Genomic DNA, 250,200 nt, shown 5'->3' on the forward strand with positions numbered 1-250,200 from the left:
GAGAAAAACCCCAGGTCATTTCCAAATTGACAGGAAGTAATGTATTTAGAAGACTGAATTTATAAATCATTTAAAACTCAGAATTTTACAATTGAAAAAACTGGTGGTGTAATTGAATTTTCCTAGGATATTTAGTAAATTTTCAATATTTTAAGGGAAAACCTAAGAAAACATCTTGGAAAAGCCTGGGTAAGAAAGAATGCACGAAAATGCACTGTATTACATTCTACTATTTCTGTTAAAATTATAGTTTTTCAGAGTAATTATTCAATAAAAATAACATGTACATACTCATATAAATCAAGTTAAAGATAAGAGTAACTGATTTGAAAGTTATTAAGCCAGAAAAGTTTTTTTTTTAACTAAAAACAATAAACAGAAGACTTTTAGAGGCTAAAAGTATACATTTACATGGACCTCCAATTAAAATTATTGTGTAGTAGGTTATAGCAAAACCTTATTTCCAAGTTTCTGGAAAATACATTTTATACATTCAAATAGCTAATATAAATCAGAGATGATTCAGAATTAGATGTACATCATCAAATTACTCATTTTAAATAAATTACTCATTCCTTAAACAAGATTACAAGTTATAGACCAGAACTTTAAATTTTATTTTTATTTTAGGGAAAAACAAAAGTTTACAGATATTTGATATAAAGTGTTCACACATAGAATGCATCTCTTATGTGACACTAGGAAAATTTTCAGTATAAGCTACATCATATTTGAAGATAAGTCCATGAGTTCTAATTTTTAAAAACCTGTAAGATGATTTGCAACTTTAAGATATTAGATACATGGCATGTAAATCATTATTCTTGAATCCCATATATTCATTCATAAAAGACTTCTAAACAAAGGAGTCGGAATTTTGTTCACAGTTTATAAACTTTGAACAAATTTTGTTATGATAGCCTGTTACCTACAGAGGAAGTTATCCATAAACAAAAACAATCTGGTATTTACGAATTTTACACAATCCATTATAAAACTTCCTGGTCTAAGGCTGTAACCAACTGGGATTTCATATGAACCATAACCAGAGAGAGTAAACAATGATAAATTAACAGTATCAGAGAAAGCAGATAATATAGAGTTAACACTCAGTGTATTTAATTAAAGTTTCTTTCTTCCTACCTCATACAAGTGATCTAGTAATCTAAATCATGGAATTTCAAATCCATCTATGGTTGTTGTCAAATTCAGTAATTAAAAATGCAACCCAGTTTAGAAAGGACATTTTTCTCTTAATTTTAAAGATATTTATGGCTTACTATTTTTAAAACAAATTATTTACCCAAATAAATTTTTGCAATCACTTGCTGGTTCCTATGACTATTTATTGACAATTATTTCTAAATTACATAAATGTGTTAGTCACCAGCAAGTAAATCTTGTTTTAAAAATCATTGATGAACATAGCAATTTTAAAAATGTAAGGTTCTCATTTGTATCTCTAGTTTAAAGTCTAATTAGTGATTTGTACTGATCCAATATTTTATATTAATACAAAATCTAATCATTTGATTTCTTCAGTCTCTATGAGGTTATAGATATCTTTACAAATTTTGTTCAGAAACTGAATTTTAGAAGACACACTCCTAAACACAAAATCTATTTTATGAATTGTCTTAAGCATAAGGAAACACAAATACCCACTTTTATCATTCAAGAACAAATTACTATAATGCATTGCAAAATATTTGCTAATGAAAATGCAACAATTTTTATTTACCTAACCTGTTACTTCACACTGTAGTATATAATAAATTTTATAAGGGGAAAATTTTGATTTACTCTAACATTAGCAACATGGTTTAATTCAAAAAGTCAAAAGATTTATAGAGATAATTTTTCCAATTCAAACAGTATTTTGCTGGATTTCAATTTTTCCATAGAGCTCTGAAATAAATACATGTTTTTTAGCTTTGCTTTAAGATGTGTAAAGGGGTTTCAAGTATTCTACAGATACAGACTTTAGAGAACACTGAATTCTTAAGAAAAAAAGGAGCTTTTTGTTGTTGTTTTACTCCATTGTAGGATCTTGAAGACTTTTTTTAGTCCAAAATCATTTTCACCTGCAATAATTGTGTTCAGGTTTTCTCAGCAGGTGAAGTATACATTCTTACAAGGTTTCAAATTTCAGAATTCCAACAATGCATTTAAACTGAGTATCCACTGAATCACGTTCTCTCCTCTTTGTTGTGTGTATGTGTGCCTATTATCTTCCAATTCTAATATTTATATTAAATCTTAGTCTTTTTAGCTCCCCAGAAATACCTTAGTGAACCCTCAGCAATTGCTAACCACTTAATAATTGTGAGCCGGCGAGCCCCTTCAAGTAGATCATTAACCACAGAGTGCCTGACAATTCCCAAATCCTATCCTCTGTCCAAAAGGAAAAGATAGGGCTTTGTGAGGCCGAAAGGAAGCGAAGGAAAACAAAACAAATGTAGCTCATGCTGAAAGTGAAAAGTGCTTGGACAGATTAGTATTTTCTTTTCTGCAAGGCGCCCTGCCAGACTTTTTTTTTTTTTTTTAATAGAGAAGAGTTATTTTTTTGTCTGATTTTTCAGTTTCTTGGAAAGTGTTGGTATTTACCATCCCCACCGGCCCCTCATAATTATGGTTGGTTGTTTTGTGTTTTTTCCATCCGTCCACATCACAGACTGCTGATCACTCCCCCACCCCCACCCCCTGCCTCACTCTGTCAAAACCCCCAACTCTGGGCGACCCTGGGTTTGGAAACTCCGCGGACTCCCGACGACACATCCCACTCTTCCTCTCACGCCTCTTATTTTAGTTGCAAGATCCCTCACTCCAGTTGCAGTCAAAGCCGGAAATTTTCATTTAACTACACCCCCCCTCTGGCCCCCTACTCGGAGCCGAGAGCTGGGGAGCTGAGAACCTCAGAGCACAGCCGGGTCTCGGCCGCCTCCCCTCTCTCCGGAAGGCTTTAATTTGCACACTTGCTTGCCACTGCGCAGCGAGCCCCTAACCCCCGCAGCCGCCGCCGGGTGGGTCTCCGGCAGAGTCGGCCTCCGGGGCCCCAGCCCTCACACCCCGCTGCTTCCCCCACTCGGTCCCGAGCCCCAGTCGGAGCCCCGCAGCCCCCGTCAGCCCCCAGAGAGCGGCGCGGGCGGCGCCCTCCGCCTTCCCTCCGCCCTCCGCCGCTGTGCCCACCCCTTCGCAGGAGAGAGTGCTGGTAACTCCTTCTTCCGAGCTGGTTACCTGCTTTGCGCCGCGGTGGACACGTGCGAAGCTCCAACAGACACTCGCAGCCCCCTCGGGAGGCCCGAAGCTGCCGGGCCCCTCAGGTAAGTGCTGTGCGTTCGGGTGGTGGGCTGCGGGGTGGGGTGGGGGTCCCCCGGGGAGATTTGGGAGCTTGGTCGGGGTCGGAAGCGAGAGTGTGGGTGGGGGTGACTGTGGTGTGTGTGGGGGGGGGTGTATGTCTTCCGAATCGGCTTTAGTTAACCCCTTACGAGCCGAGGCAGGCTAGTTACGGGGACCAGTTTTGGGGAGTTAGAGGAGTCTCCCCTAATCTGGCAAGAGGAGGACATCCCACAGCAGGGACACCCCCAACACTAAGAGCCTGTGCCCGCTCCCAAGTAGCCATGCGCACAAACACCCACACACTCGTGAAGCTTCCTAAAGAGGAATATAAACTCTACTCGGACACTCATAGAATAATCCACACTTTAAAATGCACTGCCTCTGGGGACTCCATGCGGGACTTTGTGTTAACGTGCCCCACATTCATTTCCCCACTAAAGCTCACTCTCCAGCTCGCGGAGGTCCGGGTGTGGCCTCCACCGACTCCACCAAGAGATAAATGTTAACGCAGGCTTCTTGCTGCCACCCCCTGCGGGGGTGTTATGCACGCAGAGTAGGGCAGAGGCGGCCCGTGCACAGGCTTGAAGCCCCACAAGGACGCACGTTTGCTTTAGTTTCCTATTTTACTTTTATAATTTAAAATATCCCAGTTAAAACGCACACCCTGCGGTGAGCAGCTCCGGGCCCCGCAGCGCGCCCCGCAGTGTGCACGTGGGGCGCATCTGCGTGTGCGCACACTGCGGGAGTCGTGGTCCCAGTGCGGCCTCTTGTCGCTGCGCTGGTGGCGACCCTTGCGGTGCTTGGCAGGCTTCGGGAGAGGCACATGAAGGATTTCATTGAGTGTGAAGACAGAGAGCAGAGACAGAAAGCAGAAGGAGGCGGCTGCAGCCTTTGTAGTCGCGGAGGAATGCGGAAATGTTGAAGCACTATGTCAAACTTTTTTGAAATGGGGTCAAGTCACATTCAGCCAGCGTGGGAAAGCAACAACAACAACAAAAAAAAGTGGAGGAGAGGGGGGAAAAAGGCACTGTTGCTCCCGTTTCTCTACTCCGGAGCCGACCGTCCGGGGAACGAGGGGGGAGAGCCAGGGCGGGCGGTGCGGGGCCGGGCCGGGGCAGCGGGCGCAGCTCCCTGCGGGGGTGGGACGTCCGCGACGCTGCTTTAGCTGCTGAGCCTCCGGTTGGACTGGGGCGGGAGGGGGATGCGGGAGGGGCGGGCTGCGCAGGCGGCGGCGGCTCCTCGGCTACCTGTGTGGCCCTAGGCCTGGCTCAGTCCCTCGTGCAGGCTGGGGGGGGGGGGCTCGGTCCTTGGCTCCCCCAGGATTTGCCTTCACCTTTTAAGGAGAGCTTTGAACGGAGTGTGTGTGAGGGTCTCTGCGCTCGCTGCGGTCCCTTCTGCCAGCACACCGTGGGGATCGCGCCATTTGTTTCTTTAATTCCTGGCAGCAGGCGAGCGGGCCAGCGGTTGCCGGGCAGGTAATTCCGAGGTGTCCCGGGGATTCCAGGCACGCGGCTGGCGTGGTGAATGTCCGGCCGAGGCCGCGGCGGCCATGGGTTGGAGGCTCCCTAGGTCCTGGATTTCAACTGTATGGTGAGGGGAAGCGTGCCCCTACCCTACCTCCCCACCCCCGCACTTCGTTGTGCCGCGGGCTCCGGTTGGGGGTGGGAGGGGTTGGCGCGTTTGGCTTTTGATGAGACCAGGCCTTAAGCCGAAAGAGGAATGGAGCCGCCACCTCTGCTATTTAAGATCCAGAAGATCTGGAGAAGATCCAGGGAGTGGGAAAAGGTTCGCGAGTCCTGGCCCCGAGGGCGCAGTCCCCTCTTTCTCACCCCCGAGGCTTGGCATTTACTCCTCCCATTCCCAGACTTTTTAAGACGAGGGTGAGTTTTGATGAGGTTGAAATTAGTTGAGAATTTCAGGGCGAGACGGTTATGCTACCTTCCTCCCGAAGTTATTCTTTAAGGAGATGACAAGGTAGAGTGCGACGAATACCCTTTCTCCCACCCTTATGGTCCCGCTCCCCCTCTACCCCCGCTCCAGGGCCCCACCGTTCCTCCTCTCCCGAGTAGCGGGAGCCCCAGCCCTCCCGACCTCATGGGTTTCCACCAGGGAGGTCCTCCGAGTCGGAGGAAGAATTACGTTTCCAATCCAGACTTCTTTACCCCAAAAAGACCATTTGTGTGTGCAAGTCGTTTTTAATGTCTCCTCGTAGAAAAACTGAAAGTAGAAAGAAAGGAAGCAATTTCCTAGCAGATGTCTGACCACCCCTTCTCGCACACTCCCAGCATCGGGTTACAGGGTCCGGGGAGCCCCCACCCACATTCTGCAGCCCCACACGGGTGGACCCACAGCCCCTCCACGGCAGCTTGTGCACAGTCCCTGAAAGCCCCAGGGCACCCCGGGAGCCCCTCTCCCTGCACGTCCAGGCCCGGGGAGGAGGGGTGGGTAGCAGTGCAACACAATGATGTAGGGATAAATATTAAGCCGTGACATTGACGTGCCCGGCACCTCCCCTCCCCCGCGCTCCCGGCACACTCTGGGCTGCTCGGCACGCCCCCTCCCGTTCCACTGCGTCCCGCGCCGAGCGCTCATCCCCGAGGGGCCCCTGCAACCTCTCCGTGCTAAGACGGCTCCAGCTCTGCAGGGAAAGAAAAGTAACTTCGCTTTTCTCGGAGGAACCAGGAAGGATTAAGCAGCCTGGGAGAGGGCAGGAGCACGCCGAGGGTAGCGTTGGGGTCTTTATGAAGTAGGAGGAGGGGAGTCTGCGGGAACCCGGAGGAAGGCGCCTGGGATGTCTGATTGCACTTTTTCTTGTCCTCCTGTCTCTTTTTTTAGGTGGAAGGATTGTGGAGTGAGACGCGCTGGGGCAGAGACTATGTAATCGCTTTGGTGTCTGTGCAGAGGACTGCGCTTCAGGGAGGGCAGAGGAGGGATCGGCTCGCTCCTTGGCGACTCGGCAGGCGGAGTTTCGCTGCGGCACCGGCGTTGCGCCCGCCCGCGGGGAGGTCGCTCCATCCAACCCCAGCGGCCGCGAGAACCCGAGCGCCTGAACGCGGTAGCCAGCGGGGGCGAGGGAGAGCGAGACCGAGCTCCGGGGCGTGAGGGAGCGGGCCGGGGAGTCCGGGAAGAGGCGAGCGGCGGTCGCGAGCGAGCCAAGCGCGCCCCCCGCCCGTGCCAGCGGTGCCGCGCCGGGCGGCGTCTGGGCGGCATGGAGAAGGACGGCCTGAGCCGCGCGGACCAGCAGTACGAGTGCGTGGCGGAGATCGGGGAGGGCGCCTATGGGAAGGTGTTCAAGGCCCGGGACCTGAAGAACGGAGGCCGTTTCGTGGCGCTGAAGCGCGTGCGGGTGCAGACGGGCGAGGAGGGCATGCCGCTCTCTACCATCCGCGAGGTGGCGGTGCTGAGGCACCTGGAGACCTTCGAGCACCCCAACGTGGTCAGGTGAGCGGGGGAGCTGCGCCCGCGCCGTCGGAGGCCACGCGCGCCAGGGAAGGGCTGGGGTTTCTTGAGGCCGGAGGGCGGCTGGGGAGGCATGGCCCGTTGTCCTTACAGAGTGAGAGTAAGTTTGGTCGACCGAGCCGCAAGCCAGAGCCCGCGACCTTCCCACGCAGGGAGCAGAAAGACGAGTCAGGAAATGGGACCTGCGCAGGCTTCCCCGCGGCGGTGCCAAGTGCTCTGTTTTCTCCCTGCTGTCCCTGAAAAGGGGGTCCAGGAAGTTGGGTGCCTTTTAGGGAATGAGCCAACCTGAGACTTGCCCTGCCAGCCCTCGCATATTTTCCCTGGCCTTTGGGGAATTTTTGAGAGGCTGAGAATAAGAGAAGTGGCAGGGTGCGGTGAAAATCAGTAGGATGAGAACTTTCCTCGTGGTGCTGAGTATAAATAAAGGTTTTTGTTTGTTTTTTTAAATAGCAACTTAAGAATATTATTGCCAGTCACGTCCAGTTTTCCTTATTGAAGTTATATAATGATAAATAAGTGTCAAGCAGGGTCGCCTGAACATTTTCTTCCACGAATATTGCTTGTTTGTGTGTATTACTAAATGTCTCTAGGCTAGCGTGGTCCTCACACTACTCAGAAGTAGTGATGTGTGAATCTAAGATATGAAATCTTTAGATGGTAAACGTTCTGCTTTTGCGTCTTCTGGAGGGGATGTGGAAAGTGGATGGAGAGACAGCATTTCTTAAAGCCTCTCTTGTGTTGTAACCAGTAATTAAACTAAAGTGTGTGTGACTAGGATAATGGTGTTTTCTTAGTGATCCTGGAATTTCCCCATTGTGTGGTTGACATTGTGTGGTGTGTCATGCTTTTCTTTTTTGAACAGATACGCTTAGTTTTAAGCAGAAAAGGAATGCATAGAAAAGTCTACAAATTCGGGTGTGATTTTTACCTATCTCAGCTCTTAAGAGAGTGTTTGAAAAAGGAAGTCTTGGGGTGTTCTTCCTGTCCTCTCATCTATCTGGGGATTCTTTTCAACAAATACATGCCTACTGTGTGTGCTGTAGATGAAATTATGTAAATAAGCACAGCTAAATATTGTTGTAAAAAGTCAAACAATTTAAGATTAGTCATCAAAGTCAAGAGACCTGAGACTGACCTTTGAAATACCAAGACCTCCAGGGACTCAGAGAGCCCAAGTGTCTACCAATCTTCTGGGGAGGTTTTGACTTGTCTTCCCTTAACCTATGTGATTTGTGTGATGCTTTGTTACCAATACAGTTAGACTAAGGCTAGAAGGCTGCAAAGAATCAGAAATACATAAATAAGGTAGTAAGTGGCTATGAAAATAGGACCCCCATTGTAAATCTCTGCTTTAGCCAGTAAAAGAGAAGGGGTGAAGGATAATGAGGCCAGGAGAATGAGTGTTTTAAGGAAGATGGGGTTATATGTAACAGCAATAGATTACCTTTTGTGTGTGCTTTCTTTGTTAAAAACCAAGATAAACTGTTCCTGTGAGTCTTTGTGATATTGGAGGGGAAGGGGGAGAGTACATTTTGTCCCCTGTAACTTAGTTATCTTCCTGGAGGGATCACCTAGGTTCTTACCAAAAAGATAAATTCCACCCCTAGAATTTTAGGATCCAAGTTTTTGTTCTCTTGTCTGTTGCCTGTGGAGTGTGTCCAGTTAAGGACCCTTATTTGTAAATAGATAAAATACTGTTCTTCCAACCTAGAGGTGTTATAGAAGCACCCCTGTGTAACACTGTCTCCTACAAAGCACTGCTCCTGTAACAGATGGTTTTTTCCATTGTGTGGGTAGATTTGGGCTAATCCATTCTTATTCTCTTGATTTATCCTCTTGAAATTGATTGGTGTTTAAAGATTTCTAACTGACCCATGACTTGGATTCTGTACTGAGAAATTTCAGGAGACAATAAATTCAAGATGAAATTATCTAAAGGTTTTTAAAAACCTTATTTTGACAGATTAAGTGCTGATGATGATGCTTATTACCTCTTAGGAGTTGTGAGGAAGAGCTGAGATAGTATAGATGAGAGCGCTGTGTAAATTTAAAATGCTTTAAATGTCCATGTATTATTTGTTTTCATACTAATTAGTGGGGCCCTCATCTCGATACAAGTTCCCAGTAAAGCATCTATTCCCCTTACCTTTTCAGTAGAACAAATCATACTCAAACCCAGACACTACAGGCTCTGAAACCAAGAAACTACTTGGATATAATGGTCAGAAAAGACCATCAGTCATGTCATGAAATTCAGTGACTTGATGATATCATCTTCACGAGCTACATATCTCTGTTCCATTTTGTTTCCTTCCTGTTCTCTTCCACCTCTGCATTGGGGCAATCATTGGTCCCCATGACTTACCTAAGTAGACGAGGAACTCAAGATTTTGCAGGTTGCTAATATTTATTCAGGTAGGGTCAGAAATCAAGGACAGGGGACAATACTTCTTTTCTTTCCAGGGGAGAGTTGTCAAAGTTGGACCCCCCCTCCCCATACCTGACTTACTGGTGGTGCCCCACAGGACCAGTAGACAGTGCTATGGCTGGTTCTTTAAAGACTTCTTAAAAGGACAGATGTCTTTGTACGTGCCTTCAAGTCATAAGTAATTGGTCATAATTATAGGCCCTTCCCACAGGTAGTTAAGCCTGTAAGCTTGAAGGAACATAATAAACATACTAGATTTTTCAAAAGTTGAGATTTGATTTTGATGGATTTGCCAGAAAGGCTGACTTGTTACTGCTGCCCTGCCTTTATGCACAGGGGTAATGACTTGAAATTCTTGTTTCCCTGTGCTTGATGTATCCCAGGCCTGGGCTTGATCAGCCAGTCAATGTCTAGGATGTAAATTTACTCTTATTTTATTGTCGGTAATCCCAAATCCTAGAGCCTTTGCCAGAATTCTGTGTGAACCTGTGTTAGAGCTTCTGCACTCCACAAAGGACTCCTCTGTTTTACCTTCTGAACTCAATCTGTATATGGGTAGATAAAATAATAATATGTTCTATCAGCAGTCTCTTGATTCACCAAATATGTAATGATGGCTTGTTGTGTACCAGACACTGCTAGAAGCTGGGGATTCATCAGTGAACAGGTCAGAAAAAGTCTCCATACTTCTAGAACTTACTTCGTAGTTTGTCGTTCTTTTTTCTCTTTTAAAATTCACTTCTCTTTATTTCCAAGCACTTGTTGTGCCATATTTAGCCTCACTAGTTGTGTAGAGCAACTAATACTTAACGATAATTTGGTTACCAGGAATTTAGTGATTGAGTAACTAATATAACCAAAACTCTAATCAGAATCAAATGCTTTTTGAAGCATTAGGGAGAGACATACAGATAGATGTGTACAAGACATTATTGACATGTAACTAAAAGATATGAACATTTGGGCTCCATGTATCTAAGAGGGATTTAGGAAGGACCTACTGGTTACCGGCAGGTTAGGTGCTGGGAATGATACTTGGGTAAATCACGCCTACTTCCCTCAAGTAATTCCCCCCTTGTCCGAAGGCGTAAGATGATCACCAAATCCTGATACGTGGCAATATTGTGTCATTACAAAGATACTGGTGAGCACCAGCATTGTCCCCAGGGATTAAATTTATTAGCGTAATTCAAATCAAGTCCTGGTTCAGAAATTGAAACTAATGGCATTTCAGTGGATAAACTTAGGATATCTGAGTATGTTAAATTATTATTGTTGGCATATTTAATCATGGCTTTAAGAAAAAACGTCAGAAAAATCCATGAACTTCAGTGATCAGTATTCAAGGAGAGTTTTCCAATTTTCTCTTTTTAAAGAGCTCAGTAACATATAGTATAAAAGGAAAATAATAATGTGATTTTCTCTAGGGAAACCAAATCATTAACGGGGTAGAAGAAACATGGCATATTATTTGGTGCAGCATAAATTTTAATTCTCAGGTGGGTTAGTTCATGGGAATCCTGAATCAAAGTATTACTTTGTGGGTGAATAATAATGTCTGTTAAGGGCTTGTTTCAATGAAAGCGGAAAAAACAGGGGTTTAATTTGCTTTTTTTTAAGTCTCAGTGTGTTAGAAGTATGTTTGCCCCTTCATTCTTTAAGAGTCCCTTGAAAAGTTTCCAATTTATCAAGGTTCTTTAAGAAATAAACATTTTCACAATTACGTTCTGCCCATTCCTTGTTCTTGCTGAAGAACTTGGTAATGCTGAATTGTTGGCTTTGCACTTGTATCCTTTTTACATAACTGTTAATACCCTGGAATTATTAGAATTTCTCTGTTAAGGAGGAAAATGGCTTATAGAAGGGAAATTTGTATAAACTTGAATATCTCTTGGTGTATTTCCCCTGTGTTTAAGATACGAACAAGTGAATATCTGAAAACAGACTCACTGTTAAAAGTAAATTATCTGTTGTTTTTTTAAAATGCCTCACTATCAATGATTCCTTAGGAATGTTCTTTCAGATTGAAACCTCTAATACTTAAATTGTGTCATTGTAAACTCATGGGCATTATTAGAGTTGGAAGGACTTTGGAAATCTTTCAGCCCTTTTATGTTTTAGGTAAAGAAATAAGGTCAGAGGTCAAGCAGCTTGTCCATCGTGCAGTTTTTAAATTGGTGACTTGTTCTAAGATCTGAGTGCCAATTTTTTTAAAAAAATTCTTTTTGTTTGTTTGATGGAAGAAGTTAAAAGAGTGAATACATTTCTAGTTTGGAAAAAATAAGCTATATGTAGACAAAGGTGCCGGTTTGCCAGGAATAAATGACATATCAATTCAGGAAATTCCTGAATTCTGCAGTATGCCCTGCTGAAGTCTATCTGTAAAAAGTATGATGATTATCCATTAAATTCTGCCTTTAAAGAATTTAGTAATAACTATGATCGTATAAACAGCTGTAGTTAAAAAATAACACAGGTTAATAATACACTTGAGTAATAATAGTGAATTAATTTTAGACAAAACAGGAAAAATCAAAATGCTTGTCTGATGAATGAACTGTTACATTATGTGGGCTCTGGTATCTACCGTCCATATAATGAAACAAACATCACAATACTTGAAAATTAGGCAGCATAACAACCTCTTCATACAGAAGCAAATACAGCGCTAATGCTTCCTGAAGAACTATCCTCACGGCTGCTCTATTTGAAGGGAGGTTCAGATGAGCTTGTCTTCCTCGGAAGGATATTGTGAGCTTCTTGGTGTAATAGAACATGGCAGACACGAAATCTGGATGCAGGAGGTTTGGTGACAGGACAGGGTGGTCTGCTTAGTGTTGGGCTTTGTCCAAGGGCCACGAGGCACCATTGAAAGTGGCTGCTGTAGGTGATTGGTAACAAGCATGCCTGCATAAAGGTCACCTTCATGAATTCATCATGTTTGTGTGATGAATTGTGGATTCTAAGCCTGCTGGGGCAGGTAAGGCAGCAATCAGTTTTGTAAGAGACACTGAGCGGTTGATTTGAATATCACCAGCTTGCTGCCCCACTTGATTTCGTTTCACCATCTGCACAGGCAGCTCTCCACCGAGAGCTGAAGTCAAAACCTTAAGGCCTGTGGCAGGATCCATGTGAGTGTGCAGCAGTGGCCTGGAGGTCCATGTGGGGTAGGGTAATTACTAAACATTTAGTAATTTACCTACACTTGACCAGCTGTTGGCTTTGTCATTTAAGTAGCCCTTTTAATTTTTTAGTTCTTATTATCTGGCCTTCCTAAAGGACTTTAATGCAGTAGAATTAGAATCACAGTGTATGGATTTCTGGATTGGAAGGGATCTCCAATAGAGCCTAGTCTAACTCCCTTTGGTCTTTGTAGGAATTGTTTTGAAAATATGTAAAACAATTGTCTTATTTTTCAACTCTTTTATTCCACCATTACATGCATTGTTGATAGAAAGTGACGATGGCCAAGGTTCAGATGCAGGTTTAGAGCCAATGTTAGCAGGACAGGATGTTAGTGGTCATTAAGTATCAGAAAACACACTCTTGGGACATAAAAATTATTTTCAGTTTAAGGATTGTATGTTTCTGACTTGAGTACAGGATTATATCTCTTATAAGTAACAACAGCGTCTATAACTGTTAGTTCCCAGTGTATATTTTCTGAATGAATGAGGTTGAATAAATTAAATTATGAACCCCTGAGATGAAAACTTTTCATCCTTTTAGAGCTGCATACGGTGTTAGCAAGTACCTCCAGCTAAACATGGGGAAATTACTGGAAATTAACTGCAATGCATCTGCACACCAAGACTATTTAGTAAGAACTTTCAAATACTTACATCCATTTTTAAATAAGACAAATACCCATTTTTTGGTCTTCACTGCTAGCGTTGGCTTTGGAAGGTCTTCCTCTGTGTTCGCTCCGGGTAGCTTACAGGCACACAGACAACTTCTTTTATCCTGACTTTGCTCCTTGCAAGTCCACCTCTGGGACTTCAGTTGGGGCTGATTTCAGAATGTGTGCTCTGTGCCTTCCCCTGTACTGCTGTTTCTACCTGTTGAAATGCTACCCATGCTTCAGAGCCAAGCCCTAATGCCACCTTCTTTGTGTGTGGTCTGCTCCTGAATACCTACATTTGGATAAAATTTCTGTTTCTTTTGAACCCTGATGTCTTTGGACCTCCTTTGTGACATTCCGTATATGTCTGCCCCTTTATATTATTATGTCGGTTATGTAAGATATACTGTTAATCTTCTCCCAACCACCCTCTACCTTTCCACACCCTAGTTGTGTAAGCTCCTTAAGACAGAGTATCTTGTGGTCATGTCCACTTGCATCGTATATCCAGTGGAAATAAAATGAATAAATGAACAAATGAACAGAATAATGGAAAAGAGGTTCAGTTATTAAGGAGGGGACCAAATGGATTATTTCTGTCACATGAAGGTTATTACTAAGGAGTGTCAAAAAGGGAAGAGGGATCTGTTTGTAGGATTATACTTACTTGGTTTCATGGGAATAATAAAAAAATGCTGAAAAAAAGAGAACATTTCATTTTTATTTTACTCCAACCTGTATAGCTTAGATTGAAGTGAGTTTCAAAATTTAAGTAATTCCCATCATTAACTGTACAGTCTTGGACTTGATTTATATACTATAGTGAAGACATGAACATTAGGAAATGTGCACACATTCAGTAAAAGTTGAAAATGTTTGGAACATCTTTAAATATAAGAGTAGAAGGTATTCTGAATACATTTTAATCAATTGCTTGAATTTTTTTTTTTTTCCCCACTAATCTTAATGTTGTTGGCTTTCTTTACTGGAAAAACTGAGGAGGAGCAAAATTAAGCAAGACCTTCCTGATAGTTTCTAAAAGAATATCAAGACTCGGAATTCTGTTAAAACAGTCTTCTACTCCATTTCAGAATTTGTGTACAGAGAATTTGGATTCCACCTTGACAAACTGGTAGGTTTAGTTAAGTAGTCTTCCAGCCAAACTAATTCCAGTTCCTCAAGACACGTGTGGGTGTGGTGTGTGTGTGTGTGTGTGTGTGTGTGTGTACGCGCACGCGCGCACATGTGCGCACGCGCTTATCCAGAACAGTTGAATGCAAGATCCCTGAAAGAAGGAGTGGTATTTTCTTGTTGCATTCATTGTATCCCAAGCATTTAGTGTGGTGACTGGCATCTTGTATCCCAGAATAAATATTTGTCAATGAATGAATGAATGATTATGTACTGTCTAGGAATTCAGATTTTATTTTTTTAGTCAGAATTGGATAATAATGTCTGAAAGCATATGTGAGATCCATAGCATTAAACAAGTATTTATTGGTGATCTGTTACTCAACATTTTGTTCACCATGATCGACCTACATCTTAAAATATTTACCCAAAAAGTGGTATTAGATCGGGAAGCTGTTTGAAAATGGAGTCTAGCTGAAACAAGTCGACCGTTGTTGAAGCTGTAGAAGTTCATTGTACTCTTCTCTCTTCATTTGTATGTAGTTGAAATTTTTCATCATAGGCTCCAAAAATGTTCCTAGTCAGTGAATAGTGGTCAGAATACTTTGCTTCTCTTTTTGACTTCCTCCACCTGTTAGCTGAGTGACCTGGAGTAAATTCCTCATGTCTCTTCATTATGGATTTCCCACCATAAAATTTGGAGTTGCTACTCTTTTGAGCTTAGAGAGTTCCTGATCAAATGAAGTTGTGTATGTGAAGATCAGATGTTACACAGATAGAAGGTGTTACTAACAAAATGAATTCCTGCCCTCAAGAAGTTTGTCATTTTGTGGAGGACACCAACATATACACAGATCTCTGTATGACAGGTGGGGAGTATGTACTTTCATTTTTTTCAGCCTACAGGTTGAAAGTATGATGAGAGCTAGTCATTTCTGAAAAGATGTACATTGGATTTATAGTAATTTTAGTAAAATACAGTCTTTAATCTGGGTATTGGTAATTGGTATCAAGTTTACCAGTGCTGTATCCTTTCCATTAATGGATTATTGTAGGAGGATCTGAGGACAAAGTGCTCCTGGGAATATGCTGTCAGCCTGGTGGCAGTTTGATGATTTCTTCTGTATTTCACTGTTCAGATTAACAAGAAGTGGAATTCTTTGTTTTCTTTCTCTCACACTCTTTTTTTTTTTAAAGGTTTTATTTATGTATTTGAGAGAGAGACAATGAGAGAGGGAGAGCATGAGAGGGGAGAGGGTAAGAGAGAGAACGAGACTCCCCACTGAGCAGGGAGCCCAATGCAGAACTTGATCCTAGGACTACAGGACCATGACCTGAGCTGAAGGCAGTTGCTTAAACAATTGAGCCACCCAGGTGTCCTCTCTCACTATTTTCTAAAGATTTTATTTTTAAGTAATCTGTATACCCAACATGGGGTTTGAACTCACAACCCCAATGTCAAGAGTTGCGTACTCTTCCAACTGACTCAGCCAGGTTCCCCATTTCTCTCTTTAAATTTCAAATCTCAAACAAAATTATTCCTTTTTATGTCACACATTGGCATTTTTTTAAAAGATATATTTATTTGAGGGGAAGGGGCGGCGGGGAGAGAGAATCCCAAGAAGACTTCCTGCTGAGTGCAGATCTGTAACGGGGCTCCATTTCACAACCCTGAGATCATGATCCGAAGCCAAGAGTGAGTCGCTTAACTGACTGAGCCACTCATGCACCCGTTAAACTTTTTCTTTTAAAGATTTATTTATTTGTTTCAGAGGGGGAGAGAGAGCAGGGATAGGAAGAGGGACAGAGGAAATGAAGGGAGAATCTCAAGTAGACTCCCCACTGAGCGTGGAGCCCAACTGGAGGCTCGATCTCGCAACCCTGAGATCACGATCTGAGCAGAAATCAAGAGTCAAACACTCAACTGACTGAGCCACTCAAGCACCCCCATTTTAAAAACTTTTTAGTGGAAAGCAAGAAATTATCTGAGTGGTTTCAAGTTTTTAAATAATGTCGTCTACATTCCAACTACGTAGAATTGTTTAAAGGTAGTTATTAAGTAGCCTTGGGTAAAAATGGGGTGTTTTCTTATTGATCCCTGAGAAACCAAGAGATAGATTGAAAGATTGGGCTAGAGGGGGCTCCCAGTGCTAATCATGAATTAAATGTATTTAAATTACGGAAGTCCACTTACAGAACTAGGAAAGAAAGCATCCTTTCTTTGAAATAACACACCTGTTACACATTAAGACACAAATGAAAAGCCTGCTAGTCATTACAAATTATTTTAAACCCATGGGATTTAATCAGTGGTAATTTAGCCAACTACTAGTGTATTAGACTAGAGATTGGGGTTGTTGATGCTATTTGGGTTTTCAGCTAAACCAGTTAGTATTGCAAAGAGAAAAATTCTGTTTCAGAGGCATTACTCTTTATCCTTTAAATGTCAGCTAACTCAGAATGATGGGATTCATCTCAAGGAGAACCATATAAGAGCATGGTTGAGGCGTGCCTGGGTGGCTCAGTTGGTTAAATGTCTGCCTTCAGCTCAGGTCATGATCCCAGGGTCCTGGGATTAGGAGGACCCTGCTCAATGAGGAACCTGCTTCTCCCTCTCCCTCTGCCCTTCCCCTCCCCACTTGTCTTCTCACACACTGCATGCTCTCTCGCTCTCAAATAAATAAATAGAAAAAACAAAAACCAAAACTTTCTCTTTCTCTCAAATAAATAAATAGAAAAATCTGGGGGGCGGGGGAAGCATGCTTGACACAGTGGTACCAATTCTGAATCCAAGAAAAACAGGACTTTTGAAATTAGTTAAGAGTAGCATCATTGTTTATGAAAAGGGTACTTTTCCTTAGTTGGTAAAATAAAATTGAGAGGTGAATCCATCATTAGGCACATAAAGAACAGTCTGGAGCTGTATCTTGTGATTAGAAAGGACCTCATGCTTTCAAGGTGTGGCAGAAGATGAGGTAAGATGGGGTTGAGATAGAAGTGAGAGAGTGAGGGGAAGATGTAATATGGTCATAGAACCTGGGATAGCTTAGGTAAATCCGGTCTTTTAGACTTCAGAATCTAAAACCTAGTGATCTGAAAGTAGAGAGTTCTGCCATATTTAGGAAGGCCTCCAGCAGTATTTGCTCAAATCTTTCATTCTATAATAATAAAATGGAATTTTATATTCTGATGACTTTTCCTTGGGAACTTTATTTCCACCATCTTCACATTGTCCTTTGTGCTTAGCACTCAAATATTTGTGAATGTGATGTGTGACGTAACATACAACACATGCTTCCCATTAGAACATAAGCTTCATATGGGCAGAAATATTTGTTTTGTTCACTGCTTTATTCCCAATATCTAGAACAGTGCTTGGCACATTGTTCAGTAAATATCTGCTGAAGAACCAACTGAATGAATAGTTAAGCTATGACTAAAGATTACTCTTTTTCCAGTAATTTTACTGATAGCAAAAGTGTAAGTTAATACGAAAACTTAGCAGATACGTCATTTTTCTATTCATTCATTAGTATTGCACTTAAAACTCTTCAGCATTAGATGGTCTCTAATAATTATAGTAGTAAATTGGATTTTGACTTAGGAAGTGGGAGTTACTTAAATAATTTAATGGTTAGCAAGTAGATTGGATACTAAGATAATATTCCTTTTAAACTAGTTCTTCCATTAATGTTTTCATTAGTTATGAGTTATAGTTTTATGTGAAATTCTGAGTTACAATTTTATATAAAAATATAATTTTAAGTAAAAATTTTAAGTGATACCTCAAATGGTTATATCATTTGTAGCAGAATTTATTTAGATGTTTTTGTGGAAGTTTTAAGACATGGTTTCAGATTCTGTGAGTTATGAAGTTTTATAAAAAGGGTTGCTACATGCTCTTCTGAAGAATTTGACATAGCTGGCAAGCCTTTGTATAAGTGGCTCTAGCTGTCCTTGCAAGTAGTGAAGCCCAAGTGACCAGTCCCAACTTGAATGTCACCCAGCCCTCCTATTTGGTATTACCATTACAAGCACCTTCCTTCTCTGCTTAAATCAGTTGATCGTGATCGTGTAAGGAATCTGACGTTACTTGGTCATGACCACCTATAAAGAGTAACAGTGATAATGACAAGAAGTAAAGGGAGAAGGAGAAGGCAGTGGAGGGGCTAAGGAAGGAAGGGAAAAAGGAAAGAAGGAAGGAAAAGGAGGAGGAGTAGAATAGAATATCCGGTATGTTGCTGGGAGTTGTTACTAAAGTAGAATTCTAGGGGACTTGTTAGCAGTTTTTGTTTAAAGTAATTAAAATTTTCTGTTAATTGTTCTGGTTCTTATTGCTGTGTAGTAAATTGGCCCAAAATTCAGGGGCTTAAAGCAGCCATTTTCTTAGGCTCAAAGATTCAGTGGGTGGGGAATTTTGACAGGGTAAGTGAGAATGTTACATCTCTTGCTTCGTGATGTCTAAATGCTTGAAGTGGGGCTAAAGAAGCAGCTAGGGGGTTTAGTCAGCTGGAGATGTCTTTACCCTCAAATCTGTTGTTTCCTATGAGCTGGGTGATGTAGAACAGGACCAGAGCCAGGACTGTAGTTCCACCTTACCTCTCCTTGTGGTCTGGGCTCCCTCTCAGCATCAAGGCTTCAGAGTAGTTGGACTTAGGGATGGCTCATGGCTCTGAAAGCCAGTCAGTGTCCCTGGGAACAGGCAGTGTTATTTCTGCCACATTCTGTTGGTGACAAGTGAGTTCAAAGCCTTACAGATACAAAGGAATGGGGCATATATTGTCGTTTATTGGAAAGATTGTTAAAGAATTTGTGTCTTCCTCTTTCTCTTTTTTTTTCTGTCATCATGACGTTAGTACTTGGTGATTAGTACAGAAGGATTATGATTTAAAAAAAAGAGAAAAAAGACAAGGCTCCTACCCCAATTATCTGTATTTCCCGTACTCAAATACAGCTTCTTTTAACTCTGTTTTTGGTGCTTCTGGTAGTTGGATCTGTTAATCTAGATAAAATACTATCCTCCATTTCTTGATATTTAAACTCCCATTTCTTGATATTTAAACTGTTGACTTCCTGCTCTGAAAAATAAGGATTTAGCTCATTAATACTACTCCCTGTTCATTTTCTTCACCTTTTGTTAGGGCTGTTTTTATTTCATATAATAACTTAAGATAATTTATCCTTAAACGTCAGTTTTTTGTTCATTTTTGGCAGTATCTCTTGATTCTCCATTTAATAAGAGAAGGATATTTTATCCTCCTATCCTTTGTATTCGTTTTAACATTACAACTTTTATCATCTACTTTGTTGAAGTTAAAGATTTGCATTCTGTTCTGCAACCACAACTGCGGGTCCAGTGTTTTAATTCCATGAGGTCAGAGGAGTCTTTCTTAAAACATGGATATCTGGATTCTCATTTCTTATTCTGCATCACTTTTTAAAAATTGTACCCTATTTTAGTAGACTTCTTGTTTAGACCAGGGCATTTTTATACTGTTTTGTTTTTCCCAGAGTTTACAATTGCCTTTCTATTTTTTCATGCACTGTTCGCCTTTATCACAGCCTAAACTTTTTTTTCAAACACTTTATCATACCACCCATTTCTGTTGAATTGCCCATTTCCTGAAGTTTCTCTGAAGTTTTGGTTTATTCTGGACTGGTTATTTACTGGGCCTGATGAACAGTTCTCTTCCTGAGACTTTTTCACTGCCCTTTGGGTTAGAGCCACTTGTTCCTGCATCCTGGCCTTTCCTCTTTCGTGGTTCACACCCTTGTTTTGCAAGTATATGTTTGCAAGTAACTTCCTAAGAAATTGTGTATGGAAGATAAGCTTTCTGAATCCTCACCAATTTGAAAACATTTTTATTGTTCCTCATATTTGATTATAGTTGGACTGTTTTTAGAAGTCTAGGATGAAAAATTTTACTGCTGAACTTGAAAGCCATTGTTCTCTCTCTGATCAAGGTTGCCAATGAGAAATCATCTGCCAGTATGATTTTCTAATTAGTTTTTAGTAACTTTTCTCTCTGGGAACTACTAGATGTGTTCTCCAGAAATATGTTTCTATGTGTGGTGCTTTCTTAAATTAAATTTGCTGGGGGTGGGGTGCCTGGGTGGCTCAGTGGGTTAAGCCTCTGACTTTGGCTCAGGTCATGGTCTCAGGATCCTGGGATCAAGCCCTGGATTGGGCTCTCTGCTCAGCAGGGAACCTGCTTCCCCCTCTCTCTGTGCCTGCCTCTCTGCCTACTTGTGATCTCTCTCTCTCTCTGTGTCAAATAAATAAAATCGTAAAAAAAAAAAAATTTGCTGGGGGGTGCCTGGGTGGCACAGTTGGTTGACCATTCAGCTCCTGGTTTTGGCTCTGGTCGGGGCCTCAGGATCATTGGATCAAAGCCTGCATTGGGGTCCACACTTAGTGAGGAGTCTCCTTGGGATTCTCTCTCCCTTTCTCGCTGCCCCTTCCACTTGTGCTCTCTGAGATGAATAAATAAATCTTTAAAAATAAAAAAATTAGGGGCACCTGGGTGGCTCAGTGGGTTAAGCCGCTGCCTTCGGCTCAGGTCATGATCTCAGAGTCCTGGGATCGAGCCCCCACATCGGGCTCTCTGCTCAGCAGGGAGCCTGCTTCCTCCTCTCTCTCTGCCTGCCTCTCTGCCTGCTTGTGATCTCTCTCTGTCAAATAAATAAATAAAATCTTTAAAAAAAAAAATTAGGGGCGCCTAGGTGGCTCAGTGGGTTAAAGCCTCTGCCTTCATCTCGGGTCATGATCCCAGGGTCCTGAGATCGCCCCTGCTTTAGGCTCTCTGCTTGGCGGGGAACCTGCTCCCCCCTCTCTCTCTGCCTGCTTGTGATGTCTGTCAAGTAAATAAATAAAATCTTTAAAAAATAAAAAAATTAATTGATGAATTTAACTTGCTGGGCATTCTGTGAGATCTATATGCAGATTTGTTTCATTTTACTTTTAAAAATTACTTCTGTATTTATTCTATTCTTTCTTTCTGAGGTTCTCCTGCTAGTCAGATACTTGATATTTCAGTTGGAACCTTGAAAGTCTCTTAAAGTTCAGTTTTACAGATTGGATCTCTGTGTGTGTCTTGCCTTCTTTTTCCTCTATTTTCTAACTATTCTGTTTGCTTTGGTTTTGTTTTGCTCTGTATTCTAAAGAAATCTTCTCTATTATTTTCCCAACTGTCTATTGAATTTACTCTTGGCAATTATATTTTAACCTCAGAGTATCTTTTTTTGTTTTGTTTTGTTCTCGGCTTGGTTTTTTGTTTTTTTTTTTTAAGTATTTCATTCTGGTTTCATGGGTGTAATATGTCCTTGAATAGCTCTAAATGTTTAAAAACTCCACATTATCTTTGTTTTAGTAAATGTTTAGTTTTTGACTTTGTTTTCCTATTGCTGGATTGTTTCAGTGCCTGGTGATGTTTGGATATCTTTTGGTTTTTAAAAAACCAAGTTTATTGAAATGGAGTTTATATGCAGTAAAAGACATCCATTTTAAGAGTATATTTTTATGAGTCCTGAAAAATTTATATGCCTACATAACCACCATCAAAATCAAGATCTAAAACAATTCCATTACCCTGAAAGTTCCCGCAGACCCCTTTGCAGTCTCCTCTGTTTACCTGGACCCCTGGCAACCAACCACTAAACTTCTTTCTGTCATTACAGATTATATTTGTCCTTTCTAGGGTTCTGTATACGTGGTATTAAACAGCATTGTGTTCCTTTGTATCTGGCTTTCATCACTAATTCCGAAATTCTTTCATGTTTATTGTGTCAGTAGTTCATTCTTTCCCAGTATGTGGCTTTGCCACAATTTGTATATCCTTCCGCATGTTGATAGTTATTTGTGTTGCTTCCAGTTTGGGGCTATTATGAATAATGCTTCTGTAAACATTCATATACAGGTATTTATGTTGATATGACATATGCATTCATTTCATTTGCATGACTACCTAGATGTGGTCTTCTGGCTTGTATGGCAAGTGTGTTTAATTTTTAAAGAAATTGCCAAACTTTTCCAGACTGGTTGTACCAGTCTGTATTTCCACCAGTAATGTGTGAAGATTTCATTTGATTTGCATTCTGTTCAACACTTGATGTTGTCAGTCTTTTTAATTTTAACCATTCTGTATTGGGTGTGAACTGATACTACATTGTGGTTTTAATTTGCATTTACCTAATGACTGATGTTGTTGAACATCGTTCCATTTGCTTATTGGCAGGTCTCTTACCTTCCTTTGGGAAATAATCTATTCAAATATTTGACCATTATTTAAAACTGGGTTATCTTACTGTATTGTGAAAGATATTTATATATTCTGGAAAAGTCTTTTGCTAGATATATGTATTGCAGATACATTTTTCAGGCGTATAGCTTGCCTTTTTCTTTTTTTTAATGATGTCTCTCAAACAGATGATTTTAATTTTTTCAGAAGTCTGACTTACCATTTTTTTCTCTGATGGTTTGTCCTTCTTTTATATGCCATCTAAGAAATCTTTGCATACCCCAAAAGCACATACATATATTTTTTTCTTATGTTTACTTCTAGAATTTTGGTTTTTTGCTTTTATGTTAAGTCTGTGATACATTCAAGTTAAATCTTTGCGTGTGGCTTGAGGTAAGAGTTCATTTTTCTCCTTGTGTAGAACCCAGCTGTCCTAGGACCATTTGTTGAAAAGTCTGTGCTTTCTTCAATTTGGATTACATTGGCAAGTTTGTAAAAAATCAGTTGACCATATACATTTGGGTCTATTTCTGGACTCCATTCTGTTCCATTGATTTGTGTATCTGTCTTTTTGCCACTGCCATAACGTTTTATTTACTGTAGTTTCACAGTAGGTCTTGAAATTAGGTAGTGTAAGTTTTCCAACTTTGTTCTTGTTTTTTAAAATTTTTTTTTGCAATTTTGCCTTTTGAAATTTTGCTAAGAATTTTTACATCTGTGTTTATGAAGGATATTCTGTAATTTTCTTTTTTCATAATGTCTTAGATTTTGGTTTTGTGGTAATACTGGCCTTATAAGATGGGTTGGTAAGTGTTTACAGCTCCTCTGACAGATTTTTTGTAGCATTAATATTAATTCCTTCTTATACCTTTAATAGAATTTACCGGGAAGTTATCTGGGCCTAGTATTTCATTACGGGAAGGTTTTAACTACAATTTCTATTTCCTTAATGGACATCAGGCCATGTAGGTAGAATTACTTTTTGTAATTTGTATTTTTCAAGGTATGTGAAAGTGTTTCATGGGTTTTTTAGTTTATTGGTATAAATTCTTTATCCTCTTTTATCTTTAATGTCTGTAGAATCTTTTCATTCTTGATATTGGTAATTTGTATGTCCCTCCCCCCCCTTTTTTTCTTAACCATACAGGTAGAGTTTTGGCAGTTTTATTGATGATAAATCAGTTTTTGGTTTCATTAATTTCCTTTATCATTTGTCTTTTGTCCAGTTTATATTTACTTTTATTTTTATTTCCTTTTCCTATTTACTTTGGGTTTAATTTACTCTTTTACTTCCTAAAATAGAAACAGCTCATTCATTTAGAATTTTCTTCTTTTCTAATGTAACCATTTATGTTGCTTTATTTTCCTCCCATAAATTTTGGTATATTTTGGTTCCATTTTCATTCAGTTCAAAATACTTCAACTTTATTTTGGTGATTTTTCTTTGACCCATGGGTTACTTAGATTTGTGTTCTTTAATTTCCAAACACGTACAGGATTTTTCAAATTCCTTTCTGTCTAAAATTCTGTTGTGATCAGAGAACAACTCTGTATGATTTTAATCCTTTTTCAATTTATTAAGACTTCTTTTGGTCTGTGTAGTTGATCTTGGTACATTTTACATTTGATTCTTTTTAAGCATCTTTCTTTTCCTCCCTCATTGTGTTCACATTTTCCTTTAGGTCTTCGAGCATATTTATAATATTTATAAGGGTTGCTTTGATTCCTTTTGTATTCCGTAATCTCAGTCTTTTCTGCGTCTATTTCTGTTGATTGAATTTTCTCCTGGTTATGGGCTACATTTTCCTGTATGTCTGCATGTTTAATACTTTTTATTGGATGCCAAACATGAATGTTACATTGCTGACTGCTGGATTTTGTTCTCTTCTTTTAAAGGGTGTTGGACTTTGTTCTGGTGGACAGTAAAGTTACTTGGGGTTCAGTTTGATCCTTCAACCCTTATTTGTAGTTTTTGTTTTTGTTCCTTTTATGGGGAGGGCATCTAGTGTAGGCTTTACTTTAGGGCTAGTGTAGGCTGACTACCAAGGCATTAGCCTTATGTATTCTTTTCTTCTCCGGCTGATGGGAACAAACTGAAGATTTCTTGCCCTTTGTGAGCTCTAGGAATTATTCAGTTTACAACTTCCTAGTCATCGTTCTTGCCTCAGAAGCAGTTTTTGCCTGGTCTTGTGCTGTTTGTGCAGGTTGATATACAGCAAAGGACTCAGTAGACAACCCTCGCCCTGCCATGTAGATTTCTGAAGCTCTTTTTCTGGGTGGCTTTTTGTTCAGTACTCTGTCTTATAAATTTAGTCACCTTAACCTCCTTGTCGTCTTAGCTTCTTGACATCTTCCTACTCAACTCATTGATACTATAGTCTCACTTTGGTTCCTCCTCCATGTGCCTGTGGTCTGGAAATGGCGTCCACACAGAAAGCCGCGAGGGCAGTTGAGGGCTTCCCTCATTGATTTCCCTGCTCTCAGGGATCACTGTTCTATACTACCTAGAGTCTGGTGTCTGAAAACAGTTGTTTTATATATTTTTCTAGTTCTGGTGTTTGTGGCAGGTAAGTCTGAACTCTGTTGCTCTCTTACTGCCTTGTGTATCTGTTAGTGTTTTTTTGTTCTTTTTTATAAAAACTGGGTAGCTGATATGGCTGTTAAATAAGACTTTTCCTCCCTGATAAATCTCATTTCTTTTTCTTTTCCTTTTTAAAAATTCATTTATTTGAGAGAGAATGAGAGAGAGAGAGAGAGCACAAGCAGGGGGAGGAGCAGAGGGAGAAGTAGAAGCAGACTCCCAGCTGAGCAGGGAGCCCGATGGGGCTCTGTCTGATTCCAGGACTCCGAGATCATGACCTGAGCTGAAGGCAGATGCCTAATCCACTGATCCACCCTGGTGCCCCAAGATCTCATTTCTGAGTAGAAAATCTGGGAGGCCCATTTGGAGCAGGGATGGGGTATCTTTAATCATGCTCACTTAGAGTAGGGGTGAGTGAATGGCTTTACTTTTGAGTGACTAGGAAAACTGGCTGTCAGGATGAGGAAGAGCCCCCAAATGCCATAATAAGAACAGTTTTATCCCAGTGTCCTTGGGATGGGGATGACAGTGGGGACGCTGACCAGTGCAGTTACCTGTTACAGACCTTCCTTCAGTTGACTCCCCTGCTTGGGCTGCATCTCTCTCTCCCTTTGTCCATCACATCTGCTGGCTCAGTCATGCTCCTGCTTCCTCCACAGTGCCCTTATAGCTTGTTCTAGGGCACTGGCCTTCCCTTCAGTAGAAATATTTGAGCATTCCCCTGATACTCACTGACTTACAAAAGTTACCTCTGTATACAGATATATATACACACACACACGCATATATAATATATATAAATAATATGTATGTTATATATAATATATAATATGTATATGTTAAAATGCACAAAAATTATTATTTTGAAGTGAAGAAATTAAAAAAATAGCCTGTAATTAAAAGGTATTTTCTTAATATGGTTCCTGAATTACATATTCACCAATCTAGGGACCACTGTCTTATTGGTGACTTTCTCTGTCAGTTTCTTCAATCAACTTGCTTCTGTTTATTTTCAGTCATCCATAAAATCTACTAAACTCTCAATTTTTTGATGGCATCTTTCTTTACGTAATGGGTTTTTCTTTTTCTTTAGCAGTATATTGAGAAAGACTGGAGGCAGGTATTTGCAATGGGTCTGCCATTTTTGTTGTTGTTGCTGTTGTTGCTGTTTTTAGAGAGGGAGGGGAGGGGCAGAGGGAGAGATTGAATCTTAATCAGGCTCCATTGCCCAGCATGGAGCCCTAGGCAGGGCTTCATCCCCTAACTCTGAGATCATGACCTGAGCCAAAATCAAGAGTTGGACACTTAGTGGATTGACCCACCCAGGTGCCCTTGCAGCTGCCATTTTGAAGTGGAAATCCCATCCAATCTATTTCTTGAAATAAAACGTTAAATAACTAAAATGTCATTATTTCTTGCAGTTCATTTTGCTTTCCTGAGTGGGAGCAGCAGGGTGTCGCCAAAGGTAGTGGCCTGAAAATTGCTTATAACCTATAGGAAGTTTTATTTACGTAGCAGTCTTCACATTCGGATAGATCCGTAGTAGTGTGACTCAAGGAATAGCCCATACATTTCACCAGGAGCAAAAAACGTAGAACATGTGCTCTGGAGACATATGGAAATCATGTGAGATGGATTTTTCCCCGATTTTTGTGGCATGCCTTAATTTTGCTGACATTCTGGAAAAGAGCTGTGTATGTAGAAAGAACATTGTCACCGTCTTCCAGTTGCCTGTTGCACCTGGTGATCTACAATCATGGTCGTTCTTTGTTTTCATACTATCATTTCTAGGTTTTCATGTAGCATCCCAACAGCTGGTACAAACCCGTAACATGCAGTAAACTAATTTGACATCACAGTGGGAATGTTAGCCAATTGATTTTTCTTCAGAGAAACCAACTGAAAAAAATAAGCCCACTATGAATTAATTCTTTGCAGGAATTTCCCATGTCTGATGACTTAAAAGAATAAATTCTGCATGTAAATGAATCATTACAAGCTTAATTGAAGCTTGTTGGATACTCAAGATTACTCACTGTGGTGTGTTTCTGATGGAGACAGGAAGTGAAAAAGCAAGGTCTATGAGATTTTTTTTGTGCATGAAGTCTCAGCCAGTCTTTTAATGTTTCTCATTGAGGCTTTGGTCGCTAGGGTAAATGACTCAAGGTATCTATTGCCGCTTAGCTGTTTTTAAGGGGGAATTTCCCCCCATGCTCCTCCCTTCCCCAAAATAGCTAATTATGTACTGAAGTTTCAGGACATTGTTCGCAGTTTGTGAAGTCAGCATATTTCTGGAAGCTCACTGTGAATGTAATTCTTAGCTGTACTGATGCTTTTGTTTCTCCGTCTCTGCGACCAGCACTGTACTGTAAGGACACAATTCTATCGCTATTTTTTCCCTCACATTTGATGTGGTAGTTTGCATACAGCTGCAGAGTAGACAGTTACCTTTGAAAGGAACATTTGGCTGCTCTAATTTGATTAAAGAAAACCACCTCAATCATTTCTAGACTGAGAACGTTTTCATTTTAACTTGGCAGTAGGAGTTGGGAATGTACTCACTGCACTTAGATATGTGGGGGAGCAGTCAGGGAACAAAACCAACGGCTCAAATGGAGACCGCTTTGGTGCAGTTGTTTTTGTTTTTTTGTTTTGTTTTGTTTTGTTTTGTCGGGGTTTTTTGCCTTTTTTTTTTTTTTTAAGCCTAACAGTGTTCTGTATGATTGATTCTCTTTCTCTCTCTCTCCCAAATTTTCTACAACCTTGATTTTCACCTCTGTCCCCTTTTCACGGGCTTTTCCTTAGCATTTCCAATAAACTGACTGTGGCAGAGGTAGGATTCTACCCTAATGTGATTTGAAGGACTTGGAGGTCCTCAAAAAATTCTCCCATTTTTATATAAAAAGAAAACCCTAAGCATAAATGACTGTGAATTGGACATACTTTCTTGGCCATCGTTGAGTGGCTGAAAAAGTTTTTTGACCGTGTGTGCACAGACCAAGGTTGGGGATTGAGTCGAAAGTTGTGCAGAAGAAATCTTACTGTCAGAAGCCTGCAGTCCTAGTGCTAGACGGTTATTAATTATCTCACATGTATATTTTTCTGTGATGGAAGAAAGTCTGATCACCCAGTCAGTATGATGGTTGAAAATACATTCTGCTCATTGTGGGTTGGCATCCACTTTATTCATGTTATTGGAAATGATTGAGCAGGAGCTTAGTAGGGTAAACCGTGTCATGAACTACAGTTCAGCAGTGTAATATATGGTGTTCTTGGGAAGGTCCTATGGGGGCATCCTAAAAAGTTTGACTGTGAAATTTTAAATAAAAAGCATGAGGGTGCACCTGGAGTCTTGGAACTACAACCATGTTATTATTAATTGAGCCTTGGATATTATTGATAACCCAAGAGTCAAGGTCAGATGTGTGCTCACATTCACGTTCTCCCACCTGACTGTGTGACTTGGCGACATTGTACTTCTCACCTGTCTGAGCTTTAGTTTCTTCATTTGTAAAATTAGGACACATACTAAATGATGTTTCTGAATTTAGGTTCCTGTTACGTGTTTGACACTTGGCAAATACTTAGTTACCTCACTGCCTCTGCCTCTCCTTCTTGGTATCACCATTCTTGGTGTTTGGTATTTGGCTACTTGGAATGTTTGGAGGGAGAGTGGTTTTGTTCATGCAGTATGTAGCCGAACTCAACAGAGTCCTCTTGAAATTCTGGTATAATGTGCAGCTCTCATTCTCTTGGACAGAAATTATTAAGTCCAGCAAGACTCCATCAAGTCCACCCAGCTTTCCTTTGGATAAGCAGCCCTAGGCAGACCTTGTATCAGGTACTAGTTAAGATATGAGCATAGCGGATATGGAAATTAATTGTTCAGCAAATGTTAGCTGTTTGGTAGAGTTCTGTTGTCATCTTGAATTCTTTTCCATCTTGTGTCATCTCTGGGTGCTAAAATCATTTCCACATTTAATCTCAAGATTTAATGAAGTCACCCTGGTCTATTCTTCCTTTTGAGAGTTAGGGCCAAGAGACAATCTTCCTGTTTTGTTTTCACACATAGTCTGGAGAATGTAAATCTTTTTTCAGTCACGTCTGGGTCATCTAAGTGGACAGAGATTGCAGAGGGGCTGCAAAGATAATTGTCCAAAGGCCACTGCAATATCTGGGATTTGGCGATCCAAGATACCGAGTAGATGCAACTTGGTACATGTAGTTGAATCCCTGGCTAGCTCACAATGCTGTTTTGTTCCATAATATAACTGAAAAAAAAATTACCTCAGTGCAATAAAATAGTGCAAAAAGTAATGCTTGCTGTGTTTGTTTTGTTCAGTTACCAAAATTACAATGTTAAACAAGATTTTAAAAGTTAATTACCAGTGATTGAGGAAAAGTTGATTTAATTTGAATATGTTTTTGGAGACCCGTAGAGATTCTGCAGAGAAATGCTGAGTGCTGGGGCGCCTGGGTGGCTCAGTTGTTAAGCGTCTGTCTGCCTTCCGCTCAGGTCGTGATCCCAGGGTCCTGGGATGGAGCCCCTATGTCAGGAGGGGGAGTGCAGGAGGCCTGCTTCTCCCTCTCCCACTCCCACTCCCTGTGCTTGGGTTGCCTCTCTCTCTGTCAAATAAATAAGTAAAATCTTTAAAAAAAAAAAAAATGCTGAGTGCTAATTTTTGATGTCACTTCAAATTTTCTTTTTCTTTAGTAAAGTATTATTGTGGTATTTCTCATACATAATCACCTTTTTAAAAATTCACTTTTATATAGCCCAGTACTACTGAATACTGTCCATGTTCTACTGTTAGTGTTTCCAGATTTACTTCTTGTGTGGACTCTAATCTGGGTGACAACGTAAACATTCAATCCAGCGAAATTATTGTACGCATCTAATGAATTGCTTGGAGCCTAAGACCAAGATTTGGTTTTATTCCGTTTTTTTTTTTTTTTTAATTTATTTATTTATTTTTTTTTAGATTTTTTTATTCATTTTATTTGACAGAGATAGAACACAAGTAGGCAGAGTGGCAGGCAGAGGGAGAGGGAAAAGCAGGCTTCCCGCTGAGCAGGGATTCTGACATGGGGCTTGATCCCAGGACCCCGGGATCATGACCTGAGCCCAAAGCAGATGCTTAACCGCTTAACCAGTTGGGCCACCCAGGTGCCCCTTGTTCCGTTTTTTCAATAATGAAAGTCTCATTCCTTTTTGGCCTGGCGGTTGTCTGCTTAAGTGCTACTAATTGAGTTATCCTCACAGCTGGTAGGGATTGTTACTCCCATTTTATAGATAATGAAACTGACACAGAGAATTGAAGTGGCCTGTTCAAGGTCACCTCGACTCCAGGTGTTATTTCCCACATCTTAGAGTTTTCTCTCTAGTCCTCCAGGTGATCCAGTCCTGCTGGGATCATTTGGATATGACTTAATTTGGGAATTGAATGCAAATAAACTGGATGCTGTCAAGGGAACACTGATTATTTAAGAAGGAAACTGGCTTCCATTACCAAGAGCTGAGGGTATAATCACTTATTTTGACATATTAAATGCCACCTGTGTTTTGATTTTTCTAATAATTGGTTTTAATAGTCCAACATAGAGACAGATGCTCATGGAATTGGGACTGTTAAATAAGAGTTATTTGTTAGGGTTCCTGCTGCTCAACATGGGAGCAGTCCGCTTTCCGTGGCCTTGCCTCCCTTAGGCCAGCGAGAAAAGGAAGAGTGTGGCAGGTCAAAGGAAGTACACTCACCTCTGAACCTGGCACCAGAAGTGCTGACGAGCTTGTCACTTATGCTCTTGATGACTCAGCACTTCCTGGTTTCTCTCTGTCGCCGTGCTAGGGCTAATAATACCATATGACCTTGGTCCAGACTGAGCATTTCAGGGAACTTTGGTTTCCTCATCAACAGACATTTGAGATCAGAAATCATTCTTTCCTTTCTGTTGCACATTAATTAATGGGACTAGGGATGAGCCATTGTATTTTGTGCCAGATTGCCTGCTTTTTGTTCTTAAGATCAGAAGTAGCTTTGGCTCTGGAGTATAATAAATAAATACATCCTTACCTCTCAACGTAAGGCTGTCCTGTTATATATAGAATTCACTCGGTCTTGTTTCTGTGCAGTCCGATGACTGGGGCAGAGGAGGGAGGAAATGAAGTTCCAACTACATTTGCAGTGTCTTTGCTACATTGATTGTAGGCAAGGCTTAGGGACCCAGGGTGTGGAGCAGGGAGGGAAACTGTGATCTGTTCCATTGTCCCCCTCATTGCTCTCTGAATAGTCCAGCACAGCCCCCTCTGTGAGATCAAATTGTATTTACTAATTAGCTTTATATTTAGAATTAGCCAAAATTACTAGACTAAAAAGCTATTAGTATTGAGACATCTGGAGGCCGAAGCCTTTCAGAAAGCCTTGAAAATTTTAGAAAACCTTGAAATGTTTTTACCTGTTTTCCTGGGCTGTTATAACATTAATTATAGGACACAGTTCAGAGTTTATCCATGTCAACTGCCAAATTGTTTAAAAATTTATGAAGCAGTTTTAAAGTTACTTTATACATTATCCAGACATAAACTTTTTCTAGAAATAAATTTTTATTATTGAAGACAATTTTAAAACAGTAGTTTACAGTGAAGAGGTACTTATAGCAAAAACAATGCTGTATTTCACACGGACTTTTATTATTAAGTGCTTCTTTATGTGTTTTTATCTTTACAGAGGCTCCTAAATAGCAAGAACTTAACTGCTTCCAAGTAAGCAAAAGTAAAAATTCCTACAGAAAACATAGCCCTGACCTTTTTGCACATGTAATCCAAATGAAAAGTTAGCTTTGAAGTAGTGTCTTGTTACATAATCATACTGAAAATATGCTGGAATATGTATTCCTTTGAATGTCTTTCATTCAGAAACATATTTTTGTTTATTTGACTCTCCTACCAGCTGAAAATGAATTATGCTCTGGTTGTTTCATCTAACCACCCAACCTCAAAATACTTGACAAATTACACGAAGAGCTTCATTCCAAAGCCCAACATTTTCAGAGAGATTCAGACCATGGCAAAATTGAACATGGAATTTCACTCCATAGTTGACCAAAATAAAAAACAGATAATGGGAGAAAATAAGCAGAATTTAGAAACCCAGGTTTTGCCAGACAGAACACCTGTCCAGTCAGCAGTAAATTATTTTAAAGAGCATTTACTTTCTAGAAGGTACTTAGTGTGAGGGTCATTTGTTTCAGACAGGTCTACAAGCATCTCTACCAGATTCTTTGGGCAACTCAGCATTAGGGAATAGAGCATTCAGAAGCGTCACAAATCGTTACAAAGAGTATGAGAATTATGACCAGTACGGGCAAAACTAATGAAACCGCTTCTTTTCTTGGGTGTTCTTGGAGATGCTGCTGTGGGAATCTGAGGGTTGGTAGCATTTGCTTAGACTCTAGCCTCTGGTGCTGCCCACGGTACAGAAACTGACATTTCAATTCCTTTTGCATTTTCTCATCTGCTGATTTAGTAAGCATTCTGCATATTGGGTACTTATCACTAAAGAAGAAAACTACTATATGAGATTTCTTTTTTTTTTTTTTTAAGATTTTATTTATTTATTCGAGAGAGGGAGAGCACAAGTAGGGGGGTGAGGGAGGAGCAAAGGGAGAGTGTTGGGCCGGAGCCCAGTGTTGGGCTCGATCCCAGGAGCCTGGGTCAAGACAGGCTGAAGGCAGACACTTAAGACGGAGCCACCCAGGCACCCACCAGAGGAGATTTCTAATTTTTGTAATTTTTTACATTTACAGGAAGGTCTTTTTGTTTAGTTGCCTAATTAAGGAATTGCATGCTCCAGTTCATAGGAAAACCTAGTTAATTGAAAATTGTCATCTCTTCTGACCGTTAAGACCTATTTTCAAAGAATTAGAGTATGACAAATACACTGAACACTAAAACTTGTAATTTAATACTTCATCGATCATTGAGGAAATACTTTAAGATTTACTCTCTATTATAATCCTTCCCAACTACAGTTAGGATAAATGTGCCTATTCCTACTATTTAGAGAATTATAGTTGATAAAATGTTAACTTGGTTATATGATTGGCTCTCCATGAAAGAGGAGAGGCCTTACGTTTTGTCTGTTGAAGAAACAAAACCTGTTGCATTATGTTTTGGTTAGATATAAAATTTCATTCTTGTTTTCTAGAGAGGGAGGGGAGGGGCTGAGGGAGAGAGAATCTTAAGCTAATTCCACGCTGAGCTTGGAACCTGACATGGGGCTCTATCTCACCACCCTGAGATCACGACCTGAGCCTAGATCAAGAGCCGGATGCTTGTCTGACTGAGCCACCCATATGCCCCTAAAATTTCACTCTTTTAAGTCTAGAGATGGAGGGAAAGGCTGAGATGGGAGTAGTGAAGAGCAAGCAGAGAGTTTAGGTAGAGAATAACCTGGAAGACAAATGTATAAGAAAATTCTGGAAGTGTAGAGGTAAATAAAGTAGAGAATGACCAAAAAATTTAGAAGAGATCGAATTAAATAAATTATTTCAAAATAAAGTTTTGAAATATCACGAGAAATTCAAACTTAGGATGGCAGTTTCTGAGAGAGTATCCCTAGACTAGACAGATAGAAATGATGTTAAAGAAAAAAGTAGAAGGAAAGTAAAAAACACCTAAATGTACAAGAAAGTAATTAAGAATTAAAATGAGTTTGGATCCAGAATTGGTAAGAGCTACAACTTCAGTGTGGTTTATCTTAAATTGTCGATGTCTTACCCAAAACCTACAGTTGTTTGTTCTTTTCATGTTATGTTTTTGGTGGGGAAACATAAAGTAAATTCATCTTGCATTCATCAGCTTTTGGTCTTAGAGTAGGAAAATATGGATAAAAATGTTGTTCTACTTGACATGCAAATAAGAGTTTTTGGTCTGTTCTACATGTTGTAAAATTCCTGTGGCATTATTATATGTGGTATCTTGTGCCTGTTATGGAGTTACAGAGAAACTCTTGTCATATGATGTTAAAATGTGAACTGACTTCTTTTAAGCATACATACAAGTGGTAATCAGTTTAGGATGTTGGATTCCTCATTTCTCCTTCACATCCCTGCCACTCTTCCTGTGGGAACTGTGCATATCCATTTTGCACTTAATAAAGACACTAATCAAGTAGTAAGTAGTGATAAAGATAAAGGAATAGTGGTGGTGGAGAATCACTAAAAAATAGTCACTAATGAGTCTACAGTTGTAGGGGCGCCTGGATGGCTCAGTTGGTTAAGCATCTGCCTGCCGCTGTTGTCATGATCCTGGGGTCCTGGGATCAAGCCCTGCGTGGGGCTCCCTGCTCAGTGGGGCGCCTGCTTCTCCCTCTTCCTCTGCCTGCTGCTCCCCCTGCTCATGCTCTCTCACATGCCCACGCTTACTCACTCTGTCTCAAATAATAAATAGGTAAAAATTTATTTTTAAAATAGAGTCTACAGTTGTTTATTTTTTTAAAGGGATATATTTTAAACAGTTCTAGATACATTCTCAAAATACATTGCTAAATTTGGTGGGAGTTTGGAAGAGAGAGAGATATATATATATATACATATATATTTTCAAGGTTTATTTATTTGAGAGAGAACGAGGAAGCACACGTGGGCAAGCAGGGGCAGAGGGAGGGAAGCTGAAGCAGACTCAGTGCTGAGTGCAGAGCTCAGTGCAGGGCTCTCTCCTAGGACCCTGAGATCATGACCTGAGCTGAAATTTAGAGTCTGATGCTCAACTGACTGAGCCACCCAGGCGACCCAGGAAGATATATTTTATATATATTTTGTAAGGGGAGAATTTCCATCTATCTAGTTTTGCTTGATGTCGAGGATAAGAAGCTTCTAAGGATAGGATATTGTAATCATACCTTTTTCAAGAAGGTAGGTTTTTAAAATTTTTTTTCTTTTTAGTAAAATTTTGTAACATAAAAGTTAACATTTTAACCATTTCCAGGTGTACAATTCAGTGACATTAAATACATCCACATTATTGTGGACCCATGACGTCCATCCAGCCCCAGAATTTTATTTCCCCCTCTCTCACAGGAAGATAGATTTTTATTTGTTTATTTTATCTTATTTTTTATTTATTTAAAGGTTTTATTTATTTGACAGAGAGAGAGACAGCAAGCGAGCACGAACAAGGGGAGGGGCAGAGGGAGAAGCAGACTCCCCACTGAGCAGGGAGCCTGACTCAGGGCTCCATCCCAGGACCCTGGGATCATGACCTGAGCCGAAGGCAGACGCTTAACCTACTGAGACACTCAGGCGCCCCAAGAAGATAGATTTGTAAATGACATTTTGTCACCAGATGAGAACCAGGCAGTAGTTCATTATCTAGCCAGCAGGCTTGGTGTTAGGAATAGAGATAGTAGAGACCCACTAAAGCTAGCTCAAGAAAGAAGGATGTTACTGTAAATGCACAGGCGCTTCTTGAGAATCTTTACACGTTGGTCTTCTTGGGACAGGGCTTCTGGACTGCAGGACCCTATAAGGAGTGCCTGTGGTCTGTCTTGCACCAGGGAGTTGCCTCTGGGTGTTTGTCCGCACTACTTCCTGTGTGTCTTCATACTCAGGGCTTCCTCATAACCTCCACATCCAGGGGCCTGTGGTGGTCTTACAGCTCTGGGTCCGTGTGAGGTTTTTGGTGTGGCACCCCACACCAGCTTGCAGACAGTGGTTCTTTGTTCATATTTCAGACCCTCTAAGGCACCGTGTGGGGGAAGCAAGCCCCAGTCTAGGAAGGACTGAATTTTCACCCTGTTTTTACATGATGAAGAAAATTGGTTGACATTTGATTCTTTGTTGTTCTAGATAACATCTGAGTCTTTAAGAAGCAAATGTCATGAAAATGCAGCTTAAGGATAATTCTTATATCACTTTGACGTTCGACTAAGCGTTTCAAAGCCATTTGTGTGTTCCTAAAGAGGTTTAAAATTGCATGCCAACACTTGACAATAGTTTTTAGCCTTAGAAACTTGAAGAAGTTTCACCTTGAGAACACTGAAGATGTTCACGAAGACTCATTTGCACGGGTGAGGGTAACCCGTTCCTGGCCACAGCTGTGCATAGAGCTTACTCATTTTGGCAGGAAAGTCCTGCTCTTCAGATTGAAAAATTAGAACATCATTACAGAAAATGGATTTTTATTTTAAACCTCGGAGCAGAAATGCTGTGTGGCTTCATGATGGCTAGGAGACACCTTAGGTATAATTAACTCACTGGCCAATGGCTTTTGTCAACACACCCAAATGAGCAGCCTCTCTTCTGATCCTGGACGACTGACTGGAGCCCAGAGAAGGAGCAACATGGCAATGATGCTGGAAGGGTGGGCAGTGCCATAGACCAGCTTCCGACCCCTCCCAGGTTTAGCCCTGCCACTCCGTGTGTGCCTGCTTTGGGGGGCACTGGTTATGTGATGAGCTCTCTTCCATTGGGGTTTCAAGCACCCTTGAATTGAGAGAAAGGGCCATATGTTTAGAGATGGAGAAATTAGAGACTTTTGGAGCTGCTTGTACTCATTTGTTCCATCTTTGAACTGGGATTATCTGTACAAGCACTGCTTGACCAGTAGTTCTCTCCCAAGATCACATTACAGCAGTGGTCTTCTGCTGGGAGCGGTTTTATCTCTCGGGGAATATTCAGCAGTCTGGATGCATTTTCTTTGTTATAGCTGGGGAAGGGTGTTGGTCCTGGCATCTAATAGGTGAAGGTCATGATGCTGTTAAATATCCTCCAAGGCACAGGACAGCTCCCTACTGCAAAGACAATGCAGAATGTTGATAGTGCTGAGGTTCAGAAGGCCCTGCATTACAGAAAGGCACTGGCTAACATCAATTTGTAGGAGTCAGAAGATGGCAAAAGACTGTGGTATGAATTGGGGGAAACACAGAGGCCCAACACTATCTAGCATTAATAAGGGTAACATTCACACAGTCTACACTCTGACGTTAGTACTTTCTCTTACCATCCATGGGTGAGAAGAGGAAAATCCAGAGTAGGAATAACCTTCTTCCTAAATTGTTTAATTGGAAGCAAGGTGAGATGGCTGAGATGGATGGAACTAAGGTCAACTGGAAAAATTGGGATTTCCTTAAGGGTGTAGTTTGGGACTAGAATCCAGGATGAAGGGCAGGAAGTTAAAGGTCAGTGCATTTGTCTGTTTAGTGAATTTTCGTCAGTTTTATTTTATCCCTGCTAGGGAATCGGAGATTTTTGAAAAAGGACTAAGGACATGTACACTTCTTTACAGGAGTATACACTCATACACTCATCCTTAAGTCAAGAAAGCCTAAGGTCGTTCCAGACAATTGACGCCTCTGATTAGAGCCCCCCTCCAGCTTCTGGGTTCATTGCCTGCTGTATTATCTTTATGTTTACCACAGTGGCTGGTCTATCAGGTTTTATGGTTTTCCTTCCAATGCCTCCATTTATAAAATGTTATTAACCCGTATGAGGGGATTAAGTTAAATAATGGGCGGAGAAGAACTCGTAAGATGAATCGAGTGATTCTGAAGTTTATGAATGTAGTAGATGGCATCAATAGCTTGAGGCTTCACCTGTTTTTATATTCATCTAGACTTGACCTAGAGGATTAGGTTCCCTTCTGCTTGACTTGGTCTGATACTCACCAAGCCCAAGAGGTTTACCTGTTTGATATGCACTCGTCTTCAAAGGTTAGGCTCTGATCTCATCAGCTCCGTTAAGAGTATTTCTGGAAACATGAGTGCTTCCACTGGTTATTAAGTTTGCTCCCCCTGGTTTAACTCTGTATTATGTCTTGTCCTGTGGGGCCCGTGCTTGTGTCATGTGTGCATGTTGTCTTCCCTTCATCTGTAATGAAAGATCTTTGTGGATAGAGCTCCCGACTTCCTTTGGTGGTTAGCATGCTGCAGGTGCTTAATACATGCTTATTGTTTAGTGGATTGTGTGAGATATTCTATTTCTTTAGAAATTACATCAAAATAATATGCACAAAGGCAGTCACAATAATGGGATAGTTAAGGAAAAAAAAAAACTTGAGAAGGTTAATTACTACCGGCCGTCCTAACATGGGGTTACATGGAAATGGTAGGTTTTAAAAATAGTATCAGAACATATGCAGAAGTGAACGCTATCCCTGAATAGCAGTAGTTTCTCAACCGAGGGACATTTTGCCCCCAGAGGACATTTGGCAATGTCTGCAGATACTCTTTGGTTGACAGTTGGAGGGATACTACTGGTATCTAGTGGGTAGAGGCCAAGTATGCAGCTAAACACCCTAAATGCCCAGGGCAGTTCCCCACAACAGCATGGTCTGGCCTCAAATGTGAGTAGTGCCGCATTTGAGACACCCCTATCCATAGACTTGTGAGGACACCACCATGAGCGTCCTTCACCTAAAGGAATGAGAACAAGCAAAAAAGCAGTGCCTATTTTTATATGGAAGAAACAGTTCTATGTTACAAACTCCATAGCTTTATACGTAAACCAGCATGGTCCGACAGTTAAAAAGCTGTGTGATAGCTAGCTGCTTGTGTAATAAACGGGTCTGGCCGTGACTTTGGGAGGAGAGGACGATAAATTGACAGAATTCTTTGAAGGCAGAATGCACCTTTCCATGATTTTAGAAAATGAGGGGACTTTGCTAACCCAGAAAGATGTATTTGGATATTGCATTTTTGAAAGTTACGTTTTTAATAGGCTGGAATTCGTCTGAGGGTTTTGATAGTTAATGTTAGAACGCCGAAGCATGCATCTTTGTTTCTTCAAATATTTTTAAAGCTTACTTGAAGAATACTTGATAATTTTTAAGGTATAAGAATAGTATGCTTTCCCTCCTGAAATTAACTTCGCTGGGTACTTTTGCTGCATTTAGTGGCAGAATGATACAGTGGGAGGATAGTTCACAGAGGGATCCTAGGAAGGTCACCTTGACCTTGCCTCCCCGCTACCCCCCCCTTTCCTCATTTTCAAAAAGGAGGACTAAGACTTGATGACCTTTGGCTTTAAAATTCTGTGTTCCTATAGTTTTAGTATCAGATAGTTAAAAAAAAAAAAGAGAAATTGTTTGTGCAGAGTCTTTTATGAGAGAAATTTTGAAGGCATCAATTATTCCAGTTTGTTTCTTAGAAACTAAAGAAATAATCCTTTCTAAAAAGCCTCACTCCCAATGTTTGAAGAAAGAAAGGAATTCCTGTTATAAATGAAAGTTGTCCCCACCTCCAAACAAAATAAAAAGTGTCGAATAAAATTTACAGCTGATTTTAAGATGGCATTGTTAGCTAATTTTGAAAATTTTGCCCATTTTCTTTGATGTGTTTATACTTAAGTATAAAGAAAACATTTTAATAGTACTAATAATGCTGAGTTTTTCACACAGTTAGGGTTAAGCTCCATGCTTCCAGAAATTTGCTATTTGTAGAGGTAAAACACATTTGAAAGCTTTATTACGGTTTTTAGTCTACCATTTAGTAGGTTATTGGGCTCTGGATGAAAGGATGAAGCTTTCCTGTTTGTTGCATGGAAAATGAAATGGAACCTTGAAATATCCTCCTTTTTCCTAAAGTGGCAATTCAGGTACTCACAAAATTGGGGATTTTGTAATATCCCAAGAAATGAAGCTTGTTTTTGTGGTGTCTCTCTATTCTGAAGAGACTGGGAAGTTGGTTCTGGCATATTCCAGTTTCCACAGGGGCATATTCTAGAACTTGGGTATCAGGATTGCCTGATTTGAAGATGCTTTTTGGATCGACCCAAAGATGCTAAGGCGTCCAGCTACAGTTTGGATCTCATTCCCAGAGTTAACGTTGCCTACAGGGAATAGCACTATGTAACGTCCAGTACAGTCATAAAATAGTGCCTTAGATGACTTTCCACCTCACAGAGGTTAACTAAACACTTCCTGAGTGCAAGGCACTTACCATAAGCACCGTAAGTAATATGTACACTGGGAAATCAGAAGGTGAATTAACGGTTCCTATTTTCAGTGAGTTCAGGACCTAGTAGGAGGAAAGAGATGGGACCCCTGCAAATTACTATAATACAAGGAATAAAGTAATATGGACCATTCGCAGTCACATATAAAATTCTAGGCTACCGCAGAAGGCAAAATTATTTAACTTGTGGCAACAGGAAAGTTAGACTCCACAGAAGAGGTAGACAATGAGCAGAATCACAAAAGTGGAGATGAACGGCATACAATGCATGCCAGTTGAGTCTGAGGTGTTGAGTTGACCAGAGCAGGAGGGGAAAGGAAGTAGTGGAGATATGCACAAGTGGTAGGAATAATAATAGAATAATAGAATAAACCAGGTTGAAATAGAATCTAGAGACAAGCACGCTAGTTAGGAGATAGAGCATTTCTGGGGGAGAGAGAGAAAAAATTGTGGCCTAAATTGGGATAGTTTCCTCGAAATGAGAGGAAGGGTTAAGTATGAGAGTTGAGTGCAAGAGTTGGCCAGTCTGGGTAGCTGGTTGGGTGTGAGCAGGGCCATAGTGTCAGCAAGATGAATTGTGGGTGGTTAGCTTATGTGAGAGAATGGTGGCTCTCCTGTTAGAAATAGGACTCCCAGGAGAAGGAGCAGGTTTGAGGGATACCAGTGAGTTCTGTTTTGAACATGTTGATTTATATGTGCTCTCAGGAAGTAGCCAAAGCAGAGTTAGAGTTGAAGTACAGGAAATTGCAAGCTCCAGAGAGGAGTCCAGAAAGCCTGTGACATTCTTAAAGGAGACCTAGATCTTTTTAAAATTTTTAATTAACATATAATGTATTATTTGCTTCAGGGGTACAGGTCTGTGAATCTTCTGTGTTACACAATTCACAGCACTCACCATAGCCAATACCCTCTCCAATGTCCATAACCCAGCCACCCTATCCACCCTCCCCACCCCACCCCCCAACAACCCTCAGTTTGTTTCCTGAGATTCTAGATCTTTCTGAGTCCCACATTTGGAATACCATATTGCACATAATGTGTCCCCCTGCAGGGAGCAACCCACAAATGCCCCATGTGGAAACTGAGCACATGAGTAGGCTTGTGTCACCAGCTAAAACGACTTGTTAACACACATCAGTTTTCACAGGCACAGGTGTTTTCAAATCATGCCTCAAAACAGTTGCTGTCTGTAGTAGATCCTTAAGGTCACTGTCAAATCGGATACCCCAGATTAAGTCAGTGACTGAGCAAGAGCACCCATATGTTGAGGGGAAAAATAAGACTGAGAATGGAACCTTGAGATTACCTGCATTTAGGATTGAGGGAGAAAAAAGGTCAGGGAGGGCAGAGACCAAAGAATTAGAGGGAGAAATGCAAAAAAGCGCAGAGAAGTCTTGGAGGGGAGAGTTTGGAGGAGGAGGCATTACAGGTATCTCAGCACTGTAGGGAGGTTGAAGAGATTGCATTTAGTAGTAGGAAGTTACCAGTATGTCTTTGAGAGACATACTGGAGGAGCAGGGTTGGGTGGGGGGGCAGGTCACAGATAACAAAGGAATAAGAACATGTACCACAGAAAGTAGACTATGATTAAATAAACTGAAGGGGTGGAATGTTGGTAGAATGACAACCAGGTTGAAATAAAAGTGGTTTAACATTTTTAACATCCTTATACAAGGGAAATATGAGTGTGTTTGTAGATGCAGAGGAGAGCTTGGAGAGCAATGATAAAGAGTACAAATTGAGGGGCACCTGGGTGGCTTAGAGGGTTAAGCATTTGCCTTCAACTCAGGTCATGATCCCAGGGTCCTGGGATTGAGTCCCTCGTGGGGCTCTCTGCTCGGTGGGGAGTCTGCTTCTCCGTTAACTTCTCTGTGTGCGCTCTCTCTCTCCCTCTCAAATAAATAAATCTTTTTAGAAAAGAGTAAAAACTGATGAAATGAGGACTTAGCAGAGGGTGGAGGGCACAGTTGGTGGGGGATACCTCTTCTTGACGAAGAGGACACTTTCCTGCGAAACATGAGAGACAGAAGACCCAGGGATGAGACAAATGGCTTTGATTTTCTTCTGTTACAAGAAAACACCATATGCAGAGAGCAGAGAGGAATTGGGAGCCCGAAGTGAAGGCTGAAGGAAATATCTGGAATTAGGTAGAGACGATGGAGGAAGAAAAGCCACATGTTGAAGACAAGGAAGTGGAGAAATTGGCTGTCCTAAGGGGACCTGCACAGGTGGAGGAATTGAAAGTGATTAACATCCCTGAAGTCCCTACTAAGCCTTAGAGAGAGTGTTCTCATTCACCTAGAAATGAAGGCTTTATAATGTGCTAAATGTATGCATCAAGAGAAGCCTTATGCTTAAAAACAATTGTTCTAATAAATGAAATAAAAACTAAAATTCTGAGAATAAGTCATGTTCATCATCATCATTACCATCTCACAACTAATCTTTAACTAAACACTTAACATGTCCCAAACCTGATTTTGCCTATTCTGAATGGTTTCATCTTTACAGCAACTCTGCTATGTGGATGAATTTACCTTAAAGTAAGTAGTTTTCTTGTTTTGTGGTCTTTGTTTATTGTACATATATGTATACATTGTATACAATGTTGTATAAATTGTGTATACACACACACACACACACACACACACAGATAATTTTTTGGCCTATACTAAGAGTAGATTAATTAACTTACGTGTAGACACTTAAAAATTGGGTGTGATGTTTGTAAAAATCAGGGTGACATATTTTATAAAAAATATAAAGTATTTGTAAGAACTCTTCATAAAAGAGCTCTTACATAGCCAGTCTGTGAAAATTTATGCTAATTCAGCAGCACATATACTAAAATCAGAATGATACAAAGATTAGCATGGCCCTGCACAGGGATGACACGTAGATTCGTGAAGTGATCCATATTAAAAACGAAATTAATCCTCTTGATTGGGCTTAGTAAGAATTGGGTGAGCCTTCCATAAAACAGCTACTATTTGTTGAATTCCTTTTTCCTCAAAATGTTAACTTAAGTGCGGAAACGCAAAAGAAGAGGTTTGATACAGCATTTTGACATTTGACACTTTAGAGTAATTTCATTAGATCATCAAGCTCTGAATTATTGAAGATGGTTCTCCTGTAAACAGTTCTTTCCATTATCTGTCTTTGAATTAGAAAAAGTTGCCTGCCATTCACCTAGAAAAAGATAAATGTATTATGTTCTAAAATATACAAAGATTTTGGCATTATGTCTTCTCTGCTTTTTATTAATGAATGATTTGTTTAGTCTTACATCAGACGAATAGAACAGATTTGTGTTTTGAATAGTTTAAAGCCAGGAACAAAATTCTCTGTAACCGCATTGGCAAAAATTCACTTGAAAAGTCGAATCTCACCCAGGAAGAGTCATGTTCAATCTTCCTTCTACCCCAGCATACCCAGGCAAGGAAGTAGGCTCTTAAGGTATAGTGGCTGCCCGAGATAGTGAACCCAGTAATGCGGGGACAGTTTTGCTAATTGGCATATCTCCAGTGTTGGCACATCCAAGGTGCTCAGGAACCTACTCTTGATGAATTGGCTGATTCTCACTGGAGGGAAAGGAAGAATGTTCGACAAGGCCCACGAGGGATTCTATATTGTTTGGTCCTCACCGTTCAGCACTTGGCACCCCATGAGACAGTTCATTCAGTATCAACTAAGTCTAAGTATTTGCCTTCTCAGAAGTGCTCCTATGTGCTGCCCAAAGAGATGGTCGCTTTCAAAGTTTTTTCCAGCAAACCTGGGTGAATATGTGCGAGGTACTGTCTTTATTCTTACAGTTCAAAAGTGGCATGAATTAGAAGTCAAAATGCAGAAACATTCTGTTAACAGTGTGAAGAAAAAGTATGTCTCAAGGTCAAGGTAACCACGGTTGCCTTTTCAGGAGTCAGTGAGAATGATGGCTGGCTGCCCAGAGACAGGGAGCCAATTCTGTGGTGTGGTTGCCATGTTCCAGGATCTGCCTGGCATTAAAGGCTGGAAGCCCAATTTTATTAGTAAACCTAGAGGGATTGAGAGCCCAGAGATGACAGATTCATGCCAGCCTCATAAGAAACCAAGGCTTGAACCAAAATGTTAATTTACTCTTTTCCAATAAAAGCTGTACTTCTCAAGTGTACTCAGCTGCCAACCGAGGCACTGCCTTTCCCTGTACGCTTATCGGTGGCAGAGCCAGAGGACGGCGGGGCAGTCCTACCCGGTGTGTGGAGCCCCTGCTGGGAGGTGGCTAAGGATCTTAATGTCTTGGGGGCCTTCCAGCCCTGCGCTCAGCGCAGCTGTCGTGACTAGAGGGGAGGAAGTTCTGTTAGTCGCACAAACTCCCTCACCTGTGACAGGGTCCGAGCCACACTGCCAACTTGGGTCTTTCCCAGAGTTGGCTTTTGTAAAGATGAAATACCAGCTTTCTGTAGACGTAAGTTGGATTGAGTAACTGTGCTCTGTTAGTTGCCATCACAGCCCCATCCCTTAGATTTGAGGTGCTCCTTGTCTGTTGGTCTTGGTTGTTGGCAATCTCATCCTCGTCACTTACATTTGGATTTTCCCGGCTTCTCAGAGTTGTTCCTTCGTTTGACTCGGGGGCCAACATGTTTTCTGTCTCCTTACGCACACTATTGTGTCTCTTCATTCACCTGAGATCCCTGACTGAAAACTAACCTCCAACGGATAACTTTTCGGCATATCCTTTAAAAGTGGCATTTGAAAAATGTGCAGATGGTATATAAGTGAAGTATTTTAGAGGTCTCTAGTATTTTATTTACCTCTGTGGTTAACAGGTACTAAAGTATAAATTCTGTACTTTGCTGCTCTAGAATTTCCATGGGTGATTTTCTTCCGAGTATCTAAAAAATAAGATGTATCTATTGAAGGGGGAATGTCCTACTCTTACCAGCTCAGTTTTTCTTTAAGAAACTGCTGTTCTAATTCTGAAAGGGAAATATATGCTGTATTTGAAAAATGTAGAAAAGAGAAGTGAAATATGAAAGAAGGAGGTCAGGATCAATAAAATACAGTAAATAAACAGTATTTATACATTTAGCCACTTGCAAAACAGGATTATCTCTCAGGTTATTCAATAAGGATGCCTAGAAGGACTGAGAAGAGACTGTATGAACTCTTGTGTATTAATTACCCTTCTAGGATGTCAGATCAGGTCAGTAAAAACTGTGATGTCCTAGAGCAACTTGTTACCTGCTCATTTCTCTGTTACATAAAGGGGGCTGTGTAGCCAGTTTTGCTTTTTGGCTTTACTTTTAACAAAGAAATAGAAGCTAAGAGGGCAGTGATTAACTATCTACATGTCTGCAACCTTTTAGAAGTTGTGTAAGTATTGTCTACACCCAAGGTCCTAGTTTTCAAAACTATTGTTCATTATCCAACAAAATGGAAATATTTTAAGTGATATCCTATTAACAGCCAGGAAACGCTTAGACTGACGTTAGCAGATTCGTGTTCAGTCAGCCAGTGCTGAGCTCTAACCTCTGTGTATACTGCTTCCATAGGCATCATGTAAAAATCCATAAAATTCTGACACAAGAGAAACTGGTTACATTAAAATACATGGGTAGGTGTGCTTAGAGAAGTGGACAGAACCATGGATGGGTTTATTGGTGTGTCAGGATTGAGACTTGGAAGAAACAGAAAGATCAGATGTGTGCTGAGGTGCAGTTTAGCCATCTTTTATTGTTTTCAGAGTGCTCTGAACCCCCATTGGGGCAGGGGTTATCTCGGATGTGATCTAGTTGTTTGTTTCCGGAAGCTCTCTTTCTGTAGTTCCTTGGAAATTTCTCAAAATGTTGGAAGAGTGAAACATGTTGTCATGTTAAAACATTTTGTGACCCAGTTTAGGCTTAAGGATACTTTTGTACTGGCAAACACACAGGGGATTTAGGCTTTGCTCTACTAGCTACGTGAACTCAAATATATGCCGAACGTGGATTGCTTTGAAGGCGATGGATCACAGGTTAGTAGGTTCTGGACCTTGTTTTTCCTTTCATGAGCAAGACATTCCTTGGAGATAAGGGGAGATTTATATTAAAGAGTAGCAAATTGTTTCCCTCTTTTGGAAATACACAAAATCACCCTCTGATGATAAAATATTTCTTTAGCATGTCAAGATAGTTACTGAGGAAAGAAAGGGGGGGGAAATGGGGATAACTTATTTAGGGGCTTACTGTTTAGGAAATGAAATATATTTAATAAAAGTGCAATTGCCTTATATACCGTGTGACTCGAAAATAATGAAGACAAAGAAAAAAAACGAAAAACGCCATACTAGAGCTTATATGGCCAAATAAATCTTGTCCCACGGGAGGCAGTCCAGTTTTTCTAGCTCTGTTCTAATTGAGCAAAACGTTTTCAGACTCTTTTGGAATTGTCTTCAGAACCGTTTTATGAGCCAAACCCCAAAATCAACATCTTTACTTTATTATCACACCTCTTTTTGGACCCAAAAGAATATTACTCAGCCTCATCCCCCACTTAATTTATCAGACTTGGCTCAGGCTATTTCCAGAGTACAGTGTGCTTTTTGATAGGACAATTGAATATTTTTATTCATTTATTTATTCACTCAGTGATGGAGGCTGAGTGCCTTCAGCGAGTCAGGTGTGCTGGGGTGACACATGGGAGTCTGACCCTGGAAATGGGAGGGGAAAAGGAAGATCAGCGAGGACCAGAGAAGATACCCTGAGCAGTCTTTGCACAGGAGCAGGAGGTTACCGGATAGACAGAGATACCAGTTTGTGCTAGAATCTAGTTAAAAGATGAAAATGAGGGGCGCCTGGGCAGCTCAGTCAGTTAAGCAGCTGCCTTCAGCTCAGGTCGTGATCCCAGGATGCTGGGATTGAGCCCTCTGTTGGGCTCCCAGCTCAGCGGGGAGTCTGCTTTTCCCTGTCTCTCTGCTCTCCTCTCCACACCCCCAGCCCCACTCATGCGTGTTCCCTCTCTTGCTCTGCTCTTCCTCTCAAATAAATAAAAGTTTTTTAAAAAATGATGAGAATGGATTGGTAATTGGGGTGAGATCTTGAAGGCCTTAGTAAGCTATGGAATGGGAGGTACAGTGGTTAAGAGTGAGAGTTCTCCTGCCTGATTATCTGAGTTCAAATTCTGGCTCCTTCATTTATAAACTTTATGACACTGGGCAATCTCTGAATCTTCCAGCCTTAGTTCTTTTCATCTGTAAAAGAGATGATGCCTACTTTATAGGGTTAAGAGGTTTAAATACATAGACACAGATAAACTTCTTTTTTTAGGGGCCCTGGGTGGCTCAGTCGGTTGGGCGTCTGCCTTCTGCTCAGGTCATGATCCCAGGGTCCTGAGATGGAGCCCCGGGTCGGACTCCCTGCTGAGCGCGGAGCCTGCTTCCCCCTCTGCCTGCTGCTCCCCCTGCTTGTGCACTCTTTCTCTCACTCTCTATCTCAAATAAAATTTTTTTTTAAAGTTCTTTTTTAAATTTTTATTTAATTTTTTTTCAGATAAAGTTCTTAATCATGTCTGACATATATAGTAAATACTCAATAAATGTTAGATTTTTGTCCTGCTGCTTTGTCCTGTGGGCTAGAAACAATAATGGAAGTATTTTAAAGAGCAGAATATACTTTTTTGCCTTGTGTAGCATTAACTCCTCCTCTCTTCTTGAGGTAGTCTCTTCCCTCATTTTTTCTTTTTCAAATAGCTTTTTGACACATAGTTGATTTGCCATACAGTTCACCCATTGGTAGTGGGTGATTCAGTGATTTTAGTATATTCACAGGGTTGTGCAACCTATCACCATAATCCAATTTTAGAACATTTTCATTCCCCCTAAAAGAAACACCATCCCCATTAGCAGTCAATCCCCGTTTCTTCCGTCCCCCTGCTACCACTCACCCTAGGCAACCTCTAATTTACTTTCTGCTCTTATAGATTCGCCTACTCTGGCCATTTCATATACATGGAATCATTCAATACATAGTCTTTTAGGACTGGCTTCTTTCACTTAGCATAAGGTTTTCAGGAGTTACCCACATTGTAGCATGTATTGGTCCTTCTTTTTTGGAATGGAATGGTACCTCACAATATGTGTATTACACATTTTATTTATTTATCACATTTTATTATTTATCATCCACTGATAGACCATTTGGGTTGTTTCTAGTTGTTGGTTATTATGAATCCTGGAGCTGTGAACTTTCCTGTGCTAGTTGTTGTGTGGACATGTGTTTTCATTTCTCTTAGGCATATATCGAGGAGTAGAATTAATACGGCAACTCTATGCCTAAGAGTTGAGGAACTGCCAAACTGTTTCTGCAGAGTGGCTGCACCTAATTACATCGCTGGTGTAGCACCATATGAGGGTTCCACTTTCTCTCCATCTTTGCCAATATTTTTATTATCTTTTTAATTTTAGTGGTCTTGGTATATATGAGGTGGTATCTCATGGTTCTGCTTTGCATTTGTCTAGTGACTAATGATGTGTGAACATCTTCTCCTATGCTTTTTGGCCCTTATTCTCTCTTTATTGAAATGTCCATTCAAATCCTTTCCCTGTTTTTATTTTATTTTATTTTCGGCTTTATTGAGGTATAACCTTGGCCCATTTTTGAGTTGGGTTGTCTTTTGATTATTGAGTTGCAAGGAGTTTTTAATATATTCTGGTTCCAAGACTCTTACCAGATACATGATTTGCAAATAGTTTGTCCCCATCTTTGGGTCGGCACTTCATTTTCTTGATGATGTCCTTTATAGCACAAAGGGCTGTCATCTGACGAATCCAATTTACCTATTCTTTCTTCTGTTGTTTTTGCCTTTGGTGTCCTATCCAAGATACCATAGCCTAACTCAAGGTCATGAAGCTTTACTCTTAACGTTGTTTTCTAAGAGTTTTATAGTTTTAGCTCTCACAGTTAGGTTTGTGATCCATTTTGAGTTAATTTTTATGTATGTTGTAAGGTACGGATCCAACTTCAGTATTTTGTGTGTGACTGTCCAGTTATTCTGGCATTTTTCCTCAAAGAGTCTATCCTTTCCCCATCTTTTTTGGGCACGCTTGTTGAAAATCAGATGAGCATACACACTAGAGTTAATTTCTGGACTCTTCATTCTCTTCTGTTGCTCTATATGTGTGTGTTTATGGCAGTACCACCCTGTCTTGAGTTCTATAGTGTCTAGTAAGTTTTAAAATTGAGAAGTCCTCCAGCTTTTTCTTTCTCAAGATTATTTTGGCTATTCTGGGCCCCTCGCATTTCTGTATGAGTTTTAGGGTCAGCTTGTTGTCAGTTACTGCTAACAGTCTGGGATTCTGATACAGATTGCATGGAAGCCACAAATCGATTTTGGGAGTACTGCCCCTTAACACCAAGTCCCTCTCACGTGTGAATACAGATGTCTTTCCACTTACGTAGATCCTCTTTAATTTCTCTTAACATTGTTAGTTTTCAGCATGCAGTGAACTTCTTTTCTTAAATTTATTCTTATTTTGTTCTTTTTTTGATGCTATTGTAAGTGAAATTATTTTCTTAATTACCTTGTTTTCTTGGTGACATCGTTTTCTCAGCTGCGTCCTTGCTCGTCTCTGATTCGCTCAGGGGCGCTGCTCTTTCTGTTGCATCTTACAGTCCCCCCGGATTCTGACTTTCCAAACTGTTACTGGACCCGTCCAAAGCTGCAAGTGTGTGTTTACAGTTCTTCCCTGGACATGACCACCTGAATGTCATAAACCTCTCAAATGCATCTCTTTGTGAACGAACTCGTTAACTACTCCTCATATCTTTTCTCTTTTCTTTTCTTCTGCTGTTTGGAAATAGCACCGCTATCTACGGTGATGTCCTCTGAAAATCATTCTAATCTTCCCTTCTTTCAGCTTTTACATCCTGGTTGACCACCACATCCTAGGGATTCTACCTCCTAGATGTTACCATAGGAGTATAAATTAATGCAATTCTTCTATAGAGCCATTTGGATCAAGAACTTTTTTTTAAGATTTATTAATTTATTTGAGAGAGACAGAGCGTGTGCATACACATTCAGGGGAAAGGGATGGAGGGAGAGCTGGGAGAGAATCCCAGGCAGACTCCACACTGGGCGTGGATCCTAGCGTGGGGCTCGATCCCAGGACACCAAGATCACCACCTGGGCAGAAACCAAGCATCAGACACTTAACTGACTGTGCCACCCAGGTGCCCCTGGATCAATAACTTTTTTAAAGTATGTGTATTTTGATTCGGAAAAGTATGTAACTCTTGATTTTTGCAATGTCACGTACAGGAGTTTACCATCAGGTAATGAGCCAATGTTACAAGAATAGGGGAATGGTTGAATAAGTCACATAAATTTAGTGCAATTTAAAAGTGGTTTTATCATATGTAAACATGCATATAGAGAGACTTGTGAAAGCATCTGATAGTTGGTGAAATATTTTAATTACAAAACATTTATGTAAAGTGTGATTCTCTCTTTGTTGAGCAACAATAGAAAATAAGCTTCACGGGAGCAGGGATCTTGTCTCACTGACATTGATACCTCTGGAAGAGAGGAGGAGCTCAGTAAATATTTGTTGGTGATATTGGTCTCTCTCTCTTTACTGCTTCTCTTGCTTTAATCTGTCTGTATTTCTTAACCTGGGCTTCTGCAGACACTTCCAACTTGTTTTCCTCGCCTCCAGTTTTATCCCCTACAGTCCAACTTCTGCTCTACAGTCAGAGTGTATTTCCAAGTGGTAAATGTGGCCATGGCATTGCCTACTGTAAGTAACATCCTTTGGTTCTTCCCCAGTGCTCCTAAGATAATTTCCAGACTTCTAGCCTGGATTACCAACCCCTTTGTAATTTCACTTCTGTGTACTTTTCCAGCTCTTCTCTTGCCATTTTCCAAGATAATCACCACGTCATGCCAAACTATCCACAATTCCCCAAATATGAATTTTCCTGCATACCTACATACCCTTGGACATGCTGTTCCTTCTGCCCAGACCATTCCAAACTTTCCTTGTTTATCTGGCAAATTCCAGATCATCCTTTGAGATCCTGTGCCCCAGCTACACCCCTCTCTAGGGACATAGGAGTACCTCTTCTTCAGGGCTTCCATAACTCCTGAACTCTTTTGTAACCCTTAATGTATAGGAGATAAACATCTCTTTAGGGCTTAGTGAGTTAATTGAGGGCAGGGACTCTATATTCTTCTGCCTTCAACTCATCATCTTACTGCTGACCAGACTTCTGCTCTATCTCCCTGTCAGGGCTTGCCAGTTTGGGTCTGAGGCCTGGTACCAATTTCCTTTCATCTGTGATGAAATTAGAAAAATAAGGGCCCTGTGGTGAATTTTTCAGAAAGCTAAATCTGTTTACATTTTGGGTGTTAAAATGTGCTTTTTCTAATGAAATGATGTTGGTAGTAGATGGTAGGGTACATTTATGTCTTCAGTTGACAACATTCTGTCAGAGCCCAAAATTTGTTGGAAATTTTACAGTTCCCTGAAAACCAAAGGTCTGGGAACAGTGCTGTATCTCATGGGGTGGCACCAAGTCCCCAAAGTCAAAAGCCTATGAGTCATCCTTGGCTTCTCCTCCTTCCTCATCCCTCCACCCCCGCCACATTCAGACACTTAGCAAGTCCTGCCAATTCAACCTCCTAAATATTTCTGGAATCTGTACTCTCCTCTCCGTCCTTGCTGCCAATTCCTTAGGACAGGCCCTCTTTATTTTCTCTGTACAACTGCAACAGTCTCCTGACCGGTCTTCTTGCCACTGTTCCCCTCTTACCCATGCGCATCAGAACGAGCCGTTTAAAAATCAGAAGTAGGTAATCTGTTTTCCACAGGATGAAAGTTCCTTATGGCATACAAGGTTTTTCTCTAGTGGGACTTCTTGCTGTCCTCTGTCCACACTGTCTCCTGCCCTTTCTTTACCACTTTCTTGGGCAACTCCTGTGTAAGCTCAGTTGTCACTTCCTCTGTGAACTCTTTCCTACAAGTTTGAGTTAGGTGCTCCCTTTATTACTCTTAAAATACCTTGTATATCTCTCTACCTCAGCATTTCCACATTAGTTGATAATTCATCTTTTCATATCTGCCTGCCCACTAGACTCTGAACAGCTTAAGAAAATGTCTTTCTTCCTTTTATCTTTCTATCCCTAGCACACCCCATACAATGCTAGAAAATAACAAATACTAAGTAAATGTTTGTTGGCCAAAAGCATTTGCTTGGTATTACGACTGGGTGTACAATGTAGAAGGTTTATGGACCAGACCAGGTCTCTGCGAGGCAGGGGATGGGATAAAGGCCGTCTATGGAAGTTTAGGCAAGAGTGATGGGTACCTGAACTCAGGAAGTAGCAGTGGATAGAGAAACATTTAGGTGGTGGAATTGGTGTTTGATTAGATTATGAGGTCATGGAAGAACCTAGGATTACTTGAAGGTTTCTGGGCTTAGGAAATTGGTTGATTGGTGGTGTGGTTCACCAACGGGGGTAAGCTGTGTTCTAGACACTTTGAAATTGATGTTGAGAATATTTATTTGTTCAAGTTGTCCAAGAGGTGACTGAGTGTGGCATTTGTGGAAAGAACTGTTTTGGAGAGACAGACTGGGGATTCTGCAACCTGTAGGTACTATATAAAGTCTTGGCCACAAGGGAGATAATTATCATTTGTTGTTGGCTATGTCACAGAGGTGGTGGTGCATTGGGTGGGAAAAGAATGGGACCACGAGCTTCTAGATACTGGAGGTCCAGATCAAGGAGAAAGAAGCATGTGAAGGTTCTAATTGAAATCCTGGTTGAGTGTCTTACAGTTTCCATCTATCAGATGAAAGTAATAATAACCACTTAATTGGGTTATTAAAGGAATTCAATGAGTTTGCGTGTGAAAAGTCTCAGGTGCGGTTCTAGGCTCACTCTAGGGGCTCATAAATGATAGAGAAAAGATTCATGAAAATATTTCTCAGGACCTGGAGATAGTTTCAAAACAATTTTTCTTAGTGATTACATTGGAGATTATAGTTAACATCTTAAACCTAAAACAATTTAGTTTTAAATAACACTAACTTAGCTTGTATAGTGTATGAAAACCATTTTTCCTATACAACTCCGTCCACCCCCTTTTAGGCTATTATTGTCACACGTTCCATCTTTATACATTGTACGACCATAGATTGATACTTATTGTCATATACATTTGTCTTTTTAATCATATTAGGGAAAAAAATAGTTCCAAAAAGAAACTACAATAATACTGGCTTTTTAAGTTTTTACCTATGTATCTAGTTACCTTTGCCAGTGTTCTTTCTTTCTTCATGCAGCTTTGAGTAACTCTCCTGTCCTTTCATTTCAACCTGAGGGAGTCCCTGTAGCATTTCTTTGAGGGAAATCTACTGGCAACAGACTCCCTCAGTTTTTGTTCATCTGAGCATGTTTTAATTTCACCTTCATTTTTGAAGGATAGTTTGTCTGGATATAGAATGCTTGGTTAACAGCTTTTTCTCTCAGCCTTTAAATGTGTCATCCACTGCCTTCTGTCTTCCATGGTTTTTTTTTTGTTTGTTTGTTTGTTTGTTTGTTTTTTAATTTATTTGACCAGGGCAGGGGTGGTGCATTGGGGGAAGCCAGAGAGCACAAGCAGGGAAAGGGCGGGCAGAGGGAGCAGCAGGCTCCTGGTAGAGTAAGGATCCTGATGCAGAGCTCCATTCCAGAACTCTGGGATCATGACCTGAGTCAAAGGCAGACCCTTAACCGACTGAGCCACCCAGGCCCCTATTTTCCGTGGTTCTGATGAGGTGTTGGCTCTTAATGTACTGAATTTCCTTTGTAGTTGGTGAATAGCTTATTCTTGCTGTTTCCACATTCTTTTTTTGCTTTTTGACAGCTTGATGTATAATGTCTCTCAGTGTGGCTCTCCTGGCCTCACGTTAATGTACCTAGAAAGCACTCAAAGGATCATAATAATGCAGTCAAATTAAATAAATGACTGTATTTCGTAATAACAATAATGACTACAAATGATCCATGGGTAGAACACAATCAGTATATTGTGCTTAAAAAGCCAAGAAAATGTTCAATGCATGCTACAGAGAATCCCATTAAAAACTTTTATTTTTAAAAATTGTTTGAGGGCTTACAAGTGGGTAAGAATCAGGTATGAAAAATTCTCACTTATGTGGGTAATTCCCTTACAGAGTCTAAATATGAGTTGTTCCAATGTCTTTGCAAAAGAAATATTGTTCCTTAGGGGACATGTAGTTGGAGCTACATGTACAAATTCTTCTTCTTTAGTTTTTAACTGCTCTCAACATGAAATATTTACCTTATTATATGAAATATTCCCAGAACAAAGATTAAACTCTTAAAACTTTAAAATTAAAATTTTAAAATAAAATTTATATGTAAGCATACTAAATCATAACTTAATATTACACATTTTTACATCTGAACAAAACAACCTAATTTCAGATGCCTAAGTTTGGCAGTTGATAGAGTTGTCAGTTCTTTTAACTTTTCCAACAGTGTTCTGTTTTCTTACCTTTTAATATAGTTTCCTGATGGTATCCTTTATTTATAGGTTTTTTTTCAGTTCTTTTTTTTTTAAGATTTTATTTATTTATTTATTTGACAGAGAGAGAGAGAGAGAGAGAGAGAGTACAAGTAAACAGAGCGGCAGGCAGAGGTAGAGGGAGAAGCAGGCTGCCCACTGAGGAGGGTGTCCGATAAGGGGCTCGATCCCAGGACTCTGGGATCATGACCTAAGCCAAAGGAATATACTTCACTGACTGAGCCACACAGGTGCCCCTTTTTTTCAGTTCTTAACACAGTAGTTTTTGGAAATTTGGCTCTAACAGATCTAATTTTAGAATGTAATATGTTAGAGGGGCCTGGTTGGTTTAGTCGGTTGGGGGGCCAACTCTTGATTTCAGCTCAGGTCATGATCTCAGGGTCCTGGGATCAAGCTCCACATCAGCTCCATATGTGCTCGCTGGGGAGTCTGTTTGAGGATTCCCCCCCTCTTCCTCTGCCCCTGTGCACATGTGCATGCTCGCTCTCTCTAATAAATAAAAAAAAAAAAATCTTAAAAAAAATAAAATAGAATGTAAGATGTTAGATGTTAATTTTTATAATGACTTTTTTTTTTTTTTTTTTAAAGAAAAAACATGCTTTTGTTATTTTGGTTGCTTATACCTTGTTCTATTAGAAAGGGCGCTGAATTCTTAGTCATGAGACCCAGGATTCTTACAACTTCTGTTGCTTTGCCCATCTGCATTCTCTTAGCCTGTGCTTCTCTCTCTGTAAAACAATTGTATGGAACCGGATAATCTGTGAAGTTCCCCATACTTTCAAAATTCCATAATTCTGTCATGTAGGACTTTTCTCTGGCTTCTATGATAAACATTAGAGTAATTTAAAGAATTTATGGGCTGTCATTGTTTCTCTTTTATATCATGATAATTCTGTCACTTTTGCCCTAACATTTAGCCAGGGATCAGAAAGTAGTTTTATTTTTCCTACAGGCTCTTTTATGGAGTTGCTACATATTGGAGAAAGATTAAAATCTCATCCCTTCACTGAGGCAGTAATACATACATAGTATTTTTTTCTCCTAGAACCAATTTAAGAACTTACGTTGTTAACATAATTTAATTTTAAAAACTTGCCATTTCAGGATTGAGGAGCAGGATTTTGTCAGTAACGCAAAGGAGCATATTGAAGAAAAGTATGTGAGTGATAGGAGAAAGAAAACTTAAATGAGAAAAGAAGCTTTTATAATTCTTGTTTTTAAAATGATGATTCTTTTTTATTATTAACAATTGATACGCTCTCATTGTAGAAAATCTGGGCAAATAACAGGAAACACAGCTCAGTAAGCTCATCACCCAAAGACAACCACCGTTAGCATCTTGATTCATCTTTCAACCATTGTGTGTACATACATGAGGAATCAAATTGTACATATTCTTCTGAAACCCTCATTTTCTTTTAATATATTATGAACACCTTTCCAGATCAGTAAATACGAATCTGAATCATTTTTTTAAAGGCCATATGATCTATACGTATCTATTTATGTATCCATCTATCTTGCTAGATTACTCTCCAGAAAGGTTTTTGTTTGTTTGGTTGGTTGTGGTTTTTTGTGTTGTTTTTACCAATTTGTACTCCCACAGTGATGTGGATCCATTTCACAAACCCTTCCAGATGCTATGCCATTTTATCATTAAAAATTCCTTACCCAGTTTGAGGAACTTAAATTGTGTATTGCTGATATTTTCATTTATGTTTCATTAAGTTATTACTGTAGTTTAACATTTTCTCATATGTTTACAGTCCTTTATGTTTCCTTAAAAGGAACTCACTTCGGTGGTTGTTTTAGATAAGAACCTAATCCCAAGTACCTGAGTGACTTAGTGCTGGGATAAATTTACTCACCTCATAAGGATGTGATTATGAAAGATTTTTGGCTTATGGTGTTGGTAAAGTTTGGTTAGCTTTCTTCTAAGACCCAGCAGACAGCCTTCAGCACAGACAGCTGCCTAGTTTGGGCTGATTCGTCGTTTTTCCTCAAGAGAGGCCCAGAGCTGGAGAACGGGGCTTTTACAGGTCAGAAATGGAGACAGAACTGAATGTTGAAAGTTTTCCAGAATCCAGCACTCTCTCTGACTCAAGCCAGAGCTGTTGACTTTACTTTCAAAAAGATCATTTAACTCTTGTATTTTTGAGATTAGAGTATCTTTTTCTGGCTCTGTTGGGGGAACTGAAGTGGGTCATTTTTCTAACTAGTTAAGGGAAGGATGTAAGAGGACCTGGGGGATCAATAGTCTTCCACTTTATTTTTCCTGTGAATTTTCTGAACACGTATTGTTTTCAGTCCAGCATGAAAAGCATATTCTACTATGTCCAGGTTTACCAGAGGCCTCTGGGGGTTGGCATGAGGCCAGCTCCCGTCAGCCAGTGTGCCTCCTGTGCCATAGAGAGGTCTCTGACCCAAGCGCTGCAGAGGCAGGATTGCACAGTGGTTTAGGAAATCCCACTCTGGAACCAGACAGCCTGACTTCAGATCCTATCTCCACCACTTACGGTCCCATGCTTTAGGCAAAGTGCTGAACCTCATTCTGGCTGTTTCTTTCCTCCTTTTGTTTCTAAACAGCTTTATTAAGATACACTTTACTACCTACATCAAATTTATCTGTATAAACAATTCAGTGGTTTTTGGTCTATTTACTGAGTTGTCCAGCCATCACCATGATCTAATTTTAGACCATTTTATCACCCTGAAAATACCCCGGTACCCATTCGTGGTTATTTTCTGTTCCTCTCCCTGCCCCAGCACCTTCAGGCCTAGGCAACCACCAACCCACTTTCAGTCTCCATGGACCTGCCTACTCCGGACCCTTCTTATAAAAGAAATCATGCAATATATGGCCTTCTGTGACCAGCTCTTTTCACTTAGTGTAATCTTTTCAAGATTTATCCATGCTGTACCATGTATCTGTACTTCATTCCTTTTTATTGTCAAATAAAACTCTGTTTCATGGATATACCACTTTCTCTTTATCCATGCACCCATTGATGGACACGTGGGTGGTTTCTACATTTTTAGCTATTCTGAGTGAGGCTATGGTGAACATTTGTTTATGTACATCTGTTTCTTTATTTGTAAAGTGGGCACCATTTCATAGAATTGTTGTGAGGACTGAAAAAGTCCAAATAATGTAGTAGTAGTGAGTAGATAGGGAGCAAACTAACAGTGTTAGTTAATAAATGCAGTTTATGAGTGTATGTCCTTGCTTCCCCTCAGTGACAGGATTTGACTTACTTGGGTGCCATGCTTTCTTTCGTGTTGACATCTCTGAAGATCCTCTCTTTTACTTCACTGCTGACTTCTCCCTGAGTTACAGTTCTGAGAAGTTTAATTCATTTAGTAAACATTTCTTGAACACCTGCTGTCCCAGGTGCTGTGGAGAATTAAAAGAACAGGGTAAACAAAAGTGTGGAGAAGCTTTTCCAGTTAAAGGCTGTCTTTAGTTTGCTAATCTGCAACCTCTGACCTGCCAGGAGGGTTTAGGACTTAGGGCCCCTGAACCCCATTTCTCACCAAATGCTACACGTGTGGGAGTCTCTTAATCCTTTCACTCTTGTCATGCCCTTGTTTTGACCAACATATCAATGTTTGTCAAGAGGCAAATGGAAGCTGACTGTTGTGGAAGTAAGGCAACTGAGTCTCAGTGCAGAACCCAACAGGTAATAAGGTAGTTAGTAGCTCATTCCTGTGCTGTTGTGGGGGTGACCAATGGTGTCTATTCTAATCCCTATGGAGAAGTTCCTAATTTTTTCAATTTGCAGGTTTCTTCTTTTTTGTAGAGTTGACTTTACGTTCTTTTTGAACATACGGAACTATTTTGTGTTGGTACTGGACTTAGCAAAAATAATCAGCTCAGCATCGTCTGGCTGCCTGTGTTTTCTGTCTCTTGACTTCGTGTGGATAATGATTTGCTTGGTGACTTAGAATAAACGTGTTGACTATTTTGCCTCTGCCACCATTCTCTGCCCTGTAAGAGAACAAATATGTTTTTATGATTTCCTCATTTGTTTGAGCTCTGAAGTAGTGTTTCCTTTTTCCTATAATAGCATACAGTTAGCCTAACAGAGTGATGCTACTACCTCATTCTTCTCTCTGCCTTTCATTCAGACAAAATGCCTTAGCAGTTCAAAGAACTGTTTGATAACGCAAGAGTGCCTCTGGTGCTTGCTGTAGGATTAGGGAAGAAGTTTGGATTCTGTTGCTTAATGTCCATTTCAGGAATCTTGAAAATGAGCAGAGTTGTCCGCAGGCCCCCGTATATGCCCATTAAGGTTTCCACAGAGCTTATTTGGGTCCTCACTAATAGTATACCAGTTTTGTCCTGTCATCTGCCGTCATATGGTAGCAGTGTGTTTCCATATATAGGAGTTTTACTGTTTGCTCTGTTTTAAATATTTACTGTCATGCAAGCCTCTATCTTGTAAGCTTGCCCAATTTGAGGGATTCCCATTTAACTTGTAAAACATTTTTTGGTTCACCAGAACCCAATTAGTAGAAACTCTGAATTAGTAGAAATTCAGATTAGTAGAAACTCTGAAGATGAACTAGAAGAATATGAACCACGAAACTTTCTTATGAACACTCTAAGGCTATAAAGAACCAAGTGATTTAGTAAATCAGAGATGCTGACTTTGCATTCCCTCATAAGATGATGGTAGCCTTGACCTTAGCAGCATGACCAGAGATTCCCTGCTTTGGAGTTATGATCTGACATTTCACTTGACCCTTGGATTAACATAGGTTTGAATGCATTCATCCACATATATGCAGATTTTTCCCTGTAAATACAGTACTGTAAATGTATTTTCTCTTCCTTATCATTTTCCTAATAACATTTTCTTTGCTATCTTTTTTTTTTTTTTTAAATATGGACCATTTCCACAGATTTGCCTGTCATCCTTGCATGGGGGCCGATTTTAGTATATGTGCTGCAGAAGTGAACGCCAGCTTACTTTACTTAAAAAAAATTCAGTATGTAATACATATAACACACACAATATGTGTTACTCCACTGTGTTCTCAGTAAGGCATCCAGTCAGCAGTAGACTATTAGAAGTTGAGTTTTGGGGGAATCAAAAGTTACATGTGGATTTTTGACTACAGGGAGGTCAGCCCCCCTAAGCTCTGCATTGCCCAAGGGTCACCTTCCCTGGGCGTGTCCCCTTTTCAGCAGTAGGTATCGAGGTTGCGTAAATCAGGATTCTAGGAGAACATATCTCATCGGGATGCAGCCTTTAAATTAAACTTTAAATTAAAACTTTATGTTGTTTTTTTTTTGTTTGTTTGTTTTTTTTAAAGATTTTTTATTTATTGATTTGACAGACAGAGATCACAAGCAGACAGAGAGGCAGGCAGAGAGAGAGGAGGAAGCAGGCTCCCTGCTGAGCAGAGAGCCCGATGCGGGACTCGATCCCAGGACCCTGAGATCACGACCCGAGCCGAAGGCAGCGGCTTATCCCACTGAGCCACCCAGGCGCCCCCTTTATGTTGTTTTTAAATACTTCTCCTTGCCTCCTCATTTCCTCTTACCCCACTGAGTCCTTTCCTGCTCTAGGTTATATATTCCTAATATGCTGTGAACTCGTCCGTATGTTGTCTTCTGCCTTTCTCTGCCTTTTCTCCACAAAATGCTTCTGTAGTCAGACCAGGAACCTCAAATAGGAATCCTTAGGAGAGATGAATTCGTCTTCTCTGGAGCTGTCAGTTACCCTTGTCCAGTGGACACATGCCTAGAGGGACAATATAAGGGGAATTGTCCCAGCCAGTCAGGAATGGTTCAGTCACCTAGAGGAAACTACTGCTGTTTATATGCTTGACCTTAATTCATTTTTTCTAATATAATGTAATATGTAATATAATGTAAGACATATTTGAGGTCAGATATTGATGTTTCAAAATAATTTTAATCATTTCAAGATACGTATAAATGTTTTAGGACTATTTTCTTTTTGTAAGTAAGAGAAGCGCAACTCAAACTGGGTAAGTGTGAAAGTGGTGTTACTAGCTAACGTAACGAATAAATCCCTGGTTGTATCGGCACAAGTTGGGGCCAGTGCTTAACCACTGTTCTCCAGAATCTCTTGCCTGTCATTTCTCCTCGCTGGCTGTCTGCCCTGTTGGCTGCAGTCCATGGTATGCTCACTAAAGTGGTGGCAAAGACAGCCATCGGCAGCTGCAGGCTTAGATGTTGCCAGTTTGGTAATCCCAGAATAAAGAGAGCTCTACTCTCCCAAAAGTCCTAGTAAAAATCCTGGGACTGATTCACATGGTCCTGTCCATCCCTGAATCAGCCCATGTCACTCACTCTCTACAGGGGAGGTTACATGCCATGACACACTCTTGTCCCCACAGCCATATTAACTAAGTAGGAAGGGTTCGTCAAAAACAAATGAGGATATGGTTTACAGAAGAGGGAAGGCAGACATCACAGATGTCTACTGAATATTAGAATGCAGAATGAATTTACTTTGATGTTTCATGTTACGTTTATAGATTTTGTTTGGAACTGATACACAGCCGTACACCATTACTTATGGTTTTATGTATCGGTCTTCTCTCCCCCAGCTAGATGGTAAAGATCTTAAAGACCATACCCACCTTAGATCTTTCGGAATCTCTAAAACATACAGTACTATACCTGCATGTGGTAGGTACTCATAAAGGTTTATGGACGCTGTGGAACGGCAGGTTCCTTCTAGGAGCATTTTCATTATTGTTGGTGGCAAATACCTCTGGAGTTAACACCATTCAGTGTTGGTTTAGAACAAGTACACACACAGCCCATTTAATGAGCAAGTGGAGAACACCCTGGCCAGTATCCCACCACATAGGGCAAGCAGGATGCGTGAACGTAACCTTGGGTGCGTGCAAGCTATAGGCACAGAATGTGCTCCATGGACTATAGAGAAAGATAAAAAAGAATTCTTCTCAATTCCAAAGACTGGCTGTAGTTCAAATAAAATTTTGTTTAGCGCCCTTAGGCAGCTGTGCCAGACATCTCTCAGCTCTTGAACTATTTGATGTCCAAACATTCAAGACTATGAAAAAAAAAGTGACAGGAAAAAAATCCTCATAGAACTTCCTGTGACAGGTCAAAGTTTAATCACAGCAAATAATGCAGATTTCCCTTTTATTATAACCACAGCAGAAAGGCAGGTCTTGTGTTTACAAAGCACGTTGTTTGGGAGACCTCTGTAAATTGTAATCTTTGGAAATCCCAAGCCTGTTGGATGTAATCCCGTCCATTAGATGAAGGCAGCTTGCCTATGCCACAAAGATCCAGAACAGCAAGTTAAATGGAAAATATGAACAGGAAGCAGTCATTAAGAATTACAATGGGTAGGATGCAGAGTTAATTCGCGGAGATATTTTGTTATGAGATAATGACATCACTAGGACAGCTGGAAAGCTGAGGGCTGTGAGGGGTCAGGACTACAGAGACAGGGAGAGAACTCAACTTTATGGGAGAGTTAGGGGCTTGGCTGGCTTAATTGTGAGACGGTAATGACCTAGCTGGCTTTTTTGGATTGCATTTTTCATAGCTCAGCTGGGTTCGGAGACTTAGTGAATGCTGAGAACCACTTTTCACTTCTGAACATTCCCTTGGATCACAGAAAGCTAAGCTCTCACGGTTGCATATCGAATGGTGGTTTTGATTTCCTCTGAAAGTCATCTGAGATATTTTGTTCACATTCAACGCAGTGCGAATGTATTTTGCTTATGGAACGGCAGTCATGTAATCACTGAAATGGTATTTTTGTCAGTTTACTGAATAGCAAAAAAAAAAAAAAAAGTTTTTGAAAGTCTCAAGATGTTGGTCAACACAAGGAATCATAGTTAAAGTTACTTTCCAGTCTTTCTGTTCAGATGTTCAGACCTGTCTGGCTCTTTTGTTTTGCAAGTGTAGGGGTTCTAGGCAGCCTGGCCACATTCCTCATTGATTTTATATAAATATATTACAGATTGTTAACCTCCTGCCAAATACCAGGGATTTCAGTTCTTGCTTTAGCTCAGTTGCTTTATGTGAGAGTTATTTGTTATATTAAAACATCTATGTCCTCTTTATTGCCCACCACATTGACTGTTATTTATTTGATTTGGGGTAATTCCAGAGGGAGTCATTGTAGACAATAAAGCATCATAAATATTATGTTCTAAAATTCCTCAGATGAATACAGGCCTTTCCTGCTATTTGAAAGTAGAATGTTCCTGTGAAAGCTTTTGTAGGCTGAAATGGTGTAAAGTGAAGAATCAGTTACCATTAATTTGTGTGGAAAGTCTTTTGAGTGTTCCCAGAACCTCTCTTGGGTTTTCTGATACCTTAGGACACATCTTGCTAACGGGTGCACAAAATAAATCAAGATAAAGCACAGATGCTCAGAGAGAGCCTCCAAAAGCTAAGGCGACTTGATGCCCTGAGGCTGAGTATCCTTGTGTAGAAGGAGTCTGAGGGTGTCCCCTGTTCATTGTTTGCGGTGCGTGCTGCCCTGTAAAGGCTCACATATTGAGTGCTATTTTCATTTTTCTCCTTTTTTCCTAAAAGCAAAAAATCCTCTGAGATTTCTTCAGTTAGTGAGAACAGGTGTACTAATGTAGGACTTTGGTAAAAAAGTAAAAGGGTAGTGGCGTGCACTTTCAAAGACTGGGGGATACCTGTATTTATAATCGTTGACTCAGAATGCATTTCCTACACATAATATAGTGTAAACTATATAGACTAATATAACTTTTTTTTTTTTTTTTTTACAATGATAGTATTCACTAAACATGTCAGACTGGATCTTGTACATTAGCATAGAGCAGCATTTTCCAAAATGTCTTCAGTGAAGTCATGGCTCTGTAAGGGGTTAACCATCAGCACTGGAGCCAAAAAAGACAGGTGTCCTACGGGTCCTCCCAGGACCTCTCCTTCTCTTGATGTCACTTGGGAATTTCTTTTTTTTTTTTTTTTAAGATTTTATTTACTTATTTGACAGAGAGATCACAAGTAGATGGAGAGGCAGGCAGAGGGAGGGGGGGGGAAGCAGGCTCCTTGCTGAGCAGAGAGCCCGATGCGGGACTCGATCCCAGGACCCTGAGATCATGACCTGAGCCGAAGGCAGCAACTTAACCCACTGAGCCACTCAGGCGCCCTCACTTGGGAATTCCTAAGGAGAAAGTAATATGCTGCATTTTCCTAATGAAATTCATATCCGCATCCTAACCAGCTGGAAAGGCAACCCTGCAGGGCCGCCGGCTCCAGACACTGATGACCCTGGCCCTGCTGTGGCCCATCTCTCAAGACCTGATAGAGGAGGGAGACTCAGAGGGTTTGTTCTGGGGGGAGCGATGGCTGCGGGGCACCGGAAGTGGTAGAGTGGGAGGCCCGCAGGAGCGGCAGAGACCTGGGAGCACTTTCCCAGGGTTCAGCGCTGGGAGAGCTGCGACCAGGGTCCCAGCCACGGCTGAATCTGGGGAGCGAGTGGTCGCAGCGGTGGGCCCAGGAGCTGGAGTGGGAACCCACCCAGGAGAGAAGTCGGTAGGCTGTGGGCGGCCTTCTCATCAAGAAGCTGGGCCCAGAGGCGGTGGACTCCAACCCCTACAGGGTTCCTGATGGCACTGAGCCGAATGGGAATTGGAATGGACTGCGGGGAGGAAATCTGTACCCTTGCTGTAGCGATAGTAGGTGTTGGCAGAGTTGTGTGACCGCTGAGGTGGCCTCGCTACGTTGCTACTCTCTGGCCACGACAAGGAGGAGCTGGCCAGTATGAATAGAACTTTCTTCCAACCTGTCCTTCCAATCAAGCAGGATTAAGTGAAGTTCAAGCAGCAGTATATGCTTTGAGGAACATTAATCCTGATGTTCTTTAGGAAGTAGACAACTACAGTATAACCCCAGTAGAAGACCTTCAGCATTGCATGGGTAAGAATAAGTAATGGCAGATGAGAAGAGGGAAAACCCCTTGACCCAGTTTTTAGCTGTGGGGACAGTTTGGAAGCTTGGATGACAATAAACATGGCTTGTGATGAACTTGGGCAAACGTGGCTAGAGTCTGGGGTCAGTGAAAATGCAGCTTCAGGGCATATACAGCTCATAATTCCTGGAGAATCTGTTTGTTTGGCATGGGCTCCACCAAATTGCTGTAAATACTGATGAAAAGACCTTCAGATGAGATGGTGCTGTGCAGCCGGTCTTCCCGCCACTGTCGGCATAGTTGCTGGGATCTTGGTGCAAAATGTGTTAAAAGTTTCTGTTAAAGTTTGGTACTCTGAGTTTTTACCTTGGATATAATGCAGTGCACGATTCTTTTCCCTTCTGGGTCCGTGAAGCCAAATCCTTAGTGTGTTGACAGAAATTGCAGGAAGCAACAGGAAGACTACAAGAACAGAAGGTTGTTCAAGAAGAGCAAGAGATAATAGGTGAAGACAAGTGTTGAGGTATTGAGTTGGTATCTGAGGTTTCAGAAGAGGAATTGCACAATTCTTCAGGCCCAGTTCCCAACTTACCTGAAGGATTGACCTTGCCATATACAATTCCCAAAAAGCAAGAAGGTTCTATACCTGAGGTAACTGTGGAAGATTCTGGTGAAAGCTTGAAAGACATAGTGGCCAAGATGAAGAATATGTAGATAATGGACTGACCTGTATTTTAGTTCCCAAGTTTAAACCCGTTCCCTTGCCATTTAAAAAAATCATTTAAAAACTGGCAAAGCTTAGGGCAACATGAACTGATACATAGTCTTCACAAAATTGTTACACTTTTCCAAAATACTGTGTTACTTGTTGCTTTCTCCCTTCAACTAAATCCGTAATTCCCCTAAAACTCATGTTTCATTCTAGTTAAGAACACTTGAAAACTCGCCATTGAAATGTCTGTGCCTTTTGGAAGGGGCGGGAAGAAATGACCAATTTGATGCCATATTCCTTTTCCTTCCAGTAATCCTTTGTGGCCTGGTACCTGAGGCATGGGCAATAAAGTAGTATGTGGTTCTCAAATACAGGGAAAGGACAGGAGCTACAACCTGTTGATGAGAGCTACCAGGCATCTGTTCAGTGTATGTAGAATCACTCTCTACAAGAAAACTGTCTACTACTATTAACTTAGTTAGCAGTGAATTTAAAATAGTTAACCTGTAAAATAAAAATATCCTCTCAAATGTTACCTGATGAAGTAAATGCTGAAGTAAAGTCATTGGAAAAGTTTATAAACCTGTGAATTATATCAAAATAAGACAAAGGCAAACAAAAGGAAACTCTCTTCACAGAAAAATGGAGAAAGGTACTTTTGGGAAGTACAAATTACATTTCTGCACTGGCAGAAGAAAAGAAATCATTGTACCTGTGGAATATGTATCTGGAGTCACTGTACTTTATTGAGGAGCAAGGAATAAATTTAGGGTAAGATCATTTAGTTTATACCCATCATGTGAGCTACCTTTAGGATATTTCATTTAAATTTGATTCCTAGATAATTCGATAGTACTTTAGTGGAGACATAGAAGAGACCTAAATTACCTATGCAGTGAGTGACATGTATTTAGTCACTGCAAGTGTCATTTACCCTGATCATGATCACTAAATTATAAATTGGTAAACTGCTTTTCTCTGGGGTTGCATACAGATAAAAGCTTAGAGAACCTTGGTAAACAATGGTTAGGAGACCAATAAAAAACATGCATGTGTAACCATTATCAGTAGGATGTGACTATGCTGTGGTGATCTTCTATTTTGATGATTTCTTTTTTTTGCTTTCAAGATGTGAATGTCAAATTGTTATCTGTAGAGAAGAAGTGTTAGTACAAAATGAAAACTACGATCTCCACTTGTAAAATAAAGTTCTAAAATCTGATCTCAGAATGCCCACCCTCCAAAATAATAGCACCTTAAAAAAAATCAAAAGAATTGGGGCGCCTGGGTGGCTCAGTGGGTTAAAGCCTCTGCCTTCGGCCCAGGTCATGATCCCAGGGTCCTGGGATTGAGCCCCACATCGGGCTGTCTGCTCCGCAGGGAGCCTGCTTCCTCTTCTCTCTCTCTGCCTACTTGTGATCTCTGTCTGTCAAATAAATAAATAAAATCTTAAAAAAAAAAATCAAAAGAATTGGCTCCTTGAACCAGCATGAGCCACTTCTACCTAACACCATTTTTTTTTTGTAACCTTGAAGAATAAAACAATTAAATACATTAAAATTTATACAGGAATGTTGTATGCTATGTATGCACAGTCACACATACCTCTTTAAAATTCCACATTTTGTTTCTTTTATTTTTTTAAAAGATTTTATTTATTTACTTGACAGAGAGAGATCACAAGTAGCAGAGAGGCAGGCAGAGAGAGAGAGGGAAGCAGGCTCCCTGCTGAGCAGAGAGCCCCATGTAGGGCTCCATCCCAGGACCCTGAGACCATGACCTGAGCCGAAGGCAGAGGCTTAACCCACTGAGCCACCCAGGTGCCCCTAACTGGCAATTTTTAAAATGTGGAATTTGGGGGCACCTGGGTGGCTCAGTCAGTTAAGTCTCTGCCTTCGGCTCAGGTCAGGATTCCAGGGTTCTGGGATGGAGCCCCGCATCGGGCTCCCTGCTCAGCTGTGAGTTTTCCCTTTCCCTCACCCCTCCCTGTGCTCCTGTATGCGCTCTCTCTTGTTCACTCTCTCAAATAAATAAAATCTTTTTAAAAATTGCCCGTTAAAATTAGTGCCTTTTTTCCATGGCTTATCGTCGCGAGCAATGGGCAGTGGTTTCCATGACCTCACCTCTGCCCGTCTCATGTGTGGAGTCCAGTTGCCTTAGGTACCATCAGTGAGTCTTCATATTTTGAAGAGAATAATACAACTTTGAGGAAAGTAAGTTGGGTGGGTTAGATGTTATTCTTGAATTGTGTCACACGAACAGTAAAATGAAGCAACAGAGCCTGCTGCCACGGCGGTTAGGTAACAACAACGGTTTGGAAGCAGGCGACCTTTTGGTTCAGCAGCGTTTTATGATTTTTTTATATCCAGTTACGTCCCCGTCCAATTTTTTCTTTTCTTCTGGAAATTACTCAAATGTCATATATTCAAAACTGTAAGTGCAGGAAAAATTGGAGTTGCTAAAATCAGTGTTGCCCTGAGGCAGTGGTAAAAAAAATATATTTTTTTCATGAAGGAAATGTATTAATTATAGTGGAAACATTTTAAAAGGAACATTTAAGAAGCACTACTGTAGTGCTGCAGTTCCGTGTTTGTGTTTGAATTTAGTACATGTCATTTTTGATTCACTGAGTTTTATCTCATTTACAAAAATAGAAGTAACCTATAGAAAAAAGCTTGGTGATTGTGGAACTGCTTTTTCTTCTGCAAAAGGAAGGAAAAAGGCGAAGCTGGCAAAGTATGTGGGTTTTATAATGGAAAGAAGATGGTTCAAAGGAGCCCATGAATAAATGGTAGTTGTCCCACTTTACCAAACTGATGGAGTTATTTTGATAAACTTCCCAAGTGGCGAATTCATCCGTAATGGCAGTCATCACTGTCACAGTATGGCACTCACATGATTAATGGCATTATCGTCAATAAATTTAGTAAGAGTTTTTGCTTTATCAGAATAGTTTTCCAGAATAAGTCACATTAGTGACATCAGAAGACTCTGGGATTTCAAAAAAATCAAGTTTAGAAGTAGTTGATTAAAACTTAGAAATAAGGGTGCTTGGGTAGCTCTGTCGGTTAAGCATCTGCCTTTCGCTCAGGTCATGATCGCAGGGTCCTGGGATCAATCCCCACATCGGGCTCTCTGATCACCAGGCAGTCTGCTTCTCCCTCTGCCTACATAAAATCTTAAAAAAAAATTTTTTTTTATAATAAAACTTAGAAATCAGGCACCTGGATGAGTCAGTCAGTTGGGCATCCAATTAGTGGTTTTAGCTCAGGTCATCATCTTCCAGTCCTGGGATCCACCCCAGTCGGGCTCGACTCTGCTTAAGATTCTCTCTCCCTCTATTTCCCCCTGCCCCTCTCATCCTGTTCCCAGGCCTGTGTGCACACTTGCTCTCTCCCTCTCAAATAAATACTAAAATGAAATCTTTAAAACTTAGAAATCAGGGCACCTAGGTGGCTCAGTCGGCTAAGCAGCTGCCTTTGATTTGGGTCACAGTCCTGGGAGTACTGGGACCCAGCCCTGCGTCGGGCTCCTAGCTCAACAGGGAATCTGCCTCTCTCTTTCCCCGCCCCTCCACGCAGCTTGTGCTCTCTCTCTTGCTTGTGCTCTCTCTAATAAATAACTAAAACAAAAACAGAAATCAGAGTATTTTTTTTTTAAGATTTTATGTATTTATTTGTCAGAGAGAAAGAGCACAAACAAGGGAGCGGCAGGCAGAGGGAGAGCCCATGTAGGATTTGATCCCAGAATCCTGGGATCATGACCTGAGCTGAAGGCAGCCGCTTAACCAATTGAGCCAAAATCAGAATATTTAGAAGTAGATAAACATGAGAAGAAATTCAGTTGATCTTGATTGATTTTAGTGGAGTTGTAGAACTCTTCCCAACTGCCCATCATTAAAGAGTAGTGTGGATCTAACTGTGAAGTGTGTGTGGTTGGTGGTGGTGTTCATCCCACCAGACTTAATGATAGTGTTCTTTAGTTTATTTTACAGTTTAATTTAAATTCACAGAAAAGTACCAAATGTTGTGGGGCCCCATTTAGCCCAGAAATGCAGTGGGGTGACATGGTGAACCAGCTTGGCATTAAGAATTCAACAGAGGTAATATACAAAGTACATAATTGAGAGTCAACCCTGCATTCTAGTGACGGGTTATGTGCACATTTATGGTTAGTTTCTTTGAAGAGAAAGAGTGTTTATTCGGTTTTTAAAAATGAAAGAAAAGACTAAGAATAGCATTTTATTAGCCTTAGTATTTATATTACATTCTTGTCAGATTTACTTACAGCTTGTTTACGGGTGGTTTGTTTAATTATTCAAACGTGGTGAGCGTCTCATGTGCTGGATAGTGTACTGTCTGTGGTTCAAAGTAAAGAAGAATTTGTCCTTGGGCTTGAAAATGCTCTCGACTACTGACGGCTTTGCTTTTAAAAACTTGAGTTTTGACTTAGTCGTGGAATTGTATGGAAGACATTAGATTGGCCCATCCGAACTTAATTATAAAGTCTGTTAATCAGTCTTTATTATTTAAGGGTAATGTAGTTTGCTAATGCAGTTTCAAATACTGCCTCTCTCCTGCAGAAAATGTTAAAATTTCAGTTTTCATTAGCATGCTATTTGGAATTTTTTAAACCAAGTATTTATGCCCTTTCCAGGGAAATGATTTGATTCACCAGAATGAGAAGTCTCTCTTAGGAATAATCCAAATTTCTCTGTATTTCATCATCCTCATTTTCATAGGCCCGATTGTGACACCTTAAATTCCAGAAAAATCTTCATCGCAGAGCCCAGCAACTCCGAAGAATACTTAATCTGTCCCTTTAATAATTCTTGAACTGTGTGCGAAAAAGAACCCTATTTTTCCTAGGCTGCAGTTTTTTAAGCTATCTCCATTGGCAAGTTGTACGTAAGTAAGGTCTTAAACTAAGGAAACTCTCCAGGCAAACATTCCTATGCTCCAGTCATGTTGTTTTCTCTTTGCTGCTATGGATTTTGTCATCACTTAACCAAGTGCTTCTCTCCTGAATCTCAGATTACTTTTAGAGTATCAGATCCCATTAGGTACCCTTACATATCACAGTGATCAACACTGCCGTTTTTTTTTTTTTTTCGTATTGTATGACGGAATTGCAGGATATATGTAAGATGTACAAGTTACTTCTTTGCCTGTTGTCACTGACTTAATATCTCTTTCTTTTTTTCTTTTAGGTTGTTTGATGTATGCACAGTGTCACGAACAGACAGAGAAACCAAACTGACATTAGTGTTCGAACATGTCGATCAAGACTTGACCACTTACTTGGATAAAGTCCCGGAACCTGGCGTGCCCACTGAAACCATAAAGGTACCAAGAATCATCTCTCTGCTTGATTAAATAGTCACACTATTATAGTCCATTACTCAGTCACATTTCTTTCCTATGAAAATTGCCAGGGGGTGCCTAGCTGGTTCGGTCAGTGGAGCATGTGACTCTTGATCTCAGGGTCTCAGGGTGTAGAGCTTACTCTAAAAAAAAAATATTGCAAGAATTAGAGCTTTTGGAACTCTGTAGATAATTAAATGTACCAGCTAAGTGAGATGTTCAAAGAATGAGGTATATTCTAGCTCATTAATTATAGAGCTGAGTGAAAAAACCTTTGTGGTGTTAATACGTATTAAAATTTTTGAAAAGTATCTCTATGTACATTATCTGGCCCTAATCTTAGAAGGTATAGTGTCGTCAATATAGCTCAGTCTTTTTCTGATCATTCACAGACTCTGAGGGACATAATTTGAAACTTTGCCTTGAGCACGTTGCATATTGTAATTGTATAATGACTCCAGGACGTAAGTTATACTGTGTAAATCTGAAATACTGGTTCTTAGACCCTTGGTTCTCCATTTTTTTTTCTCACTCATGAAACACTTAGAGGAAGCCTCAGTGCCAGGTACGGTCCTAAACCCTTGGGATGCAGGAATGACTTAAGACTCCTTAGAGATCATCCAGAAGTTCTTTCTTCCTTCAACCCTAGCAGGAAAACCTACTTAGGAAATTTTGTTGGTCATACTTCCGTCCTGCTTAATGGAACTTCCCAGTATATCTCTTGGATCAGTGAGTGTCGTGGGTGGGCGGGTCTTTAAGATGACCTTTTCATTTATGTGTATTAGGTGACTTAATGAAACAGGCCCCTTACCTAATCATTCCATGTTTAGAAATGGGTTCTAAAATTTAGCATCATTTTAGATAAGAGGTAATAGCTGGAAATACTTTATGTGGAAATACTTTTATGGAAATACTTGACTTCTAGTGATAGCAAGGTGGTGTTTTCAGATGCTGACACATTTAGAACTTGATGCTGAATGATTTGTTCCTTTGGTTTTACGTTGATAAAGGATTTATGTTCCCATCTGCCTTTCATAAAAGAATATGATGCTCAGTAGTGTGCACTCGTCTCTTCCTGAGCAGTTTTAGGGACTTAAAGGCCCTTTAAATGTAGGAATTCCTGGAGCGCCTGGGTGACTCAGTCGGTTAAGTGTCCGATTCTTGATTTCCGCTCAGGTCATGATATCAGGGTCATGAGATCAAGCCCTGCGTTCAGCATGGAATCCACTTGAGATTAATCTGCCCCTTCCCCCCGCCCCCCAACCCCTTGCTGGCTCACTCTCTCTCTCTCTCTCTAAATGAATAAAATCTTAAAAAAAAAAAAAAATGTAGGTATTCCTTCTTACCTGTCTTGGCCCTCTTCTCCTCTATCCCTGCATCCCTCTTTCCTCTCACTTTCTTTCCAGTGTGGCTTCAGTGCTTTCCTCTATGAGTTTGTCTGAAACCCTATGTTCATCCCACAGGGCAGAGCCCCTTTTTGTGAACTTTGTTACCTGCCAAGTTAGACTCTGTGTGGTTCATGATTTCTTACCTGTGTCATCTTCCTCCTCACGGTCATTTCTTTGCTTCCCCCCCCCCCCCCCCCCGACACCAGTAACTATCTGCTGAACTACCAGGCCCACCCCAGATAGTTTTTGATCAACTTTCACAGCTGGATGTAATCTCATTGGTCTTAACAGCGCTTGTTCTACACATCTCCCCCTGTTGGTCCTATTTTCTACCTTTAATTGTGATTATTTATGTCCATATTCATTCATCTTTGTATCCTGACAGTAGCTACACAATGATTTTTACACATAGGTACTCAGTAGGTGAGACACATTGACAGCCTTTCTTCAGATGTAATTACTTCAAAATTATTTTTAGGAGGGCAGGAGGGGGAAATAATGCTGGTTATCAGAAGGTTTTGATGAGATGAACTGTTAAAAGTATTTCCAAGGGGGTGCCTGGGTGGCTCAGAGGGTTAAACCTCTGCCTTCGGCTCAGGTCATGATCCCAGGGTGCTGGGATCGAGCCCCGCATCGGGCTCTTTGCTCAGCGGGGAGCCTGCTTCCTCCTCTCTCTCTGCCTGCCTCTCTGCCTACTTGTGATCTCTCTCTCTGTCCAATAAATAAATAAAACCTTTTAAAAAAAAAAGGATTTCCAAGTTTTTCATCTATATCCTGGAAAAGGAAATGTCACTCATTCTGTATTGAACAGGAAGTTCTTCCAGAGTCTCTTAAATTTCTTCAGCCTTTAGGGGTAATACCCCCACTGATCATATAGAGACCAAGTTTGCTGGTAGAGGTGGAGGTGGAGGCAAGGGGGTCTGGTTATTTAAGGTTAGTGTTTAATCGTATATTGATGATTTCATAGTGAATTATGGAACACTTTAGGCAATTAATATAGATGTCAGTGGTTAATTGAACATTTTCCTAACTTAAAGGCTAATCAAAAGATCTCTTTTGTCTTCATCTTTAACTTTTAAAAATTTTCTGAACTATACTATGCTAATCTGCTTTTCTTCTTTATCAAGCATAAGAGTTTTAAAAGTAATTTGAGTGTTTGTGATCTGGTAAGGCCATTATTTAAAACATGAATAATCATGGTAAAAGCACTATAAAACCATTAGATGTATAGTTTTAGGCCTTATATGGAAATGATACAAAATTATTTTTAGTAAAAACTTGTATTTTTGTTCTTGTGATTGATTTCTTTTTTAAAGAGTTGGTATATAGGGGCGCCTGGGTAGCTCAGTCAGTTAAGCATCTGCCTTTGGCTCAGGTCGTGATCCCAGGGTCCTGAGACTGAGTTCTGCATCAGGCTCCCTGCTCAGTGGGGAGTCTGCTTCTCCCTCTGCCTGCTTCTCCCCCTGCTTGTGCTTGCTCTCTCTTTCTGTCTCTAACAAATAAACAAATAAAATCTTTAAAAAAAAAAAAAGTTGGTATATAGGATAAACATCTGCTAAGGAGGAGGTTCTGGTTAGTTGGGGTTCTGGTTAATTCAATTTGGTAAGGACTCAGTCAGAAAACAGAAAATATTTTGTTATATAGACTTATTTATAGGCAGTCTCAATAACTAGATAACTAAATCAAGAGAATATTGCTTTTATGAACAACCTGTTGGGAACACAGTCGGATTCTTACATAGAATGTTTTGTTGTAGTAAGAGTTTTTCTGAGTATATTGGTACAAATATTTATTGAATATTTAAGGAGAGTTTTGTGCCATCCTTTGGGGAACAACAAAAATGAATTAGCCAAGAAGCTTACTCTATACCCAGAAACATGCAGTACACATTTTCTTATGGTTGTTTCAATAGTTTAGGGAGTGTTTACAGGTAAAAAGAAAAAAACAAACAAACAAACAAGACTCGCTCATGAATGAGCACTGTCTACAGCTGATTCTTTGTATTATGGTACCAAAATATTTTCTAAAATGTTCTTTAAAAATGTAGATATTAGTACTGACATAGTCTTACAAGTGTCAGAACATGCCATACTATAAAATAATCATAAATATGCAAGAAAATCTTAACATGAAATAAATATAAAACAGAAATCAAGAAAAGACCTCCTGTAAGATCATTTAGGGTAAGGGAGTTTTCCTCAACACTCTGTCCTCTACCACGTTTTCTGGGGCACTGTTTACCTGTTACCCACTTAAGTTCAGGATACTCTGGTGCCCACTCAGGACATAAATTACAGGAGGTGAGCAGTACTTGGATAAAACTGAAATGTTCTTGTGGTCTCTGACTAGGTATGATAGAGGTCAAATCTTTTTGTTTAGTATTTTCATGAACAAAATAATTTGTTAGAAAAGAACCCAGGATGGGCTTATGTGATGTGCTTATTACATAGATCACATAACAATTTTTCAAATTCTTTTAAATACCATTTGTTAGCAACAACAACAAAAAGGGAAAAACACCCTGGAGCCCTACGTATTTGTGAAGGTTGATAGTTGGGTGAACTCACAGGGAATATTTTGCAATGACTAGGTGGTATTCACGTTAGGCTTTGATAAAGTAAGTGAAGTGTGGTAGAGGCCTGAACGGGAACTTGCCATTGAGAGGCTCATGAGAATAAAATAAAATCATGGGTGGTTCTTCCCAACATTTTAAAATACACTGTATTATAAAAATAAATAAATGCATACATACATCTAGTGCATACTTCATCTTGAGATCTTCATCACCTCTTCTTGACGTCGTAAGGCGCATGTGTTGGTGATGACAATGACATTTGCTTAGAGGAGCCTGTTGCCTGTTGTACTTTAAAGTCAGCAAATATTCATAGGCTTGTCATTGCCATATCTTGTTTTCATCTTTTAAATTCTGAATGTTATCTCTCAATGTACTTGATTATGGGGGGGAGTCAGTGCCATCTTTATTTTTCTTTGAGATTTGACATTGTCTTCGTAGACTTCCATGGTTAAACTTTAGGAGACAATAATTGACACCTTAATTATTATTATTTTTTTTTTTTAGGGTTCAAGATAAATTTAGAGTCTCTGTGCTTAGATAGCACTTTTCATTTATGAGGGCTTTATGAGAAAAAGGGGCTGCCAGATTTTTTTTTCTCTTTCATGCCTTTGTCAGCCGCCCTGTAAGAGGGAATCAGAAAGAACCTGTAAATAAAATCTGTCTTCTTGTTCCTTAACCATTGTAACTGCTACCCAGAAAATGAATTATATGGCAGGTTTGTATCAGGAGAGACTTCCATGTAAAGTCTTCTGTTTTATAGGGTTTTAAAATGAAATGCCCTGTTTTACTGAACTACTCATTTGGTGCTTAGGCTTGCCTGTAATAGTACAATGTATTTCCTAGTATATGGAATGGCTTCTCAACATCTTATAAACTCCTTCTTTGGACATTCTGTGCCTATAACATGTTTGTTGAAATTGGCAGTATAATTTCACAAGTAGAAATCCAAGGCACTGAAAGATCAGTCGGAAAAGATCAGCTGTCTCTCCAAAACAGGACAGGGTTCTTTTAGCTCGGGACCATATGGCCCCTTTGTATGACTCAATCTTGGAATAAAAATTACATTTTACTTATGTATTTCTATGATAAATGAATTCTATAGGGCTTGAGAAGGCCCAAAAGCTCAAGGTTTATGTGTCTGTTTGGGTCATTTTCCCTGTGAATTAGATTTCGTTTTATCTTCAATTGAATGTTTCTTACAGATTTCTGTTGGTTGTGATCTCTTCTCTAGGAGATAAAATATACTATTTGGTTTATTTTACAAAACCCAGACTTCAGAGACTGACACACACTCTTAATAGCACCTGTTTTCTGCCTCTGGGAAATATCTGTTTTCATGAATAATATCTGCTTGCAGTAAACAGTGGCTCTGGTGTCAGTATGGGATGCCCGGGGCTGCGCCTTCTTTCTCCATCTGACATAACGCAGAGTGACTGATGGGTCCCCTGCCACTACGGATGAGGAAAAGTCCCCCAGACCCTTCTCTCCTCTCACCCCTAAAGGAATCAAGCCATTGCCCCTTCTCGGTTCCTGGTGGTCTCCACTTTGCCTGAATTATGAGCAGGTGATTTGTCTCATCTTTGCAGGACACAGAGCAAATTAACATGAAAATATCGCTTCTCAGAAAACAAGGCAGGCTTGAATGCCCCGTCGCTGCTGGTCATTAGCCATCTGCCACCGACACTCATACTCTGTTTATCACATTGGAAATTCAGAGCAGATGTTGCATAATAAGGTGATCCCAAAAACAAGGCAAGAAATTCAAAGAACACATACTCCACAATAACGATAAGGATCCTGGAAGGACAGTTTTTTCCATCTAGTGTCATGGCTGGACTAATTGAATAGACCATGTTTTTAAAAACACACATGTACGCACACACATCTGTCCTTGTGTTTAATGCTGCTTTTTGTAGTAACGTGAAATAATTTTGAAAGAAAACGCCCATGGGAAAGCTGTCTGAGAAGACTGTTTAATAAAATTAATTTTAATAAGCAAAGTAGAATGTCCTAATAACACTAGTCCTAGGGCAAAGGAGCTCATAGGGCAGTCACGCCAGTGTTGATTTTTATTCTGTGATGGACCCCAACATACAGCAATTTAACTTCAGATAGTTCACTCCTGTCGTACAGTTGGATCCCTCAGGGCTCGTTGCTCACCAGTGCTGTTTCCCAGACCATTAATTTTCTTCTTAGTACTCAAGATCCTATGTTCCCTATACCCTTTCCCTCCACTGCTTCTCCCACCTGTCGCTTTCCCCACCACCACCACTGTCACCACACCCCCACTCTCCACATGCTTAGCTTTACTGGGCTCTGCATAGCTCTGCACCAGCCCTCTCTTCTGTCCCCGGCTTTGGGCTCTCTCCAGCCTGCGTCCTAGGAGTCTTTCATTTTAGTTCCGCTACCCTTCCACATCAAGGTAACAATACTTGATAGGACCCGCTGTTACAGTGTTTTATCTAATCCATGTATGCACGTTCTAGACCCTTATGATGCCCTATAAGAAGCATATCATTCAGGGCGCCCGGGTGGCTCAGTTGGTTAAGCGTCCGACTCTTGATTTTGGCTCAGGTCGTGATCTCGGGGTTGTGAGATGGAGCCTGTGTGCAGCTTCCTGCTCAGCAGGAAGTCTGCTTGGAATTCTCTCTCTCCCTCTGCCCCCCACCCCGTGCTTACACATATGCGCTCACTCGCTCTCTCTTTTTCTCTCTCTCTAAAAAAAAATACATAAATCTTAAAAAGGCACATCATTCACAATGTATTAACCATTGTGCTTGGAAGTATTCTTTAAAAAAAAAACAAAACAGGCATCTGGACTTTCCATCAGGAATGCAACCTAGATGATAGATTTTTTTCCTATGGAAAGTCAGCTCCAAATATAGTCTTTTGACTCAACAGCAGTGTTTTCTACACCACACCCTTCCCTATGTATGTGTTCTCCTGACACATAAGCATAGAATTGGGAGGGGATGTCTTTAAGAGGAACATCAGCTCCATTGCTCTGAGGAAGAGGTAAGCAGCCAGTCCAAGAGCAGCCAGCAGCGTAGCACCCACAGTTGGCCATTGACTCCAGGAGGAGAGATCCTCAGAAGGAAGTGAGTCAACTCCGAGTTTTCCCCAAATTTGGGGGGAAATATAGAGTGTATGAGCTAAACTTGTGGTAACTTTCAGTGAATCAAGAAACTTCTTCAGGAAGAACATACTTAGATAATCTGGATTTTGAGGACTTCCCCAGAAGGAAATCCTTAGTCAGTTTCCCAAGCCCTGGGGTAAGCTGAAAACATCAGGAGACAAAGGACAGAATTATGCAAATACATGATTATCTAAAAGTAGGTAATAACAATTATAACAGTTATTTGCTGGTTTGGATTTTTTTTTTCCTAACAGGAAATAGGGGTTAAAAAAAAAAAAAAAGCTAATGTCTTTCTAAAGGTGTACTGTAAGACTGACTCACTTAAAATAAATACTGACTCACTAAAGTAAGCAAACGACACTTTGATCAAGCTAATAACAGGTAAGTTGGAATCGCTTTAGAAAATGTTTCTTCACCTTAGGCATTGAATCTGTTCATAGAGCCCATTAAAAAGTCACAGGCAGTGTATACCCAGTGTGTTTCACCGTGGTGACACATAGCAGAGAGAGGCTCTGCATAGAACAGGGATATTCCTCGTCTAAATTTAGCATGTGCCCAAGCTCTCTGGTTATAGTTTTTTTTTTCTGGCTCTCTTCCTCTCAGTGTTGTAACATTCAAGGCTTCACCCTCCGTCCTCTTTGCTGTCTATACTTTCTGACCAGGTGATGTCATTCCATCCAGAATCTTCAGATATCATATATCCTCCAGCCTGAGCTCTCCCCCATGCTCTCAGTGCACCATATGATATCTCATAACCAAAACATTGCCCAAGGATCCTCTTGCCAGTTGAAGCCTTCCCCAGGAGCCCCCATTGTTTGAGCCCCACTCGTAGGCATTATTCTTGGTTTCTTGCTTTCCTTCACAGTCTTCATCCAGTCCATGAGAAAGTACTTTTGGCTTTATTCCCCCAAAGATATCCCCTAGTCCAACTACTTTTCAGTATCTTTATTGCTAAAGCTCTAGTCTTAATCCATCAGCTTTGTAACCCAGTATGCTGTCTTCCATTCCTGCCCCTTTATCGATCATCCTCGGTATAACAACCAGCGGGACCTTACTAAAATATAACGTGTTACTCCCCCATTGAAAACTTTTCTCCAGTGGTTTCCCATGACCTGTAGAATAAAATCAGGAGTCCTACATGACGGAGGGCTCTTTCTTCCTCCACCCTCCAAATTCCAGTGTGCTTCCACCCTTCTCTGGTCCACTGTTCTCCGGCCACACCTGCTTTCTTTCTGTTCTCCTGCCATGCTTCCAGCTTGGAGTGTAATGTACTGACTGTTAGTGCTGTTTGGAATGTTCCACACCTCTCCCTCCCCCGCCGTTCTGTTTTATCTTCTTCATAACTCTGAGCTGAAGTTATCTCATTCATTTTTTTATGTGTGTTTGTCTTTCCCAACTGGAAGGTAAGAGCTTTGGGGTCAGGACTGCAGTTGATTGCACTTACGCCAATACTAGTGTGCTGTCTAGAATGTAAGGGACACCTCTAGGTTGATGAACAGATGTTGGTCACTGTACTAAGGTGCTTACCTCACTAATCCTCTAATTAATTCTGAAATGTAGGAATCAATGGACCCATGGTACAAGTTAGTAAATTGTACTTTTTCAAGGGTAGATTGTGTATGTAATTATGCATCCACACACACATAGAAGAATAAGCCCATGTGGTACGTCCTGTCTCAACACATCCACTTTGTGCCTGCACATTCTTTACAGTGAGCAGGGGCGTTGGGATTATCCACATTATAACTAAGGATTCACTTCATTGGCTTGGTTTAGATGTAGTCTAAAGCCAATAGCTGATCTCCACTAGAACTATAAAATGTTTCCTCTGTTCATGTAGTACTGACTTACCAAAATTCCAGAAATTATCATCTTTCCATGTTGGATTCTGTTAAATAGGTTTTATACTAAGGATCGGAAACCAAGTCCAATGAAGAGAATGATTGATGCTATGAAGTGCAGACCCTCTTCTCATCTCCCTGGGATATATATCTAAAAGATAATACAGTAGTTACACATTTTTTAAAATTTGAAGCTAAGTTTGCCATAAGGATACATTCAGCATTGTGTCCAAAGTTCCTCCTCATCCCCACCAGGAGAAGTCACAGCTTTGAAGTTAAGTGACTTTACAAAATCTAACTGAAAATACTGTCCTGTATTTATTCATTTGCATTTTGATCCTTCTTACCCCCAAATTACAGATACTCCTGTGCATTGGGGAGTTTGGAAGTTAAGATAGCACCATTCCGCTGGAACAGTTGCTAACAATTTACAGTCACTACATTTTAAATTAGTGAAAGGCCTATAAAGATGGTATCCACCAGTTATCTAAGAAAGCATTTTATTCCTCATTCCTAAGCAAGGTGGAAAGGATTAATCAGTCCTTTCATTGCAGTTAAGAAAATCATTCTTGGTTCTAGTAAATATTTGTCAAATGAATAATGCTTTCACAAACACTTGTGTAACGAGCCCTTAAAAACCCGATAGCGGCAGTCATGAGACTCACCTACCTCCAGTGTATGAACTGTTGTTGCCATTTTTCTCATTCTGCTCTTCCTCTTCCTCATCATCATTCTCAAAGAGAAAAATTCTCCAAAAAGATCGACTCCAGTGGAATATGAAATGAGGAGAACTTGACCTGAATTTGGACTTCTGTATCTAAATCAGGGGCTGATGCCAAGCATCTGGATGCTGTGACACTTGAAGTCTTAGGAAGCGAAAAAAAATTTTGGACTGTTAGAAATCATCAAGTATAAATCTAATCTCTAAAAACTCTCACTACTGCCATGCAATAGTAAGCTTAATTGAGATGCCTGGAAAATGGACTAAACCCAACACATTTTGCAAAAAAGGAGTTCCACCAAATAAAGGGTTAATGAAGGTGGGTAAACATGACATTCTGTTTCTCCAAGCGTGGTCGTGAGCGTGGTCGTGAATCAGCTACATAACCACTGCCTCGAGTGCTCCTTTAAAACAGTCGTCCTGCCCTAACCAATTCTCCAACCTGCTCTCGGAAGGAGTGTGTAGTAAGTACCCTCTGGTGATGCTTATAGACACCGCAGTTTATTTATTTATTTTTTTAAAGATTTTATTTATTTATTTGACAGAGAGCACAAGTAGGCAGAGAGGCAGGCAGAGAGAGGGGGAAGCAGGCTCCCCGCCGAGCAGAGAGCCCGATGCGGGACTCGATCCCAGGACTCTGAGATCATGACCTGAGCCAAAGGCAGAGGCTTAACCCTCTGAGCCACCCAGGCACCCCTAGACACCACAGTTTAAAAAATATTCTCCTTCATTATCTTTATGTGTGACTTATGGCAGGACTGGCATGGGGAATGGAATACATTCTGAGATGACTCAAACCTCTGAAGTATTTGCTTGCTATGCCTGAGTAATGCCAGCCACCAGAAGGTTCAGATCTCAGCCCAGATGAAGTCCGGTGTGGCATTTTAACTAAAGTCATCCATACGTACAACACCTGTTTACTAACACCCAGGTTTTAGGGGTGTCTGGGTGGCTCAGTCAGTTAAGTATGTACCTTCTGCTCAGGTTGTGATCCCAGGGTCCTGAGATTGAGCCCCACATCCGGCTCCCTGGCAGGAAGCCTGCTTCTCCCTCTCCCTCTTGCTGCTCCCCCTGCTTGAGCTTGCTCTTGCTCTTTCTCTCTCTCTCTGTGTGTCAAATAAATAAAAAAGTCTTAAAAAAAAAAAGAGAGAGAACACTGAAGTTGTATTCCTTAAGATGTTCTATTGACCAATGCTAACTCACTAATAAAAATTAAAAAGAAAACACTTGGGAACATGAGAATTCTAACTAGAAATTCTTCTTTTTTTTTTTTTTTTAAGATTTTATTTATTTGTTTGATAGACAGAGATCACAAGTAGGCAGAAGGGCAGGCAAAGAGAGAGGAGGAAGTAGGCTCCCTGCTAAGCAGAGAGCCGGATGCAGAGATCGATCCCAGGACCCTGAGATCATGACCTGAGCTGAAGGCAGAGGCTTTACACCCGGGCGCCCCTCTAACTAGAAATTCTTAAGCCACTCTGAAATCTTACTCTTTAAAAAAAATTCTTAATGACACATCACGATTTGACCTTTGAAAGACGCTTTTTGTTTCATTTCACTTATGTTTTCACAGTTCTCTGTGGTTTTGAATTAATAAACTGTTACCAGACTTGCAAATGTAACTGGTCCAGAATTCTTAACCTGTTTTACAGGTAAGGAACCAAATCCATGTGAAAGTTAGGTGGGTAATAGCTTTTTTAGCACTGACAGCAGTGCCAAACATAGTATTCAGGTACCTCCCATATTAGAAGCAATGAGCGCTCAGAATTTTTTCCAGCTGTCATTATAAACTTTCTTTTTAAAAAAGATTTATTTTAGAGAGAAGGAAAGAGAAGGCACGTGAGCAGGGGTGGGGGGCAGAGGGAAATGGAGAGAGGGAATCTCTAGCAGACTCCCCACTGAGCACGGAGCCGACATGGGGCTCGATCCCAGAACCCTGAGATCATGTCATTAGAAGCTTTTAACAAATACAAGCTGGTAGCTTTGTTGATTTTTATATTTACCATTGCTCTCTGCTGTCCTTAACCATACTTGTTCATTTTTCCTTTCTTGGACAAACCAAAGAAATATTTATCATTCTATTCCAGTAGAGTCATACCACTTTTAGATTGGAAGGCTAAAATAGAACATAGCAGGAAATTGGGGACCACAGGGCATAGGAGCTTTCACTGTGAATTAAGTTTGGGAACTGCGACATTACCGGTTAATTAAGTCTACATTGAGCAGTGAGATTTTGATTGATTTGGAAACAGTTACCCTCAGTCTAAGATGTTCTTTGGCTATGTCTAGTATGGAATGAACACTTGAAGTGCTCTTCGTTGACATTTTAATTTCATTTATATATGACGTTTTAATGTTCAAATCTGGAACTCAGAAATTCACATCACCCATAGCTGAAGACCTGATGTGTTTGTTGAGACTAATTTGGTGTAAAGGCCGTAGGCAAGGGCCCTGCTTCCCTCTGCCCCCTCCTATGAAAATATATTCCTCTCAGCAGGACGGGGTACAAGAAAGGGAAGAAATGAGTTGGTGGTAACAAGACAATTAATTGAATAGGCCCAAGGGAAAAAGAAGATATTTATAACCCACAATAACCCCCCAAAAGTAGCTTTTTTAAAAAGCATGTGATTATGTCGCGTGTAAATATCTGAAACATTATATGACTCTTATTCCCGCATTATGATTATTACCCCAGTCACAGCAATTTATCTTGTAAACCTAGTAAGTTCTCTAATATTTTCCACCAGATATTAAGGATTGGTTGATGCATGTCTTCAGTGCAAAAACTGTATAATGCCAATAAATGACATGAAAGGACAAAAATACCAGTTAAGTTTTGTCTTTAACATCATTTGTTCTAAACGTGGCTCCTGTACTAATGGCCCTTGGTAATCATCTCATCATTACTGTTAAGGCCTTGATGGAAAACACTTAGGAACCGGAAGAAAGTGAAATATAAATTACATTAGAATGAATTAAGAAAAGAGTTGCATTTTGGTATCCTCCCAAGCAGAGAGATTTATGAAAGCATCACCCACTGAGAGAAAGGACTTCTTTCCTTTTCTGTTTCAATACTACCATCACTCTCACCAGCAAGGTTTCTCAGGACCTTCTTACTTTATTTATCACTAAGTTCCATAATTAACATATGGTTCATGTTATTGATTTCTCAGGTTTCAAAGTAAAATAAATTGAGCTTTCTTCCACATTTAGAATATACAGTTTTTTTAAGGAACTCTAAACAAAGACACGCATTATTTGTAAGTCAGAGAGCAGCTGCCAGAAAACAGAAAATTAGGAATGGAGTCATGGGTGAAATAATGGAGATACTGTTCAGAGGTAACCCTTTGTACAGCAGGAAATTTTCCTTAGAAAAGAGACAGCTGAGTTTGCTTGTAAATTTTGCTAGAAACAGGCCTGATTTAGTAACATTTAGTGCTGGTTAGGAGACTGAAGACAGCACTTTCAGCTTTGGATACCAAGCAAGTGCCCTCTTTTATGGTTTTGTATAAAGTCTAATAAACACTTTATAGTTTTGGAAGGCATGTGTATATGGGGGGGTCACTGTTAATTTTTTTAATAAATAGAATAACATATAAGTAAATATCAGATCTGGGAGTCAAGTTTTCTAAGCAAAACACTATAGATAGTATCACAAAGGAAACAATTCATGAACTAGACTATAAAAATTTTAAACTTAAATTATTATAAATAAAACTAAAAGGCAAATAAAATGATTTACAAAAATATGACAAGTTTAGTATCCTTAACATATAAAAAGCTTTTATAATCCAATAAGAAATTACCCAATTTAGATATAGAGGAGGAATGTGCAGAGTCAGGAAGAAACACATCTACACGGAATGGTTGAAAGGGGAAATCCTCAGCCTTACAGATAATCAGAGAAATACACATGAAAAAGGAGGATGTACTAAGATTAAATAAATTACAAAAATTCATCTAACAATGATTTTTGCAAAAAAATATTTTTGAAGAATAATTGCATAAAGAAAGACAAGCTTCAAACTGTTTATACGATATGATCCTAAGTTTGAAGTCCATCTCAAGTGCATATATTGAAAACCAGAAGGAAATATACTAAAACACTAAAAACATGTATCTCTGTGGAGATGTTATGGGTTGTTTATATATATAAACAAAAAAAGTCTAAAGTGAGCATGTACTATTACTACATGAGGTCATATGAATTGTCAGTAGTTGACTGCTTTTGCCCTACAAAAATAGAAATTTCCTATAATTCAGCCTGATATTAACATTTGACAAGGGTGTTTCAGCATCATTTTTTTATGGGGAATACACTCTGTTACAGAGAAGTTTAAGTTCTTACATCTGAATCTTTTCTTCATGGCACAACATAAGAATTATCAACATAGTATCATTTCCTTTGCTGTTAGGCAACACAGTAAGACGGATTTTGTAAAATAATCAATGTATATACATTAAAAGCATTTAGTACATGCCTATTGATGCTAATAATGATAAAACGACAAACATTGAAAGAGTAGAAAAAAAATGATTGGTTTTCTAATAAGACTTATTGACACCATTGTTGTCTCCTTTAATCTTACTGTCATATTACCATTAAATAGAATAACTGGGCTATGGGGGAATTTTGCTTGATTATAAATGGAGGTAATTACTACTGAGTAGTAAACTCTATAGAATGAATTTACAAGTCTATTTTTACTACAATGGCAGGCATAGGCGTGGATTTCTTTAGTGCACATTGAATGTTTTCACTGTTTTTTACCTCAGATCAGCTTTTCATCCTCTTATTAAAATGAGCTCCTAACAGTTAACATTATATAGTTAAGGAAAGGCTTTTTTGGATATTTGTGTTTATTCTGTACCTGCAAAAAAAATTAAAAAATAAAAATGGAACATTTCTTTCAAACCCTGGATTGGCCTATACAGGGAGATTACCTATACAGGCCAAGTAGATGACACAGATAGATAAATAGATAAGATATAATGAATGCAAAATTGATTTAATGAAGGGTTGTCAGACGTCCTTCCAATTTTTCCTGAAGTAGAATATTTGAGACTGGAAACACTAACAGTGATCTTTGGAAGATGCACTTGCCCTCACAAGAACATGAATAACGCTTAGGACAACCTGTATTTCTTCAAAGTTAAAGCAGGGGAAGTGCTGCCCAAAAAAATTTGGATGTATGTTTGTTTATTATTTTCTAAATGTTGGGCGGGGAGGGGAACCTTCCTTTAAAGTCTGTCATCCTTTTCCATTGTAGTCCTTTTGAACATATGAAGATGAACATAGACCAGCGTGGGTGATAGTAAATGAAAATTGTTAAGGATACATCGTTTTCAGAACAAGAAATCCCTACAGCTTTGGTAGTCCGCTTGTTGGATTTGGAAAACTGGCTTCACCAAGCAAGCTGTTCCAAAACCACTTTTATCCCAGCCTGAATCAGCAGTAGATGTCAGTCAGTAGTCATTGCTGTGCTCCCGCTGAGCCCTGTGAACCCCAAGCGGTCAGAGGCAAATACTCTTAAGGTAGAGGCAACACACCCTTGATAGTAACCTAAAGCATTGCGTAGGAGAGAGAGAGCCTCATTCCACTGGGATAGAAACCACTGAGCTCTCTTTCCTCTAGCCCAAATAACAAAGTCCTAGCCTCTAGTGATTGATGAGCATGTTACCAGGGGAAATGGACTGGAAAATCATCGCCTTGTCTTTTCCTTGCCACAGGAAAGCCATAACAGAGATCTCTATTCTTCTTCTTCTGATAAGAGGCCTAACGAAGCATCCAGAAGGGCTGGGAAGCCTGGAAATGTTATATCCAGCTGCTTGCTGCATTGCCTTTTAAAATACGGTTTGTAGTTTCCTAACTCACAAATCAAACGTGTGTGCAGGCCAATAGCCTTTAACAAGCTGTGCAACTTTTTGACCACTGCAATGTGGCATTTGAGCTGAGAGGGGCTATTTTAATAAGTACAGGTATCCCCCCATTTAACTTAAAAATACGCATTTCTAGAACATGTCTCTGTGATGAAATTAGACATGCAGAGTTCTTTTACTCCTTCTGGCATTGTTAAATCAGGTATTTATACTCTGGAAAAACTTGGGAGTTCAGAAATGTAAGCTGGAGCTAAACTTATCAATGCAAATACTATTGTAGTTAATGGGAAACAAGGTGAGAAGTAGGCCCCACCCCCGCCACAGCACCCCTCCTGACAGAGCTGTAGCAGAGCCTGTGGGCCTCACACCTCGAGCTCAGGACCTGCACGGTTCTTAGTAACATTTGTGGAAGGGATTCTGAGAGATTCCAATTCATGCCACCCACTTGTCACATAAGAGGGAATGTCTGAAGTCGAATGGGATTCCTGTCTGTTAACATTTCGGCATTGGTCTTGGCCATAAAAACCTATTATTTAGATAGTATGTTCTCAGCATCCTTTGGATTTAGAATGTTTGAATTTAAATTAAAATACCACTTATTGATGAGAAATCAGGGGTCCTTAAAGACTATGCCAGCAGTGACTGTTTTAAAAAGGTTCAGTGTAGTACTCTGGGGGTGCCTGGATGGCACAGTTGGTTAAGCATTTGACTTGGTTTGACTTGACTTTGGCTCAAGTCCTTATCTCAGGGTCCTGGGTTGAGCCCTGCATCGGTTTCTGTGCTCAGACAGGAGTCTGCTTATCCCTCTTTCTCTATTCCTCTCTCCTGCTCGCTCGCTCGCTCTCTCAAATAAATAAATAAATCTTTTAAAAAATTAAAAGGCTCAGTTTATTAATATACGGTATAGTATATAGCATTATATAGTATATTTTGGAAATGTGCTTGTTTAAGAAATTAGCATTTCCATTTCCAGAACCTCTTCCTCTGTGTTTTTTCCAGGCCTGTGGTCCAGTTCTGAGTTAGAAACATTTTACACCTTTCATAAATGCAGTGGATCTCTCACAGATTAAATTTATAGAAATAACAGCTCATCCACTATTTGGTGGATGGGGGCATGCATACTATTTCATTTTCTCTCTGGTCTTGTGCTTCTTGTCAGGGTGAGTTGGAGAATTTTATTAATTTCATTTGCTGGTGGAAAGGTAGGATGCCTCTTCCCTGCAGCTAACTCTTTGTAGCCAAGGAATGACCATCCTGAGGACCCCACTCTCATGTTGGCTTTGAGAGGTCCTCTCGGAATGGAAACACACGTCCTCTTAATCTGCAGGGTCAGCTTGGTGATGCTCTAGGCTCTTGTGTTCTCTTCGCCCTTCATTCCTTCCCCCCCGCAAAAACGAGAGGCCTCTCTCACTTAGATCAGAATCTGCACATTGTTCATTTTGCTGGATGTCCTGGCTGCTGTGAGTGTTCCTTGTTTTCTCAGAACCTGGCTCCATCTTTGTATCATCTAGTACGCTTTAAAACTTGGGATGGAGGGGCACCTGGGTGGCTCAGTGAGTTAAGCCGCTGCCTTCGGCTCAGGTCATGATCCCAGGGTCCTGGGATCGAGTCCCGCATGGGGCTCTTTGCTCAGCAGGGAGCCTGCTTCCCTCTCTCTCTCTCTCTGCCTGCCTCTCTACTTGTGATCTCTCACTCTGTCAAGTAAATAAATAAAATCTTTAAAAAAAAAAAAAAAACTTGGGATGGAAGAAAAAGGGGAGTTGAATATATTCTTGTTTATAGGAGAGTATCCACTACTTCAGAGCACCAGAATTTCACCCCGAGCCATGTCCAGACACAAAATGGAGGAGCCTCTTTGTTGTGCCTTTTTGAAATGCCCTTAGGGCTTCCCAAGTTTGTTATAAAACGTGAACTAGTCTAATTTTCCTGTAACAACTTCCCCTGTCTCTCCCTCAGCTTGACTTTTGAGTTGTACCCAAAATCATGGTTAGGTGACTTTTCTACCATGCCGGCTTTTGTTTTGGTTTTTAAATTTATGAGCCTTGATTTGTTTGAGCTGAAATCAGCGGGGCCTGATCTCTAAGGGAGCCACCATTTTAAGTGACCACCGGCAGAGTTTGATTTCTGATTATATTAAGAGGAGAAAGTGGATCTTGCCAAGGTTGGGGCAGATTCCCCAACCTTGTAAAATGTTGCAGACACATAATGGGCTTGAACTCGAGATCCTTTTGTATGTGTGCCTGTGTGTGTGAGAAAGAGTGAAAGAGACCCCCATGCCTAGAATTTTTAAAGTGGACAGCAGCATGGTAGTTAGCTAGAGGCAAGAGATACCCTGTTGGCGCCTAGGCCTTCCCGGAAGCCATCTGCTGGAAAAGCCTCCTTGGAGATGAATCTCAGGTGGCTTCCCTTTGCCCAGATGATGTTCCGGCCCCAAACCTGAGAAGACCTTGGGAGAGGAATACTTCTTCTGTTGAAAGTACTTTGTCCACGCGAGCCTTGCTGTTTGTCACTCAGGAAAATAAACCGGCATATGAACTCCCAGCAAATGCTACCTCCTTGGTGTGAAGCGGTTTGTAAAGCATTTTCTTCCTGGTTTGTGCACCCTACATTGTTGTGGCTCCTCTCATCACTGACCAGCTGGCTGGTTGGTGAATAGAGCTGTGGGCCCCTCGCCATGTTTCATGTGAGGTCTTGGCTGGGTGGCAAACAGGCAGCCTGTAGCCAGTGTCAGCAATTCAGGAGGAATTGGCACAGCAGTGTCCCCATTAATTTCTGCTTGTCACATACTGTCATGCAAGTTACACCAGAGAGGAAATGACCGTTAAAAAAAAAAAGGTACCCTTGTGGCACTGGGTCCCCTCCAGACGTTCCCCGAGGTTAAACAAGTGGATACAATTAGCTCTACACAGACAGCTGCAGGGACGGGAAAGCCTAGAAGTGGGCCCCACAGCAATGTGTCTTTCCTGTTAGCAAGGAGTGTCAGCTATCAACATCTGCCAGATTTTAACCCTTCAAAGGGACCGGTAAATTGAGGGGAGCTATTATCCCACGCTCTGCTGATCATTATCAATCATAATGCCTTGGGAAATTACCACAGTGCTGCTGCCTTGGTGGCAGGTTTTGTCCTTTGGGGAGCGTTTTTTATGCCTCTGCCGGGAGCAGAGGAGAGTGATGGAGGCGAGGAGGGTGAGGGGAAACTGGTCCTTTAATCGTGGGTAATTTACTGCCCCAGGGACAGGGGCTGGAGGGCAATAAACTCCTCTTCAGTTCAAACCGAAGTCGTTAAAGTTGGTGGACTCCAGACAGCCTCCATTTCCAGAGAGATCCATCTTGCTGACTGACTTTTGTCAGGCCGTCTTCACCAAGAGCTGTGGCGGCTTTGAGAACACAGACCAGCACATTGGGGAATGAGAGCCAGTTTTAGAGGAGGCAGGCCATCCAAGATGAGAAAACTCTGAGATAATTTAGAAGCTTCCAAAAACTGTTTTTAGTTCTTGAAAGATGGAAATGCTTAAGGTGCTCTTATCCAGATAGAGTCCTGTGACTGACCTTTTTGTAAGCACATACTTCGCGTTGGGGTAGATTTTTCTCTCGTGAAGACCTGATTGCCGGTATGGAAGGATGGATAATGAGATAGTTCCCTGTGGAACTATGTTTGTGGAAACTTATTTGTCTGAACTCATCATTAGAAGTGGTTTAGAGAGAAATAGAGAATGTTTATTACAGTTTTTAACCTCCCAACAGGTGACTGAGTTCATATTTGTGTCCTTGGAATGTTTCTCTTCTGAAAAGATACTGTTTTGCTCGAGGGGAATGAGCGTTTATCAGACAGGTGTTCTGAAAATGAACAGCAGTGATGATCTATGACTATGAACTCATGGTCATCTGTGTGATTGCACCGAGGACAAAACACTGGAGGGAATAATCATACTTTGGTTTTCACTGAGTTCTTCACGTTCCTCAGGAAAATCCTGGCACCATTTAACATAACTTTAAGTGAGGGCTAGAAGCAACCAGTAGGATAATTGAGTAGAAATAACACTGTGTCCTTTTTTTTAAGATTTTATTTATTTATTTGACAGAGAGAGAAATCACAAGTAGGCAGAGAGGCAGGCAGAGAGGTAGGGGGAAGCAGGCTCCCTGCTGAGCAGAGAGCTGATGCAGGGTCCAATCCCAGGACCCTGAGATCATGACCTGAGCCGAAGGCAGAGGCTTAACCCACTGAGCCACCCAGGCACCCAACACTGTGTCATTTTTATCTGAACTTCATCTCTTCTTCTGTGGAAGAAGTGGTGGCATGATCACTAAGGACAGCTTGGAGATGTCACTGATGAATGTTAGAGCTGTTCCAATTCTATTGCATCATCTAGTTGGGAGACCCTCCTTTTATAGATTAAAAAACAAGCTCAGAGAGGTTAGGGACTTGTCTGAGAGCTCACAGTGAAGCAGAGAGCACTCACGGCTCTCCTTCACAGGTGAACTGTTCATATCATTCCATAGGCTGAGTCAGTACAACAGGACTCCTAGCCAACCTCAGCTGCAACAGAGGGGTCCCCCTGCCCTGTTGACAGCAGGGAGTGAGAGGGAACCACAAATCTGGAGTAGAGGTGACTGTCTTCAGTAAGGGCACAGTCAACTTGTGCCATAATGTCAGGCTGTATATTTCATGTACCCATTTTAAGTTGGCCTTGTTGGTACAAGAGATACTAATTTTAAAAGATGGCCTTCCTGTACAATTTTGAATGTATCTAGTAACAAAAAATATTTCTTAGTTGTTTTTTTTTTAAGATTTTTAAAAATTTATTTATTGTCAGAGAGAGAGCACAAGCAGGCAGAGTCGCAGGCAGAGGCAGAGAGAGAAGCAGGCTCCCCGCTGGACAAGGAGCCAGATGTGGGACTCGATCCCAGGACTCCAGGATCATGACCTGAACTGAAGGCAGCGGCCTAACTGACTGAGCCACCCAGGCATCCCTATTTCTTAGTTTTAGTGTCAAAAGAATATATAGACCTAGGGAAATTTGCCTCTTTAGGTATTCGTAATATTTTACAAAGTAGATTGCAAAGGAGAATCAGTGAAGTATATGTAAATGTGAGTTCCCATGAATATATGTTCAGTCCCTAACTATGGGATCTCTTGTCTTGTAGATGAGTAGACTGTATGTGAGTTTTTCTGTTATTCATGTTATTGATCTCTGATTTTAGGGATGATCGCTAATTGACTTCTTCTTGAGCTCAGGTGAATATAGAAGCATATAATTTAAAAAGCTAATAAATGTCCCATTTTGATGTTCAGAAGTGGATTTATTCACTACAAAGTAGATTTTTATTTCAGTTAAAAAGGAAAAGATGTAGAAACTAAGTTATACTTATTCGTGTTTACTTTATTATTTTTTTTAAAGATTTTATTTATTTCTTTGACAGAGAGCACAAGTAGTGGAAGTGGCAGACAGAGGGAGAGGGAGAAGTAGGCTCCCCACTTAGCAGGGAGCCCAATGTGGGGCAAGATTCTAGGACCCTGGGATCATAACCTGAGCCGAAGGCCAACACTTAACCAACTCAGCCACCCATGTGCCCCTAGTTACTCATGTTGAAATAGCATTGTTTTGTCAAAATTGTTCCTTAGGCCTGATTTAAGGGTCTGTCATACAGTATCAGGCTTTAATTAAAGCCCATACCTGAAGATTGTGTAGGCTCCAGAAGAATACCAGATGATTGGAAACAGGATAGCAGAGAAAATACCAATTTGGTGAACAATGATGAGCCAGTTTGACCAAAAAAACACTGGATTGAATTTCATGGGAAGTCACCGAATCATTACTAACTCCCATGGTATTCAGAATCATAACATCAATCATGATGAACCACTTTGGTAGTCATGGATCTGTAATATGTAATTCCATAAAAATTCTCTGGCTTTTGGAACTAATTAATAGTGCTATATTTTATAAAATGGCAGATTTCCTTGAAAATGCTGATATTTACATGTCAGCCAAGAACTTGAAAACCTTTCCTAGCACTCATTACAATTATAATTACTGAGTTCTCATGGGAAAAAGTTATTTCTCACTTGAAGCTCTAAAGTTTCGACAGGATTTGGTATAGCATTTCATTTCACTTCTAGTCCTAATGATTCACTGCATTCTTTTCCCCAGAACATATCCCTTGTTTACCCTCAGCCTTTTCAAGTAGACCCGAGCCTAGGGAATCAATAAGTGTGACTATTTTCATGAACAGTTGAAGAGTTCAACTTCAGTAATGCCATTGGAAGACATTAGCTAGTCTGCAAATACAAGGACAATTAATATTTCCTGTACATTTATATCTTAATTAGATTTGGCTTTTTGAAAGGATTAAATTCTGGGGGAAGCTTCTTGAAGCTGAGCCTGCGACATTTTCATGCAGTTGAGAAGTAGCACTGTCTTCATTTTGCAGATGGAATAACCAGCTAATTAATGACTTGCCCAAGTTCACACAAGTAAAAAGCCAGGAACTAGATTTGTGACTCTTGCACAATCCACTAGATGGTTTTAATCTAAGTCACCATGGTAGAATTAAATATAATTTATATAGCTTTGTCAGTGCTATTTAATGAGTAATTCCTATTTACATAAATGTTTTAGTATTTCTATGCCCTCTGGGTCATTGAGGCAATTTATTTTTATGATTTTAATTATTATAAGCCTCTATGTATATAAAATAAATTCGTAAAAAAATGAAGACAGATATATTTAATTTTATTAATATTATTAAACCCAGTGGTGTCAGTGATAGGATTCCAAAATAAAAGCTTTTCAGTAGATACTGGCTGTTCATTTCATAGATTGTGTTTTATTTAACACCTTGAAAAGTAGATGCAGAGTTAAGAACATCCCCTTACTTCTGCAGATTTACTTTTAAACCATTAAGGAATACGTAGCATGTTTTCAGAGATACAGCTTGTTTCTGTAACATAAGAATCCTGTAGAAATTTAGCAGAATTGCCTACCTGATCACTACTTGTATGAGCTTCTTCAGAAATCTGTAAATTATCACTCATTTGTGGTTGCTGTTGCCGTATTGCTGTCCAGAGAAGAGTCCACATGAAGATAATCTCTAGTGAAGTTTTCTACTCTCCAGTGAAAGAATCCTGCCCTATCCTTTTTTTTTTTTTTTTTAATTCTAGGAGAATGACAGGGGAACTTTAACACAGTTGTAAATTAGAGCCCAGCTTAGTTCAAGACAAAAATTTATCCCACTCCTACCCCTTTTCTCCTTAAAATATCAGTCATAATGCAGCATCTGAAAAAGAAGATTCATTATCACATGAAGAGTTCTTAGCAGTTTTTCTTGTGTGACTTAGTATTTTATGCCTTTACTTGAGCACAAATGAAGATTGTGAGAGACCCCTGAAAATAGAGTCTTAGTATTCTGAAGGAATTATTGTATTGCATTGTTCCCCCTGCACGCAGTTCAGAAACCACTCCTGGGATTTCTTTGTTTATTTAGTGTCTTGTAGGTAGTAGAATCTGTGTCTGCTTCCTTTGTTAAAAATAGGAAGGCCTCGCAGGTTGTAATTTTTACTATCAACTTTTGTAAGGAGCAAATCCAGTGCTCCTGTAGAAGATAGATCTTACAGTTCTTTCGCTGGTGATCCAAAATTTAGGAGTTATTTTAACAAGCCATTGTAAAATCTGTCAGTAAATATCAGTAAATCCTTCTTTAAAAACCTTAATTTATTCCAGGTAAATTCTTTTTTTATTATCATTATTATTATTATTATTATGTTAGTCACCATATAGTACATCACAGTTTTTGGGTTTGTCGTTGTTGTTGTTGTTGTTGTTTTTTGACAGGAAGAGATCACAAGTAGGCAGAGAGGCAGGCAGAGAGAGAGGGGGAAGCAAGCTCCCTGCTTAGCAGAGAGCCCGATGTGGGGCTCAATCCCAGGACACAGGGATCGATCCCCGGACCCTGGGATCAGATCTGAGCTGAAGGCAGAGGCTTTAACCCAGTGAGCCACCCAGGCGCCCCCATCATGAGTTTTTGTTGTAGTGTTCCATGATTCATTGTTTGTGTATAATACCCAGTGCTCCATGCAATACGTGCCCTCCTTAATACCCATCACCAGGCTCAGTTCTTCCATGGTGATAGCTGTGCTAAACCAAAGCACACTTTGTAAAAATCTGTTAGAATGCACCGGAAATTTCCATCGCGAATGTTAACAGGACAGATTTTCTAGGCAGCAATCTAGTTGGTCTGTCAGGTCCCCGAAGGCAGCTAGAATGTTGAAAAAGGTCCACCTCTACCCTGTGACTAAATCCACTTCTTTGTTCTACTTTTCTTCAGAAATGGCTTGTTGTAGTACGGAATTGTCATCGGGACTCTGTGTTACTCTTTACAGAGGGTGTTCCTCCAGACCATTCCCATCTTACTCCTTCTGGTAATTTTCTAAATATGGCATGGTACCAACTCAACTTGAAATTTCAAGAAGTTGACCAGGTTTCTCTAGTAGGATCTTCAACAAAACTGGAGGAATCATTTTAAATCTACTCAGGAGGGTCTTTTTAGAGGGTTGAAGGCATCATTTACACACAAATTAATGAAATTATAAAATTTTCAAATTGGAAAATGCCTTGGAATGTATTTAGTCTAGTTTCCACACAATACATTTAAGGAAATGAGTCCCAAAGAAGTAGGGCGAGCTGCCCAAAGTCATGTAGTTAGATAAACTAGTACTATAATAGTAACCCAAGTCCTATTATTCTAGCCCGGTAGACTTCCCAAGGGCTCTCCAAATGTGGTTTTGTTCTCATTTTTATAGAATTACTTGCTGTAATAACCTATCCTTGAAACATTTTGTTATTGGTTGGAATGAATTACCATACTTAATTGCACATTCTTCTAAAAACAATGTTAGTTTGAACTTTGCCCTTGTTTTTACTGACCTAACCTCAGAATTTGTAATGTTTCCTTTGCCAGCACTTTCATTCTTAGCATTTTTAGTCTCTTCGACTAGAACCTCCTTCTAAATGTGCTTCTTTTTGGTCCATGAAGAGTTGTAGTGATTTCTGCATTACCTGTTTCATTTCAGTCATGCGTATGCAGAAGTTATTTCTTACTCTTTCCCTGGTAGCTTCTAGCACAGCCGCCACCACATTTGTCAAGTAAGGATATATGTCAGATTAACACATGGCTTTTATTCAATTCAAGAAACCTTTATTGTGCATCTACTGTATGCGAAACACCGCGCCATCAAAGGACTAGGACTAGAGATGTCTGAAATAAGTAAAGCAGAATGCCCTCAGTCTCACAGGGCGCCCAGGACAGGTGCTGTCGAGCATCAGATAGTCTCAGTGGGATACGTAAAGGAGGGAAAGGAAGTGCAATAGAAGCTAGAAGGTTCAAAAATGCACATGTGGGGCACCTGAGTGGCTCAGTTAACTGTCCGACTCTTGGTTTCTGCCCAGGTCATGAGCTCAGGGTTGTGAGATCGAGCCCCGCATCAGACTCAGTGCTCAGCACAGTCTGCTTGTCCCTCTCCCTCTGTTCCCCTCTCTCTCTAATAAGTAATCTTTCTTTAAAAAGTGCACACGTGGTTAAAGGAATGAAAATTTAGCATGCCTGCCTTGAGGAATTTCAGGTATTGTGTTTGGACATGGGCATATATTGTATTCCTCAGTTGACCTTTTTTTTTTTTTTAAACCTTTGTTAAGGACATGTTTATTACAGCCCCTTCGAAAGGCTTCACTACATACATTATGGAATTTGTATCACTTCCATTCACTGAAAAACACTGTGCTGTGAGCAGCTGCAAGTAGCTTGTTAGAATCAAAATTCACCTTGCAAACTTTGCGTGAACATTCATTAATTCTACAGGTGTGGACAGGGAAGTAGGGGAGGGGAGTAGAAGTAGTTATATATTTTTGCCTTCTATGGAGTCTCAGGAAGCAATGTTTCAACTAGATTTGGGGAAGTACTACAATACTTGAAGGTCTTAAGGCCCAGGAAACACTGCTTATTTCATTTTATTTATTTGATGTGGAGAGAGAGGGTCCCATGGCAACAAGATGGTTACCGGCCATGTGACCTGAGCAAGTTACTTAACTTCTCCAAACCTCCGGTTTTCATATCTATAAATAAGGATTAAAATGTGTAAGTCAAATTAGTTACAAATGTATAAAATATTGTTAAAGGGTGCAGCCTCTTACTCGTAGAAGGGGTGGTGATTTTTCACCTAGGGAACTTTCTAGTTACCTGTGTGTATTTTTCAAACGTAGGGACCCAAATGGATCATAGCACTACACCAAGATCTGACCAGCAGTGACAGTGGCTTCTCTAAAATGATACCAAGCAGATGATGCATGGAGGCCTTAGTGACCCACAAAGATCACTTGATCTGTGTGGTATTGCTAATGGTCTTTCTTCCCTCAGTTTGGACCTTCATTGATTATGAAATGCCTTTTTTCACGTCCTTCCGTGTATTTTTCGCTGCTACTATAACAGTTACCTCCTGAATTGCTACAAAAAACAATCTTCAGATTCTCTGGAACATGAAATCCTATAAACTTACCTACAAAATTTCCAAGTATAGAACACAGAGTGTGCCCTCATGATACTGGGGAGTTGGTTTTAAGAGTTCTGTCTTATGTTCTGGCACACCTAAAAGGTAAAGGCCCGAGAATAGTATATTTCACATCTGTGCATTTTCCCTCAGTTTTTAATTATGTTTTCCTGATGGCAGCTGACCAGATTGAGATGCAGGTGCCTGGGTGGCTCAGTCAGTTGTGCGTCCGACTCTTGGTTTTGGCTCAGGTCATGATCTCCCGGTCCTGGGATCAAGCAAGCCCTGTATCGGGCTCTGTGATCCGTGCTCAGTGCAGAATCCGCTTCTGATTCCCGTTTCCTCCCCCTGCTCGCTCACACCCTCTCTCTCTCTCTCTGAAATAAATAAATAAAATCTTTAAAAAATATATATTCTAATACTGGATATACCTCAGATGCACCTTTTATTTTATAGTTGAAACAAAAACAAGGAAGCCTTTCTAGCCAGAAGATACATTCCAGTTGTGTATCTAATTTATTCTGTAAGCTCTTGTGTAGCAGAACATCAAGCCACTGGGCTAAATAATATGAATATGTCATGTGAACACAATTTATACGTGGTTTAAAATCCAGAAAGGGAGAGTAAACTAGAGAGAAAACTAGCCAGCACATAAGGCAGCAGTGCATGACAAATGCCACATGAGGGTTACAGATGAGAAGTGTTGCAGGAACTCCCAAGTAGGGAAGAACAAAGACGGGCTTCAGGAAGAAGCTCGCACTGGTCTGGTACGTCGGCCATGTTGCTCTGAGGCACGAGTGACACAGACCAGAAGTCAGGACTGGGGAGTCTGTCTCAAGAGTGGCCCATTTCCACTTGAGGAAAGACAGCATGAGGCTGGGCACATCCCGAGAGATAAGGACAAGAGGTCAGTTAAGCAAGAGAGAGACGAATGTGATCGTGTAGGCACTGAGAAATAGTGACAGGCGTTTGGGTGAGTGGCTGACTCTGTCGTCGTGTTTTAAACAGATTGATTTGGTGGTGACATACTCATTTAGGAGCAGATAAAGCAGGGGTTCGATCAAAGTTGCTCCAATGGTTTAAGAAGGAGACGATCAAGGTCTCTGCTAGCAGGATAGCAGTGGTGTACTGTTGGTGGGAATATGAACAGATACAGAATTTTGGAGGCAATGTGACAGTATCTTTTAAAACTAAAAATGAATATCTATTCAGTGACCAAGCAGTTTCACCTCTCAGAGATACCCTGACACTAGTGCCAAAGGAGGTATGAATAAGAGAGTTTGCTGTAACATTAACTATAAGGGAAAAACATAGAAATAACCTAAGGGCTCATCAGTAATGTGATGGCCAAATAGACTGTGATACCAAATGGAATTCTGTGTGACAATTTAAAAAGCATGCTGTTAATCTGTAAGGAATTACCTTTAAAGCACAGTGTTGAATGTGGTAAAGGAGAAAAGAGCCAGTTTTAGAACTGTAAGGACAGCTTGGTTCCATTTTTCTGAAATACGTATGTATCTCATATAATTATAAAACCAAGTCTGGAAGAGTGTGCAACAAACTGATGATAAGTGGCCATCTCTTTGGAAGGCACTAAGGTTAGAATAGGTGGGAAATTGGACAGGGATGTAGCAAATTAAAAAAAAAAAAAAGATAACTGGTTAACTTCTAGTATCAGATAAACAGCAACAAAAATGTTTAGTATAGGAGAGCCTGGGTGGCTCAGTCGATTAAGCAGAGGTTAAGCATCTGCATTTGGCTCAGGTCATGATCCCAGGGTCCTGGGATCGAGTCCTCCATCATGGCTCTTTGCTCAGTGGGGAGTCTGCTTCTCCCTCCCCCTGCTTGTGCTGTCTCTCTCTCTCTCTCTCTCTCTCTTTCTGAAAAATAAATGATTCTGTGAGGATGACTCTTGTTTTATTAAAGAGGAAACTGGGGTTCGAAGAGGGTAACTGTCATATTTCATCACTTCTAAAATGTCCGTTTGGAGTGCACTGTACAGTCACTGCCAATAGGCTCCAGTCATGACCAAGTTGGTACTGACTGCGCACGTGCTGGAGAACTTGCCTAATTAGTCAGTGACTTGGATGAAAATCCTGCCGATACAGGGGTGCTCTTGATCTCACAGAGGACAGAATCGTGTGGGAAAACACAGACATCAAAAACTCTTAAATGGAAAAGTGATGTGAGAGAACAGAACTGTGAGGGAGAAAAATTTTAACCCGATTATTTCACTCAAATTTTAATTGTGGTGTATGTTCAAGAACGATACATAATAAAAATCCAAACCTGAAAAAGTCTAAGGAGTCCTTTTACTAAGTGTAACTAAAGCTTCTATGTGATAAGAAAGAGTTTTGTCACAGTTTAATTGGCAGTTGTCTTCCTTCTTTAGTGATCCATTAAAATAATAGTAAATCTTAAAATAGATTGTAGTGTTTCAGATTCAGTGAAATACACAAACTTGCCTAGTTTCACCTAGTGGGAAAGGTACAGTCAGAACCTCATAAGCCCATCCCCTGAGGCAATGTGGTGAACCGTGTAGGGAATAGGATTGGACACTTTTTAACCTTACTCATAATTAACATAATAATGTTTTGCATTTCAAGAATTTGAGAATTGTCAGGGAAATGGCAGTGATAAAAAATCTCATGTCTTTAAAACAAAACAAAACAAAACATTGTGTCTTTAACGTTATTTGGAGAAACCTTGAGTCCTCCAAATGCCAGATATACAGTGGTTAATATTATATCTATATAACACATATGGTACTTTCCAGTGCGCTTACATACATGCACATTACCTGATTATGTAACAGGATGTGTCACCCCGTGTCCTCCTCCTATTGACCAGTGAAGACACTGATACAAGTGGAAATTAGGCAAAATGATTATACTGCTAAGAAGGAAGAATGAAGAGATCCCAAAGGAAAACCGAGAGTGTAGTCCACGAAGCCTCTAACGTTCAGCCTGCCAGACAGGTCCTGAAAAGCATGACTGCACTGGATAACATCCCAGATTTGGATGGATATTGGAAAGCCAGGGATTTGTTTTCTAATTGAGGTCAAAGAAGCATACAATAAAGAAATGCACTCATCTCAAGTGTATATTCAACCTGAATGTCACCACCACCCAGATCAAGAATGAGAAAATTTCCAAAGGCTTCTTCATGCCCCTTCCCTCTCCCTAGAGGTAATGACAACATTGGCTTTTTCGTATAAAAGTGTGCACCTTCTTGTGTATAGCTTTGATTACTCAACATCATATCTGTGAGAGAACTTTTTATTTTTCTGTGTACCGGTAGTTGTACCAGTTTCCTAAGTGGTTTAAACTAATTTGTATTTCTCCATCAGTGCCATGAGAGGGTCAGTTGCTCCGTAGCTTTGTCAACACTTGGTGTTGTCAACTTAAGCCATTGTAATGGTGTCTAGTTATGCTTTTGATTTTCAATTTCATGGTGACTAATAAGGGTAAGCACCTCTTCACAAGCTTCTGGACATTTGGATTTCCTCTTTTGTGAAGTACCTAGTCACGTCTTCCACCACTTTTAAAGATTGTGTTTGTATGCCCTTTTTCTGATTGATTACTAGGAGTTCTTTGTGTATTGAGGGCTCTTTGTATATTTGTAAGTCCTTTATCAGATAATCTACAGCGCTAAAGTCTTTCCCCAGTGTGTAGGAATTTTTGAATGGGATCCTTCTCCTCTCCACTCCATGCATCAAACATGATTTGATCATCACTGGCATCCCTCTTATCCAAACACTTTAAAATATAGAGAGGCAGGACATTTCCCTAGTGCTTTTTTAGCCTATTTTGACAATTTTAAGTATGTAGTAAAATATTTTTAACTACAAACTAAACATGTGACAGATAGTGAAACCTCATAACTAGACAATTATCTTAGAAACTTTTCCAGTGTGCATTTTATGTACCCCCAAAATGCTGAAAATAAAATGCCAGATGAGAAGAGTTTTAAGAATTTTAAGTATGAGGAACAATTCCTTCGGCTTAACCACTGTTCTGCTTTATAAATACATTGTGTGTGTGTGTGTGTGTGCGCGCGCGTGCATGCGTGTGTTTGTGTGTGTGTTAGGGGGTGTAAATACCATATTGCTCTTAGATGTATAATAGTATAAAATAAAAGTAAATCACAAGTATAAGGTATTAAGGAAACACCAGTAAGCACTGGCAGACTTAGTACCTCTTGGCAAACCCCAATACGTGTCATGTCTGACATTGTAATGACTAGGAAATCTGTGCTGAAAGTTGCCTGGTGCCCCTAATTTTTATATTTTCCAAAGATTGCTGCCTATTAACTTAAACGTGGTTGGCAGAAGGGACATTTATATGTATATTCATATTAACTTGTATTAAATATTAAAATTATACATCATTTCATTATATAAAATGATATTAAAATATATTTTTATAAATAAATAAATATATATATATAAAAAATTCGAACTGGCAACTCAGAAGAACACCAAAAAGTAAAAATCAGGCTCAGTTGGTTGAGTGTCCCAACTCTTCACCTCAGCTCAGGTCTTGATCCTAGGGTCATGAGTTCAAACTGCATTGGACTCCATACTGGGTATGAAGCCCACTTAAGGAAAAAGGTTTGGGGGTACCTGAGTGGCTCAGTGGTTTAAGTGTGGACTCTTGATTTTGGCTGGGGTCATGATCTCAGGGTCTTGAGTTTGAGCCCCAGGTGGGGCTCTGCTTAAGATTCTCTCTCCTTCTCCCTCTACCCCTCCCCCATGGTCATGTCTCTCTCTCAAAAAAAAAAAGTAAAAATCACCCACAATCCTACCAATTTAAACACTTGACAGAAAAAAGCAGAAGTCTCTTCCTTTTGTTCCTCCTTCCTACCCCCACCTCCAGTGGTAACAACTTTTAACTGTAGCTCCTTCCCAATATTTTCATATGTGTTCAGATAAGGTTACCAGATTTAGCAGATGAAGACACTCGGTTGAATTTGAATTTCAGATAAACAACTTCTTCTCCATATAAATAATCTCACATATTGCATGGGACATAGTTAAACTCAAAGAGTCTTTGTTGTTCATCTGAAATGACAATCTAACTGAGTGTTCTGTGTTTTATCTGGCCACCCAGATGCAGACATAGCCACACATACGTTAACGTGTACACTTGCCTTTTATCAGACTCTGATCAAGCTGTATGTAATCCCTGAGGCTTACGTCTTTTGCTGTTGACTTAGCTAGCTTACAGAATTACCAAGGTTCTTCCTAATGGCTGCTTCATGTGGCAGCGTAGACTCATCACTTATCTCTCTCCTCCTGTTGGTAGACATCTTAGGTATTTCCATTTTTTTTACTCTTTGAAACAACCTACCATTGATCCTCTGCATATTGACTTATTATAGACTCGTGCTGTTGCTTCTGTAGGGTGAATTCCTAGAAGTGGAATTACTAGGTCATAGCATATTTTAAAAACATTGTTCAGTTCCTTTATACTTACTCACCAGGGCCCACGGCATGGGCAGCTGAGGGCCAGGTGCGTCTGAAGCTCAGGTCAGGAGGAGCCTGGGCGGAGCTGATGGTTCAGTGTAGACACCATGCTGGACCTCTCAGAACCGGCCTCCCCTCCATTGTCCGAGTCATGACACCAGGCACTGTTGTTCCCCACTGTGGCCCAGCACCTGCCAGGAAAGGTGATTTGTGACATGAATTTAGAATGAATGACTCTGGATTTACTGAAGGGCTTATTGTGAGGGGGGTTAAATGAAACAACGTCTGCAAAGTGCCTGGGATGCTTATTTTTCTCATCCACCGCCATTTCCAGTTCCTCCCTTAGCATTAAGGGCCTCTAACTTAGTGAGGGAGACAGCTTGGTACAGCGAAGTAGGGTAAGTTCTGTAATAGAACCGTACTTAGAGGGCTCTGGGATGACAGAAGAGGGCGCCTAACTTAGCCTGAGAGTGTGAGGAGAATTGCCCAGGACTTGGCCAAGATCTGCTTAAAGTATGTCTTCAAAGATAAATTGGAAAGAGCCAGACAGACAGATGTGTGTGTGTGTTAGGGAAAAAAAGGCAATGGAGGGAACATCCCAGGCAGAGGAAACAGCATTGAAAAGGGGCAAGGTATTGGGGCTCCTGTGGCTCAATTGCTTAAGCATCTGCCTTCAGCTCCGGTCATGATCTCAGGATCCTGGATCAAGCCCCATGTCAAGCTCCCTGCTCAGTGGGGAGCCTGCTTCTCCCTCTGCCCCGCCCCCCTGCTCATGTTCTCTCTTTCACGCTCTTTGTCTCTCTTTCAAATAAGTAAATAAAATCTTTTTTTAAAAAAAATATAATAGAGTCTATCACCTTTGGACCAGAGAAACAACCAGAAATAAAACCAGAGGTGGTTAGAGATCAGATATTAAAGTGCTTTAGGTCGCAAGCTAAGTTCTGCCTTTGTCTTATAGTGAACAGTAGAGGACTTCTGTATGATTCAGACTTATATTTTAGATATATATTTGAGTCGACACTGTGGAGAAAAGATTAAAGATGGTTCAGTCCAGAGATAGATAGCTTATTTGTGTTGGAACACTATATAAGAGATACTGGCAACTTGACAATGACCATGGAAATGGGAGAGAAGGACTGATTTGAAATGTAATTTAGGAACTAGAATTACCAGGATTTGGTGACTGATTAGCTGTATGGTCAGAAGAAGAGAAGGAGTCTAAAATGTCAGATTTTGACTTGATCATTTAGGTGGAGGGTGATATCATTTATAAGGTAAGAAATACAGAGGTTGAAGAACAGAGTTTGATGGAGATGAAAAAAATTGTTACTTTTTAGGGACATACTGAGATTGCAGTTGCTGTGGAATATTCTAGAAAGCATGAATAGGAAGCTTTGAAATCTACATGTCTGAAACTCAAGAGAGCAGTCCCCACCACCATTATGACTTGTGATACCTCAGAATATGTCCAAATGTTGGAGCCATAAATGAATACAGTGAGGAGGTTAAGGCAGAATTTAGAATTTAAAATACTTTTGAGACACATAATTGGGAACACAAACAAATGGCGAATGTAGTAAGCACTGTAGGTAAAAGAACAGGGAACTTACTAGAAACCCAGAGAAGGTAATAGTGAAAGCCCAGATGAAAGTGGAGACCGTGATATGGTGGTTTTCTCTCAGCAGCTTTAATTGTAGAAGTAGGGATGGGCAGACAGTTAACTAGGGTGAGACCTTGGAGGATCGGTGTGAGAAGTGTGAGATGATTTTGTGGTGCCTGGAAAGAAAATGATCAGAAATACCGACTGGGAATTCCGGGTGGGCCAGGAAAGGACTTGAGGGCAAGAGGGTCCTGTTTAAGACAATGATCAGTCCAAGAAGTTTGGGGGAGGGACATCCTTAAATCAGAGCAGCACTCAGTGTCTTTATGTACCTACACCTGGATACTCTTAATATTAACGTTTTCTAGCCAATAGGGCCACCCACCTTTCCCTGGACAATTCCTGTTGCACTGCCTATTTTAATGTGAACTTGCTGAATTCTTTTAAGACGGTCATTAGATTCTTAACCTCTTGTTCAGTTTTGCCTTGGTGCATAGCTCTTCAGTTCCATTTAGCTTAAAGATCCCCTCTGCTCTTGACCTCTGTGCTTTTCCTGACAAGATACGACCACCCAGAGCCTCTTCTTCCTGTAGATGGAAGGAGTTACTAGTGAGGAGCATATGGTTCTCCTCCCCCTGGAGATGCATTTGCTCTCTCCCAACAGGCTCAGCTTAAAAATTCAGTCCTTGCAACAACACGGAATAAAAAATGTTGAGCCTGCATAAACAGCTGTGCATGCAGCTTTACCCAAAACAGATAATATGCACAGATGTGTTTATGGGAAGGAAGCATGAATACGCAGTGTGTTGTTTTCAGCTTCTCACCACTGCAAGGTTGTCTTTTCTTTTTCAAGGAAGGAGGTTCGTTTTGGTAAGCAGTGTTTTATGACCTATAATAAAAACCCTTGTAAAGACCATTTTTTGACCAAATGAAGCTAAGTGTTCTTTTCAGAGTCCTCATTTGCTCCTCTCCCCCTCTCTGTATTGGAATGCACAGAGTTCAGCATTAATGGATAACATAAGGAAATAATATCACAAATTCTAGTTCTTATTTGTTAAACTGGGGAAGCAACCAAAGTTAATTATGTAATAAAATTCATTAGTAATGTTTTTCCCTACTCAGTAGTAGCTTCTGAATATATCTGTTGATGAAGTAAAAAATTATGTTGCGTTCTTAGAGTAAATGGTTAAGAGCACATGAAAGAACCCATCAGACTGAGGGAACCTCCCCAGTTGGGGGCCTCATAGATAAATCAGTTCAGGTACAAGGTAAAAAGCAACTTAAAACCCCCTTAGAAAGTTGGGTTATTTACAAAAAGAGGCCTGTCATGCATTCAGTGAATAATAACAGTTAATTTCTAAGGATGCTTCTAGATCTAAGATGGCTTGCAGTCTTTAGGTTTTCAAAATAAGGAACAGGCAGCATAACATTTGATTTAATTAAAATAAATATTTTTAAGGTTTGTGCCATCTAATATGCATACCGTAGTGTTTGTTGATCTTAATGATACTGTTTGGAAAGATGGGAGGCTGTCCATGTACTAACAGGAGAAAACTAGATGGCTCTGAACTTAGGCGGATGCCATTGCTGAGGATGGGTCCTCTTCTTGACTAAGTGGCACCAGTCCGGAGACTGTTACCCAAGCTGGGAGGCTCACACACAAGTTTTAATCTTCACAACCACCCTACCAGAAAATGTTATCCCCATTTCACGGATGAGGAGACTGAGGCTGGATGCTAGGGGAGGGGAGCTTAAGTAATGGGCCCAAGGTCCCCCAGCATGTAACCTAGAGATGTAGCGGAGCCCTCAGGAGATGGCCTGTTAAGGCTGACCTGTGAAAACATTCACACACTGCATTTGGCTCTTGAGTTTCCTCGTTTCCCCCTTCTGATGTTCTAGTGCAGACTCTACTGTCTTAGGTCTAGAGTAGAGTAATAACCTCCTTAAAGTGCCTCCCATCTATTCTGTGTGCTAAAGCATCCGTAAGAACACACCATTCTTTTAAAATTTCACTAGTTTCCTGCTGACTACAAGATAAGTCTCTCTAAATTCCCTACACAGGCCCAGCCGTAAACCCCTTTGCAAGGTGGTCTTGTTTAGCAGTCTAGAGGTATTGCTGGTCCTCAAATGTACATAGGCACTTGTTCTCTGAAGCCTCTGCTACTGAGGTCTTCTGGGCAGATGCTTCCCCAGCATCAAACCTGATAGTACTCCAAGGTCAGTGTGCACACTGCTTCTTCCTTGGTGCTTAAAGTCAGTGCCTATGGCACCTATGCCATTTGTAGTCCTTGCCCCGTACTGACTTGAAGCTCGTGGGTGTAGATTTCTATCTTCTCTCCCCAGAGTCTCTGTCTCAGGTGTGTGTGTGTGTGTGTGTGTGTATAATGTCACCTACACAATGCCTGACACACAGTAGGGACGTCATACTTCTTTGGAATAAGTGGTAGCAATGTGTTGTGTGCACTTTACACCATATAAAGTACTTAAATATTTCATGTCCTGCTTATTATATGTAATTATGTATTATTACAATATACATAATTATATATAAATATATAATATCTTATTAAGTCTCCCCAAGGTTATTTCCATTTTTATAGATGTGAAAACCGGGGCCCACAACTGTTGCAAATGACTTGCCTTAAATTATGTAACTAGTAAGCAGAAATTCAGATGCAAGCTTTTAGCTCTAAATTCACTGGCCTTTCTTTTAAGTCATACTGCCCTCAAAAATGGAAATTTAGATCCCACATGCAGGTGGCATGCTTAGGTTATATACATCTCCAAGAGAATTTTCTTCTGTCTTTCCACTTGGCAAACAACTCGATAAATTCTTAGTGAATACCCAGTGAACCACAGTGGAGGATTGTAGCCTTTTCACTAACGACTCAGGAATCAGCGTAATTGGTGAGGATGTTTTATATAACTCCTGTGCGTGGATAAAAGAGCATAAGTCATTATACTGCATCTTCATGCCTGTCTATGCACTGTTAGGTAATTCATCAAATCAAGTAAAATCAGCAGGCCTCTGTGGAAGGTGCCTTGTTGGATTCCATGGAGAGTATAAACAAGCCTGGCATTCCTATTTCTCAAGAAATTTACAGTCTAGCTCAGCAACACTTGACAATTTAAAAAACAAATCAAATATCTAATATATATTAATAATAATAATATCCCTGGAGGCAGGGCAGAATTCATCCTGATTTTTTTTTAAAGATTTTATTCATTTTATTAAAGAGAGAGAGAATAGGAGCACAAGCAGAGGGAGAAGCAAACTCCTCACTGAATGTGGAGCCCAATGCGGGGCTTGATCCCGGGACCCTGAGATCATAACCTGAGCTGAAGGCAGACGCTTAACTGACTGTGCCATCCAGGCGCCCCATCCTGATTTTTATGAATAAAAAACTAGGTTCAGAATAGGTGGGCCTTGGTTAGTCAGTTTGAAATGGAACTCAGTAGTACTGGGTTAAGAGACCACACTTAGAGAAACATTGATGTGGTGATATGAAGATTTAGCCAGTGGTCTAATTTTGAGCCTAAGTGATATGTTAAGCAAAGTGCTTTGATCCATAGACTGTTACTCTTAGGGATGAGAGACGGTAAGTGATTGACTTCGAGTCATACATCTGACTCTGCAACAGTGCTAAAATCTATGTCTCTTGATGGTCAGGTGGCAAGAATTTTGGATAGAGGTGGTAAGATAAAAAGAAAACATCTTCCCCTGTTTTTACTCCATGCTTCAGTGTTCATTATAGACCTAGGGGTATTGTATTTCTGAAATAATGAACCAAAAGTCTTAACACTCGTAGGAAGGTGCTCTAATGGCTAGCAGGTAGGAATACTGATTTCTGCTATGCCTCTTTGGTCCCTGTCCCCTATCCAAAACTACTTTTTCTGATTTCCCTAGATTTTTATCACCTGCTAAACTATTCCTCCTTGGGAAGAGTCAGTGAGTTCTTTTTAAGCTCATGGTTTTTATAGATTTCATCATCATTTCAAGTTGAGTTTGGGTCTCACTCCTCTGTGAAAAGCCATTAAATGCTTATAGATGCCTGTTAATACAGTGTCCTAGGAAGTATAGTACATCTGAAGGGAGAGTGATTAAAGCAGAGCCTTCTTTAAGAAGATGGGGCCATAGAGCAGTGAGTGAGTAAAGATGGACAGAAGGCCCCAGGAGTCCAAGACCAGAGAGCCAGGTGGGCTTTGTCTGAAGGCATTCAAGCATGAGAATGATGGGATGGAATCAGGTCTGCATGTTAAAAAGATCAGTCTAAGGGCACCTGGGTGGCTTAGTCTGTTAAAAAGCCAACTCTTGATTTAGGCTCAGGGTCAAGGAATGGAGCCCAGCTTTGGGCTCCACACTCAGCAGGGAGTCTGCTCCAGATTCCACCCCCTCAGAGCCCCCCCCCCACAACAACTCTCTCTCACACTGTCCCTCTCTCTAAAAATAAATAAATAAATCTTCTTTTAAAAGCCTTTTAGCTAGAGATAGTGTGCAAATAAAAGTAGAACAGCATACAACCATTAAAAATTGAGCAATAGATCTGTATTCCTTGACATGCAAATGACTTCAGTATACATTGTGATGTGAAAAAAGTAGTTACAAAATCACATACACTAATACACCATTTATAAAACAGAAAATAACTTTTTATATGAAAATATATATATAGAAATATTCGGGGAGGATACACCAGTATGTTAATTTTGGTTATCTTTGGATGGGAGAATTGTGGGTGATATTTATGTTTTGCCTTGTGTTTTGATTTTTTTTATGTTAACAGTGAATATGGGTTAAAATTTCTAATCAGAAACATAGAAGTTCTTTTTCTTTTGGAGAACAGTGAGGCTGGGAGAGGGACCCAGTATGAAATGCCATGGCAAGATTAAGTTAGGAGTAGAATGTCCCATTGGTTGTGGCAGACGAGTGGTCATTGGTGATCTTGCATGAGCTGCTGCCTCTCCACTCACTGTAGTGATGTGATGTGGATGAGAAATAGAAAATGTGCATTGCTGTGTAAAGATCATGGTCTGAAAAAAGAAGGGGAGAGATGCCTGGCTGCCTCAGTTGGTGGAGCATGTGACTCTTGATCTCGAGATGGTAAGTTCAAGCCCCACGTTAGGTGTAGAGATTTCTTAAAAAAAGAAGGGAGTCGTTTGGGTCATTTATTGGTCAAGGGACAATAGAGAGGGAAGATGGTTTGGTAGGGGAATGGCTAGTAGAGCAATGGTGACTTGAATAAACTGAATTGAATAAGACCCAGAGCATAGCGGGAAGGTGAATACTGGGTAGAAGCCAAGAAATCTTTCCTATCAGAAGATAAAGGACAGGGCAAGATGCCAGTGCTTGTAAATTTATAGGTGGACGCAAGGGAGGTAATAGCATTCCCTTGATGGTCTGCATTTCTCCCTGTAGTGGAGTGTAGGCCAGAGTGCTAAGAGAAGAAAGGAAGATAAGGTAGGGAGACAGCCATAAAAATTCAGACTGGCCTATAAGGACAGCAGGAGGGTTTATTAGGGACCAGAAGGATTGCCTGGTGGCACTGTGATAATCAGGATTGAAGGCTGACTTCATATTGATAATGGACACATACATGATCATTTCCCCCTCCCCGCAAACAGTGCTCTGCAACCTAGGTATAACAGCCAAGAAAGAAAGAGTGGTTGGGCTAATGGAGGATTAAGCTTTGTATAGAAGATAAGATAAAATGACCAACAAGAGAGATGAGCAAATTGGCAGATCTAGCAAATGGTGTATGAAGAAGTCGCTCTCCAAATTTAATTAGTTATACTGTCTAATAAGCTTATATAAATTTAAGCTATGTGTTCATATCCCAATAAATGTAATTAGTGTAAACATTTTTTAATTAAAAATATTTTACATCAGGGGCGCCTGGGTGGCTCAGTGGGTTAAGTCGCTGCCTTCGGCTCAGGTCGTGATCTCAGATCCTGGGATCGAGCCCCGCATCGGGCTTTCTGCTCAGCAGGGAGCCTGCTTCTCTCTCTCTCTCTGCCTGCCTCTCTGCCTACCTGTGATTTCTGTCTGTCAAATGGATAAATAAAATCTTTAAAAATATATATATATTTTACATCAAAGTTGAGTGATCACACATTCCTGATTTTTAGCCATGGAACTAAATGGCGAATAATGGAATGGGGTCAAAGAAGTCAAAGGTCTCTGAAGTTAAGGTGCTCCCTAGAGCATCCTAGCTGCATAATGTTGAAGTCCTGCCGGAGAATGGTGAGTGTAGGGTAGAGAGGATGAGCCATAGACGCTGAGGAATATGGAGGATTGATAGCAGATGATAGTGATGAGGAAGAAGATGTGGTGACAGTAACTCGAAGGAGGTATAAGTCTCAAAGAGAAAAAGATAACCACCTGGAAGTGATAATTGGGCAACAAGAAAAGAATATTGGGACAAGCCCCTTGGTGGGGGGGGGGGGGGGGGGGGGTGTTAGGCAAAGAGGGCTGTAAATGAGGAGATAGTGACCTTAACAGGTTTTAGTTAATATAATTTTAGTTAAGTGTGATTTGTTAGAATAATTTTCTTTCTTTTTTTTTAAGATTTTATTTATTTATTTATTTATTTATTTACTTTTAAAAATTTTATTTATTTGACAGAGTGAGATCACAAGTAGGCAGAGGCAGGCAGAGAGAGAGGAAGGGAAGCAGGCTTCCTGCTGAGCAGAGAGCCCGATGCGAGGCTCTATCCCAGGACCCTGGGATCATGACCTGAGCCGAAAGCAGAGGCTTTAACCCACTGAGCCACTCAGGTGCTCCAAGATTTTATTTATTTATTTGAGACAGAGAGAGAGCATGAGCAGGGGGAGTGGAAGAGAGAGAAGCAGACTCTGCACTGTGCAGGGAGCCCGATGGGGCTTGATCCCGGGACTCCCGGATTATGACTTGAGCCAAAGGCAGACTCTTAACCAAGTATGCCATCCAGGCACTCCTGTTAGAATAATTTTCAACTGTGAATTACAGAACACTCAATGAAAAAATAGCTTTGAACATGGGCATTATTGCTGTAACTACAGGGCCAGAGGTGGGCAGCCCCAAAGTTGATTCAGCTATTCCACAGTATCATCAAAAACCCAGATCCTTGATCTCATTACACTCAGGCATTTTATGAGTGCAGATGATGCCTCTCTTTTCTGTTTCAAGATGGTTACTACAACTGCAAGTTAATAACCTCAAGCAGTCGCACTTAGTGTAAGATGCACAGATGGTGGGGTGGAGGCTGGGAGGTGAGGAGGGAGTACAGCAAGAATTTTCTACTGTGGTCCTCTTATAAAGGGGAAAAGCTTCCCGAAACTCTAGAGCAAATTTGCCCATATGTCTCATTGGCCAGGTCTCATGTCCATCCCTGGATCAGTTTCTAACAAATGGGAGTATGATTACCTTGGATCAGTTCGTCATTGCTGACAACCAACAATGTCTACTACAGTAGGCAAATAATAATATGCTCCACTTCGGAGCAGAAAACCAACTTTTGTAACACATTACCTCATTTGGAGAGGAGGGAAGTACTAAGTGAGGGGAAAATTCTCAAAAGAGGGAAATGAGAAGGAAGAATGGGGAAAGATAAGTTATTTTTCCAGATGTAGCCATTAAAAAGCATATTGTTTTAAAAAATTATTATGAAGAATATGTGTTGAAATGGGGAAATATCGACAGTGTGTTGTTAAATGTTTTTAAAAAGATCACAAAACAGTGTGCATAGGGACAAAAATCATTTAGATCATTAGTCAATAACCTCTAGGCACTTGTGCTTTGTATTTTCTTATTTATGCAATGCTGATTTTTATATCCTGCTCTGAAAAAAAGTTATAATTAACATTGCTATTTGTAGTTTCAGTTCCCGATGACTTTTCACTGTGGGTTAATAATAGCCATCATGGTGACGTAATGATTCCTTCTTTCAGACTGTCCATTTAGTCATGACACTGTCCTTCAAATACCAACATTTTCAGGCTTGGTGAAATTAGTTGTTCTTTTCTTATTTCTAGTTAGTTGAGACTGATTCTTTTCTTACTTTGGCATTACCATCACTTCCAGGAATGAATAATATATGGATACTTTTCATTCCCTCTTTAGAATACATATTTTATTAATAAAATTGGCATACAAAGCCACTTCTATTATGCTTTTATCCAGTTGCCTAGAAGCAGTAAAAATAGAAAGTCAGCACTTGCAATTAGAGGCCTTGCCTTTGTTTCTGCTGAAGAGTCCCACAGTGATGTGTTGCCCTTACTCAGTTATCCCATATCCCCCACCCCACCCTAGCCCAGCCGGTGCACGGTGTGATGAGGTGACAGGAAGACCAGACAGCTTGACTGGAACAGAGCTCACATGGGACTCTTGTAGCTCCTCTCCAGGTCTCCCCATTTATTGCTTGCTTTGAATTCATGAATTACAACTCTCCAGGTCATCTGAAGTTTTAAGGACCTCCTTTACCCACCTCCCGCACTTTGCTTTGTCAGAATTTGTTTTGCCCTTTGTGATTTTGGATGGCCATTCTTTGGGTACTTCTGATCAAAATGAGAAGTGGGGAGAACCTATTTATAAAGCAGTCTTTGCGGCCCATTGTTCTTGTTGGGAATTGATCAGTGGAAGCATGAAGGAACACTTGTCAGGTTTTGAAGTAGGCTAAAGGTGTGTGCCACACAGTAAGCTTCATGTGGAGACAGCAGATTCTGCCTGACACAGAGATAGGAGTGAGTGAAATGACCTGCCAACCGACCCAGACATGGCTTTGTTAGTCTCTACTCCATTGCTTTATGTAGTAACACCGTACCACACTTTATGGGAGAACTGTGATTTTAAAAGATGCTGGGACTAGATCTGGCAGTTCCACTTCTGGATGGAGATGTGTGTGTGTTATTTGGGATAATATATGTATATTATTCCAAATAATTCAAAGCAGGGTTACAAAGAAATATTTGGACACCCATGCTCATGGCAGCATTATTCACAGTAGCCAAAGGTAGAAACGGCCCATAGGTCCATCAGCAGATGAATGGATAAGCAAAATGTGGAAAATACAGACAGTGGAATATCATTCAGCCTTAAAAAGGATGGATATTCTGGCATACGCTACCACATGGTTGAATCTTGAGGATGTTATACTAGGTGAAATAAGCAAGTCACCAAAAGACAAATACAGTATGATTCCAGTTACATTGAGGTATCTGGAGTAGTCAAATTCATGTAGACAGAGAGTTAGGAGAGTGGTTGCCAGGGTCCGGAGAGGAGGGAGAAATGGGGAACTGTTCAATGGGTATAGTTTAAGTTTTGTAAGATGGAAAAATTCTGGAGCTTGGTTGCACTACAGTGTGGATATACTTAGTACTAAACTCTGCACTCAAGAATGGTTAAGCTGGTCAGTTTAATGTTTACGTGTATTTTACATGATTAAGAATTTTAAAGTGTATACTCTTGATCCACAAAAACAAAAAAAGATACTAGGACCAGCCCTCATTATTATTAAAGAGCTCTTCTTTTCTTTATGGCTTTTACCATCACCTTTTATGTGTAGATGATCGTGATCTTTTATTTCTATTCCTAATCATAACCTCTACCTTAAACCAATGTGTTACCAGTTTAATGTACAGTACCTTTGTCGTATATGATCCATTTTTTTATTATTTTTTTAAAGATTTTATTTATTTATTTGACAGACAGAGATTACAAGTAGGCAGAGGCAAGGCAGAGAGAGAGAGAGGGAGGTAGGCTCCCTGCTGAGCAGAGAGCCCGATGCAGGGCTGGATCCCAGGACCCTGGGTTCATGACCTGAGCCAAAGGCAGAGGCTTTAACCCACTGAGCCACCCAGGCGCCCCTGTCCTATGTCATCCATTTTAAACTGTGGACTCCCATAATACCCTTCATACAAAACAAACCAGATAGGAGGACTTTGGAGGAAATGACAAATCATTATGAAGATACTTGAAACTTGAATAACAAATTTGAAAATACTGTAATTTACACATTATAAGGAGGACAAAAATGATTATCATTGACTGTGGTTGTTTATGCCTTATTTTTGGTTTTTAAGTAGTTAGACTGATGATGTATATTTTTGTCACTTAAACCTTGAGGGCATGACTATGTCAACATAGATAAAGCCAAAAATCCAGAATTGTCCATTGAAAGTTGTCATTTCTGTGATTTACTGTATGGTATAAATTGGATGTTTTAGTATCTTTTGGTACTAATTACACCTTGTAATTGGAAAAAGACCCAATAATAAAAGTTTTTCCCATTAGAAAAGCTCGAGGTAAGTTTTCAGTTTGCTTGTTTGTTTTGTTTTTAAAGAAATGACAGAACTGAAACTCTAGAACACCTTTAAGAAATGATTACACAGCTTTACAGATTTCTAGTATTCAGAGTAAAGTCCAGAATCTTCTAAGAGGGTGTCACCCAGGACAAAACACCACCCAAAGTCACTGGGAGCCAGACTTCATTCCATGATGGTGTCCTGTTGAAACATACTTCCACGACACCTGCTTCGAGTGAGGGCCCCAAGTGACTGTTTATCCTAAGCAGGACTAGATGTTTAAACCTTTTCTACCAGAATTATGCATTGTAATGTTAAAAGGTTTAAATCTGTATTTAACTTAAAGAGCCTTAATTGGCAGTATCTGTAGTTTCATTGCCTTATATCACCAGGATTACTGTGAAATATGTGTTTCATATAAGATAGATTAATTTAGATTAAAATCTTGAGGAGCTAATTTAAAAGTATGTTTCACAATACTGTAAACTGAGATCGAACAGGTAACAAGGTTAAGAGTCCTTTGAAATGTCTTTGATCCAAGCACTTCTTGTGATTCTGAAGGAAAGGTGTTTTTTCCTGCCATGTTTAGTGTAACAGTTTTATTCGTTCATACCATTCTCAAGAATTGGGACCATGTCTTACTCTTCTTTGTGACTGGAGTCCCTGACATAGCTGAGTGTATTTTCCCTTTGAGATTAGGCGTTCCAGTGAAAGACACTAAAGATTGAGGAGGGTTCCCACATCACACTTACTATAAGTCTATAACATGCCTCAAACTACCTCACAGTTGAATTACTGAAGATCATGAGACTTGGGCAAAAATTTTTTAAATCATTTAATTCAAAGCTCACAGAGTTAAAAACTCTTTTGTAGCTGAATATTGTAGGATTAAAAGAAAACCCTATTTGCTCACCAAAAAAAAAAAAAACAAAAAAAAATTTTAATAGCGTAGTAAAATCTGAAGAATAGTAATCTTACATAAAATCATCTTCCCATAGATCTATAAGCATCATTTACATGGAATCAGCATTAGTGCATTTACATGGGTTGACACTACTTAAACTGTGCTGGTTGTAATAGTTTAAGTACCCCAGCCTTTAAATGAAGGGGGACTAGACTCTTGGTAGAAGTTCCAAAATAACGTAACTAAAACCAAATAATGATGATGGCATATCCCAGGGAAGAAAACCATGCAGCCATTAAAAATCATGTTCTAGGGGCGCCTGGGTGGCTCAGTGGGTTAAAGCCTCTGCCTTCAGCTCAGGTCATGATCCCAGGGTCCTGGGATCAAGCCCCACATTGGGCTCTCTGCTCACAGGGGAGCCTGCTTCCCTTTCTCTCTCTGCCTGCCTCTCTGCCTACTTGTGATCTCTGTCTGTCAAATAAATAAAATCTTAAAAAATAATGTTCCATTAAAAAAATATATATATAGTAGTAGAATTTTGTTGACATGGCAAAAATATTCATATTGAATTGTTAAATGCCTTTAAAACAACCCCAAAGTAATGTGTACAGAATAATAATCATTTTTATTTATAAATACATGTGTATATTAATATTCTTTATATGTGCTATATGTTGTATATATATGTAAATACTGTATATTTATTCCTATAACTATAGCAACATCTGTAATTTTTGAAAGACCAGAAAGACAAACATTGTTTAATGGTGATGTTTTCTCTGTTCTCTAAATGGTAGGATTTTGAGTGATTCATGTTCTTCCTCTGGATTTTTAAAAAATATTTATTTATTTATTTGAGAGAGAGCAGGGAGAGGAACAGAGAGGGACAAACAGACTGCATGCTGAGCGTGGAGCCCCACGTGGGGCTCCATCTCGTGACCCTGAGATCATGACCTCAGCAGAAATCTAGAGTTGGATGCTTAGGGCACTGGGGTGGCTCAGTGGGTTAAGCCTCTGCCTTTGGCTCAGGTCATAATCTCAGGGTCCTTGGATCGAGGCCCACATCGGGCTCTCTGCTCAGCGGGAAGCCTGCTTCCCCCTCTCTCTCTGCCTGCCTCTCTGCCTACTTGTGATCTCTCTCTCTCTCTCTGCTAAATAAATAAATAAAATCTTTAAAAAGAAAAAAAAAAAAAGAAGAGTTAGATGCTTAACCGATTGAGCCATCCAGGCTCCCCCATCCTCTGGATTTTTAAAACAATTTCTGCATTAAGCATGTACCGATTTAGTAGTTAAGAAAGATGTACATCTTGTATAAATAAATACACAAATAAAGGCCATACACATTTTTTTTTAACTCTGTGGTTCAGGCTTTTATAAACTTTAGATGGGCTTTAATTAATTAGTTCAAATTTTAAAATTTTTATTCTGTTAATGGTCTGCTTAACCTATCAGAGCACTGAAAAATGAACCAAACCGATTTATTCTTTGTGCAGTGTTAAATGGGTGGTATTTAGGGTAGAAGAAGGGAAAGATGATAGGCTAGCATGCCATTACTTTAGGATAATCATGCTGTTTAAAATCCAGGCCTTGGGGCGCCTGGGTGGCTCAGTGGGTTAAAGCCTCTGCCTTCGGCTCGGGTCATGATCCCAGGGTCCTGGGATCGAGCCCTGCATCGGGCTCTCTGCTCAGCAGGGAGCCTGCTTCCTCCTCTCTCTCTGCCTGCCTCTCTGCCTCCTTGTGATTTCTGTCTGTCAAATAAATAAATCTTTAAAAAAAATAAAATAAAATCCAGGCCTTAAAAGTCACGTGCATACATTTCCGGTAATGACTGATTGGCCCCACTACTTTTGTAAACCGCATGCTTCATTTTCACACCGGAAGTGTGTACATTGTGAGGTGTGTGACCTGCAGTGGTTCTCAGGCATTAAGGAATGACCCTCAACAGTGCAGTTTTTGCTAAGAGTTCTGCCTTTGAAAACCTAGAAGGTAAACCCTCCTCGTTCAGCATGTCCACGGACGGGCATCTCCGAGGGATTCTAGGATACCTGTGACCTTGCATTTCCAATACTAAGGATTCAGCAGATTCGCTGACCTTGTCAATGGCCACATTTTCTTAGAGTTGTTTGTGACTGTCTCCCTGGGGAAACAGGACATGTGAGTGATTGTCACTGAATGAATGCTTACCATGTTCCACAAAGCCCCCCCCGGCCCCTTGGCAGATGTTACTTCATGTAATTTCATGATATTATAAAAAGTGAGCACTGTCTTCTGGAAAACTGAGGCTTTGGTTTTCCACAAGACCTCACGGAAAGACAGAACTCCCAGCTCTGAAGGAAAAACCAGTACTGTCAACCAATAACCAAATATGGTCCAGTTGATGAACAAGGATGTCCTCACAGCCTCTGCCAGCTCTGAAGCCCATGATGCTGCCTTCCCATCTGTCTAATCCTTATATGAGCAAAATAATTCCATCCTCCTTTGTATACACCATTTGTACAATATTTGGGAGGGTAGGTCAGTCTGGTTAACCCAAGATTTCAAAGGATCACATAGTCAGTATCTTGAATTCCTACTTTCGCACACTGTTTCTGAGGTTTAAAACTTCTCATTTTACCAGTTCCAAAGTTAGAGAAAGATGGGACATTGGTTTATTTTTTGGGAGTCCCCCCTACTGCCGGATCCATGCTGGTTGGTAGTGATAGCATTAAGAGCTGCCATTTATTGAGTGCTTACTACTATGCTAAGTGCTTTACAAACAGTGATCCTGTGAAGGAAGTTTTGTTGCTTTCCCATTTTACAGACGGGAATGGAGGCTTGGGGACATTAAATGGCTTACTTGGCTTTACGTATTCATTCAATCATTGATCTAATAAAGGAGTGCTTTGGGGATTTGAAGCCACTTTTTCTAGACTATGGTTTGAATCAAGACTGACTTCTTGGCTAGTGGTGTTACTTTGAGATAATTAAATATACCTGTGAATCAGTTTCTTGGCCTATAAAATGGGGGTAACGCTGTTATTCACCCAGTGTTGCGTTGTGTATTGAGTTACTAAACAGAATGTGTTTAGAACAGTGCTTGACGTGTAGTGATTGCTTAGTGTTAGGTACTATAAAAGTAATAGGGATTACCATTATATTACTACCATTTACTTGGTTTTAATTGTGTAAATAACATATTAAACCATATAAAAATACATGAAATAAAAAGTGTCTCGGTCTTAACCGCTTACTTCCTCTCCCCAGTTTACTACAGACACCAGTTTGATATTTTTCCTCCAGAATATTTCCAGTGCCACCTGAAACTATTTTTAAATTTTCCTTTCATTTCATTTTCCTTTTATTTAAATTTAATAGTTTAATTTTTAACTATTTTAAAATTTCCTGAAATTTTTTGTTAGTGACCTTGAGAATGGGAGACTGGAGAGGTGGGAAGGAAGACAGATTGATTTCTTCAGTAAATACTTGTCAAATGCTTTCCAATGCTAATGATTCCGCATGTTGAATTCTGTTTTTACAGTTTATTGATGTTCTTTTTTTCATTTTATTTAGGACATGATGTTTCAGCTTCTCCGAGGTCTAGATTTTCTTCATTCTCACCGAGTAGTGCATCGTGACCTAAAACCACAGAACATTCTGGTGACCAGCAGTGGACAAATAAAGCTGGCTGACTTCGGCCTTGCCCGCATCTACAGTTTCCAGATGGCTCTTACCTCAGTGGTGAGTGAGAATGTGCTATTGTTTCATTAAGCTTATATTTCCTCTATTAAATGATGTACTGCCCCCATACCATACCACTGAGATTATTACTGCCTCTGGTCAGTTGGGGTACAAAATGTCTTTGCGCTCTTTAAAAAGCAGGGCTAGAAGGAAAGGGTTTTGCTTACAACTACAGGCACATCCAGACTTGGCTCGTCATGGACAAGGTCCATTGCAGAAATAGTCTGTTATGTTGTCGCCACTAGAAAGGAATCAGTTAAAAATTTCCAAATGCTTTTTCTCATAACCACTGTTTTCAGAGCTGCATACAGAGAGTCTGGGGAAACACAGCTCAAGGAGTTAGGGAGGAAGAGCCCCAGGAATGTTGATCTGTCAGTAGCGTCCTGGTTTGAGAAACAGCCAGGTGCCTGTGCAGGTGTGTGAAAGCTCTCTTCTGAAGCTCTGGTGCTGACTATGAAGAAGAAATTAAATTTACAGTGAACCAGGATGCTCCATGAACAAGCAGCACCCATCCCTCACACCCCCTCAACCACACTTCTGCCTGTCAGTAGGCACTGGTAACATTTATCTTTGAAAGACCTGTTTTACATGTAGTGAATTCATGCAGAGATACAAAAAGCCAAGGAATGTCCCTTTACTGTCCTACTTCCTTGGGGTAGGAGGTTGATGCTGAGAATCCCCTTGGGTCCACGAAGATTATAAAAATTGTCCTCAAAGCATTAGATTAAGCCTTAAGAAAAAGACTCTTCTTGGGTCAGTATGCCATTTTTCACATAGTCCACCTCTAGCCTTGAAGCGATTCTCAATGAGGGGCCACATGGTCCTGGGTGGAGGGCACTGTTGAGAAATTTATGGTGGCATCTTTGGTCATCCTAATGACTTGAGGGATGGCAGCGGCTACAAGGAGGCTGATACTCTGCCCACCAAAGAATTGTTTACCCAAATTCCAGTAATGCCTCAGCTGAGAAATAGACAGAAGGGCAGTTAGAAATTCACTGAGATAACTTGTCTTAAGAAAACTCCAGTTTACAAAAGTATTCCATTTCCCCACCCCCAGAACATGGATACTATATCTGGACACGTAAGACCACATACTTTCTCAGCATTTTATGCTTTACCTGGGGCATCAGAATTTTTACAGAGGCTTCCTTGGAGTGTGTCACCATTGTTGAAAGATAAATCATACTTTTGAGAAGACAAGGCACTAGATTGTATTTAAAGGATACGCCTCAGCTTTGGGCTGGGTCGAGTGAGCCCTTGTATTCGTATATGATCACAGCCGAACTGCTGAGTCTGTGGGTTTCCCTGGTGGGAAGGGTTAGGTAGGCTGTGGGCTTCCCTAGAATATAGTTGTGCGTGGTGTTTGGAGTCCCTGAGGAAAAGCTTAAAATAGGTTTTGTGATTCCAGTGGTTATCAGGGGAGCAAATGGAAGGAGCTGACTCCTTAGGTACTTTCATTGAGGGAAGCATGGGCACAAAAAACCATAAATAAAAACAGGAAACCCAGTTGGTTTTGTTTTGGGATTTTTTGTTTGTTTTCTGGGTTTTGGTTTTTTTTTTCTTAGTAAATTTGAGGAATGATAGCCCAGCTTGTGCGTAACATCAATTAACATTCCATTCTTGCTGAAAGTTGATATGTTCAGACAGGAAAATGTAGACAAATTATTTCATAGAGAAAAGGGAAAGGGTTGTCATAAATACCTGATTTTTCAATGTCTAATTTGTACTGTATATTCTGTATTTCCTGTGGTGATAGAAAGTAAAATATACTAGCAACTGGGAAAGACACTGAAACAAATTGGACGTTATTTGCAAGAATGATAGCTGGAATTTAATGTCAGTAATAAAGGTTATGATTCCTAAAGGGTACTGCATTTAAAATTTTTCCCATTGTTTTCTGTTTTTCTATTTAAGGACAAGTCCTTTTAGTTTAGTGATGCATTAGTTAGCATATACGTGGTGATATATAAAGACTTAAAATCAGTTTTTCAGACTGAACTGGTATTTATTTTTAGAATTTCTTGAAGAGAAAAGACTGCACTCCACTTCCTGGAAATAAACATTTTTTAGTGGGTTATGTCATACAGGACCTGGGAATCAACTTAATCTGTGGAATGTTAAAGGAATTACAAGTTAACTGATTCGAAACTGCCATCTTAGGGCCATGAGAAATGCTACTACATTCGTTTTCTTCCAAAGCCAGACTTAGATGTCCCCTTCTCATACTCCCTGCAGAAATCAGTCCCACCTTTCTCCCTCAGTGTTTCCAGAGTGACATCTTATTCGTGCCTTTCATAATACTGTTTTCTAGCTTGTTTGTAATTATTTTTAGGGTCCTCTGGATCAGGCTGTATGCTCCTTGAAGGAATTGTTGGGTTTTTTTTTTGTTTTTTTTTTTTTTTTTGAGAAAAAATTGAGGGCGGTTATTATAAGAGTGGACCATGGTCATAGCTGTGGGTGGTGCGTGACTTAGGCTGTGTAACAATGACCTGTTTATTTAAAGATTGTAGAACGAAGATGCGAATGGCTACTGTGAATGCCTTAGACTCAGGCAGGAGGGGCCCCTGGCCTGGATCTTGTACTTGTGGGGGGCCTGCACTGGCCCTGCGCCAACTGGGCCGCCGTCCGTGGAGCATCGAATCCAGCTGGAGATACTCCGACTGGAGTCCGAGACCCCCACCCTCACCCCACCACACTCAGGGCATTGCAGTTCCCTGACCGAATGGGTCCTTCCTCCTGATGGTAGATCGTACTACCTATGTGTTCACCCAAGTCTGAGGGCAACAGTTCGCAGGCACATTGGGCTTGGGACGCACGTAACTATGTGTGTGAGATCTTGTGCTGCAGGAAGGAGCTGGGGCTGTGAAGCGCGGTGGGACCCCATTACCCCTAAATACCTGCCGTGGGCTATTTTTATCAGAAATGTCTCTGAGACCGTGAGCATCAATTCCTATGACCAGTATTGAAATACGACGACGTTTGTGGTCGAAGAGAGTAGGTTACAGGGAGGTTCTTTCCATTGCATGTAAGTGACGTGTGTAAGAATCATGACTCATGGGTTATATAATCTTGGTGACAGAAGTGTTTCAGTAATACATGCTTATTCAGTGGAATGACTACAAGGCTAGCTAAAATGATATTTAGAGTCGTTCTAAAGTCGACATTTCTAAGTACTTCCCATGTCATATGCAGTGTATGGTACGACTCATTTTTGTCTGTCAGGATAAAAGAGAGAAAGAGCGACCGACCACTCAGCCAGCAGTTTTGGTCACACGTGGTTGTGCTCGCAGGTCTGCCGTGGAGAGTCTGAGGAGCAGGACCTGGGACATCACCACAGTGTGATGATGACTCTGATCATCATGAAGCACTGTGACCCGCAGCCCAGGGAGGGAACAGTCTTCATGGTTCTGTGATGTCAAATGTTTATTACTGTTTTCCTGAATTGGTCTACGCAGAGGGGACACGGTACTATTGCCATTGGATGCAGTGTTTGGAGAACTCCTTACCAACTGCCTCGTTTGGCAGGTGGGGAAACTGAGACTCAGACAAGCAGTTTGTGACCAGGTTGAGTCTGAACTCACCAAACAGATTGTAAACAGCTTGGGGAAATCTAACGTCAATATTCTGGCTCTCACATACCGTCCCCGCTCCCTTCCTCCTCTCCACACCGTAGGCCAGTACCTCAGAGGACGTGAGACTGTGTTCTGTGGAGTTACTAGGTCCTACAAAGGGCATCCAGAGAGTCCACAAAAGTTCCAACAGTGTGTTTTTTAAAATATATTTTAAGTCTTATTAAAAACAACTAACTCATGCCACATTTTTGACACAGTAGAGAACACTGAGGCATGAACTTGTACCTCCTGGCTAAATTACCTTTGTTGGTAGTGGTGGTCGTGTTGTTTAAGAGAAAGAAGGGAAGAGCAGGTGGAGGGGAAAGGGAGAGGGAGAGAGAATCTCAAGCAGGCTCCATGCCCAGCACAGATCCCAGTATAGGCTCAGTCTCATGACCCTGAGTTCGAGACCTGAGTCGCAATCAGGAGTCGGATGCTCAAGGGACTGAGCCACCCAGGCTTCCCCTGGCTCAATGATTTTTTTTATGTAGACCTCAGAATAAAACTTCTGCCACACGTGTGTAGACTTGAACATCTTATAAATGGATTCTTAGGCAAAACCAAACATTCTCTTGATTCACTCCTGTGTGTGTCTGCCCCCTTAAAATCACCCAGGGGCATAATCACAGCAGTGCACACACCATGCTACACTCACCGAACATGGAACTTTTCAAGGACCATCCAGAGCAATGCCAGTGTTAACGGTTTTATATCCAGATGTTATTGCCAGAAGACCCAGACACTCCCCCAGGACAGTCACCAGAAAGCTGCCTGTGGAGAGAGAGGAGTCTATACCTTAAAGTGAGGTTGTGCCTTTTAGTGTCTCTGTAACTTCACATGCTGAGTTCAAGTCCAGGAATGGCCTACCATACACCTATCTCTGCTCTGCAGTGAACAGCCTTACGGTGACTTTTCAGGGCAATTGGAGGGCCTTTCTACAACCATTAGACAAAAGGTACAAATAGCATTTTCCCTCCAGTGTTTGTGTGTAATACACAGTTTGGAGGAGAATTCCACTTTGTACCATAATGGAAGAGTAAGAAGTTCTCCCGTTTTTGTAGTGACTTAATGAAATTCTCACTAAATGAATTCTATTCCCCTCTCCAAGGGTCCTTTTTTTTTTTTTTTTCCCATATCATCTATCCTATTAAGAGTTACCTGTGGGGCTGCCTGGGTGGCTCAGTCTATTAAGCGTCCAGCTCTTGATTTCAGCTTGGATTGTGATCTCAGGGTCATGGGATCCAGCCCTGCAACCGGGTCCCTGCTCAGCGCAGAGTCAGCTTGGAATTCTCTCTCTACCCCTCCCCATGCTTGCGCTCGCTCGCTCTCTCTCTCTCAGACAAAATCTTAAAAAGAGAGAGAGAGACTTGTGTTCTGAAAACATCTTCCTCTCTGTAGAAATCACCAAAAAACAACAAATAAACAGTAAACATGGAAGACTTCATTTGACAGCCCTACAAATTAGAAGGATTCACTTGGAGAGTAAGTGATTCCCCAAATTATTTAAGATCATTTATTTAATACCACAAGTATTATAAAAACTCGAATTCCTCACATCCCACTCTAACACCTTCAGCAATGGGTGGTTTCCTACTCTAACCCTAGTTTGGTAGCATTTAGTAAACACTAGAGAACCAGTGCATATTCGAAAACTTTACGATAAGCCTAAGGGAGGAGAGTAATGAAATGGACTGTAGCATTCAGTCAGCAGATAATTGCTGCTGACTTTCCGTGTGCCGAGCACTGTCGGGGAACCTGAGGGATGATGTGGACTAGAAATGGACACAGTCTTTGCTTTCATGGAGTTCATCATCTCATCACAATGATCACAAAAAGAAATGAATAGATAGAAACTGACATCCAGTAAAGGGAAGGGACACAGTCTGATTGGGTCCTGTGTCCGAGGAACCCTCGTAGGCTGCGGATCAGGGAAGCTCTCCTCGCGCCCTTGCAGGGCAGTGAGATGCTGAGAGAGGTCAGCAGCATTGTCCTGAGGGAACCTGCTGGAACGCAGCAGCCCCCAGCCTGCACTCACTTTCTCTGTTTGTGTTTGAAATAGTTCACTTCACAGTACCCCGCCCGCACCACCAAGTTGACAAAGTGAAGTGGGACCAGAGATGGCAGAACAATGTCATCTTTTACAGGAGCAAATAAATTGTTGATGCTTGTTTCCTCTTCGTGCGTGTTGTATTTCCTATGGAGACCTGGCAAGGTCTATGCCTCAGCTCGGGCAGCCGAGCTGCTCCCACAGAAGCCTGCAGACGCTGCCAGTGCATACTGAGTAAATCAGACCAGGAGCCTGAGTCAAGTATAATGGAAAAAACCCAAAGGTCTGTCGCCTCAGCACCTCAGCGAAAGTGCGGGACACACCTCTGAAGCCGGAAAGGCTCCTGTAACTCCCTCCCCACTCCACATCCCCTTGCCATGACACAACCAGGTCTGTTTTGTGAACATTTCCAGTTGCCAGTACATACTTCATAGTGAACAATGGAGTGTTTGTGCTGGTTTCGTTTTCACTTTCACCAGTGAGGGAAGTGGAACACAATGGGGCAGTGCACAGAGCTGGGAACAGGACACGTTTTCTTTAGGATTCCCAGGGCTGGGTACGTGGAAAATGCCAGAGCCAACACAAACATGAGAACCCATCCAGATCCTTCGGCACGCATTCTCAGTGGCAGTAACTCAAAACCCATTTTGAGTTACCATCTGATAGGTGATCTCTGCCTCCCCAGTGAAGGCAAGCATTGATGACTGCAGTGAGAATTTCCCCTGTGTCGGAAGCTGATGCATCTCCATGCTGTATGGAAGGCTGCTGTGTGGGTGTATGTCTGTTCACGTGGGTGTGTAGCTGTACCATGTGTACTTGTGAAGTTAATCAAATGACTGCTTTCCTTGTTTATAAATGATAGTCATTAATTTGACTCACCTAATTCTAGCTCCTTCCTAAGTGATCACTGTTGCCAGTTAATTCTGGATGAAAACAGTTTAACTGTAATGCTATTGCCTGAAGGGTGTTTTACTCGAAGAAAGGACAGGATGTTCTTTGATTCCGTATATCCGTTTGGCCACCATGTCCTGTCAAGATACCATATGGACGTGGTCTGGTTGTCACCTGATTTTTCATATACTGTTATGGAGACACCCTGTGTGAAGCCATTCAAATCTCAGAACCTGAGGCCCAATCTGAGTGTCCAAACCAAGCACTGACTTAAGGTTGACAAGACCAAGTACTATAGAAAGGTTTTGCGGGCAAAGGGTTTCTCAGGGATCCAGAAGATGGAAGAAGTTTTGTTGGGTCTTATGTTTAACGTTCTTACGGGAATGTGCCTTCTTTGCTTGGTCAGGGGCTGGTCGGAATAGCCTATTTAATGAGATCTTTTCATTCAACTCCCCCAAATTTGCCTAACTCGGATATGTTCATGTTCATCCAAAGGAGTAGAAGGCACAGTCCTTGGAACTGAATGTAAAACAGTGTTTCTGTAACTTGTACTTTTACCTCCTCTTTCACATATTCTTTGGATATGTGAGCTTCCTGTGGTTTTATAAATGTTGTTACTTACACCCAGGTGAGGAGAGGTGGCAGTGTCATCACTTTGCTTAGGTTTTGACAGACTCCTGGTGTACGTTTCTATGTTGAGATATGTTACTGAACTTCTGTTACATTGGAAATATTCATTTTTATTCCTTCAGTCCACATCTTATACTATTCTAGTGTTTCCCACAGCACCTTCCTGACACGTGGTGGGCACTTGATAAATACGTGATGAGTTAATAAAATGAATCTTCACGATTCTCCAGTGTCTGAAGAGTGAATGCCAACCCTGTAAGCATGCCATGCAAAGGCTTTTTGTAGTGTAGTCCCAACCCTACCCTCCTGCCCTCCCACTCAGAGACCAGCCCCATTCACATAAACGCCTATTCCCTGTTGTCTAAACGCACTAAATTTCTCACTACTCCTTGAACTTCATTAAGTTCTTCCCCAGCTCGCGGCTTTCACCAGTGAATCAGTGAATGAATTTCCAGCCACATTTTCCATGTTGCTGCTGGGGTCACAGCATCATCAGTTATAAGCATCTAAAGTGTTTGTGTTTGTATGTGTGTGGTTGTTTTTTGGTTTTGTATTTTTTTTTTTTTTTGCTTTATTTTCTGTTTGTTTTGGTTTGGGGTTAGGGGTTTTTTTGGTTGTTTTTGTTTTTTGTTTGTTTTATTTGTTTTTGATTTTTTTTGTTTGGGGAGGTCTTTTGGGGGTTTTGTTTTTTTGTGTGTGTTGTGTTGTTTTGTTTTGTTTTGCTTTAGACACGACTTTCATTAGCAAATCTTCCCAGTTGCGTGCTTCACTTCCTCTTAGCAACTTGAGCCCTGAGAAGTAGCATTTGCGCTTTGAATGTCTGTCTGGGCGGCCGTTCCTAACTTTCAGATAATCATTGACCTTCATCCTCCTTCTTCAAGATCGTAAACCTTCATATACCTCCTCTGCTTGTACACTTAACATTTTATGTATGGTATGTTTTAATTAAAAATTAAGATCTCTTGGGATCTTTGGAACCACCATGATGTTACAGGAAAAGGTTGAGAATGTCTGCATTATAGTTTCTTATTTAGTTGACTTGGGTTCTTAGGGAGATGAGGTAGATTAGGTACGTGGTTGTGTTCATCTGTGAAGGTCTTTCTAAAAGTAAAGCTCAGACTTTTACATGATTGCTTTGTGATGATGGATTATCTTTACTCTTTCATCAACCTTATTGCTAAGATGGCACGTTTGTTTCTGAGTGATGCTCTTTGGGTGGCTGAGCTATTCCTCTTGTTGTTCCCGCTTTCTGTTTTCCTTTCCTCCAGTGAGTGAGGCACAGAATTTGAATGGCATCGTTGCCCCGGGTGTCTGTAAGGATACTGATGATTTTTAAATCCCTCATAAATTTGAATGTTAAATTTTACAGTTGGCTGTGGAGGAATAATCTACCTTCAGGTCTCAGGGAAACATCCAAAAGAAAGAAGGGGAAAGCGTAGGAGAATTTACTTTAGCGCTGCTCATATATTTATTTTGAAGGTTGGCAGAATCTAAAAGTGGGGCTGTAAATTTAACAACTTGGCCATAAGAGCCCCAAAATAAGGGAGAAAAAGTCTCTACCACTTCTAGGTTTGGATACTTATATAAAGCTACTTAAGGTTTCTATTCTTTTGCCATCTTAAAAAAAAATGTTTTTTAATATTCTAAAGCCACCCTTCCCTTTCTTCTTTCTTCTTTATGTTTTGATTACTTTTGAAAGGTTACGATGCTTTGAAACGCATGGAAAGAAGTGTTTTCTGAATGCTTGCTGGTAGACTTTGGTTGATAGATTTCACAGTGACGTTGAATACTATCTGTACCTTATGTAACGCTGGGTGATTTCAGTGAGGTGGGGACCGCACATGGTATCAGTTCTTGTGGGAAAATATGCTTCAGTGGCTTACTGGCACCGCTCTTGGAATGTGGCATTTAAAAGTACCTTTTTACAGTGGGAAAGAATTCTGTCAAGAATAAACAGTCTGACCTTGTTAAATGGGCCAAAGTCTGTCTGTAACCTAGTTCCAGAAAACTAGCTTTTACTAGTTTAGGAAAAGCAGATTAGAAAAATTACAATTAAAACTTTCCAAAGAATGGAAAAAGTTACTGTGAAGAAGATGAGATACATTCCAAAAATGATGGTCTTCACATATGTGCATGAACATTTCCTTAGATGACTGTAAAATCCCACCCTTCCAGAGTGGATGAAAGAGCAGGATTACAGTCAGTTAGGAAAGCAGAGCTGCTTTTTCCTGGAAAGACAAGACTGGCTTATAGAAAAAAGCTGTGGAGGGGCCGCAGAGCATAGACCCACTATGGGAAACCTGTAAGCTTGAGGAGAAAGAAAGAGTAAAAATTGCCACAGACTCCCCATTGCCCACAGGTTAGAAAGTCTAGATACTCTGCAACGGTTTGTTCCTAACTTTCCTCTCCATCCCTGCTGTCCCACCCACCCCAAACCCGTCAGCACGCCCTGTGATCTCGCCACTCCAGACCTCTGTCCTCCTGCTTGAAACAGCATGCGATTAGATGTTGTGCCTCGTGCCTTAGGCATTCTCTCTCCACTTAGATCTTCGCCTTTCCCCTTCTCGGCCTCACAGATGCCTACTCATTCTTCAAGACTATGCAGATGCTGTCTCCTCCCTGAAGTCAGCCAGACTCTCTAGGATAAAGTTGGGCATTCCTTTCCTGTGCACTTTTGATTTGCCTCTACTATAAGGAGCTGTCCTATCTGTTTAAGCACTTGGGGTAACAACGCACAGGCACACTATGCTGCTCTGTGAGTGTGTAAAAGGGGGCGCCCGTGTGTGTGTATGTGTGTGTGTGTGTGTGTGTGTGTGTTCTGAAATAAGAGGTTTCAGAGTAGGAGAGGTGGAGGGAGGCTGCACTGGGGGATACTGAGTGCATTTGGGAAGCAATGCTTCCCCTACACGTCAGCTTCCCGGAAAGGTGTCATTACAGCTTGTATCTGCATCCATTTTGAAATTACAGTACCAGGAATCAAACTTGTTTTATTGATCCCTCTCAACTGCTAAAACCTTGTGATTATATTTCAGTGGCATTCTGGAAAACCAAGACTTGATTGCTTTTGCTCAGGTGCATGACTGGTAGTTAGTTGGTTAGGTATTATCAGAGTCTGCTAGGTCTCGATGATGCTTTATCTGGTCATAACCATTTTTAACATTAAATAGTTAACTTACCAGCAATAACCTAAATTGGGGAAATATTTTTAGTGGAGTTAGAGTAATGACTAAATCTTGTGTTCTAAAACATAATACAGCTTTAAGAGAACTGTGTTAAGTTAAAAAAAAACCCTCATGTGTAAAATAGATAAATAATCAAGTACTTTGCAGATGGGGTTGTGGCAAAGGTTTTCCAAAAAGAGCCTGTGCAAAGTTAAAATATAATTTAATAGGGGCTTCTGGACAGCTCACTCTGTGAAGTGACTAACTCTTGATTTTGGCTCAGGGTCATGAGATCCAGCCCCACAGCCCCAACAGGGAATCTGCTGTGGATACTCTCTGCCCCTCCCCACTGATCCCCTTGCTCTCCCTCAAATAAATAAGCAAATCTTTTAAAAATATATAATATAACTTATAAGATGCATTTCCTTAAACCATTTCAGGATTATATATATTATGTAAAGCTTCTTATTCTGTCTGGCCACTCAGTTTCTTACTGCATGTGCAACGGTAGTTAACAATAACCAAAAAGTCTATTGGGAGTTTAAAGGTGTTAAATGGGGTTGAGGGGAGGGCGGTTGTCTAAGTGGCTAAGTCAATCCAACTCTTGATTTCTGCTCAGGTCATGATCTCAGGGTCATGAGATCAAGCCCCATGTCAGGCTCTGTGCTGGGCATGGAGCCTGCTTGAGAGTCTCTCTCTCCCTCTGCCCTTCCCCACCAAAAAATGAATAAATAAAATGAAATAAAAGTGTTAAGACTCACATGTTCTTCTTTTACCCAAACACAAATTGGCCACAGTCGTCCCTTTTGCTGGCAAGTTGAGATTAAAAATGTAGCAGAACATTTAAGATTTGGGGGCTAGGTGGCTCAGTCATTAAGCATCTGCCTTTGGCTCAGGTCATGATCCCAGGGTCCTGGGGTCGACCCCCACATTGGGCTCGTTGCTTAGCGGGAAGCCTGCTTCTCCCTCCCCTACTCCCCCGCTTATATTCCCTCTCTAGCTGTGTCTCTCTCTGTCAAGTAAGTTAAATCTAAAACAGAAAAAAGAAAGAAAAAAACATTGAAGATTTTTGACAAGGTTGAATAATCAATCCACTTGAGGTGAGTAAAGCTTCTTCAGGTGTGAACTTTCTTTACCAGTTTTATAGCGAGTCAGAATATAATCTGTCTTTATATCTTTTGTTCTACTTTTATATCTAAAAGAACTCTTTGATTTTAGGACATGGAGCTAAATGGCACGTTGCTGCTACCATACCTAAGAGTATCACCAAATTTGTATTTTCCATCAGGTTTCTTTTTCGTTGGTGATTTATGTGCTCCTGTTTTTAAAGGCATCAAATTTTCCCAGTATTTGATTATAGTTCACAAGTATTGTTAGTCATATGATACTCATCAATCGCTTTAAACATCTGATATTTATAGTATCCATTTTCTTTGTAATTTTATTTTTAGAAACTTGGTATCAGGAGACTTTCTAAAGAATTTAGTTAGGACTATTTATTTATTTGAGAGAGAGAAAGAGAGCATGCATATGAAAGGGGGGACGGGAGACATTTTTGAGAGAGAAATAGCATTAGAGTTAGCCCTGCCTTATCCACGGGGGATACGTTTCAAGACTCCCAGTGGATCCTGAAATTGCCAACAGTTGGCAACCCTATTTATGTTATTGTTTCTTCCTATACATACATATCTATGATAAAGTTTAATTTATAAGTGAGGCACCCTAAGAGATTAACAACAATAACTAATACAAATAAAACAGTAATAATATATGTGTAGAAGTTATGTGAATGTGGTCTCCCTCAGCATATCTTGTACCATATGTTTGTCTTTCCTCCCCTTGTTGATGATGATGTGAGGGCACAAAATGCCTGTGTGATGCGATGACATGAGGGGAATGACTGTGACGTAGCTTTAGGCTTCTGTTGACCTTCTGATGATACCTCAGAATGATCATCTGCTTCCAGGCCACAGTTGACCACTGGTAACTGAAACCACAGAAGACAAAACCACAGATAAGGGGGGCCCACTCTATTTGTAAGACACAATTCACCAAATCCAGAGACATGTTCTGCCATTTCCTCTGCCTTGCCTTTGTGGCATGTGTATGCATGAGTCAGAACCCTCCTCTAAACCCTTTTCCTTCCTCAGTCAATTTTTAAAATCTACATTCTTTTTTAATTGCTGCAGTTATTTTAAAATTCAAACAACCCAGGTAGGTTAAAAAAAAAAAAAAGGGTAAAGAATAGCTTCTCAATAATGTTTCCTCCCAGAAAAAGCCACTGTTAACCATTTGGTGAATGAACTTTCACATTTTTCCATAGCTAACATTGTAGTTTATTTATTGTTCCCTTACTTTCACTGTGTGAATATGCCTGACATTTTTCACCTGGTCTCCTAGGATGAACCTTGCAGTAGTTTCTCCTTGTTTGGCTGCAGTGAGCATCCTTGGCCTTATAGGTTCTCACCCAAATACCAATATTTTTGTAGGCTAGTTTTCAAGAAATTGCATTACCAAAAGATGAAGAATATGCACATTTTTCCCTTTTTTAAATGTTTTGCTTATAAGAAACTGCCAGACACCATTTTTTTTAAAGTAGGTTCCATGCCTAGCATAGAGCCCAACATAGGGCTTGAACTCATGACCTGAGATCAAGAGTCAGAGGCTTAGCAGACTGAGCCACTCAGGTGCCCCCAGGAAACTGCCAAACTGTCTTTTAAAGTAGCTGTAACATTTTCCATGCCCCGCCCCAAGTAGGAACAGGAGTTCCTGTTGCTCCACATCTTCATCAGCATTTGGTGGTGTCAGTGTTTTGAATCTTGGCCCTTCTAATAGGTACTTGGTAGTATTTCATTGTTGCTTTAATGAATATGGCCATTTCAGAATCTGATAGTGCCAAGCTATTAATATTAAAGCTATTTTTAAAAACTTTTATAGCAATTCAGCTTTAGGCAGCTTGGTTACACCAAGTAAAATCCTCTCTCTCTTCTTTCTTTCTCTTGCCAACTTTCTATACCATTCTGTCCCTTATTCTCCTCTTCCCCATTCTGAAACAACCCAGTTTTATTTTTAGGACAAATTTACTTTCTTTTCTCTCACAAAGTAATCTCCATACCTTGTATGCTTTTTTTTTTTTTTAAGCCAAAAACACATGCTACTTTCCTTACAGACAGAGGTGTTTCGCTTATTATTTCTAGTAGCTTTAATTACATGTATTAATTAAAATTTTAGACCTTTAGAAGCCTTAATTTTCTAGTGAAAACTAGTGAGTGAGCAGTTATGAACTCTCACAGCAGCATTCTTTAGATTGGGAGATTTATTAATACATTTCATGATTTCTAGAAGCATGTGCTTTTTAATAGTATAGTCTTTCAGGGGTGCTTGAGTAGTTCGATTGATTAAGTGTCTGACTTGGGCTCAGGTCATGATCTCAGAGGCCCTGGGATCAGGATAGAGCCCTGCATCCAGCTTCTGCTGGTCAGGGAGGGAGTCTGCTTCTGCCTCTTCGTCTGCCCCTCCACTCCACCCACCCGCTCTTGCTCACTCAAATAAATAATAATTTAAAAAAAGAATAGTAGTCTTTCATTATGTTACAAGACATGTTTACAAACTGACCCAAATTTATCTTCAGTTCCTCTATAATAAGAAAAACAAAAGTAGATAAACTAATATTCCATAATTAGTGTTCAGTATTTTATTTTATTTTTTATTTGGAAATGATCTAGATATTCATTGAGCTTCCCATCATTTAATTTAACTTACCAGAACTTGAAAGTTTCAAGTTAACAAAGAGATTTGGAAAACTGTTTTTAAGTATACATACCGTAAAACGTAACTATTGGTAGAAAGTTCACCTCAAAAACTCTTCATCTCACTTAGATCTGTCTAAATCACTTGCTCCCAACAATTGTTTCAACTCCCCACAAAAACTTCATGAGACATTAGACAGAGTCTGCCATCACCCCAAGCTATTTCTCTTGCTTTCAGATTTTTGTCAGCCATATAACATGAACTTACTCTTCCTGAGTTTACTAGTCAAGTAAAAGTTAAATGCCTGCATTATATTCAGTATTGATAACTCTAAGGACATGTCTATTTTAATTAAAACAACTTAAACTAGCTTTAATACTTAGTATTTTCAGATCACATAAACCTAAAAAATATTTGGGTTAGTTTCTGTTATATTTCTGAGAACATTAGGGAATATTCAATTTATAAGTGCTTAATTTTAAGTCTGTTAACTAAAGCTCTTTACAGTATTAATTTTGGCAATAACATCCAGAGACAGAAATATATCACACATCTATAACACACATACACATATAAACATACAAGCAGATGCAAACAGAGACTTACAGCTTTTGTTTTAAAATTTTAGCCACAGAGGGTGCCTGGGTGGCTCAGTTGATTAAGCGACTGCCTTCGGCTCAGGCCATGATCCTGGAGTCCTGGGATCCAGTCCTACATCGTCTCTTTGCTCAGCAGGGAGTCTGCTTCTCCCTCTGACCCTCCCCTTCTTTTGCTCTCTCTCTCTCTCAAATAAATAAATAAAATCTTTAAAAAATTTTTTTTTTAGCCATGGGACACCTGGGTGGCTGAGTGAGTTAAGTGTCTGCCTTTGGCTCAGGTCATGAGCCCAGTCCTAGGATGGGGCCCTGTGTTAGGCTCCCTGCTCAGCTGGAGTCTGTTTCTCCCTCCCCCACTCTTCTCCAGCCCCCCACCTCTCTCTCTCTCTCTCAAATAGATAAAATCTTTAAAATAAATGCATAAATAAAATAAAATTTTAGCCATGAGTCAGGTACAATACAAAACTCACTAATTTATAGAACAGTTGAATTCCATTTTTTTTTTTTTGGCAGTTGGAATGATTTTAGTTCACCTCAGATGGCTAAAGCTCTTACAAATATTTGTAGAGAGGACTTAGAGGATTTTTTTCCCTTTGCCCAATATCCAAATACTTCTTCCCACCTTTTTGTTTCTTCTGAAGAGAAGCATCTCCATAAAATTTGCCTTTTAAAGAATGGCTGTGAGGGCCTAGAGAAAATGAGGGTAGAAAATCTACATCACAAAGGCACAAAGAAGATACCCAGGTTTTCTCCTGGATGGGTTTTTTGGGAGTATATTTGCCTTTTATCAGAAGTCTAGGGTAATTACTATTTAAATTTTTCCTTTGCTTAAGTGCTGGACAGTTCTGTTTAATGTTTACAATACCTGTATTTTGCATGAAAGAAGAGGTTTGGTGATTCATAAGGATAGGTCGGCTTTGAATGGCTTCTTAGAGCCATATTTCTGGCTGTGTCGGAATTTGCAAAATGAGAGGTTCTGATTCCTCAAAAAACTGGGTTATATCCTAAATATCAAGGGATTGGCCGGGCCATCCACTTAAACTTGCTTCTTTGTATTAGGGATTTCCAGCCCAGAAATCAAGAGATTTCTAGAGCTTCAGGGTTTAATGCAGTACATCTCAAAAAGTCTGTGTAAAGTATGTAATAGAGGCCTCCTTTCTGAGTGCACAGTTCAGCGTTGAACCAATTCCTTTAAGGGAAAAGGCTTTTACTGTTGCTTCGATCAGCCCGTGAACATTGGCCTTGGCTGTTCCTTGTCCGGGATCATTTGTAGGAGGGCCTGGGAGAAATTCCGGATATCTATTTCCTCTGTGAAGGGGAGGTTTTCCCTAGAAGGCCATCGCTTGTCCAGTACCTGCAGTATAATCATGGGTGACCAGAGCACCCCTTCGCAGTAAGTCAAGGACCCTGTGAGTAGGGTTGTGAATAGCCACTCATCTCTCCAGTTCCTCTGTGAATTTGGTAGGATCTTCTGAAAGTAGTGGTTAAAAGGGCTTTGTAATTTCAAAGATGTGCTCTTTTCCAAAGGACATGAGTTCTTTGAGGTGAGGGTCCAGGGTACCTTTGCAGACGACATTGCGTGGGAAGGCCCAAAGCTGGCAGAGCCTGATTACAGAGCCCTGGAAAGTAGGAAGAATCATTACCCCTACCACCCCTCTCTGGTACTTCTGCTAAATTATCTCCTGGCTTTTATTATTTACATGAGTAACCTGTATACCCCACGTCTGAAGATCAGTCTGGAGGGCTTTCTGTAAATCTTGTTTAAAAAATAAATAAATAAATAAAAAAGACAAGAAAGTCAAATGGGCAGCTGGGTGTTTGAGGGATTTTCTGTGGAAGTGAGAGGAGTTTGAGGGACCAAGAGAATTGGCCGAAGCAGTGGGGCTGGATTTTGAGAAGGGGGTTCTTAGAGCAGGGGCCAAGAGATCCAGAGGTCTTCTGGAGTGTCAGGGAGAGGGAATTGGGGATAAAGGCTTGTATTAAGAGGGTAGAGAATGGGAATTTACATGAGATGGTGGGTTTTAATTTTTGTTCTTCCATCTTATTAAGGAAGTCCCTACAGCTAGCCTTTATACTCCACTGTCTTCACTCTTCAACTTGGTCTTTCTGTAGGTACCAATGAAACAATTGTTTAGGATGAGAGCTCTCTAAAAAAAAAAAAAAAAAAAAAAAATTTCTTTCAAATGTAGCCAAGTCTGAGGATCCATTGTCCAATTTCCACCAATGATAAGTAGGATCTTAGGTTAATCTAAATAGCACCTTAAATCAATTAAGCCTTCTTAAGGCTTAATTGTGGACGCAAGAAGCAACCCAATGGAGACTAGAAAAGATACAGCCCTCCAGGATCCAGAATGAGACTGTGAAGGCTGAGACCGTATGGGCCCTTTATGGATCAGGACACCTCATGACAGACAAAGAGATGGAGTTGGGAGGCCAGGTTACCTGTGATTCTGACTCACTGGCTGCCGCTACATTGACTCTATCACGGGAGTCTCAGAGTTGGGTGGCAAGCACTCTAACAGCTAAGTGCTCAGCCTGTGCCCACCTGTTTTGTGGCTTTTTGCTTCTAGTTAGAAATAGCCTTTACCTCATGTGCCATTAGCTCACTGTCAAGTCTGTCTAAACAGTGCCTGTCTGCTAAGAACCATGAACTCACGGGTCCGTGAGGCCAGCTCCGACAGTGGGCTCATAGGACCTGTGCCTGCTGTGGTAGACGCTGTCATTTTCCTCCTCAATGACAAACAACACAAAAGACAAAAACGGTGGCCAGCTTTGGAAGTAAAAGTGTCAGTAGAAAGCTAGTACTCCTAACAAATCTTTGCCAGAGTCGCTAGACTCAAGGAACAAGTTCACCCAAGTATTTTCTGTTGTTAATCTGAACTGAGAAAAAAGCAGAGGTCTCTCCCCCACTTTCACTTCTGTCAGACCCTGCACGCAAGGTTCAGAGACTGACTTGGTCAAGAATTCTCACCTTCTGCCAGTCTTGTCAGAGGTCCCCGGATCTCTCAGCTGTAAGCAAACCCAGAGCCGGCCTTGTCCAGCCACTGAAGGTCCATCCTTTCATGGTCACCAACCGTAGGGGTGAAAGAATTTTCCCTGCCCACCCCCCCCTTCTAGGTTCTTTGGCTGGTCTAATAATTTAAATGGATAAAAGATTAACAGCAGAAAAACAAATTTTGTACATACAGGAATCCCATAAAAATATGACACCCAAAAGGCACTAGCAAGATCATTGAGGCTAAAATAATTACCGTGCACTGAGGAAAGGTGTAGGGGTCTGGGGAGACAGAAGAGAGGAAGGCCATTCCCAGGAAGGCAGAGGAGATCTTTAGAAAGCAAAGGTAGCCCCTATTACGCGGAAAGTTTCTCCAGTAAAGGTATCTCTGGTAATAATTCTCTTCCTGATGCAGGCCTCTTCTCCAGTGTAAATGTAGGCAGTGGAGGGGAAAGTAAAGAGCTTTTCCTGAATCTGCTGGGTTTAAATACTTTGATTTCCAAGTAACATGCTTTTGGTCACTTTAGCCAAAGTGACGTGTTTTGTGGTGACGAATTCTGCTTCCCTTGACTTTACATCTCCGCTTGGTGTCCACCAGTGACAGAAACAAGACTATGACAAAAATGTCAGTCACGGCCCCAGGCAATTCTGCTTCATTTTCCTTTCCTTATTCCTAGTTATCACCAAAGCTAGGATCCTCAGGGTTTCTTCTGGACCCATTTGTGTCAGCATTTCATTTGGGTTACAAGTGCAGAATTACTCAGTCAAACCTGTGTTGAGTAATAATAATTTTAAAATAAAGTATCTTGAAATAATTTAAAAATCTGACCTAAGTAGTGTCCGTTTGACTCCTGTAACCACATTGGGAAAGTTCCATCCTTCCCTCCTCGGTGAATCATGTTTTCTCTCATGGTGTCAGGATGCTGCTGCCTCAGGTATCACCTCCTCATAGAGCTGTAGTCTAAGCAGTGAGTAAGGAAGCAGGCACCAGAGAGGGTTGATGGGGGAAGACAGTCTTGTCCAAAGGCTCTTTTCAGACTCTGCCTTACATTTCCTCTCCCAGAACCGGATCATTTACCTACCCGTAGACCACTTGCACTGCAGGTAAGCATACTGCTACCCAAAGAAAATCAGGTTAGGTTAGACAGGAAAAGGGGGAATGGCTGTTGGTAGACAACCCACCAAGACAGGCCTTCATTGATCCAGAAAATTCCCCAAGGCATTGGGGCCCCTATATAGGTAGGAGCTTGTACTGTTAGTTCCTTTCAGAGGTACACAGATATATTCAGTGACCCCTAATAAAATATTTTATGACATACAGTGCTCTTTCCCTTCATGCTCCACATATGTTAATAAGCAGAAACTTCAGAATTTTATGGGAATGTTAATGAGGCTACGAGTGAATGCTTAACCGTGCCCACCAGGACTGTGATTGCTTGCTCTTCAGTAACAGTAATTAACGTACGCTTAGGGAACATTAATAACCTGCAAGTAATCTGCAGGTTAATATCTTAACATGCAAATTCGGTAAGGTATATCAGAAGCCAAGGGTGGTTTTTAGAACAGCGAAGCAGCAAGAAATATTTTGTTAAACCAATTACTTTCTAAAAGATTATTTAAATACATTACTATATTACTATTTCTGTTACTCAACTAATATATTAATATATGTTTTTAAAATAAGGTTATTTGGAGGATGCCTGGGTGTCTCGGTTGGTTAAGCAGCTGCCTTCGGCTCAGGTCATGATCTCGGGGTCCCGGGATCGAGTCTCTCATCAGGTTCCTTGCTCAGCCGCGAGCCTGCTTCTCCCTCTGCCTCTGCCTCTGCCTGCTCCTCCCCCTCCTGTACTCTTGCTCTCCTCTGGCAAATAAATGCAATCTTTTTAAAAATAAACAAATAATAAGGTAAGTGTTTATTAAAACATGTGAAGGTGTGAGTCTGAAGTTGCCTGCGCATCTTCTGTCTGGCCACATAAACCCAGTGAATGAGGAGGCAAATGTTGTTACACCTGAGAGGTCAGGGAATGCTTCACAGGGGAGGTGACTGTTGAGCCACGTCCTCAGGAATGAGGAGTCCGCCCGGCAAAGGAGCAATGTGGCGCCTGGGAAGAGAATTGAGAAAGGGCAGAGCATGTTCACAAAGCACAAGTGTGTGAGTTGGTGAGCAAGGTGTCTTGGGAGAGAATACGATCAGACTCTTCTTTCTCAGTTTTGTTCTTTCCAGAAAGATCACTCTAATGCAGTGTGATGCGTGGATCGATAAGGAGGGTTTGGTGTAAATTAAGAAATCGCGAGCAGGAGGAGCAGCGTGGAGACTGTTTGAAGAGAGATATAGGATGAGGGTCGAAATGAAGGCAGGAAAGAGGAGATAGAAATTGAACATATTTCAGTGTAGATACAGAGAAAAGGAGGGAAACGCATCGCATGCCAAAGTCTGATAGGAATTTACCTTATAAAAAAAGAAATAATTCATAGCTTTAAGTCGGTTAAGTATCCATGGTCATAATTCTCTTCATATTACCCTACCATGGATAATCACATAGACAGCATGCTCAGAACACAGTGGCAACAAATTGACGTAATCATTACTGTTTTGTTATTGGCAGTTGTATAAATAAACATAGTAATGTCTCTGTATGATGAACAGGTCCATTCAAAATAGATTGTATAATGTGGAGTCTGCATAAGACACCTAACTAGTAGCGTCAATCAGAAATTTTCTAATGGTTTAACATTTAATCCCAATTATACTTAGCATGAGTCTATCAGAAAATTACTTTTTTTCCAATTATAAACACAACCTTTTCCTAAAAATACATCTTTTCATTAGGACTTAGATGCTTTAGGGGTGCCTGGGTGGCTCAGTTATTAAGTGTCTGCCTTCCACTGAGGTCATGATCCCGGGTCCTGGGATTGAGCCCCAAATCAGGCTCCCTGCTCAGGGAGGATCCTACTTCCCCTTCTCCCTCTCCCCCTGCTTGTGTTCCCTCTCTCGCTGTCTCTCTCTGTCAAATAAGTAAAATCTTAAAAAAAAAAAAAAAAAAAAAGGACTTAGATGCTTTAGCTTATTAGGACTAAAGATCATGTAGCATGGTTATGTTCTAGCTAATTAGCCACCTGTCTTTCTGTTTCTCCGTTTTCATCCTCATAATCCAGATTTTGCTGAAGTTGGCAAATTATATACCTCACATGTAGTCATTATATGTCTAAGCCCTAATGAGGTTATGCAATGTAAACAGCCTCAAAATGCCGCAACTTACTCTCTTCCTTAGACAACAAGCACCTTGCGGGCATCACGTATATTGTGCTCACCAAACAGTAATTGGTAATGATGATGTACTTTTCAGATGTTTATGTCTATATCAAAGTAATATACGCTCATTATAGGCAAATTTGTGTACTCTTGGGTTATCCCTTCTCTATCCTTTTGGTTTAGTTTGTCCATTTTTTGAAAATGGTAAGGTGGATTTGTTTTTCAGTTTTCAAAGTCAGAAAGCCAAAGTGAAATCTGAAAGAAAGATGTCAGTAAATAAAAGTATAAAATATTTTTCCAGCCCTCTGTTAGGCTTGGGGCTGCTTACCTTCATCTTTCTTCCTTCCCTGTTCCTAAGGAGTATCAAGTTTAGAAATTAGATATTGGATAGAATTCCAGTAAGAGTCCGTTGAATTTGAGAATTTTTTAAAAACTAAGAAGTTTCACTGTCAGCACCCACCGCCCCCCCCTCCCCCAAATAGCATATACTCAATAGTAGCCGTTTCTCTTAAAAGAACAATGTCACTTTCTTGGGGCCAGATGTTGTTAAGTTGGAGAAGTTTGGGAGGATATCAGAATTTAAAACATTATATATGCCTGGTGTTTTTTCTGATATTGCAGTGGTTTACCTCTGTGTGTGTGTGTGTTATATCTCATGAGGTTATTGTTGAATACACACCCTCCCAAGAGAATAAGTTCTTTCTTTTCTTTGAACAGTGATTCCATTGATTCTGTTTTAGAATTTCTTCCCTTGTTTCTCTTTTCCTTCTTGGCAGCATTGTTTTCTAAGTCTTAAATTTGTTCATGTGTTCCTGGAATACTCCTTTTTCTCTTCTACCATTTTCAACTATCAGCAAAGAGGTTCCCCTTCCCAAAAATCTTGCTTCATTCAAGAGGCAATACAGCACAGCATTGTACACAGCACAGTCCAGGAGATTGGTTAAGAGGACAGATTCTTGAACCAGACTTGTTATTGGAAGTTTATCTTGTTATTGAAAGAGCTGAGTGAGGGGGCGCCTGGGTGGCTCAGTGGGTTAAGCCTCTGCCTTCAGCTCAGGTCATGATCTCAGGGTCCTGGGATCGACTCCCGCATCGGGCTCTCTGCTTGGCAAGGAGCCTGCTTCCTCCTCTCTTTCTCTCTGCCTGCCTCTCTGCCTGCTTGGTCTCTCTCTGTCAAATAAATAAATAAAATCTTAAAAAAACAAAACAAAAAAAAGCTGAGTGAGCTTGAGTCAATTCTTTAGTCTCTGTATTCTCTGGGTTTCTTGTTTGTTAAAATGGGGAAGATAATTGAACTTAAATTATAGCATCATTATGGGAATTAAGTAAGTTAATACATGAAAAGAATAAGCACCCAGTACAGCGTTATAACTGAATTACGTAGTGGTGATATTCATCTTTGCACCTGAACATGAAGAAAGATACAGAAATGAGTATAACTAATTAAATCACTTTCCTCCTACTAGCTAGTTACTTGGAACCACTCATATTAGAGTTCAGATGACTAGCATCCCAGGGAGACCATCTCTCCTTTTTCATTATTACCTGTCTCTCAAAAGGGAGACTTTCTAGTATTTCTGAAATGAGTATGTTGAGGAAAGCTTTCCACTATTCGTATTCTTTAAACAATGCTAAGTTTAGGAAAAATAAAATATATTCTTTCCAAGAGTGTACATACAGCCGGGTCTTCAGGGATCGAAAATCAAATATGCAAATCCAGATAGGTGTAGAATTTTACTAACAAGACTGAGAATGGGTGAGCATGTTACGGTGGGTGAATTTCATGGACAGTATAAACTAATTTTCAGGCACCATTTCTCAGTGTGAGACCCAAGTCCCAGAAACACAGTGCTTCAACCCAGTAATAGAAGGTAGGAAAAGAGAAACCGAGTCTGACCCTATATAGCAAAAACCTTCATGAGTCTACTTTCTTCTTTACCACCTACAGGACAGACTCTAGAAATATAAGAAAAAGTTTTTTCAGGAAGGACATGTTCTGTATTTAATCTCTATAGAGAGGAAGGTAGGTGACAGAAAAGTAACTTTTTTTTTTTTCTTTTTGAGAGAAAGAGAGCCCTCTCTGGGTTAGTTGGGGAGGGGAAGAAAGAGAGGGAGAGGCAATCTTAAGTAGGCTCCATACTCAGTGCAGAGCCCAGTGCAGGGCTCGATCTCAGAACCCTGAGATCATGACCTGAGCCAAAATCAAGAGTTCCTGATGCCCAAGCAGCTGAGCCACCCAGACGCCCTGAACAGTAACAATTGTAAAGTTACCAAAGTTAATTTCTTTCCTTACGGTAGTCAAAATGGGCTTAAATCTGGACTAAATAAACCATTTTGTACGCCGGTGACCACTTGCTCTTGGGAGTAGGTACTCAATAGTTAATATTCAGAAAGTTTCATTTCCCAGAGAGGTTAGATTCTTCTCTGGTCAATAAGTGACTCATTGTACCAACCCCGGATTAGGAATTAATGTCACAAATAACATACTCTTCCTTCCATAGTCTGCTTAAGATGCATGCCAGTAGAACTCTTCAGCTATTACCCTTTCAGAAAAATTAGTTAAAAGAAATTCCTGAGGCTCTCAGCCCAGCCCTTAGGTAACCTGCACTGTCTTGTTTTGTTTTACAAAGCCATTCAGGAATGCCCCCCCCCCATTCACAAAAGGAGTTGGTACAAATCTAATAACTCAGTGGCATATCCAGCCTGCCATTCAGGGAATGTGCGTGCGGAATTTTTTACAGCTGCTTGCGAACATTTGTCTCAGTATTGCTGTTACCTACCAAGGGCCCAGTTCAGGATTCAGATGAAATCATGATACTGTCTCTGAAGAAAATGTACTCTGGGCTTTTCTTCGATTCAGGGGAAAGGTGTGGCTTGGCCCCGGAAACAGTGTTGTGTGGAAATGTAATTCAGGAGCTTCTGCGACATGACCTGACTGGAATCCAGGTCTCTTCAGATACTTCCTGCTCTGAACTCGTGGAGCCCTTCTTAAGCCACCCAGTTCAGCCTTGACATGAAGCTTCGCCCTCGGCTTAAGTTTCCTGTAACAACTTCTTCTTCTTCTTTTTTAAATTTTTATTTATTTATTTATTTTTATTTCCATGCTGCTCAAAGCTTCTTGAGCTCAGGAATGATGACTTGTGTTTGCTATGCAGGTTTAGCATCATTGGTGTGTGCCGGAGACTGAGGAGAAAGTTGATTGCTTGGTAAATAACGACTTCTCTATACTTTCTTCTCTTGGTGCCTGTAGGACATTGTAGTGGAAATACCACCACTATTCCAGATATTCTGTTACTCTTACGGTGTATATGTAGAATTCCAAGTACAGAATACACTCACGAGATAGACATGTTCAGATAACCTGAAATCTAGGGAGTTTACCACCAACTTTTCACTAAAGGAACTTCTAAGGGACACGCTTCGAAAAGAATGAAACTAATCCCGAAAGGAGTATCTGAGATGCAAGAAAGAATGGTGAGGATATAAATTGGTAAAAATGTCCAAGTAAATTGTCGTTAATCACGTGAAGTATAAAATGTACAGAACTCACCAGTTAAAAGATAGAGAAGGTTGGAGGCACGGGTGTGACTCAGCTGGTTGAGCATCTGACTCTTGATCTCCGCTCAGGTCATGATATCAGGGTCTTGGGATGGCGCCCTGTACTGGGGCTCCGTGCTCAGCGGAACTCTGCTTCTCTCCTCCTCCCTTCCCCTCACCCCTCTCCCCCTTGCCCCGCTCAATCTCTCTCTCTCTCTCTCAAATAAATAAATACATCTTTTTAAAAAAGGAAAAAAGGTAGAGAATGTTAGATTGGATTTTTTTAAGTATTTACCCAACACCAACTTTGTGCTTTTTCAAGCAACACCTACAGCTTTTGGTCTTCTGCTGGCAGGAATGTGAAGTAGTACACTGCCTTGGTAAGTAATTTGATATTAACTATGTAGTTGAACATGCGCATAGCATGAAATTACGTATGTCATGAAAGTTTGCACAGATGTACACCAAGAGTCACACTGAAGAATATGCAGAGCACCGTTGTTCTTAACAGCAGAAAGCGGAAACAACCCCAGTGTTCAAGGACAGAAGAATGATTAAGTCAACTCTGGTTTCTTCACACAGTAGAATTATACAGCAATGAAAATGAGAATGAGGGGTGCCTGAGTGGCTCAGTGGATTAAAGCCTCTGCCTTCAGCTCAGGTCATGATCCCAGGGTCCTGGGATCGAGCCCCACATCAGGCTCTCTGCTCAGCTGGGAGTCTGCTTCCCTTCCTCTCTCTCTCTGCCTGCTTCTCTGCCTACTTGTGATCTCTGTCTGTCAAATAAATAAATAAAACCTTTAAAAATAAATAAATAAATAAAAATTACCCCCCCCCCAAAAAAAAGAAAAAGAAAATGAGAATGAGCTATAGCTATAGGCAGTAACATGGGTGAATGTTGGGGCGGGGGTAAAGTAGCAGGGGAAGAAGGGAGGAGAGCGGAGTATACACCAACAGAAAGGGGGAAGGGCTCTCAGCACCTAGGAGCTGCACCAGCGTGAAAGGCTTACACTTACTTACCCCTTGGGCTTTTACTTAGATTCCTCTATATAACGTGATTTTTTAAAGTTCTGCTCTATGGTTTCAGCCGGCCAGGCACTGAATTGAGTGTGTCAGTTGAGGACACAGATAAAAATCGCCCCTCAGTCTGGTGGGGAAGGTGGATTGGATAAACAGAGAAACAAACTAGCATGTCATTTCAGGCAGTGATAAATTCTAGGATAATTTCTGATGGGATGGAATATGAGAGACCAGCAATCTCTTTCGAAGAGGGAGAGTGGTTAGAGAACAGGTCTCTCATGATGGAACTGAGGGGCAGACGCATGGTTAGGTCTAGCAAAGAACATTCCAGCAGGAGGGAGTTTGGGCTTCCCAAGGAAAGCAAGGTCAGAATGGCTGAGGCGGAGTTAGTGAGAGGGCCAGTGGTCAAGGCTGAGGTCAGGGAGGTAGTTGGGGTTCCTGCTCTGGAGGGGGAGAGGGACTACTGAAAGTGTTTGAATTGATTTTAAGTATTAGAGGACGCCTCCTGAGGGCTTTGCATAGCATCCTAGTCCAAAAACACAGGCAGCCTAACAGCAGGAGAAAAGACAATTGATAATAGGAAACAAGCAAGAAAAAATGTAAATGATTACAACAATACATTTTCAGAGCTTAAAAAGAGAAACTTAAGTATTCTGGGGAATTTCATTGTATCTAGTTCTTTATTCATCTTCCACGAAAGTAAGACGTTAAAGTATCGGTTACTGGCGCGTTTGTACTCAGGTGCCTGCGCACAAACATTATATAGTCGTGCATGCGCACAAACACTATATAGTCTTGTCGTGACACATCTGTGTCATGAAAATGTGACATTTTTATCCAGAGAATCGAGGCTACTCATTTTGTGCTTTCATTACTTAACTGGAAATGATACGGTAATGATTAGGGAGGACATTTGAAATGTGTTTTTGCCCATCCTGAGATTTGCAGTCTGTGTGTGAAATGCGTAGTAGTATCATTAATTATTATACAGTATAAAAAGAGAACTTTAATAAAATGTCATTACTCATTACTCAGTAGAGTTTGGCTGGTCCGGATGATCAGAAGTGGATGTCCTGTGCCTAACGGGTTTTCAGTTCAGAGCTCCTCGCTTCCAGCCGTAGCCCACACCAAGGCCACAGGGAAGGCCCTCATAGTGTGTTCATACAGTCTCTATTTTAATTGCAGATTATTGCATTTTTTTAAATGCAGCTGGTCCCCCACACATACCTCCATCCATCCCATTTCCCCTTCCATCAGGTTGCACTTAGTGGCCCTCGCCCGAGATACCATTACCCTTTTGGTTTCATGCAGACAGCCTTCTGCTCCCACTGTGTTACTACAGTAAACACTCGGAGGTCCTCATCTAGCTTAGCATCTGCTGCTGGTACATGTCAACTTCTCTGTTCTTTATTTCTTATAAAAGTGTGCCTTGGCTTCTTTGACACCATAGTTTCCTGCTTTTGCTCCTACCTATCTCACACTTTTCGCTGAATGCCCTCCTCTGTTGTCCCCATGGGTTCTGTCCTAGATGTGCTCTCTCCCTCAGGAGGCTCCTCTGCTTCCTGGAGATGATCCTGAAGGAAGAGAGCTCAGCTTCTGTCCAACTCCCAACTCAGCCCTCTCCCTTGAGCCCCAGACCCTCATCTCCGACTTGTGATGTCATCACAAGCAGCAAGCCGGCCTGTCATTCTCCTTCCGGATTCCCATTCAGGTCTTGACCGCGCCCTCCCCACCCCCCCGCCATCCACTCTGACACCAGGCCAAAAATCTAGGGCTTATCCTAAATTTCTTTTCTCTCCCCTTCTGCTTCATTTGACTCATTTCAGATTATTTCTCTTGCCTCTGCTCTCCTCACTGTTACAGGTCTGTGGATCTTCTTCCCGGGGCACCTGGATCGTCACAGTCTTTTAATGACGCTCCCTGCCTCAGGGGTCGCCTCCTGCTTCATCCTGCATAGTTACCAGAATGTCGATTCTAAAGTGCAAACATGACATCCATCCTCTGCATAAAACTGCGTAATACTCTTCAGGGCCTCCCTTCCCTTCAGTACAAAGTCTCAGTTCTATCATCTGATCCTTTGTGATCTGGTCCACGTCGGTCAGGCTCCTGAACTTTGTGCTCAAGTTTCTCCCCCCGCCAGTTAGGGCTTGGCGTCTCCTCTCTGAGGCCTCTACCACAGTTAGGTGAAGCAGGTACTATGGTTCTCCATTTTGCAGATGACAAAACAGAGGCACAGAGAAGCTGCGATATTTGGCCAAGGTGATGCAGCTCATGAAAAAGGAGCCAGGACCTGAACCCAGTCTCCTAAGTCATACACTTCTACCTGACACAGGAGCTTCTGCAGTTGGTAGTTACACGTGTGCCTCCGCTGCTCAGCTGTGAGCTTTTGAGTGCAGATACCGTGTCTTCTGTCCTCTTGTATCATCTCCGTAACTGGGGTCTCGACCGCGTCACTCAGCAGGCACATTAGTATGTGTATGAATGAGAGAATGAATGAATGAATGAATGAATGAATCATTGAAGTGTCACTGTAAATGTCTCATCAGCTGCAGGAAAAGTAATACTAAGAGTGTGTAGGGGTAGTACAGCCATTTCGTGTGTTTCTCCCACCATGTATTTTGTTCATGAGGACCTAACAGAAGTAAAAGTGTTGTTACTGCCTTTGAGGAGAGTTTGGTTTAAACAGTGGAAAGAACTTATATTGTGCTTTATATAAAGTCATTTTTATTCCTGTTAACGACAAAAATTGTTAATATTTACAGGACACGACTTACCTTTTAAAGGTAACCTTTTAAAGGGTTCCTCCTGTGCTAATAGCTAACAGCGTCGGCAGTTTAATTACTGATTTAATTGAGATCTAGAGCAGACAGACTTCCCCGTACTTTGAGAATTGCCGGTCACTTTACATATTGGCTCTGCTTTGTAAGAGAGCTTAAACAAGTGTAAGCTTTCCATCTTCCAGTGGTAAATTCGTTTATCAGTTAAAATGGAAAGGATGCTTCCCAGTTAAAGTTAGCAACATTATTCATCTTGCATAGGTCAAATGTATACATCAGAAGGATTTCAGCTACTATTTTACATGTAAGAATAATATGCTTAAAATATAGGTAGGGGCCTCTGGTGATTTCTGGAACTGTCCTTGCTTGTGGAGAATCCCTGAAACATGGCCCCCGATGTTCTTTGTAATAGTAGCATGCTTATTTCATAAATCAGAGCCCATATAGGAAAGAGCTTTTTTGTTTTTTTTCCCTCCCCATGCAAAGGCTTATAACTGAATGAGAAAAAAAAATTAATTAATTACATGAATATTAAGAGGTTACTTATCTATTATAACATTGGGCCACAAGTTGACTAATTAAAAGGAATGCAGGTTGGAAAGCTGCCACAAATCTGCTCCTTTCATTTAGAGGACCACAGGCTGAAGCCGGTGATTGTGCGTGACAGACTCTGGGAACAATGGTGCCGCGCACAGACCGTCCAGATGAAGCATGCTCGTCTGAATTACACCGACGACGGGGTGGCCTACAGGCAAACAAAATGGTTAAACAATACATAATCAAGTTTTTATTTGGTATTTCCTGCGAGGCTGTACCGGTTGCCAGGGAGCGTACTGTATTTTTTCTTCGGCTGTATTAATTGTTGACCATAGTTGGCAGAGCACCAAACAGGGACAGATAAGGGGGAAAATGGCATCTGGACATTAAAGCCCCAAGCGTACTGGGGGGAAAAAAAGCACAAAAAATTACAGCATATATCAGGAATTTTCCAACTAACGATGTGCGGATGTGGTAGCGCAAGGGAAAAAGAGCCAAACTGAGCTTGCTTTGTTCACTAAGAGAGGCCCCCCTGTAACATTCCTTTTAGCTGTGCATATTTTGGCTTCATTTGTACAGTTTTAACTTTATACTGTGTGTGGAGAAGCTCAGTTGTAACTAGCTGTTCCTGATAATTATATTGCAATAATTAAAGTTCATGGTTGGCTGTTACGCTCTTCGTTACTTAGAAGCTGCTTCAAAAACGAAGTCTTAAGTCGACAACCCTTTTTAAGTGACATGTCATTACTGTATAAAAGATGGCAACAATTATTTTCTTCGATTTCGCAAGTTGTTGTTGGGTTTTTTTTTTTTTTTTTTAAGTCGATTGATTTGTGGAGACAAATAAGAAACAATCTTGGGATAGGAGTAGCAGGTCCAGACTGAAAGTGATGAGATTTTGTAGCCCGCACGTAAAATATTGCCCAACTGGTTTATAAAACATAAAAATTTATGATAGGGATAATCCCCTTGCTACTTTGAGATTCCATTTGAAATGCAAACGTAATGTACACATATTAGCAAATCTCTTGCAGAAACCAAGTGTTACAGGTTCACGAGCTCAGTGAGAAATCGTATGTTACTGTTTTAACGCAGTAATAGAATGAGAAAACTCCAGCTACACCCAGCTGTCTTCTTGATACATTGATAAGCCTTGGAGTCGCCAATAATAATAATAATCATGTTGTACCACAGTGTTAGAGCTGTGAAGTATGTCTGCTGGGGGTTTCTCTTGCATAGGTGGTTATCTGTCTGCCTGTGTGGTTCCACCTGCAGCCCTGGAGTTACACTGGGTTTGGTGCTAGCTCCAACACGTGGCCAGCCATGGGGCTTTGCTACAGTTCTTAGCATGTTCTGAGCATCAGTGTCTTAATCTCGAATACAGGTAAAAAATGCAGTGCCCACCTCCCACGTTATTGCAGGATTTAAATGACTTAAAGTTTATGAAGTCTTGGGTGAATTGGCAGACATATGGAAAATCCACAGTAAACTTCAGCTGTTATTATTACATCTTCTCTGGGGGTTCTTGTAGATCCTCAAAACATTATTTCTATTTGAGTTGAATATATGTACTTCATTGCCATTGACTTCTGCGGGGACAGCAAGGAACACATTCAGTGGGTGATGAAAACCGGGGCAGTGTTTTGATGATTCCAAAGCATTCTTGGTGAAGCCAAAATTTTTAGTAACTTTTCAGAAGACCTTATTATGACCCAGTTATTAGTTGAGGAAACTGAAAAGCTGTATTCTCAAATAGCGTCATTCTTCTGGGAATGGACTTCTAACTACAGGATACGCATACTTTCTGATGTTAGAGGCAGCTGCCTGCTAGTACAAAGGCCATGACTTCATCTCCAAACATTAAGGGAAAATCCTCCCTTATTACTGTCTCATATTTGATTAAATGATTTTCATAGGGCTTATTTTAATGACTTTCGTGCAGGGCAATTACACTGGTGTTTGCTGTTGGTCATTTGCATCCCCAGAAGTCTTAACCCTTAACCTTAAACCTGTGTGAGGGGGTTTGTGGACTCAAAACGTTAGGGTTGCGTGATTCATTCCCATACCCCAGGAATTCAGGGCACTATCCCTTCAATAAAGGGACGACAGTATTAATGATGAACGTCTGGGCCCCAGACATTTGTAAATCCACAAAACATCTCACAGGCTGGAGCATTTGTTAAAAGGGACCTGAATGCATGCCACTTAACTTTTCTCAAAGTAAATCTTACATCCTGAAAATGTTTTGAGGCCTTAAATAATATTCCTGTTGAATCAAATCTTTTGAGTCATTTAGTAAAGACTGCAATAAAACATGCACATATGTAGCAACTTTTTTTTTTATGGGATCTTTACTTCTCAGCATTAGGAATAAAAGATGATTAATTCTCCCTCACCAAGACTATAACAGCGACTATAATAATAAGGCAAATGTGGTCAGCTTTAACTTAAGAACTGGAAAACTCCCTTTCCATTTCTACAATTGGCTTTTTCTCTTCCGCTGCTTTTTAAGTTGGGCTGTTAGCAATTTCGCCTGTCCTTAATTTTAAGCACCATTCTTCCAGTCCCGAGATCCCTATAGGAAGCCCCCCTCTCATAGCCTTGCCTCTCATTGGCTAGCTGGGAAAAGAGCATTTCTGCATAAATTGGATGCTTCCTTCTCCCCTGGAGACCGAATATGCTCATGTTTCACAGTCCCCTGGCTTGTAAGCTTGAGTCCATTGCCTGAAGCTGGAAACTTTCACTTTGTAGCACAAGGCACACATCGAAATCCAGATCCAGTACCCCTGACGTGCCCGCGGGTCCGATCGCAGATTGAATACATGCTTCTCGAGCCAGCGTTTCTGAGCTGCCCCGACTGAAATCAGAAACCGATGTGCGTGAGAGAGGTGTCCTTCCTAGAAAGGTATTTCCTTTGTGCAGCACCAGTGCACACAGAACCCAAGGGGTTAACCTGAGAGCTGCTTTGAAAACAGAGGCGAAGGTCACTGGCGGCAACAGCAAAGACTTTTTAAAGCCTGCCGTCCTGAGCCTTTCACCCTGCCTTTCCCACCCAGGGGATTGTAAACATTGGCTCCCAGCCACCCCGTCCCACAGCACAAAACTTCTCTGTGCTTTCAGCATATACATTTATGCTTTTTTATGGAAGCTGAAGCAAAGGCGCGTTATTGCTGTGAGCACAGAGAACGTGTTTCTGTTCAGTGCAAGGGGAGGAATCCTGTCCTGCTGGAATGTGAAAGCACACAGATAGGCTTATTCAGCGGTGTTTCCCGTGTAACTGAGCTGCCGCTCTCTCTCGGTCTGACTTTCTCAAGTCAAAAGAATGTGTAGAATGCTGTCACTTAATCAGAACCCAGAAGAGCTCTTTTATCTGCCATTTGTTAGTAACTAGCAATATTGCCCTTATCTCTTTGTCCTTTCGCTTGATCCAGTGCCCTTGGATATGCGAACTAGTAACATGAAAGCACTCATTACCTTGAGCATTGCTTCTTGTTTTTGTTCTTTAAAACTCGGAGTTCTCCAGGCACCAACAAAAAGTTGTGGGGGTTCTTTAAAATTTCCATATAGATGTCTTAGTCCTCGGGACCACTATTGCTTCTTGATGTTTAAAAGAAACCAAGAGGGGATTCATAGGTTTATGCTCTCATTTATACCTGATTCCTCAAAAGTCTGTTATCGATGCAACTGACTGTAATAACCTTCATTGATTGAGTTGCATGGAAACAGAATGGAACTTCCAGAGCTCTCATGGGCAGCTTAAATTTCTCCCTCCTGATCTTAATAATATGTTGTATGTGGGTTCATACCCTTCCATCTAGCAGTAATTTCAGTCACTTGGTCTAATAACTTTTCAGTAATTACTAAAGACACGAATGGAGAATTTGTGTTGAGAGATCCATATGTTATAGCAGGTAGGGGAGGGAAAAGTACACACTATCCCACTTCTTTCTCCTGTGGCCTTTTTTAAGAAGGGACTGTACTTCACAGGCAGACCTATAAAATCTTACCCCTTTCTTCTGAAATGGCTATTATGAGCATATTTTTTAACAAATGTGAATGCTTGGCTGCCTGAAGTGCAGTCAGTCACTGTGCATTCCTATGTGAATAACGATGCTGGATTCTAAAAAGAATTCAAGACAGACAACAGCCCCTGCTGCACTGCACAGACATGCAGACATGACTACTATCTGGCCTATGACTGCAGTTGATAAGAGATAATAGGCCTTCGCCTTTTACCTTTCAGTGTAATAACTCATTATGATTCTTCACAGTCTCTTTCGGAATTCCAGTTCTGCTTTATGGAGTCAAAAATTCTATTGGGAGGTGCCTGGATGGCTCAGTCGGTTAAGCGTCTGCCTTTGGCTCAGGTCGTGATCCCAGGGTCCTGGGATGGAGCCCCATGTGGGGTGGGGGGTCCCCTGCTCAGTGGGGAGTCTGCTTTTCCCTTTCCCTCTGCGCCTTCCACCTGCTCAAGCTCACACTTGCACAAATAAATAAACAAAATCTTTAACAAAAAACAAAAACCAAACCTCTATTTGGTACTAATTAATGTCCTTTAAATGTTCATCTTGATCCACAGTCCATTTCTTTAAATGTAGAGTTTCTCTGAATAGCGTCATTGACCTGGATGAATGGGTACACAGTACAATGTCCAGAGAGTGTCACTGAGCATGTAGAAATTCTTCGTTCTTGATTTTAGGATTCTGGGGTTGAAGACTTCAGAAATAATCTTACGTGGGGCACCTGGGGCCCAGTGAGTTAGGCCTCTGCCTTCAGCTTGGGTCATGGTCTCAGGGTCCTGGGATTGAGCCCCACGGCAGGCTCTCTGCTCAGCGGGGAGCCTGCTTTCCCTGCTCTCTCTGCCTGCTGCTCTGCCTACTTGTGATCTCTGTCTCTGTCGAGTAGATGAATAAAATCTTTAAAAAAATAAAACAAAAAATAAAACTTGCCAGACCAAAAAAGAAAGAAAGAAAGAATCTTATGTGACCTCTTGATTTTATAGTTGGGGCACCTGGGGCCCAGTGGTATAAAATTACTTCTTTTTTTTTTCTGCAAGCTAATTCACAGAGGTTATTTAGTGGTGTGTCTGAGACTGAAACCCAGGGCTCCAGATCTCGATGCAGGAGTCTTTCCTGTATTCCCTCCAGTCCTGTACCCCCTGTTCTGTATGCAGAGTTCATAGATGACCAAAGACGAGATGAGTAGACATCTGATATTTGCATCTGGGGTGTACCTCAGCAGGAAGAAGTACGCCTAAGTGATTGTGAGCAGATGTTACGTACACTGAGCAGGTGGTAACATGAAGTCTCGGTCTTTACTTGATTCTGAGGCATTTGGTAACTGGTGTTTCCACTGTTCAGCTCATCGGCTTGTCATACCTCAATTTCACTGCGATGAGTTTCTCACAATCTCCGTAGGATCTTCTTTTTCTCTTGCCTGTTTAACTTGTCCTCAAGTGCTAGTGACTTCACAGTATAGCAGTGAGCTCCACGTCAAAGCTGACACTATCACCAGAGCCATGCACATGGGCTAATTGAGAGCGCTAAATGCTTTTATGACTAGATAAGAAGGATTGAACATGAAGGTAAAAGCCTTCAACCCAAGGACCATAAGAGAAAAGGAATTCTTTTCCGCAAGCGACTGTTGAATAGTATTGTTTTCTAAAGACGAATGTTATATATACTCATTATGAAACATCATGATAAATTAGAGAAGTACCTTTATATATCAGGAGACAGGAGTAAAGTTTTAAATATAATGAATGAGGGGCACCTGGGTGACTCAGTCGGTTAAGTGTCATGATCCAGGGTCCTGGGACCAAGTCCCACATCGGCCTCCCTGCTCAGAGAGAAGCCTGCTTCTTCCTCTGCCTGCTCTGCCTGCTGCTTTCCCTGCTTGCACTCTCTCACAAATAATTAAATAAAATCTTTTAAACAAATAAATAAAAATGAACGATGGGAGCCCAGGTTGGCTCTGTCCATAGGCTGACCTTTGACTCAGGTCATGATCCAGGGGTCCTGGAATTGAGTCACACCTTGGGCTCCCTGCTCACTGGGGAGTCTGCTTCTCCCTCTGCCCCGCCTCCCCACCGCCCCCCCCCCCCGCCCCCAATGCCCAGCATGTGCTCTCTCTCAGAAATAAATCTTTTAAAAATATATAAATAGGGGCGCCTGGGTGGCTCAGTGGGTTAAAGCCTCTGCCTTTGGCTCAGGTCATGATCTCAGGGTCCTGGGATCGAGCCCCACATCGGGCTCTCTGCTCAGCAGGGAGCCTGCTTCCTCCCTCTCTCTCTCTGCCAGCCTCTCTGCCTACTTGTGATCTCTCTCTCTTTCAAATAAATAAATAAAATCTTTAAAAGTAAATAAGTAAATAAATAAAAATGTATAAGTAAATATAAATTAATGAATTAGAAAACAAAATAAGAGTAGAATGGAAAAATAAACCTAAGAATTGGTCCCTCATGAAGACTAATAGCAAAGGCAATTCTCAGACAAAGCTAATGAAGATAAAGGGGAATATAGTTAGGGAGCATATCACTCAGCTCTTCTGCTGGGTAGCAGAGTCCTTGAAAGAACTGGCCACCTACAAGACTGGATCAGATAGAATAGGAAGGAATGCTGATCAGAGGAACCTGGAGCCTCAGGGCTTCTCCTGTGAACTCAGCCTGTCACCAGTCCTCAAACTCAGTGCCCCCATTTCTCCCTCTGTGTGTGTCCCTTTCCATTAACGTGGGTAAGAAAAGAGGATCGTCATGCAGCATTCATTCTCACACAAGCAAGAGAATGGAGAAAATACAGCCTACTGAAAAGAGTTTGGGACTGAGCAAAACAGATACTGGTTAGAACTTTCCAAACTCCTTTATTTAAGTCCTTCTCGGCCAATACTGACCGCACCTCACCTTTGTGTAAGGCATGAGGAGCTAACTCAGTCGTGGGGGTATGCGGTGTTAGGAGACACAGAATATGCTTGAGAAGTTCGTAGTTTGGTGGGTGAGCCAAATGTGGGGAAAATACCAGCTGGAGAGATACAAGAGGTGCCCTGTAAGGGGTGACGATGATAAAAATATTATGTATCTGCCAGAGGTGAATGGCTAAAAATGCCTGCTCTTCATTAATAAAACTTTTTTTGTCACAATATTCCCCATGAGGAAAATCCTAGAAAGGGTTAGTCCCATGTAGTTGTGTTTTAAAATGAATCTGTTCTAACAGTCACAAAGGATTTGGGAATGCTACGGTGAAAGCTTCCATTCTCTTCACAGGTGACAGCTTCTCAGTCTTGGAAATTGAGGCAGAAATGTACTGTGATTGGTGTATATGGACCTGTCCTGAGAGTGACACTGGCATTCTGCAGACGGTAGCTCTTGCTAATGAGTGACTGCACGATTGAAGTTCCTTCCTGTTAATGCCAATTAGTTAGATTTTGCGGCAGGATGCGTTTTACAGAAATTGGTGATTGCCATCACTTTCAGACGGGAGAGTTCATACGTTTAGTTCTTTGGGTCTCATTAGAGTAGTAAGATGACATCCTTAGTTTATTTCAGGGATGGCTTATGACTCTCCGGCATTATGTTTCAGGAATTTTTAAAATGTAGTTAAATTATTTACCTACTTTTGAAGTATGTGTCTCTGCGCCTTCCTTTTCTTTTATGTCAAATGTTTACTTTGCATCTGAAGTCTTAAATTTCTCCTTATATACTTGAGACTTTTCTTCCACAAGGTTGACTCCCTCTGCTGGCTCGAACTGCGAAATGATTACACATCCCAGGGATTGCTTGCGTATGATGTCCTTTGCCTTAGACTTTTTCCGAAGTGTAAAATTAAACTTTAGTTTGGCTCCCTCTGATTCTGGATATAAAATCGCCCAAGAATCTGAGAAATATTTTACATTCCTTTTGAGAACAATATGAAATTCTATGAGACTTAGTAGTAATTTGACATTTAAGAAAGTCTGGCATGCAGATTTATAGTATATAATAGGTGCTCAATAAATATTAATTTCTTGATTGCAGTCATATTTTTATTGTATACAGATTGTGTGCACTTTATTGTAGGAGCAATAAATCACCCATTCTCTTTAATGAAGTCATCTGTGTTTTCATGGCACTTTCTCCATGCCTTATTAGAGTTCCAAGCACACTGTATTAGTTATTTCTTTTTATATTTGCCTGACTAGACTATGAACTCCTTCAGAACAGGCATTATCTATCATTTGTCTTTATAGTCTCAATCCCTTTCATGCTAGGACGCCCTGTAAATGTTGGTTAACTTCAACATTATATTACAATAAACTTCTTCCCAAATGGGGTGCATACAGACAGAAAGTTGAAGCAACCAGAATTTTTTCTGCATTGTACTCTTACCCTAAAGAGGTGATTGAAAGTAAATGAGGTGTTTATTCAGAACAGCCACTTCCTAAATGTGAGCCTGTCTGTACTAACAGAAGGAATAGAGTTAATACAGACATAGCAAGACTTCTTCATGATCTACATCCATAATATTATATAGTGATAAAAGATGTTACAGTGGTTATACCATTAGCCCTGACGGGTACCGTTGTAACTTTTATTTACATTCTATACTTCATTTTCTTTTTTTTTTTTTTTAAAGATTTTATTTATTTATTTGAGAGACAGAGATCACAAGTAGGCAGAGAAGCAGGCAGAGAGAGATAGGAGAAAACAGACTCTCTAGGCAGAGAAAGATAAGAGGAAACAGACTCTCTGCTGAGCAGAGAGCCTGATGCGGGGCTCGATCCCAGGACCTGGGATCATGACCTGAGCTGAAGGCAGAGGCTTTAACCCACTGAGCCACCCAGGTGCCCCTCTATATTTCATTTTCAGCGCAAAACCAGATTTTCCTAAATGTTGCTTGCCTAAAGCAAGATATCCCACCTCTTTTTTTTTTCAGCTTTTAATTTTTAAATTGATGTTGGGATATAGGATGTTGAATTGCATGCGTGCATACATTCCAGAATTTATTTTGGATTATTTGTGCTCCTAACTCAGTACAGTGTCATAGACTGTTGCTTTTCAAAGCATTTCCCAAGGGAAGTCTAATTCTATAGGATGGTAATAGGTGTTTGGGGAGACGGTTGGGAATCATTCTGTGGACAATGCTTGGCGAATGTTACATTACATAGGTTTCTGTTTTGACTGTAGAATTTCTCAGAGCCTTTAATGTGTCAGGGTGAAAATGTGAATTTCACAAGTGGATTCAGCATATTCCCAAATGTGTTTGATTTAGAACTGTTTCTCATGAAACATCTCTGGGCATTATTGTCCTCAGTGGGACAATGAAGACTTAATGGTATAACCAAATGGCTTCTTCCCACATCTTCTCTAAGATACTGTCCATATTTGCCTCTTCCCGGGAATGTCTTTGTTAATAGAAAATATTGGTGGGTATCCATTTATTTTTGAAGTTGGAGGTAGAATCTCACAGATTCTGTAGGTTTACCTCAATAAACTTCACTTTCAGGGCTGAGTCAAAGTATTCCTTCCTGTCTTTCCCACTCCACTTCTGCGGTCAGCCAGGCTAGAAGCCACATCAGGGCAGGAACCATGGTTCATTCACTAGCATTGGGGGCCAGACACCAACCAGCACTCTGCAAATGTTTATCCACTAAACGAAGAAAAGTAATTTCTACAGTCAGTTGAAGTTTCTAAACAAGGGAGAACGGTGCCACCTGTACACTGATTAAGGTCCCGCAGCCCTCCCCACCCCCGATATTGTCGCCGCGGTTCCCCATGTTTAAATTTCATGCCTGGGTGAATGTGAACGCAGGCTCACCACAAATGGAAACGTGACTGCATGATCTCTGCAGAAGGAAATGAGCCAACAGGGGCTAATAGCTTTGGGTTTGCCTCTTAACTAAACCACGGGACTATATACTGACAGGTATGGTCCTGTCATTTCGTTCATAATAATGTGTCCAAACTTTGACCATGGAGGAAATCTAGTAAAAACCACCATCCAGCAGCTTCTAAAATGTTTACATTATTAATATTGTAACTTAGAATCTGGGCAACAACATTTCAAAATACTTTACAGTTTAGTTCCCCTGTTTTGTGCACAGATTGTCTAAGAATTCTGTGTAAATATGTAGTCTGTACACCTCAGGAAGAGAACAAGCAGATGCTTAAGGGGTTGGGAATTTGCTTCAAGTCAGTTGTAGCAAGGGCAAAAGTGAGAAGAGAAACCTGACATTTTAAAAATTATCTTCAACCATTGAGTCATGTATCTGTACAGAAATGATAGAACATCTATTCAGAAATGATGACCACTATTTAGTCTGTCACTACAAAGAGAACCTGATTAGTGCTTTAATAAATCCAGACTCTATTATCATTTCTTTAGAACTGTATATTCTTATAAATTGGCTAATCAGAAGTACATAAAGTGACACTACGCCCTAACCTGAATGGTTGTGCATATCAACCTAGAAATGTCCTATGTTCCTAATGGGACTGTTAAATGGTTCAACTGCTTGGAAAAACTATTTTTTCCAAGTATCTGCCAAACATACGCCTACCCCCTCTCATTTTCTCAGATGGATGGATGGGGAGAGAGAGAGAGATAACCAAGAGAAATTAGCGAATATGTCCAACATAGTGGACATACACAGAAATGTTCATGGCAGAATGCTCATTCAGCATAGCCAAGAACTAGAAACACCCATCAACAGAAGACAAAAATGGCTAAATAAATTCTGGCATGTTGACACGATGGAACCCTACATAACAGTGAAAGGCAACAAACTACTGATACGTAAAGTATCAGTATACAGGATTCCTCCTATTGACTAGGAAAGGTGTAAGAGGGCCTCCTGTGCCTATCTTTCATGTAAGTGGTGGTTACATAGATGTGTGCATATGTAAAAATACATTGTACACTTCAGGATTTGTGTATACCTTATTATAAGTAAATGAATGAATGCTTTAAGCAATAGATAGGTATGTAGGTGGATGGATACATACACGTATCTGTATGTATAGAAGCCAGTAAGTAGCTACAACTTATTTGCTCTTTACAAGGAATTTCCTCTAGGATATTATGTCTAAATTGGATTCTCTTGCCATATTTATGAATCCACAACACCTTTTGTATCCATGGAATAATTCAAAGATGTATGGATTCTTTTTTTCCTTTCTGCTTTTGTTTTGATTTTGTAGCTTGGGAGCAAATTTGAACTTCTGGTCATGCATTTAACAAACAGTCATTGAATGCCTGATGTGTACCAGACACTGTGCCAAGCTTTGGCGATCCAAAGATAGTTAAGTCTCAGTCCCTGTCATTCAGTCTTGTGGGGGTGACAGAGATGGAAGCAGCTTCTTGTGGTCACACCACACATCGTCAGAGGCTGTAAGAGCTGTGTGCAATGGAAGTGTAGAACAGGGAACAGATATTCTCCCTGGTTGAGAATGTTCTGGAAGCCTTTCACAGAAGGGTCGCTGGGCCCTGCTTTTTGTTTTTACCATAAATTAGGGTCTTCTCTATTTTAACCATCTACAGTGATGATTTAAGACTACTTTTCAGTTATTAAAGGCTCATCAAAATATGTTGTATGATGTACATGTTTTCTTAGATATCACCATAATCACTTTAGACGAGTTCAAAGTCCTAGCAGTTTCAAGGATAAAAGAATCTTCCTGCCACGGATTTCTAGAAAGCAGCAACATTCTTTGAAATGTTTGTAAGTGGAAAAGTAGTATTTCTTTGAGTTAGTTCTGAGGTAAAAGCCAAGTTTTACTCAAACTGGAGGGTTACTTTTCCTTTCAAGTCATGTTCGCATGCAGCAACCACACTACCCCAAACACATGTGCAGCATGAGCCCCAAGCCTAGGTGAGAAGCCTTCCGCTGGTTTTTATGTTCACACATGTATTTCTCCTAATAGCGGATGTACCTAGAAATACTCTGTAGGGTCCTTGGTATTAGTGTGGTTCTTCCTAGAAACTGAGACAATTTTAAGACAAGCGTTGCAGCTTATCAAGAGAAGATGAATTTGTATGTCTTATAATTACCTATTTAATTAACAGAGTTGCATGCTTTTAAAGTGATCCTTCCCCTTGGCTCAGAGAAGATATAAAGTTATTAAAAATCCTGGGAGTGTAGAAAAGTGTTTTATAAGAGAAAGGAGGGGGGGACATTACATAAAATAAGAAAAGATTAAGAGAATAAAATTTATAGAAGAAAGGAGGAAAATCGAGAGCTGGAACACCTGTTTGCATGTGACTTTTCTTGTTTTTAGTAACTTTGAAATCAGATAGTAAAATCTAGAGTGATGTCGTCACATCCATACAATTGCACGGAGTGGTCAAACCTGAAAATTTCTTGTGTCAGGTGAGGGGAATTTTTTCTTTGACTTGGGGACAGTGTTTTAAAATGGGTGATGAAAGTGAGGAGGTTCTCCAAATGGTATTTTCCAGTCCCTGTTTCCACAACTCTAGTCAAATATGTGTTTTGCTCTCTTAGAGAGATGAGAAAGCGCCCTCTTCACACTGGGTCTCCATAGACAGATGAGGGGTGAGTTTGAGGAAGAGCCTGACTTGGGGAACTGGTTAGATGGTGCCGTCATTTACAGAGATAGGGAATACAAAAGAAGAACAACTTCGGGAGGAAGGACATTGTTGTGGTCTCCAGGGAAGGAATGTTCTGAGAGGACAGCCATGAAAGCGTTTGTCAGCAGAAACACTGTGCATACTGCACTAGACCAGGTCCCTGTGCAGAGCATGTGGGTTAGGGAGACTTTCCCTGCCCTGCGCCCAGCCCCAGCCATTTGCACATCCTTGACCTTGATGCCTCAAGTGGCGGCCATCTGGGTGAAATCCCTTGGGACACCATTGTTCTAGAAAGACGGTTTCTTTTGTTGTCAGCTTTTCTGTTAAACCTACACTGCTGTGGAAGTGATTGTTCTGGAAATACGGACTTTTAAAATTTTTCATTAGGCCTAAGACAAACAAGAAAAAGACCTGAGGTCATTCAGTCTGCTCTGTGAGAACCATCCTGAGTTGGATAATCCCTGCTTCACTTCTCTGAGTCTCAATTTACCCATCTCTAAAGACAGATTCATTGGCTCACCCCATACCATTAAAGTGAGACTGGGTAAGGCAACAGAGGAAGTCAGAGTCCAACACAGTACTTCCATCAGTGTGTTCTTCCCCTCCTTCCCTAGCCCACTTCTTTGCTCCCAGGTGGGATGAAAGTAAAAATGTTTTAGAGGAAGGATCACAAAATCCCACAATCATCCATCTGCCATTTAACAGTTCTTGTCAGAAAATAACTTCCTTCTGTCTAACTACCCTGTTCCTAATGCTGCAAGCCCACTGCTTCTCTCGGTCAAGCCCTACTTCTTTTCTGTTTGCAGTTGTACTCTTGCTAAATGCACAGCATGAGACAACCTCGTCTTCAGAAGCGTATTTTCTTTCATTCTTGCCTTTAATAGCTGAAAGCACAAAATAGAGTGGGAGCTCCAGAATCCTTGGTAGTTCTTTTCTGGTGGCCCAGATTATGTGGAAATTGCATGGCTGGTTTTCTTTGCCTGCATGCATCTTAGTGAGCCTTTGTAGATGGAGATGTGCAGCTGAGATGACGGGACGGGGAAGACGGCAGAAGGAACCATTACCTTTTTAGCTCCTTCCTGCTAAGGATCTCCAAATTCTTCTCATTTAAGGAAGGCAGCGCCCCCCTCCCCCAGTGAATTTTAAAATGTTGAGGAATGTTTGAGGCTGAACTTAGATTTCAAAACTGTGCTTTTCCATTTCTGTGGTGACTCGTACTGACCATATAACTTTCCCAGTGCTCATTCAGTAGGTTTACAGGGGAGGCATGGACTTCAGAGACATTTGACTCTTTTCATGATAAGAAGTCAGGTTTTAAATTCTCTTACAAATCTGAGTGATTAGGTCGCCTCCTGGAGCATATAGATTTTCTTGAGTTAAAACAACGTTCAAAAGGAAACGATGAGCTCCACAGCCTGCCATATCCTGTGCGCAGAATAATTTCATTTCTACTTATCTGTGAAGGTTGAAGGAATGTCTACAAATATTTGCTTGGTTTCTATGGTGAGGGCAGAGAGAGATCAAGTGTGTGATTGTTTAGTGTCAAAATCAAAACTACACTATACTATACTTCGAGAGAGGGAGTCGGTTTGTTGCTTGAAACATAATAGACATTTAACAAGGGCTAACTATTTTAAGTCTCATAAGTTCAAGATGAAATTTAAACAGTACAGCCTGAAGGAAAACATGGGCCCTTTGGGCATTTTGAAACATCACTTCACGAAACTAAAATGGTCTTCAATTTCATTAAAAAGTGTGTTGACCGAAGGTGGTGTTGGTGGACGCTCAGAATACCTGGTGTAGATGTGGGGTCATGACCATGATTTATAAGTTTGTGGTGTAATAGAAGCCCTATAATAGAAGCTTGACCTCCTACCCCCATAATCTTCCATTCGGCTGTGTTCTGGCTACCCACACGTTGGTTGGAATATACATTTATTTTGTGCCCGCTAGACACTGTGCTCTTGGAGGTGCTGTGGGTGGAAAGTGCACTTAGAAATGGTCTCTACCCTCAAAGGACTGGCTTTGGGTCTTGTAGGCAGTAAGTATACAGCAAATGGGATACACTGTGATAAGTGCTGGGATTACGTGTCACTAAGGAAGGACTAGGTGGGGCATGGTTCACAAGAATCAAGCATGGTATTGTGAGAAAACATTCCAGAGAAAGATCTCAGCATATGGCAAGGCCAGAGGCATGACACAGCATGCATATTGAACAACCATAAAGCCTCTGAGCAGGTTGAGGAAAGCCTTCGTGTGAAGGAGGAGCAGGCGATAAAACCGGAGAGGGTGAGAGCCAGATCATAAGGGCATTGTGGGTAAATTGGACTTGAACTTGACCCTAAAAGCGCTGGAGAGTGGATGGATCTTACGCAGAAGTGTCATGAGCATGGCTTTAGATGCAGTAGAGAGGACAGAGTGGAAGGAGGTCGACTGGTAGGGGAAGAGCCCAGAGGAAGTTGTTGTGGCCCTCAGGAGAGGACACAGGTGTGCACAGTGGAACTGCCAGATCTGGCAGCACAAGTTTTAGGGGGAAGACAACACATGCACTTTGAAGTTGAAATACCTCTGGGAGAACTAAGTGGTGATGTCCAGGAGGCCGTTTGATCTGTGGGTCTGCAGAGTTCTGGCTACCTTGTGGTCATCCTGGAGGGCTTCCACCTATCATGCTCCCCAGGGGGTATGCATCACGGAAGAAGAGTAATCGCCTGAGGGTCTTAACCTTAAAGGAAAGAATTATTTTAAGGGACTGATGGGGGAAGAGACCTACAAGTGGAAGGGACTCTAGGACAGGACCCTCGTGTTCTTCATTTAAATCACTACAGCCATTCCCCACTCCCGTTGTTCTTCATCCAACTCCTTTGACTTGCTGCTTCCCTAGTTTGTAACGCCCCGTCAAGGACTGACCGGTGGCACTAGTGTGATGACTTGGATTGAAGCTCACTTGGACTTTGAAGCCTTCAAGTCTGGAGTAGAACCTTTGTTTAGGTTGATCTGTTGAAACATTAGCAGAAGTTGTAAGAGAGGTATAAGACTCAGAAGGAGATGGTAAAGGACCGCTGGTATCATGAAAGTTCAGAAGCCTGGATCCCTGAACACCTTTGTCTGTCCTTCTGTGGTTCATCGTCATTGCCCTGTGAGCACGGTATGCAGGCCCCTGACTGCTGAGTGACTCGTCCCCAAAGATTCCTTTCATCTCCACGTGGACAGAACACCCATGTCATTGCCCTTCAAATCTTCTTACACATCCCCCGAATCCAGTTGGGTTCGGCCTCACCTTCCTCCACAGATCCCCTTTCTTTTTGAAAGACATGTGATTACTCTAAAGTACCCAGTGATGATTAGACATTATTGTCTCCATATTCTCCAGGCTAGCCGGGTGCCTCTGTCCACCGTCAGCCCTCCCCGGAGAGTTGCCTGTGCTTCGTTCATACACCTAGCCATCAGATGATTACTGAACACCTTTCAGGCACGACACTGATTGTACACTGTGACCAATAAGTTGAATGACTGTAATGGAAAATAGAAGGTTCAAGTGCTATAGAAATGCGGGAAGGTTGAAGCGCCTGGGTGGCCCAGTCTGTTAAGCATCTGACTCTATTTCAGCTCAGGTCATGATCTCAGGGTTGTGGGATGGAGCCCCATATCGGGCTCCACACTCAGCAGAGAGTCTGCTTGAGATTCTCTCTCTCCTCTCCCTCTGCCCCTTCCCCCTTGTGCATGCACAAGCTCCTCCCCTCTCTCTCTCTGTCTAAAAATAAACAAAATATTTTTTTAAATTTAAAAATAAAAAAGAAATGTGGTTGAAGTTGAGGAGACAGCAATCATTTCCAGAGGGGAGAGCAGGAAGGGCTTCATGGAAGAAGTGATGAGACTCAGGGAAAGAATATCCCACAGAGAGAAGCACAGAAGCAGTGGCCAGGTGGTTGGAAATCGGCACATCTTGATGGGAGCCAGAAGCTCCATTTGTGAGCCGGGGGGACGACTCTAGGTCCTGGGAAAGACAGACGGCTTTGCTCCTAATAATGGGTACATGAGAGCACAGGCCAAGATCGTTATTGGCACAGTGTTCAGTACTGAGAATCTCATTTTTGTGTAGACCTTGACAATTTTTTGTCACCTCATCTATCAAAATATCTTGTGCTGGCCCTTAGATTATAAATGAGTCTATTGGAGATGACTCCTTGATTATTTGCTAAAAAGTACTTTGTGTGTTAAGTTTTTTTGGTATTTAATTCTTAATAGTTTTCCATTGAACTGGCTTGGCAGAATTAGAATTCTGATTATGATATTAACTTAAATATATAACTTTAAAGGACTGAATTTTGAGACGCTTTATGAAAAGTCCATGAAATTGCCACTAATTTTTATTTTCATTTCACAAAACCATAGTGGCCTTCCAAAAGGAAAAAACATACATACCAGAGAGTTTTATATTGGTTTGAAGCAAATAAACAGCTGAGAGCATAGTTCAGAAAGCCTTCACCTCGGCATTGTACCCATATTCCTCAGAAATCCTTATCTGTGTTTGCATTTAAGACATGATGTTGAAGCTGACCCCAAAAGGAGAATATCACTGTACTGATATCCGCCCCCAAGTAATTCCTAACCCAAAAGACAGGCAAGGATGTCCAAAGATAAGCGTTCCTGGGTCTGGACTATATATGTACCTTGCTAAGGCTTCATGACCATTGCCACAACTTGTAGGGATTTTTCGAATTCTAACAGAAGTCACCTTACAGATCATCTAGTCCAAATGCCCTCATTGACAGAGAGGAAAATGAGGCTTAGACAAGAATTTGCCATCCATGCTGATTTCTTCATTTGCAAACTGAATGTATTAGTCAAGGTCCCCCTGGGAAATGGGTCCCGGTGCACAACTCAAAATAATTCAAGGAAGTTTTGTTTACAGAGACAAGATTTACAAAGGGGGTTTAGGGGAAGTGCAGTGGATGGTCCTGGAATTTGGGTCCCATTTGCAGCCAAGCTTTTACCATTCCCAAGCTTGACGGGAAGAGGGGGAGCAGTTCCTGGAATCAAGTAGTGCCCAGGATGGACAGAGACTTCGCAGTGGCGGCACAGCCAGCTCTAGACAATGAGGAAACCGGGGAAACTCTGCCTCGCCCTTCTCCCACTGCCTGAACTCCTGCTTAGGCTTCCTATTGGCCAAACCCAGTAAGAAGCTGGAGGCACGTGGGTGGGTAGAGATCCACCCCCACCCCCCAGAGCAGACACCATCCAGAGTGGCAAAGGAAAGACGACCCGCACAGCATTCATGACGTGCTTTTCTACTCTTCGCGTACCAGCTGTATGGTGAGGATGCTTCAGATAACATCTACAGATATTTTCAGGATCTTGGTGAAAAGAACATGAATAAAAGACTATTGAACCTAATATTAAGTGAGAGTGGTTTACTCTTACATATTTTGAGTCAGAGTTGGCTTTGGCTCTACTTTATCTCACACTGTTATTGGACTGGTTCAAAAAACAGTGAATAGAGATCAAAGCAGTTTAAACAGATACATCCACTTGGGTAAATATCCTTGAAGTCCCCCTTCCCCCATCTTCCGCTCCCCCCTCCTGTTGCCAAATCCATTCAGCACCTCTAGAGGCTGTTAATACATGTAATGATTGTACAAAACATCGTATTTGCTTTGGTTCCAGCTGGCTCCAACCACTAAACTCTGTCCAGAGTTCCTATTGTTGTCTTTGCTTAGTAGACAACTGCATTGTTATCATGTATCAAAGAAGCTACCTTTGTGATAGATTTTTTTTTTTAAAGATTTTATTTATTTATTTGTTAGAGAGAGAGAGAGGGAGAGAGAGAGCACAAGCACAGGCAGACAGAGTGGTAGGTAGAGGCAGGGGGAGAAGCAGGCTCCCCGCCGAGCAAGGAGCCCGATATGGGACTCGATCCCAGGACGCTGAGATCGTGACCTGAGCCGAAGGCAGCTGCTTAACCAACTGAGCCACCCAGGTGTCCCTTGTGATAGATTTCTATTTTTTTTTTTTAAGATTTTATTTATTTATTTATTTATTTGACAGAGATCACAAGTAGGCAGAGAGGCAGGCAGAGAGAGAGAGAGGAGGAAGCAGGCTCCCCGCTAGGCAGAGAGCCCCATGTGGGGCTCGATCCCAGGACCCTGGGATCATGACCTGAGCCGAAGGCAGAGGCTTTAACCCACTGAGCCACCCAGGTGCCCCCTAAATGTTGATCTTTATACATTGCATTCATGGATTCTCTCTACATGTTTTTCAATTCAAGCTCCCAGTGATATTTTATTTTTAAGAATATATAGAATTATTAAACACAGAGAACTTGCAGGCAGCATTGATTACATTGTTGAGAACATTCCTTACTTCATGCACTAAAACCTTGAAACATTTTTTTCAGTTTTGTCCATTCCTTAAAAAACTTTGGAGTAAAAAATTAATAAATCTGCTTACGTGTGACAAACTGATTTTAAGTTAGGCAGTCTTCCAGAAGAAAATTATAGAGGCACAGAAGTGTAATAATTCCAAAGCAAATAGAATTTTTATTTTACTGTCAGGAAAAATTGTTACAATTTATTCTCAAAAACTTGGAATTTACATATTTTAAATCCCATGAAATTGTAGAAATTGTCATCATTTGAGATATTTTAAATTATGGTGATGTAAAGTGAGGACTGAAGGACTCTAAATCAGAGAATGTGGAACAGCCACATAAATTAGCAAATTAAAACTGGGGACACAGCTGACATATGAGATAATATTACATAAACTAGGGAACAACTATTAGATTTGCATCTATTGCAAAAAGTGTAATTTGTTATTTCTAAATGCAGACCTTGAACATTGTTGGGTTTGTTTTTTTTTTTTTTGAGAATTAAATAGAAATGTAAGTCTTATACAGTTCATACTTTCTTTTGGAATTCAGGCATGTTGAATTCCACAAAAATTAAACCAAAGGTGTCTCTGTAGTCAAATGCTAATAGTTCAAATAGAGTCTAAGCACACATCTAATTAATAAATCTGATTCCTCCCACTGTTAAAATGATTTACACGTAGACCAACCAAAAATCTTAGGACTACCAAAGAGCTTTTTAAATATTTTTTTTAATTGAAACTATTAAATGGGAATTTGACAAATAGATGTCCTACCATTCAGAGCACTGGTGTTCTTCAGAACTATATTTTGAAACCTTTTTCTTAAGCCTTTTTTTAAATAAATAATTTAACCCCAAAGGATAGCTGAATTTTGAGATCTGTAACTGTAAAGTCTTTTGAAGTTCCCAGTAAAATATCTCTATGTAAATTTAAAATATTTTCCTCTCAGTTATCTGCTTACAACCTGCGTGCTTGCCTGTTGATTTGTGGATATTTGGAATCCTGAAATGAAATGTGTTGGATGCTGAGTACTGAGTTGAAAGCAGACAGTCCTGGTGAGAATCCCAGCTCCTCCACATCTCAGCTCAGTGTTTCTGGCCAAATGACTCAGCCCCTCTGAAATTCAGTGTTCTCAGCTATAAAATGTGCTTACTGACAGCAGCTGCCTGATCTTGTGCCCTGAAATCCTCCAGCCCCTTTTCCTTTCCATGTTCCACCTCCTGCTTTGCCGTGTTTTTGTAGCAGCCACTCATTGAAAGCTTCACGTCCACGGAGAGAGCCCTGGCTGACATTCCTATATGCGGATATGATTATGGTATTACACCCACATAATCTGTTAATAAAAATTAGAATATATTTCCCACTGTTCCAGAACGTATTTATTCACTTAACAGTGTATCACAGATGTCTTTCTATGGGAGCACAGATGAGTAGGAATGAGAAGCAGCTCATCCTTTCTGATGGCTTGATGGCCAAATAAGAGTCCCCTATTGGAAATTATTGTGGGTGAAACATCCTTGTGAATACCTCTTTGTGTACTAGACTGAGTATTTCAGATACATTCCTGCAAGTGGAACTCTGGTTCGGTGACATCGGTGCTATTCATCTTGTAAATACCGTCAAGTTGTCCTCTAAAGAGGTTGAGCCGGTTTGTGGTTGGAAACAGTTTCCCCATACCATGGCCAACGGGAATAGTGTCATTCTGTTCACTTTTACTGATCAGGCAAAAAGGATAACCCTTTATTTTGATGACTTTCTGCCTTTATTCCTTGCTTTCTTTCAATGAAGTGACGTATCTTTGATAGCATGCTTCTTTTTGTCAGCTATCTTTATACTCTTCATCCGTTTTTCTGTTGTTTTATTTATGTAATTTGTTTTAGGTGTTTCATCCCAGGTGGTTATTTGTCTTTGTCTTTGTTTTATAGTGTTTGCCAAAGAGAACTGCAGTCTGAACTAGTGGGATCCGTTAATCTTTTCATCTCAAGCTTCTAGATTTCCCTTCATGCTGAAAAAGGCCTCCATATCCCAAGGTCCTCTTCTGTTTTCCTGTAATACATTTTTTTCTAGCTCTGCTTTGTACACTTAGATTTTGTATGAATATACAGTGTCTTTTTATACGTGGTGTAAAATACATGGTGTAAAGTAGGGATCAAACTTACTTTCTTCCAAATGGAAGGCCAGTTGTCTGGGCCTGTAGTACATTTTTTCTCTCATTGAGATGACATTCAGCACCTGTAAGAATGTTAAACCCCATAAATAGATCATTCTCTTCTGGACTTTCTTTTTAACCTGCTGGCACCTACTATTTTGTTTTTTGTACCTTAGAGTATGTTTTGGTAACAGAGAGCAGAGCCTCTTCATCCTTATTTCTCAAACTATTTTTGGCTCTTCTTAAAGCATTATTCTGCCAGAAGCCCCATATTGTCAGAAGTTAAATTCCTCCCCCAAATCACTGCATTGTCTTAAACTTTGTTAATATAGGAATGACAATTATCTTTATGTTTTTTCCATCTTAGTCATAGTCTGTCTCATTTATTTAGGTTTTTTTTTTTAAGATTTTATTTATTTATTTGACAAAGAGAGAGACCACAAGTAGGCAGGCAGGCAGAGAGGGAGAGAGGAGGAAGCAGGCTCGCCTCCGAGCAGAGAGCCCGATGCGGGCTCAGTCCCAAGACCCTGAGATCATGACCCGAGCTGAAGGCAGAGGCTTTAAACCACTGAGCCACCCAGGTGCCCTCATTTATTTAGTTTTTAAATTCTTCAACAATAGTATGTCATTTTATTTATATAGATTTTGCTTTTTTAAATCTTTGAATGTTTTGTGAATGTTATCCTTTTTACATTATATTTTATAACTGACATATAGGATTTGTGTATTTATATCTTATGTCCATCATCATCTAATTTATTATATCTTAATAATATTTTTGCTGTCATAAGTATTATTTACCCAAATAAGACCAATGTGTACAGGAGAGAAACCCTTAGAAATACAAGGAGATTCTGGGAGAAGGAAAACAAAATTTCAGTTCTCTTCCAGAGTTTGACAAAGCATAGAAAAATAATAAGGAAGTAAAAACTAGAGCCCAGAACTGGATGCTCTTTTTAGTGAATGTAGTAAGTACCTTCTTTCTGGGGGATGACTGATAATTGAATTTTGCCTGGTTATCTTCTAGCAGTGATTGCCTTAAAATTGTCAATTTGTCAATTTGGTGTTTGCTAAAACCCAGTTTTTATGTGAGTGATATTGTATTGGGTATTTACAGACATAGCCTTGGATAAAGTTGGGTCCATGCAGCCTGTAACGATCCATATTATGAACTATGTTGCAGGATATGATTTTCAGATGTCCGTGAGTTCAGGGAGGTGATGGCATCAGAGCTAGGCTTTGTAGGATAAGTAGAATTTGGAGTAGAATTCTCCTCTCCAAATGTGGAGAGGAGAAGGAAGAGCTTCCCAGATGAGAACAGTGCCAACTAAAGCATGGAGACAGGAGCTGGAGGGTTTATTTATATCATTGAGTGGTGCTCAGACCTAGCCAAGGGTTAGTGTTACCTGAAGAACTTTGTTTTAAAAAAAGGAAAGAGAGAGAGAAAAGAAATAAAAAAGTAAAGGAAGAACTCCAGGCCCCTCACCATGGAGATCTAATTCAGTGAGGGAGAGATAAGGGCAAGACGTATGTTCGTCCGTTCGTTCGTTCGTTCTTTCTTTCTAGATTTATTTATTTTAGAGAGAGAAAGCAAGAGCAGGGAGAGGGAGAGAATCTCAAGTAGGCTCCCTACTGAGTGGGGACCCCAACACAGGGTTCTATCCCGTGACCTTGAGATCATTACCTGAGCCAAAATCAAGAGTCAGTTGCTTAACCGACTGATCGACCTAAGGGCCCCTAGACACATTTTTTTCTACAATCCCAGTGGATGATTCTGATGCAGAGTCAGAGTGGATACCCAGTGCTGTGGTCTAGTATATAACAAGGCTAGAAGGGTTATGGAGATACTGCAGGATATGCTTTTGGAAAGATATATTGGAGCCAGTGATAACTGAGTGAAACTGTTCGGTTATTTGGTTTTTGTTTGCTTCTTTTTTTACAATTTTATAATTCTGTTACATCACCACCATTCCTCTATTAGATATCAACCAGATATCCATTACACAAAATTTGATCTCTTGTGTGAATTCAAAACAAAACCTATTAAATGAGATGAAGAGGAGGAACCAGTCAAGAATCTTCTTTCATTTAGATATTGCTGTATAATCTAGCCCAAACTTAAAACAACAGTCACTTTATTGCCATTTATGATCCTGTGAGTTGACTGGACTCAGCTGGGCCCTTCTGCTCCTTGTGACATTGGCAGGGGTGGGCGGACTACAGTCGTGTGGGGGATCAGTCCAACTTGAATGTCCAAGATGGCTCACTTGCATGGCTTTCAGCTGAGAATTAGCTGGGGCTGTCCTCTGGAACATCTTTGTGGGCTTCTTACCACATGATACTTAGATTCCAGAGGAAGCGTCTCAAAAGCGAGCATTCAAAAGCAAGACTATGGGGCACCTGGCTGGCTCTGTCAGTGGAGTGTGCGACTCTTGGTCTCGGGGTTGTGAGTTCAAGCCCCACATTGGGTGTAGAGTGTACTTAAAAATAAAATCTTAAAGAAGGTGGCCCAAACTACTAGGCTTCTTCTGACCTAGTTTTGGTGGTCTCAGATACATTATGTTAGTTTAGGCAACCAACTCACTAAGACCAACTCATTTTCAACAGAAGGTGACTTAAATTCTCTCTCTCTCTCTCTCTCTCTCTCTCTCCTTTTTTTTTTTAAACACGATTTTTAAAATTTATTTATTTGAGAGAGAGAGCGGGAGGGAGAGGGAGAGGAAATCTGAAGCGGACTCCACGCTGAGCACAGAGCCCGACCTGGGGTTCAGTCTCACGACCATGAGATTATGATCTGAGCCAAAACCAAGAACCTAGCTCTTCCCCCAGCTGAGCCCCCAAGGCGCCCCAGCCTCCGTCTCTTGCTGGGAGGGGTAGCATGTGTCTGTAAGGAAGGAAGGAAACAGATGGCAATCATGTTCTGGAGAATTGCAACTGCGATCTGAATGCACCAAGTACTACAACGTCAAAATACATAAAGGAGAATTGTAGGAAATTTCGATAGATGTCCACAAAAGTACAATTAGACCAAATAGTAAGTAAGGATAAAGGGAATCTGAATAATATAAAATGCTTATATAGTAGATTAATTACTGAATTCCTTGTGTGACAGCAAAGAATATTCCTTTATTTCAGCCATCTGTAGAATCTCTGTGTCCCCAAAAGAGAAGCACTTGAACCCCTTATAGGGGCTCCGGTCTGTTTCCCGACCTCTCAGCCTTGCAGATAGAGCCACAGCAGTGGACACTACTCTTGTATTAAGTGAGGTTCTTCCTGTTGAGGAATCCTATCCTCTGGATGACCTTTTTACACATTGGTGTAGACAATTGAGTTACACATTCTCAAGTTCTTGGTTTCTTAATTTGTTTTCTGAAAAGAGTGGCATTGAAGGGGGCTTTATTTTGATTCCCCACAGTCTCATGATAAGAGTAGTTTTGACTTGTCCTGGGTGCTCTTTATACTTGAAGGTCAACACCCAGCAATCACTGGAATCCTCTTCAGATTTCCCAATAATGCTGACGTAGGAACTGAGCTGGAATCCTTGCTGACACCTGTTCTCCATGTATTGTTTTTTTAGGCCCCTTCAGAAAAAAAATAACAGCATTAAGATCCGTGGGTTTTGTTTTTTTTAAGTCTTTGCTTTGCTTCCTAAAACTCGGTTGTTTGACCATCCTCGTAAGAAACAGAGTCTGAGCTGGGAACCCAGGTTGTGGGGATGATGTCATTTCCTGGCCTGTCAGCAATGAATCTGAGTTACTTAACGGCTTCTATCTCAGTGTCCCCATATGATGCCAGCCACCTTGCTGAGCTGGCATTAAACCGGCTGAGATGAGAAGTTGAAGCAACCAGCTGTCTCCCTCAGTAACACTCCAATCCATTTGCCTTTGCAGGTCGTCACGCTGTGGTACAGAGCTCCAGAAGTCCTGCTTCAGTCCAGCTACGCCACCCCCGTGGACCTCTGGAGTGTTGGCTGCATATTTGCAGAAATGTTTCGTAGAAAGTAAGAAATTCCTTTCGTTTTCTTCTGTCTTCCTTGGAAAGACTTTTTGGGTCTTCGATAATTTAAGTGTCAGCATAGCATTTCTTTTGCAAGTAAAGTCATGATATATACAGATACACAGATATTTTGATCCCCCTGCTTTGGGCTGCCACGTCCAAGCCTGTCCTGGAAATGCTTTCTCAGTCCTGAACAGTGTAGGACTGAGACTTTTGTAGGACTCTAGCTTCCAGCTCTTGAAAACTCTGTTTGGAAAGAAACATGCCATTGTTCTTACAACTTACGTTTGTTGCTGATGATAGGATCTAGAAATATCCTCAAGGTGGACCTTGTCCACAGGAGAAGGACCAGGGCTATTACGTGTATGGAAATTTTGATGGTGAGAGTAGTGGCTTACACAGAATGTTCAGGATGAAAAGGACAAGGCAAGGAAGATGTTAGCACTACTTCAGAATACTGAAAATGCTGTCGGAATGAGGAGAGATTAGACATACTCAGGCACAACAGAGCAAAACCGGGACCAGGGATAGAGAAATGACAGAAGTAAAGGTTTTTGCTCAGACGAGGGAAAAATCTAACATTGGACTGTTATCTGAAGAGAAGATAGGGGTTTGTGAAAATATTGCATTCTCACTGGGTGTCCCAAGAAGAAATTGGACTACCACACATGGGAGGTGTCTCAGTGGCATTAATAGGGTAGGTGGGTGGGCTAGAGGACCTCCAGGAACCTCTGACTCTGAGAACCTGTGATTCATTTGTTTGATTTTTAGGTCACAAGAAATAGGCAAACAATATAATAAAGACCTGCCCAGAAAATAATCCTTACATGGGTACTAAATTCAGCAAATCAAAAATGAAGCAGAGAACCTAATCGTAATCTATTAGCTCCTTGTTTTCTATTTTTGTTTCCATGGGAAATGGGAGCTGGAAAGCTGAGTATATTCCTTTTGTACATGTTACATTCAAAATGTTAGTTACATGGTAGCTCACAAGGAAAAGAACTGGTCGGCCATTACTCGCCTGTCTGTCTGTGCTTTGTTTTAACCAAATGAAGTTTGGTGCATGTCATAAATTTTGGGACCTATTTTTAGAACTCAGCATTTTTGTAAATGCAGCTCACAGGAGGGGATCATGCCCAAGAAATCAGAGTACATAGATGTTTGTTTCTGGCCTACTCTGTGCCAAGTACAGTACCAAACCTCTTCACTTCTGTTACTTTTTATGCCTCACCGTGGAAGATAGCAGAGGTGCAGGGACAGATTTATTTGTCCAACATCAAGCAGCTAAAAAGCAGGGGTATTGCCCCAAATGAAGCTTGTGCGTTTTAACCCAGTGTTGTTTCTGTACCAAGAAGGGAGGGAAAAAATGTTGATTTCAGCTTTAGTGTTTGCCAAACAAGTGGTTTGGAGCATCTCTAAAGACCTTGGTAGAAATCAAATTCCCACCTCCCCCAGCCCACCCACCTCATCAGAACTTCTTGGGCTGGAGCTCAGCAACCTGTGTTTGAACAAGCCCTTAAGGTGATGCTAATTCACCCTCCAGGGCAAGAACCACTGGGTTGGATGACAGGATCACCAGAGATGAGCAGACTTCGAATGTGCAACTCCAGACCTCTCCCTTAGAGATTCTGATTCATTACTGGGATGGAGCCAGGCATTCTTGCTTTTAAAAAGCACGTCATGTAATTCTTTTCATCAGACAAGTGTAGAAAACATGAGTTTATAGGATTATGGTCAGGGGTGCCTGGGCGGCTTGGTCAGTTGAGCGTCCGACTCTTAATTTGGACTCAGGTCATGACTTCAAGCTCCGCGGCCGGCTCCCCGCTTGGCTGGGAGTCTGCTTATCCCTCTCCCTCTGCTCCCCACCACTTGCCTGCTCGAGGGCATGCACCCGCGTGTGCTCTCTCTCTCAAATAAGTAAATAAATAAAACCTTTAAAAAAAATTTAAGGAATATGGTCAGAACAGGAAATAAGCAGGGTGGAAGTCAGAGGATAGTCATTCTAGTTCATCCCATAAATAAGTTCATTTAGCTGAGAGCTGATGAGAGAAATGTCTATTAGAATTACATTTATATGTCTAGAATTGTCCTCAAATACAAAGATTGAGCCCTTCTTTTGTAATGGGAGGAGAGTGGTCCGTTATTTTTCAATAGGATAAGACTTGAACACAGCCACTCTTGATGAGACAACCAGTATTCTCCTGAAAGATGTTAAAAGTAAAATTTAAGATACGTAGTATTAAGCATTCACTAGTAAGGAATTTGCAGTATTTCTAAGTATAGCTGGTCACTACTTACAGAACAATTACAACCTGAGTTTTCATTTTATAGCATTAAAACTTTTCCCACTGAAGTGGCCCCATCTAGCTTGCAGAATTCTCTATAACCTGGAATATATATGAAATGCTATTTGTGCTAATCCATCAAAACCTATCTTCTCCATATGACATTTTTTTCTATGGGAAAATTCATTCTCTGTTCCAATCCAGGATGACAGGGATACCCTTCCCTTCACCCCAGCACCAGAAGGGGGAACTTAATGTTGGAGGCTCAGAGAAAGGCTCCTTTCATGATGGCAGCAACAGCTGGCTTCAGTTTGCTTAGAAAGGGAGATGGTAGGTAGAGACCCATTGGCTCTTTAGATGTGCACAAAAGAAAGCTATCCTCTCTCTTGGAGCCTTGTGTAGAGGTACTAAATTGAGAATTAATTGCCTGAAGGTGGAAGCAGTATCAGAATCCAGGCCCACATGCCTATATGGCTGAAGGAGAGTGAATCCAGACCTACCACACATAGTTCCTGGGCTAGGTGCCCTCTCTCTTAGGTAGTTCCTGCTGGTTTGGCTTTCACCTTGAATCTGGCCATGGGATCTGACCCTTGTTCCTGCTCTGTTCATGTTTGGTATTTCTTATGATTACACCAAGATATCTGAATGTGCATGCTGCTTACTCATGCCAGATGAGTTCTGGGGGTCCAACCGCCAGCTTGACCAGACTCTAGCTTGACTCCTGAGTCAGTGCTGACACACCTATTGCAATGTCCAGTGGAGAATTTGCAAGCTAGAGATTCTGAAAGCAGTCTCCCTCATTACCTTAGGCTATAACCCTAAATCAAAGAATCGTGGCATGTGTCCACTCTGGGTTCCCGCCTGTTACTATGGTAGTTCTCCCACATGTTGTCATCTTTCTTAATACCTTCATGGTTTTTGCCATATTCTTAAAATAACTATAGTTACATAATTGTTTACCCTAAACAATTTACTTTTTTTAATTGAAGTGTAATTGACATACAATAATATGTTAGTTTCAGGTGTACAATCTAATGATTGAACATTCATGTGTATTACAAATCAGTCACCACGTTAAATCTAGCTACTATTTGTCACCATTCAAACTTGTTATATATTACTAACTACAGCCATACCTCATTTTATTGTGCTTTGCAGACACTGCATTTTTTTACAAATTAAGGTTTGTGGTAATTCTGACTCAAGCAAGTCTGTCCGCAACATTTTTCCAACAGCATTTGCTAATGACTTCGTGTGTCTGTCACACTTTGGTAATTCTTGCAATATTTCAGACTTGTTCATTATTATGTTTGTTATGGTGATCTATGACCAGTGATTATAACTCACAAATTCACAATGGTCAGCATTTTTTAGCAATAAAGTATTTTTTTAAAGATTTTATTTATTTATTTGACAGAGACAGAGAGATCACAAGTAGTCAGAGAGGCAGGCAGAGAGAGAGGAGGAAGCAGGCCCCCTGCTGAGCAGAGAGCTCGATGCGGGGCTCGATCCCAGGACCCTGAGATCACGACCTGAGCCGAAGGCAGAGGCTTTAACCCACTGAGCCACCCAGGTGCCCCCCAGCAATAAAGTATTTTTAATTAAGGTACATACATTGGGGTTTTTTTTAAGACATAATGCTATTACACACTTAATGGACAACAGCGTATATAAAAACATGATTTTTATATGCCCTAGGAAACCAAAAAAATTCATTTGATTCACTTTATTGAAACTCACTTTATTAGAGTGGTCTTGAAACATGCCCACAATACCTTAGATTTGGCTGTATTTCATTTATTTCTGCTCTCATCTTTATTATTATCTTCCTTCCACTAACTTTGGACTTTGTTTTTTTCCTATTCCTTTAAGGGTGAGGGTAGATGCTTGCTTCTTGTGGTAGACCTGTCTCACTCTAAAATTCTGTCATAGAACTGCTTTTGCTGTGTCCTTTAGATTTTGGACTATTGTGTTTACCTTTCATTTGTCTCAAGGCATATTTTGATTTCCTCTTCGATTTTTTCCATTGACCTGTGGGTTGTTCAATAGCTTGTTTAGCCTCCATGTGTTTGTGTTTCTTCCAGTTTTCTTCTTGTGATTGATTTATAGTTTCATACCATTGGGGTTTGAAAGATGTTTTTATATGCTTTTAATCCTTAAATTTATTAAGACTTGGTTTGTGGCTTAATGTATGATCTAGCCTGGAAAATGTTCCATGTGGACTTGAAAAGAATGTGTACTCTTCTGCCTTGGGATGTTAAATCCTATCAATATCTATGAAGTTCATCTGGTCTAATGGGTCATTTAGGCCAGTGTTTCCTTACTGATATTTCTGTCTAAATGATCTGTCCATTGGTGTAAGTGGAGTGTTAAAGTCCCCTGCCGTTACTGTATTACTGTCAGTTTCTCCCTTTATGTTTGCTAATATTTGCTTTATATGTTTAGGAGCCCCATGTTGGGTACGTAGATATTTATCTTCTTGTTGGATTGATCCCTTTAGGAATATATAATGTTTTTGTCTCTTATTAAACTTTGCTTTTTAAAAAAAGATTTTTATTTATTTATTTATTTATTTATTTATTGGCGGGGGCAGAAGCAGAGGGAGGGGCAGAGGTGGGAGAGAAGCAGGCTTCCTACGGAAAGAAGCAGCCTGATGCAGGGCTCCATCCCAGGATCAGAAATTATGACCTGAGCCAAAGAAGGCAGACATTTAACTGACTGAGCTACCCAGGTGCCCCTACAGTCTTTGTTTTAAAATCTGTTCTGTGTGATGTGAATATTGCTACTTTAGCTTTCTTTTCATTTCCACTTGCATGGAATATCTTTTTCCATCCCTTCATTTTCAGCATGTGCATGTCTTTAGATCTGAAGTGAGTCTCTTGTAGGCAACATATAAATAGGTCTTGTTTTTTTTTATCCATTCAACCATCCATTCAATCCACTCTGTGTCTTTTGATTGGAGCATTTAGTCCATTTACTTTTTAAAGTAAATTGTTGGTAGATATGTACTTACTGCCATTTTGTTGATTGTTTTTATAGTTCTGGTTCCTTCTTTTGTTCTCTTCCCTTGTGACCTGGTGACTTTCCTTAATGTTATGTTTTTATTTCTTTCTCCTTATGTTTTGTGTATCTATCAGAACTATTTGGTTTGTGGTTACCATGAGGTTCATATACAAGATCCTATCCTATATATTATAGGAGTCTATTTTAAGTTGACAGTTGCTGAAGTTCAAGCACATTCTAAAAGCACTACATTTTTAATCCCTCCCATCCATGTTTTATGTTTTTGACATTATATTCTACATATTATTTTTTGTATTCCTTGCCTGATTATTTGTAGCTCTAGATGATTTTACTACTTAGCCATTTTGTTTTCCGCTTAAAGAAATCTCTTTAACATTTTTTTAAGGCTAATTTGGTGTTGATAAACTCCTTTAGCTTTTGCTTATCTGCGAAACTCTTTATCTCTCCTTCTATACTGAATAATAATCTTGCTGGGTAGAATAGTCTTGGTTGTAAATATTTCCCTTTTAGCACTCTCAATATATTCTGCCACTTTCTTCTGGCCTATAAAGTTTCTGCTGAAAAATCAGCTCATGGTCTTATGGGGGTTCCCATGTCCATATCTAGTTGTTTCTCTCTTGTTGCTTTTAAGATTCTCTCTTTAACTGTTGACACATTGAATATAATGTGTCTTGGTGTGGATCTCTTTGAGTTCCTCTTATTTGGGGCTCTCTGTGTGCTTCCTGGAGTTGCATGTCTTTTCCTTCATCAGGTTGGGGAAGTTTTTAGCCATTATTTTTTCAAATAGGTTTTTTGTCCTCTTCTGTCTCTTTTCTTTTTTTAGGAGCCCCATAATATGAATGTTAGTATACTAATGGTGCCCCAGAGGTCCCTTAAACTATCTTGATTTTTTTCATTCCTCTTTCTTTTTGCTATTCCAATTGGGTAATTTCCACTTACCTTGTCGTTATCACTGATAGATTCTTCTGTACCCTCAAAGCTGCTGTTGATGCCCTCTAATGTATTTTTCATTTTGGTTATTGTATTCTTCAGCCCCATTTGGTTCCTTTTTATATTTTCTAGACAAGTTACTTTTTTTTAGTCTCATCCAAAGCAAAAATATATAAAATCGCAGATTTGATGAGCCAGTTAATTGTCTAGTACACACTCAAATAAATACATAACCATTAAAATTCTTGAGAAACTTAGTCCATGTTCAAGCCCTAAAATCATCTTTCTCACATACCACCAGTGGTAAATGTCACATGCTGGAAACCTTATAACAGGTGTTTCATTTAGTCTACAAATAACTTACTCGTGGCCACTATATGCAAGACCCATTTCTAGAGAAGAAATTAAATCCTAGTGGGGAAGAGAGGCATTGCATGCACAATTTAGTTGGTTAACCTCAGCCAGGGTAAGTCCTGTGAAGAAGCAAACGGTTCTGTGAATAGGTATAAGGAGAATACTGTTTCCAGAGAGGGAAAGCGGTTTCTCAGTGGAAGGCCAGAAGTCAGTATTAACCTTCCTTAGAGGTCACATCCTAGTTGTTTATGTAAAATTGTTAAGGAATGATCATTTCTGCATTAGTTAAGGCTCACCATTCTCCATAACCTGGGGAGAAAAATAAGAAACAAAGGGAGGTAACACTTGTCTGTCATATGGCAGACCCAGGGCCAGGCCCTTCACATGTGTTATTACCTCAGTAAACCCAAATTCTGAGGACTATCCTCCAGAGTTTCCAGATGACGAACGAAAGTCTTCGGCAAGGAGAGTAGATAACTTGACCATGGGCACACGGCTCTTAAATACCAGAGCCAAATTTGAACTCAGGGTTGCCTGACTCTGTATGCTTTGTTTTTTCCCCCCTCTGTCATGTTTCTGATCTTGCTGCTGTTTTACCTGCTAGGTCATATTTTTATCTGCAGTGTTTTCTGCGTTATTGCAGTGTGGCAGCCGTGACATTTTAGAAAGGTCAAGAAGCAAACCATATGCTTAATAGTTTTGATTTCCAGTTTTTCCTATATTAGAAAGGTTGACTGATGCTCTGTGATATTAAAGGTTGCCAGGGAGTTTGAATACTCTCTGTCTCTATCATCTGGGCTTAGTGATTGCCACCAATGACTTAGTGCAGCAGCTATGAAATGAGTAAGAGTCAAAGTCTTTTATTTTCGTCCATTACCTCTTTGCCTATGGGTGGTCCGTCTGAACTCCACACTGAGTTACATTTTAATACCAAAAAACACTAGTCAGGGTAAGGATGACATGCAATGGGATAGGAGGGAGGGATGGAGGGATGGAGGGATGGGTAGGATAGATTGGTTTTAACTTCATAGCAAATTAAGTTCACAGTTGCTAGCTATCCAGGTTATCTTGTGCTCCTGCTCGGACTTCTTGTTAGTGGTTTGAAAATGATGGGGTTTTCCAGGTTATAGCAAACTCAAAAAAAGAAAATGCACATTTAAAAATTAAAACATGCTAATTCTTTGAAAAAAAAAAACTAATTCTCAAACTAGTTCTTTGAATATGGAGATTGTGGTAAGCAGATAGTAATTCTTAGAAGTTCTGAGTTGCCTGCTCTACTGATCCCTAGCTAAGAAATGCCAAATACCACCAGGAACCATATAATAAATAACGGTCACTGTTGGAAGGAAACAAACCAGGCTTCATGGTTATATTATCCCATGTATGGTGGCCTCTCTCGGCTTGGCGTCATTGATTTCTATGAATTAAACACCCAGTAGCTGAGAAACTGACAGTGAAACCATCCTTTGTGGCTAAATGGTCTGTGAACAACTGTCTTTAAAATGTCACTGAGCATCTTGCCAATTTTCCCGTTGGTTATTGTGTTGGTGTTTCCCCTTCTTTGAGTGCTCTCTAAAATGACATCAGTAAAATGAGGTCTTTAACAGACTGACCTGAACACCAAGGCACCCAGGCCCTAGCCTGTGAGTGGAAACCCGTCACCACAGGTTAGTCAGAACACATGTATGGAAACCAGGGCACTTCGCTGGGCCTTGAGATTTCTTATCTCTTCTTGGATGCTTTCCTAGGCCTTTTTTTTTTTTTTTTTCCTTTTTTTCTTTAAAGAACCAACCAGGGGCGCCTGGGTGGCTCAGTGGGTTAACGCCTCTGCCTTCAGCTCAGGTCATGATCTCAGGGTCCTGGGATCAAGCCCTGCATCGAGCTCTCTGCTCCACAGGGAGCCTGCTTCCTCCTCTCTCTCTCTGTCTGCCTCCCTGACTACTTGTGATCTCTGTCAAATAAATAAATAAAATCTTAAAAAAAAAAAAAAAAAAAAGAACCAACCAAATAGGAATAGCTTTAAAGAAGCATTATCTTGAGTAAGGAAATACCCAAGATGGTACTTAGGAAAAGAACTGATCTTGGTTGAATAATGCATGAGGGTAGTTCTAAGAATGAATGAGTGCTTTTTAAGGTAATCAATGTTGATTTCTCTTATCCTTTCTTTTTTTTTTAATATTTTAAAAGATTTATTTATTTATTTATTTATTTGTCAGAGAGATAGAGAGAGAGAAGCAAGGGGAGCCACAGGTAGAGGAAGAAGCAGGCTCCCCACCAAGCAAGGAGCCCCATGTGGGAGTTGATCCCTAGGACCCTGAGATCCTGACCCCAAAAGAAGGCATATGCTTAACCAACTGAGCCACCCAGTTGTCCCATTATTTCTCTTATTCTTTTTTTTTTTTTAAGATTTTATTTATTTATTTGAGAGAGAGAGAGATCACAAATAGGCACAGAGACAGGGGGAAGCAGGCTCACCGCTGAGCCGAGAGCGGATGTGGTGCTCGATCCCAGGACCCTGGGATCATCACCTGAGCCGAAGGCAGAGGCTTTAACCCACTGAGCCACCCAGGCGCCCCTCTCTTATTCTTAATACGTATCTTACTTTAACAGGAATTTGAAAAATACCTTTGTTTTTGTGATGTGTACTGAGAAGCCGGCGTCAGGCGTGGCCCTTGCCTGTCAGGGCAGCTCTGCGGGACTCCAGCATCCCAACCCAGGGCCACTCCAGTCTAGCACCCTGGGGCTGCCTGTTTTGTGGTCTTCTCTGCAAACTAGATTTTATCTTAATAGGACCCTTCCTGCCAGTTCTGCCATCATGTTCTTCCCTCCAGCTACCCAAGTCTTCGCTTCCCTTTTACTGACAGTTACTGGTCTGTGACTTCTCCCCATGGTCTTATCCCTATTCTGAGCAACCTCCTTCTCCCTCTCTGGCTCCCCCAACTTCTGTTAGTCCTTTCCACTCTGTCCTTTGGAATCCCTGTTCTGAGCCACAGGTTGCCCCCCTTCACTGAACTTTTCCTCGCAGTCTCCTTCAGGCCCTTTTCTGTCAATGTTCTATTCCCCTGAGAATTTTCTTGGGATTTTCTTGGCCATCTGGTGCTGAGGGCACTGTTCTGGCAAAGCTTCCCAGCTCCTTTTTGCCATCCTCTCCCCCTTCTGTCTCCTCTTCTTCATTACATCACCTGTCACATAGAGAACCAGTGATTTTGGTTTGTTTTTTTGTGTGTTTTTTTGTTTTTGTTTGTTTGTTTGTTTGTTTTTTGAAACATAGAGCTTTTGTGTAACCATAGCCACTTTCTTAAAGCTACTCCAGAGTAAGAAGAACTGTTGTTGATGGAAGTGCTTTGCACGGAGGAGGAAATAGCAGATTGGGGGTGCTGACTGGCTTTGCTGCATCATTCAGCTTACCGTCTCCCTATCCCCTAGCCTGTGTTGAAGCACTTCGGACCTTCTGATGGACTTGTGTCCTCTGCTCACTCCTCAGGGGCACTCACTGCACCTTAGGGCTCATCGTTTCGCAAGTGTTTCACCATTAAAAATAAAGCTCCACTCACAGACAGAAGTAAGGGCAACAGGAGCCCACAAGTTTTTCGACACTTGCCGTTTGGGTTCCTGTCCTCTCCTCTGGGTTCTCTCTCCCTTGGTCTCAGACCTGGTCCCATGCATAGTTCCTTCCCCTTTTATCCCCCACAGTCCTTAAGCCCAGTCTGTTCCCATTCTCCCAACCCAACATTCAACCACATCTCCACTTGATTGAGTTGAGTGAAGCTATCCAAAGTGAGTTCCTCTGTGCCTTTGTTCAGCTCAGAAATCTCTCCTTATCTCACCCTCTCTCTTCCTTCTCTCCACTTTCTTTCTTTTTTTTTTTTTTTAAGATTTATTTATTTTAGAGAGAGAGAGAGCACAAGTGAGGGAGGGGAGGGAGGGCAAGAGAGAGAATCCGGGCTCAAGACCCTGAGATGGTGACCTGAGCAGAAATCAAGAGCTGGGTGCTTGACAGGAACCATCCAGGAACCCCCTTTCTCTCCCCTTTCTCTCCCTTTTCAAAGAAGGCTGCATTCTCCCCCTTAAAGACAAGTCCTTTGACTTGTGTTCTTGATGCACCTGCTTCTGTACTCCCCCACCATGTGTTACCGCCTTCTGATTTGCCATTTCAGAATCTCCCTGTCCACTGGCTTTCATGACTCCAGCCTAGAAAAGACCTCACTCCCCCTTTTATGCCCTCAGTCTTTCTCCTTCCCTTCATGACCAAACTTCTAAAAATAACAGGGTCTCTACACACAGCCTCCACTTCTTCACCATGTGCCATTCCTTAAATCCTTCCATTGATAAAAATGACCGATAATATTTACCAGGCACTTGCTGTGAGCTATGTTGAGTGTCTTAAAATACATAATTTCAGGGCACCTGGGTGGCTCAGTTTTTAAGCGTCTGCCTTCAACTCAGGTCGTGATCCTAGGGTCCTGGGATTGAGCCCCACATAGGGCTTTCTGCTCAGCAGGAAGCCTGCTTCTTCCTCTCCCACTCCCCCTGCTTCTGTTCCCCCTCTCTCTTGCTGTGTCTCTCTCTGTTAAGTAAATAAATAAATTTTTAAAATTATATATATATGCATATATATATAATTTCACTTAAATCTCAGAATAACCTTAAGGGATACTGTTGTCCCCCATTTTACAGGTAAGAAAACTGAGGTCTGAAAAGGTTAAGTAGTACAGAGTACCACAGCTAATGAGTGATGAGGAGAGGCTCTGAACACAGGCGTATTTGACCGCGCCATCCTCCTGGCACTCCATCTGCTGCCTTCTGAGCAGATAAGGACCATTTCCCCGTTTTCCTCTTGCTCAGTGTCTTTGGTATCTGAATCTCGTGACCACCGGTTCCATTACACCCTCCCTGCCCTTGCTGTCGGTGAAGAGCACACTGCCTTTATCTCTGTTACCGGCTCTTCTTCTTTCTCTCCCAAACCTAGACGTTCCCAAAGACTTTCTGTCTAGATCAGATGCAGATGGGCTCCAGAGCCCCGTTTCAGTTCTCTGAGGGAATGACATTCCACCAACCATCTCACAGACACCCCACCTTCATCAGACCCCCAAACCAGCAATTCCTCTCACCATCTCTTTCCCCGTTAATGGAACCCACATTCCCCCAGTTACCCAGCTAGGTCCCTAAAGTCACTTGGGACCCTCCTTATCCTTCTCATACATCCAAGTCCTGTAGACCCTGTCTCTACAGGATCCCTCAGACCTGGACTTTTGTCACCTCAGTTTGGTCCTTGACAGTCAGCCTACAGCGGTAACGCAGCAGCCTGCTTTCCTGCCTCCTGCCTGTTCATGGATTTAGCATAAGTTCATCTTCCTGTTGTCACCCCTTTGCAAAAACTTGTGAAAGCTGGTATAGGATCCTTGGCTCTCAGGACCTTTTAAAGAAGCCCCATCTCTCTTCTGGTCTCAGCATATATTCTGCTCCAAGATGTAACTGTATGTTCATGAAAATGACCTACTTTTGGACCCCAAAATTTGCCTCAGGGGGTTTTCTCCCATAGAACCCACACACTTCTCTTGACCTGGGGGCCCACCTGCCCTCTTTTTCTAGAGCTGCACCTTGAAGCTGGTTCCTCAGAGAGAGACCTGCCACCCTCCCCCACACCTCCATAGCCCCTCAGCATTCCGGCTGCCCCTGTCTTGTGGCGCTTTCCTCAGCCACTTCCTGTGCGTGCAGGTTGCCCACCCTGGGGGCAGGAACCATGTGATGCAGCACAGTGTTCTTTCTTAGCAATCCGCTGCTTGGCTCTGCTTCAGCCCTGCCTCCTCACCAGCTCTGTGGCTGAAGGCAAGTCATCAACCTGGAGCTTCGTGTCTTTATCCAGAAAAGGGAGAGGCCAGGTTAAGATAGCACATCCGTGGCCTTCAGACCTCCCACACCCAGAGAGTTCAGGAGTTACCATCCTTTCTTGCTGCCACTCAGTTTCATTCAAAGCAACTTGATTTCCTCTTTTTTATATATCGGGCTGCTGAGATTTGTAAGAGTTTTAACACACACCAGTGGCTACTGTCCAAGATTCATTCTAACTCTGGTATTGTTTGCTTCTGGTAGAGGCATGATTTGGTGATTTCTGGAACTCTCCCCCATGTCTAATACAGCTAACGCTTGTCGACAGACAGAGGTTATTACATATCCTTGTATATGGTCCTGAACACTTGACATGCATTATTTAGTTTAAATCTCCCCAAGTGATTTGTCCCAGGATCTCCACATCTGCTCCTTGGCAGAACGTGAACTCAGAGCTATAACAGGTATATATAATAGGTACCTATGTACCAGCTATAACACAACTCAGACCTGTAACAGGTACCCTGAACTATAGTAAGCAACACTAAAAATTAGAGAGGCATCAAGATCATAGAGAGTAGCATTATAACAGTCAGGGTGTGTGTGGGTGTGTGTTCATTCATGCCTGCCTCTCCACCCTGCTGTTCCCTTTTATAAACATTTAAATATATAGATATTCCATCCAAGAAGGTCTAAAGCAGCTCTGTCCAATAGAAATATAACATGAGGATGCCCGGGTGGCTCAGTTGGTTAAGCGACTGCCTTTGGCTCAGGTGATGATCCTGGAGTCTCAGGATCGATTCCCACATCAGACTCCCTACTGGGCAGGGAGTCTACTTCTCCCACTGACATCTCTCCTCTCATGCTCTCTCTTTTATTCTCTCTCTCTCTCTCTCTCAAATAAATAAATAAATAATCTTTCAAAAAGAAAGGAAGAAATAGAACATGAGCCACAGTGTAACTTAGAATTTTCTAGTAGCCCCCTTTAAAAAGGTGACAAGAAACAGGTAAAATTAGGTTTAATCATATATTTTATTTAATACAGTATATCCAAAATATTACTTCAACGTGTAATGAATATTTAAAAATGTGAATAAGATATTTTACATTCTTCATAATCAGTCTTCAGAGCCCCTGTGTGTTTGCACTTAACAGCCCATGTCAGTTCAGACTCACCAAATTCAAATGCTCAGTAGCCTTGTGGATAGGACTAGACTGCACAGGTCTAAACCATCAAACAGAAGGAAAAGAAAGAAAAACCAGACTGCTATTTATTGGAAAGGGGAGGAAAGTGAGTCAGCGCCCTTCTATCCAAGGCTCGCCGGACCTCAGTGAGGTTCCTCATTCTCTCTCCTACATCTTTTCTAGTTTGGCAAAGGCTGTAACAGTTGGGGTCCTTGTATATAGAACTGAGAGCATTGGTGTAGAGCAGCTGCTTGGCCTTTGTCCCCGAATTGGTGGCACTTGAACACCAACCTTCAAGAGGGTTTGTGAGACTCCCATATCCTCCCCACCACGTCCTCTTCTAGAATTGCTTGCCCCTGGAGCCTCGACCGCACTGTGATCTCTCCACATGCCACTTGTGGAATTGAGGATTGCTAAGGGCAGGAACAAATGAGATTTAGACACCAATTAGCTTCTTTTTTTTTTTTTTTTTTTTTTTTTAAGAAAAACTTTTAGCCACAAGGTAGAAGAGTCTGGTTGCGAAAAAAATGCCAAATGGCACAGAACTATAAAATGAATATTATTGGGGCACCTGGGTGGCTCAGTCTTTGAGCGTCTGCCTTCGGCTCAGGTCATGATCCCAGGGTCCTGGGATCGAGCCCCGCATCGGGCTCTCTGCTCAGCGGGGAGCCTGCTTCTCCCTCTCCCAGTCCCTCTGCTTGTGTTCCCTCTCGCTGTATCTCTCTCTGTCAAATAAATAAACAAAATATTAAAAAAAAAAAGTGAATTATCTTTTCTGTACTCCCATCCAAAATCCACTTCCCAAAGATAACCCTCTGGCTATACTTCCACATCTTCCAGATTTCTAGTTTATTGCAAATTCAAAAGTGTGTGTGTTTATAGGTAAATATATACATACACATATACATACACATGCACACCTATAAATTTATCTCACAGAAGTGGGCTTACTCTATATACCATACTCTGTACATTGCCTTATTTGCTTTATTTTATTATAATGTATTATATCAGTTCATAGAGATCTAACTCATGGTTAAACTGCTGAATAATTGTCAGTTCATTTATTTCATAATTTCCCATTGATGGACATTTAGGGGCTATTTGGTTTTGGTCTTATTGCAAACAATTCTGCATTAAAATCCTTGTGCTTGTTTTGTGGAACATTTGTCTTCGTATTTCTGTATGGTGAATTCCAGAAGCAAAATTACAGGGTCAGATAACATGCATATTTAAAATTCTGCCAGCTAAACCAAACTGCCCTCCAAAGAGCTTCCATTAAACTCTGTTTTAACTTTAAAGTGAGAGATAGGATTGAGATTCTCAAAGATTAAGAAGCATTGTCAAGAGTAAAACAGGACAAGGGCACCTAGATGGCTCAGTCAGTTAAGCGTCTGCCTTCAGCTCAGGTTAGGATCCCAGAGTCGTGGGATCCAGCCCTGCATCGGGATCCCTGCTCAGTGGGGAGTCTGCAGCTCCCTCTCCCTCTGCCCCTCACCGCCACCCCCCCACCCCCGTGCTTCTGTGTACACTTTGTCTCTCTCTCTGAAATAAATCAATAAAATCTTTAAAAAAAAAAAAAAAAAAGAAAAATTTAAAAAGACAAGGACTCATGTAAGCCCTGGCTGTCTCCTTTATCTGTATTTAAAAATAATATCAAGAGGGAAATATAAGTGAATATGGTAATTTCATAAAAGCTATGTTAAGCTTGGCTTGAAGCATAAGAGACCTTCTTCAACTGTAAAATTCACTGTGGGTTTCCTTTTTATCAGTTGTGTAGTGATAGGGAAGGAATCAACCTCCTTTTGTCAGTTAAAAAAAAAAATTATCTTAAAATTCAAGCCCCAAGCAGTTCTACAGACTCGTTTTTTTTTCCAGTGCACAGAGAGCATAAAGGTTATTCTACAGAGCTCCAGAGTACCTGGGCTTAGAGTATAATGTGTCCTGAGCTGTGATCTTCCTTCCAGGCAAGACTTGGAACATAGCCCTGTCTTCACCTTTCCCACCCTTCTTAGTCTTCTTCTCCAGACCTCAGGCATCTTTGCTTCAGATTTTGCCTTCTGGGTGTACTCATTGGGTCTCTTTCGGAAGCACTTGCATTCGCTCTCACAGTCTGCGTCTTACCTTGGTCATAAAGGCTCAGGTCTTCCTGGTCACATCTTTGTACCATTGCTTTGGATGAAAATACTTGGTGTGAGACAAGAAGCCATCCCCTTTTTATTATAAAACATCAGCAGAGAAAATAGCTATTTTTTACAGTGAGAGTGCATACCAATCTAATCTGATCAGTCCATGGCAAACTTGTCTTCGTTGTCCCCTGGCTCCCATGAACAGGAGGTACCTCCCAGCCCTGCAAGATGGAAATACTGGGCCTGTGCAGAATTACTTTAGCTTGAGTTTGGACCTCTGATCTGAGTTGCATCTGCCCTTGGTAATCTCTTTGAAGTATAATGTTTACATTCATTGCTTTATAATGTTCATGCAAATTTACTAGACAGGACTAGACACCATTATGAAGAAGATAAGGTATTTGAGATAAATATAAATTCAGGAGATTTTATTGTATACCTGGATAGTTTTCCACAGAACAGTATTAAGGCACCACATTACAACAAATGTAAGATGTGACAAATGATTTCATTTTGTCTTAGTCCTAAAAAGATAGGGTGTAGTGACAATCTGTCAGTAACTCCATGTGGCCCAGTGCTGTGGGGTGGTCTGGTCTGTCTGATACCCATGCTCCATTGTTTCACACTGGGCTTCTGCCTCCCATCTGGCCTTCTCCTGGTGACTGGAGGAGCTCGTTGTCTGATAAGACCCAGCGTTTGGCTTCGCTGAGAAGCACTGGACATTTTTCCTTATAAAAACTTAAGAAGTGTCCTAGTTTTTCTTCTTTCTCTCCTTTCACCCTTTCGCCTCTTATCTCCCTTCAGACTTCTCTCCTCTTCTGCCCCTCTCTCTCTTTCTTCCTTCCACTCTCCCTGAGTCACTCCGGCTTCCCTTCTCCCCAGTTTAACCATGGGAGACAGAGGGCATTGCCATGGCCTCCCTGATAATATATGGTAGTACTGAGTTTCTGGTTTATTGTTCCAGTTTTGCTGACTAAGTTAAATTTTCAGAGATTAGAATCTATTCCTGGATAGGCCTGAGAGCTCCGTGGGGGGGTGTACCTATGTGTACACATGTGTGTCGTCTATGTGCCTGTGTACTTTTATAGAAGCAGGAAACTGGTTTATTATTTCTGGGTCTTGTTTTCTTACGACATGTCACAGAATCTTAATATGTGAAAGAACGGCGGGACAGAGAAAGCTGTAGACACGTGGGCTACGTTTATTTGCTAATTCAAGTATTGCAAAGGACAATTCAGAATGGCAGGTTTTCATCAGAAATAAGATTTTACTATGAGCTGAATTGGATCTACTAGCTCTTCTGTCACTGGCACAGTTCGAGTTCGCTGGACATTCTCAATCCGTGACTTGGGAGAAGATCCAAAACCTTGGAAGTCAGGCATCGGGAGCCTGCCAAATGTGTTTGCGCTATGTTGCCCCACCATTTAATGATCATATGACATACTAATATTTTGATACCAGTTGTTGTGTGTTTTTCTGGTCAGTCATATATTGAATTCTACAGGTATCCACATGCAGTAAAGTTAATTTGAAAGGCACTCAGTTTAGCAGTATATGGTCCTGATTAAAATTGGAAGTGAACTGAATATGTGGACATTTTGCACTTTTTTTCTTTAAACTGGTACCTCTTTTTTAAAGATTGCGTACTAACAGCTTCTTGTATTGCATCTCTAAGCCCTCAGTGAGAAGTCATTAAACATGTTAGGAGCTTTTGGTTTAAAATGATACCTGCTGCCCCTCTCTCAGTTCCTACTAAAAAGACAAACCCTCCAACACCAGAATTCAAACTGAAATAATTATCAAAATTATTTGGAAAAATTCTCATTTAGCCAGAACTAGATCTAAAACCCATTTGGTGACTCAGTGTTGTTCGTGGTCACTTAAAAATAGATCTTTATCCCCCCTCCCTCCTTCCCTTGTTTCAGAAATACAAAGTTGACTCCAGTTCAAAAAATGGTCAGTCTGTTCCCAAGCACTGTTCCTGTTGAGATCTCCACAGTGTCTTGCCTCCCCTCTCCTATCAGCATTATATCTGTTTCATATGAGTATATATCCCAGAAAAACAGGTGCAAAAAGGAAGCAAGGGAGCTAAGAAGAATGGGATATTCAGGAGGTAGACCCATGAGAGCAATATTAGATGAAACATGGTAGCTGTTAAAATTGATCTAAGAGCTACTCAAAGAGTATTTCCGTATTTATAAAATGAGTTTAAAGTAATGCCTACATTTTGTTGACCAAGACTTGTCCAGGTTGATCGCCCCTCTCAGAATGAGAACACCAACTAAAAGAACACAATCCTTGTGGCTTTTGAAAAAAAATACTGCTGATAAAGGCACGTAACATTACCCAGAAGCCCAAGAAACAGACATAAAACTGAAAAGGATTAGTAAAATCAAAAGAAAATTTCTAAAAATTAGTAGACTAACTCAAAAGAACACTAGAAGACATGCTCCTAAAACAGAAGCAAAGGCTGCAAGTGCTGAGCGTTCTGAAATGTAAACTGAGATGGGAAGGGAGGTGTGGATGCTATGTGCAGTTGTAAGGAAACCCCCTACACAGGCGTGATTAAAATCTGGTTGGAGGGAGGCGTGTCCTAGTGGCTCAGTCAGTTAATTGTCCTACTCTTGGTTTCTGGCTGGTCATGATCTCAAGGTTGTGGTATCAAGCCCCAAGTTGGGCTCCATGCTGAGGGTGAAGTCTGCTTAGGAGTCTCCTGCTGCCTCTGCCCCCCCCCCACACACAACTTGTGCTCTCAAAAAAAAATAAAGAAAAGCTGGTTGGAAGGAGTAAAAAGTAGGATTAATACTATGGGACACAGAATCATTGATTTAAAGGACAGTATTGAGACGTTCTCACACAATGCTTAGAAAAAGAACAAGAAGTTTGCAATGGTGAGAAAATGACAAATAGGAAGGATAAAGAATGGAAACGTGGCTTAAGAAATTGATGACCTTGAAATGCAGTAATCAGAAACATAATTACAGAAACACATTCCTGAAGAGAGACAAGATTTGAGTATGTGGATTAAAAGATCTCACAACATTTGGGGGGAAATCATTGAAAAAGAGAGCGTAGTAGTTGGGGTGCTCAGGGCTGTGAGTACAGAAAATTCAGTTTGGATGGACTAAAGAATAAGGAATTTGCTAGCTCACATGAACAGTGATTCCAGAGCTAAGCAAGCTTCAGGATTGGCTTAATCCAGAAACTACAGCTCCATTTCTCTAAGATTCCCCTGGCTATGTCTTGGCATCTTGGAAGACTCTCTTCCCTCATGGCAAAGTGGTTACAGCAGTTCCAGGTGTCACATCTGCAACACCAGGACACTCGGACAAAGAACACATTCTTCTTTACCTGGGCTCCCAAGACAGGTGCCAAAATTCATCCTTAGGACTGCTTCTGGTATATGCCTACACTTGAACCAGGGACTGAGACCAGAGACATGAATTCTGTTGACCACATAGATGGTGGTCTGAAGAACATCAAGTTCTCTTACAAGGTAAAAGGGAAAAATGGATACTGGGGAGGCAACCCATGGAATCTGCCACACAGAACACATCTAGCAAATGGTTGAACTTCATGGAGAAAGAGAAAAGCCTACAAGGAACAAACACATTTATTTGAAAGCTATACGAAAAAGTAGGGAAATCAGGCTGGCCTCAGACTTCTCTCTTATTTAACTAAAAGGCACAAAATAATAAAGAAACATCTTTAGCTTTGGGGCAGTAGGGAGTCTGTGCTCAAGACCTTTGTACTCAGGTGAGTTGTCTTAAACAGATGAAGGCAACAGAAAAGTTCCTGTGTGCAAGGATGCAGTTAATTGTTTTTTTGTTAAATACAATTTGGGCAAACTTGAGCTAACTGAAAGAGGTATCAAAATTAGCACATCAAGAAATGGGAGGGGTGCCTGGGTGGCTCAGTGGGTTAAAGCCTCTGCCTTCGGCTCGGGTCATGATCCCAGGGTCCTGGGATCGAGCCCCACATCAGGCTCTCTGCTCAGCAGGAAGCCTGCTTCCTCCTCTCTCTCTCTCTGCCTGCCTCTCTGACTACTTGTGATCTCTGTCTGTCAAATAAATGGCTAAATAAAATCTTTAAAAAAAAAAAAAGAAAGAAAGAAATGGGAGACCGCAGTATGAAAGGACTGGTGGCATTCCCTGAGGAGCTGTCTAGATCCAACACCCAACCCTTCACACATTCTGAGGAGAACTGACTTCAACAGACCTCACCTGTTTGTACTGGCCATACTAATGACCCTATAGGAATGTGGTTAGGTTAGCATATTTTTCACAACAGGATCTGGATGAAGCTTAAAAGCAAATAATTTCATTATGAATTAATAGTCCTTATTAGGAGACGAGCCCTGTAATTGGACTTCAGAAATTCCCCTGAAAAAGCTTCAGGCAGAGTGTACCATCAGATTTAAAAGTCTAATTAAATATGACTAAAATTATGTTTCGTTTTAGCCCATCTATAACTAGAAAGAAATGGTCTCTAAAGACCTTTAAAAAATAAGAGAAGAGTAGGTCAAAGTGAAAAACTAAAGATGAAATAGAAACCGAGATGAATGGGATAAGGAACAATTATAAAGACGTAAAATGGTATGGCCAAATTACAGTCCCCTTGAGGAGACACAGAGAGCTGAACTGACACTTAAGGAAATTGCTGAAATGATACAAAAAGCAGACTGGGTTAAATTTTCAGGTGGGTGATTTGTTCCTTCTGATGTCACAATTTCTGGCATATTCTCATTCTTCCTAAACACTGACTTTTTCTGTTTAAAGATTGTCTACATTAATACAAAAAGTGGAATCCATCAAAATGTTCAGCTTTGGTGGAATTGCTTAGTAAAATAATAGTGTACAGTATAACTTACAAGGAGTATAATGGGAGTCACATTGTTGGATATCTTAGGGTTGTTAATATTACTGTATCGCATACCCATTGCTAAAATATTGGCATATGTCCATACCCACTGGTGCAGAAGCCACTACCCAAAGTATTCTAGCTTCCTAAATGCCCTTGCCACTCTTCCAAGATCCCCAAGGCCTCCATAGGATCCAAATAAAGGGTCACTGTCTGGCATGCCAGGGTTGGTCCAGATTCCTCCTCCTGCCCTTCCATGTTAATCCTTTTTGTTGTTGTTTGTTTGTTTGTTTTTTACTATTATATCAGTTTGTGGAGATGCACTCCTAGGAATATACATTTGCAGCAATCCCTATATTCTCTTTAAGTCCCTGAAAGTTATCCTTTGCTTCTGGCCATCATTTCTTCCCACTGCCATTTGACCAACTACTGATCTCTGGCAATTCATTACGCAGTTTATGTCAGAGACCTTCCACCCATCCTGAACTGGCTGTTGATCTTTACCCCATTTCCGGGACCTAAAGGTTTCTGGAAACGGTAAAACCTGGAATTTAGCATGAAGCTGTGAAATTATTCCTTTGTTTCATTTGTTTTTTGAATCGGGTAGCATTATCATTCACCACTGTTAGCAATCTTGGTGCAGAAATAGTCACCAAAAGTTGTACCTGCAGTGGTCCATAAATATGTCTACACCCTAATCCCTATGAATTTGGCAGATGTAATTAAGGTTATGAACCTAAAAATAGGGAGATTATTCTGGATTATCTGGGTGGGCCTCATCAAATCACAGGAGCCCTTTCTCAGGCTAGAGGTAAGAGATGAGGGCAAAAGGGGAAGTCAGAGAGATTCCAAGCATGAGAAGGATTGAGCCCAGTGTTGCTGCCTCTGCGATGTAGGGGCCACATCAAGAACCAGAGTGAGATCTCCAGGAGCTAAGAGTGACCTCCACTAGACAGTCGGCAAAAAAGCAGGAACCTCAGTACATCAACTATTTGGAACTGAATTCAGCCAATTCCCTGAATGAGACAGGAAGCGAGGTCCTCCCAGAAGCTTCTGAATGGATTATAGCCAGGCCAACACCTCAGTTTCAGCTTTGTAAGACTCCTAACAGAACCAACCAGCTGAGCCAAGCCATCCCTAAACATTTGATCTACAGAACTCAGTGATGAATCGTGGGTGTTGTTTTAAGCCATGGAAGTTCTGGCAATAGAAATATTAATTAATTATATTAATTAACATTAAGTAACATAATTTTCTAATTAATTAACTAGAAATATTAAGCGGCAATAGAAAATTAACAAACACACCAACATATAAAAGAATAGCAACACAACAACAATAAAGCCGGTGGAATAAACAGTAAATGTAGAGTTCTACAGGCTACTTACCTAAGGCTTTGACCCAACTGGAAGTTACGATGAATTACAGTGTGATATGAATTGCACTTGTGTAATATGGAAGTTTGCAGATATGTGCTGTAATTCCAAATGTAGTAGAGCATATGGATTGACCCTCTGGAGCCAGGCAGCCTGGGTTGAAATCTCAGTTCTTTCACTTACCAGCTGTGTAGCCTTGGGCCAGTTATTTAACCTCCCTGTGCCTCAGTTTCCTTTTCTGTGGAAATGGATAATAAGAGAACCTCTCTCCTAATTTATTGTGAGAATTTAATGTAAAGTGTTCAGAATAGTACGTAGCATATTGATAGGCCGCAATAAATGTTAGCTATCATTATGATTGTTACACTTTGCTGAAAAATATAAATATTCCTGAAATTGGGGGTTTCTGACTTCTTGGACCCAAGAAACAAAAGATCCCCAGGATCCCCCCCAAGTAGAGATGACCCTACCATCCTGTATTAGCTACCCAAACCAGGAAATCTTTTCTGTCCTTGTCCACTGTTACTTTCCAGTTCAAATTAGTAAGATTTTATAGATAATTTGCCATTTAGTGCATTATTTACCCTAACAATCTTTTTTTTAACACCTTTAAAGGACATCTCTCTCTCTGCTCTTTCGAAGAATACTGATTCATAAGATGTGATATATAAGGCGTGCTGTAAAATGGTAGGATAATACTAAAATAATAAGATAAATTCCAGGGTAAACATAAGCTTCCTTGCTCAGGACTCCTCAGAGCTCTTAATGTAGATATTAGTAGATACATAGTGCAAGGCTCTTCAAACATATTTTATCACAGAACTTTCTTTTCAATATATGCCTATTGAAATTTCCTACAAGTGTTCTAGCACCTCCATTTGGGAGAAAACTGCTCTAAAATATGAGCATATTTTACCAAGATTATTTCAGATTTATGAATTAAGATTTTTACGAATTACATCTTGTTCTAAAGGAGATCTTGTAGTTAAACATTCCAGATATGTGTCTCTGCATATGTATCCAAATTAGACTTGCATAAAGCAGTGAAGAGTTCTAATCCTTATTTTGTAGATCAAAAATGGCCCTGGCTAGGTCAGATTAATTATCTTTCCCAGTAGTCTTACCCTGACAGATAATGAGAATTATATTCTAGAGGGACATGCTCCACCATTTGGCCAAGACTGAGTCACCAAATACATATGGAATTGGGCATTCTCTTCTAGGTCTATCATCTCTAAGTTGAGTGAGGCCTTTTTAAAACAGTTTGTATTTTCAGCCAGTGCCATTTATTGGGATGGTATCTATAAAGTCAGGGTCCTCTATGTGAAGAAATTCCTTTCCTTTGTCCCCTACTTAACCTCTCCCACATGTTAGGGATTGACCCTTAATTTGATGTTCAGAATTGGTGAACAGAACCAAGTTTCCTCTGATTGATTTTATAGACTTGAGCCTTATCCCCCCTCTTGGGTTTTGCCTTTCTGAACTAACAAGTCCCCATTCTTCAGTCTGTCTGTTGACTGACGGCCAGAACTGTGAAGCATCTGAGATTTTACCGTCCTTGCAAGCTAACAGATTACCCTGCCCCAGTTTCATGGATGTTTGCAGAAGACACGAGACTCCTGGGTCAGAGACAAGACAGTTTAATACTCACAGCAATAGCAGCAGCCAGCGGACCAGCATGTGCACCAGCTCCCGTAGGGAAATGAGAAGAGGGCTGAGCGATGCCTGTACACACAATGGGTTGTGTTACACAAATCAACCTCCAGTCTTCGGGAACCTGGCGCTTCTGATCTTTGCCCCAGCGGGATGCATTCTGTTAAAGAGTAAACAGACCTGCTGGTACTCCAGAAGGACACACCATCTCTATCTTCCAAGACTGCCCACTTGAAAATCTAGTCCAGGACCAAAGCTAACTCAAAAGATCTAGAATTGTAACAGCTGTCTCCTCCATCCCTTATATCAGGGTTCTTTGCTCTGCTTTCATTATATACCAAGGTCTGTGGCCAGCCCTGCAGTATTTAGATGAATGCTTTAGTTAATGCTTTTATGTCTTGTCACAGAATGTGAAACTCCACAGGGTAGGGACATTTGCTTTGTTTACGTGGATAGCCCAAGAGCATAGAACTGTATCTCGCTCATAGTCGGCGTTCCGTTAAGTATCTGTTGAAGGCACCCATGGATGTCCTAGCTCCTTTTTTCCTGGGATCCATATATGTCTCGGTTCTGCCCTACAGATGCACCAGTTACATAAGCGCCTTAGAGAGACTGCTCGCTGTGATTCCTGAAGTCCTCGCCTGAACCCTTCCCCGCTGACTCCTCAGTTCACCTCCTCACTGCTCCATTTCATCCTTCAAGTCTCATCTTAAATGTCATTTCCTCAAACAGGCCTTCTCTCATGCAGAATAAAATTGGAACCCTGTGATATCTTCACTGCAGTAGCACCTTGTTTTTTTTCCTTTGTAGCACTTAACCCAGTTCGCAAAGACCTATTTATTATAGTGTCTTCTGCTTTGAAACCTGTTTATCCCGTCACTCGTGAATCTGAGGGGCATCTGTTTTGCTCACCACCATACACCTAGCATCTAATAGCGTGGCATAAGGCAGGCCCTGCGCAAACAAGGAATGAATGCATGAATGCACTGAAGGAGAAGTCTACAGCTCAGAGCCTGTCATTCTGAGTAGTTTGGGCGTAAAGCGGACCAAATGCAGTATTCGGTCCTTGCCTTCCTCAAAATAGTTTTGCCGTATTTCTTCCCAGTCACACGATCTCAGAATTTTTCTTCAGTGAAGTTTGGATTTTATTTTGTGTTCTCAGAAAGCACTTCATTTTAAATTTAGGAATGTTACATCATTTTACTAACCAAAATGATGTAAGCGTATTAAATAGTTAACTGGTTCTAGCATTCTTTCCTCTGGGTAAGTCTAATGTTTACACTTACATATATATATTCAACCCACGTACATCATAAGGAAATGAAACTTCCCAAAACCAGGGATTCCTATGGCTTTTCTTTGAAAAAACCTAGCAGGTGGTTAAGATTATTTTCGGCACTATGGGAGATAGCAAAGTAGTGAAAGACCACTTCTCACTAACATATACCAAGGTCTGTGGCCAGGACCTTAAGGAGGTTATAACCTACATGAGCAAATAGGAAAAGTGGACATGACGTGTTAGCGTGTAATAATTAGTAGGCAGTACATGACTCCATGCGTGCATAAGTGCTGAGCTATGTAGGGCATTTTTTAAATTTCTTTTCAGTGTACTAGAATTCATTGTTTATGTACCACACCCAGTGTTCCCGTGCAATACGTGCCCTCCATAATACCCACCACCAGGCTCACCCAACCTCCCACCCAATGTGGGGACATTTAAATATTACAAGAGCTTAGAAGAATTAAGCACTGCTCTCAACTGGACTAGGAAAAATAGAGGCTTCGTGAAGTTAGTCCGGAGCTGGATTTTGGAGCTGAGCAATTGGATCTTTAACAGAAAACATGCTACAAGCCAGAGAAATAACTGTGTGTTCTGGGAAAAGCACGTTCTGGCTGGAGCGTCAGGTGTAAGCTGGGAAATAGTGTGTTTTGTGCACAATCACTGTGGGACTGTAAGAACTGCACACACCATCTTTATGACTTCTTTCCAGTCCGTTTAACAGTGCACAGCGACGAAGCCACACCTTTGGGCAAATACAGCTGGGACGAGAGAGGCCAAAAGCTGGAGAGCCCTTCTAAGGAGTATCCATGAAGTAAATAAACTCTAAAGGAAAGACTTGGAAGGTCATCCAGCGTCCTCATAAATTCCAGCTATTACCAGAGATGAAAGGGAAGTGAGAGGCATGAAGAACAATAGGAAAGAGTGTTCCCCTGCTCCCCGGGCCCCTCCAACTGCCTGTTTACAGTAGGGGAGGAGCAGCAGGAATGCCCAGATGGCAGAGCCGAAGTGAGAATGAAGCTTCCTTGCCCTAAGACCTCTTTAGGAAATCCTGTTTGTGACAGTGGCTTCCCTGCAAAGTAATCAGAAACCCTCCCCGTGTCACAGAAGCCTGCTTCTGGATGGAACAGCAGTTCCTAATGAGTTTGAAATCTTACTATCAAGTGCACACAGGGAGATGGAAACTGCCTGTCCGGTGAGGCTTGGGCCAGACCTTATTTTGCAAGCATTTACTTATCTTTCTTGTGCCATTGAAATGCTGGTAACACGATACCTTAAAAACTAGATAAGCCTCCTCTTTCTTCCAGAATGGGTCTGTGAGGGGAATGATGGTTTTGATGGCCTTTAAAAAGCAGGAAAGGTCAAAGCCCTGTGATGCCATTTCTCTGGCTTTGAGTGACTTCATTGAGAGAACTTTCTTAAAGAAGGACAGTTTCAGGTGAAAGAGAGCTGAGTTGAAAACACAGTGGAGGGGCGCCTGGGTGGCTCAGTGGGTTAAAGCCTCTGCCTTCGGCTCAGGTCGTGATCCCAGGATCCTGGGATCGAGCCCCGCATTGGGCTCTCTGCTCAGCGGGGAGCCTGCTTCCTCCTCTCTCTCTGCCTGCCTCTCTGCCTATCTGTGATCTCTGTCTGTTAAATAAATAAATAAAAATATTTTTAAAAAAAAGAAAAAAGAAAAAGAAAACACTGTGGAGTCCAAACCAAATTAACCAGAAGGTTCATCTCCAGAGAGATCCACTCTGATATTGGCACCTGGGGTCTGTGCTCTTCTCTTCCTTTGCTTCTGCCACTCAAGTGCTTTTGGAAACGGGGGCAGACAGTTTGCTTTCTATGCCAGACCTCGTAAAATCGGATTTGTCTTCCCTCGCAGACGGGGGCCAGGCCGTGGCAGAAAGGGCTCTTGCCTGGCTGCCGGCCCCTTTGGAGACTCAGCCCTGCCCCGGCGCAGCGCCAGGCCACGTATCAGACCCTGTGGCCTCGCAGTCTGGGGGCCCACGTTGGCAGCCACGGGTGCTGACAGCTTCGGTCCGTTGGTGTGGAGTTCCGCAGACAAAGAGAGTGGGACCGCATGCCACTCCATGTCATTTCTGTGTGACGGAAGAAACCTTAAAGGCCCTGGACGTGTGTGGAACAAAATGGCTGCTCCAGTCGTTGGAGTGCAGGATTTCCTCCCTCTTTTGGGGGGGTTGGGGGGGGTGGAGGCGGTCGGGCAGGCCTTGGGAAAGGAATTTTGGCCTTCTCAGGCTGCACACATCACTTGATGGGTAATTCTGCGCTTAATCTGCCTCAGGAGCAGATTTCACAAGCCTTTGTTTTATGAGACTGGATTAGTCCTTAGGGTTAATTATTCGTCATATAGGAAGTAGTATAATGGAGTTAAAAATAGACTTCTGGAAGCCAGGGAGGAGAGGGTCCCAGAATATCGAATTGCTTCACGAAGAGAGCGCGCGACCATTTTTATTACAGGCTTGGAATACAAGGAAATAATCGTGATTTGAATTCTCTAAACATCAAAAATACTCCCTTCTTAGGAATGGCTTTTGGTCAGGTGAGGTGTCCCCCTATCTGTGGGGAGCGTCCCTTCTCCCAGAAAAAATACAGCCAGATTCTAGTAAAGAAGGACCCTGTGTCGTCAGTGCTGTTGCCTTCAGCAGACTCTAGAATCTCCACTTGTGAGATGATAAAATGACCGCTTTCAGAAATAGGAAGAAGCTGGGTCAGGATCAGCAGTTCTGACTGAAAAAGCCTCTGGATTCTGAGTGCCTCATCTGACCACTGCACAGACAGCACTGATGGCCAAAAAACTGGCCCCCTCTCCCTGCTTTTCTGCCTTCTCCTGTCCCCCTCAGGGCCCACGTGAATAGCACACTTGGCCTTGTTTTCTTAAGACCCTCCGGAGCCATTTCTTTCTTTCATCATCTTTCCTAGAACTGATATGACCATTCCGCAGGGAAGAAACAAATGGTACACTTGGATGAACTCCGCAAAGCACAAAGAGCTTCTCTCTTACCCCTGCTTCTGAAGTGATTTTCTGTATTTAAAAAGAAAGAGGACAGTCCTAGGCTGAATGGTAAAACCTCGGTTGTATCTTTTATTTTTTTTTTTAAAGATTTTATTTTAAAGATTTTATTTATTTATTTGACAGTCAGAAATCACAAGTAGGCACAGAGGCAGGCAGGGAGAGAGGGAGGGAAGCAGGCTCCCTGCTGAGCAGAGAGCCCTATTTGGCTCGATCCCAGAACCCTGGGATCATGACCTGAGCCGAAAGCAGCGGCTTTAACCACTGAGCCACCCAGGCGTCCCCCCACCTCGGTTGTATCTTATGTGGGATGTTTTGAACTGTGGAGAAAGCACTGGTGATAAAGCACACGGACTGTAAAGTAGTGGTTGACCTGCTTAACAGAACCCAAGGAAGGCATTCTTGAAAAGCACTTGAGAACTCCAGCTACCACTGCAGATGAAAGGGACGCGAATAGACCTCATCAGCTCTGCCTCATCGAGGTCATCCTCCAGGTTAAATGGCAGCTCCTCAGGTGGCCGTTCCTCGCTGCTCTGTTCTTCGTCACCAGAAGCCTCTTACTTTCTTCACAGCACTCACTGCTTGCGTAACGGTTCTTTTCCTTTTTCTCTCCCTGAACTGCCAGCCCCACGAGGTCAGGGACCACATAGTCCCTGTGCTCAACACAGTGAGGAGTTCGTCCCAGTTCCACAAATGTGCAGAAGGAGCAGATGGGCTACTGAAGGCCAGAGTGGCCAACCGGCCCCAAGTTGCCCGCAGACTCATAGTGCCTCAGGATCTCCTCTCTTCTTAGCTTCAACTGAAGACCATGACTTGGTCTCAACAGGCTCACCAGGGTGGTTTCCGTTCACTCATTTTTCTTTTTTAAAAAAAAGCAGACTTTTTGTTCAGGCAGAGACTCATGTCCACTAAGCGCTCCATAGTCATCTCTAAAGGACATGGTATCGTGACAGCGTCGCAAGAATGGGCTTTGGAGCACTGGGTTCTGCCTCTGCCACTTCTCGGTTGGGTGACACTGACTCATTGTTAACCATAATCTCTCAACCTTCATTTCCTCGGCTGTAAAATGAGGGTATTAATGTAGACTTCCCACCTCAGGTTGATCTGAGGTCAAATGAAAGAGTGCGTATAAGCACCGAGCTTTCGGTCCTTCCTTGCATCTATGGTGGAAAACTTAAGCCACTGTTACTATGGTTCGTGTTATTAAAGGACCTTGGTGTATAATTTTTCTAGAACAGGATAAGTGGTGGCTTCTTGTCAAAAGTAACATCGGACGTGGGGAGAAGTCAGTCAAAAAGTCCAGGTAGGACCTGGAGTGCGGGGATTCTAGGCAGGACCTCACACCTAGGGCACAAAGCATGAACTTAGGTCACAGCTGACTGGGTGGTATGTCCAAATGACTCAATACTGAAGTAATGACTAATATGTCACAGGGCTCCCTGTGTCCCCTCCGCCCCACCACAGTCACCACAAAGTCTAAAACTGATCCTGGTGTCTGGCGAGAGGCAGAGCATACATAGCATACCATGAGTTGCAGTAAACCCATCTAATAAGGTGAGAGAAACCAGGCAGGGCCGTCTTCGGTGAGAGGTCTACTCACTCCTTGAAAGGGAGGATGGGGAGGGCGGGGAGGCCCGGTTTTATTTTCCTTGGTGCCTCACAGAATCTAGAGTGCAGTCCTCGAGGCCTTTCAGCCCTCATGGAGACTTGTTCTGAGCCCCAGGAAGCAGTGCCTCATGCCGGCTCATAGGGAAACTCCAAACAGTCAGCAGGAAGAAACGCAATCACAGATGAAAATGATTTTGTCTCACTGTTTCTTCAATGCAGTCTTCTGAGGCGGGGGGTGGGGGGGGTGTGACAAAGAGACATTTGGCTATGAGAAGTTCATTGAACAGAATGTACTTTAACTGTTTCCGTTCATATCTGGGGTTGTGTGGCTGCCTCACTGTTTTCAATCAAGAAAAGAGCCATGATTTAGGCATTTAAGGATCTCACTGGATATAATTGCCTTTCAGACTGGTTTGTAAGGCAGATGCTCCCCTCTCGAGACCATCTCAGCTGGAACTCAGAGAGGAGCCCCATTTGTTTGTTTTGTTTTAAGATTTATTTATTTGAGAGAAAGCGAGAACACGAGCAGTGGTAGGAACAGAGGGAAAGGGAGAGAATCCTCAACCAGGCTCCCCAGTGGCACGGAGCTCAACGAGCAGCTTAATCCCAGGACCCCAGATCATGATCTGAGCCAAAGGCAGACACTTAACAGACTGAGCCACCCAGGCATTCCTTGACTTTTTAAATAATCTTACATCCTATTTAAGTTTTAGTTTTAAATAATACATATGCTTTCATTTAACAAAAGTAATACATTATTGTACAACAGTTTTTTAAATATGAGTAAAGAATGTAAGAGAAGCCTAGAGCATCTTGCTGTACTAGAAGGTAAGAAAATGTTTTCAAAATAATAACAACAGTGGAGGGCGCCTGGGTGGCTCAGTCAGTTGAGCGTCCGACTCTTGATTTTGGCTCAGGTCGTGGGGCTCATGGTCTCAGGGCCATGAGACTGAACCCCACTCAGGCTCTGTGCTGAACACGGAGTCTGCCTGTCCCTCTCCTTGCTCCTCTGCCCCTTCCCCTGCTCTCTTACTTGCTCTCAAATAAATAAGTAAATAAATAAAATAATAATAGAGAAGTTGGCTTGAGGAGACCCCTGGACAAATCTGAGACCATTTGAACATAAAAATGCATGATTATTACAGTGGATTATGACCCATTAAAATAATGAATTCTTTTACTGACTAAAACAAAATCCATGAGTCCATACTGATGCAAATAGATAAATAGAAGGGAAGAAAAAACTTTCCTTTTTTTTTTTTAAGAAGAAACTTTCTTAATAGTGGAATGCTAACTAATAAATACAGAAGGAATTGATAGGAAGTCATCAGTGAATGCTAAGACTCTGAGTGAACATTTGATATAGATCAGAAGATTTACATAATTTCAAAACTGCTCTCCACAAAATACTTTCTTTTTTAGGAAGGTAAGAAGAAAGTAGAAGAAAGAAAACTAAACCATAAACTGCTGACCCGAAGATTATCATTATTAATGGTTTAACAAATATATTGTGACTGTTCTCCTATACATTATAACGTTTCAGTTTTCTTCAAAAAGTGAGCTCATGCTTTTTTGTAACCTACTTTTCTCATATAAAAATATATCCTGATCTTATTTATGTGTATTTAAATTCTCCCCAACACACAGTAAGCATGTAGTAAATAGTTATTAGCAATTTGCTAGGATTTTCAAAGCAAGATTGTGGTATCTGTTCTGGTAACTAATGTTTTCCACATTCCCATGACTGTTTGCTCAAGACTAATTCCTGGAAGTGGAATAGTGAGGTAAAGAATATTCAGAAACCTAATTGATAGGGTGCCCGGGTGGCTCAATCGGTTAACTGTCTGCTTGGCTCAAGTCACGATCCAGGGTCCTGGAGTGGAGCCCTGCATCATCAGGTCCCTTGCTCAGCGGGAAGTTTACTTCTCCCTCTGCCTCCCCACCATTCGTGCATGCTTTCTCTCTCTTTCTTTCTCTCTCTCTGTTTCTCTATCAAATAAATAAAAATCTTAAAAGTAAAAAACAAAAACCTAACTGATGCACGGAACCTGTTTGCCCCCCAGAAAGATTCTTCTACTCTTTTTTCCCACCAGTGGTCTATAAAGCACATGCCTTTCACTACAGTTTTAAGGAGAAAGATTGGGATTAATGTGTGTGAAACGCCATCCAGAGTAGGACCTTACAGTTGTCAGTTAGAAAATAATAGCGGTCAAGTTCTCTTCTCTCTGTGTGCAAATAGATTCTGTCAGGGCCAAAAGATGAGGACCACTGACAGTTTCCCAAAGCCTTTACACATAAAATGGCATTTCTATTCATGCAAAAAGCTCCAAGGTGGGATAGAATCTGATTTTTGTTGATCCAGTCATATGCCCTGTCATATACCATATAGTCCTCTCTTAGTATCTGTTGGAAAACCCGGTCACCTTCCCTGGGGCTAGAGTCTGCCACACCAAGGTAAATGATGGAGAGAAAAACCAGGTTCCTGATTGTGATGAGCTAGCATTGAACAGCTTTACAGTCAACACAGAACCTCCAGGAGGGCTTCCTTCGCTTGAACTTAACATGCTTGAACACCAGCACCCAGTGCAGTTTCCAGAGGTGGACAGTGCAGGATGCAGGATAGAGAGGTACCCCATGGGCCACTGAGCAGTTTGCCCTTTCGTGCAGGCTAGTACCTGAGGCAGCCCTGACCAGCTGACTTCAGCCTCCAGGTCGTTGGAGCAGGAGGCTGTTACGTCCTGATCCATACGTGATACAGATCATAAAAGAGAACCAAGAAGAAGATATTCAGAGAACTACGCTGGGATCCAAAAGATGAGAAATCAGTAGAACTATACCATGATGTGGATTTGCTTCTACTTTCCCTTTTGGCTTCACCGGCTCTCATGTGCTCCCGTGATGACAGTTGGGCTGAGTGAGAGCCGTTAGTCAGATCCAGTAATAGTATTAATCTGTGGTTGGAAATGACTGTTAAAGCAAGTGCCAGCCTATTCAGTTGTGGTTTTTCTTCCAGCTTCCAATTGTGCCAGGCTTCCAGCAGAAGGAATAGAGGCTGTGGTAAAGGAAACCGTTGATAAAGGAAAGAAACCAGAAACTGTCACTACCCATAACAATGAAACAACAACAACAACAAAAAAAAAAATTAGAGAAAAGGTGGGGGAGTCAAAGGAAATTGTACAAAGCAGTGTCAGCCTGCACAGTCCGGTGTGATCTCTAGGCAGGAGGTTTATCATGGTAGTTGCTCAGGCACGGACTCCCAATCTTCCAGTGAGAACAGGAAGGCTTTAAGTACCAAACCCCAGCTCTCTGGTAATACTGAGCAAGAAAGCTTCTCTTGAGGGAAGAGAATGACTGGGGCTTAACTGAAGTTATTTTTATCAGCTTCCTAACGTGCTCCTCAGATCACTGGTATACAAAGGTGGCTGGAGGTCTGGTCACCTAATTGTGTTAAGAGTTTATACCATTATCCTCTTTACTGAATTTTGTATAACAAATACTCAGTGAAGTTGCTACCATTGATCAGTGATCAAGAAATGCTTGTTGTGGGGTGCCTGGTGGCTCAGTCGGTTAAGCGTCAGACTCTTGGTTTCAGTTCAGGTAATCATCTCAGGGTCCTGAGTTCGAGCCCCACATCAGGCTCTGTCCCAGCAGGGAACCTGCTTAGAATGCCCTCTTCCCCTCCTTCTCCGCCCCCTCTCCCTGGCTCTTTCTCTTTTTTCTAAAAGAAACAGATCTTTTTTTAAAAAGGGCAGGGGAAGAAGAAAATGAAACGTGTATTGTAACTGAGAAGTGCTTAGCAGTCAGCGTCCTCATTTGCTGCTTTTAAGAACTTTAGACTGCTGGCTTTCCATGTGTTTTCACCAGAGATCCAAAATTTTTTAATAATTTAAAAAGAAAAAAACAAACCTTAAGTATACCTGTATTCGGTGAACCAGAAAATTAAGTGGCTCTATAAAAAAACAGAAAACATAAGTTCTGGAGTTATATTGAGGAGAATCTGGAACACAGACACGTGGAACATTTTACTACATTCCAGTGACAAAATAACTTTTATCAGCTATGCTACCATAGTTCATTGTTTCTGAGATGTTCATTTTTCTCATATTTGAATGTTTTTGGATCAGTGTGCAACTTGGCGATTGATTTGGTAGCCTCTTCCGTCTGATGAGACATGGTAGTTCTGCTTGAAACGCAGAAGTTAGTCATTTTCTTCATATCATTGCTATCTAAGAGCTGGTTAACTTTGGGGGTCAAAAGACATTTTTGGGCATTAGTGGCAAAATTTCATTTGTGGACATTTTTATTGTAAGTGACGTTCCGTGGGACATTCAGGGAGTAGACTAAGCAGACTGAGGCTCAGAGTTCATGTCGCCCTCTTGGGTCACAGCTGGCAGGCGACAGAGCAAGGCTGGAGTCCTGGCTGGCCTGGAGGGGCCGCACGGGGTGGGTTGTCCTGCCACCTGTCAGAGCCCATGCCTTGCAAAGCAAGGCTCCCAAACAAGTGGGGAGAGGTACCAGGGAAATTCAGCCTGAAGTGAGGGGATTGATGAAACCTGACACAGTAGGACGTTCTGTGACAGGGCTGTGAGATCGGTGTGGCTGTGTTGCTCCACGGCTCCAAGCTCAGCCTGCAGACTCCTGCCTGGTGTCGGGGGCTTCTCTCAGGGACCAGTTTATCTTTTGAAATTAATCATGTATAAAAGAAATAGTACTCATGCTAATAAAATAATGACATCAGAGATATACTGAAGATATATTTAAGTAAATTGGAGGAGAACCGTTCGGTTACCACATAAAGGAAAACTTAAATGCCCTTTAGACTTCTCAGCATGCGAAATCAAAGTAATCAAAGGTGTGTGTGTGTGTGTGTGTGTGTGTGTTCATAGGCGCTAAAGTCGACACAACCTGAAAGTGCTTTTTTTAACCAAATGTTTCATTTGTACGGCTGACCTAAAACCTTTTGTCCCAATACCCCCCTAGAGAATGTGCAGTGCAAACAGATCATAAGAGTCATATGCCCTCAACCTCCTCATTCTTAAAAATTCATTTGTTTCGTGAATAAAACAAAGACTTCATGCTGAGGCCGAAGGTTGACTTTAATATTTGTTTGGTACCGTTCATTTTTTTTAATGTGCTGCGGTAGGTTGCACTGAATGTATGATAAAATAGTATCAATAGGCAGTCATGATTAGCAATATTGATTCCAGCCCCTACACGTACCACATACATGACTGTGTCTGTTTAAGGTACAAAACTCTCCCCAGCCCCAGCTTCCTCCTCTGTAAAATTAGGCTAGTAATGACTGTTTCAGAGTTGCTTCAGTAAGCATTAACAAAACGGGTCTTACCTCTAGTTCTTCTCCCATTTCGTCAAGCAAAATGTATATGGCTGTGTTAGAATTAAGAAGTAGAAATTCTCAGAAGTGTTGCAAATGATAAATAAACATAAGAAATAAAATGTTCAGACTCAGTGCTAATTGGGGAAACATGCATTCTAACAGTAATTTATTAATGCGTTCAGAAAGAGAGAGTGTATTTCATTTACTACCTTATTGAAGGGGAGAGAGGAAATGGTCTAACTAATTAGCTTTACTGCCCTGGATACCGGGTAAGAAAACACATTTCCCCCCATATTTGTGATTTTCCTGACTGCATCATCTCTAAATTTTCTGAGCCAGTGATCTTTGTGAATAGCCCAGCAGAATATCACGGGTAAATTAAATTCAGAGATTTTGCCCAGACATATGGCCTGAACAACAGCATTGAATCTTTGCACATTTAGACACAGTGAGAAAAAGAGGAGAAACCATGGATGGGTGCAGATGGGGGTAGGTAACACAGTATTAAGCAAAAACGAATGACTCTGGAGTGAGAGTTCATTCTGTTTGCTCCTTGATTGATTCTCTGCTGAGAAGCCGAGTTTACCTCCCAGCCATTCTAACTGCTGCATCCACGTAGTTGATTATTTCTGTGGCGCGTCTGGGGTATAGAGTGGGGCAGAAGCCCTGATGATCTGTCCTTTACCAGAGGAGTGGAGGAGGTGAAGCAGCCCCCTGCCTGCACTCCTTGATTTGTTAATCAGTTACAGAGCCAGCTTTGGAGCCGGGGTCCTTTCCATTCCACGTGTCTAAGTGCTGCTATCTTGTTCTAAAGAAGTCTCTCTACTGGTAGCACAACCCGACCCTGTTCTAGAAATAGCCTTGTTACCTGACAGGAGCGTCTGCCAGGATGACCGTTTGAAAGTGTTCTGGGGAGCTGGGATTTAATAAGTTTTGTTTTCCCCCAAGAGGAAGTAGTGATGAATCCTGCAACAAAAATAACGCTGTAACTGCTAATTCTGCTTAGTAGGTGGTTTCCCAGGGATGATCCAATGCAGTGAGTCATCACTCTGATTGCTTATTAGCACATTATTTCTCTTTTTTACTAACCCCCAGTGCTTTGGGTTACATGTTTTTTTAACCTTTTGTAGCCTTTCTGGGAGGCTTACAGTCTTCATACTACTGAGTATAAACCCCCCAACATGCCCCTCTTTTCCTTCGTCTTCCATTCTTCAAATCTGAAATAATCCATGACTTGAGAGAGCAGTCAGGATTATGACCTCAGACAGCAGAGGGACAGTTTCTCCAGTTGGTAGCGGCTCCATGTAAACAAATGTGTGGGACCTATATTGAGAAAACTGTTAAGTTTGACTGAGAGGGATAAAATACCCGCATAGATGTGGAGAATAGTTAAATGATAGGAAGGTTATACATTTTCCTGAATAAGAAGATTGGATATTGAAAAGATACAGGATCTCTCCAAATTAACTCATGGGTTTGCAACTCTAATCAGAATCCCAATGGGATTTTCTAAAATGCATTTGAAGAGTTAAATTGGTGAAAATAGCAAAAAATTAAAAATATATATATGAAGGGAAGTTTTCCACCCCAAAGCCCTAAATTGCAGCTATAATAATAAAAACAATCTAGGGGCACTTGGGTGGCTCAGTTGGTTGTGCATTTGCCTTTGGCTCAGGTCACAATGTCAGGATCCTGGGATGGAGCCCTACATCAGGCTTCCTACTCCCTCTGACCCTCCCCGCTCTCATACTCTCTCTCTCTCTCACAAATAAATAAAATCTTTAAAAAATTTATATTTATATATAGATTTATATTTATATATATATTATTTTTTATTTTATTTTATAATATATTTATATTTATATTTTATAATTATATATTTATATTTATATATAGATTTTTTAAAAAGCAATCTAGTACCAGCAGAAGAAATCATAGCAAAAGACCCCAATTTAGAAAGTGATGTGACTTGTCAAAATCATAAAACCTGTAGGACAGAATGGCTTGTTTAATAAATAAGGTAGGGTAACTAGTCAACTTGTTGGGGTGGGGGAGGGAAATGGTAATCTCATTGGAGTCTTTATTCCTGATGGAGGAGCAAATGAAGAGGTAGTTAAAAGAGTTTAGTGTTAAAAATGAAACCGTAAAAGGTTAAAGAAACTGTAGGAAATACTTCTAACCCTAGAATGGACTAGACTTTCAACGCGTTAAAAAGTCACAGAGGGGGCTCCTGGGTGGCACAGACAGTTAAGCATCCGACTCTTGGTTTCGGCTCTAGTCATGATCTCAGGGTCCTGCGGCGCAGAGCCTGTGTAAGACTTTCTCTGCCTTTCCCTGTTCCCCTCCCCTGCCTCAAATAAAATAAATCTTCTTTTTTCTACGTCAGGAAGAAAAATATTAATATACCTGACTGTATAAAAATTGAAAACTTCATCGAAAAATTAAAATACCTCGAAGTTAAAAAGGACTGGGTAATCTTGGAGAAAAATGTATGTATGCAATGAAGAAGGGAAAGTCATGATTTCCTTAATGAATAAAAAGCTCTTAAAATGTATTGGGAAACCCATAGCATACCTCAGTGTAGCTGTACCATTCTCCTGTCCCATTATGCCCAAGTCACAGTGCTAAGTAGGTTTTATAAACAGAATGCAGTTCAGACAACCCAAGAGAAGGAGAGAAATGTCAATCTTATTTTTCATTCACATATTCTTTGTTCAAAGACAGCTTAAGGAAACTACACATTATGCTATAAATACTTGAGGACAGTTTGTCCACACTGACACTTCCATTTCCTAAAATGAAACCCTCACTGGCCCACAGGGAGAAAAAAGGCTGGCTTTGTTAACCAGCTTTATTTCAGCAAGCACATCCATATGGTAAGAACTTCCTCTGATGAGTCACCCACAGTTGTCAAACACCAACTTTCCTTTGTTTGACCCGTGCAGAAATAAGGTCTGTGGAAACACAACGCAAGAGTCTGAATCATTTAATTCTGTTGTTGTTTTTTTTTTCATATCTGAATTTGTATCCGTCACAACCCAGGGTGTCCACCCTGAAAAATGGCATTCTTCAAATATCACTGAAAAAATCCCATTCATATGGGTCTGTTCTGTCCAGATAGTCTGTGAAATTTCTAAGGAATGTTGTGGGCTTTGCTTCCTGTGTTAAATTGTTGAGTTATCACACATTATTGGATTCTGCCCAAAATGGGCTAGATAGGAATATTATATTCATACAGGATACCAGTTGTCTGTACCATTCAGAAAGGAAAAAAAAAAAAGATTATTATTGCTTCTTGTCATAAGATAAAACTCTGTCTAAAAGGGTAGGTAGAAATGTGTGTGCAGATAATTTTTTTTTAAATATGTCCTTGATTCTTGTTTTTATAGAGGCTCAAATCGTATTTAGTCTCAGCTTTGTTATGACTGCTGGCCACTTTTCTTGTCTCTTTATTCTGATTCAAACCAAGGACTCTGGAGCCCGGATTCAGATCCTGCTCTGAGGGAGGGTGCCATCCTTTGTCTGGCAAAAGAGGGGAGATCTGTAGAGATACCATTTTATCCATGTGTTTATAAAAAGAGAAAAGAATTGAGGTGATGCTTGTGATTTTTTTTTTTAAAGTACCCACCCATCATTAAAAATATAAATTTACTAAATAGCCTTTAAGAAAATTAAGGTGGCTCTTGGGTCAGAAAAATTTTATCCTGAGAAAATAAATGCTAACTTTTACTGATCACGGCACTATTCTTTCAATACTAGTGTCACATGGGGATGGCATCACAAGGCCAGCACCCATATTTGTATGCTAAGAAGACTTTTTTTTTTTTTTTTTATTAAGGAAAAATGAGAAAATCAGTCTTCTGCTATTTGGAGTATTTTTAACCAAAGATTGAATCCAATTTGAGGATATTTTTGGATCATTTGTAATACTCTCTGAGTTGATACTTTTGGTTCTTTTTTGAGCAAAACTGCTTTTTTTTCTTTTTTTAAAGTAAGCCACTTCAACCAACAGACACTTCTATTTGAGAAAATTTCTAGTGATTATTTTCCCCCAGAATCAACATTAAAACCGTCAGCCCTGGATTACGTCATTTCGATGACAGATGGTTGATGTCAATATTGGAGTGTTTGCAAGAGAAAGCATGTGTGCATGAGCACAGAGCTGCTCAGAATTATATACTAAAAGGCATACCCACGGTAGAGCTTGTAAGACTCTCCGTGGTGAACATCTTGTGTCATAGACAAAGCCTGGTGGATTCCTAGAATATATGTAAGAAGTGGCTTTGAAAACCACATTTTTGTACCCCTATTATATGTAATATTTGCTCTTGGGGTGTGTCGTCATCAGATGGGCTGACTTTTACATTTGCTAACTTTTATTCCTTGGAGGGCGGTGCATCAGAGAGAGAAAACTTGATTCCCTTGCATCACCTTGAGTCCGTGTGGCTATTTTGTTTTCCCTATGTGTTGCTGATTAATCTCAGCATCCTATTCTGCTACACCTAGGCAGCATTTAGAATCCTTTCTCAGCCCAGCTTGAAGCCTCTTGCTACCAGTGAATTAGATTGGACAAGATGAAGATACTTCTTGTCGTCTTCGATAAGTAGCTCTGCCCCATTTCTCTTGGTGGCTGTCTCTGTAGATGGTGCACTTGCCCTAGAACTGTTCCTCCTTGTCGATTGGCGGTGCTCTTTCCTTAGGCTACAGTTGACCCTTGAACAACACAAGGGTTAATTGAAGGCACAAACCCCTCCCCAGAGCAGTTGAAAATGGATGTATACCTTTTAGCTCCCCTTGAACTTAACTACTAATAGCCTGCTGTTGACTGAAAGCCTTATTGACAACATGGGTCAAAACATGTTTGTATGTTACATGTGTTAGATACTGTATCCTTCCAATGAAGGTAGAGAAGAGAGAATGTTACTAAGAAAATCACAAGAGAAAATATGTTTACAGTACTGTTAAAACACAAGCCCACATATAAGTGAGCCCATGTAGTTCAAACCTGTGTTGCTCAAGGGTCAACTGTATATATTTTTACAGTCATTTGCTGAGAGAGAGTCATAGCATCTTGAATTATGGTATGAGGAGGGAGTTTACCGATAATCTAGTCCCTTATCACATCATGGCAGTGAGTTGTTAGGGAAAAAAAAGAATGAAACCTCTGGACCACCTTCATTCATACTGTTTTGAAAGATGCTCATCTGATTTTTCAAAACAGCCCTTAGAAATAATGATATTTTTATTTCATTTTATTTTATTTTTTTAACGATTTCTCTGTCTCGGGGGGCCTAGGTGGCTTAGTGGGTTAAAGCCTCTGCCTTCGGCTAGGGTCATGATCTCAGGGTACTGGGATCAAGCCCCGCATCCGGCTCTCTGCTCAGCGGGGAACCTGCTTCCTCCTCTCTCTCTCTGCCTGCCTCTCTGCCTACTTGTAATCTCTGTCTATCAAATAAATAAATAAAATCTTAAAAAAAAAAAAAAAGATTTCTCTGTCTCTCTCTTTAATTTCTTTTTCTATAGCCTCTTGTTCCAGGTTTCCCGTAGAGGGTAGCCAACGATCCCCTTCTGCCTACAACAGAGAGGCTTCCTGGGATACAGGGTTTTCAGTGCTAACACTAGGGCCATCATGGGCAGACTGCGGTGGTTGGTCACCCTCTTCCTGGGTGCCCTACCCAAATGGCCAAGTACAGAGAGGAACATGGGTCCCAAGGTTCTCACTCATGGACTAACTAACTCCCAGTTACAGCTTTTCTTTCCTTCCTAGGAAGGCACAATATAAAGAAAGGTTAGGGATGGTAGACAGATGATTTTATGATGGGGTCTGATGATAGAAATGCTTCACCCTTGCGAGTTCCTGCTTCTTAGGTTTGACTCAGATTTCTTTTCCCTCCGCTAAAACTTTCTTTCAAATGCAAAGTTTTGTAGTACTTGTTCTCATATTAGGGTAAGAGTGAGGATGACAATGTAGTAATACAACAAGGAACCCAGCCTGTAGAAAACACTTGATGTATGACATTTCTTTCCTGCCTTAACTTCCCTGAGCAGGGCACCTGGGTGGCTCAGTTGATTTGGTGTCTGCCTTTGGCTCAGGTCAGGATCCCTGAGTCCTGCGATCGAGCACCATATCAGGCTCCCTGCTCTGTGAAGAGTCTGCTTCTCCCTCTCTCCCTGGTGTTCTCCCTGCTTGTACTCTTCTCTCTCTCCCTCTGTTAAATAAATAAAAAGAACTCAGCTGACGATTCACAAACCTGTGAATAATAATACATTTTGGGGCTAATAATACATTATATGTTAATTTAAAACAACAACAACAACAACACTCACCTGAGCAGAGTGAACAGAGAACAAGAGATAAGGAAGGCACTGTAAGAGTAATGAACATATAATTAGGTAAAAACAAACAAACAAACAAACAAACTTACCAGAAAGTATATAAAATGAGCACTTGGATCCCAGACACAGAATGAGACAGATCATGTTTGTTGCTCCTCTTGGACAAGAACATTTTCAGAGAGAGGACTTGATTCATTTGGGTCAACTTGAGTCCAGGTGGCTAATTTGTTTCTAACTTTAAAGGTTGGAAAGATACTGTGTTTAGTAACATGAGGAGGAAAGTGTGTCTTACCACCACAGCCACCAAACTCAGTGTTGAAGCCCTATCCCCCAACTTTGATGTTATTTGGGATTAGTTAGGGTTCTTTAGGTCAGGAGGATGAGGACCCCATGATGACATTAGTGCCCTTATTAGAGACCCAAGGGAGCTTGGTCTCCTTCTACCATGTGAGTACACAGCAAACAATTGGCCATCTGCAAAGGGAGACAGTCCTCACCAGACACCAATCCTATTGGCACCTTCATCCAAGACATCCAGCCTCCAGAACTAGAGGAAATAAATTTCTGTTGTTTAAGCCACCCAGCCTGTGGTTTTCTGTTAGGGCAGCCCAAGTCGACTGAGACAAGAAAAGATAGCACTGCAACAACAGAAAGGCAATTCTTTAATTAAATAAGAATTTAAGAGCATAATTATTTCTGGCAAACAACAGATAATACTTGTTGAGGTGGCTAGAAATCATTTTTTTTTTAATCTTAATGACCAGTTGGGCTTCTTGAGTCATCTGTAAAATTGACTAAGTCAGTAAGTATATTAATTTGTAAGTTTTGTGAGTGTTTCAGGAGTCTCCAGTGGTTTGGTGAGGTCTGGTTTAATTTTAATTCTCAATTTTGAATTGAAAAAATGGTAGGGTTTTCCTGTCTGCCTCTCTTAGTGCTCGCTCGCTCTCAAGGAAGTTACTCACACATAGCCCAGTAAAATATGAGCCCTCTGTGGAGAAATAAATTATTCACAGCTGGTAACAAGGAAAAATTAATCCAGCTATTTATTTGTAAGGAGACGACCAGACTCCGAGTCCCCTACTGTGGACAGAAAGGGCAGCAGCATCTCCCTTCCCTGGTAAGGGTTTTTTCCTGACAGTCTCTGTGTCCATGGACAGAACTTCACCTCAGATTCTTCTTTTTGCTCCCGTCCTTGCCATGTATGACTTGGGCTTTAAATTTTTTTTCTCCCTGCTCTTTCCCACCAGCACCCCTTCCTTTCTGGGCTGGTTTCCTTCTGGAACCTCTTTCCCCTCCACACCCTCTTTAATCCCTCACGCTGTTTGGCCTCCTTCTACCCTTCTTCTCAACCCTTCTCTTTCTTTGTCTTCCAAGAAGCCCATCCCTGACCTGCACACTTGGGTGATCTAAAGCACCTGAGGGCAAAGTTCCTCTCTTCCGTGCCTTTTGCTACTTCTCTGATGGTTTTGGTGAGATTTTACATGTAGGACACTAATTGTCAACAAGCATCCCCCTCCTTTTAAATACCCCTTATTTGCAGGACAATACCGTCTAGTGCCACAGACCAGTTAAAGCATAAACGGTTACAACAATATCAGTCAAATCGGTTTGGGCTCTAAATGTGTATGCATCTGTTCGTGTGTACATATCTACGCAAATACACAGGCTCGCACTTGAATTACCCAGAGGTGAACCAAGGGTGCGAATTTTGAGATGGGAGGGATGGAAGTAGATGGGAAGAAGGGAGAGAAGGCCTTCTCAGTGGAGGGGGGAACAGTAACCATTCCTGTTCATTAACTGAGTGCCGTCCTGAACAGAATTGGCAGTTAATTGCGTGCTCTGGATACAGAAGCAAGTAAGGGCTGGCCCTGTCCACAGAGAGCTTTCAGTTTGGTGGGACAGACCAACAGGCAACTGAGGAATAGAAGTGAGTTAGCATACGACTAGGGGATGCAGAGGTGGGGTGAACAGAAGGCATACTAGTGGTACTATCTAGCAAGTCACGGAGCTGGGGGTTTTTTCCTTCTGATTATAAAAGTTATTAGTGCTCATAAAGATGCTGAGGAAAGAATAATAGAAAAATGCAGGAGACAAATCACCCATAATCTTGCCATCCAGAGGAAAGCAGAAGATAAGATACTTCTGTTAAGAGGGGCCCCTGGGTGGCTCAGTGGGTTAAAGCCTCTGCCTTCGGCTCAGGTCATGATCCCAGGCCCTGGGATCGAGCCCCGCATCAGGCTCTCTGCTCAGCGGGGAGCCTGCTTCCTCTGGGGCGCCTGGGTGGCTCAGTGGGTTAAGCCTCTGCCTTCGGCTCAGGTCATGATCTTAGGGTCCTGGGATCGAGTCCCACATCGGGCTCTCTGCTCAGCAGGGAGCCTGCCTCTCTGCCTACTTGTGATTTCTCTCTCTGTGTGTCTAATAAATAAATAAAACCTTTAAAAAAAATACTTCTGTTAAAACCCTTCTTTATACAGAGACTTTTTTGGCTTATTATATTTTTTGGCTTATCACATTAGTTCTATTCTGATAGAGTTGGGTGTTGGGGGGAAATTGAGATCTTCTTAGTAGGTTACTCAGAAATTCCAGAGCACATTTCTCCAAATGGGTGCTTGACTGAATATATGGTAAAATAAACGTCACTGCACTCTAACACCATGTACTTATGCCTTTTTTATGTATTTGGGCTTAGAGCAGTTTTTGATTTTTTTTTTTTTTTAAGATTTTTATTTATTTGTCAGAGAGGGAGAACACAAGCAGGGAGGGAGCAGCAGGCAGCGGAAAAGCAGGGAGGGAGAAGCAGGCTCCCAGCTGAGCAGGGAGCTCTATCCCAGGACCCTGGGATCAGGACCTGAGCCAGAGGCAGACGCTTAACTGACTGAACCACCCAGGTGCCCCCTAAAGCAGTTTTTTACCATCCTTCTGAATCCGTTGTGTTTGCTGCAAAATACATTTTCTTAACTGTTTTTTTAAACCACTTTATTGACGTACAATGCATATACTGTACAATTCACCAATATAAATTCGGTGGTTTTTAGTTTAGTATATCCACAGAGTTGGGCACCTGTTACCACAATCAAGTTTAGAATGTTTTCATCAACCCACCAAGAAACTCTATTCCCTTTAACAGGCACATCTCATTCCCTCCAAGCCTCATAGGCTTTGGCGGCTCCATTAATCTACTTTCCTAGCTTTGCCCCTTCTGTATGAATGGAATCGTGTAGTAAATACATGGTATTTTGTGACCAGCTGCTTCTTTAGCCTACTGTTTTCAAGTGTTGTTCATGTCATAGTACTGCTTCGTTCCTTTTTTTTGTTTGTTTAAAGATTATATTAATTTCTTAGAGAGAGAGAGAGAGAGAGAAAATGTGTGAGCATGAGCAGGGAGAGGGGCAGGAGAGGGAGAAGCAGACTCCCCGGTGAGCAGGGATCCTGATGCCAGGTGGGGTAGATCCTAGGACCCTGGGATCATGACCTGAGCCAAAGGCAGGCGCTTAACCTACTGAGCCACTGGCACCCCTGCTTCATTGCTGGTCATGACTGAACGACACTCCGTTGTATGGCTATACGATGTTCTGTTATCCCGTTGTCAACTGATGGACCTTTGGGTTGTTTCCACTTTGGGGCTGTCATGAAGAGTGCTACCACATGCATCCATGTCCAAGTGTTTGCGTGCACATACGTTACCAGTATTTATCTAGGTATGCTTAACTAATCTTTTGCATGTTTTTCATTCTCTGATTTCAAAGCACTGTTTTATACATTATTTTTTATTATAAAGGAACATGTTTAAAATTAAGTCGGTTATCTTCTGGTCTTCTCCCTACACACCCTCTCATCACCTTTCTCATTCAGCCTAGAAGCTTAAAACCATGCTGCTTCTTCCCCCGCAAGACATGTTGAGTCTTTTACCAAATTCAGATCACCTTCCTTTATATGTCTTTGCGTCCTTTCCCATCTTCTCTCTCCCTCTGAGTTAGGTCCTTGTGATCTCTCTTATTCATTCACTGACCTCCCCGTTGGCCTCCCTGGCTCTGTCTTCATCCCCTCTGAGTGACTCAGGAAACCTCTGCCATAATCAATCTTTCTGAAACACTGCTTCTGTTTGCTGTCCGTTGGAGTCAAGCAGACCAACTCAACCACTCACTGAGCAGAGCTTCCTTGGTTAAGTTTCTTTACTTCTCATCTGTAAAAGGCAGTCAGTCAGACTATCTTCCAACATTTTAGTAAAGATTAAATGATTGCCTTGAGCTTTCGTCTCCCAAAGTAACATGAGATAAACTTCTTTATTTCAAGATCCTGCATTTGTATCTCATGTCTCCCACAGAGGCAAGGATCATTATGGTAGTTTGTTCTATATAGATAGATAGATAGATATAGATAGATAGATATTTATAGATACTATAAATTTATATTTTAATGTATTTGTATTAAAATGTATAATATAATTTAAATGTATGTATATTATATATTAAGACCATATATTATATAATATTCATATTTAATACATATTTTGGGGGAAGGGTTATCTCCCAGCACCTAATGCAGCCCTGTGTGCTAATGGGTGATCACTCAATTAGTGTTTAGGAAGCAAATCAGTTAATTGCTTTTCTGCTTAATCTGGTTATTTGAATAGGTGGTAATTGTAAAGTGATAAATTAACATTTTTAACTTAACAGATAACAGCTCTCTCTATACCTGAACATGGGAACAAGCGTAAAATAGTAAGCAGTATATTTCAAAAGGTCATGTTATGGACATGGAAATTTCCTTTGCCAGCTTTGCGCAGTGGCAGTATCGTAGCCAATGAGGTTTATCCGAGGCGCAATTATTGCTAATTGAAAATTCCTCTGCTAATCAAGAAAGATAGCAGCTACAGCACAACTGCAGGTCAAATGCAGGTTACTGAGGTGTTCTATAGGGTGATCCATGACTTCCTCGTCTGTTTAGTACAATGAAAGTACTGTAACTAAACGAAACCTTTCATCTTCCCTTCTGCATGAATCATTTCCTTCCCATAACAGACATATCAGCATACACGTCTCATCTGCTAGAAAACATACCCTACTTCTAAATGTTTTCCACTGTTTATTGAGCTTATGAATGATAGTTACATGTTCTTTTAGTTTGTTTAAAAAGGCATGTGATCTGAAACTTGGTGCCCTTTGTAATTTGACCCAAGAACTATCAGTTCACACTTAAAAGATGCAGTGAGTGTTGCTAAAACTACGTACAGAGGAAGAAATGATCTTGCCAATTCCAAGTCAATCAAACCTTGTTTGAAAACCTGACATTCATTCTTTCTTTTCCTGATGGTAAAGGTGTAAGAGTTGGAACAGGTGTAGAGAATAGTGACCCCAGAGGAGTAATTATTAGCCTTTACTATGATTTGGGCATCCACTGTGTGGTGACAAGTGTCCCTTTCCTTTCTTGTTCACTATGTGAAACACTTTGTTGTCATTTGTGTATAGCAGTGGCCAGGAACAAGAGAGATGTCTACCATGTATGAGTGTGAGAAAGTATGTGTGTGTTTAGTTGCCACTTACTGTAGGTCTCCTATAACCTGGACATTTTACAGATAAAGCAAATAAGATTCAAAGAGGCTAAGTGACTTTCCTAAGGTCATTCAGAAAGAAATGACTGAGTAGCGATTCACACCCAGGACAGTTCATCACCAAAGCCTATGCCCTTTCTGCGGTCGACAAATATCCGGAAAAATCAACATGTTGTGGAGAGATGGGAGTGGTGTGCATTAAGGGCTGAAATTCAAAAAAAGCTTTGGGAAAAATCCTTGCTAAAGAAAACCCCAAGAACCATACTGTTTTGGCATGCAGCATATGAAAAGAAAATTGACTTTGCTCTGGTTTGAAATGAATGTAGTTAGTCATTGTATTTTGCAATAATCTCCTTTTAGTTAAAAAATGCTTAGATGTATAAATTAAAATTTATTGTTTGCAGAAAGTTTATCTTATCAGCATTAACTATTATCAAGCATAATAGTGAAGAAATGTATTTGAAGAAAAGACTTGGAAATAACCTAAAATTCTCTTTCATAAAAACATAACAATGTTCAGTTTCAGATATTTTCCCCCAAATATTATTTATCTTGTCAAATAAATTGACTTCAAAGAGTAGAATGGCCAAGTCTTCCAGTAGGGTCCAGTGTAGTTTATGTGGGAATTTGAAATAGAAAAGAAGTTGAGGGCCATGAGAGATGGGAGGAGGTTTATGCAAAAGAAGCTCATCATCCCAAGAAGTGAGTGTGGAGAAAATCAGAGGGAAAAGGAGGATCATAGCTGAGGTGAAGAGAAAGGAAATGTATAAAATTAGAAATGGATCCGTGAAATGTAGATTGAACAAAAGACTTTTACCAATAATGTTTATGCACTGTTACCCAAACATTTGGTTAAATTACTGAAAGAAGTCATCTGAAGTAATTAATTAATTATAGGTTTGGATATAGTAAAATACATAAAAGTTACTGTCCTTCAGTAATGCCCTGTATAATAAAGGGATTTTTTAGTCTATTAATACAATAAAATAATTGCACAGTTTTTATTTGGGGATGTTCTTGGTAGGTATAATCTTTCCCATTTTGCTAGTTAACCCCCCAAAAAAATGTGTATATAAAAAAGAAGTGTTTTTAAAAAAATATAAAACCAGGCTTCAGATTTAACTGCTTTCAGTAGAATATCTCTTTTGTTAATTTTATTTTTAAGTAATTAGTTTAAAAGAATTAGTAAGTATGTCACCTGGGACAGGAGGTTTCTAGGTTAGCTTAGTGGTTCCTCTCCCTGCAGTGACTTAAAAATGTATGACTTTTTCATTTTATGAGCCTCTGTCTCATGATACAGAGTAAAATATTCCCTCATATCTTTAGTCATCGAGAAGGGTCCATATAAATATGCCCTGAGATTTCCAGGAAAGGTAGGTGTTTAGGCAATAGGAAGAAACAAGAGTTCAGAGTTATTTGGGACCTCCTCACATTGTCTCTATCTGGCCATCTCTAGTTCAGCTGTCTTTCAGTCTTTCTGTGTCTTGCTCTTCCCCATGTTGGTCCTTCAGCCCTCTGTTTCCTTCCAGCTCAGCGCTATGTCATGGTAATAAAGAACCAGCCAAGTTTGACTCATGTATGTGTGTGTTTTAGCTGAATCATTCCTACAATTATAAAATTATTCAAGGCAGTAAAATTAAACTCTCCCTTGCCACTAAACCAAAGAATGTAGTTAAAGATGTCCATCATTGTCCACCTAAAATATGCCATAAATTACATGAGTTGAAGGGTATTTAATTCAGCTTATCTGAGGAAGGAAGAAATAGCAAAATAACCTTAGTGAAAATACAGTCCTCAGTACCTGATGCGTCCAGGTCACAGACCTGATACAGCCAAGACTTTTGACCACGGAGCCTTATTTAAAGACAAATTGTATCATAGAATTGGGACAATCTTATTCTTACATTTTGGGATTCCACTATAGCACGCCGAAGAGGTAATCATGATGAAAGCTTTCATCTTTCCTCTAAATCCATTGTCAACTCTGCATGCATCTAATGAACATAGCATCTTCTATCACATACAAACTTAAACTTTCTCAACCCCAAACTGAATGGATGGTCCTAAGAATTTGATCACATTCATGACCACCTTTTGGTCAACTAAGAGTACCAGTTCCAGGTAGACTTTCCCTCCACCTTCATGTGACTCATTGCCATTACCTTGTGACCGTGTCTTTGCACCCAACTGTTTTAGAGGAGTTAACTGCGTACAGTCAGGATGTAGTGGTCCTGTATAAGTCAAGCCAATCCATATCCATCCTCAGCCCAATTAATAGACCTCACAGTCCCATGCCAGGTCTTCCTATGTGGCAAAAGTCATTCTGAGCCATACAGTGAATTGTTGCTTCAGAGTTTCTAGTATTCCCCACAGAAGGTCACAGAGAAGTGGTTATGATTCAGACCTTTCTGCTTCTTGCACTCATGAAAGCAGGCCAGACTCATGAGCCAATTCTAACTCAAGGATGTAAACGTACATTTCATTGTATGTGGCCAGGTCCAGCCAAGAAAGGCAAGACTTCAGGCTTTGGAAGTATGGTAGACTACATGATCTGAAAGCCCTCTGCTAAAAGGTAGCGAATGTAAGATAAAATATAGAAAGCATTTGCTTCAATGCATGGTGGAGAGAGCAAAAATGTTACAATATTGCCAAGGGAGAAAAACAAAAAGGGAGCCACAAAGCAAACCAGTGAGGGCATGAGCCCCGCCAGAGCTGAGCTTCCGGCTGGGGTCCCAGAACCCACCTCAGGAAAGGGAGGGCTGGTGCTTCTGCCTGGAAACAGGTCCACACAAGGTAGCCTGCCTTGTTTGTGTCCCAGTAGCCATGGCCAGTTTCTTTAAAGGGGCTCCATGATCCTGTGGGTACCAGCCTTCTTCATGCAGAGTGAGGGGCTTGGCATGTTTACAAAGCCGCCTCACCAGCTCCTCAGATTAAAGGCGTGTCCTCGGTTCCCTCTGTGCCTGCTGACCCAGCGTGCCCATCCCTCAAGCCATCCAAGATACGTGCGACACAAAGAGGGGTCGTTTGTGTTTGTCCATACCTCAGAATGCTGGTTATATGTAGTTTTGTAATTTTATACCTTAATACTAAAGAAACAGGAGTGTGAAAAGAAAGGGCACTGTTGTTTCTGTGCAAGCCAAGTTCTGTGCTTTGGAAAGGAAAAGAAAAATGGTGTTATCCATTAAGATGAGAGCAAAACAGTTGTAAAAGAGTGCACTGGGGGAAGAATGTAAAAATCTAGAAGGGCCTAACACTGTGTGTCGACTATACCAGAATTAAAATAAAAAAACCTAATTAAGGGGCATCTAGCTGGCTCAGTCAGTTGAGTGTGCAACTCTTGATCTCAGGGCTGTAAACTCGAGCCCTGTGTTGGGTATAGAGATTCCTTAAAAATAAAATCTTCAAAAAAACAAACAAACAAAAAACTTAAATTTAAAATATTTAGAAGGGCCATAATACAGTAAGTATATGGAAGGAATAGAGAACTTCATCAAGTCTGGTGAATTGCTTTGTTCCTTGTTAGAGCAGGGGAAGAATTTAAAGACACTTGGACATTGGCAAAGCAGTCTGAGTACAGAAGCACGCAGGCACCTGCTTGCGAGACGCTGGGTTCTCTATAAAGTGCTCTTCACATGGTCTCTGCACTGTTTCACCCCAGAGGCTCAGTTGTAGGGGCTGTCTGTGAGTGTGGAGAACGCTAGTAACCAAAAGAAGCATATTATGATATAATGATGAAGTAGATAGGCTTTGGGGCAAGGCGGACCTGGTTTGAATTTTAAGTCTGCATTTTATTTGTCCTGATGCAGTAAGTCATGAAACATCTCCAATCCTATCTGCTCATCAGAAAATAGGGGTGATAATAATACTACCTTGCCCCTGAAATTTTTGTGAGAATTAAATGAGATAATGTTTGGGAAGCACATGGCATCACGTCAGGTTCAACATTAGTGTTCTAGAAATAACAGCTGTTAAGATTCCATTGTTTGGCTTTTCTAAAATTGATATATAATATTTATATTTATAATTGATATATAACATTTTAAAAACATGGGTTCTGGTAGGAGGCTACAGACATTTTTTTAAAGCACATTACTGTTGAAAAATATCGGTCGGTCATTGAGCAGGGGATTAGGAAACATTTCCACATGTGCCACAGGAAAATATTAAATAAAATATTTATTAACCAAGCACTAGGCCAAAGATTAGGGGTAAAGCACAAGGCCAAAGGCTAAGGGCAAACCTAGAGGTTTGCCCTCGAGGGGTATTGATCCACTTGGGAAAATGCCAAAAACATCACCAAGTAAGCTCATTTAATTACCAGTTAAATGTTCAATGTAGACACTGAGGGCTGTGTGTTCACGGTAGCCTCTGAAGCCCGGAGTGATGGCTAAGTACCGTAATGCTGTGAGAAAGGAAGGTGATAAAATTAGAAAAATGGGTCCTGAGGTAATGTCACACTGCAGGATCAGGACCCCTGGAGAGAGAGGTTTCGCCCTGAGGAAGTCCTGAGATAGCAGAGGGGTGAGGAAAGGGTGCTCAGAGAAGAAGTTTCCAAGTTTCCAAGAAGTTTCCAAGTTTCCAAGAAGCCCACGTACCCCACGCTCCAAACCAGAACAGTGATATGTTCTACGCTATCAGGAAGTTGGGTAGGGCTTTGAAACCAAGGCCTGTATCTCCCCAATGGCACTGCCGTTGCAGTGAGTGTGAATAGAATACCCACCACGGAGATAAAACCAGGGAGTCAGGGACCCGCAGATACTGATGAGAGATCCTTACCGTGAAGTCAAATGCAAGAAAAACCTTCACTGTCCAAAGGAAAGGTGTCTCGCTTCTTTACACCTTCCTCACCCTTGAAGAATGTTTTGCTTCCTGTGACCAGTGGTATCATGACCAATATGACTGAATGGTAACTTGAGAAAATTCCCTGTTTAATATGTATCTTTATTCTTGTAGGCCTCTTTTTCGGGGAAGTTCAGACGTGGATCAGCTTGGAAAAATCTTGGAGTAAGTAGTAACTGTAGTTTTACATCAACATCATAGCATTAAAGCAATCGCAGTGCCTTTCGTCTGACATTCATAATAAATATTTATCTCTTGACTTTCCTCCCCCACACTGCCCCCTCAGTCGGTGTTACTATTTGTGTGGTGAGTGGGGACATGGCAGACATGCTGTTTTACGCAGAGCCCATCATGATGTGTGACCTAACATAGAAGCTCTGGAAGGTTGTATGTTGCTCGTGTGGATCTTTTCCAGGATCCTCCTTCTCCACTTGACTGAGCTACATTTCTTGAGTTCAGATGTATTGTCTGCTTGGGGCTATTTCCTGTGCATCCACCAGCTGAGGTGGGGTGCTTGGTTGCCTGGTAACCCATCCTTGGCCTCTGGGCTTCCCATCCCCATTGAGTATCCCCACTGAGTCATCTGGATTGGTTTTGCATTGTTTTGTTTTGGTTGGTTGGTACTGGTGGGCTCCGCAAGCCATCTTTCTTTGGAGCACTGACACAGGAAATGAGACTTCTAGGTACTAACCGTATGTTTGCTGCTAAATTCTGTGCGATCTTGAGAAAGTCATTTAAAATGCTGTGTAAAGTGCATACACGATGCCTGGTACATAGTGAATGCTTTTAAAATGGTAGCTGTGGTTATAATTCATCATGCATTGTTTAACCCTTTTGTTCGTTAACTTCTTCACCTGAATAATGAAACTTTGGACGTAAATTCTAAGATCCTTTCTTGCGCTCAAATTCTTTGGATCTAATTGTCTGTTACTTAGCGCAATGATTTGCAGAGTTCTGTTCGTGTCTACACGTTTGTGCCTGTGGGAGTATGGATGCTTTCATGTTTCTAGAATGTTAAGAAGGGGCTTTTCCTCTCAGAAAGCATGAAGTATGTGTACTTCCCAAGCCCCATCAGATCGGGGTGAAGAAAAAAGTGGGAGTTCCAGAGCCAAAAATAGCCCCAATCATTGGTCCTTAACATTTTTGTAGGAATTCCAGTGATCTTTATGAAATTTTCAGTCCATAAAACTGGTGAAAAATACCCGTAAAGAAACTAATTATATGTTAACGCTATCTCCTGGAGCATGACTGCCTAAAACAGTTGGAATAAACCTGGAGCCTCAATTTGTTCTTCTAGTGACTGGAAAGCTCCACTAGACTTACTGATGATGCCAGTCCGCTGCTGAATCACACCCCGTGGCTTTAAGGCCCAATATTTGCTGGTGTTACTGTGTGGGGGCTTCCCTGGCCCAGGGCAGCTGCCAAGACTCCCGCTCCTCCCCCTCCTCCTCCTGCCACTTCATAAGATGGACAGATTCAGGACAAAACTCATGTTCTCTCTGCTTCTGGATGTCAACTTCTGTGCTCATAAAGTGATGAACCCCTCTCTAGTCTTCCCCATCACTGTTGAATGTAGTTTGTGTGCAGTGTGAACCTGAAGCAGGAACCGGGAAAGTCAGACACACCAGTGACTCTGTTAAAAGCAAAAGTGATCTTGACGGCACCCAGCTTGCCAGACCTTAAACCCGTCACTGCCTTTCCCTTACGGACATGACCTGGGCGTTCTGTCCGCCTCTAGCCCTGGGCTCTGTGGACTTGTTAGCCTTGTTAGTGCCCCTTCATATCTGAAGCCAGGGAGATGGACCCGAAAGAACCTCTGACAAACATGTTTGACCTTGCTCCCAAGGGAAAGCCAGCCCCACTGTGGCAAAGGCCTAAGACCCTAGGTTGACAGCAAATAAGAAGCCGTGAAGTTCTGTAGGCCTTATGCCTTCAGCATTTCCTTCTTGGTTTCTGGCACTGTTTGCTGAGATTATGTTCTGTTTACTCTGCATTTGTTACTTTGGCATAAAGAAAAGGGACAATGCTGCACCCTAGTGTCATTTCTAAAGGACTTGAAAAATGATTTCTGTCCCCACTGCCATTTATAGATTTTGTGCTGTCAGTCTTTATAGTACAAATGTCAACTTTTAAGGCTTATATTCAGCTGTCCAAATACTGAAATTTGATGCAAGCACTTTTTAATGGACCTATCAGAGTCTCACAACACTCATGTATGGGCCATTAAAGTTCATACTCGGTATTAAAGGGATTTTTTTTTTTTTTAAAGGAAGGCCACATTCACATTCTCTTACGGGGAGAACTGTTTCTGCATTTAGAAAGATTTATACTTCAAAGAACAGCAAGTACTTTGAAAGTGAAACTGAATGCTGTGAACTTGTGACATTTTAGAGCATTTTTCAGAGCAGAGTCATAGTTAAATGGAAACAAAATATTGGCTTTGGAATAAGGAGAGCTGGGTTCCCTGGCATTCCTGATCTGTGGCTGAACTCACTGTGGATTGATAGATTTCACTCATCCCTTCCTTTCTACATCTATAAAAAGGAAGTAATAATGACCTTTGTGTCTCAGGAGGTCATTATGGGATCAGAGGAGGCAACAGATTTAGAAATACTTTTGAAAGTTATTATATAGCCAGCTAGCTGCACATGTAACCACACATACATGTACACACAGAGGCACTCGGCTTTGCTCTTGGCCTTCAGCTGCCCATATAACCTGGTTTATTTCAATATATTTGAAAAGATTTTAAATTATTACTAAGAATTTTTATAATTGATTTCTAGATGACTGGCGATGATATGCAAAAAATATATAAAAATAGCTGAAAAGCTAAAAATGAAGCAAATAAAGTTCTTTCATTAGCATTCTCTTCTTCTTCTACCTTTCCCATTCTTTCCAAGCATATATATATATATATATATATATATTTATGTCCTTTCATAATTAATAGTGGTATCTTTTCTTTCTATTCTTTCTCTAGATCTTGCTGTTCAGCAAATTTGTGTATTGCCCAAGTTGTCATTTCCCTTCACTTGTTATGGTAGCTGTGTCCATGAGTCTGTCTTTATTTGCCTCAACACCATAGCTCTCCCAGCATGTCCAACAGAGGTAGGATTACAGTGTCTTTTCCTGGGCACCCAGTGACAGGTGCAATTACAATACAGGTGTCTGCTCTTCCCAGGTGAGGTCTGTGACCTGGGCTCTGTTGAGGGAAGGGAGGAGGAAAGAGAGCCTTACAGAGAGCCTGTGATGTTCACCACCACATCTTCCTGAAACCTGGAAATCCATGCAGGAGAACACATCTCGACCTTTGTCCCAGTGAGCGCAGGCCAAGGAGAAGGTTCTGATGCAGGCTAGCACCATTTCTAACTGTAGTTAAAATAATTTGGTCAGGGGCACCTGGTTGGTTCAGTTGGTAGAGCATGCAACTCTTGATCTCAGGGTTGTAAGTTCGAGCCCCACATTGGGTGTAGAGATTACTTAAAAATAAAAGCTTAAAAAAAAAAAATGTGGTCAATTTGAATAGCCTTATATGCTGTCCATTACATTATAACTTCTCAGTTTGGAGTTAGAGTCTATAAGTAAGATACCTAAGTTCTTGCACCCCCTGATTTCCCTTGTTCAAACCTACTTACTATCTATACATAGACTTTGTTTTTGTTTGTTTTTTTTTTGAGATTTTATTTATTTATTTGAGAGAGAGTGAAAGTCAGAGAGATCACAGAGGGAGAGGGAGAAGCGGACTCGCCAGTGAGGAGGGAGCTCGACTCAGGGCTGGATCCCAGGACCCTGAGATCATGACCTGAGCCAAAGGCAGATGCTCAACCAAGTGACTTACCAAGACGCCCCTACATACATACACTTTAAATACTATCTCCATGGTGCAGGGGCATGTGGGTGGTTCAGTCCATTGAGCATCCCACTCTTGGTTTCCAGTGGGTCGTGATCTCGAAGTGGTGGACGTGGCCCCCCTTGTCACCCATCAGGCTCTGTGCTGAACATGGACTCTGCTTGTCACCACCCCTCAATTCATGTGAGCTATCTCTTTCAAATAAGTAAATAAAATCTTTTTTTTTTTTAAGATTTTATTTATTTATTTATTTGTCAGAGAGAGAGAGAGAGAACACAAGCAGGCAGAGCGGCAGGCAGAGGCAGAGAGAGAAGCAGGCTCCCCGCCGAGCAAGGAGTCTGACGTAGGACTCGATCCCAGGACCCCAGGATCACGACCCGAGCCGAAGGCAGCGGCCCAACCAACTGAGCCACCCAGGCATCCCAATAAAATCTTCTTTTAAAAAAATCTCCATAGTGTATAAGTTGTGTAAAGCCACTGACCTAATAACATTTCTGAAGAACCTCAAGTCACACGTCAAGAGGACTCAAGTAGTTTGTATTTTTAGTGTGGTAGTGATACATTGCCTCTGCATTTTAGATTAATAACATTATTTGCCTCTTACAATAATAATAATGGGTGGGGCACCTGGGTGCCTCATTTGATTGGGCATCTGCCTTCATCTCAGCTTATGATCTTGGAGTCCTGGTATCCGGCCCCATGTCAGGCTCCTTGCTCATCAGGGGATTCTGCTTCTCCTTGTTCCACTGCCCCTCCCCCTCTCATGCTCTCTCTCTCTCTCTCTCTCTGTCTCTCTCTCTGTCTCAAATCAGTAAAATCTTTAAAATAATAATGGGTAATATATTGATATTGACAAGTACTGTGTGTCAGGTACTGTGCTGTGCACTTCATATAAATTATCACTGTAAATTATGATTGTTAATAAATAAAGACACAGAAGGTTGTGAGGCTCACAGAAGTTAAGTAATTTGTCCTTACCTACGAATTAGTTGTACCCAGAATTTGAACCCAGTTCTGCCTTTTCCAAAACCTATGCTTTTTTTTTAATTTATTTTTCACATTTAAATATAGTTGACATACAATGCCCTGTACTGTTTCTGTATCACATGATCCTCTCTCCATGTTTCTGACCCCAGAATAATTTTCGGGGGAAACATAAATGATACTGCCTTTATTTATTGCTTGCTCACTTTGGAATACCGTAAAATAGTTTCGTAGGGGCGCCTGGGTGGCTCAGTCGGTTAATCATCTGGCTCTTGATTTTGGCTCAGGTCTTGATCTCAGGGTTGCGAAATCGAGCCCTGTGTCAGGCTGTGCTCAGCCCAGAGTCTGCTTGTCTCTCTCCCTCTGTTCCTCCCCCCACTTGCTCGCTTGCTCTCTAAAATAAATAAAATCTTTTAAAACACAAAAATTACTTTTTAATATAAAATATATATAAACTAAATTAATTTGATTTGAAATTAAATTATAAAATAGTGTTTGCCTAGCACAGGATTAACATACCTTTTTAGCCTCTTTTTGGTCTGATTCTGACATATGTAATTACTGTTCGGGAATTATTCTTTAGCCCAAAGTGCAACCAAATTTATTTGTTAATGAGTCATACTAAATGAGCATCATAAAAGCATGTCAATATGATCAGAACACAAAAAGCACTCTTGGGCATAAAGGAAAATAATGCCCGTGTGGGCCTCCTACTCTGTCAGTATGTCAGGACTTACTGGTAATAATACTGTTTTCTCTTTCTGCATCCCCTCATACGTTTACTATGTGCCACCAGAGGATTCTCTTACGTCTTCCCAGTGAATTTTACAATGCTGCTGTGAGACGGCCCTCTACCCTGTGATCTCTGTATCGCAGGAGGACAGAGATGACAGACTGGCCAGTAACATCAGTGGGGGGCCCCCAGGATGCTGTGTACCCCATACCTGCCTCTCAGACTTCACCATCATCTGGATTTCGGTGGGGAAATAGCTTCAGCATGGCAGCTAATGATGCTAATGTTCACACCTGGTTCTTTCGTAGCGTAATTGGACTCCCAGGAGAAGAAGACTGGCCTAGAGATGTTGCCCTTCCCAGGCAGGCATTTCACGCAAAAGCTCCTCAGCCGATTGAGAAGTTTGTAACAGATATTGATGAACAAGGCAAAGACCTACTTCTGGTAAGTTCACGCGGTGCGGAGTCGGTCTGTGTGGTGCTGATGAGGGACGTGACCTGTCCACTGGCTGGTTCCCGGCGAGGTGGACGCAGCATTTGGTATCACATACCATAGCCACGCAGAGCAAGAGGCCGCAACCTCTCTTCAGCTTTCATTTCCACACCTGCGGGAGCTGGTGGCCTCTGATTCTGGAATATCTTCGCTTCCTGCAGAAAGAGAAAGAGTCTGATCCACACGCTTTCAATGGGCCGTCTTTAAATGTTCATTTGAACGCAGCCGCAGAAGCCTCTCGATTGATCTAGACACACGCTTTCCACAGGCAGTGAAGGTGGCATGCAGGTAGAAAATACCTCACCGAAAATAAGGATTCGTGTTCTGTTTGAGATTCAGACTCGTAATACTTGGCCTTACACATCTTCCCTACACTCAGGGGACAGACCAGAGGTAGAGGAGTGGACCTGTTGAGCTACCCTTGGTGTTCAGAACCCAGTGAGTAATGAGTGTATCCTTTCCCTACTACTGACAACCTTTGATATCTCACCAAGAAAGCGCTCCTGGACCTGGAGGCACCAGGGCTCCGTTCTGCCGAAGCAGTCTAAATTTCTGATGCAGACCGACGAGTCTGTAGGCTTTGGTAGAAATGTTCTACTTTAGCTCTTCGTGGACACAGCCATTCATGGGCATGTTCGCAGAGCCATGGGGTCTCCCAGCGAAAGCAGTAATTCCATCTTCACCTGATGGCGGCTCGTTTTCCGGCTTACTCAGATTCCCTGCACCGCCATGTTACGGAGAAGGACGGCTTTATTCCCTAACACACTCACTAAGGACTTTGACTCACATCCTTGGAAATCAGTTATTATCATTAGAAAGGAGAATATAGTCTCCTGTACAGATGCTCACTGTATGGACACACGTGCTGGCTCACCTGCTATTTAGGAAAATTTTTCCCGGGTTTCAGATAACAGACAAGTACTTGCATTACCTTAAGAAAAGGGGGTTTGATGGAATGTTTCATGTGGCCTGGCAGTGGAAAGCCACCCGGAGTGTGAATGCTCTCTCAGTCCTGCTAAGAGCATCACCAGGTGTCTGCTTATCTCTGCCCTGCAGGCCTTTTCTCCCCCTCGCTGCCTCTTTTCGGTAGTACTGTCTGCCCCCCTTAGCTGTGCCGGGCCCTTTGACTTCAGAACTTCAGCCAACTCATGGATGCTTTGAGCTCTAACCTCCACTGCTCACATTTGTTCTGTTAGTATTTCCTACATCGGATTCCTAAAAGGAAGAGTGTGGCTGACACACCCACCTTTTTGCCAAGCCATGATAAGAGTTGCTGCCTAGAGCCGAGTCACCATTCCTGGTCCAGTCAGCTCTGCCAGGAAGGGGTAGGGACAATGTGTTAGAAAAAACGGCCGCCATGGGCTTTCCTTTTCAGCAAGAACTTTGAATGGAATGCTCCTCTTAGAAGATTCTGGACACAGAATCACAATGATAGCCAATTTTAGTAGTGAAGCATCCCACTCCTTCAGCTACTGGGATACCCAGAGACGGCTCAGAGTATCTGTTAATTCCAACATCAGGACAAATCACCAAGAGGAACTTAAAATGTCAAGATAGCAGACAATGCCCCAGGCTCATTCAGTGTCTCCCACTAGTGGTGGCTTTCCAAGTCATAAGACACACGAGTGCTCAACTAGAGAAGTAGCAGATAGAGAAGAAAAAGGTGCAAAGAGACTACCAGAGACACAAGGCGGAGGGCGACAGTGAGTGTCAGCAGAGATTAGAAAAAACAAAGGAACAAGAAGCAGCCCCAGTGACATCAGGACTAGAAGAAACATAAGGATAAAACATAATAATTCACGGGCATTCCAGGAGAGGACAGCCCAGGACCTCAACGCTTAGAACCCCTGAAAGATCTCACTGTTTCCTGCTCGAGGGACATAGGGGAGGACTATACAGAGCAGAAGAAAGAGAGCCATCCAGTACCAGAGAGGCAGCTGAGACCCCAGCCATATTTGTTGCCTCTTTTTCAAAGTGATTTAGTAAGGATGAAAGAGGGAAAAGTAGTTCCAAAAGTTGTTTCATTTAAGAAACAGCATTTTAGTTTTAGCACTCTGAGAATTGTCCTTTATTTTATCTGAAAACAAGGCTGACACTCCAGTGTCTCAGCCATGTACGGATGGATGTCCGCCTTGGTGTTTACAAATGCTCTTACACACGTAAGTAGTGCACAGTCATAAGACCATTCAGGGGGATGATTATTTTTAACATCCAAAACCTACCCCATCTTTACAAGTTTCGTCCCCTTCATCGTGATTAATTTGAGAGGCTGGGTACTTATTCCAAGTATGAAGCTCTTGCTAAAAAAAGTTTCTGTTGTCGAACTGTTTTCAGAGCCTTGAGGCACATATTAGGAGACAAGGGTTTTCCTTGGATTAGTATGCTTTTGCTGCATAACATACAACCCAAAACTCTCCCTAGCATACAGCAGTAAGCATTTATTTCTTGCTTACGGGTCTGCAGATTGGCAGAGACCGCTGTGCTGCGGCCTGTGAGTCAAGGACAAGTGTTCTGTGTGTGTCTCATTCTGGGCCCCAGAACAAGAGGGCCTTTGGGTCCCTGGGGCATGTTTTTCTCATAATAGAAGATGGATGCTCCCATAAGGGCAAGCAGAAACACATGATGGCCCCAATGGCCTAGGCTTGGAAGGCACCCTGCTGCTTCTGTCCACGTTCCACTGGCCAAAGTAAGTTACATGGCCAAGGCCAACTCTAATAGAAGAAAGAATACTTCTCCCATGAAGGGAGGGGTGGGAAGAAGGAGGATACGTGTTGAAAAATGATCCCGTCCGTCACAGTAGTCAATTCTTGACTAAATAGCAGTTCCAGAAGTTCATTTTATCAGTTATTTGGCAAGTAAATTAGATTTTCTTGGAGAAACAATATTCTTACACAAGACTTTGAATTAATTCTCAAGTCTTCTAAGTTCTCTGTTGAGGTAGAACTGTGATGGAACTTAGCCACCATGTCTATCAATGTTTCTGTAGGACTTAAGTATTAAGACTTCCAATTTGGGGCACCTGGGTGGCTCAGTCAGTTGAGTGTCTGCCTTCGGCTCAGGTCATGATTCCAGGGTCCTGGGATGGAGCCCCAAATTGGGCTCACTACTTGGCAGGGAGTCTGCCTCTCCCTCTCCTTCTGCCCCTCGCAGACCATTGCGCACGCGTGTGCGGGTACACGCTCGCTCTCTCTGTCTCTCCCTCCCTCTCAAATAAATAAATAAAATCATTTAAAAAAAAGAGAGAGACTTCCAACTTGAGATTCTTACACACTTCCACATTAGGCTAAGGAGTTCTCCTCTCCACCCTCTTCCCTGCTCTAAGCCATCAGGATAGCTGTGGGGATGGGCTTCCTCCCACACAGTCCTCTAGGGACAGGTCTCTCTATCTTGAACATGTTCCCACAACTTTTTTTTTCTTCGTCCCTATGTCCTGGGGATTAAACTGGCTGCTTCCTTTCCTAATGTCACTACCTAATTTTCTCCTTCCTGGACTCTGGGGAAGAGAAAACTCAGGCTCAAGGATTTTGCCCCTGCTCTTCTGTCATGAGGAAATTCAGCCCATGTAAAACTTCTCTTAGATGTTTATTGCTATTAGAGACAGTAGGACCATTCTAGCAACAAGCTCCTTCCTCTGCTTGCCCTTTGGCTCTTTTGTTTTCAGGAGACATTGTGAGAAACCGCCATCCACGGACTGGTGGGGAGCTCAGCTTAATTAAGATTTCAGGAGACCCAAAAATTTGCCTGGAATTATATATAGAATTTTCCAGGTCAGTGGTGTTCAACAGAATGTTAGAGAGGGTCCTAATCTAGTCAGAACCTGACTGAGACTCTGAGCTCCTCGAGAGCAAAAACCCAGGTTAAATGGAAGAGGTCAGCGTAACCATGGTAATGTGAAGTCTTTAGATGACAGATAGGACTGAAACTGGCAGACATTTCAGGTCCCCAGCTCACTGCAGTGTGCACTGCATCACACGGATGGGGAAGCCGGTAGGGTTTTTCTGCTCCTTGTGTGTTCCTGGGTGATGGGTGGGTCTGACTCATCCTTCACTAGTGCTGCCCACCTGCTAGGTGCTGTGGAGGTGTTGGTGGAAAGACAGGAAGAGGATTTGAAGGACACCCAGGGTTGGAGTGGAAACGGAGCTGAGGTTAGAGAAGCGCTCTGCCTGCTTGATGGTGAATTGGCAGTTGGGGAGTAGAGATTGCTGCTCCAGAGGTTGGCGTTCCCCCGCTTTGACCTTCTGCCTGCACTTGGGCTGACAGCCCGGAATAGAGTTCGGTACCAGAACTGAACCTGGAGGATGGTCCAGCCCTGGGGCAGAGTCCATGGCTGGCTGGTGGATTGAGAAAAGTTGGTCCTAGGTGTTGGCCCTTACTTGCCCTCTCCTTCATAGAGAACATCTTTATTTCCTGGTTAAAATGGATTTCCTTTTTTGTTTCTTCTGTTGTTGGTTTGGTTTAGTTTTGATTATAGAAATATGTCAGAAACTGTTAATGATTAATTAGCCTTTTATCCCTGAGCAAGGTAACCCCCCTTCCATTCCTGACTCAATCAGTAAACCTTGGGGGAGGGTAAAAAGTTTAAAAGCTTAGTCCTGAGTGTAGCACTAAGTTGGCTAGCATTAGAAAAATCACTATCTAAATAAAGTTGTGTACATACTACAATAATAATAGTATATTTTAAAGGATATGGTGTGGGTTGAAGGGAAAGCCTGGGGAGGTAACAGTCCACAGGCACCCCAAAAGCTGTTGCCTTTTCCTGAAGGGCAGTTTATACCTTGAGGTCATATATAAGATGGCTGTGTCTATACATTTTGTTTAGTGACCCTTTTTTTTAAGTTTTTTTTTTTTTTTTTTTAAAGACTTTATCTGGGAGAGCGCAAAAGCAGGAGAGATCACAGAGGGAGAGGGAGATTCAGACTCACCACTGGGCAGGGAGCCCAATGTGGGACTCAGTCCCAAAACCCTGAGATCATGACCTGAGCCGAAGGCAGACACTTAGCCCACTGAGCCACCCGGGCGCCCCCTTATTTATTTTAGAGAGAGAAAGAGAGAGCAAGCAGGAGGCGGGGGGAGAGAATCCAAAGAAGACTCCCTACTACGCATGAAGCCCCATGAAGGGCTCCATCTCACCACCGTGAGATCATGACCTAAGCCGAAACCAAGAGTCATCCGCTCAGCCAACTGAGCCCCCCAGGCGCCCTGTAGTGTCCCTTGAAGTAGATGCTCGTTCTCTTTCTAGACACACTTAATTCATGTAGTGAATACATGTGTAACTGTCTCAACATATTATTTAGATGGACATGTTTTACATCAATCGATGATTCTTTCTTTATCACAGAAGTGCTTAACATTCAATCCAGCCAAAAGAATATCAGCCTACAGTGCCCTGTCTCACCCATACTTCCATGACCTGGAGAGGCGCAAGGAGAACCTGGACGCCCGTCTGCCGCCCAACCAGAACAGCTCAGACATGAACACAGCCTAAGGCCCCCGCTGCTGCCTTGTGCTGATCACCTGGAGAACACCCCTGGTGGCTGATGCCACCCCTCCCTCACCCTGAGTAAGCCCCAGCAGAGCTGCTGAGGATCACTGGCTGGGGACCTTCTAGTTGCCGTCTTCTGGACGGGCTCTGCTTCTCCATGGAAACCGCTTAGTTTACTGTTTTGAAATCAATGCAAGAGTGATTGCAGCTTTATGTTCATTCGTTTGTTTGTCTGTCTGTTTGTTTCGAGAACCTGGAAAAATTCCAGAAGAAGAGAAGCTGCTGACCAATTGTGCTGCCATTTCATTTTCCTAACCTTGAATGCTGCCAGTGTGAAGTGAGCAATCCAGGCACAGCTGAGTTATGATGTAATCTCTCTGCAGCTGCCCCAGCCTGATTCGGTACTTTTGAGTGAGAGTGTGTGGGCGCGCGCGCTTGTGTGTGTGTGTGTGATTCTTGTTCTCTTAAAGTGTTACTTTCTGTAAACAACAAGAAGAATTGAATTTGAAAGACTCAAAGTGACCTATAAATAACAGGTTTCTGTTGACTACAGGTGATTTATCAGAATGGGCTTCTTGAATTAGAAAGTTGAGCCCATGTCCTCAGAATTTCATGGTCAAAAGCAGTAAATTTGCTAGCATTAAAAGGTTCACTATCTAGATGAGGTTTTATACACAAAACAAAGGAAAAAAAAATACTGGTATCTTTTAAAAGACCTGTTTTTTAAAGCATACAATCTAGTTACTCTTCAAAAAAAGCTGAATTTACTCAGTATAAGTCCATTTTAACTTGTATTATATGCTTTTATTGTTTCTTTTGAAAAATACCCTATAAGCTTTTTCTTACTTGCTATAGATTAAGGGAGTGTACCTCAAATAGGTAAAATTGTCAAAAAAAAAAAAATTAGAGAAAGCCTTTATTTCCTGATTTGAAATCTATTTCCTTCTTGGGTTTTGTTGTTACTTTATTTTACTCTTGATTTTAGAAATTTGTCAGAAACTGTCTGCTATCTTGGTGTGGAGAGTAGTTCTCTCTGACCAGAGACAGGAATATCATTTAAGTTTTCCCTATTACACTGTACGTTTTCTACCATGCACTGCCTTGTTTGCAAAGTGTCCATCTTCTCTATCCCCCAGGACCTCTAATATATAGTACTACCATTACATAACTGATAACAGATTGCCCACACTTTTCACAAACACCTCCTGCTTGCTTGCTTTCAGTGAACCTTTTGTGAATACTTAGATTCAGATTGTGGCTTATGGCTCCAATTTCGCGATCCTAACAGGGTCCCCCCAGTATGTCCTCATTCTGATGCAATCTTCCTACCTGGCATTCATTGTTGTTATCTAGGCAGTGAGTAGAGGACTGGTTCTTCTCTTATCACCAGCACATAGATTGCTTTAAACTGTTACTTAGCATTTTACAATTTTTTTAGAATATATTGTCAGTTAGAATCAGAGGGAATGTCTTTAACTATTTTTTAGAAATATATATTTACTCTATAAAATGATCTTTTCTCCATCCCCCAGGCTGTGCTTGTTCCTAGTGCCTTGTGCCTACTCCTGCTCTCTGCAGAGCCAGCCTGACCTGGGCATTGTGAACAGCTTTATTTTTTTCTCTTGCCGTTTTTCTCTACTGTTCTTTCTGTTCCAGTGTCATCTCTGCCTTATATGTGATTAGTGCTCAAAGACACAGAGATGAAGCATCTTTCTGGAAATTTAGCTGTCTCTGCTTTCTGACTCATGATTTGAGTGCGTGCAACAGTTAGACTATGTTTAGAGTTAGGGTTTTCAAAAAATGAACATTGCTTCCCTCAGTAGAAAATGTTTCAGATGATGTTTATATGTTGTCAAGCCTTCCTGAATTCTTCACAGCTCAGTGTTTCTGTACTACCATCTTGAGCAAGAAAAAAATTAGAAGACTTTTCTCCTGGAAAGCTTTTTGCGGTGGGAATTACTCTTTTTTAGTATATACGTTGTTTAACTTTTTTCTAACTCAGTAACTTGAAGGGCAGGAAGATTTGTCTAAAACCGGATACAAAATGAGAAGATGGGCCATATGACTGTTTTATGCTTTCTTCGTTGTTCACAATATTGATTATGCTTTGTTATCCCTTATAAATGCTTGAGATATAACGAATCTAGACATGGGGGGTGGGGGGCAATGTTTCCCTGGAACAGTGAGCTCTGCTTTTCCTTTGATGGCAGGTCAAAATACCAAGACATTTTTGCTGGGGCCTAGACAATTGAATTTTAAAACTCACTGCACTGATTCGTCATGTGCTTTTTGTTTCGCATTCACGATTAGAGTGGACATAACTTGACTCTGCTTTTTTAAGTTTTTCCTAAGTTCTCTCAAGAAAAATGCAGCTGTTCTAAACTGGAATTTTTCAGCATTCTTGAGAATTTTAAACAAGTAGAGAGCCCCACTTTATTTCTAGCATATACTTTTGGTTCATTTCTTGGTAGTGTTTATTAAAAAAAAAAAAAAAAAAGCACAAACAGTTTCAGCATTGGATACTTGCAGATTATCCTTGGAGAGGCAGGAAGAGGAAGCACTTAGGCCTCTCTGAAATTTCAGAGTCTGACCCCAGCTCTTCCATGCATACTTCTTGGGAGCTGAGTGATTACCCTCTTGCTTTATGTCTTGTATATCTGGTCTACCCGTTCTCGAATGCATATCCCACAGAAGCACCCTTAGCATTAGGGCACCTGGACACATATAGCAGCATAGGACCTGACTGAATACAGCTTATTCTTCTGTGACATATGGTTTCAAAGGTCTTTGCAAAAAGTGAAGGCGTGGTTAGCTGCAAAGGCCACACTGCCCCGGAGGTATACTGAAGCCACTTATAACAGTAAAAATCTGGGGTCAGATTGAAAGTCATGTTCGCATTTCATAAGAGAAATGGTGCTGGCGTATGGCTGCTGCTTTCTACATGACAGTTGTTCTGGTGGTCCAGGCACTGTGGGAACTGTGGTGTGGGCTGGAATTCTAACAGTCCCACTGAAGAATAAAAGAGACGCCTGTCCGTTTCGGCATCATAAGCTATCATGTGGCAAAGGTAATAAGGCCTTAATCTTCTAACCTTAAAAACATAACTTCCAAGAGCTTTTAAGAACCCAGTGCCTTCGTGCCTCCCACTTTTGTCTCTCCTTTAAAGTGGACAGGAACCCAAGAAGCAAAGAACCTGTTTTGGACAAGAGCTCCAAGCCATTTTATCCCTCTCTGTTCTCATGATTTTGTCTCAGGAATCGCACACTAGGAATGGCACACTTTTCATTTAGCCCATTGTGTCTTATGGAAAAATAGTTCAAAGTATTTACCTCAGAGTAGAATCTCTACCTTTTGTTTTAAGTAAAAATGAAAATTTCAGAATGCATGGGATATCATAAAGGAATTTGTACCCCTTACTAAAGATTTTATCTTTAGTTTGATGACTCCAGAATGTGGTACTATCCATCTTGAAAAAAAACCTAAATAGTACCAAACATTGTGAACCTTTAATTATGTATTAAAATTGAGCTTTTAACTACAGCTGCTTCTCTTAAAAGTGGTGCCTATTAAAGTCAATAATGTAATCCTCATTCCTTTATGGAAATTAAAATCATGTAAGCTTCTAATATAAACATTAAAATTCTGCTCTTCAAATAATTGCTTCTTATAAGTGACAACTGGACTATTTGTATGATAAGCACACAAGAGAGTGTCTAACATTTTCCAAAAGCAGGCTTTTGTTGCATCATCAGGTCTAAGAAAGAGTAATAGTAAAAGTTAACAAGCCACTGTAATTACTTAATTGTGTTACTACAGAAACTATAGAATATTTACCTTGGAAAGAAAATGTTGAAACATTATAAATTCTGAGGTATTGATAGAATTCAGAAGAATGCATGTTTTACATTGTGACACGTTAAAACAGTGTCTTTATTAAAGAAAAATTAAAATGTGACGTGATTTCAAAATCTTTAAAAGTCCTAAAACAGTGGACAATGGATAGAGGAAATTCAGAAAAAAGTGAAGGTTTTCAAAAAAGGGTAGTTTCAAAGTTAGATATATCTTGAAGGATAGATATTAACAAATATATTGTAAGAATTTATATTACAGTCACCTGGCAACTATGAAATCGATATGTTCTAAAACATGTCTTACAGAAAAGCTGTTCCAAAGCAGTTGCCATTTCAAATGTCAGCCTGAAGAAACTAAACTACCTGTACCATCCTTTCTTAGTTTATGGGAGGAAGCAGCTACGAGAAGCTACACTTGTTATACAAGCCTAAGAGTGTTCGTTGTAAGAAATACATATACATACTAAATTTTAAAAAGGCACACTTCCTGTGCCACCAGGATTTTTTTGAAAAACTGAAGCCCAAATCATGTGCATCCAGTACAATTCAGATGTATAACTAGAAACATAGCTACGTGCTCCTTCCCCACCATGGAGAAACTTCTCAAGGCTACCCAAAAGCCTATCCAGCAACGTGAGCCCCCAGATAATTAACAGTGGTGTTTTCCTCCACAAGCACAAGAAAACAGCATTTTCATTTCTTATCCATGCAGTTTTCAACCTATTTGTGTTACATACCTATATCTCAAGCATTTCTAACTTGTACTTTTTCAGAAAATAAACCACAAGATTCCTCTGGCCTTTTCTATCTTCTGATGTTTGTATACAGCAGATACATAAAAGAGGAGGGGTCTGATTTTAATTTTTTTTTCTCAGTTGTTTGTTTGTCTTAATGAAGTATGAATCAGCTTTTTCAAAATGTTTTCTATTTCTTAGCATTCCCAGGGAGTTTAGATAAATGCATGAACTTCCATCAACATATTTATGTTTCGTTTAATACTGGTGCTCGGGCCTTCAAGAAGAAAACAAGAGCCTCCTGAAAACTTATACAGGCTTTTTTTTTTTTTTCCAAGCATCTACTTAAAGACTATTACAGCAATTTGAAGGTTGAAAGGTAGGAAAGGGAAACGATTTTTCTTGCAAATGTCTGTTTTAAATTTCACACTGTCCTAAGACATGGGCTTTCTTGTTTCATTCCAGTATATTCCACAAGGTGGCACTTTCCGGGGGGGGGGGGTGGAATCTGAGCAAGGCTAAAGAGGTACTTAGCAAGACTTCATTCTAACTTTATTTTTCTGCACATACTTTACTCTTGCTTAGCACTTGTTTTTTTGGGGGGGATGATTGACCTCGATATTTTAGTTGTTCGCTAGGTTCTAAACAATTGTCTGAAGGGGAGTTGTACTTGAGAGTGAATAATACACCCATTTTGATCATTTAAGTGCATAAAGAGAGCCAAGACATATTTCTCAAGAAGCATTTATTTGAGGTACCTAATTACCTCACTCTTCTAGGTGCAGAAGTTACAAACATGGACAGGCTTAGTAGTTAAAAGGCAACACTCACCTGTGACCTGGATAGTTTTCTTAGGAGTTGAAAACTCCCGTGGCCTCAGCCAAAGTACCTGTACCCCCGTCTGGTGTTTTCCCATTTCCTACCATGATGGTCTTTATACATTGACTAAAATTTTAAATCCTCATTTAGAAATCAGGTGAGTAAAATAAGTAACACTGGTATTTAAATAGACAAAACGATTTTTTTTCTGAAGAATTGGCCATGCTGAAACAGAGCCCTTATACACTAAAAGGCATGGTAATTTCATCACAAGTGTAAATTTACAAGAAGTGCAATTTTGTAAAATTCCTGTCCAAGCACATGAGCATAATAACCTAGGAGTATATTTACATAAATCTTTCATTTCTCCACTTGGGAAGTTCTTTGACAACTTTCTCTCTGTATCTATATAGAGATATACCCATACACTGCTATGTTTTAATTCACAGGTCTGCTCAGAGACTGATCATCCCCCAGATGATTTTAGGTAATTTTAGAAATCCTTTTCCTCAGTAAGTGTTACAAAAATTTAGGAGGAAGACAGTTATAGTACTTTTCAGAGTTGCCTTAGCACGGCAAAACAAAAGATAGTTTACTCCTCCTGCGGGGTGGAAACTCCATAGTGCTTGCTTAACTTGCCTGCAGAGTAGCCGGCAGGCAAGTCTCACTAATACATTCTAAATCGAAACACCACACACACTAGGGGCTGGCCAGAACTCTTTGGGGACTCGTCAGCCTCGTCCCTCTGCTCAAAACCCCACCAAAGTAGAGTCCACTTTAAGCCTCTAAATGGAAAGCCGAATTCAGACCTCGAATTTGTTACCAGTTGGGCGAGTCTGAACTCTACTTGCTCTTGGTCAGTACTAGACGCACACCTGAAAACCCCCCGAGGGTACGCCGCGCGGTCACCCCGCCCCTTTGGCAGTCGAGTGGCAGTGGGCGGAGCTGGCTGGGACCTGAAACCTAGTACACACCCGGCGGGATACTGCCCGCGGTCCATGTGCCCTGCTGCTGTCTCAGAGGCATCTGTTCTGCAGTCCTAGGAAGTAGAATGTCCCTAGAAGCAAACGGGTGTCTTCTGTGCATAAATAAAGTACAACACAATTCTTTGAAAGTTCGGGTATAGTAATAATAGTATAATAAAGAGATGCCGCTCTGTGTGAAGCATGTACCGGGCATCTCTCAGGCTCTAAGCTCAGCTTTTTTTTTTTTTTTTAAGAGAAGATGTATAATTACAGGAAAGATTGTTTTATTTTTTTATTTTCTATCATTCTACATATATGGTGGCAAAAGATATGCGTGGAAAAGTTTTGTTTTGAAAATTTGTTTATTTTCTGCCTTGGCGAAAGCTCCTCACTCTCTAGTTTCTACTTTCTACTTTCCCTTTTTTTTGGGGGGGGGGTGGTGTCAAATAGCTAAGGGTAAATAAACCAATTATCTCATATAGTAGGGGATTTTCCTGTTTAGAGGACCTTGTGTATGAATTGTTTCATCAAGCAAGTAACTCCTTCTCTACCTTAGGACTTTGGATTGTCAAATACAGGTTTCCTTGATAAAGGGGGCACATAAGTGTATATATTGCAGTAAGGACCTATGACTACAGCACTAAGGAGCGAGCACAGAGCCACACACAGTTACTTAATTTCTAACGCTCTGTGGTTTCTGGCCAAATTCTGCTGACATGCTTAGGTTACAGTCCTGAAGATACCCATCATACCCTTAACTTGAAAGTTTCTAATCTTAAGTTTTTTTGAAATGCAATAATATGTATTAGTTAGCAATACTTCTGTGATCACCAGCAACTTCTAATTTAACCTTGAAGTCTGAATAATGAAAATAGTTCCCAGCAGTAATACAGTTCTTGAACTGCCCTCCCCCACTACTAAGTACATTATATAGCTTCTCAGTTTGGTCCTGTGTTTGCAACAACGTCCACGTGAATATTACAGTTTCTCACTTATTTTGTATTCATGTGTTTTACTATGACCAATAGTAAATATATTAGTTAGTACTCGGGATGAATAGCAGCAACTACCCCTAAAATCAGCACTTATCAAGGTGGAGAATTTCTATTTCAAGTTGTTCTACACTTGCATAAATTATTTCTATTATTATTCATGTATGTTATTTATTTCTGAATCACACTAGTCCTGTGAGAATACAGCTGAAAGGAGATGGCATTAGGTTTCGCATTTAATGTTCATTATCATGGTCTTGATGGAGCTAAGTAAATTAAAATTAGCCGAAGCCCCGAAAGCACTGCATGCATTTTAACATGATGAGTAGAATTCAAGTCTGTAGGGGTAGTATTTTTGTGTCTAGGTGTTTTACCATTATGTAAAGGAATAAAGCAAAGGACTTTGTAGTTCTTTTGTCAGATAGGGATATAGTATAGTGTGAAAATACAGCAAAAAAATTAAAACCAGATAGAAAAGCATCCGATACTGCCTTAATCTGGGAACTAGGCCAGACGGCCATCAGAGTAAGATGCCAGGCAGAGAGAGGTGCCTGGCTGGTGCCTTCTCATATCTGGCCTTGAGAAGCTTCTTCCCTGCGAGCTTGTGCCCTCACGGTTGTCCTGTGCGGTAGTGGGAACAGGTAGTAGCTGTTGCAGGGAGAACAGTGTGAGAGTTTCCTGTAGAAGCAAACTGTCAACTTGTGCCTTGGGGCTTCCAGAATGTGTCAGATGGAGAAATTCAAGTTTCTGCGCCGCAAGCAACTTGGTTTTGTACAGAAGCAGTTCAGTCTGGTAACAAACGCAAGGACTGCACGGACAGTCGTCAACGGTGGGTGTTAACAACCAGCAGTCCCCCAACACCTCAGAAGCTTGTGGCATTTCTGGTTATTTTAGGTTTTGATCTGAAGGTTCATTGGCAAGTGTTTGGTATAGAAGAGCAGTATGTGTTAAGAAAAGCACAATATTGGTTCCCGTAGAGTGCAGATTAGATCTAGAGGGTTTTATAGGATTACCATGTCAGAGATGTGTCAGTGCATGTTTTCACTGTAAAGTGTATTAGTGTAGTGTTTCTGCATTCCCATAGGGCTTAGTTAAAGCTTTAGTCTAGGTTTTCAGCAAGGCTGTCCTACCCAGTAAGCTTTTCTTTTTTTTTTTTTTAACTTTTATAATAGAAAATGCGTTAAACGTAGAAAAAAAAAATCTTAATTTGGACATTTGACCTGTTGGTTTCTGTGTTTGCAGTCACCGTTCTGGAGATGTAGCGATTGTGCATGCGCATGTCAGATACTAATCTAGGCTGTGTGAACCAGCCCAGGATAACCAGTGTCCTCCCATCCCCTGCATCCTCCCTCCCTCCCGCTGAGGTGCTCCCTGCCCCCATCTGGCCTGTCTGCGTGGTGCTCTTTATCTTCTGCCGCTCTTTGGGCGGCAGGGACATGATGAGAGGGAGGCTTCAGGCATCACAGGTGTGCCTGCTCAGGCTTGGCCACCACTATTACTTGACCTTTGGCTGGGCACGACGTGTGCTCACAGCACCAATCCCAAATGCCCTCTGGCATGTTCGTGTGCATCTTAACTTCAAAACCAAGTCATCCTACAGAGCATTCAACTTTGGCTGTGGTACAAAGAAATGAAACAAGACTATAAACCACATTCCAGGCTGCTGTTTTCTGTCCATCTGTAGGCCATAGTTTTGCCGTATTTCTTCGTACTTGAAACTCATTCTGCTATTTTAATATCAGGGTACAAACTTACAAGGGTGCATGTTCCTTAAAGGTGCAAAATGACTCTCATTCCGTTTGCTCGGATCGCTACAGAATGCTGTTTTGGTGCTTTGTATTGAGCAGGTCAAAGGAGCGGTATGGAAATGACTGGAACACAGTCTTACGAGAATGTTGGCAGATGGCTTGGTATAGATAGCGCTTCTGCTCTTCTCTCCGTATGCAAGGTTGAGAGTTACCACACTGGCCTGTTGGGTTCACGTGGGTATCCTTTCTCACAGAGTACAGAAACCCTGTGCTCTCCCCAAATGTGGGTGTGCGCAGCTCTTTGAAAGCAGAGACCTTCCTATGTACCAGATCATTTAGCCCCCAAAGAGAAGTGGCCATGGGTGTAGATAGGAGCAGAATGGGAAGGGCTCTCTTGCTCTGGCAAGCATCCCTCCATACAAAAAGCTCTCCTGGGACAAAAAAAAAGAAAAAAGAAAGAAACCTTATCTGTAAAGTTACCCCCTTCATAGCACCCTGAGCTAAATGATCTTGCTTCTTTCCCTTTAGGTAGATAAAAATACAGGTCAGTTTATCTAGACTCTTCCCACCTGAAGAGGAAAATAGAAAAGTAGATTGTTTGTTTCATGTAAGATACATAATCCAAGGACTACCCAAACTTACATTAAATCCCCTATCACTAGCAATCTGTTCTAAAAAGTAGCTCAAGTCAAAGATGCTTAAATGACCTGGACTGCCCGAGGTCAGGGGCAGTCATTCTAGCATGCGCCTTACTCTAGGACTCACTTGGAGAGGAACAGCTGCCAATGTTGACTCTGTTGCAATGGCAAATGTAACATGTCAGAAAATTTAGAGGGTTGCAGATCACAAATCCTTTGGAAACTGGATGTCTTACTGGGTGCTAGAATGCAAATTTAGGTATTTATTGTTGGGTAATGGAATTCATTGTTTTTTAAGAATTAGTGTTGAAACGTCACTGTCCAGTTCATTGTTTTCACATATGCACAAGCTAAATTGAAGCAAAAAGAGAATGGTTTGTATATTTGTCATACCTTTTGTATTTCTTACAATAAAAATATTGGTAGCAAATAAAAATCATAAAAACAGCCATCTTAGACTGCTTTCTTGGGAATGAATTACTGTCATTGCTCTTTTTCTTTTTACTTAATGTAAAATAAATATAATTACAGTGAGTAAAGTAACATAATCAAATAGCAAGTTTTAGCAGAATGTGTTTAAAACTTTTGTTGTAAGAGACTCAATTTCAGGTTTCAGATGTTTTTAAAAACTAAATAGCGGCTCATTGAGCTTAAAGCCACAGTAACAAATGTAAGCTCTTACTAGTTGATTATGCTGAACGCTGACAGCATAAAACCGAATAAAGCATGGCAGGCCTTTCCAAAGCTTCCAGATGGGGACCATGAAAAGGTTTGGTAACCAGCTGCTGATAACCTGGAGATGAGCAAAGGGTTCACACTGGAAGTGGTACTTGAGTGCATTCAGCCAAAAATCAATGTCTCCCAAGCATACAAGCAGAAATACTGTGCGTGTGCAATGCATGCAGTGATGTAAGCGCAAGCAGTAAGATTGGTGAGGCCACCCCTGGGGCCGTGGTTGTTAACATCCAGGTCATAACCTACAGAAAGAAATCCAGTCTCACCACAGGATCTGGTAGCCACGTGCACAAGCAGATGCACACATGTATATACCGGGAGCTTAGATCTCACGAAGTGATGCTGAGTGCCTCACTTCTCTTTTCTCTTTTATTATCCTCCACTCTGAAAACACTGGTGGCAAGCCACTAAACTGATTTCACAACCCCACTAATAGGCGGTGACTTAATGTTTGAGAACAATTAGTAAGGGGAGGTGGGTATGTGTAGGGGTCTTGAGGTGATGTTGGAAAGGTTGAATATATAAAGGGATTTTGGAATCCCATATAAAGGGATTTGGAACCAGGGAAGGGTGTTAAAGAGGAAGACAGTTTCTATTAATGTGTGTTCCTCTTCATTCAACTGCTTATATACTGACACAGGGTGATAAGCTGATATAGTATAAAACGAATCAGAAGTGTTGCCGTCTGATACAGCCCTGTCTTTGTCTATGATATCAGGTACCCTTTTAAGGTTTGTTTTAGAGAGCACACGCAAGTGTGGTGGGGGAGGGGGTGGTGGGACAGTGAGAGAGAGAGAATCTTGGGCAGACTCCCCACTGAACGCGGAGCCTAACGCAGGCCTCCGTCCCAGGACCCTGAGCTGAAATCAGAAGTCAGCCGTTTCATTGATGGAGCTACCCAGGAGCTCTGATACCAGGTATTTTTTAATTAGTCCTCCAGAATTCCCTGGAGGAGCTCTCATTAGGACTTGCCTTAATTTTGTTTAACAGGCCCTAAATTTTTAAAATTTGCATAAAATATTCAGGGGGGATAATACAGAAAATCAAGATGATGATGGCTGGCTCAGTCGGAAGAGCATGTGACTCTTGATCCTGGGGTCATGAGTTCAGGCCCAACATGGGAATGTAGAGATTACTTCAATAAATAAAACCTCAAAAAAATTTAAAAAAAAAGAAATTGAAAGTTTTTAGTTTAAGGCATAACTACACGTATTTCCACAAACCGTGGGCATCTGCAGTCAGGTTTGACTAGACCATTTACATCAAAGCAGCATAGAGAACGATCCTTCACTTGATCCCTAGCTATCTCTGCTATTCTAACTTAGAACATTCCATTAAAAGGCCAAAGGCCTTTGCCACTGATTTTGCCCTTATAAGTGTCAGCCCAGTTTACCTGCTCTCTAGGGAAGAACTCATGGCAGGGATGGGCCCCAGGAGGTCATACTTGTTCTACAAATGCCCCTTTTTTTGGATGTAGCAAATGGAACAACCATCATATCCCATGGAATGTGGAACCAAGAGACAGTGTGTCCATCTCTTAGATGTCTGCAAGTGCTACCTGTAAACTCAGAGCTGCAGATAGGTGTTTTTCTTGCTGTGTGCACAGGGGACCCTGAGGTGCTGGCCGAGGGAGGGAGATGGTAATGTGCAGAGGCTGAAGCCAGGTAGCTTTCTGACTCGTCTTCCCCAGGCTTGGGAACTCCCCATATCCTTATAATGAAGTCTGTCTCTAGCTTCTTTTTTTTTTTTCCTCCATTAAACTTAGGTAGCTTGGGGAAATTTCTGTCAATTGCTGCGGAAGTCCTAGTACAGCTCCCTCTCCCCTCTACCAGTACTATAGCTTGAGGCCGCTGCTCTGCACTGTAATTAATTTCAAGCTATTGGAAAGCTAAGTGCAGGGGTGCCTGGGTGGCTCAGTAGTTGGGTGTCTGCCTTTGGCTCAGGTTGTGTTTCTGGGGTCCTGGGATTGGGCTCCCTGCTCATTGGGAAGCCTGCTTCTCTCTCTCCCACTCCCCCTGCTTGTGTTCCTTCTCTCATTGTCCCTCTGTCAGATAAATAAATAAAATCTTAAGAAGAAAAGAGAGAAAAGCAAAGCTAAACTAAGTGCAAGAGTAGTGTCCCTATTTAACTGTGGGTAAAAACAATGCTAGGGGAGCCTGCACTTTTCAAATGGGAATTCCCAGAAACCTGGAGTATACAGGGGGGAGAGAATACAAAGCCACAGATAAAAAGATCTACTTTCTTCAAGCATCAATTTTGCTTAAAAGAGAAAAATGGTTTTCATTGAAGAAAGACGCTTTTTTAAGTACATAAATGGTGGAACAAATGCAAAATTCAAATTTTTTAAGTAATATAGAGGACTTCAAAGACATTTTGTGACTTCAGTAACTGCACAGAACCACCACATCACCAGACACCCCCCCCCTTTACAGTTCACTCCTGCAGAACATCTTCGAGAAGTACTGCATCAGCATAGAGGAGACATGAGCACTGGGAATGGGGTCTGGTATTCTAAATCCTGTACTTCTGTGATCTCCAGGATTCCTCCTTGGAAAATGACATCTATTATGACAGTGTATTCAGAAAGCTGATAAAGTCAACTTTACTCATATTCACTCAACACCTACTGGCCTCAGCTTTCAAACAGCACCTGATGCAAACAGGCAAAAGTGTCCAGAGTGATGGTTTGTGACAATAGACCCTCCCTCCTGCCTGTAGGGTGTCTCTGTGATACAGTGTTATTTAACTGTGGGTGCAGTAAAAATGGCTCTCTGAAGAGGAGATGGGAGGCAATTAACATTCAAAGAGCCATCCTCCAAGTGCTAGATATTCGGACATGCCTTACAAATACAATCTTATTTCTTCAGGTCGTTCTCTCCAAGTCAGAAGTAGATGGTGGTGTCAGCTTCAAACAGTCCTAAAATAAGGTTGCACACAACAGATAAGAAAGAAATGGGATTGGGGCACCTGGGTGGCTCAGTCGGTTAAGCAGCTAACTCTCGGTTTCAGCTCAGATCATGATCTCAGGGTCATGAAATTGAGCCCTGCCTGGAGCTCTGTGCTCACAGGGGAGTCTGCTTGAGATTCTTTCCCTTCCTCTCTCTCTGCCCCTCCTCCTGCTCATGGTTGATCTCTCTTAAACAAGTCTTTTTTTTTTTAATGTGATTGGATGCTCTAGGGTCTAGAGGAGTCTAAAACTGAATGGAGGTTCAATAGTGTTGAATGAATGAGTGACTGAGTCAGACAATTTATGTGTAACTTACATGTTGACTATAAAATATCTAAAAATACAAAAACTAAAGAAAACGTGTTATTTGAAATCCTACCACCTAGATAAAACTACAGTTAATATATTGATAAATAATTCCTACATATCTAGCTTTACAAAGACACATGTTAGAATCATGAATATTATTTTATACCACAGAAATGAACTGTGCCCACCCTTCAATAAGTTATGCTTTGGGGGTCATTTATTTGCTTTACATAATATCCTGGATGATTTGTCATTTCAATAAGTACAAATTTACATCACTGTGTAGTATGGCTGCATAGTAGGTATGCCGTTGTGTAAAAGAACTATAATTTACTTAGCAGAGCCCCTGCTGATAGACATTTCTCCCCAGCCCACCCTGTTTGTTCAGTATATGAAATACTGTTTCCAGGAGCAGTACTCTGTGAATGCATCTATTTGAGCATGTCCGTTAGATGTACGTCCTCTGTCGGTCACTGGAAACTCACTCACTCACTCACTCACTCAGCATTTACTGAACCTTTACTCTGTTCCAGGCAATGAGAGAGAAGCTGCTAAAACATCTCTAAGATTTTGACTTGAGCAGTTAGAAAGATAAATTACCATTGACTGAGAGGAGGAAAATCAGAACAAAACCCTGATGTTTATAGAGAAGGAGATACAGAAAAATAAGCAGCAAAGACTAAATGGCCTTTTCTTTTTTTTAAGATTGTATTTATTTATTTACTTATTTGAGAGGGAAAGAGAGCAGGGGGAAGACTGCAGGGAGGGGGACAAGCAGACTCCACACTCAGCCCAGTGCCTGTTGTGGAGCTTGATCTCAAGACCCTAAGATCATGACCTGAGCTGAAATCAAGAGTCAGATGCTTAACTGACTGAGCCACCACCGTGGCTTGCCCTAAATG

The 250,200-nt window shown here is 41.2% G+C and overlaps 1 protein-coding gene, 1 non-coding gene and 2 pseudogenes across 2 annotated transcripts; all 4 read left to right on the forward strand.

Moving 5' to 3' along the window:
- Positions 1–6,484: 6,484 nt before the first annotated feature.
- Positions 6,485–236,463, forward strand: CDK6 (cyclin dependent kinase 6). Its single transcript, XM_032875145.1, has 7 exons — positions 6,485–6,780; positions 70,348–70,483; positions 118,378–118,545; positions 172,316–172,425; positions 224,131–224,181; positions 229,895–230,030; positions 235,417–236,463. The coding sequence occupies exons 1-7, from the start codon at positions 6,548–6,550 to the stop codon at positions 235,561–235,563; spliced, it is 981 nt and encodes a 326-aa protein (XP_032731036.1). The 5' UTR covers positions 6,485–6,547; the 3' UTR covers positions 235,564–236,463.
- On the forward strand, positions 42,786–42,887 carry LOC116879143. The gene has a single exon (XR_004384975.1). It is a non-coding gene; the product is annotated as a U6 spliceosomal RNA (small nuclear RNA).
- On the forward strand, positions 64,079–65,140 carry LOC116878026 (annotated as a pseudogene).
- On the forward strand, positions 218,401–218,484 carry LOC116879026 (annotated as a pseudogene).
- Positions 236,464–250,200: the final 13,737 nt, after the last annotated feature.

Source organism: Lontra canadensis, unplaced genomic scaffold (assembly GCF_010015895.1).
Source record: "Lontra canadensis isolate GAN:19392208 unplaced genomic scaffold, GSC_riverotter_1.0 scaffold2, whole genome shotgun sequence".
Lineage (NCBI taxonomy): Eukaryota > Metazoa > Chordata > Mammalia > Carnivora > Mustelidae > Lontra > Lontra canadensis.

Coding starts and splice junctions, on each gene's coding strand:
- CDK6 (XM_032875145.1), top strand. CDS start 6,548: ATGGAGAAGGACGGCCTGAGCCGCGCGGACCAGCAGTACGAGTGCGTG. Junction 6,781..70,347: donor GAGCACCCCAACGTGGTCAG/GTGAGCGGGGGA, acceptor TTTTTCTTTTAG/GTTGTTTGATGTATGCACAG. Junction 70,484..118,377: donor TGCCCACTGAAACCATAAAG/GTACCAAGAATC, acceptor CATTTTATTTAG/GACATGATGTTTCAGCTTCT.